The sequence below is a fragment of the Patiria miniata genome, unplaced genomic scaffold (genome assembly GCF_015706575.1).
Source record: "Patiria miniata isolate m_02_andy unplaced genomic scaffold, ASM1570657v1 HiC_scaffold_13, whole genome shotgun sequence".
NCBI classification, from domain to species: domain Eukaryota; kingdom Metazoa; phylum Echinodermata; class Asteroidea; order Valvatida; family Asterinidae; genus Patiria; species Patiria miniata.
The window spans coordinates 15,404,466-15,607,982 of NW_024037051.1; the positions used below are offsets into that span (position 1 = coordinate 15,404,466).

The 203,517-nt window shown below is 39.4% G+C and overlaps 12 protein-coding genes across 21 annotated transcripts; 8 read left to right on the forward strand and 4 right to left on the reverse strand.

Moving 5' to 3' along the window:
• Positions 1 to 228: 228 nt before the first annotated feature.
• On the forward strand, positions 229 to 30,003 carry LOC119721380 (probable ATP-dependent RNA helicase DDX10). The gene is made up of 16 exons (XM_038191440.1): positions 229 to 409; positions 1,837 to 2,028; positions 3,396 to 3,554; positions 18,772 to 18,892; positions 22,729 to 22,843; positions 23,498 to 23,594; positions 24,046 to 24,150; positions 24,664 to 24,826; positions 25,482 to 25,668; positions 26,385 to 26,561; positions 26,898 to 27,040; positions 27,337 to 27,914; positions 28,179 to 28,328; positions 28,551 to 28,709; positions 29,021 to 29,092; positions 29,223 to 30,003. Exons 1-16 carry the CDS (start codon positions 254 to 256, stop codon positions 29,589 to 29,591), a joined length of 2,943 nt encoding a protein of 980 aa, XP_038047368.1. The 5' UTR covers positions 229 to 253; the 3' UTR covers positions 29,592 to 30,003.
• A 96-nt stretch (positions 30,004 to 30,099) lies between these two features.
• Positions 30,100 to 38,575, forward strand: LOC119721381 (zinc metalloproteinase nas-8-like). Its single transcript, XM_038191442.1, has 6 exons — positions 30,100 to 33,269; positions 34,807 to 34,869; positions 35,194 to 35,436; positions 35,679 to 35,799; positions 36,256 to 36,686; positions 37,264 to 38,575. The coding sequence occupies exons 1-6, from the start codon at positions 32,873 to 32,875 to the stop codon at positions 37,539 to 37,541; spliced, it is 1,533 nt and encodes a 510-aa protein (XP_038047370.1). The 5' UTR covers positions 30,100 to 32,872; the 3' UTR covers positions 37,542 to 38,575.
• On the reverse strand, positions 38,262 to 40,071 carry LOC119721384 (LYR motif-containing protein 2-like). Its single transcript, XM_038191445.1, has 3 exons — positions 39,964 to 40,071; positions 39,181 to 39,321; positions 38,262 to 39,063 (listed from the first exon to the last, which is right to left on the reverse strand). Exons 1-3 carry the CDS (start codon positions 40,003 to 40,005, stop codon positions 38,986 to 38,988), a joined length of 261 nt encoding a protein of 86 aa, XP_038047373.1. The 5' UTR covers positions 40,006 to 40,071; the 3' UTR covers positions 38,262 to 38,985.
• A 5,007-nt stretch (positions 40,072 to 45,078) lies between these two features.
• On the reverse strand, positions 45,079 to 46,740 carry LOC119721383 (ras-related protein Rab-39B-like). The gene is made up of 2 exons (XM_038191444.1): positions 46,355 to 46,740; positions 45,079 to 45,780 (listed from the first exon to the last, which is right to left on the reverse strand). Exons 1-2 carry the CDS (start codon positions 46,606 to 46,608, stop codon positions 45,348 to 45,350), a joined length of 687 nt encoding a protein of 228 aa, XP_038047372.1. The 5' UTR covers positions 46,609 to 46,740; the 3' UTR covers positions 45,079 to 45,347.
• Positions 46,741 to 46,769: 29 nt separating this feature from the next.
• Positions 46,770 to 55,617, forward strand: LOC119721382 (solute carrier family 35 member F2-like). Its single transcript, XM_038191443.1, has 6 exons — positions 46,770 to 46,983; positions 49,795 to 50,101; positions 50,755 to 50,914; positions 51,785 to 51,944; positions 52,559 to 52,766; positions 55,127 to 55,617. The coding sequence occupies exons 1-6, from the start codon at positions 46,895 to 46,897 to the stop codon at positions 55,406 to 55,408; spliced, it is 1,206 nt and encodes a 401-aa protein (XP_038047371.1). The 5' UTR covers positions 46,770 to 46,894; the 3' UTR covers positions 55,409 to 55,617.
• A 4,029-nt stretch (positions 55,618 to 59,646) lies between these two features.
• LOC119721385 (protein quaking-A-like) lies at positions 59,647 to 126,557 on the forward strand. Of its 9 annotated transcripts, none has more exons than XM_038191446.1 (10): positions 59,648 to 60,213; positions 82,604 to 82,734; positions 94,887 to 95,002; positions 97,561 to 97,714; positions 108,321 to 108,513; positions 110,390 to 110,425; positions 110,601 to 110,879; positions 113,578 to 113,643; positions 117,518 to 117,594; positions 123,431 to 126,557. In XM_038191446.1, exons 1-9 carry the CDS (start codon positions 59,859 to 59,861, stop codon positions 117,574 to 117,576), a joined length of 1,389 nt encoding a protein of 462 aa, XP_038047374.1. In that variant the 5' UTR covers positions 59,648 to 59,858; the 3' UTR covers positions 117,577 to 117,594; positions 123,431 to 126,557. The 9 variants fall into 9 exon arrangements, 3 of the variants coding, with proteins under 3 accessions (XP_038047374.1, XP_038047375.1, XP_038047376.1); XR_005270181.1 differs by having other exon boundaries at positions 59,649 to 60,213; positions 117,518 to 120,851; positions 123,431 to 126,555; XR_005270182.1 differs by having other exon boundaries at positions 59,650 to 60,213; positions 94,887 to 95,003; positions 97,571 to 97,714; positions 117,518 to 120,851; positions 123,431 to 126,555.
• A 3,248-nt stretch (positions 126,558 to 129,805) lies between these two features.
• LOC119721387 (parkin coregulated gene protein homolog) lies at positions 129,806 to 133,078 on the reverse strand. Its single transcript, XM_038191449.1, has 4 exons — positions 132,733 to 133,078; positions 132,137 to 132,308; positions 131,668 to 131,817; positions 129,806 to 131,166 (listed from the first exon to the last, which is right to left on the reverse strand). The coding sequence occupies exons 1-4, from the start codon at positions 132,919 to 132,921 to the stop codon at positions 131,003 to 131,005; spliced, it is 675 nt and encodes a 224-aa protein (XP_038047377.1). The 5' UTR covers positions 132,922 to 133,078; the 3' UTR covers positions 129,806 to 131,002.
• Positions 133,079 to 147,916: 14,838 nt separating this feature from the next.
• On the forward strand, positions 147,917 to 160,908 carry LOC119721388 (inhibitor of Bruton tyrosine kinase-like). Its single transcript, XM_038191451.1, has 19 exons — positions 147,917 to 148,257; positions 149,185 to 149,406; positions 150,032 to 150,228; positions 150,663 to 150,865; positions 151,144 to 151,315; positions 151,779 to 151,902; positions 152,191 to 152,371; positions 152,968 to 153,157; positions 153,485 to 153,590; positions 154,045 to 154,562; positions 154,693 to 154,897; positions 155,278 to 155,476; positions 156,082 to 156,260; positions 156,346 to 157,004; positions 157,418 to 157,642; positions 158,244 to 158,387; positions 158,634 to 158,756; positions 159,271 to 159,397; positions 159,975 to 160,908. The coding sequence occupies exons 1-19, from the start codon at positions 147,931 to 147,933 to the stop codon at positions 160,107 to 160,109; spliced, it is 4,236 nt and encodes a 1,411-aa protein (XP_038047379.1). The 5' UTR covers positions 147,917 to 147,930; the 3' UTR covers positions 160,110 to 160,908.
• Positions 160,909 to 163,274: 2,366 nt separating this feature from the next.
• LOC119721389 (trophoblast glycoprotein-like) lies at positions 163,275 to 180,573 on the forward strand. The gene is made up of 4 exons (XM_038191452.1): positions 163,275 to 163,413; positions 170,213 to 171,095; positions 171,413 to 171,948; positions 175,513 to 180,573. The coding sequence occupies exons 2-3, from the start codon at positions 170,442 to 170,444 to the stop codon at positions 171,941 to 171,943; spliced, it is 1,185 nt and encodes a 394-aa protein (XP_038047380.1). The 5' UTR covers positions 163,275 to 163,413; positions 170,213 to 170,441; the 3' UTR covers positions 171,944 to 171,948; positions 175,513 to 180,573.
• Positions 180,574 to 183,130: 2,557 nt separating this feature from the next.
• LOC119721390 (sulfotransferase 1C2-like) lies at positions 183,131 to 192,020 on the reverse strand. Of its 2 annotated transcripts, XM_038191454.1 has the most exons (9): positions 191,938 to 192,020; positions 189,501 to 189,689; positions 189,027 to 189,244; positions 188,155 to 188,278; positions 187,599 to 187,696; positions 187,128 to 187,317; positions 185,929 to 186,049; positions 185,348 to 185,381; positions 183,131 to 184,443 (listed from the first exon to the last, which is right to left on the reverse strand). In XM_038191454.1, the coding sequence occupies exons 2-7, from the start codon at positions 189,661 to 189,663 to the stop codon at positions 185,940 to 185,942; spliced, it is 903 nt and encodes a 300-aa protein (XP_038047382.1). In that variant the 5' UTR covers positions 189,664 to 189,689; positions 191,938 to 192,020; the 3' UTR covers positions 183,131 to 184,443; positions 185,348 to 185,381; positions 185,929 to 185,939. The 2 variants fall into 2 exon arrangements, with proteins under 2 accessions (XP_038047382.1, XP_038047381.1); XM_038191453.1 differs by having other exon boundaries at positions 183,131 to 185,381.
• Positions 192,021 to 195,221: 3,201 nt separating this feature from the next.
• LOC119721392 (C-type lectin domain family 4 member D-like) lies at positions 195,222 to 196,405 on the forward strand. Its single transcript, XM_038191456.1, has one exon. It carries the CDS (start codon positions 195,425 to 195,427, stop codon positions 196,160 to 196,162), a length of 738 nt encoding a protein of 245 aa, XP_038047384.1. The 5' UTR covers positions 195,222 to 195,424; the 3' UTR covers positions 196,163 to 196,405.
• Positions 196,406 to 196,413: 8 nt separating this feature from the next.
• Positions 196,414 to 199,339, forward strand: LOC119721391 (snaclec A11-like). Its single transcript, XM_038191455.1, has 2 exons — positions 196,414 to 197,606; positions 198,473 to 199,339. Exons 1-2 carry the CDS (start codon positions 197,534 to 197,536, stop codon positions 199,168 to 199,170), a joined length of 771 nt encoding a protein of 256 aa, XP_038047383.1. The 5' UTR covers positions 196,414 to 197,533; the 3' UTR covers positions 199,171 to 199,339.
• Positions 199,340 to 203,517: the final 4,178 nt, after the last annotated feature.

Below are 203,517 nucleotides of genomic sequence, written 5' to 3' on the forward strand. Positions count from 1 at the left end.
GTGAATTTAGTCCACAAAAAAAACGGGGAAGAAAGTAGTAATCTTATATTCATATAGGTGAAGAATAAAAAAAAATATGTTCCCATAATAATTAATATGACAAGGTTGGATAATGACACATTAAATAGCTACATTTCGCGACAATGACACACGTACCGTACCAAATTGCACTGTGCATTGAAAATTCAACTATCCGACATACAACAGCCGTCGGATTTGGCAAAAGCGCAGGGGATGATGGGATATATTCAAGATGGCGCAGCGCATGGCTGCGAGGAATTCGCAGCAGCGTGGAAAGAAACCGAAGCATTTTCACCACACCAGTGACAAGGCTCGTCACAAGCTTGAAGTCAAACGATGGAAACTGGAAGAGGAAGAGGCTAAGCGCCTTAAATCTCGATATGAAAGTGTGAGTGAAATGATAAAAATTGAAACATAATTGGTTGCCCAGTATCCGGACGCATATCGTTACCACGTGCATGATGATAATTGACATACGGGTGCATACATCGGCGCATCATACTTCATAGTGCGCATGCGCTGCACAGGGTGATTTTTTTTTTTTTTTTTTTTTTTAGAATTTGTATGTTGCCAAGAACATATCACTAATGTCACTTGTCAGTGTTTCTTGTGACATTTTGTAAGACTACATGTACTTAACATTAGGGTGTTTGGTCAAGTGATAAAAATATCGGGGACAAAACTCGCACACGAAACAAAACTTGAATGTGAAGAGCAAAATTATAGCTGATATACTAGCTAAGGAAAAAACACAAAACTAAGGTGTTATTACAAGTAATATCTTACAATTATAATGTTCAAAAAATGAAATAAAAAGAGTGTCTGGTTTTCAAGATATAGTGAAAAATTCAACACCATCGCGGCGACCGCCCGTGTACTCACATTGATTTTACGTGTACAAACGATGCGCCCTCCCACGCCCAAGTGGCGCAACTGTCAAATCGGAGCGCTTCGGCACTGCAACCGAAATTAGCCGAGCATGCGTTAGCAACCATAGAATCGCTTTCATTGGTCCAATCGAGACAGTTCTGACGTCTGCTCTGAATATTTAAAGCATTTTTAGGGCTATGGGTCTATAGGGGAATTCTTAACCAAACACCCTATTAACACTGCTTATTAAAGTTAAGCCAACAAATCCAATTTGAAAACGTTGAATTGGAAAAAAATGTTGTAACCAACCTGATGCCACTTCTGCGATTGTGTACAAAGTCTATGGAGAGTCAAGAACATTTTCTAAGTATTTCCTAACCAAATAGGAAATATTTGTCAGTCCAAGATTCCTGTCTTATCATCATTTTTGCAAAGAATGACCTTCATTAATATGATTTGAAGAAAAAAAGTGGCATCAGGTTGCAACATTTTTTTTCCTTAACGTTAATCATGTTAATGACTAGTTGAAGTATCGTCAGCATTCTGGGATTCTGAGATGCTTTTCAAATTGGTCATTACTCTCTTGAAACTAATTTCAAGAATTGAAGAAATGAAGGTTTTTAAACTCCACTCCCCCCCCCCCCCAACTACAATATTTTCTCTAATTGAAGTTTTAAAAACAAAGCTTTTGGGATTTGGATGGAAATAAGGATGGTATGTGTATTAATAAAATATCCAAATGATTTTGCCCATAGGGCAGTTAATTAACAGAAATGATTGCAAACTCATGTAAATCTTTCAATTTTGCCACAGAATTTGCAGAAACAAAAACCCTGTAAGCTGAAAATGAGCTGAAATTTTGTTGTACTGATTTCATACATTGCTTTGTTCAACATTTCAATATTACTGTAATAATGTAGGCCTACTTACTCTTTTAATAAATAGATTGACACAGAAAACATCAGCAGTTTCGATGACCTGCCGCTCTCTGTTAAAACGCAAGCTGGGCTGCGCATTGCCAACTACAAGGCACCCACGGAGATACAGCGAGCTACCGTAGGGCTGGCACTGCAGGGACATGACATACTAGGAGCAGCCAAGACGGGGTCCGGCAAGACTCTGGCATTCCTCATTCCTGTAAGTTACATGTAGACAGATATAACCCAAACTCCCTTGGCCTTTTTGCTAGGATGTAGCCTCAATCCTGCAAAATCCTCCATTATTTCTTGAATATGGCCCATGGAGGGGTGACCACTGCCTGAATCCTGCAAAATCCTGCGGCAGTGACTGTCAACATGTTGAGGCTTGGGCAGTGACATCCTGGAGCAGTACGGAGGATTTCAAGCATAATCCAGGCCTATATTTATGCATGGCTGAGCAAAAACAACACATGGTCTGGCCCAGGACCTTGACAAAGTGCATCCTATGAAATCAGTAACACACTTTTGCCATGTCACCTCGATCCTCCAAATTCCTCCACTTTGGCAAGGAGGATTTTGAAGGATTCAGGGCGGTTAGGGAAACTGCAATTTTCTCTACCTCAATTTTTTCCTGATTGTAGTTTTAGTAATTGACGGGTAGGGTTTTAAAAACAAACATGAAAATAGATTGGTTTGTTTTGGGGCCATTGTAGACGGTAGATTTATGGTGGTGGGAAGAGAGATAAAAAAAATTGGGGGGGGGGGAGTTTGGTGTATGTAACACCACATTCATTCCTCATGTTTCATTTTTATAGCAAGTGTTTATTTAGCTGTAAATGTATGCTGCTATCTCCTTGTTATTCTTGTGCAGTGTTAAAATGTACATGTACCGTACCTTTCACAATTTAACTGTATTGTAAATGCATTCAGTTGTTACTCAGAACTTAAAATGAAAGTCATCTTTAGCCACCTTTATAAGCACATTCTTAACATCGCCAGGCAAAAGGTTCACCTGTAAAAAGTTGTTGCAAGTTGTTGCATTTAGCAGCCAACTCAAGTACCCGTGATGCTGCATCTTGTTGCATTTAGCAGGGTAACTGCTCTTAGTACCAAGGCGATACAAGAGTATTTACTCTTGCAGTTTGTTGCATTTAGCAGGGTATCTGCTCATACTGCCAAGGCAAATTCAAGAGTATCAACTGTTGCAGTTTGTTGCATTTAGCAGGGTCACTGCTTGCCAAGGCTGGTATGCACTGTGTTCACTGCACAATGCAACATAATCCACTGTTGCAGTTTGTTGCATTTAGCAGGGGTCTCATTTGAGTTGACTTGGATATTGTTGCATTTTAATAGCAGGGTTCCTGAAGAATACCTGATGGGGATTAGGGTTATAGCACAAAACAGAGTTATCGTCTGAGTCATTTGAATTGTAAGACACTGTAGCTGTTGGGTACTTTTGGATTTAGCAAGCTGTCAGAGAAAAAAAAAACGTAGAGCTTTAAGTACTTGTAAAATACTGTAGTTATTCTTAAGTTGGATTTGAATGTAGGACTGAGTAGGCATGTGATTCTTCATTTATTGCAGGTGTTGGAGTGTCTTTACAGAAGCAGGTGGAGCAGAGTGGATGGGCTAGGTGCGCTCATCATATCCCCCACACGGGAGCTGGCTTACCAGACGTTCGAGGTGCTGTGCAAAGTGGGCAAGAAACATGACTTCTCTGCAGCTCTTATCATTGGAGGAAAGGTAAGCAATGATATCAGTCCAATCTCACTAAGCAGGAATCTCACTAAGCAGGCAACGTAATCAGAACAATTTCATGTCTCTGCTAAGCACAGAGGCTTTTGGTGCGAACAAGTATTAAACAACGCTAGCAAAATTCTGCACTTAGCCTGTAAGCACAGAATGATTAGCTCCGGCACGTATGCATGCGCTACCACCAAAATTCCTAGACTTTCCTGCTAAGTTAGCAGGATTTTTCGCTAACGGTAAGCAGAGCCATCAAGTTGGGCTCTGATTCCGAGGCCTTGTCCCACGCTAAGCTCCAATGCTTTAAGAAGTGTTAACATACAACATTTTGTTGACTGTAAGTGAACAGTGTATTGTGTTACACGTACATGTATGTAGAATCACCAAATTGGGTCTTTTTGTGTATTTTGTAGAATTACGTAACTGTTTTTTGTTGTAACCTTTCTTGAAATGTCCATCTAGTGCTTCCTGTTATCTGCCAGTATGGTAGCATAGTCCGCATTTATCAATTGACATGTTTACTGTATAAGTGCGTGTTGGCCTTGTTTTTCTAGTGTGATGTTTCACTTGCAGTTTTCTGCAGGATGTTAGGAAACTTTCGTGTAGAGCTGCTAATGAGGTTGACGTATATCGTGTCCTTGCTGTCCGTTTTCTTGGTGTTTTTTTGTAGATAGTGGTGGGAGAAATCAGAGATTTCATAATCACGTTATCCCAGGTTTTTTTCAAACCGAATAACGGATATTTGATTTCACCAGAACTTCCCATCCACCTCACAGACAATGCCAACAAAAAGTGACAAGTGAGGTGCCACATGGAATGCCCTCCCAATGACTGGGTATAGTTTGCAGGATTCAATGACCAATGGGCCTTTACAAAAAAACACTCCAGAGCTGTAAGGCCAAAAAAAAAAAGTCTCCGGTTTCTGGTATGGAGCTTGCCCAAAAAGTGGTGCGGCGACGCGGCTTTTTTTTTTTTTTTACCTGTTTTTTTTTTTTTTGGCTTCAAATGTCGGCTGATGACTGCAAATGGTGCCGACTAAACTTAGTGCAAATATATGGGAGTCCAGAGAGGCCACATGAAGCTTATTCTCGATCATAACCCCATCTAAAAACACGTTAAAATTGTGCAACAGCAGGATTCCAGTCAAACCAGTGAGTTTAGCGGTTTTGAGACATCATCTTGTATTGAAAAAAACACTTTTTCATTTTGCCGACGTGCATGGCTACGGCGACGCGCACGCATACCAGAAACCGGAGACTTTTTTTGTTTGGCCTAATGTAACTAATGTTGAAAAAAAAAAATGGATGGGAACTCTCTGATAAGTCGAATGGGCAGGCTGTTCATATACCAAGAAGACCACTAGCAAGTGAATGCAGTTACAATCAGAGACCATGGAGCAAATTGGAGGATGTTCCAGTTGTTTTCTTTTGCGTGTCTCACAAAAAGTGGAAGGCTAATTTTTGTTAAAGGTTGGTTTTGAATTCCTGGTTTCCTAAAATTGAAACCGAATAATGGAATTCAAACCGAATTTTAAAAAATCCGCCTTAAAATCCGACCACTTAGTGTCATTTTGTGAGAAGTACAGACATTGTATGCCGTATGTTTTATATAATGCTCTGATCTGACCACCTTGTTAAAACCTGGCTTCAGCCGTGTCACAAATTGCAAACTTTTCAACAACAGATGTAGCAGTTTTCTTTGATTAAAATGACCATGAGATGATGCCCAAAATACAGCCATATTATTTGAACTCGGTGTCGAACAATAAAAAGAGGATTGACAGTAATCCCTATTTAATGAGCGGCAGCTGCCTTGAAATGAGCAACTGTGCATGTAATTACCCATGTGAACAGCTAGCCTGCCCTAAACACATGTACTGACTTATAGGTGCTTTGTCCTGTCAGTTTAACAAGAATTACATTCATGTTTGAAAAGCTTTTGCTCAAATGAAGGGATCAAGAAATATACAGATGGTAAATCCGTGTACTTTCAGATAACAGCAGTCTTCATAGATGACATCCATTTACATGTATTAACCCTCCTTTTGTTTGATCAGTCACAAACAGTCAAAAAGTCAATCCTATTCCCCTACCATGCCTTTCACACAGGCTAGTCACCAACAGTCAGATCGTATTTCTCGTAGGCACTGTGACAGTCAAATTCCATCAACAGACAAAAGCAGGTGACTGGTAGGCACACCTGGCTTAAATCAATCCCCTACAGTCAAAGCATAGCTCTAATCAGGGTTTATGCTGTATCACAGCCAGTCAATCCTGCTTTATGAAGGCAGGGAGCACTCAATTATTAAAAACAGTCACTTGATTTATTTTGACTGCTGCCTAGCCTTGTTGAAATTGCCAGCTAGAGAGGGAGGGTTAAATTGCATTCAATTAAAAAAAAATTGAGGAATTTAATAAAAGTTTATCAAATGTACATACTTTGTATTTTTTCCCCTGGTAACATGATCACACTTCAGAATTGTTCTTCCTCATGTTTGAGCTTTGAATTGAAAGAAGACACTCCCAAACAAGCAATTTCAGGAGATGGCAGAAAAACTCTTTAGAATGTTGTCGGGGGGGGGGGGGTTGCTAATTAGGGACAGTAGACCGAATCCACAGTGCCTGAACCACTATGCCGATATTGCCGATATGAATGCTACAGCCTCACTGAAATAGCAGAAATGAAGAATCATTTTCCAATCTGCTGTTAAATTAAAGCCATGTACATGAACAGTACGCATGATTAGCTCAACACTAAGTAAATTGAGTAAATCTACAAAAATGAAGTCGTTAGTTACGCCAGCATATTTTACTCTGCTCATTTGGTCTGAACAACTGTTGCCATTTGATTGAACCCCCTACGACTGACTTCACGGATGGAAACAAACTAAGAGAAGCTGCGTCATGCAATGTGTATTCAGAAACTAAACCCTCTCATCCATCTTCGCTGGCAGTGAATAAGGTCGATTGTCCATTACAGTCAGTGTTAAATCTTGTTAAAATGTTACTCACATTCGCTGGCAGTCTTTTCACGGCGCAATTACAGTGCACAGTTGATTTACCAGCCTGTGGCACCACAATGCTTTCTCATACAAATTGGTTTGTTTAGCTAGTGAGACAAATCAAAGCTTTGCTGCATACACTGTAAGAGGAAAATGATGTGAACAATTTTATGGGGTTTTTTTTGGGGGGGAGGGAGGGGGCGTACATTTACAAAATGAACATTTTTAGCAAAAATGATGAAGAAAATGATGTTGGTTGTTAAGTGACAGTGGCTGACTAAAAAAAAATTTTTAGATTTTGAGTCAAGTTTTGTCAATAAGGACTAGAGCTGTGCATTGGAACAAGGTTCCCCGAGTACCTGCGCATGGATGTACCCATAACCAGTTTTACAAATAACTACATGTAAGTAACTTCTCAGACAATGAAAAAGAAAGGCTGTGAATGTCATACGTGGGGATTTTGTTTCAAATGAAAGCCAGGCTACACGGGAAAACAGAACGTAATTCATGTTTATGACACTTGCGAAAGTTGCAGTCTTCACAATAAAAGCTGTATCTTGCTGTTTTGACACACTGATGTGGCAGTATTATTGTGGGGACCTGTATGAAAATTTAATAAGGAAAAACTCAACTTTTCAACTTGTAATGGAACTTTTTTCCCATACTTGGAAATCATTTAATTAAGTCTAATTCCTAACTTGCTGACCTGTTAGAATCCATAAAAATCAATGTGACATTCTCCAAAATGTTGGGCCTTCGTGGTCCACGTAGAGTATTAATAGCGTCCCTGCATTGGATTTTGAAGCGCGTTCAAGCTTGCAAATCATACATAATTTTTGACCCTCTTTGTCTGCAGAAACACCCCTATTCTCAGTGCTTACCACTGTGTGCCTTAAAAAAAAAGGCTCAAAAGATTGTAAAAAAAAAAAGGCTCAAAAGATTGTGAAAAAAAGAAAGAATACGTTCTATTTGATTTTCTCGACATTGTCCAACATTACATGTAGGTACAGACATAATTCACTCAGTACGTCATCCGTGGCTCCGTTAATTGGCCTGGCCTCTTATCTGCGTCAAGACAAGAGCAAGCCTCATTTGAAAGTCTTAATTAGGTCCTTGAGGGAGATTTGCCATTGTTGAAAGTTCCACCGTCTGCTCATCAGGATATTAGAAGAAAAAAAACCTCATTAGGGTTAATACAGAGCTGCAAGTGGCCTTGATGCTAGACCCATTGTACACAGTTGATTTTGATTCCTTTCTGGGGTTTTTTTTTGGGGGGAAGAGATGTTCAGTCGACTCTCGTTATAACAAACTCGTTCGGACCTAGCCAAATTGTTTCTTATATCAGAATTGTGTATTAAGAGGAACATCAGTACCATTCATTGTGCACATAAATGCACAGTCGGGACCAAGGCTTTATGTTTTTTATAACCAGAATTTTGTATTAACAGAGTGTGTACTAACGAGAGTCGCCTGTAGTTAATGTAGGGGTGTCTGATTGTTACCTTCCTGGCGACAGCAAATGGTCAGTCTGACTGTTTATGCTGTAGCCCAGGCTTCTTTTGGGGGGGGGGGGGCAATTTATTATTTCTTGGACAAGGTTGAGGAGATTAGCGCAAGAGACACATGAAGGGATTTCAGCTTTGTTCTGTGTTGGGCCGTGGTCAGAGTTATGTCATTGCAATACGGGCACGAGCTGCCAATTCCATTAATGTGCCTGAATGATAACAATAGGATGATTTTTTGGAAGGTCCGTGCTCCGTAGACATGATGAACAGCTGCCGTTATAAGACAAGCAAAAATATTTAGGCAAATGCAAAAGATGTTTGGAACAACTTTCAAAGTTATGTATGTATTTAAACGAAATTAATGGGCTTTAAAAGACTACATTGCAAATGGTCTTTTCCCTGTCTGTCTTCGAGATTTACCCGAAAAGATGCAGAAGTCTTTTTTAAATTACTTACTAAATCTAGTGACATACAAAAGTTGTTCAGATAAAACACAAAGGCAGACCTAATAGGCGGGTTATAGTTTTCAAGTTGAACAAAGAAATTGACTTAAGTGGGGTTTGAACCACCAATCTAGGGCAGGATAGCTCAGTTGGTGGAGCACCGGAACAGTAATCCGAAGGTCACAGGTTCAAACCCCGCTCCAGTCAATTGCCTTGTTCAACTTTAAAGAAGTCATATCCGAAAAAGTTAAAATTGTATTCTTCAATGCATCAAAGCAAGCATTGTATTGTACATGTTATGTTTAAAACCGGTCAAGCACATATTTATTCCCATTCATACCTTTCGGTCAAAAGTCAAAATAAGTCAAAAATGGACAAAATTCCATCGATTTTGTTCAACAATTTTACTTGATGTTTTGTGAGACACCCCTCTGGCCATATCTATGGTTTGTGCCTCGTGACAGGCTCTCGACCAATAGGAACGGGTAAACTGTCTTAGGGATTAAGAATGATATCTAGATTTTCAAAAACCATTTGGATAGGCCTACAGATATTGATGGAGCATGAACGTTTCATGATACCCTCATGTTTGCAAAATCCGGCAAATAATACCTTTAACAGAATGACATCAAAAAAAAAAGTCAAGACATGGAATGTGTTTCCTTTCGACAGCTCCAATTGCCATGTATCATGATCATGTACCAATGCCCTTGACCGACGGCAGCTGTAATCACAAATAAACCGGTATGCTTGAATTAATGTGCCGTCCTTGATTTTTTTTTTCACGGCAATCATGCAGTCATTTTGTGCATGTTGACTCTAATGAGTTTGCAGGTGAAGCAAATGGCTATGACTAAGCTCAGCATCGGCTGTGTAACTCTCTTTTTTGCAAGGTCAAGTAAAAATAGGAATTTATAGGAGTACACGTTCTGTAGGTCACTAGTTTGCCATTTTGGGCAGAAAGGGACATTATTTATAGAACTAGAATTTGAAACAGAATTCTACATTAACAAAAATCCATACATGCTGAGTTTTAAAGAAGCCTTGAGAAATAAATAGACCTACATATTAAACAATTTCTGCAGCACCCGATTTCACGAAACTAATGATGCATCGCAGCGCTGCTGTGATGTGGCGCAGCTGCAACACGTCCTGCGATTTATTTTATAATACGCGTCGTTAGCGCAACGCATCGTAGGTGTATTTAAAGCACACGACGGTGACTGTATTTTATTCAGCATACAGTATATAGTCGTCTGATATTCAACAAAGAGTCGGCGGATCTCCTCGCGTAATGGCGGACATGTGATGCAGTCTTAAAGGAAAACAAGCTCGCGGTGGACTGTATATAGCTACCGGTACTTTGAAATTTCAACAGCAATATTCTAGGCTACTTCATTAATATTTCAATGCATTTTCCATTTACAACTTTACACACATTGTCTCGGTATTATACATGTAGTCTTGTTAATGTAAGTTTATGGCATAAAACTGGCTAAGAAAAGGATGCTTCTTACTTTGCGATGACCACTAGACACGTCGTAGCTTGCGACGTGTTTTAGGTCGTCAAGGAACTTACGATGCGTGAACAACACAACGCAACTTTCGTGAAATGGATCATACGACGCATCGTGTGTTGCAACGTGTTACGACGTGTTACTTGTGGTAACACGGGTTGCATTGCAACGCGTCGCAGCGCTTCATGAAATCGGGTGCAGGCTAACTACATGTATGACATTAAATAATGCTTGAATAGGGTAGGCTGAAAAGTCAAAAAGAAATATAGATTGTGTATGCGTACAGACGGGAGGGGTTGGGGGTTGGAACTATTGCTTGTGCCATGCGTAAAGGGAGAAGTGGGGGGTCTTTAAGTCAACAGTTCGTGCGTATACTTAATGGACAACCCCTTAGTGCTTTTGTTAATGCCCACATTCTGTCCTATTAAAGTTGTATGCCTCTATACTTAAAGCAAGAACCCACATATTGGCAAGGTGTTCCGGTTTATTTTGACAACAGTTTTTAGGGTTGATGTCCGAGGCAGGACGACCTTCAGTTCTTCCCCACAATGCCATCTGGCCAGTCACGGAGTGACTAAACCAAATTACATCAACAATCAATGATTCAATGAAAAAAAAGAAAGAAAAGGAATTAGTCCTGATGGTCTCTGCGTGGAGGGGAGGGGCGGGGCTAATCATAAACATGGAGGGATCGGATCCCTTTGTGTCAACTACGGCAGGTGCAGTCAAAGGGCGAACAAAGGGGGGCGAAGTGGGTCCAACAAAGGGCACTGGGTATTTACCCCTACCTCCTGTCCTTGAAGGCCCGTATTTATCATCATGGTATGTCGATTATGTAATTTTTTTTTTTTTTTCAATTACACCGAAGGAGTCAGAACAGGGACTAAAGGAGCTCCAAAGATAACCTTCGATCTTCTTCAAAGACTGAGAACATTCCTGGGGACTGTGGGTTGTGCAACTCGTGTTTGATTAGTAGAAATTCATCCTGTTGACAAAAGAGGAAGCTGGAATTCTGTTGAGGAGGTTAACCTTGGTCACCATGGAACCGGAATAAGGATTCTTTTTTAAGAAATGTTTGACACACTAGTCATGCTGAGCAAACAGAAGAATCCATTTTGGGATTGAAGGACAAGCGTCGTCGCTTCCCGGTTGCGGTTTGGAAGACAAATAACCAAGTCAGAGTTTCTGTGTTTGAATGAAGCGATCCTAATCAGCGTTTCCTGCTAAAAGTTGCATCACAGAGAAAGAATCTTTTATTATAGACAAAAAGCTCAGCTATGTTGGCCTTGCGTTGACTGAGCGAGAGATAAGCAAGTTATGCAAGCGCGTTGACTAACAAGTCATTTATCAACAAAAAGGCTTTGCCTTGCCATACTTGGTGTTGTGAGCTTGAGCAAGTATCCTCCAAGTTATTACCAATTTTAATTAATTAAAGAACACTCAACAAATTATATGTTTCAAATGTTTTCAATAAGGGCCTCCTTAAAAAAATCAAAGGCCAATTTTTGTTTTAACCCTAACCTTCCCAACTCCATCAAAATCCACCCCCCCATTTTCAGGATCTTTGTAGGCAAACAATGAGTGCCAAGTCCATCAAAATCCACCAGTAGTAGTGGTGGTCTTGTGGTGGATTTCAGTGGATTTGGTCCTGAAGCGTTATGAGAAGCACGGTCAGAGATGGATTTTGGCGGACTTGGTCCAGTACTTAGTAACAGACACTTGGGAGTTAGGGTTAATACAACAAGGTTTTCAATTGTGACTTCCAGTAGAAACCATGACACGTGCACATGTTTAAGATTTTTATATTTTTTTGTTAAAAATACTTTTCATTGACTTGTATGATGATGAACATCATTCACAAAGTTTTGCTGATGCTCACAATTCAATGTCTGTGTTGACATTGTGTACAAGTCAAATTTTATTGTGAAAAAAACCCAGCAGTACTTCAAATGGCATAACATTTTCTAAAACAAAAAAATAACCAATCTTTTGTTCACCCACCAGTAGCATAAATTTGTAAAAAGAGAAGACCTATAAAATCCTCTTCTCCATTAAAGAACTGAACCATGAAAAAAAAGACTATTAAAAAAAAAAAAAATATAGTTTGGGGTCTTCATTAAGTGTAGAGAACTGTACCAGTAATATGCTGCCCTCTGTTGACCAACTATCCTTAGCTAAAATTTTCAAGGACAGTTTGCCTCTATATTTATATGGCACATGTATATCTGTAGCATAAACACTGCTTTTTCTGAATTGAGGCAAATTTTTCTTTGAGCTCCAATAAAAAAAATGGGGTTAGATTCTCCTCAGCTAATAGTATTGGAAAAAAAATGCACAAAATACCAGACATCATTTTGTGGTGCATAGAGTGTTGTATAAAAAAAAAGCTTCATACTTGTTTGGAGAAACATGTAATATTGAGGCCAATACACACAATATATAACAAACTTCCAAATTTCTGGTTTCCCTTAAATATTTCATGTAAAAATCATCCATTGTCTTTTAAAAAATGAAGTTGAGTTTTTAAAATTGCTTGATGTTTCTAAATTTCGATAAATAAAAAGGAGCTGGCTCTAAAATTATCTTTGTGAAAAATTGAATCATCGCTGTGCCTAAAAAGTGAAAAAAATGTAATGCTAACATGACATTGAATATTTGACTACTTTTGTATTATAACTTAAATACATAATTGCGAATGCATTCTTTGACAGCATTCAACAACAACTGTGCAAAGTAGTGGTGGGATTAAAATCCGGATTTTTAAAAATTTGGTTTGAATTCCACTACTCGGTTTTGGATTTTGGAAGCCGGATATTTGAAACTAACCTAAAAAAGAAGCCTTCCATTTTTGTGACACAAGCTAAAGAAACCAACTGGAACATCCCCCAATTTTCTCCATAGTCTCTGATTACAACGGCATTCACAGAGTTCCCACCCATGTTTTGTGCGTTTCTAGAAAAGGCTCAGTGGTCATTGAGTCCCGCAAATAAACTATATCACATGTTGTGGAAGGCATTGTATGCGGCGCCTCAAACGTCCATTTTTGTTGGCATGACTGTAGCTGAATGGAAGCTTCCGGTAAAATTGGATAACCGTTAAATTCGGTTTGAAAAGAAATTAGGAAAACCGGATTATGAAATCGCCGATTTCTCCCACCACTCCTGCAAAGTTAATACCAAAAAAAAAAATTAACTCCCATCTTGCATCTGAGCTCTCCCAAGTCCTTCATTTACATGCCCAAGGACGCCATATTTTGCCGTCCCTGCCCCATAAACTTTAATTATCCCTCATCCTTATGGGCCGTGCACCCATCTCCAGCGAGCGTTAGCTTATCAGGACACTGCTGTCTGTACAAAAATAAAAACTAATTCCCCCTCCCGCCACCTTCGTCTAAGTTTTCCAGTAGAACCGGAGCTAATGGATGTAATTTACCGGGTGACCTTTCGGTAAGGTCGTATGCAAATGGCCTTGCTCACAGCAGGCCAATCAGTGCCAGCGTGATGGGCACCTGGCCAAATGGCATTGGGCAAATTGTCTTTGTTCGATGATATAAAAAAAAAAAAATGAGATTGATTTTGTATGCAAGGACAAAGTTTGAACATTGTTTCATTGTTATGCATGACGTTCACTTCAAATTATGGGGCTGTGCATGTAGTTTTGATCATATAAAATCTGTTAAAATTGTCAAAGATTTATATTTCAAACATTTTTAGAATTTAGATTCGAGAGATTCGCTCCTGTTCATACATTTGAGTTTCTACTTATCAGGATATTTATGATGTAATTTTTTTTTTAATCCGTTGTATCGTGAAGTTACATATAATGTGAATGAGAAGATCCTTCAACAGAAATTTGCACATTGACTTGTCCTAGGGGATGTTTACCAACATTTCCAATTATTTCTCATAGGAGGGAAAACAATCCAGTACTTCTTTATTCAGTCAAAGCTTTACTCGTAGGGGTCTGAAAGGCATGTTGTGTCTTGGAATTCATACATTGTAGATAATAAAGTTAGACTTTTTGAGCTTTTATTTTTCATGTCGCTTTGTAATTATAAGAATTATTATTTGAGCAATTGAGGTTTTTCTCATTGTTGTTCCTTTCTAATCCTAACCACCTCACGAAAAGATTCCCCATATCTAGCCATCACTAATTTTTCCCTTCAGTGACCTACCAGCCATCAGAAAGTGATAATATGTCCTAAAAAAGTCAAATTTAGCAGGGAAAATATTGAAGTATTTACTGAGACACATTTTTCAGACCAGTCTCATAGGGTTGTGCACAGGGTGACAAGTGATGGCCAGACATGGGAATTTTTTCCACCTCATTTTTTTTGACAAAACAAAAGCACACATTGTTGGTACCGGTACTTTGCACAGTGCTTCATATCCCAATTATGTAAAAGTACCCAAAATTGTAGCATTTGTTCACATTGTAGCATTTGTTCACTCCATTTGTTCACTCAGTAGAGTTGGATTTTAGCAAGAGACTTGCCGTCCTAATTTGCATCTTATTTTCCATACATCCTTGTCTTGTTTTCTGGCCTGCCAGGCACCTGATGGTTTGGCAAGGGTAAGTCACTGTGAAATGGACCTTGGGGTGGCCTCCAGGCTATGATGAGAGATAATTAGGCCTGAGGCCACGAGGCCGGCAGCCATCGCTGGCATTGCAAGAGCCTGACAAGGCCTCGGGAAGTCTTAAGCAGCAATTGATACAGAAGAGCCTTATGCCCAATGCCACAACTACTCGCACAACTACATCCTCTGTGACAAAATTTGTAAAAAATTGAAACAAGTACTGTAAGCAATAGACACTTCTATCATGTACTGGCATTCGCGTACATTTCTCACAGGCAAAGATATTAAGGGGTTGTTCTTATTTGGCATGCACTTTGCATGATTTACAAGCATTAATCAGCAGTTATTAGACATGTAGGTGACACAATGGAACCCGTTTAAGTCCTAAACATAGTCCATAGAACCTTTTTACCGGTATATCCAACCCTGCCAAGAAATGCTCCAAGCCTGCATATGAAATTGAGTTTTGAGTGTTGAGCGTCAGTAGTATAAGTCATGAGAGTTGAGTAGTTTGTCTTTGAGTTCTGGGTCTTGAGTTCTTGAGTCATATTGCAAAGAAAACTGGGCTTTACTGTACAGTGGCTTGAGTGAGTCTGAACCAAGGCTTTAAGCCGGCCTCAGGTCGACCTTGCGACGACACAGATCAGTCGGCGACTGACTTTTTCAGATCAAGCTGCGTCTGAGCTACGACCATCGGGAACAACTCAGTCGCCAATTGTGTGCAACCTGAGTGTAACTGCGACGATATTAAACAATCGGCATCAGTTGGCACTAAAAAAAATCAACAGTCGCAAGAGTAAAAAAATTTCAACTTCTGCGACGTGCTCCGCGACAATCACACGATTTCTCCGTTTTGTGACCTAAGCATAATTTTTGTGCTTGATACCAACGGTTCCATCTTGGCGCAAGCAAATCGTGGGTGGACCTGAGGCTAGCCGGAAACAAAGGGCAACAATAGGGACAATTTTACCCCGCAAGTCTGTCTTTAGAAGTTGAAGTACCCCATAGCCCTAATGCTGTGTGTTTTGCGATTTCTAAGGGGACAAAGGAGAACAAAAGAAGGGGATTAGCGTCGAACAATAGTGGTACCCCATAAACCCCAAATGCTACGTTTATCTTTTCAAACCGTGGACGAAAAATACCAGAGAACAAAAGAGAACAATATCGTCCACGATTCCCAGCATACGTCCGCGATTGGGGTCGTGTACAAAACCTATGGGAGTCTTCCTAAAAAGTTAGAGTACAAACAAAAGAGGGACAAAAGGACGTCCATGATTGATGGTGAACACACGTTTGTGTGCACGTGGTTGCTTTAATTCGTCAATTCTGTGTGTGACATCACGTTATAGCTGCAATCAGAGGGACAATAGGACGTCCACGATCGACGGTGAACACACGTTTGCGTGTGTGTGTGTTCCATTTTGGTTAGGTTAACTGTTTAGTGCTGTCATGAAAAGTCAGACTTCACTCTCAACCAAACTTGGTGACAATAATCTTTGGGTAGGGAGACTTCAGATGACTTCAGACATTTCATTTCATTTCATTCATTTTCATTTATTAATTTCACAGGTAAAAATTCAGTACAGATACTAAGAACAGTAAAGAAAACAAAAACATGCACATACAGTTAGGAGAGAGAACAAGAAAAAGAGAAAAAAAAAGTAGCATGGATTTTAAAAAAGTAAAATAAATTACTATCGAGTTAATCTCCTGATGCCACAATTTAAGAAGAGACAATACAAAAGGACATTACAAATGGACATTATTAAAACATGGCTTACAGTATAAGAATATAGAACTATACAAGCAGTTAAAACTTTAAAAGCACAAATGAGCATTAAAAAATACAGATTGGGTAAAAGAGAGATTCGAGTGAATTATAATGCAAAAGGCACTATAAAATTGAGAAAAAAAAACAAGCAGCAAGGTATTTGAATGGGCAGGGCATTAGGGGTCAAATGAGGTCATTGTTGCTTTGGTTTAGGTACACTGAAACTAACTGACTGTACAAATATTGCCAGCATGCCAGAGGGAGCGCGCAAGTTTTACTTGCAGAATTTTTTTTTACATGCTTACTACTATACTAGTCCAAGCAACATATTTTAAATTAGTCACAGACCTTTGTGTTGGATAATGTACAATTTTCATAATCGGAATTTTGAATACTGATCATGGAATTTGTATTCATTAAAATATTTTGGTGCTTACGAAAAAAAAAGCAGGTGGGTTCATTTGTATGTCATGGCAAAATATCAGGGGTCTCTGGACTTTGTAGCATAAACCATGTACATGTAGCTTGTTTAGCTATACCTTGATAATTTTCTTCCTTTTGCATTATGCATTTAATTTATTGTTGACCATATGTTGCCGGTCGCCCTTGGACGTTGACGTTGAAGTTAATGGGCCAGTCTTTTCCATTTGCGTTTTAAATACAAGGATATATGGATATGTACATATGCAGATGCCCTTGAAAAAACATAAGTTCAGTTGGACATGCACGACCGCCCATTGATTGCCTCCTAATCTTTCTAATTATGGTATTGATATTTTGCAAAGTTCCAGCTTGTATGCTCAAATTTAGGGTGCTGCAAAGCATTGGATTTTTTTTGTCAGCCCGATTGTCATCCATTCAATGGTGGTACATTCACATGTAAGCAATAAGCCTATAGAAATTATGTACATCTACATGTTTGTACATGTACATGTACACATGTATGTATGTACATGTACATTACCCTTTAAATACAAGTTAAATTCTTGAACGATACTGAACTGTAGCAATCTCTATGCATGTGCGTGTTCTCTTGTTTTACTATACCCTCGAGGACAATGCTTTGAGTTTCCCTTTGTCCCTGTAATATAACACTCTCCCATAGACTAAGCACACAAACTTACTACAGAGGACCGTTTTGAACAAAAGACCCAACTCCCGAGGACTGAAAGGATCTGTTGTTCTCCCTTTGTGTGTCGGGGGCATGCACAGCTTGCAGGAATTACCGGTAGGTGACCAATTTGCCTCCGAAAATAGAGCGAAAATATAGAAGTAAAAACTTTCTTGTTTTTAACTCAGATGTGACAGTGATGTACTGCAATTTGGAATTGCCATGGTCTTTATCATTTCTTGCACTCCACTAGCTCATAGAATCATTTTCCTGAACCCATCCCTCCTCTCTGAATCCTTCAAAAACATGACAAAGGTTTGGAGAATTTTGTATGATTCAAAAAGATGTGTATACAGTTTACAAATGTTGATAGATAGAGCCCAGCTACTATTAATTTATATGGGACTTGATGCTCATATAGACTTGCATCTTTCAAGTACAAACAAAACTGCCATTGGGTAATAGCTGTCCAGTGATGGGTTTTGGAGGATTCAGGATTGTTTTCAGCAAAAAAGCTGAGGAGGGTCTAAGAACCAAACTTTGCCCCAGAGCCTCCCTTGCAACTTTCCCAACACTCCCAGTCAGAGGTCACCCTTTCCATTGTTTTAGTCATGCCCTCCTCAATCCACAACAAGGCCACCTGCACTATACCCCCTAATTCCCAGAATTACATTTGCCCTTCCACAAAGCCCTCTTCTGAAACAAACAAACACCACACCGTCATTTACTTCTTCACTTCTCTGTCCCTCTGTGGTGACCTCCGTGGTTCTGTCACATGACATTGGCCTGTCATGTCAGCATGGACATTCTAAGTACGGCTGTGCCATAAACGTGCGTCTATGGCAGTGGCTGCAGCCACTCCCAAAGACACGTGTGCTACTTAGCCATAGCCAAGAACAGACCAAGCCTTACGAGCTACAGACTAATCTTGTAGCAGACTCATCTTGTAGTGGATTATTCCTGGGTGCCTTTAGGGGCTGTTTTGCAGGCCCATCGCCGTCAATTACGTGCACCCAAGGTCGATATTAAATGATTAACCAGGTTTTCTTAAAGGCCTCCCTATCTTTAGAATTTAATCCTCCAGGGCATTAGAAAAGTGCTACCTTAATTCACTCCGTTTTCCTGGACATTTGTGGATCAATGTTGTTATTAAGAAGACTTTATCCTCTCCAATCGACCTTCCTCAAACTGTTCATCTGGTTTCCTTGAGGATGTTTTGAAGTTTGTAAGTCGGGCCTCTTGGTTTATAGATGTTTTTTAACCTGTCTGTCTTTGTTTTTTTCTTTCAGGATGTGAAAAGTGAGATGGACAGAATTTCCCGCACCAACATAGTAGTGTGTACCCCCGGTAGGTTTCTGCAGCACCTGGACCAGACGGTCAGCTTGGACTGTTCCAACTTACAGATGCTGGGTGAGTGGGTCTGAGTGCTCATCGATACGGCACCAGATCGATATCTTCTCATATTATCCTCAAACTGACTGATGTAGATCGACCTGGGCTATATTTCGCTCGTACCCCCCGCCCTGCAAACAGGACGCTGGGATACTCTGATGAATTCACGCTCTGATTGGTTGGATTTTGCATGACCTGTGACCTGCGCGTCATCACGGTCATGACTCTGCAAGGTTTTGAAACGGCCGTTTGTTGATAAAAGCGTAATAATGTAGGAAATTCTGTAAAACTTATCTGTGTTGTAAATTTACAATTCCCATCACTTGCTCAGGCTCCGTTTCGAATCACAAACGGTCGGATTGCATTATGCGATGCTCAAAATTTTGTCCACATGGTCCGCAATGAAACAGAAATCACATCCGGTATGGAATGCGCGCATTTCTATGGGAAGTTTTTGGATAGCATTTGCGCACATTGTCTAACTGCGGTCTTGAACAGCTGCAGCCAGATGCTTTATACATAGGTCAAAGGCCACTTCCTTCACAAGATTCTGTGAAGCTTATTAGAGTATCCCTGCACCCTGTTTGCAGGGTGGGAGGTACGAGCGAAGGGCTATATTCTGCCCTGTGCATGAAGCGCCCTCTTGTGGTGAGAAGACAACCATTTGTGACCAGAAAGGGGACAGTTAGACAGTATCACAAAGATGAGCCTCTGCATGTACGTACAGCAACGGGGAGAGAGACCTTTGCTACAAAGAAGTGAATAACCTTTTTTTTTTTAGGGTTTCCAAAATGATCTGATTGTCAAGAAAAATCGATCATTAAATTTAAATAAAGGTCTGCTAATATGTGCAGTTCTTTTGTGAATATTCCAAAATGGTAGACCTGTACTACATGTACCGGTAGGGATCAATAGTTTCTGTTTCCCAAAAAAGTCTCTACACATCAAACGTTGCTTCAGTTTTGGATGCAAAGATAGAACAGTTTTGAGTCCGTCCAGCGAAACTTAGTGAACTTTAATAATTGAAATGCCGGGCCCGGGTTCAGGGAAGCTCTACATGCAATTAGTAAGTCACGATTGCGTGACAAAAGGACTCGAAGGCAGCCATAAGACAAGATTGTCGTAGTTTAGGTTTCTTTCTAATCACAGATACAAATATAGAGTTGTTTCAAGGGTGCTTGATTTAGAAAAAAATAATGACATTTTGTGTCCTTAATTTGCTGCTCTGGGTTCGAAGTACGTCTTGTAATTTAAGATGAAGACCGAGTTGATAACCTGTAATTGAGGTTTTTGGGTAGATAAAAGGGCAAGGATGACTTTTGCAAAATGGAATATTGTAAAGACTTTTTTGGGAGATTCTCTGGTTGATTTTTTTTAAAGAAAAATGGACAAGAAAGATGTCCTTATTTGGCATATTACTGTTACATACTCCCCATTATAGTGTCCAATTAAAATTGCTAAATCTGCTTATTCATAATAACCTTTTTTGCATAGCCACATCAGAGTTATGCTAAATCACCAATACCACACTATAGAGGGTGCCATTGAGTATTCTCAGTCAGGAAAAAAAAAATGACATCTGCCTGTGCGTACATGTAAAGGCGGCCCTACTCCAACACATTAGAAGAGCTATCTGATGTGGATTTTATTATATGAAAAGCGGTCAAAATTGTCCATGGTGGGCATATTGAGTACCCCCCCCCCATTTTGAAAATGGATGCCACGCCTCTAAAAGGGTAGGTTTGTGATGGCTGTACATTAAAAAAAAAAAAGATTCTCATAAATACATTGTCTGTGTGGAGTTTAATCCGTTTATGAAAGGTAGGCACAACTTTTTTATAGGGGCATCATGACTATCCCCCCCCCATATTACTATGGCTGACACGCCCCTAAAAGGGTGCCTTTACTATGGTTCCATGTCTGTTTTTTTTTCTGGTGAATATTACTGTCAGTGGGAATTAGCTACATTCGTTTATGAGATGTGGGCACATTTTTCCAATGGTGGGTATAATGAGAACCCCACCCCCTTTTTTCAATATGGCTGCCACGCCCCTAAAAGGGTGTATTCGCGATGGCTCCACATCTTGAATTTTTTTTTCTCATGAATGCCAATGTCTTTGGAAAGTTCCATTTCTCTGTGAATTTCGGAACGATATTTCCATGGTGAACATAATGAAAACCCCGCCCCCTGTTTTCCTGATATGGTTGCCACGCCCCTAAAAGGGTGTGTTTGAGATGGCTCCACATCTGGAATTTTTTTCTCATGAACATAAACGTCTGGGGGACGTTTTATTCGTTCATGAAATATGGGCACAATTTTTCCCAAGGTGGCTTTAAATGGCTGCCACGCCCCCCAAAAGGTGATGGCTTCGAATCTGGAAAACACTTATAATCTATATAATTATGTCTTTGTGAAGTTTCCTGCTTTTGTGACAAGTGGGAACAACCGTTTTCACTGCGGGCACGACAAGTCCCGCCCCCTTTTTTAAATGGATGCCACGCCCCTAAAAGGGTAAACTTGCGATGGCTCCACATGTAAAACATTTTCTGGCATGAATATAAACATCTGTGCCAATTTTCATGCTTTTATGCAAAAGTGCACAATTTTTTCATATATCCGCTGGACTAAAAGATGCGCCTCTATATGTACATGTACTTACCGGTACAGCAACAGGGAGAGAGACCTTTGCTACAAAGAAGTGAATAACCTTTTTGGGGAGGTTTCCAAAATGATCTGATTCTTATGAAAAATGGATCAATAAATTTAAATAAAGGCTAAACTTAGTGAACTTTAATAATTGCACTGCCAGGCCCGGGTTCAGGGGAGTTCTACATGCAATTACATGTAGTAAGTCACGATTGCGTGACAAAAGGACTCGAAGGCAGCCATAAGACAAGATTGTCGTAGTTTAGGTTTCTTTCTAATCACAGATACAAATATAGAGTTGTTTTAAGGGTGCTTGAATTAGAAAAAAAATAATGACATTTTGTGTCATTATTTTGCTGCTCTGGGCTCAAAGTACGTCTTTCTTCTAATTTAAGATGAAAACCGAGTTGATAACCTGTAATTGAGGGGTTTTTTTGGTGGATAAAAGGGCAAGGATGACTTTTGCAAAATGGAACATTGTAAAGACTTTTTTGGAAGATTCTCTGGTTGATTTTTTTTTAAAAGAAAAGTGGACAAGAAAGATGTCCTTATTTGGCATATTACTGTTACCGTACATACTTTCCATTATAGTGTCCAATTAAAATTGCTAAATCTGCTTATTCATACTATAGTAACTTTTTTTTGCATAGCCACGTCAGAGCCATACTAATCACCAATACTACACTATAGAGGGCGCCATTGAGTGTTCTCAGTCAGGAAAAAAAATGAACATTTATCTGTGCGTACATGTGAAAAGAACTTTGGCAATTTATTTTAAAAAAAAATATTAAGAAGAAAGCATTTGTGTTTATACTCTGATGAGACTGGTTGAATTTTCTGTATTGCTGTATTGAAGAATTCTTGGCTGCTCTCCCCAACCCGAGGTTCGATTTTCGATCACGCCCTGAACCCTAAAACTCATTTGTTTTTTATTTTCTTGGGGGGGGGGGGGGAACCATTCTTAATTTTCCAAAATCCAAAGATATATGCAAGAACAAAATGGCATATTCTCTTCATCAAACCTTAAAGGGGCATCAAGCCCCATGTGAAAAAACATCCTTCAAATCTTCCGAAATTTCTAAGTGGATATTTAAAAATCAAGGTGCATTAGAGTAATGTGCTCCCTTAAACATCGAAGTGCAATTTAATTTCAATTCAGTTATCTCCAGTATGATTGGTATCTATTTTGTGTGATTTTTCCCCTCAGTTTTGGATGAGGCTGACCGCATCTTGGATCTCGGCTTTGAGAAAACCATGAACGCCATCTTGGAGAATCTTCCCACAGAACGACAGACGATGCTCTTCTCTGCAACTCAGACCAAGTAAGTTGAAAGGCAATTGCTTTAACTGTGATAAACCTGCCATACCCGTATCATTTATGATTGCAATTACTGTACATACATATGCTCACATGTTTGCCATGATTACTAACAATATTTAACCCTAACCTCCTCAATCCTCCAAAATCCTCCAGGCGATTTTGGAGGGTTGAGGATGAATGGTGTTTGAGAAACACGAGGATTTTGGAGGAGTGAGGATGAATGGTGTTGAAGCACATGAGGATTTTGGAGGATTGAGGATGAATGGTGTTTGAAGAAGAGGAGGATTTGGGAGGATTGAGGATGAATGCATTTTGAGAGGCAGGACTGTCTGATGATTTTAAAAGAATTGAGGCGCTGGGTATCTCTTTATTTGAACAAAAGTTCGACCTTTTGGAGGATTTTGGAGTGTTGAGGACGGTTCGTAGCAATTCAAACTCTCCTTTTCCCTCATAGACATCCCTCTGCTTTTTAACTTAAAATGTGTCTCCCTTTTGGATTTTTTTCCCCAGAATTATTACATTTTCTTATAATGAAACCACTCAAATTCCATTCTAGAAGTTATTTCACAAGTTGACAAACACATGTTTAACACAATTGAACAAATCCAAGTTTGCACATGGTTCTATTTAACTTGCGTGTTTATTTTCATGTTAGATCTGTGCGGGATCTTGCCAGACTCAGCTTGAAGGACCCCAAGTATGTGGCAGTCCATCAGCATCATGAGTACAGCACGCCAGCTCAGCTGGAACAGGTTAGATCTTAGAAAATAAAGAACACGAGATATGTCTTATATTTTCTTTTCCAAATTTTCTATTTTTACTTGTGAATCAATTGACTGTATTGTGTAATTTTTCAAAGATGACAGTGTAGAACTTCCTTAAAATTAAACGTTGCCTGTTGGCATCAATCAATAAACTGGAAATAAAACCAAGGCTTTTGACTGCAGAAAGACTGGATAATTAGGATCTACCCACTGCACACCACACGTTGGCCATGACAGGTACGCTTCTCCACAGCATGGTTTAGTTGCGCGCATCGTACGAAAGTACACTCTTGTTTGATTTTTGTTTGACATTAATCAGTGCTGTTATTGCAAATTATCTTTGGGTGGGGTTTAATGGATTGGTCATATAACGGTTTGTAATCTGAAATTCCAGTATGATGCTATGGAACCTATACATTGTTATTTTGTGTTGCTGCAGAGCTATATCGTTTGTGATCTGGACCAGAAAATGGACCTTCTGTATTCCTTCATCCGTAACCACACCAAGCAGAAGATTCTTGTCTTCATGGCTAGCTGCAAACAGGTACCAGTCTATATCAATCTACCCTGAAATTCAACAAAACCAAACACTTGGTTTTGCAGTACTCACAGGTACACAATCCTGCTGGGGTGATGGGCAATTGTAGTAAAGTGTCTTGCCAAAGAACACAAATGTTTCCATCTGGGTTTAAACCCTTGTTTGAACGCTTTAACCGCTGGACCATGACACTCCTCAAATAAGTGTTATAAATTAGGCAATGTCTCAGAAGTTGGAACACTTCGAAAATCGCAACATAAGAACACTCCTCAAATAAGTGTTGCAAATAAGGCAACGTGTCAGCAGTTGGAACACTTAGAAAATCGCAACATAAGAACACTCCTCAAATAAGTGTTACAAATTAGGCAACGTCTCAGCAGTTGGAACACTTGCAACATTAGAAATTGCAACATTAGAACTGCTTTAGATTTGAAAAATTATGAGAGATACCCTTATCAACATAGTAGTGTGTCTTTATGGTTATTTTTTTCATTCCGATCGGTTTTCTATCTCCTACAGGTGAAGTACACATTTGAGGTCTTCTGTGCCCTGCATCCCGGTATCACCATCATGGCCCTCTATGGGACACTCCATCAGCTACGTAGAGTGGCCATCTATAATGAGTTCTGCCAGAGGGACAATGCCGTGCTGTTTGCCACAGACATCGCTGCTAGGGGACTGGGTGAGTTCTGCTGAAACATAGGAGTTCAGAAGGATTTTATTTTTCAAAATATTAGGAGTTGAAGGGAAAATATGTAGCATGGTTAGTCCTAAGGAAAGTCTTGTTAAAGTATGAACTGACAAATGAAGCTGTGTCTAAGTGGAATCGAACCAGGGCAATTAGAAGTGGAAGGTCGGGCACTACCCGCTGTGGTAACCTGCCTAGCCATGGGGTTAAAACTGGGAGAGTAGTGCTACTTTATAGAACCCTGACTTGCTAGGTATATTTATTAGAGGAAGCAGGGAAATTCCATGCAAAATCTGACATTTTGTCGTTCTGTAACGGTAACTAACCTCATTATTATTTGTAACGCGTAAACAATTTTTTTTTTCAAAAGATGTAAGTTGAAATAAAAGGTACTACGTTTTATTCTCACTTTCATTTTTTGAAAAGAAAAAAAGACATCTTTTCGTTTACGAGTTACGAATCACACTGAGGACTAGGACTAGGGAAGTTTAGGACTAGGGTAACTGAACTTCAGCAAAGAATCATTATTAATACTGAACACATTCTGTGAAAAGATTTTGTGTCTTCAACGGTTGTTAAATGTTTCAGCAGTCCAAATTTCTCGAAGACTTTTGACAGCTTTAGCTTCCTTTTTTTATCCAATGGACAGATTTCCCAGCAGTCAATTGGGTTCTGCAGCTGGATTGTCCTGAGGATGCCAGCACCTACATCCATCGCGTCGGCCGGACGGCAAGGTATGAGCAGGGAGGCGAGTCCCTGCTCATCTTACTGCCCTCAGAGGAGGAGGAAATGGCGAAACAGCTGGAGGAACGAAAGATACCCATCCAGAAGATCAAGTAAGTGTATGATTGGAGTGAGGCTGAGTTGGGCCAAGAGTGGGCTGAGATGATTAAGGCTGAGGAACAAGAAGTAGGATACAATGGTCTAAGAAGGCTTGTGGTTTGGTCTGTCAAAACCACATTCTTACGTTGTTCTCTTAGCATCTTTCCAGATGAAGGGATGAAAATTATCTGAAGCAAGATTTTAACCCGTGACCTTCAAATCACTGTGTCGTATTCCAAAAATTGCAGTTTTCAAAGCCTGCTATACATAATTCCTTTGTTTGACTGATAAATGGTAGTTACACCTATTTTATTCCTTCTAGAATTCAGTTTTGTAATGATATCAAATTGTAGTATATCATCCTTAAAGTTTTTTGATGATTTTCTTGTTTTGTTTTGTTTTCCATAAAAAGTGATATCAGTATTAAAATTGTAATTATGATTTGTGGATAATGCTGTTTTTCTGTAATAAAGCAAAATTGTAGTATATCATCCTTAAAGCTGAGAAGTTTTTGATGATTTTCTTGGTTTTTTTATCATAAAAAAAGATATCAGTATTAAAATTTTAATAGGGTTTGTGGAGAATATGGTTTTTCTCCAATAAAGCAAAATAAATTGTAGATTGGTGGCTCGCTGTATTAAGTTGTTGGATTTCATGCGTGAGTTTATTTCAATTTGTCTAAATCTTGGAAAGGATTACAGTTTTTTTGTTTTTGTTTTGCCTTTCACAGTGTCAATCCCAATCGTAAGCTGAGCATACAGAAGAAGCTAATGTCCCTGTGCGCCGGCAGTTATGAGCTGAAGCAATCTGCCCAGCGATGCTTCATCAACTACGTCAAGTCAGTCTACCTCATGAAGGACAAGAAAGTCTTTGATGTCAACCAACTCCCGCTAGAGAAATACTCCTTGTAAGTAGGCTGATGTTCGGAAAGCCGTTGGATAGGTGGTGGGATGGGTTTGGATTTGAAGCTGGGCTTCAACATTTTTATTCCACAATTTTCATGAAACTACATAAAAACAAAAGACGAGATTGTTCCAGAATAGGGTTAAAAGTAAAAGTGCAATTCTGTGTAGATTTGATAAGTTCACATGAAAAAATTATTGAATTTGAGGCTTCAGACTAAACTTTGTTATCCAGTCGGCCATGTTTGTCTTGTACCCAGAGGTCTACACAGTGATTAAATTATTAATGCCATAAATCAGGAAGGCACCAGTCTATTGTCAGGTTTGTGCTTTATCTTCAGTTCCTTGGGTCTTGCCATCCCTCCACGGGTCAGGTTCCTCCAGCGGGCCAACAAGAGGAAAGAGGAACAAGAGATGCTGAAGAAACGGAAGAACTCTAAGAAAGATGAGAGTGAAGACCCCGAGTCTGCTAACAAGAAGACAGGTACAGGGACAGAATTGCTAGAAAGGGAAATAGTTTTTACATATTGACTGGCAATGAGGTCACTAGTGCACATCTATGTACCCTGAGGGACTGTGGGTGGCAGAATATAAGAAATTGTCTCTCATGGTAACTATGACCTAAGGGGGTAAAGGGGGTGCACTGATGTACTGGAGGTCAATACTCCCTTCAATAACTTCTTGTTCAGCTGAAAATGAAATAATTGTGAACTTGATCTGTTTCTTCTTGTGTTTAATGTGATAAAAGAAGTTAACAGCCATTTTGTTGATCCTCACTAGTGCTTAAGCAGCACCGGAGAGGACCAGACTTAGTAATGGAAGAGGAGGAGCAAAATGAGAAAGACGAGGGACTAGACGCCCTGGTGGCCAAGCTGAGATCCACCGCGCCGAACCGGACCAAGGGAGGAGGTACCATCAAGCTGAGACAAAGACAAGAAGAGGAGAGGTTGGAGGAGGAAGAAATCAAGAGGATGAAAGAAATTCAGGAGGATGCTCAGAAAAATGCAGACGATGATGATGATAGTGATGCCGAGGATGTTGGTAAAAAGGTTCCATCATCAAGTGACAAAGTTGCCATTTCAAGAACACAGAGAGTAACATCAGAGAGCAAAGCGAGAACTCTCGATAAGCCAAGCAGTGCATCCAGCAAAAAGAAATTTGGAAAAGAAGGCAAATCTGAAAAACCTCAGAAGATATCAAAGTCTGATGACGAATCGGAATCAAGCTCCGAGGAAGACTCTGAAATTGAGTCACAAAAGCCAGGAGAGACGGGTTTCCAAGGAGATGATGACGAGGAAGGTGAAGATTTCCTGGTTGTCAAGAAGAAGGATGTCTTTGGTATTGCTCTGGAAAAACAGGTGAGTCTACTTCGTGTCTAACAACTTGTGTCGCTTGATTGCGTCAATTCAGATACCTAATCGTTACTCAAATTGTTCCACTTACGGTGTACAACCATAATTAAATGTTTCTGCCATCTTTAATTTACACGTTTTCCAGAACATTGAGAAGATAAATGAAGTCATTTACCAGAACTTACAGATACGGCCATTTTTCTAAACAGTACTCAGTTACACTTTTGTTTAGAATCTTTTGACTTGAAGTTTTGTTTTATCTTCTGGCAGAAACAAAGGGACCCTACAACAGAAACGATAGAGGGCGCCAAGCACGTTGGAAAATCTAAGAAGCCACCAAGTAAGGTTGCCATGGCGAAGAAGCTTCGCCGCATGAACATTGCCGTCAATACTAAGAAGGTCTTTGATGAGGAAGGAGAGGTACGAATCAAATAATTTGTTTCATCTTTCCTGTCAGAATTGTTCACGTAAATTTTCAGGTTTCCAAACTAGACAAAAATCTAAGCTTTATTGTTCAGAACTAACATTTACACAAAAGTGATTATCACATTTTGTTCATCAATTCAATCAAAGACTCAAATCAGTTATATTCAAATTCTTGACAATTTGTTTTTTGAAAATCTTGGTTTTTTTAACTTCTAGGTTGCAAAGCAGTGGCCTCCAGTCCAGCAGACTGCAGTGCCTGGTGATGATGAGACACTGGAGGGCGGTATTGATATCGAGAAGGCCAAGGTGTGGATGAGAGAGGAGGACCAGCATGATAAGCAGGCCTTCCGAGAGCGCATCAGGGCCAAGCATAAGGTAGGGCAGTCACAGGCCAAGCAGGATACTAGGCACAGTGCTGTAGGTGATAGTTAAGGGAACCTAATGATCCCTGGATTTTTCACTGCTCAGTCTGGATTGTATTTGAGCAATGAGATATAGTCCCAAGTTTTGTCTGCCCCCCCCCCCCCCAAAAAAAATTGTTTTTAGAAATTAGAAATATGTGAAATTTAACAAAATACAAACAAATTAAGAGTTTCTCATATGGAAGTATGCAGAGGAAACAAGTCCGTTCTCGTTTTGGTCAAACGATAATTTCATGACCTTTTAATTATGCCTTTTCAATACAGGCTGAAAGACTGAAAGCAAAGGAAGAACGCAGGAAACTTTCAAGGAGAAAGAAAGCAGAAGACTCAGAAGATGTAAGTTCCTTGATCGTAAATTGGAGAAAAAAGAAAAAAAAGTTTCATTTTGTCTTCGCCTAATCTGTAATTGGTCCCAGATCTCCGATTGGCTAAGATTAAACAGCTACGCTTTTTGGTTTTTTGACAGGATGAGGATGTAGGTGCAGAACTTGGCCTTGGTGACGACTATGTGCCCTTTGACCCTGACACCCTCCCCGACCCTGACAAATATGCAAATGAGGACAGCGGAGCCGACAACGAAGAAGAAACACCAAAGAAAGTTTCAAAAAAGAAAAAGACGAAGCGGAAAGAAAATGCTGAGGAAACGCCCAAGAAAAGAAAAGCAAAGTTGGATGAGGTGAGAGGAGATAAGTCAACCACAAAGAAGAAAAGAAAAATGGTTGGGAAGGGGGAGGGACTTGGGGAAAGGGAGGAGGGGGCATCAGTGGATACAGGATTGACGTTACAAGATGATGAAGAGCTGGCACTGCATATCCTATCCAGGGGCCAGTTTTGAAAGCTAGAAAATATCACTTGTTAGGAATTCCGAAAAACTAACATAAAAAAACAATGAAAGCCACAGCCATCTTTCAGAACCACGGAAAAAACGTCCCTTTGAAAAATAATTGTCTTAGTAAGGGTGGCTTTGATAACATGCATCACATGTCCATCGCAATATACCCAATCTCACCTCTTAATAATTTGCCGACACCCTTCCAAACCGTCTGTCATTAGGAGTGTTCGCATTGTGTTTCAAAGCACAAAACTCTACTCAACTTGTGCCAAGCCTGTACATGTTCGTATTTTTTACCGTGGCCAGTCCGGCAATCTGGAACATTTTATTACTTTCATTAGAATTTACAAGTTTCACACAACTGACATAATGGCTTAATAATTTTGAATTGAATAAATTCCACCGTGTCATTCAATGTCAGCAGTTTGTCTTGAAATCATTTTAAATTGTTCTGAAACCTCTGTGTGTCTGTGTAAATTAGTATCTTGAGTACAAGTGCATGTAGTTACTTCTGTAATTGAAAAAGAGGCCTTGGTATGGGTTTTTTTTTTCTCCCGGACGCCTTGAACTAAACCTCGACACTGAAATGGGAATTAAAATGCTGTCCAAAATAGTATGAGACAATGAACTAGGTGTTTATCAACATACCCTTGAATCCTTTTGGGTTTATATTAAGACTTGTTGGAATGCATTGCATGCCCTTGGTCATAACCAAGACCTTGACTTACAAGTCATTTTGACGTCAGAGGTGTTTTATATTTAACTAGTTATAATTAATCATTTGTGTTTGTATATGTACTCATTATGTTGACATGATTTGTGTTGTGAAAGAGAATTTTATGAGGGTATACTACAGCTCGAACAAAATCAAACCGGTATTCAGTAAAAGAAAAGTTTTGTCCACAAACTTAGAAAGTGAAAAATGACGGTTGTGAAGTTTTGATATGCACCTAGAAATTTGGGCGACAATTATTGCCTAACTTTCCGAAACCGTATGCGTGAACTGATCCTTGAGAGGGTACTGGCTATTAAGCGTGTCATTGATAATAGTGATGCAGTGTTTTTCATCCTTGGGGGAGGATTAACTGCTATCGTATGAAGCCAAGCAAGTAACTTTTTTTGTCCCAAATGACGCCCGGTAATTCTTCCCCAGTAGTAACGTTGATGATCACGAATTGATCATTGTAGCGCACCGCACCCCAGTGACTAAACGTATAACCTGAATCATGATAATTGTCTGGCCAAACCGATAATTGTTTTGTGAGAAAAAGTTCTGGAAAGAACTCGTGTGCTTGCAACTGGCTGTACTGGTCAGTGAAACCGCAATCCAAGCTCTCCAACAACAAAACTTTTTCGTCAAGTTTTGAAAGGATACGATTCAGCCACATGTACATGTATTCTTTTTTTCGCGGATGCAGTTTTCCCCTGTGTGGTTATAACTTCCCGAGAATCGTGACGTCATTTGACGCAAGCTCTCTTGTGAACAACCATCCGCAGGAAACGCACAAATAAGAATGAAATGCCAACTTTTCAAAATCCTTTTTTAAAACTTCCCACAACTTGACCGATTGGTGTCATCATTGGGCAACATTAGTTGTGTACGATTTTCCACATGACAAATTTGACTAAAGCCAACTGAAAAGGCAGAAGTACTGTGATGTGAAGCGGGAATAAGCTTTATGTGCACATGTGATCCGTTAAATAGTTCTTTCAAATCGTTTAATCAACCGGCGATGATTTATCGCTTTCCGGTCCTTGATTCCTGTGAAATTGGTCATACATCACTCCTCACTATGCAGTTTCCTGATTGGGCTTGTTAATTGAATCGCGATAAATCATTGGAGTGAGGTAGATGGCAGTCGGGATTGAAGGGTCGAGTGTGCAGGTAAAACTGGGATTATTTCGAGCAGCGCTAGGAAACTCGGAGACCGTTTACATCTTCACATGCAGCATAAACGCTGTTGCAGCTTTGAGCATCAACGCGCGCCGGTATAGCGCTTCTTCACAAACCAACACAGACATCAGAGTGTCCTCGTTCATAATAAGTACTGTTCCTTGTGAGTTCTTATACGCTCTCGGCAAGTTGTCTGCTTTTTTCGCAATAATCCCGCTATTTGACGCAACTCCTTGCCGAAGGGGGTAACTAGACTGCGATTATACAAAAAAGAACGAGGCTAGAAAAACATGCGACTCATAGACGAGTTACAGTCCAAAGTGGGAGATTATGTGACACTTCAATGAGACTAATTACTAACTTCTTGACACACAAATTCAGATAGCTTCCGGCCCAGTAGGGTGCACACTCTGTCCAATCATGAATGGGCAAGAAACTATTATTGAAAACTTGATGGCGCTGATACGGTGCCTTTGTGGCTGTGACCGAGGCCAAAAAGTTGTAAAATTGTCGAGAATGACCTTAAAAGTTAATCTTACTTCTTTCTTCATTACATTACAGTAATCTTTCCAAATTAACAGTAATTCTACTCGAACAGAATAGTGTTAATCACTGTAAGTGGTGCTAGAAGTCAATAGCTGAGATTTTCAAGGACCAAACATTATGAGATTTGGGGCCTTCTTATGAAAATACCGTTCGGTGACTGTTGACGAACTTCACACTGGTATGGTAGAAGGGGAAGGTATTTTTCAACACCCAAGGTCTGCCGGTGATAAAGGGCAGATCCTAAGGTCAGCTCTCGCTGTTCAAACACCTGTCAACATTCAGCATACAACATCAGCCGGACCCCGTTCAGTCAGATGTGCATAAATAGCGGGATCGGCAGTGGACGTCATCAGTACGGGCGTGTTGGATTTCCGGACTTGGCGATCTTTATTAAACCCCGTGAAGTAGTTTGAAGACTTTTAGTCCTGTGGATTTTTTTTTCTGCTTTTACGTAAACAACTTGGTAGTTTGAACTTGACGAAATTGGATCTAAAACCTCTTATGGATGATATTGGTTCTAACTGTGAAATCTGCGTATGTCGTCTGACGAAATAAATTGGGACCAATTTTTGCGCTTCCACGGCAACCCGTAATAATACCATTCCAAGTGGATTACACACCGATCACTCCCCACTGGAAACAAAAGTGCTCCTGACCACATTGTCTTGTACACGCTGCTTCGTAGAAAAATCCTGCAGTTTTACGTTACAAAAACACCATCCGTCCAGTCGTTTCCTTCTGTTTAGTCTGACCACCTACACCAACTTCCTAGTTCGGTAACTTCCGTTCCTGTGAGCTGCTCAAAAGTACAAGCACAAAGTTCCTTGCTCAGTACAACGTGTACATGAACATACGATTTTGTTTTCATCTCGCGGACATAATTATTCTAACGTGGAGTATTATTCGTCAAGGATTCAGCTTGCTCGGCGCAAACATGGAGCCAACCCTTCTCTTTCCGAAATCGAAATCAGAGTCGTCGTTAAAACTATCATCAGTACTTTTATGTCTACTTGGCGCATTTGTTTTCATTGACGTAACTCACGCACGACCGTTGTGTGGAGGCAAGCCAAGTAAATCTGACACTGAAGATGCCACGTTTTCTCCGGGAGTGGAGGGCGGCGAGGCGCGCTTGGAGTCATCCTCGAGGGGGCCAGAGGCGTTGGTTGACCAGGAGGAACCGCTGGAGAACAGGAGGAGCTCACCGGGGACCGATGGAAGAAGGCCGTGGGAAATAAACGAAGGTATAATTTCCAAATTAAGAATGTACTTGCAAGATACAGACTCTTTTAGGTCTTCAGTATGCATTTTGTGTAGCTGTTACGTAATAGTCATGTAAGTAGCCGAACTGCCAGTGAGACTTTCAAGTGCCAACCCAACCTTGGGGAGGAGCCACTGCCGGAGTGCAGGATTTAAACTTTAGAACAGTACCTGCCAAAATGTTGGTTTCTCTTAAGAACACACCTTGCTTAAAATACGTAATTTGACACGTAAAATGAAAAATAAGTATAGTCCAATAATGCGGGATCCAGCACTGATGTAAAATAAAACATGTCCTGCAAAATAATGTAAAGCTTGTAAGATGTACCAATTTTTCGATGTTGGGTATTGGTAGCACCAATTCCCGTGTACTTTGCTGATACCAACGGGCTCTCTCCTGATCGGTGTTCTCTGCGTGGTCTTTTCAATGTCACGCTGCGTCACAGCATACACCTGCCTGCCTTACCTATCCTCTCTTTAACATTAATTTAAATTCGGACATGTTTTTTTCTCACAGTGTTCTGGTATTGGGTTGTACATCGTGTCTTCCCATACCTCTGTTGGGTCGAGGAATATTTCTGCCTGATGTCTGCATATATGCCTACTCTTAATGGTTACATATTCAGGTCTTGAAAACATTTTTGGGCACCTTTTTTCAGTAACATAAGAGTTTCCCTAGATTTTGATCGGCAAAAATCTGTTAATTTTTAGGAGGCCTTTTGCTGTCATTACAGTAAAGGTTATGTCCGACCGGGCAGTGCGGGTTCAAGGCAGCACAGCTTGCGAGGACAAACCGGTCGCACTGACCGGAAGTCATTACGTCTACTTTCAGGAAAGATGAACGACCTTTTTACAAGAACATTCTTTGTTCATTAGATAATGTTATGGTCTTTAACATATTGTGAGTCATTCGGAGATGTGGAAGAAATCAAATCTGCAAGATTTCTGCTACTCTTCGTAAGAGCACTTGAGTTTTTACAGAACATCTATCATAATTACACCGGTATCCGCATGCATTCGTTGATTATGTACATGTACAACCATGGAGGACGGAATAGTTTTCCTCCATCATCTGGTACAACATTGGCTACCAAATTAAGTAATTTAGAGCAAGGTGTTCGGCGCAGTAAAGTTCAAAATCTTTTGGTGAAGGATTTCATCGGTTTTTTTTTATCAGGATGTGCTCTGTATACACACGTCAGAGAGTGTATACTACGCTTGTTTTTAAAATAAACAGAATAAATGGACAGCCGAGCAAGGAAAATAAATATAATCTTTGGCAAACGAAAACAGTGATGGCAAAAGGTCGAGGTTGGGCTGGTTATTTTCTTAATAAAACTTTCATAAAATTATATGTAAATGGTATGTACCTTGAATGCCTGAATATTTGTAAACTAACTTTGTTTTGAAGCGCTAAGTTTGTTCTTAAAAATAATGACGAATTAGATGTATAAACTTGTGGATTTTTCTCATTTTTTTCTCAGTGTTTTGTTTTCAGAATTTTGTTCCTTTTTCCTGTAGGTTTGTGCCCTCCACCACTGGCCCACCTGTGTACCATCACTATACCGGGACCAAGCGGTGGAAGTAAGTACTTTTTCATTTTAAGGATTTGTACTGGAAAGAAAATTGTGAATAGAAGTAGGTCAACTAAAGACTTGAAGCGAGTGTAGAATGTTAGGAAACTGAAGAGGAATTGGAAAGGGGAAAGTAGTATTCGAAATGCTCGTCATTGTACATGTAGGCCTATGTCAATTTATTTTCGTTTTTCGTGTAGTCATTTTTTATCGGACTGAAACATCAGTCAACTCGAAGAAGAGGAGCTTTCGTTCCCACTTTCTTCTAACAAATTAGAAGCTAAATATTGACTTCTCCTAGGTTCACGTGTCTTTCCTTATTATGCCCTCGCAGCTCAACAGGCCTTCGTCACGCCATTCTTCGAGGGAGATATCATCTTAGATCCAGGCACACGTCGCAATCTCGGCCTGGCCAACATGCTGCAGCGGGCCGATAGTACGATGCAGCGGCGGGCCATGCGCAACCATCGCACCCGTGCGCGGTCCGCTAGTGTGCGTACCACGCGGGCCGTGGTCAGGCCCACGGTCCAGCGCTGGCCGGACGGGATCATACCGTACATCATCAGTGATGATTTCGGTGAGAAAACTCTACTTTCTCTCCTAACTTCATTGCCACAGTTTACTGTTTTGAACTTAAAATCTGTTCTGTTGAATAACGTTTGACAGCACTGCAGTCGTCAAACTAGAAAGCAAGCTTTATTAACAAGATGATGGATGGTATTGGCCTATATTTAGAAATTTGGTAAAAATGCTCGTCAGGATTGAATATTAATTTGCCTAATACGAATTAATTCCAAGCTTTTGTTCTTCGTCTTTCAGCCCCAGACACAGCCAAGTTGATCCGAAACGCCTTGAGGCACTGGGAGAGACAAACCTGTCTAGAGTTCAGAGAGAAGAAAGCTAAAGACCAAGATTATCTCCACTTTGCTTATTACCCTGGGTACGAAATTTAATGAGTTAAATCTGTGCTCGGGCTCAGGTTCTGAATTGGGCCTTGAGGAATTGACGTTCACTACTTGGGTAGATACTATAGGGAGGGGTGTGGCATCATTGGGGGGCGGAATCACTTTTTCTTGGAAGGGGTCAACAGATTAATGTCAAAAATAAGATTAAATTCTGCTGGATGTTTGATAATATGCTAGTTTTCAAGAATAGGTGTACTTCCTGTTTGGGTGATTTTTTTTCCAACTTTCACTCGGGAGGTAACACACTGAGTACACAAGTGTTCATACGTCGGTGAAGGGCAAAACCTAATTTGAAACTTTGGATTCTTACAACTTATTAGGGGAACAAATGCTAGAGTGTAAAATGGCGTGTGAAATTTGTCATCCCAATAAGGTAACATCAGACCACGCCCCTTCAAGAATTTGTCTGATCCTTTCTCTTTCTTTTACAGTTGTTGGTCGTATGTTGGGAGGCAGGGAGGGGAGCAGATCATCTCTATGGGGCCAGGCTGTGCCGTCTTTGGTACCATTGTCCACGAGATTGGCCATGCCGTCGGCTTCTGGCACGAACAGAGCCGGCGCGATCGTAATAAGTACATCAACATCATGTACAAGAACATCGTACCGGGCACGGAAGAAAACTTTGGCCAGATAGACCCTGCTAACGTCACCAGCCTGGGCTTCCCCTACGACTATGAGAGCATCATGCACTACGCTTCCAACGCCTTCACGGCAAACGGCCAGCCTACCATCAAGATCAAAAAGATTGGCAGGAAACTCGGGTTCCGCCTGGGTCAGCAGGGAGGGTTGAGCCCGCTGGACGTGGCACAGGTCCGGGCAATGTACGGCTGTAACCAGAAGAAAATGGCCCAGGAGACAACAGGTATGGGAAGCCTTATCATATATCCTACCTACTCTGAACTCATCAAAATCTAACAGATTTTGTAGGATTTTGGTAGGATCAGGGCTAGAGATCCCAGTTACTGTTAGTTTACATCGCGTTTGCTGTTCTAATCATATTTTGAAAGAACGACAAATGCGGCATTACTGCAGAATTTGGTTTTGGTAGATTCAGGAAGATTCCTGGCAAATTGCCTAGGGACCTAGGATTAATTTATGCAATTTGCTTTTGAAATCGACATCAAAAATCCAATTTAAATATCTTCCATAAATCTAATACCACAACAGGTCTTTGTTTTTCCACCCTAAATCTTCATGGAAATATAATATGCGTGTGTCAAATGTGTTTACATTTCAAACAATTTAGACATTGACAGTTTGGGAGATGGGGCTTGACAGCTGAATTGGTAGAATGTTGGTATAGTGTGACAGAGGTCAATTTCCAGTCAATTTAAGTTCAACTAAATTTTGTTTTGAAATAAACCTAACCATTATATCAGTGTAGGTTCAATCATTTTTTTAATGTAGTGGTATTTTTTTCATTTCTGAAATTCCTGCAGAAGAGTGTACAGTCAGCAAGCACGGTGACGGCCGAAAATACAGAGGCACACGCGACTACACGGTGTCCGGGGCCACCTGCCAAAAGTGGAACTCGCAGTGGCCTCACAAGCAGGAATACTGGAAGGAGGAACCGGCCAGGAACGAGAAACAAGGCCTAGGGGACCACAACTACTGCCGCAACCCCTCCGGCAAGATGGAACGACCCTGGTGCTTCACCACGCTCAAGAAGACGCGGTGGGAGTACTGCGACGTCAAGATTTGCGACAGGGAGACGTGAAGAATTGTAGTGTGAATCTTGAATCATGGTTTAGATGCAGCTGGAGTGGTACTACATACTGTACAGTACTTCGGGTGAAATTGTTGACTTCTTTGAAAGTTTTAGAACACTGGAGAAATTAAAAAGAATTTGCAGAAATGGGTTAGGGAGGTTGGAGGGTAACATTTTCCCATAGGTTTTAGAAAAACTTCTTTGAAAGTTTTAGAACACTGGAGAAATTAAAAAGAAATTAATAAGAATTTGCAGAAATGGGCTAGGGAAGTTGGAGGGTAACACTTTCCCATAGATTTCAGAAAGATTTATGTAAATTCGTTGCATTGTTCTTATACATGTATCTTGCAGAGTTTGTAGTCAAGTATTATCACAAGCCCAGTCTCGGGTAACAGGGGGTGAAGAATAACTAAAGAATGCTTTCGTCAAGTTGATTGGCAAAGCTTGTGACATGTCTGTAGGACTTACGTGCCATGACTTGAGGCTACAATTCTGACATATTATGTATATTGTTCTTCTCTACTTCTTGTATCATGGTTGTGTTTGATATTTTGATGTATAATGCGATCAACATTTTAAGATGTATTTAATTGTTTGTGTTACATGTATTTCATTTTGCTGCCATATCAGTTAACTTGCCGTTTTTAGTTTTTGATCAGGACTGTAATGAATTAACACTTTGCATTCAGAATCAAAATAAAATATGTACAGGAATATCAGATATTTCTCTTTTACATTGCATTATATAGATATTTATTTTAAAAGAAAAAGGTGTTACAACAGCATACCTGGAAAACCTTACAAGGTCAATTCTTTTTTCCAAATTTTGTATGTACATAATATCTACATGAATTATCACTAGTTATTTACAAAGCATTTTTTGACGTTCTTTTTGTTAAGTTGCTGCCTTAGATCTTATTACTACATGTATTTATTTTGTAACATTAGTTTTCATGTACACCTCAACTATTATTTATAATGAACTTTGTGAAATAATCTAGAAAACCAATAAATTAATGTCATAATGTGCTTTCTGCACCGCCGACCTCTGACTGTCTGTTAACATTCCGGTCCCTTAAAATCCAAACTTTACTGCTCTGTTTAGGGTACATGTATAAAGAAGGCACTTTTATTTGTTATCAAAGTGGTGACCTTTCCAACTGAAAGCGGGCACGTTAAAGGTTCCCAAACAAAATACAGGCATCTTTGCTTCTTTGGCTTCTTGTACATTGATATTAACCAATTGCACACTCTTTACAATGCAGTGGTTCTTCTACTTCAGAATGGTACAAATGTTTGCTTCAATTCACAAAATGTTGGTTTTTCTCATCCACTGGTGGAATCTAGGATCTGCCGAACAAAGGCAAGGACAGTATCTCTGTGCTGTAGTAATTGTCACTGGAATAAGATTGACGTTGATAGAGCATCACTAGCTCCTAGACGTCCACTTGCATCACCTGGCAAGGATCACAGTGCTCTCTATTTCCCTCAGCGTTCTCTTGCCTTGGGTGAGGAGCATGCGGATGGCAATCTGTGAAACAGAAATTGACAACTTTTAAAGACCACTTATTATGAAAGGCCAAGAACTTCGTAAGAGGCCTAGACATGGGAATCATTCATGAAACTGTTGGGTTTTCATTCAAGGTACCTCATCCTGTTGCTTCTTGTTCTTCTTGAATTCCTCCCTGGCCCATTGTCTCAATTCCTCCCTGTCCGTCTTGTCTGGCACTCGCCTCAGAGATCGCTGGATGTCTCGGTACAGACCTAAGACTTGCTGTCTCAGCAGAAACTAATCATCACGGGAGGAGACAAACAAAGTTAGGATTAGGACTTAGACTTTTTGATTATCTCAGGAAGCTTAGATAGCATTGCAAGTCCTTTGTTATCGTGTAAAGGAATGCAAAATATAGCTACCATTTTATAAAAAGCAAATAGGCCTAGCTCCAACCCTTTGGCTTTAGTTTGTCCCTTATCCTGTATTCTTCCGAATTTCAAGCATATATCAAGGATATATATTTTTTCTAACAAACTTTACCCTCTAGCTGTCGAATTTGCTTGGGAAAAACAAATACATTGTAGGCCTTAATCATTAAGGCCTACTTAATATTATTAGCTCTATTATAATCAGGACCTTAGCTTAGTTAACTGACGTAACAAAAGTAAACACCAAGGGAGACTCGGACAATTTTACTCTTTTTTAGGCCTAACCATTGCTAACCATCTGACCTGTGACCGTGCTTGCTAACGTTAGAAAACGTCCGAGTTAGTTGTTAGTGAAAAAAACATGGCATCACGATGACGCATTATGCCATTAATTGTACCATTAATTCTAGTTTCTGGCCCATTCATTTCCACAGACTATTTTAACGCTGCTGCAACAATTGTTGAGGTTAAGATTGACTAAAAGTACAATTGTTCGCTCATTATTTACCTGCTTCAGTGTCAAGGCTTTGGGTATCTTGGACGCTGCCATTTTGTAGCCCGCCCTCTATTGCAATCAAAACATATCGGTTGAAAAATCAGTAGAGGGCGGGCTGCAATTTTATGTCGAAAAAAAATGCATGACAGAGGGCGGGCTTTAAATTTAATAATAAAAAAAATAGATATCTTAAAAGCTACAGAGGACGCGCTTCAAATAGTTGGACAAGTGGGAAAGTATTTCAATAGAGGGCGCGCTTCAATTATTGTACATGAGGCTTTTTTCAAACCTCGGCGTCGTCGCCGCTTAGCTACAGCTACATCGCTTAAGTAATAGCCCACACATAGACGAAGCCGGGGTTTGGAAAACTGCCATGTGACTGAAGGTCAGTAGAGGGCGCTCTTTTTGTTTGAAATTTGTTAAAATTTCAACAGAGGGCGTGCTTCAAATTTTCAACAGAGGGCGTGCTTCGTTTTGGTTTTATCAGAGCCCTTCAACAGAGGGCGTGCTTTCAGTAGCCACTAATTAAAAAGGATTTTGATTTTTGAATTAAGTTTGGTATTTGTAAGCTGAACTAAACCACAGAACTTAATTTACTGACATTAAAACACAGGATATATTTGTGTCATCTTCTTTAAATGAACATTTATTCTGAGTATGTACATATTAAATAATAAGTGGAATTTAATAAGCATTACAATTTATACACAATTGTTTCTTCATATTTTTTTTTTATACAACCACAGTTTACAAAGTACCGGTACATCCAAGACAAGTGAAGTCACATTCCACATGCATTAATAGACATCACATGATTTTCTACCTTAAGTCAGCAGCGCAGCATAAGCCTGTTCATATGTCTTGCAATGCCTGTATCAACTTCCTGAAAACAAACTAATATAAGGTAAGGAAGAAAAGGTAATGAAGTTATAGCTGCATTTGAAATACTACTTTGATGCAAGTATTGATGATGCTCCTAGGACTAAGTACAAGTACAACCTGACGTCACCCTTTTACTACACAATTGTGTAGAACCAATCAGTGCTTTTTCAGATACATCTCCAATATATAGTTATGACGTAAATTTAATATGCCCCCTTCTTTCACAAACGTTTTCAGCTAGGGTTTCACATGAAACCTAGTGTTATAATATATTTTGCTATACTGAACAATTATGAATGTAATGACCTTTTTAACATGTGTTTAAGATTCACACAACTCATGACTTTTGACCTGAACCCCCCAGTGTTGGGGGGGGGGGGGGGTGTTACGGAATTGTCTCATGGCAAGTTACCAGTCAAATTTCATGGCAATACATCACGTCTCACTGAAGTTAGCGCAGTGACTCCAGTGCTTTCATTCATGCCTATTCATTAACCTTTGACCTGTAGCCTCCAAATTCATGAGGTTCCATCTAACTCCCACTAGCAGACTATGTACCTGTCAAGTTTCATGACAGTGTATCAAATAGGCCTATAACTTGCATTATACAGTCAACTCTTGTTAGTACAAACTCTGTTAATACAAAATTCTGGTTATAACAAACATAAAACCTTGGTCCCGACTGTGCATTTAAGCACACAATGAATGGGACTGATGTTCCTCTTAATAAAAAATTCTGATATAACAAACAATTTGGCTAGGTCCGAACGAGTTTGTTATAACGAGACTCGACTGTAGTAATAACTTTCATGTACCAAGTAAAGTTTATTTGGGCTGCTCACACGTACGTACATGTTTGGTACTAAAGTATGTTGCCTGGTATGGTGCTGAAGACAGTCATGCTGATGAATAGAATTGACAAGATGAATATATATGATGCACAGTAATGTCTGAAATGCAACTTACAGTGAATTAAAATCAGTAAAATAATTTTGTTTCATTTACTGTTTTTCATGTAAGCACAGCAATGGTTGTCAAATATTCAATTTGTTGTTAAACTGCTTCCCAGAATTTTTGAAAATCAAGAACCTAAAAGCTTTTTTTCAAAACTCAAAGACTTTGTGTCTCCCTCTTCCTAGAAAAACAAATACACTAATAAATAAATATACTGCATGTTTGCTTACCCTGCGGAACCAATCGTTCACCACATTCAACAATGTCAGGGAATGTGAAGTTAAAGATAGCTTTCAGATCAGCCTACACCTAGTTAGTACAATCACTGTTTATACTTCTTTCCCAAAACAAATAAGCATTCTAAGCTACTGCTAGACTATTCAGAGCATGCATGTACGTCCACAAAATGTCGCTAAGTGCAGGTAGATTTAATTCTTTTGGAATACCGTGCAGTTGATGTTTTCTTTAAAAAGAAACTGTGAATCACTACACATGAATCTACTGTCCTAGTAAATTATCTATTGAGCTCAAGATCTGTGATCCACAAATTAGCATTCCAATCTGGGGACATTTGGAAGATTAGATTACATACATTTACATCTTCATTTTCATGGTTGCACCTTTTGGAACTATTTCACAAAACCATCTACTCAATTTTTTGGGGGGAAAAATGGAAGCATGCAATAGCAGTAGGGTAAGGTACCAAACCCTTTGTGACTTTACAATTCTAATGCCGATGAAAATAATACTCGATAAATTCAGACAAAATGTGCTACATGTATGTTCTCCTATGCTGCAAAGAGTTGCTAAAATAGAGATAAAATGTTTCCTTTTAAATATCAGGGTTTGATACGGCTAGTGTCGTACCATACCATATCCCCCTCCCCACATTCCAGAAAAAAAACCCCAACTTTCCACATATCTTACTTTAAACAAAGTAATGCTACAAATTTTGTCCAAGATAATAGGTTTTTTTGGCAATACACCTGAGCAGCATAATTAAAAATTTCATCTTCTCCCCTTAAACTCCTCAAACACACATTTTGGTGGAATGTTGAGCACGGTAAATTATAATTATTTACATCTTTGAAATGTTGTGCATACCATTAAATACACGGCAGTCTAATTTTCTAATTTTCATCTTTGTTTGTAAACGTGTGCGTCTATGCAATATAAAAGTCAAACTAGTTGCATAGAGTAAACCAAAAGATGAATTAAAATTTAAGTGGTACTTTTGAAGTTAGGGTTTGTGATCAAAAATAATAATGGAACTGCGTTACACATTAATTTGTTAAATTCAATACTTGCGCTTACTTTGTGCAAAATAAATCATATTTCCGAGTATCATCACTGAATGAAGTGAATTAAACTCTGTTACTGCTGTCACGGTGATGGGCTTCACAAAAGCCAATAGATACTTTGTCTTCCAAATTACGGCCAGGAGTGATAGGAATAAATAAATGAATCTCTATCTTCAGATAAAAACCCCAATCTCTGAGCCCAATTTTGTGGAGTTGCTGAACACAAAACAACTGCAAAGCACTGCAAATATGGACTAGGCGAAAACAGGTTAACAGCCAGAAAATTTATGCAGTGTGTGTTGCTCGAAATCTGGCCCTTCAGGAAACCTTCCTGATTTGAACATGAACTCCAACACTGTAAAGTAACCCAATGGCAACTTCTTTGTGCCTTGACAAATAGATGTTACGCCCCAACCATAGTCATGCACCCAACTATAAGACAGTCCCATCTATACACTATCCCAACTCTAGTTGATGCCTCCTCTAGTTGGGAAGTAGTTGGGAAGTCCCAACTAGGATTACAGTTTGGGCACAACACCGACATCAAACCTCATGTAAAGTAATAGGCCTACTGGTTGCTCTGGACATTCCTTTTCCCTTTCAAAATCACGTTGGGTTTTTGGCTGATTTGGCAGATTAAACATTATTATATTGCAACTACGTACATTAACGCTATTTTGCTGGCATGAACTCCACCAACCAATTACTCACAATATTTACAAATACGTGTAGTATTTAATTATAAGCCAATTACTGAATATTTCTTCGTTTTTTTTTTTCTTTTCGTAATGCAGTGACTGCTCCGACAAAATGGACACACACACACACCAGTGACACGCAATTTAGCGTACTATGTATACATAATATCCTATAAGTACAGTACATGTACATTCACCAGTCCATGTTACCACAACCCACATAATGACGTACGAGTCTGTGAATCCATATGACTTTACGCTATAAGACATAACTTTTAACCAAAATTGGTTTAAACAAAAATGGGAATAACGTGTAAACTTTTTAAAAATAAAAACAATTCGATGTCTGAAGTGAAGCTTAAATATTGACCAAATTTACGTTTTTATATACCCTCCCTTTTTAATGTCTGTTCATTCATTGATTATTCAACCTCTTTTAAGGGAGAATACTGATTGAACTTTATAGACATTTATTTCAATTGTCTCTCAATAAGAGTCCTATTCATTTCTGTTTAAAAGCCTACTTGAATGGAATCCCTTGTCAAATCAAACATGTTACATAAAATATTTCATTTCAGAAAATTCTTAGGGTAAATGGCTGGACAATTTAGAGCTCAAATATAAAAAAAAAATTGCAAACAAATTTTTTTCTGGACGGATGCATTACAATCACAATGTAGAATTTTAACATCAATATTTCTGTATACAAAACCTCCATTCCTTATTAAGGCCTGTGGTAAATTCACGCTGAATAAGCTTTTGAATCAATCATAATTCTACTTAAGCATGATGAATGAAAGCCGAAACAATACACCTTACACGTGGCGGCCATCTTAGAGGGCATCTTTTGTTATTTGAATTCATTAACAATAAATGCACACAAGGTTCACTCATGCATATCCCCGCCAAACAAAGGTATTGCCATCTAAGATGGCTGTTCATACATAAGGCCCAAAAAAAAAAGTCTCCGGTTTCTGGTATGGAGCTTGCCCAAAAAGTGGTGCGGCGACACGGCTTTTTTTTTTTTTTTTACCTGTTTTTTTTGCTTCAAATGTCGGCCGAGGACTGCAATTGGTGCCCGACTAAACTTAGTGAAAATATATGGGAGTCCAGAGAGGCCACATAAAGCTTATTCTCGATCATAACCCCATCTAAAAACACGTTAAAATTGTGCAGCAGCAGGATTCCAGTCAAACCAGTGAGTTTGGCAGTTTTGAGACATCATCTTTTATTGAAAAAAAAACTTTTTCATTTTGCCGACGCGCATGGCTACGGCGACGCGCGCGCATACCAGAAACCGGAGACTTATTTTTTTGGGCCTAAGGTCTATACAGTTCCTTTCAAAATTTAGAAAGTTGCCTCAGGGAGGGGGGAGCAGGGAGGGGACAAGTTTATGTTACTAAAAGATAATTCTTCTCATTGTGTGTGATCTCAGCGTACACGTTTGCCTCATTTGAATGTACATGTACGTCTTTTTACTTTTTATGTGGAATATTATTAATTTTGGGCAGGTAACATGAACCAGTGTCTGACGGAAGCTTGGCTACCACGTTCACAATCATCATGCACAGCAGTTTTTCTTATCCTGTCGCGGCTCTTCCAATCGTAGCGTTTCCCGCGGCGCCGTGAACCCCCCTTTGATCCCGTCCCAGCCGTCCTTGATCTCCAGGTCGCCGTTTTTCAGTTTGACGTAAATCTCCTTGGCCATGACGGAGAAGGCCGCCTCCACGTTGATGCAGGCCTTGGCCGAGGTCTCGATGAACTTCATGTTGTAGGCCTGGGCGAATTTCTCCCCCTCCTCTTTGTACACTTCCCTCTTGTCCTCCAAGTCCGACTTGTGGCCGATCACCATGTACGTGGTGCTGCACGGATTGGTGACGTTTTCCTTGGCTTCCAGTAACCACTCTTGGAGATTCTCAAAGCTCCGTCGATTGGAAATATCATACACTAATAACACACCCACAGAGTTCCGGTAATAGGAAGTTGTTATTGATCTGAAAAGTAATTGTTAAAAAAGGGGGAAAAAACACAATAAATGGACAATAAGTTTATACAGTAAAATTGCATCACATTTCACAAACGCCATTTTCCTTCCATTTTTTCTCATCTTTTATGTTTGTTAAAATTAGATGACCCAACATTTTTATTACCCTAAGCCCGGTTCATACTTCACGCGAAAGCAAGTTGCGAAGCAAAATTCATGTCGTCAACAATGGTGGACGCACTTCAAATGTTATGTTGACGTCAAGAATTTTGCTTTGCTTTCATTTTCTGATGAAGTATGAACCGGGCTTAAAGTAAAAAAAGAGATTGTTTTCTCAAAGGTATTTTTTTCTTCATGTTTGTTAATGTTAACTACACAAACAGCCTACCACAGCAATTTGTTCCTAAAATTTACACTTGTCAGCAACTTGTTAATCTTAGATCTGACTTTGATGATAATTATAAATTAATGTAAAAGACAAAACCAAAAAGTATTTGAAATGGCCAACATTTGACAAGTGACCAGGCATTAAAAAAAGGAATGAAAATGGGATTGTCACATGTCAGATTGTAAAATCTGCGTACCTGAATCGTTCCTGCCCAGCCGTATCCCACAGCTGTAACTTGACCCTCCTCCCCGGCGCAACCTCGATCAGCCTGGCGAAGAAATCCACCCCAACCGTCGGGTCTGAAACCTCCACGAATTTCCCGTCACAGAACCGGCGGAGCAACGAGGACTTGCCCACCGTCGAGTCGCCCACCAGAATCATGCGAAATTGGTACTCCCAAATCACCTCGGGTGGCAAGCCCGACAGTTCCTCAGCAGCAGCAGACATCATTAACTGTTCATGGTTTAGATTTTCGATAACTCTTGAAGAAAAAGACCACTTTTTAGAGAAAATTTTATCGTCCAATATCACTGAGGTTCAGTCTCATGATCGGTGATTTAAAAATGGCTACAATTTACTTCCGCTAGGTCAGCAGCATCGTGAATATTTAGTATTGCTTTTCTATGTATCACAAGCACTGATTGGTTTGTAAATGGCACGGGGAAGGGATTTGGCCAATCAAGGACTGTGTACATAAATTGAAGGCGATACGTTTCACAACACCGCAAACATCATCATGGACGGCGCACGTGGGGAATCGTCGGGCAATCTTTGCTCGAAAATTGTCGCCCAACTGAAGGTGTTTGTGAGCAGTATTTTCACCATGTAAGTTCGACTTGTTTCTTTATTTCTTACTTTAGTAAATGGTGAGGATGGATTACACGTTTAAACCACAACGATGTTGAATAAAAATTAAAAGGAGAGGCCGCGGCGCGCGCTTTAACGATGGCGCAGTATGAACAACGTACGACAGCCAACGAGCACGGGAGCATGCAGAGTGACCCGCACGGTACGACCTGACAACCGGCCGGCCAGCCGTGCCGTCTGGACGTCGCGTCAGGCAGTCACAGTCATGCATTCTTCAATTTAAAAAAATGTATTTTATCACAAACGTGACGCCTATTTAAATTAAAACCACATAATAAACAAAACGAACAAATATTGAAATAGGCCTTTATCTGTTCCTTGCTCTATGGTTAAAACGAATGTCGGACACTTCGCCCCATTTCCACGTCGCCCCATGTCACTTCGCCCCTAACCACTTCGCCCCATCCCCACTTCGCCCCATCCCCACTTCGCCCCATTTCCACTTCGCCCCATCCCCACTTCGCCCCATCCCCACTTCGCCCCATCCCCACTTCGCCCTATTGGCTTAAAAAACAATTCCAACAGATTCACTAATTGCTAACAAGAATTAGCCCACCAAATGAACAATTCATAACCAACCTCTCAAGCTATCACTCTCCCCTAGCCCTACCGAGAAAAAAAGCTTGAAGTAAAAGATCCAACTTTGTTCCCAACCCGGCTATACCAACCCGTCTCCCACTTATCTGAGAACGAAAATACCTTTGACATCCTAATTTCACTCTTGGAGGAACCAATCTCATCTAAATGAAGTTGTAAGTGTCACATATCAGACAATTTTTGACGGAACATTTTCCTCAAGGCAGTGAGTTCCTTTTAACTCACTGACCCATACCTACGGATTCTGTTGAATCCGGCGCCGGCTGATGAGTCCCCGAAGGGACAAATGTGCATTCCGCTATTACCCTCGGGTAAAACCTAACCCACCCCACTGCTGCCTGGGTAAACTTGGCTACGGTCAAAACTTCCATTGATTTCTCCTTCTTATTTTTACCGATTTTTTGAGACCCGGCCTTTCATGTGTCTCAATTGAAGAACATAAACCACACAATGTCACACCATCGAATAACTCAATGTGTTGTTCTTACGCAAATTTTTTTATTCACAAGCCAATAGGAGAGGCGTCTCTGAATGGGATAGAGCCATCATTTCTCTCATCTGTGTCTCTAGCACCTCATCAGAGAGTTTGTATTTTTCCTGAGGTTTTAGATTTGGGAGCATTTATTATCTAGGGTCTTTGGCAGTTTATTATGTCTGCACCCCTAGCCTTCACCTTTTTCATACTGGGGCGAAGTGGGGATGGGGCGAAGTGGGGATGGGGCGAAGCGGGGATGGGGCGAAGCGGGGATGGGGCGAAGCGGGGATGGGGCGATGTGGGAATGGGGCGAAGTGGGGATGGGGCGAAGTGGTTAGGGGCGAAGTGACATGGGGCGACGTGGAAATGGGGCGAAGCGTCCGACACCCCGAAAACTAGACCCGTGAACGTGGACGTTGTGACCTTACCATTTAGTCGATTAATGAGATTTGATTTTTGTTCGGGGATATGGGCTTTCAAAGTTTCATTTAGAAAAATCAAGTATAATGAGCAGTACTTTCACGGTTACTAATATGCGCCATCTTGCTGATGGGGCAAATTTACATGTGTTGCTGTGTACACATCGTCAAGGCCAAGTCATCATGCATTCATTCCAAGATGCACCGGCATCAGACAATGCCTGTTCTTTTTTGCCCCATGAACTGTTCATCAAGATGGCGCATATTGTGGAATTGTGCATTGTCTGTGGCGAGTCTCTCATTTCTGCACACCTTTGCATCTGTAAATGTTTGTACCAGTTGTTACAACTTGATTAGATAACTTGGAAACTATTGAATTTAAGATTAACACATGTACAAGCACGTACAAGTTTATGACTGAACTTTAGTACCAGATAATGTTTTTCTTTTTTTACTAGTAAGTAGTATTGCTGTCATAAACGTTCAGTTAAGCATGCCATATGTTTGAACTTTGATCTTGCTCCCTCAATTATATAATTAATATTGGGTGCAGTGCTTTTTACCTCTGCATTCTGGGCATATGTTTTTGAGAATTTACTATGGCGTTATCTCTATGGTACAGAATATTTAAAGGATTGTGTTTCATTTCATTGTTGGATTAATATTGTACAAACAGAATACTTGTATCTTGTAGATGGAGTTGTGCATCCCTAAGCTTGGAATTCACTGCACTAGAATTGTTTGCATATTTTAGGAAACTGGGGGAATTAAATTAATTCAGATCAAATTTTAGACCCTAACAGACGAACAACAAGGTCTTTTTAAAGATAAGTGTAAGAACAGAATACATGTACCTGTAGCCCTCCCTCTATGGCTGGCAATTTCAACAAGGCCAGCCCAGCAGTCGAAACCAGTCAAGTGACTGGTTTTAACTGTTGAGTGCTCCCTGCCTTCATAAAGCAGGAATGACTGGCTGTGATTGTTATGAAACCTGAAATAGCTATGCTTTGACTGAAGGAGATTGATAAGCCAGCTGTGCCTACCAGTCACCTGCTTTTGTCTGTTGATGGAGTTTGACTGTCACAGTGCCTACAAGAAATATGATCTGACTGTTGGTGACTAGCCTGTGTAAAAGGCATGGCAGAGGAACCTTGTTGTTGTTTCCTGTTGGAATGAGCAAGGTTTACACTTTGAAGATCCAAGAGGTAACAGAAATTTGTGCTACAAAACAAAAGTTGAATTTACCTCTGTCCCCCCCCACCTTCCCTACCCTGACAGAAACTTCCTGAAGGTTTTCCTGGGCGGTCAGGTCCTGTCTCTCCTCATCTGTGGTACGGCCATCACCAGCCAGCTCCTGCACGATCGCTACGCCGTCAGCGCTCCCACGGCCCAATCCTTCCTCAACTACCTGCTCCTGGCCATAGTCTACTGCATCGCCTTGTGCTGCCGGAAGGACCGACAGGACAACTTCTACCATGTGTTCCTGTCGCGCTGGTGGCAGTACATTCTTGTGGCGTTGGTGGACGTAGAGGCCAACTATCTCGTAGTCAAGGCGTATCAGTTTACCACACTGACAAGTGTCCAGGTGTGTATTTTTTTTGTAAATGGGGAGTGGGAAAGGTTTAAATCCTAACTCTAATACCATTTTTGCTTGTGGCCTTTCTGACTTTTCTAAAATCCTCCCCTGTTTGGGGAAGTGATGGGATCATTTTTACTCATTCCAACTATTAAAAGTTCAATGTAAAGTAACAATGGCTTGGCTCTACATTCCAGAACCCTGCAAAATCTTTCAAACCTGGTGGATTTAGGAGGATCTGGGAAGGTTAGGGTCAGTGTGCTAGTCTCATTGAAGTATTGACAAATTCCTCTACTTGTACTCCTCTGAGATTGTTTGCCAGGATGTCTGTGCCTGCTAGCACAGAAAATAGCTTGCTTCAGCGAGGAATACCGGTAGTTGGCTTCAGGAACCCTGTTCCAGGAAAGCTTTCAGATGCTTTCATGTCTATTACACTAATGTTATTAATACTGATCCAGCATTTGATTTCAAAACATCAAATAATTATCAATGTCAGTGTTGTGGATTCTACGGTATTGCGATGAAGCACTATTCAAATCTTTAGTGTTTTGTAAAGCTACATGTATTTGCAGGCCAAAAACAGTGGAACATGTTACCAATGTGAATTTCTTCATTTGATCGCAGAGGAGAAGTTAATTTTGTATTATTTTTTTTTTTTACAGCTGTTGGACTGTATTACCATTCCAGTGGTGTTGATACTGTCTTTTGTCATTCTGAGGGTCTCGTTTCGCATCAACCACATCGTGGGCGTAATGATCTGCATCATTGGTGTACCTCTGATGATCTGGGCTGACAGCATCCTGGGCAAGAGTGATACAGAAGGTAAATCACTGAAAGCAGTTAATCTTGGTGAAGTGATCGATGGGGTTTTGCTACCTTGGGGAAACAAATGTCACCAGAGGCAAAAATCCCACAAATTGCATCTCAAATCTTCCAATTCGATTTAAACCGGCCAGCTGACCCGGCAAGCTTGGGTGGCTTGTGCGTACATCTCTCGGCTCTCACCAAGGTGACCACGGTTCGAATCCTGGCCGCGGATCACATGTGAGTAGAGTTGTGCATTGGTTCTCTCCTGTGCTATGAGGGTTTTTCTCTGGGCCCTCCGGTTTTCTTCCCTCCGGAAAAATCAAACACTTTCGATCTCAGGCTGTGCTCCGTCGTCATGTATAAAAAAATGGGTCGATGAGGCTGGCAGCCATAGGCGCCTTTACATACCAGCGGCCCGACCACGTTGTAGCCATGTCCTTCGCAATTCAACATACCAGCTGCGAGTAAGGATGATAAGCCTCCCAAATTATTATGTAGTTGATTGGTAAGGAAATATGCACTGTGCCAGTCTTATTAGATGGAAACAGTGCTCAATACGTCAACGAAAGGCAAAAACTGATATTGAAACCGTCTACCGAACTGCATTTCCTGCACAGCTTATTTGACATCTGACCCCGTCTCCTGCCCAGATGCAGATACACCCAGAAGGTTCTAGGGGAATGTATTATGCCTCATTGGAACCTCCAAATAGATGTAAATCAGCCAGCTGACCCTGGCAAGCACGGTGGTCAATTAGTAAGAACATCTGCACTGACAATACAGTGCTAAATACGTCCGTGAAAGGCAAAATGTGATATTAAAGTCGGCTACCCATCTACATTCTCTGCACAGTTACATCTGACTCCTTCTCTTGCCAACCTACAGATAAACCGCAGAAGGTTCTAGGGGATGCCTTATGTCTCATCGGAGCTAGCTTGTATGGTATCTCTAATGTCGCTGAAGAGTACGTCGTGAGACGGTTCACCAGGGTGGAATTCCTTGGAATGGTGGGCCTGTTTGGGACGTTCATCAGTGGCACGCAGCTGTAAGTATGAATCATTTAACCCTAACCATCCCAAATCCTCCAAAATCCTTTTTGCAAATTGGAGGAATTTGCAGGATTGCAGGGACCTTCATTAGTGGCACACCGCTGTAAGTATGAATCATTTAAAGAGGCCTTTCTGCTCCCAACACAACAGAAATGCACATCACCCTGATGTCCATGCAATAGTCCATAAGTCACCCTGATGCACTATTCCATTAAAAGTCATCGAGCGCTGTTTTGCTGCTCTCTCAAAATAAAACTAGCTAGCTGACCCATGCAAGCTCGGCAATTGAGTGGTAAGATGTCTGCACTCGGAGGTTGTGGGTTCAGTGCCCATCTGAGCGAAGTTGTGAGAAATTTTTATTTCTCACAAGCTCTTTGACAACGACTGAGCAAACAAATTTGTTTGAAGGGCAAAACAACATGAAAGTGGTGTTGGTAACAAATGCGGACCACCAGAAACCGAGGATACGCCTTTGGCACCTCGTATTGAAGGCTTGAAGCCTCCGCCCGTCCTTTGTTCTCCAAAACAAACATTGAAATGTTTTGGAAGGTACAGTAGAACAAGGGATAAAATCTAATTTTGACCTCTGTTTCTCCTCCTGCCCTTCAAGACTGATCCTAGAGAGAGCTGAACTCACCTCCATCACCTGGACCTACGAGGTCGTCCTCCTCTTCCTTGCCTTCGCCATCTGCCTCTTCTGTCTCTACTCGCTCTTCCCCCTAGTCATCAAGTGGAGCAGCGCCCTCGTGGTCAACCTATCCATCCTGACGGCCGACTTCTACTCGCTCATTGTCAGCATCTTTGTCTTCCAGTATGCGGTGAGTTGCATTCAAATTGATTATGTCTCAGTCTCTGGACTATTTAAAGCACAGGATGTCCACACAGTCAAGTTTTACTATACTCTCGAGGACAATGCTTTGTGTTTCCCTTTTTCCCTACAATATAACACTCTCTCATGGACTAAGAACACGCACTCACGATCAAGGACTGTTTTCAACAAAAGACGAACGCTCGAGGACAACAAAGAATCTGTTGTTCTCTCTTTGTCTGTCTGTCTGTCCCCTGAGTGTATGTAGCAGTGTTGGAGCAAAGGCTTTGACCCTCAAGGCCAAGGCCAAGGCTTTGACCCTTAAGGTCAAGGCCAAGGCCAAGGCTTTGACACTCAAGCCTCGAGGCCAAGGCCAAGGCTTAACCCTCAAGGCCAAGGCCAAGGCCAAGGCCCTGTTTTATGAAATGACCACTGATATAGAACTAATTATTGTTGATGTACCCTAACGTGGCGCAGCCCCTAACGTGGCGCACTTTTATGTTTCGCCTATAGCGCCTAGCTAGAGCAAAAGTTTTAACTGAAATTTCACAGAAAGTGAAATTTCATCAAGTTCTTAACACTCCCGTTCATAAATTGCGAGTTTATTTACCCGTTACAAAGTTAAAAGAAAAAATTATTTTGGCGTGATTTTCCGATTTTATTTTCAAGTGCAAAGTGAACCCTTTGAAAATGCCCTGAAAAATAAGAAAATAATTTTCTGACAAACATCTGGCTGGGTTTGTAAGTAAATATAATAATGATTTATCAGAATTCATCAAGTTTACAGAAATTCTTTATGTTAATTTGGAATTTTCTGAGATTTATTCAAGTGCACCAGGTTAGGGAACACTCCGCCAATTTGTGCCCAATTTCCGGACGCGACCGTTTTTGCATTTCGGATTATATTTTATGAAACCGAAATTGTTCACAGAGGTTAAATAGCAAGCATTAAAAAGGTAAAAGTACCAGCATTTCACTGCATGAATTTGAGGTTTATCAACGAAGAGGTTTGGCAACACTACACGAGGAAAGTTGGGTAAGCTTCGAAGTGCGCCACGTTAGGGAACACGACTATATAGTCACATGAGTGACACATCATCACACAAGGGCGGATCCAGAACACAATTTTGGGGGGGGGGGGCAAAGAAATGTTGGTCCCCCCTAAAAAAGTGGGTCAAAAATTTATGGCTTGGGCTTCGGGCCCGCTTAAGGGCCCCGAAAAAAGTTCAGGTCTTTAATATGGTTTAACTAAACAAAATAATGATTTACTTCTATATTGACACACAATTCTCCCAAGTGTAACAAAAGGGGGATCCAAGAAACTGATTTAGGAAATTAGGAAATTTTTATTTGCTGGCCCAACATGGTCAGAAATATCAGCATTATCTAAAACAGATACATGCAAATCTTTAGCACTTATCAGGGAGACATATACAACCAATCAGATCTATTCCATAATTGTATGCAATTAAAGTGATCATCTCATTAGCCCCACAAGTGTACGGAATATTTTTGCAGCAAATCTACTACAATGGTAACAAAATGTGATGCTACAAAAAGTTGAAGTGTGCCCAACACACAAATCTATAGGGTGCTTCCCTCCTCCATGGTAATACGATTAAAATGGTAACAGCAAAATTTCGAACAGATTTATCTGGAAAATGCAAAAATCTATGGGCCTTGAAGAGCCTTGACTCAAAATTGCAAGGCCCTGAACCCTCGAGGCCAAGGCCAAGGCCCTAAAATCCAGCCTTAAGGCAGCCTTAAGGCCAAGGCCCAGCATCAAGGCACTACATCACTGGTATGTAGTACATGTACACGCACCCTGTAAGAGTCGTGGTAGAGAAAATTGTATGTCTATCACAAGTCAACTTGCTAGCTAATCAAATTGCATGTAAAACAAGGTTAGTCATAAGTCAAACAGTTCAATCACAAGTCAATCACAAGTCAATCACAAGTCAATCAAACGTAAATCACAAATTAACCATAGCCAATCGCAAGGTCGCATGTAACAGGAGATGAACAATGACGGTTTATTTGATAAGGCTGTTGACCTGAGAGTGAATGATTGTGATAGACTTGTAATAACTTAAGATGAACATGAGATGACTATTCCTAAAACAATGGATTACTGCCAAAACAAGTATTTTATAAGTTTTCTAATTTTTTGGGGGGAAATTTACCCCTTTTGTGGATTTTTAAGGGTCTCATACAGTGAGTTGATACATGTATATCAGATCAAAATGGTGTTTGCTAGATCGTTCGAATGTCATGGTAAATTGTATTAATTCTTTCATATAAGGCGCTTAAGATGTTCTCAATGAGTACGGAAAATTATGGTAGATCTCCCAAATCTGTTTTGTTTAACAGTTCAACGGCCTGTACGTGGGATCCTTCATCGTCATTGTGCTTGGCATCGTAGTGTACGGCATTCTCCCACCCAGGGAATCCCAACACAACTTGTTCCGGCACTGCAGTTGCCTCAATAGCTACAGCCTGTTCCACAACGACTACGGCACGAACTCAGAAAACGAGAATCCGGACTTGACGGTGACCTCGGGGGACGGGGAGCTGACCGAGGAAGAGAGGGACAAGTGGCACCGGGCGGCCAATGAGTCATTGAACGAAAGAAACTGTGAATCACAGGCTTGATGTGATTGGCTGGCTAGAATGTCTCAGATGCAACATGCTGCGTGATTGGCCAATACAGTAGAGATCTTTTTGGATGGCTATGTGAAATCTTTTGTGGAGTAAGGCACTCTATGCTTGGCCCATTATTTGTTGTTGTTTGTTATTTAGCATATAGTTATCGTTATTTATAGAAACCAAAAAAGCATATATTCATGAAAATGTTCACGAATATCGGGTTCCTTTTTTTGTGAAGTTCTGCATGTAGTTCTTTCAAAATCTAGGATATGAAAGCCCAATTCATAAGCTTTCTTTTAGTACAAGAATCATTCCAATCACTCATGTACTTTTCAGGTTACAGAATTTTAAACACAACCACTGTTTTAAAGTTCTGTCCATGACTCCACGTATCACAAACCTGGTGTGTGATCTTTCAGCAAAACGAAAACAATTCACACAAATCCCTTTGTTATTTGTTTTCGATTTGCTGAACTTTACCACTTAACTTTTTTGTGATCTGTGGACAGAAGTTAAAAACGGTGTTTGTGTTTAAAATTTTGCAACTTGAAAAGTTCATGAGTGACTTGAATGATTCTTGAAATAAAGAAAGCTTATGAATTGGGCTTTCATATCCTAGATTTTGAAAGTGCTACACACAGAACTTCATTTAAAAACATGGTCCCGACATTTGGGTTTCGGTTTTTTTTACTCACCCTGTATTATCCTCATTCATAAATATCTTTTTGATTAAAAAAAAACCCAGAAGAGTTTTGTGCTACCATGTTACTCTGTGTTGGGGACTTTTCTATGGTGTGCGCGTCGCGTGCGTGCGAACACCTCTCCTTATTTGGAGATCATATCAGTGGGTCTCAAGCCGGTGGAGCCCGCGGCGCGTACTGCAACATGTAGAGTGGGTACTCTCGACGGGTTTTAAACATTGCTGACCGGTGTTTTACCGGCGGTGTAAAACCACCCACGTAACAGGCTCTCAACCAATAGGAATGGGTAAACAATAAACTGTTTCGGTTATTTATGAATAGTCTTTAAATGGCCACAGGACTTCAAGTGTATTTGCAGTTGGAAATTTACGTGCCAGACTACTAAGAAAATTTACCCCTTAAGGAATAATTTTGTTCCCATGCTGAGATGCGAATCTAAATTTGGTGCTGCTTGGGCCTGCGTTTCAAATTGGGTACCAAATCAGGGGTTCCCTTTGCTTTAGTCAGGCAGATTGGTGCACAAAATGATGGAATTGTTCATTTGATGATAAAAACATGAAATTTGGCACACAGAGTATATAATGGGAAAGATATTTGGCTATAGGGCTATCGCAGATTTGTCATTTGAAAAAAAAAAATCATAGGGTAACATGCAATGTCCGTCATTTGGAAAATTTGGAAAATTGCTTGTTATCCTATAATATATTTTTTTTCAAAGGACAAATCACATGAATTTCCGAGGAAATATTTATTGAGTTTCACTGTTTTCTTAAAAAGTATAGTATTCGCTGAGTATAAACTTTATATTACACAAGTTCTGTTATTCCTGCATTTTTAAAAAAAAAAAATCATGAAATGCGAGTGATTTAGACTTGTAAATTATCAGGGACAAGGAGGTGCTTTATAAGCAAAACTTTTTTTATGTGAATCGTGTGGGCAAAAAGTGAAAATAGGTTTTGGTAAAAAAAAAAGAAGAGCGAAACAACAGAGTCCTTTTGTAAATTATAAATACCAGTTCATGATTATGCAAACGAAAATGCAATTTTTTTAATGAGTCAATTGATAACTTTAAAGACTAATCTTAAAAGGAATCCTTTTCTTCTGTGTTGTCTTGAGGTAATGCAAGTTAATTTTGTGAAAAAATTGTACTTTGTGAAATAGAATTCTTAGTTCAATATTTCGTTATCTAAGTGCTTTGGAAACAAAGGTACAATACATTGTCAATAATGTATACACTTGGTGTTTACACCTGTATTTAACCCAGTGTTGTATAACGTTTACTCTTTTTTTTCTTCATCTGATCTATAAGTGGTAAGCATTTGACATTTTCTTCTTGTGTTTGATGAGTCTGTTGAGATAAAAATGCCAAAAGTACCCACAGGTAATAGCACTTCTTCGGGAAAGGTTGGGAAATATGCTAGGGGGATTATGATATGAACCTCAAACTTTGAAGCTGAAATGCGAATGTGAGAAAAAATTTAGAGTTTGCTTTTTTGGAACAATGGAGTGTAAGAAATGCTGTTAACATTTTTTCACTTAAAAGTTGGCATTTGTGCTAAGCCCCCCCCCCCACCCACCCACCCACTACTAACCTTTTTCCTTAGTCTATAGGCCTGTAAATAGAAATTGTCAGCTTTGTTTTTCATTTCGATTTTGAAAAAATATATACAACGATAAACCCAAAGTTGTTGAAACCGTTAAAAAATATACCATTATTTTGATATGCACGAAGAGACTGTGAATCTTGCGTCTGCATGGCACTTGGTTTTGAGAAAAATCTGACATGTCACTAAAGTTAGTTAGCGCCCTCTTGCGACTGATTTAGAACGATGGCACTCGTGGTCACTACGTCCATAGCTAAAGCAAGGGACTAGCACATTGTTTTCAGTCTTCGCCTTTTGGTCACAAAAGTGTACGAAAAGGAACACTGGGTTTTTTAAGTTATCGGGCGCTTTTACGAACATTTTAGTGAGATACTGCCTGTTTTAAAAATTGTATGTGGCGACAAGATTGAAGTGTTTTAGCGGTATACATGTACGTGGTGCACCTGGCGTGTTAACTTTGAAATGAAGGTTTCTTTTCACGAATTATGGTTCAAATTCTGCCAGAACTTTTCGTTTAAATTTTGATTATTAAATAAATAATACTTTCTAACATCTTAAGCACTGATTTGCCTGTACGCTTTTGCCATTTGATTCGGCTCTAATCTGACTTTGTGTGTGATGAAAAACAAACTTTGACTCAATGGGCCAGATTTTCAAGGATGCCTATACCTGAAGATTTCAGCCTGATTCTTCCCCGGCTCGACACAGGCTCATCGGTCGATAAATTGCCATCCCCAAACCATTCAGGGTTTCTTGGCAGGACAGTTGGAGACGCTAAGCCGCACCCCTATTTAAAACCTCCCCCTCATCTTACTGAATAACGTTCGATCGAGCCTTTAGCGCAAGGACTTTGTATTTACTTTGAAAATGACAAAATACAATTGTATGCCCCATAAGTCGACCGAAAGTAACTCGGTAAGACATCATCAGTGTGTCCTGGCAACTGACCCCTCTCATTCAAACCCCTAATCTTTTCATAGAAGGACCCCTCGGGCGTCGGCACCAGCCTCATTATTGAAATGGCGAGTAGCTTTGTGTTCTGAAGAAAAGGGGTAGATGATGTTTTGAGATGCAAGCCTTATTTTATCCCTTGGTGGTTGTTTTCTTGCCACTAATGTTGGAGAGCTGAGATTCTTTTTGAAAGACGCCAAGCTGACTTTTATAAAATTCTGACTAAAAACGCTGAGTAATTAGCCTCAATTATTAACATTGAAGCGTCAACCAAAAAACATTCATTTGTACCCTATTCCTCCTGCCTCCAAAGCAGTTCCTTGAATAAGCTGTCGAGATATAAAGTTAAGCAATTCATTGTCGTACATAATGATGCATTTTAGGAATGTGAATTTACTCTCTTAAACAAATGTTTTTGCTAAACGTATTGAAGGGACAGAAAGCCTCGAATATTAAGCTCTCAAAAGAGTATTTTCCGGAGATAACAATTGAGCTATTAAAAGAGTAATTGAATAAAATAAATATATATCTGCACGTTCGAGATGAAGAAAAACAATGTTGCTGGGATGGGAGGGGGTTGAAGCCAGATTTTAACAATAAACTCAACGATTCTTTCAGTTTCACTTTTACGCTTGCTTTGATTTGAAAATTTTAGCCCTCTCACTTTTGGGCTAGCGTGTACGATTATACACAAAAAGGGATATATAACGTTTCATGAAATAGAAATAAACCAATGAGAACACTTTAAATAGTTTTAACTGAAATTGTAAATTAGAATGTACATATTGGAGATAGTGGTGACAGAAAAATATGATAGCCATCATGAAGAATTATAATTATGGGAAATATCTTCCAGACAAAAATATTATATTCCCCTAGTATAATAATGGTATAGTCTGCTAAATCCGCACGTCGGCGCATATTTTGGGCCAGAGCCCTAGCCTTTGATATGGCAAATTGCATAGAAGTGTACGTAATCCTTGGGCTCGTCTTGGGCGCCTGCGCCTATTGGCTACGGATGGAGCTCACGGACCGTACGTACCACGCGAACGCGTACTACTGCATGCATGCACTGTGTGTGTGGCAACTATAGCATTATCATTACGTACGTGATCGCGTTGTGGCATGCAGAAAGCCGATTCCAGAAATAACTTCGCAGCTACAAAGTTTTGACTGAAAAAAAACTTGCTGCAGCCAAAAATGTCCGTTGTGGTGCCGAACGACAGGGGCGACGGTTTGTCAGTTGTGCCTCCAGGAACGAACAGTATGTCACTGCCAGTGCCCATATCCATACCACCGCCGAACTCTCTAGTCAACTCGGTGGTACCGAGCAACGCGGCGTTGACCGGTGGTGTGTTTCTCCCGGGCCCGATGCCAGTACCACTCCCCGTACACACACCGCCGATGAAAATCATGGCGGACCACCACACCACAGAGAAACAACACCCACCGATCCCCAACAACACAGACTACCTAGCACAGCTTTTAAACGACAAGAAATCCCTGGTTTTGGTACCTAACATGTTTATCCACGTGGAAAGAATTATCGATGAAGGTAAGTCGGCGTTTTTTCGCTCGTAAAATTCTGAAGTTTAGTTGTGAAAGTTAACTTGTAACTTGTAATCTTCCCTTGCGCCCTTCACAAGTGAAACGTGCAGTCCCGACTCGCGGGTCGCCATGATCGATTGTCTTTTTCTTGTTGTCAGCTTTTTAAATGACATGAATGTTTCTACTCTTTATTCTGTCACAAACTTGGGTCACTTTTTATTCACATGAGGTTTTTAAACCGACTTCTGCATACGATTTTCTTGAGAAAACTAGTGGCTTAATCAACATGCAAGGATTTGTTCAGGATTATTTTGTGTTCATTTTGTGACTGTTGAGAGCGCTGGTCGCCGCTGGACTTTCCAGGAAGGTGCTTTACAATGCACATGTGTATGTGTGCATGGGGATAGGAATGTGGGTGATTCATGCATTTTCTTCAAGGGAGTTTGGTGTGGTTTTGTAGTACATGTATGGAATTTGTGGACATTATTTTTGGAAAATGTGGGAAAGAATAAGTTTAGTTGGAAATGGTTTAGCCTTGTGAATTTTCAATTTTGTTTTGCCTGTTCTTAAAATAGGCATTGAACATGGTAAGGGGAAAATGAAGTTTACTATTTATTGATTACTAGTCAAGACAGTGTCAGTGAAGACACTGTTTTTTTTTTTAATTTACCGGTATTTTTAATGCTAAATTAGTGAATGAATTTTAAGTCTTTCACAATGCTACACTTTAAGTTTAAGTTAAACTGCAGGTTTTAGGATATTATAACTTATAAGACCACATCCGTACTTGTTGCCATTGGAAATAACCAGAAATATATATTATTACATTGTGTAATTTGTGTTTATTCACTGAAAAAAAAAAAGATGACCAAAGAGTGCTCGGGCTTGTCGGGCGGTTTCGGGGTATACAATGAGTAAAAGGAGGGGCGGTTTCAGGCACTGCTGCATGGAGCTATGGCTGCAGTGAGTAAAAGGCGGGGCAGTATCGGGCGCTACAGTGAAAAAGGAATTTTTGAGGAAAACAAAAATCGAAATTCAAAATCCATTCGAATTACAATGATGAACATGTACATGTATAATTAAGCATGATGAATATCTTTTTTTATTTAAGCCATACTCACCCTGCAGTAAATATCCATATCATGTCTTTTTTTTAAAATCACAGTACATATAGGCCTATACTTTCACTTTTGATGATATAAAATGCATAACCCATGATTGTGTTTGTTTGCTTTCCGGGCATGCTTTGTAGGTTATATTTGAACAGGAACTACACATCCCTGAACTCGGTCCATTTCCTGAACACAAGTGCTCTGACAGTCATTGTACAGTTGAACTTACTGTTTTGTGCCACTTCCTTTCTGTACATGTACTTCAGATGTGATTTTCCCAAACTATATATAACTGTACACGTAGACATTGTAGAGTATGTAACACAGAAACAGGGCTCCATGATTGATGGTGTTTGCAGCTTTATTTTAATTCCCTTGCTAGGATTATGTGCTTCACCAGTCTCATTTGAACTCTGGATTATTCCTCAGTGAGCAGATTTAAAAAAAAAATTCAATGGAGATCAACAAACCTATGGAAGGCAAAAAAGTACTGGCATGGCAAATTATTTACTTTAATGCTCGGCTGAGGATTTTTTTTTATATACAAGCGTGACCTTTTGAATGACTTCATTTTATTAGCGATCAGTGACATTTCACTGTCTGAAAAGAAACTGCAGAGTTCAAACAGACTTGAATAATATCCTCGTTCATTGTTCGGAACGATAATGGTTGTGATAAATTAGATTAGCGAAGGTGAAAGGCTTGGACCACAGAGAACACAGGACTGTCAAGGTCAGGATTATTGTTGATAATTTTTTTAGCGTGTTTGATTTGAATTGCTGGTGTGGTTGTGTCAATAGATGAAAAAAAACATTGTGCGTGTTGAAAAATTCCATTTGTCCCAATGCATTATGCACACATTAAGTGTTGGCAAACATAGAGTGAGTGCATGGAAGAAAGTGGGGAGTGATGGTATTTAATGCAACGTACATGTAACTTAATTGGTAACGAGTGCTTGTTTGATGTTAGTTCACTGTCGCAACCTCTCTTGCATACATGTAAATGTACACATGTACTGTGAAACCTGAGGCTTGTGCATGGGCTTACACCGCAGTAGGGTGACACTCTGCAGTTTGAACGTGCATGGATGATTCATGGGGTTGTACCTAAATCAGGTCAGAAATTACCTTCAACAAAGCATGCTAAGTTACATGTATTTTGAGCTTGTATTGCTTGAAGTGTACCACAGATAATTCTGACCGGATATTAGTTTGCATATAGCCTGAGTCATTGCTTTTAAAAAGTTAAAACAAGCAGCAGAAAATATGTGCAAAATTAAAAGACTTTGGATTAAGTTCTTAAAAATCTAGGTATAGGCCTAAGCTTTAGATTTTTGTGGCTAAAATCACTGAGTTCCTCGGCTTATCTAAAGTCTTTCAAGAAAACGTTTAAATTATGAGGAGCCTTTTATTAAAACCCTCCATGGGAATCATTGCGTCTTAGGTAGGCTAGTGGTCTTATTCACTTCAAAGCATGGTACTTGTAGTTTCAACCTTATCAGCTTATTGAAAAAAAAACAACCTTATAAATTGTATGCAAAGCGGTGGGGGATTTACCTTTTCTGCCAGATACAATGTGCACAACAGGATTGAAGCTTTCCATAAAAAAAGGCATTTAAGTTGTTTTGAAGAAACCACTTTACCATACTACCTGTGCATAAAGCCTTGGTTAAGGGGTCATGATAATTCTAAAATAAATGGGGCTAAGGCCTTTGCTATAAACCTATCTCAACAGTATATCAATTTAATTCTTTCCACAATGTATTCTGTAATATACCGGTACAATGCTTTCTAGGTTTACTTGACCTGCGAGGTCAGAAATGAAATGAAAAGTTGTTATCTCAACTGGAACATGATAATATATTCCCAAGTTTCATTTCTCTGGAGATCTGTATTAACCATCACAGGGTTTGCAGTTCTGCCTCATTGCTTGCTAGAGTACACACTGCACGTTATCGTACAATATTAACAGCTATATCGAAGACTCTTGTGAATTCGCCTGGCACAGATAACGCATGGGTTATTTTAATTAGCCTTACATGATCATCTTCTCGAATAATAAAAAATGGTTCCCTGTCAGTCTTGTAATTTGCTAGTATTACTGCTCCCATAAAATATGATTGCTGTCAGAAATATGGTGGTACTGGTACAAGTCAATTGTCCTTGGCTCCTGACTTCTGTAGGTTTCAATTAATCCCGTTGAGAATTTGAGATCAGTCTGGTGCCATTAAATTTCCCAGTAGTGGATATTCCTGGTAGTGGGAAGTACCGGTAAGTTATGCTGGTTGAATTGTACTACAGCTCTATTTATCTTCTGGTTGCAGACTTGTAAATGAAGTGCCAACAGTGAAATACATGTACCCTCAGCAGTGTCATCTTACGACGTTTTTTCCTTGGGGGATAATTGGATGACTTTAGGGTGATGTTTTGATCCAAATGATCTCCCTTCTATAAAAATTGAGCCACGTTTCAGTCCAGTTTCACCAAAGTTTCTCAGAAATGCAATCTCACAGTCATGTTCACAGCTGAGACCCTTCATCTTTTACAAACCCTCAAGTGCATTGGCCGCCAAACGCTCTATTAGGATATAATTTGAGGGAGAGCAAATCGTGATTTGGTCAGCATCTGGGCAATTTGTGCTCTGTTCCCTGCCTGCGACAGTGCAAGAAGTGTTGCCAGAACTGAGGAACCTATCACAACGTACACCCATGGTACACCCTACCCATCCAGGGAAAATTCTTAGCACATAGAATTCCATAGACATGTGTTGTCATGCTTAGATATCGATGATTGATTGGGCTGGGCTGGAACTTCGTGATAGGCTGACCTAATGTCAGGAATTTGCTGACGAAGATCCAGACTGGGAAAGGTCAGCTGAAATGCTGACCCCTGACCTCAATTTTAAGTGTTGACCCATGTACATGTACACGTATACAGTTCTAAGCAAGTCTCCTGGACCCGTCCCAAGACTCCCATATGGTGTCTTGTCACTCTCTTGCAATATCAGCACTGTTTATTGCCAGCTGACTGGTGAAATGGTGTGTTTATTTTGACAGGAAAATGGTGTAAACATTTAAAACTGGTTTTTAGTTGGCAGGGGCAATTTCTATGCATGTACCGGTAGGGAAGAAGGCAGCTTATAATGAATACAACTACAAGACCAATGCACTGTGGTGGAATCATGAATTTATAAACATTAGAAGTTGACCATGTGGCCCATATGGTAATATGTGTATTCCAAACATAAACCATGCATAAACATACTATACATACATGTATGGTACATTTAGAGGTTTTTAGGTTGAACATGTTTTTTCTTTCCCCACTGTCATTTGTGATAGTACAATCTGGCAAATTCCCAGGTTTGTGATCAAATGTTGCCCTGGGAGACATCCTTGATATGTTTTATTGAGTCAAAAGAAATGAGGTTCACACGTAGATCCTTCAAAGTTTTCTTCAATCTGTCAATTTCGATTTGGATTTAGGGCTGTGCACAAAAACTGCCTACAACGCTTCACTGGCCAATGTGCAAAAAGCTTTTAACTACAATAAACAAAGGAGGAAATGTCGCTCCGAGCATAACTTAGCGTCTGAAAGTAACATTTTACTGTACAAATTACAATGTCACTATGGTTCACAATTTCATACAAAATATTTCATCCCTCAATCATGCAGTTACCCACGGCACGCCTGTGAATGAAATGTCCAATTCGGCTGTACGCCCACTCTGTTCATCAGGCACAACTCAAGATTTCTTTTTCAGAGAGTGAAATCTTTGGCAGAATGAAAAGCTTTTCTACACTCTTCAAAATCGTAACAAATGGCAATAACAAAAGTTCCTGAAGCAGTGATTTGCCTTTTGTCAAGTTTTTAAAATGACATGGTCTTTACTATATCTCCCATTATTAAAGTTTTCAAGTTATGGCCGCAGGCGACAATATTATTGCGACAATTCTTTTAAATACAAGCAGCATTTTTACCAAGTGAAAGTTTGATTTCATTTTCCACATCATCATGTCCTTCAAAATGAGTTCAAAATGTTTCCTTTACACTGAACCATTATCTGTAAAGATGACTGTGGCTACAACAGCAGAATGCAATTAGGAAATATTCCCAGGTAGGACTGAGAATGTGTCTGTTTCACTGCACACCGTTCCGATGAGACAAACAGGAATCAATTTTCTAGAGAGGAGGTTGTCTCTAGGGCCTGTCTATTGGAGGGCAGAGACCTAGATTTTGCAGATACCGGAATGCCTCTCTACCGTCTTCATTTAGTAATGGAAGCATCCAGATTTGTACACGCATGTTTACCGCAAAGTGAATCATTTCACGTGCGTCACGAACACAATACCTAAACATAGGCGACATCATGAAACAAGCTGACCTACACGTGCTTCTACACGTGTGAGGTCGTGCGCTGTTTTAGGGCCAGATTGCATTATGGAAACCTAGACCCTATAACTCTCCTATTCTTCAAATTGCACAAGGAGGATTTAGAAGGATTTTGCAAGACTGAGGAAGGTACCGTAGAGCCTAAGAGGCCAGCCAATGTTACTTTTCATGGAGGTAAATCACCCTCAAAAGTTAAGCTGATAAAATAGAATGGTGTCCTGCATAGTGGAGGATTCGAAGCATTATTGAGGGTTTCAAATAATACTTCAATAGCCATGGCTGCAAGTAAACTAGGACTCTTGGTTCAACTTTGCGCAATCTGAGGAAGTCTGCAAAAAAACCCTCAAATGCCTGCCTAGAGTCTATTGTGCATGACCGTCTTCTGTAAGTGGGAGGGGAAAGGGTCATAAAGTGCTTTTGAAGAGAAAATCCAATAAACAATTTCCCCTGACGTCAACACCGAGACCTGTGATGTTCAGAGATCTATGCAAAACAATTTTGGTAAATGTAACATCAAGCCTACCGGCACATGCAAGTGAGCATGTACATAACCCCACAGCAATGAACACATTTTTTTTGCTCAACATTTACCAAGGAAAAATTCGTAGTTTGCTCCCGCACATGAAAATCACATCAAATTTAAATAGGCCTAATAATATCCAGCAGTTTTGTGAACAAGACCTACTACCCGGTACACAAAGATTACTGAGAATTTGTTGATATGTGGGCCGATGTGGGATCACCTTCAGTGCAATTGTCCTTATTTTTTCAAAAGTGACTTAAAAAACTGACATTAACAGGTTAGAATGAAGAACAGTCCATATTTAACACAAACTTTAGTGGTATCAATCCATTAAAGAGGTTTGGCATCACATCTATGATCTTGAACCTGTAAAGCCTACAGAGTGATATCAAAACCCCATCAGTAGATTAAAATGGCAAACACTGAAGGAATGTAAAGTCAGACAGATGAAACCCTCGGCTGCCGTATCCTGTTCAGCTGGCTGCGTTACAATCTCAATTTCCTGCGTTATCTGTTTCCACATCCCTTCCTTGGCCAGCCTGTCCCAGTTTTTCTGGTCTCCTGCTTTTGTTGGAGCATGGAACCACAGATCCCTGATGGAACCATGGCACAGGATTACAGAAACCCACTTCCTGTAAAGATGCTGCCACCATCGACGCCTCTTTGCATGTGACCACAGCTCTACTGACACAACCTTTTGCTTGGCTGATAATATGTGAGGAATGTTCACTAGACTTGTCACAAGCCAGGCAGGATATTTCTTGGAATCGCATTCTGTTGATTAATTTTGTGACTATAATTTATGGCTGTCTTGTGAAAGGAATTCTCGAGTAGGGACTTTGTTGTGATTGAAAAAGTAGGATAATGGTTACAGTGTGAATTTTTAGTAACCTGGATAAGAAATCACTGACTTGTTTATTTTTCACTGTGCAGACTTTATTTTTAAAGGTCCAACTGCATGGATGATTGGCATCATAATTTAACATCGTAGTTTATGTAACAAATGGTTATTTCCACTTAAGTCGAACGTCAAATTATCAACAAGCAGGTCTTTCAGAGAAACCAAAGCAAGTGTACCGGTACCTGATTTCTGATTTGTGACTGAAATTTACATGAATGTTTACTCCACTCTTAAGTTGGAGAGTGCATGTATCTAAATTGAATACGTTGGCGAGTCAACAACTTCAAAATACATGTATGTTGAGGAGACAATTGGGAAAACAAAATTGGCCCGACACTTTTTACTAGGCATTCATGTTTTCAGAATGCTGTGGAACATGATCGCTCAGAAATGGACTTCGTCCTCTAGAGAATCAACCGTGTTTGCTTGTTGTGTGGGCGACTTTTGACTTTCATCGCTAGTTCATTGAACTGCATTAGTGACGAGAATTTCAACCAACTGGGCGGTCGCCGTCGAAGACACCACACCAAAGCCGATGTGCTTGTAGAAAACTATTGATAAAGTCGGGTTGGGGAAATGAAAGAAGTAGCATCGTGTTTAAGCAAAATGCGGAGGAGCTGAGTTGGAAAATCACTCAGATGTGTTAGTAAGTGAAATGTGTTGATGACCATGCTAATTATGGTGACCTTTATCTACATGCAGATAGGCTAGCCAGCAGCATTGACAGACTTGTGGACAAGTTTTGTGGGTGCCTATATAAACAGAGGTTGATCTTGGTTTCTGCTTGTGCTGTAAACTCCTCAGTGCGCAGTCCAAAAGAATATGTCCTCTCAAAAAAACCCTGCCCTGGTGGCCTTGCCCATAGCAGCACAATTCTATTGGTTGTTGCTCCCCTGGTATGCCCTAACGAGCCCTAACAATACCATTGCCAAGAAGTATTCTGAAGCTTTTCATTGCATCCCATTGAAACCCCCCCCCCCCCCCAAACACAATTGACATTCATCAGCTATTCAAAACATGCCATGGCAGTAAATCCCCTTCTAACTGCTACTCAGAAAGACCTCGTTTTAAAGCTGTGTTTCTGTTTGGCACTGGTCTCTCAGAGAACTGAATTTAAGAGTGAATTCTGGTGAAAGGAGGGCTATACACAAATGGCCCAGAACACTCAAAAGACTTGAGCCAGGAGTAGGGGGGGGGATTTAAGCCGTAGTCATTAGACTTGCAAATTCGATCGTAATGGCAGGGTTTGGGAAGGTATTGTTAGTCACCAGGCATTGTGCGTTTGTGTGTATTGGAATTCAAATTATGGAGTGTTATTATAAATGAGTGTTGTATTGAAAAAGGGTGGTGGTAAACTCGACACTGTGTGTAGCAAGGGAGGTTTTTTGTACGTGTACATAATTTCATAAAGTAGGTCCACGAGATGTGGTGTGCTTGGCCACACCTTTAAGTCACTTGAAAAGTTTATGTAAGATGCTCTGAATAGTGAATGCATGAACATGTACATGTACCATCTCTGAAACTTGTACTTGAAGTTTCCAAGGAAATTGTGCCTTAACGGTTATTTTACTTTTTCACAAGACATTTTGCCTTGAAATGGGGCTCATTCTGAGAATCACATACATGTGTACATAATAGTACATAGGCCTGCTAGAGATCTGTGGCAATCGTTATGCAAATCTGTCTTCATAATTCCATAACTATCTATAATTTAGTTCCAGTTCCACAGCGATAACCCTGTTAGTGTTACTCCAACTTGGAAAAGATCAGCATCCCAAAAACGTCCCAGTCTTCGCCATGATTAAATTTGTGTGCAGTGACGGCCTGCCAAAACAGCCCAAAGGCATATGGGTCGCGCCTTCCCTCTCCCCTACGTAATTGGTTTCCCCATAGCTTTCCCACGTATGGGAACCAACCACCTCTCCAAAATACAGATAGAAATCCAGATATCCTTTCTGAAAACCTGATACGGTTTATAGTTGTGTCTCTCTGAAGACGAGAAATAGTGAAGCGTCCGCCACTGCATTATTTATCACCCAGTTTATCACTGTAAGCACGTATGGTCTGCTGCTTTTTCACCGTGCGATGATCCCAAAATGAAATTTGGTCCAAGGACCGCTCGTAAATGTAATAAATATTTTGCAAGCTCACAGTTATTCTGAGTTGGGCTCAGCGCGCTACTTGGGCAGCTATTGGCCGGGTGCGGGGAAGTCTACAGTGATGTGAAAGGTCAAGCAAGTTGTCTGTGAATTGATAATAACCCAGATGATATCTGACCCCTTTGGGTGCTGATCAAGGAAGCGTGTGTATATAAATTCTGCCAAACATGCATGTGGAACCGTTTAATCACTGATGAAGAGTTACAGGTTTGGCCTCAGAAGTGTGATCCCTAAGGTTCAGCCTCAGAAGGTTTTTAATATCTTAGCTTTTGTAAATTAAAATAAGCCTGCAAATGGTTCTTTAGGTTCATGTAATCCACGCCTTAATTTCATTGAAACTTTAAAGGGATTTGCTGATTCTGAATGGTAAAGACGAATCATCAATCTTTTTCTTTAATTAAAACTAGGTTACTGCTCATCCAAGTGTTGACACAGTGTTAATTAATTGACATGCCCCTTTAAAACTGGGCCTCTTAACAATTTTGAATATTCACGACTCGGGCAACGATAAATTAAAGTCATGGTCCTAATTTAGCACATGTGCAAGAACTGACAGATGCGTAGATATTGACTGGTTACTGGATAATACCAACATATGGACATGTGACTTCATTACCGCTCGCCGGCAGGTTGTATCCCTCGTTGTATTTACACACATTGACAAAATTACGTGCACATCACTGGCCCGGCAAAATTTGTTCTAAGCCGAGATCAATACACTGTCCTGGTGTAATGAATATTGGATTTTGTCCTTCCCCTCCCGTGTAATTCCGGTGCACTAAACAATGTCACATCAGAATAGCAAGTGAAATTGATTAATGCCCGCAGAAAATGTTTCTAGATGAGCGGTAATGTTTGCAGTACGTCGAAAAGACAAGCAGCTATTCAGTGAAAAGACAAATGTACACTGTATATAAAGGTTATGTTTGTAAACGTTCAGTGGATCAAACTGCAAATTTACAGTTAAACAGGAAGTTGTCAGCGGACGAAAAAGATGTTGGGTGTCTGGTTTATTCCTGCCTCACCTCAAATTAAACAAAAGACAAAACAAGGCTTTCAATTTGTTATCATAACCCATAAAAGTATGTATGTAAATAACCAAAAAAGGGGGAAAAATACAGGCAACTGAAAATGAATTGTACATTCACAAGTTTTCTCACTTATAGTGTGCTACAGGAATCGTACATAATCTGGCAACCCCATGGAAAACAAGGTGTTAGTATTAGTAACTTCAAACTTCAGTCTCTCGGTTCCATTCTGTCAATCTCTGAAGCTCCACCCATTTGTTTTCCTGCATTAAATAAGACTTTGCACAATTTTGGTAAGACCTAAACATACATGTACACGTACAATGTACCTTGTTGGTTTTATTAGTGTCTGACTTCACAGATTTATTTGCACTTTTTCTCGATAAACCCTCCTGACTCTTTCAACTGCCCCACCCACTTTTGACACACACAAAAAATGTCTCTGTCTGCTCAGGAAACCGACTGAGCCGCTATTCTAAAACAGGAGATTAGCTGCTGTAAACCAGCTGGTCTGAATTCAGTTGTTTCCCCCTGAATCACCAAAAATATCTCAAATTGTTTTTTGCGGCAGTCCTGGTAGCAAATACTGTTTACAATGTCGGGAATGAACTGACTTGTCTTCCTCATACACAGCAATCAACCCGCCGATGGTCTCCCATCACAATCACGTATAGAATACTGCAGCTGGGCCCAGCCTGTCTTGATCCCAGCGGAGGAAATGAATTCGAAGTGACTCAATTTCATAGACATTGATCCGTTGTAATTATGTCTGGTGTCCGTAACCTTGTCCGCAATGCCGGAGTAGGGGAATAAAGTGCAGGCGAATCGGCAAATAAGGGTAAAAAAAAATGAACTTGGTTTGGTTTGAATTGGGTGCACAGTGTGATGGTTGTAATTGTTAACGCTTCGCATGTACATACACAATTTGAGTGATGGGTTTAAATCTTATTAGATGGCTTGAAAAAAATTATGGCGTTAAGCTCAGCGTTTTACTTTGGATGGTGGACTCAAAATTTGAATAATGAAATTTTACGTCTGGGATAGTCCCATGCACACACATGGCGGGATTGGAATATTTACTTTGTCGAAAGCAGCATCGCCACATTGCCCTTTTTTTCCTGGCATCTGCAGCTAGAGTGCTACGATTAGCACGTAATATGATTAACTGGCTCAAGTCTAGTCAGCTAGAAAATTATGGCTGTTCACAAATGTTAAGCGATGGTACTTTCTGGAGTGTGCCGGTAGGTACATATTGTAATTTTGAATACCCAAGGTCTCTGTATTGAAGAGACAGCCCGGCACATGAAAAGATCTCTCTAATTTAGTCACCCTGCTTACTAATTTGTTTTGTGATTAATTAAGGAAGCCATATTTATGTCTAGCCCACTTGAATGATAATGAAGATGTTTTTGTACATGTACATAAACATATAGGTATGCTTGAACTAATGTTCAGAAAATGTTTCACAAATTCATCCAGAGATATTCTTGAAGCATTAACCGTAACCCCTGGAGCACTTTTACTAGAAAGTATCCTGAATCCGCCATAATCCATCAACTTTGTCATGCAAAAAAATGTTGGTGTCCTGAGTCCATCAGAATCCACCAGTGAGTCCATCAGAATCCACCAGTGTAGTGCATACATGCCTCGTACACACCAAACATATCTAGCCAAGGAGTTAAACTGTTAAGAATCTGAATCCATCAAAGTCTCCCAACTGCTCAATATGTAGGTATCCTGAATCCATCAGAATCCTGCAGTACTGCTAGGCTTACTGTCCTGAATCCATCAAAATCCCCCAACTTTTTTAATATGGAGGTATCCTGAATCAGCCGGAATCCTTTTAATTAGGGATGTGGATTTTGATGGATTCAGGTACGTTGGGGTTAAATTTTACATAAAGTTTCAGTGTGTATGTACACATGTATTTGATCTACATGGTCATGAAGTCATCTTTTGGGGGGGGGAATGAAAAGGCCCCATCTGAAACTTGCAATAACAATTTGTTGACATGACGAGTGGTATAAATTAAGATTAAAACTCCTTGCTTTCATGCTTGAAGATCTTGACATTTGATAGAGTCTGATCCATTGAGCCCTTCCTATAACCTGCCATTTTTATATGTTAAAATTTTAAGTCAGAAAGTCATCAAAATGCATTAGTTTTTCACAAACAACCTTTGGTTTTGTTTTGGTCAGGAGTCCCTACTTGAAATGCAGCATGCACTTTATAATTTCGGTGTTATCGTTATTATTCTCGTCTGTTATCATATGAAGATCTCACTTCATCTCTTGAGATTTATAAAAGGTTGCATCCACGGTATTAAGCAGACAATTGGAATGCAGCACATGTGCCGGTATGCCATTTTTAGATGTGCATTTTTTAATCGATGCTGTAAATTGCATGTGCTGCGTGGCGGGTCGGTGGCCAAGAACTGATATTTTACACTTCAAAAGCCCCCTTTTAAGACTACATTTACTTCTTTTCGAAAGAACCTCAAAAGGCTAATTTTGAATGGAATTGGTTGGCATTCATACGTGTAGTACTGTACTCGGTTTCTACATGCACATGTACATGTATACTACATGTAGGTGGTTTGAGAGCACATAATCCATTTTATCGTAGAATCCACCAAAGACCTTTGAAAAAAAATTATCATCCTTTTGCGATGAGGCAGATTAATACAGTCTTCTTATGCCACGCTTCCATGTTGAATCTCGGTACATGCAGACGCTCGAAGGCAAGCGGTTCGGAGGGGAGGTGCAAATTAAATTTGTGATGCGCAATATAGGGCAGTCGGTTATCTACTTGCCGACGTTGAGACAGCCCTTGGGGCTTTTGAATAAAGCTGCGTGATATTTCTGGCATATGCCAGGTTTTGGGGCGGTTTTATGGTAGTATGCACTTCAGTGTAATAACCCTTCTAGTTGACTTCACGTTGGAATCAAATTTTCGAGAAAAAACACTTGGAGGTTGCACCAATATGAACGGTATGCAATTGTACAATGTTCTTCTTTTGGGGGGGGGGGGGGGGCATTGATGAGTCTGCTGTTAAAAGAAAAAAAATTACTTTGTCATGCATATTATCAGTTTATTAAAACCTGTGTGGTGGCAATTTTGGTCCAAAAAGAAAAAAAAGTCTCTGAAGAAAATATGAAACTTAAATTATTACTCCAAGATATGTCTTAAAATTTGATGGACATTTGTTTAGAAAATCCAAAAAAAAAAAACACTTCTGAAGTTTTAAAATTAATTCCTAAAATAAACACAAGCAGACAATTTCAACTTTACGTGTATAGTTTTAACAAGCAGACAAGCAAAAATTTGGGGAAAAAACCCCTCCATTTTTGAAGAAAATGTTTCTGAAGCCCACAGATCTCAAGAATTTTTAGCTTTGAAATGGGGGTCACCAGTTCACCACATCTGCAGTTTAACGTACATAGCTTCCCAGTCAAGGACTACAATTATCGCGATGTTGATACCATCAAAACAGATGGCATCGTGTCAGTCCCCGTCGCTAATTACACGTATTTTTGTTAAAAAAGGAAAGGGGAAAAAAAAAATCATTGATAAGTGACCACGCTCCTGACTTGGCTTGCCCACCCTGTGATAAGCTTAAAGCTTGACAGGGGCCCGACTGCATCGATAACATCTCGAGTGCTCTTGCATTAATATTGATTTTTCACGGCTCTCTTTGCGTAGTCCGGGGGATTGGTAGTGGCTCTTTCAACCGTAAGCCGCCCACAGAGAGCATGTGAAGGCAAGGGTCCTTTTGATTCCTGAATCATCTTCTTTTTGTTCTCTCCTGAAAGGGTTGCTTCCCCTTTCACCTCACCGTTGGCTGATTAGGCCTTTATAGTATCTTCCCCCTCACTTTTGATCTGCAAATCCTTAATTTATTGATTTCCCAGACTGTATTATTTTGCTGTTTGTCGCTGAGGAATGTATCAGCCATCATATGTTAGCATTGGAGTGCATTGAAATCGCAGACTTCTAGCTGAGTAAATATTTCATTTTTGCACTTTTCTTTTAGAATTCCTTTCAATACATTATTTAGGCAAACTTAAAACAAATGCAAGGTTAGTGTGGATATGACTTGAGGGCAATTTTTAGAATGGGCTAAGCTTAGTTATTTATAAGCAGTCTGCTTCAGTAGCAATAGCAGGTTACCGGGCAAGACACCATGTGTATTTATGTATACATGTAGTGTATTGCGTGTGACTGGTTCCCTGCAGATTTTCAATTTAATCCATGAATTTTCTGTGCAACCCTCCCTGCTTAGCTGCCAAATGAAATTTTTCCCGTAGAACTGAAAAATGGAAATTTGTTACATTGCCCCTCGATGACCGGTCAGCCCTTGGGCTTACTGACCGGAATCGCCACTTTTAGCACGCCTGGTTTACCACGCAGGCTATTGTCTCACACATCTGATGTGATTGTGTTTTTCCGCTAGTAAAAGGAAGTCGTGCTTTTATCCACAGGAAGGAACATGCTTGCAGGCCTGCAGTGTCCATGTACATGTACACTAGCTGTTATGACAGTATGCCTATTTGTCACCGTGTCATGCATAATTGTGTCGCCTAAACAAAGTTTTGGGGGACACTTACCAGTCCTAAAAATATATCCCTGTATTACTGTATCCCCGCATAACCATACATTGTATGTTAAAGGTAGAGTCCATCATTTGCAGCCATCCGAAAAGTAACTGGCGTAATTATTGTTGAAAAACTAACTTGGTTGAAAGATAGTAAGGAGACTAAACTCCCTGTGAAATTATTCTTTCTGGGAAGCTGTCATTTTGAAGTAATCAACGAAAGAAGGCATTTCCAACGGTGATTCTTAAGAAGCACCGTAGGAAAATTTAAATTAGTAGTTCGTTTTGTTATTCAGCGCAGCGCGCACAAGTATTCGAACGACGCACACGCGCGCGCGGTTGTTATAATTCGTCTGATCAGTGCGCGACGTCGCGTATAGTTGCAATTCAAAACAATTCAAAACATGATTCTGCAACTTTTGATTTGAAATTGAGATCTTAGAATGCTGTTTTTCTCGGAATGTACAGCTGAAGCTTAGCTGAAACTTCATCAGGTTAGTTGCTTAGTATCCTTCATTAGATTTTGAACTCTTTTGTTGCTTCAAACGAACAAAATGCACAAATTACAAATGATGGACTCTACCTTTAAAGTTTAGGTCAAATTTATGAAATAAATGTAGAACTTCTACATGCTTTCATGGATTTTGACGAAACCTGGATGCAGTGACCCTTGGGTGAGAAGACACAAGTCTTCATCGGATTACTGAGGTCAAAGGTCATGTAGGGGTCATTAGAGCTCATTGTTCAGACACGCTTCCAAATTTTATTTGTCTATAGAATTTGATGGATTTTAAAGTAACTTGGATGGAGTAATTGTTGGGTGGGGGTTCATGACAAGTCTTCTGCAATTGGAGGTCAAAGGACATTGAGGGGTGAGGGGTCAATCGAGGTCATTGTTTAAAAATGCACAAATTTTGACTTTTTTTAAGGACACAAAACATATGGGGATCGACTGCGAAAAAACGCGACACATGCGATCCCGGGATCTTACCGGATTTCCAATTTCATTTGTCACTCGTGTCACATGACATTTAATCACCCTTGTGTACTTGAATTAACATACCGGTATCATTAAACACCAAATGAAAGTAGTGCTATTTCAACTTCATCGTCCTTTGATTGAAGTGACAAAACACATGAATGTACAGTACGCATCGATACCAATTATACCGTGATGCAGCGTGTAATTTAATGTAGCGACGTTCAGGGTTAGGCAGGTAGCTGAAATAACCAGAAAGCGTGAATAACAATAAATCCATAAGTTGCCAGTCAGTGTCACTCAGCAGTTGTGAGGGCGGGACGGGATGTTTCGGACGGGATTGTTTCAGAGTTTGAGAGCAAGCCAGGACTAAATAGTTATAACCATCTTGCAAGACGGTAAGATAAATGTCAGTGAACAGAAAATGTTCAGCGGCTTTGGCTCATGATGTTGTTGTGATCGGCTGAAATAAAAGGATTATAATATAATTAAATTGATATGGCATTGTGTTATGGGATAGGATATGCAAGGTCATCGGATCTTTCTGGATATATCATTTGGAAGAAGCGTTGAGCAGATAATGTAATTTGCGTGATGGAAAGTACACATAGTCGGTAATGTTTAACCAGGCCTTCTGTTTAATGTCTTGAGGTGAAATGAAAAGGACTGGCGATAGATTTCATTGTCAGGAGCATTCGCCTCATGCATTTGATTCCAACATTAAGTCATACCGAGAGTCATGCATTGGAAATGTTTTCAGTTTTGCGTCAGTCATAAAACTCCCCTGCTCCCTCTGTGGCAAACAGATATCCTTGCCAAGTGTTATGGAGTCAAGGATTGAACACTTCTCTCAATCTGAGGAAGACGTTTGGCCAGAGGATATCTAGAGGTTGTTTGTTTCTCCCAAGCGCCGTCCCAGATGTCTGGCCAAGCAAGGTATGGGGAACCGATGACATCTCTCCCATACATCCACAGTGCAGGCTCGTCACTCTGCACTAATCAACTGCACGGGGCTTGGTCTGCTTGCTGGGGCTGACTAGCTTACCCAGTTTTTGACCTTATAAGGGAAGTGATGCCAGAAATCCCCCATTCCTGGCCTGAGGCAATTTAGGTTTTTTTTCCCAAGCCATGTCTGGTCCACATGTTTTGTTGTTGTCTGTCACAACTTTGTATGGGGCTGTCCAAATATTGCTGGGACCTTCATAAGTCTTGGAAAAAGATGCCAAAAAGTTCGCTCACTTTTTGTTGTTGGACAAGCAGACAGAGAAGTGGGGAATGGTTATTTTGGGGAATTTTTTACTCTTTTATTAAGTTGGAACAAGAAGCTGAACGATTTGAGTTGCAAATGTCACACGCCGTACATGTATGTTCACAGGATGAAAGTCTGCCTTCGTTATTATTTTGTGTCAAGAAATGGCATTGATGAGAATGTGAAAATGACAGAAGGCCCTGGAAAATTCATATGTGTTGATGTTTTCTGTAAATGCAAGTCTTAACTGTCAAGAAACTGTTTTTATTGGAAACATTCATTCCTCCACTGTTTTTTTTTATTCTTTGTTTGATCATATTGGATGTTAGTCTCCCCTTTTTTTCTGGTTGTTATTCTGGTTAAGTCAAACAATAGAAAACTTCTAAATTCTATAATCATTCCAGGGTTCCCACAGCCATGGAAATATCATGGAAAGTCCTAGAAAAAAAGTTGTCTTGGAAAGTCATGGAAAGTTGGAAATTTTTTTAAAAGTCATGGAAATCAAGATCTTGTAATAAGGGTTATTTTTGATGGGCCGCTTTAAGGATGGTTGTAAGGGGAGGAGGAGGCCACTGTGTATTTAAAACATATTTTCAAAAGCTAACAAATGGTTAGCCTAACATCAGCAGTTCATCAGTATCATAATACCAAACAACTTTTCTCTGCAAAATGGTGTTAAATGTCCTGGAAATTGTCTTATTTTAGTCCTGGAAAAGTCCTGGAATTGGGTTTTCAGATTTCTGTGGGAACCCTGTCATTCACACTTGTATTTATTTAGTTTTTACCAGTACTTTTGTAGCACCCTCTTCTTCCCCGTTTCATCGATTGATTCCCTTCAGCTTCTTGGGTCAATAATTTGTGCAAATTAATTGACATCTTTGAATTACGCTGACTGGCTGACTCTCGGTCGTTTGGCCAGCAGAGAAAAACCGGCAGTGTATTGAATCACTCGGAAAATGAGCCCTATCAATATTTAATGGTTATTCATGGGCATCCAACAGAAAACCGACAGTAGGCAGATGCATCCTATAACACATGTGTCTATTATCGTCAAGTACCGGTATGTATTGTTGTGTAGTTTAATTTTATTGCACGGTATGCATACGTATTTAAACAAAAAGTCCGAGTATACTCAATTGTTCATATTGAGATGCAGCTTCTTTTATGGAGTTTGTGGAAATAATTATTGTAGTGATGACTCCTACTCAGGATTTACAGAATGTAATGGGTTTTTGTTCAGTTTGATTTTTGTAAAATAAAAACAAGGGTTTTCTCCTATTGTATAGGAATGCCAAAATCAGATGACACAAATTTGTGTACTGTTGCATTTCTCGCAAAAGAAAAAATAAATGATAATGAAAAAATAAATAATAATGTTTACATGAATGGATTCCAAAGATAGTGCGCATTATAAATACTGTATTATTATTATTATTGTTATTATTATTATTATTATTTACCAGTGCATACATGTACGTGAACTACTGGTACGTGAACAATTTCTCTGCCCTACCGGTATATTGTTGAATCTATCTGCCTTTAAAGCCAGAGTCCATCATTTGCAGCTATCCAAAAAGTAACTGGCATAATTATTGTTGAAAAACATGCTTGGTTGAACTTGAAAGATTGTAAGGGAACTAAACTCCCTGTGAAATTATTGTTTCTGGCAAGCTGTCATTTTGAAGAAATCAACAAAAGAAGGCCTTTCCAACGGTGCTTCTTAAGAAGCACCGCAGGAAATTCAAATTAGTAGTTTGTTTTGTTATTCAGCACCCTTCTTTAGATCTCGAGCATTTTTTTTTTGCTTCAAACGAACAAAATGCACAAATTACAAATGATGGACTATACCTTTAATGTACCGGTTAGTGCAATGTGCATATTTGCGTAGCAAATCCTAACCAAAACCAAAATCTTTTTTCAACTTTGTCTCCCATCAGGTTGTGAAAGTTTCACTGTTCCTTTAATGCATCATAAAGATGCAATGAGCTGCAACTGTGCCCAAAAAAAAGGGAAAAAAAAGAAAATCCGCATCGACCCCAAAAATATTGGCAGCCAAACACAGCATTCCGGTAACCGGTATCGACTTTATTTATAGTCCAAAAGATCACTGCGTTGTCAATAACTACATCGTTGTTGACCGATTCCCCTGCGCCCCGGTGTCAATTGTCATAATTTTTTTCCCTCATGTTCTGTTTGCCTTTTCATTGTTCAAATATAATTTTATAGGAGGCGTTTAATCATGATTGTAAATGAAATGCACAGCCTCGGCAAGCGTGATAGATTATGAGTGTGGGTAAGTGCACTGGTAGGACTGGCTACTGGTATATATTTAAAAGGTGCTGAGCGATAGTAATAGTATTAGTAAAGGGTTCCCAACAAAATATTTCGCCTTCTATAAATGTTTATGTACTAAAAAATATGGGTACCAGAAGTTTTCAATACATGGAGTGCGTTCAAGTCACTCAAGAAAAGGAGCTTGTTTATTCATTTTACATAACATATTTTTTTTCCTATAAAATGTGCGAATAAGTTTTACTTTAGAAGAAATTTACATGTCGAAACTTCTGTGTGTGGCAGTGCTCATTAATAGTAAAATGGCAGGTGATGGGCTTTCAGAATAAAATGATTGGGCTGTAATAAATATCTACACTCAAAATTTATGTACATATTATGTAAATAAATCCCCGAAAATTTCATGTTTTGGATTGTTTACATATCCTATTTCAAACATGTGGTTGAAAAGAAACCAACCTAATGTCTTACTGTTCCCAAGAAAAGACGGAAAAATTCCTGGTTGTTTACATCGGACACGACAGAGTACGAATACGTTTTTCGTGTCGTTCTCTAGTGTACGATATATACACGTTGTGTGTCTCAGGATCAGCGGTGACCAATCACCAATGCATAAAAAATGGTTTCTTCAACGTCCGCAAAAGGCGAACACTTGACGCGTACGAATGAAATCACAACTAGCATCCAAACGGCTCGAATTTATGGGGTCGCAAAAGTGGACCCCGAAATTCGTTCTCGCACACATAATACAGGAATAACACAAAAACGCCCAGTTTTTAAAGGGTGGTTGTGTGGATGTTTCTATCCTAGTTTTAAATGTTCTTTCTGATCAACATAATCTTGTTCAAAGCGCGTTTTGTAGCCCAATTGGGCTGTTCCAGGACCTAGTGTCCCTTTAAAAATTGGTATGCATAGAATACCAGATCAGCTGCATTACAAATGACAGTAATTTGATGTACAGCTGTACGGTACATGACTTGCACATGAATGTACGTACATTGTATGTATCGATCCAAGACTGTCCCACTACATGTAGTTTTAGTGAATGTGATGGCTACATGGACATCCGCGTACATGGCGTATCCATGATTTCCCATATTTCCCGAGTGCCTGAATGTCTTAGCCTCGTCTTCAGTGAGCAGCGTGAGAATGCAGGACGACGTACAGTTCTGCATAACTTCACACCCAAGATGATGACATAATTTCGTTCACTGACCTATGTACATGTACGTGTACACAGGAACCACGAACATGCACAACGTATATATTGCAAAGCTGCCGATGTCATGAAGGCAGAATTTTAATTACAATGATCACACATAATAATAACTGTCCCAGCATGGGCTTTCTCAATGGGTGAACTTGATAGTGTAAACTATCGGTGCATGTACGTACATGTACATGTATGTACCCAAGAACATTAATGTACATGCACCATATACATGTACATGTTATTTTTATTCCCCGAGTTTATAGTCTGTCTGTGTGAGTTTGTTTCTGCATTCAGTAGGGGACGTTGAACAATAGAGGACAATAGGGTCCCCAATTCCGAAGGTCCCCAATTTGGCGATATGTACAAAACATATGAGAGGTCTTCCTAAAAAGTACAAACAAAAGAGGGACAATATAGGGGGTCTCCAATTGCAGGCAAAAACACACTTGGGTGTGTCTGTACATGAAAATGTACATGTGTGTATGGCTCTCATTGTCCGAAGTGAATTTTATGCATCTATTCACGTACATGTACATGTACACATGTAGGCCTATACATGTGTGTACCGGTATGTTCATGTACATAAACACAGTGTGTAACACATGTAAGGTAGGCTGTTGTGATGTTCATGTAGCTGAACATGGATTTTAGCTTATTTTGCAGTGTACAGCAAACAGACTTCTGATTATGTACTTCAAATAAAAAACATAGTACATGTATCATGTACATGCATGCATTATAGTCTTTTGAAGAAAGTTCATATTGGTTGAACTTAAAACCAACATTACAGACATCAGACAATTAAGAAACAAAACACTTATGACAAATAACATCAGTGACCAACAAAAACGAATCAACTTTAAAAGATAGATTTGGAATTTCCGTTGGTATAAACAAGAATTTTAAACCACCTTATCAGGCTATGTCAATTTGGATTGTATTTGCTCTCAACTCCAAGACTTCATAGTGGTGCGCCAAACAAGGGCATAGCAAACACGGATTGTTCAAACACTTCACAATGCTGGAGTTTCCTGTGTGATTTGGCGTTTAATGCTGTCACATTGACTAGTACAGGAGTTCGTACATGTAGTCTGTGTATGTGTCTACGACACTTCAGGTTTAGCCCTCCATAGCTGGCTGTGTTTGGTCAGGGTCAAAGGGGAAAATCAAACAACTTCAGGGTCTACAACAGTACAAGTTTTACAGCAGATAGTGCTGGCACTACCACCAACAGCCGCTGTCCCATTCTTGATAAGACTGTGTTGTGTAGTGCCTCGTGTTGTTGTTCGTATGTATCAAGGTTGTTCAAGTCCGATAGGATTGTTCCCACGTTAGAATGTTATCTCTGAATTGCAGCACTGATGCAAGTATTATGGTTTCAATCACTCCCGGCCCCTGATGTTTGTTTTACTGGCACCACACGAGGGCGCTGTGCGCTCTGATGTTTCACCCGAGCTGACAAATTGAAACAGGCATTGAATTTAATAGCTACATGATTGTATTTTTCACAATCACCAGCCATGCAGCAGCTAACTAAATTAGATTGAAAACTGCTAAGTTATACTCGGGATGATCACATTTCCAAACTTTGGCCATTACCCCTGCCTTGTCAATTCTTTTCGCCTGAAAATTGCCACAAGCAGACAAGATGAATTCAATGGGAGAATCTTACCCTTGTTGCCCTGCAGTAGGTAGGCCCATACATAATGCCTAGGATATCTAGTTACCCTCGTAAATTGCTTGTCACTTCGCCAGTTAGACTAGCTCTATCAATTCATTTGGCTCCATCAGGGCGGAAAACGTTCCGCGTGTTGTTCTGATTACTGTCGGGCACGTATGTGTTGACATACAATGTAATATTGCTCATTTTCTTCTCCCACTTGTCAGCTTTTGCTCTTCTTATGATTTTCACTAATCAATTTGGGTTTCTTGCTCCTTTTTTTTTCTTTTCTGCAGAAATCAGCAAAGTGCGCAAGAACATGTACAACATCAACAACGACAACACGCCTCTCGTACTTCCAGAACCTCAAGGCCCAACAATCACACTCTCAGAGAAACTTTTTGTACCGGTCAAAACATACCCAGATGTAAGTATTGTGGGACCCTTAAGAATTTGTCTTCATTTGTTGGAAGACTGTTTGAGATGGGGGGGGGGGGGGGTAATAAATACTCATATAAAATGATTAGAAATGCATTACCCTAAAAGCATTGGTTAAGAGGGGGGGGTGGAGGTTAAGGTTAACAAGCTAACTGGGTCAGTTGTGGAAAGTGGCATTTCAACCCTGGACTATGGGCCTGAACTCGGGAGGATGAGTGACTCCCTCAAAGCTTAAATTGCATGGGTTGGCTTGCTCCTTGGTGATTCTACCTTCACTCTAGTCTCATTGGCTTAATTCTCAAGTGTGCATTAATATGCAGTTTCTTTTGATGCATGTGAAGATATTTAAATTAAGGTTACCCAGCATCAGACGCCAAAAGAACAACAACGTATCGACCGCTTTTTGACTTATAAATCTTAGATAATGAGGGACTTTTTCAAGCCCTTCTCTCAGACTTGCCCTTGCTCCCCGAAAATAATTTGCATGAAGTTGATAATAAAGATGACGCCGATGATCACGACGGTGCCCTCCGCCAGGGCGGCGTGAAAGCGTCAATATTCCGGCCGCGTTCCCCGTTGCAGAGCCACTCAAGGACTCGAGTCTCACTGGGCGGCACTTGTCACCTGCATCTGCGGCTGAGTTTACAGGCCCTTGAACCTGGACGACGAAGACTTAAAACTACTCTCTGTCTAGTTGCCGTTTGCTACTGTGGAGGACGTCCGAGCGTGATTTGCATATATGGCATCTCAGACATACCAACGAATGATAATAATACTGCCTGAACGGAATGTAAATTCTTTTCCCCCTGGTTATGTTTTGGTTTTTCCGTTGCGCGACGTTTCTTCAAGTTACTTATTGATTATTCGGGGTGCATCTTGAAAGATGTAATCAGTCAGACGTTATTCAAATAGAGTTGTACTGAATTGATGTTGCGTTTTCTGAGAACACAGAGCTGTTTTGAAAAGAAAGTTGATTGACATACATACATGTTGTTTTTGTAGTTGGCACAGTTCACTTTTTCCCTTGTTTATGAGGGAGAATGGTTCCTGTTCTTATTGAAATGTAAACAATAGTATACAAAATTAACATGGTTTGAGGGTGGACAGTCGATATTAGCTCCCCTCGGTATTGCCAATACCGAGGGGAGCTTATGTCGACTATCCACTCGAAATAAACCATGTTGTATTTTACTATACCTCATACAAAAATCAGTTGCCAAATGTTGCCGTCGCTGTTTTTAGTAGAGGAGGCATCTTTATTGTCCACAATGTTCTCCAGTTCTGCATCATTGAGCTCGGGAAAACGCTGATTAACAGTTATGTGTGCCTCCATCTTTTCATGTGTAGCTAGGGCCGTGTTTGCGCGTGCGTACTATACCTGTGCGACAGTTAATGATTGCTTAGTAAAGCGCATGCGTAGTAGACGACTGCAAGGGGTAACCCATGTGATGCGTGAATACTCTCGTCCGCGCTTGGTAAACTGCAAAAAGTAGCGGCTGGCACTTCAGGGTGAATGGACCAGTGAGAATTCAGCTCTCTATCATGAATATGTAGGAGGTATTATGATTTCAAATAAGTGATTTCATTTCTTGTGATGCAATAGTTGGTCGTATTTAATAAAAAAACTTTTGGGACACCTGCTGTATTTTCAAGTTCATCGCAAATCCTCACAAATCTACCACAAGCCGATTTCAAATCAAGTCACTAGTTATTCAAATGATGTCTGACAAATGCATTCTATTGTTTTTATTCGTCCCTTGTTTTTGCGTGACTGGACTTATGAACTGACCGTGTGATTTACTTGTGACCAGACTTGTGATGACCAGACTCGACCACAGCACTAATATCCTGGCTCTTCTGATACTCTGCCATCCGTCTCAGGCTCTCAGCAAAAGCAGTGAGACCTCGCATGAACTCTGCCTGCACTGTGTTGTTCTAGAAAACAGCCATTATTACATTAGATTACGCCATGTAATATATCGCGCATCATTTCTCCGTCCGATCCCTCCTCGCGTAATTGGCTTTTCTGGGGGAATTCACTGGAGATTGTCTTTGAATCCTCTCTCAAGAGGTTGCAAATTTGCAAGAAACGGAGTGTCTCTAAAACATCCCCTTTTCTCCAATATCGCCGGATTTGGAACTCGATTCCATGAAAATTAGACTGCATCCTGGATGTGTCCTTTTTGAAGGAGTCAACTTTTTGTTTTCCAGTTGGCCTACATGTACATGTGTATGGATTATAATACTGATCCAATAAAATCACGTTTTTCTTTCACATGCAAAGTGACCATATTTAATGCAAATGAGAAACCCTTTTTTTGATAAGCATGTAAAAACTGCACTAGTCAGTTCAAAGACTATAGTCTCAATTCTTTTACAAGCACAAAAGCTAGTAATCAGACAATAACAAATTTCAGCCACTTTTATTCATATTGCAGTGAAGGTCAATTTGAATCGGGCTTCATTCCTCCTCAGTGCTTGGCTGATTGCCATACACATACCCTGCCTTCTCCAGACAATTTAGTTTGTCGGTGCTTAGAAAGTCGCGCTTAATTAAGCCCTGCTGCAGTTAACAACGGAAATGTCATATACGCGGCGTATTATTCATGCCCGGAAAGCGTACCTACATTGTACACAATCTACATAATTACAGACAACAATATCCCCGCCGGCAATTTCAGTTATACTGTATGCTGCGGTCGGTTTACATGTTAATGAGTTTGTGTCGGCGGGGTGGCTATGAGTCTCGTGGGGCCAAGACGGGATTGGCTTTGGAAAACAGGAAAATGGCACGTGACGACATTTTTGAAGAATCAACATTTGTCAACCTTGTTAATGGGTGTCTGTCAACAAACAGATGCTCCCAGGCAGATATCTGGATGGTTTGGAGCTGGATTCGAACCTCCCGTTTGCTGATCTAAAAAAAGACCAGTCCCACCGATGACTTGATGATACACATTCCTTTCAACATTTCCCCTCCTCTTGTTGCATTTAGCACCTCACATAGCCCACCAATCCCCCATCATGTGATGCGATCAAGCTAAATGAGTCGTTTGTCAGGAATTTTAATTTGGAGATACAGGCTAAAATAGGGCCACTTCATTGCATCACTTCATCACATCGCTTGGTGTTCTGACTTCCATAATTGTTGAACTAAAGATGGTATCAGCATGCGGTTTTCACAACAGTAATGCTGAGGTTGTACTCTTTTCAAATCTGTAATTTTGTTGGACCAGGGTCGACAAACGACTCATGTAGCTTGATGGCATCATATACCGGTATGCACAAGTATGGTAGTCTTGCCCCCTCCCCAAATTAATCCACCTTACATTGTAAATCAAACCACATTTTGACTTGAAGTTGAACTATGTACATGTACTTCAGGCCAATCTCAATGAGCTGCTACTTAGCACAAACAGAAATTGCTTAGCCCAAACAAAAATTGCTTAGCGCAGTCATGTTATGCACGGCAAAAAGCAGGGCCCAATTTCATGGCTCTGCTTACCGTTAGCCAAAAATCCCTGCTTACTGGATAGCAGAAAATTTCATGCTTATGGTTAGCATGTACCAGTTAGCAATTAACCTGGGTCCATGCGCATCCTTACATCCCGTTATTTAAGATTCTGTGTTTACAGGGTTAGCACAGAATGGTGATCGTAGGTGCGGAATACTGTCATGAAAATGGGTCCTGACTATGCACATTGCTTGTAACTGTTCTTAGCTGATTTATGCTAAGCACATATTTTTGTCGCCCTGCGTTCCATGTGACTGGCCCCTCTGATCTCACATCGTTATGAGCTTTGTGCAAGGGGCCAGAAAGCACATGGCACTGTGCCCACATCACAGCGCAGGGAGCTACTGAATAAACCATCGGCTAGGCTCTTTCCCTTAACACCTCCCAACCCATCGCCGTCATTGTTCATTTAACCAGCGATGTATCTGACCGTTTGGCTGTCCCCATAGGCGCTAAACGGCAATAAAGAAAAGAACTCCTGGCTATCTATCCCTCGAGGGACTTCTGTGTTTGCTCCTTAGCAGACAGTAAGAAATGAAGTCCGCTTTCTCATGTCGTTAAATGATAACTGACTTATTATGATTTCTAATGCATGAAATTGATACTGCCCAATTAAAAATTGACCAGTTTACCGGGAGTGTGCTTGCAAGTATGATGGAATGTAACATGTGGACTGTTTATTAATTAATTTTCAGATGGTTAGTTAAGAATGCCATTAGTGAGATATCTCAATGTTTTAATTCTTTGAAATTGAATATCCTTTACTGGTAATTGTGAAATTGATCGGCCAAATAGAGTCACAAGTTCGAAAAAGGTTCCTTTGAGTAATAGGCATTTTTACAAATCCTTGCATACCAGTAATCCACAAGAATAGTCAATATTTTCACCAACATACCAGTACTGATACAATATAACAGATATTAAGATTAGAGCTGTCCATTTTCAAATAATTAAGTATTCGATTACTCGAAACTGTGTTTGACCGAATATTCAGATGTTCAAAACTGCCAGCTGCCAATGCGTGCCGTGCCGGTCAAAAGTTGCATGCATAGCACGCCAGTTAAAATTTGTGTGCCGAGATCGATATGGAGTGTTTTGCAGTAAGTATCTTATAAATGTCAAGGGCTTTCACCTGCTAAAAGGATGGAAACAATGAACGACCATCGACAAAAAAGTTACTGTGAACCAAAAAAAGTGTACAATAAAACGCTACGACAGTTGTGTGTGTATGTGCGTAGTTTTTGTGTTTCAAATATTTAAAAGCGGCAAAGAATTATTCTAATGTTGGGTTGATGATCGAATATTCAGCCCTAATTCAGATGTCACACTGATTGAAAATGCTCTTTTTATTGCAAATGAAAAATTAATTAGCCAAAGAAATATTTCTGTAAGACTCATTTTGTGGTTTCCTATCTCAAATAGTTGAATAGTTGGGTTGATGTGTGCATTACAGTTTAAACACTCGCTTGCTCAGTAATTTACATGTGACATCCTATCACGTCTACACGTGCACGTACACGTATGCGGCATGCTTGAACGGCAAAAGCACACTGCTCCTTGACACCGTGTTGTAAGAACACACGTGTGCATGTAACACATTAAGTAGCAGCTCACTGAAGTGCAAAGTTGAGTAGCAGCGATCACCAAACATTTTGTTTGCGTGGTTTGCCTCCACAATTAGTTATTCATTAGAACTCGCTCCTGTGAAGTATGAATAATGTGGTCATTTGAAGAAGAACAAAAAAATTATGTTCAAAAACTCAGTAAATCAACAAGTTATGGATTTGGTTAACTACCAGTATGGGGTCACGCTTCTACTGGAAAGGGGTGTGTCAAAGTGATCCTGGTAAATTTTGACTGCAAAGAAAGTGAGATGAGATGTGATAACTTCATCTTTTGTACGTACAATGTACATACCATATTACAATTTCATGATTAGTATGTTCATAAAAATCACTAAGAACAGGTGAAAGAGGACATACAACATCCTTGTACCCTCGGGCAACGACACACTGCATTTTCAAGTTGCACATCATGTTGGGCCTGCTTTACATGTAAAGACTGCGACGGTGCCACACATCAGTGCCTCAAGTGCAGTGAGGAACTTTTGCGTGCCGGATCCCAACCGGCGGAGCATGTTGTTTTCCGGTGACAATATGTCTGGGGTGCGGTGAAGATCAGCTCAGATCAATAATTTACAGAGTGTTGAGTCCACTAGCCCCAGCCTTCCGTTCTGGCAAAGGTGTCATGATCCTGCTCAGTGCGTGCAGAAGCGCGTCCTTCGCAAGGTGTGGCGGTACCTTAAAAAAACCTGAAACAAGCTTGTAGTACTAGCAATATCTTGGATTTCATAAAGCAGACCATTGTAAGCATCTTGATATCAGAATGTTAAATAATCGATATGAAATCCAATATCGACAATATTCGATACATGTACATGCATATCGATTATCCCATGTAAAAGTTGAAGACCATAAAGATGACACTTTGATTAAAAAAACAAAACACTATTTAAGTCCCAATTTTCCGCGGCTTTCTCTGGAGCATATTGCTCAACTTTTTAAAACGAATCTCAGCACTGAGAGTTTGTCCAGAACGTATGGTTTCTTCCGAGTTTTACATTGGGGTACGGCTACACCAAGAATTGGGGTCACAAAATTATAACTTTGAATTGAGCTCTTGATTGAGCGTGTGAAACTTGCACGTAGTATCTACCGGTACTGTTACTCATTGTGGGCCACTTTTTAAGATAAAATTTGATACAAAAAGTAAAACTGTTAACATCTACCAGCTTTGTTTTCCCCTACATTTTATGCACGAATATACTTGTCTGAAATATCCATTTGCTGAATCAATTAAAGAAAAGCGATACTTCAAAACAAGTCCTGCTGTTATCACTGATATACTGACTATTCAAATTGATATCTATCTGTGTGGTCATCTGCATATCCCATCTGATCAGCACCACGTCTGCTGCAACTTGAAGCCTGCTTACTTTTTTTTTAACATCTGTCCAGATGGCATTTCATATTCAGAGTTCGCAAAAGTTCAAGGAAAGGAAGAAAATGATTAAACAGAAGAGTCCTGTGAATTAATTTGTCTAAGGTCTAAGCTGACCTATGAAATAGAGCACTGTGCATACATGTAGCACGGTTCATACTTCATGCGAATTTGATGTCAAATACATTCGCGAAATTCACCTGAATTGAAATATGTTCAACTTTTACGAATTCGCAGCGTGAATACTTGCCATGATGTCACAAATTCGCGCCTAGTATGAACCGGCCTTAAGTTGTGAAATTGACGTTGGTTTCAAAATACGTGTGGCTTTGTCATCCCTATGAATTGAAACATGCCAACGATTGTTGGTTGTCCACTTTGACACTTAAGTTTGAATCCTTGTTTGCAGCTTGGTTTTTTGTTTTTGTTTTAAATTAACACATTTTCTTGATTGAAGTTGATGCATTTTCAAGTTGACGAATGTCCCATTCCCATTATAAAAAGAACATTTTGTAAAGCACGAATGTCCAATCTAGAGTTGTTAATTTACCAAAATTACGTGGCTTGGATATTTTTAGGCCAAGCTTTCATTGAAAGTAATATGAGTGGACGTGTGCGGCATCTGTAAATATGGCCATTGCAAATGAATTGTATGCACTGTTGATCATGCGCAAAGTAAACTACAAAATGTGAATTGGCCTCAAACTAGGAGGGTAGCAAAAGGAAATGATCTAGTTTGTTTGGGTGAAATGCCACAGTCTGATGACCATCGCTGACGTCATGAAATTAGCCTTGCTTTTTGATATTTGGCTTTTAGTGCAAAAAGGGCCCTGAGCGTTTATTTTTGTACATTGTACTTGAGTAACGCAAAAAAATATAGCTCTTGCGTACGTACGTGCAAAACCTGAGATCATATTCATCTTTCAGGCTTAACAAAACATTCCTGCTGAACGTTTCACCTCTGAAGTGAAATGGATATTAGTCTCCCATGTGTGGTTGACTCGTCATTTCATCATTGCTCTTAAAATAGGAAGGACAGTATCGCGATGGGAAAAAAAATGATTCAAAGACCTTTACAAGACACACTTCATGGCTATTCCCCGGACGATCACTCATCACACACTCCACATGAAAGCAATCTTGGAGTTGAATTTGCAAGAAATATGCCAAATGGCGGGGCGCCAGCGCAACACAACTCAATAATGTTCTCAAGCCTTAATCGAATGTTAATAATGCACTGTACGGCAAGGAATATTACACCGGTGCCCATTGCTTGAGTACTTGGCACTTCCATGCGTGTTTTTGTAATATGTGGCTTAATTAGTTACACAGAAACTCTGGTTGATCTATTGCCAATATTTAAATTCTTGCACTGACTCTGCATGTACATGTAGGAAACTAGAAAGCACTCAGAGACCGCAAACCTCCGCCAAGGCTAAACAATTCCCTGCCACATTGTCAGTACAAAATCAGTCCAAAATCTAATCAATTTGTACTTGTACCAAGGACCACCCCTTAAGAAAATTTTCATGAAATCCGTCCATAACTTTTTGAGTTATCCTGTTCACAGACAACCAGCCAACCAACAAACAAACAAACCAAAGCTGATGAAAACATAACATCCTTGGCTGAGGCAATAAGTTTTGTTCAGGGAAAAGACTGGTCAGTCCATTTTTTTCAAAGTTCAGCCCCTACCCCCTGCTGAAATCGTCCAAATAAATCACATTCCTTCGGCCATTCTCGGCATTCCATAGGAAAGGGCTCTGGTCATTCAGCAGGCACAGCTGTCTGGTTATAGAGGAGGAGTGTCAGGCTTTTTTTTATTATCTGCAAGATTTAAGAAGAAAACAAGAAGTAGTGAAGGGTATGGAAATGTTCGTAATGATATCTGTTGTGTGATGATAGATGAGAGATTATTATTTGATTTGAAAGACGAGCGCTGTTGGCTTACTGACATTTCAAAAGTGTCCTGACATTTTACGCTTTGCTTGTGCCTGCAATCGCTTAAAGAATTGGAACTTGAATCCGGGTGCGCTAACACTTAGCTTTGATGTGGAAGAACGGACTCTTTCCCTCCAGAAATGTGACATTATCACAAATAAAGTTCCACTGAAAATATTTATGTAGGCCAAAGGGCTATGACTTAATGCTTGGCGTAACTTCTGGACTTTCCTGATTCCGATCTGTTTACAGAATTGTGTTCAATGATCCATGTTTCCCAACTGCTAAATTTACACACACAAATCGCACGGGGGAACTTCTATTGACTTTCCCCTGCCAGAATTCCTCAGTCTTTTTAGAAATGGTGCATTCTTGCAAGAGAATTGAGTTTTCAAAGCGTCTCCTGCACCATTTATTCAAGCTCTCTTTTCTTGAAGGAAAAAAACCCCAGTAATTACCTTCAGGCTTGCAGGTTCTCCAGAGGTGATGAAAACCTCTTTTGAAAGTCTTGCCCCCTCCCTTTTGTCCGAGGGTTCCTCAAGGCTCCTTCCAGGGACCTGTCTTGCACCCCTCTAGTACCCCTACTCAATTGTCTCGTTACTCAACAGTTGAATGCTTGTCAATAAGTGCTTTCTTCCTTTTGGTTCCTTGGAAAAGATATGTGCTGATAAGCCCCTTCGTTTTTTCAAACCTCTGCTAATGTTTGCTATCGGTACTTTCTGCAATTTCTGAGGGCTTGTTTTTTATGAGCCTCTACTCACTTCCTTTTAGATGTGCTAAAATTTCCGGCAGTTAAAAACTTTCTAAATTGTAAAACTGTAATACCAATTGACAGCTTTTTCCTGGAGTAGGAAGAAATAAATAAACTACCATGTTAAGCATATGTAAACTCGTAATTGTTTCCAAACAATATGGAAAGGGTCTTTCCGGAATCTGCCAAAAAAATCCAGCACTGTGCCATAACTCGGTGGTCACAACCTCTTCTCATGTAGAACGCTCTGTTCATTCGTACAAAATGTACTTCAAACGAAAAGGGGACGTCAAAACCCATGTGAAATAACAGTTCTGAATCCAACAGAATACTGCAAACCCTGGGCTTTGATATTGAAGAGTTCGGACTAGTGTACGTCCGTAGTCCTAGTCCTTGTACAGAAAACATTAACGTAGATGCACTTTTGTACGATTTGCAATCATTGCAAACAAAAGTCAATTCCATAAACACAGGTGGCTTAGTTTCCTGTACACCTGTCTTTTTAAAAAATGTACATGTACATGCACATGTAATTTCCAATTACAAAATTAGTACAAGTGTACATGTATATAAACCGGCACTTTCAAATTCATAAATCATAGCAATATTAATTTAAGAATTCGTTGTGTATGTATTATTTCCTACGTGCATAAAGTGAAAAGCGTAAACATCCCCAAATTCTTGAAATATTTTTCTTCAGAAGTTGCTTCCGGGTCAGAAAAATCAATTTCTGCGGTATTATGGTCCAGTGGCCCGTATTATTACTTAATGGTAGATCAGACTTTTGCAGGTCAAAACCCCGAATTTGGCACCAAGCGACCAACACCCTAGTGTGCTGTGGGGAGACCCTCTGTCACAGCGTTGGTCTCTCGCCCACTGAACAGTGTTCAGTTTGCTGACATTTGCGGCAATATTGTGTAGGAGTATGGGGGCGTCATTGTAGCCGGCCTGTTCACAGAGTGGCCTTGGGTAACCCATTTTGAGTTTTCTGACAAACAAAAATCAACAAATCAGCAATAATATCATGCATGAGCAGTCATACTATGAACTGGAAATGACAAATGAGTTTTACTGAATACACGTATCTACACACGGAAACTGTACCTGTACTGATGCAACACAAGGAAAAACACACATTCATTTTGAACACGATTGGTCAACATTTTCAGCTAACTTTTATTATACCAGTTGGAAACCTTATCAATTTTGTTCATCTTTTTCAGTGTATCTCTAGAGAGCAGATATATGAATCCTTGTTGTAGTTTGTACAATAAGATTGACTATCCTTTGTCATTTCGGTGGTTCATTTGATGGACGGGGTGAAATACGTACTGTACATGTACAATATCCATTAATTACTTGAAATTTACAATGATCTCAGTCACAACACACAAATGAGACATTCAACATAATTTTGTCTAATCTGTGATAAGTTTGACCGTTATTACACAAACTTAACCCCCAAAATTATTCACAAATTCTATTTACAGTGCAGCTAGTGTACCTACTGCACTACATGTAAATTTACCATTCACTGAAGTACCAGTGTGGCTTAAAGCACAAATGACAACATTCCAAGTTCATAAATTACACAGAAACAGTCTTGTGTTGGGGAATGCCTGCTGTCAGCCAGCTTTTATTATCAGGAATTCACTTTCTTTTCTGAAGAGGCGGCTCCTGACATTTCAATAAAAGTTGACATTCCATACTTGGCCCAGTATGCTGGACTTTTATTGTGGGCCGGCCTTGACTGGCTTTTGTGGTGGAGATGAAATGGAGTGTTTTTGTTTAGGATCACAATTGGAGAAAAAAAAAATCAGTTGAAAAAGCATTCAGTTATACTACCTACATGTGTATAGTCGGTGAATTGTATAAAAGATGAGATGATAAAATACATGTAAATGAAGGAATGCCGAATGGTGCTTATTACAAACTACATGATGTATATGTGTGTACATACACTGTAAGTGTACATTTGGAGGCTTTATTTAGAAATCCTACACTCGTAAGACATATTCCATTAAAAAAGCAATTAAGTTCCAGAGATTAAGTTATGAAATATAATGGAGAATTCATTATAAAGTGTCGCTTCTGGTTGACGTACGAAAATCACGGCTCAGTTGCTGACTCGGCTCCAGGCACTTTATCACATTGCATAAAATTACAATTAACGTTTAAAATAAACGGCACTGCGAGGATGAATTATTAAAGTTGATGATCCTTGGGAACTTTTCCTTTCGTTCCCACCTCGTTCGGATTGGGAGCTTAGCGATAATGCCAGGGACGATCCGGGCGAAAAATTTATCGTTTAACAATTTAGCGTTTCCCAGGTGTGGGAACGGATTGCGGCTGTCCAAATCCAATTGGGAGGTGTCGGGACAAAGTACCAGTCTGCCGTCACTGCGACTTGATCTTTCTATCATTCATTTGCCGCCGGCCGTTAAGGCAATACGGTGAATCTCGTTACGAAGTCAAACACCCGTTTAATTTTGGAGTTGACATCGACGTGTAAAAGGATTACGTTTGCTCGGCAATGTCGGAAAAAGAAACTTTATCTATTAAAATTGGGTTTTCACATTTAGATTGCATATTTTGTCGATCGACTTGAAGGAATTGTGCTTTGTTTATTTCTTCTATCTGGAACTGTACCTCAGAAAATTCTGATGGATATCGACAGAAATTCTTGTCTCAATTGTCATGAGGTGTATAATAACAAACACGTGAATTTTTCATTTGGCGAGGACGCGAAAGCCACCAGACTGTGTAGGTTTCCATATGTGACCCTTGTTGAAATGCCATGCCCGTATCAACTGCTGTTTCATGTAGATGATCCTGTCAGCATAAAACAGCCTCACATTGCATACATGTACACATCAGACTTTTCACTTTGATGCTAATGTATTCACTTCCTGTTTTTTCTCTTTTCTTTCTACAGTTCAACTTTGTAGGCAGAATACTTGGGCCTCGTGGTATGTATGCCAAACAGCTTGAGAAGGAGACAGGGTGCAAGATCATGATCCGAGGAAAAGGTTCCATGAGAGACAAAAAGAAGGTAATAATTTTTCCCCAGAAAATATCCAGCACATGTACCTTTTGCTAAGGAAGAGGTGAAAAAAACTCAACCAAAAATCAACGGAAAGTTATACAATCTTGCAAATGTAATTCTGGGACATTCCAATTAACTCTTGTTTTCAGTCACAGGCACAATTTAAAAAAAAAAATGTATGAGATTTACATTTCAACATCCCAAATACAAGGATAATTTGATAAATAAAGCCAAAACCTTATTTAGTACCTTAAATTCAAAACTCAAAAGATTTAGTTAAAAATACTTTACTATTTCATTTATTTTAAATTTCAACACATGGGACAGTTTTACATACGAGATTAATTTTATGCTTGAGAAAAAAATGGTATTAAGAATCCCCAACCCTCCCCCTTCCAAAAAAAATGTTAAGGTTTAAGAAAAGAACCCCATATCTCATCCAGAATTGACACGACTCTTGATTTACATGTATGTGCATATGTAAGAGTCACTTTCTAATTAAGTGGTTATCCATTTCCTCGCGTCTCGTGTTTGTGTACTTTTCATTTTATAAATACGCCCAGCCTTTGTGCCGGCAGTGTATAGCCAACATACACCCTAACCATCGCTCACTCGTGGGGCCGTGTCGCTAGCCACTCTCGTGTTACACTCATTAGCGCTGCTCTACGCTGGCCCTGGCCCTATCGCACAATGACTCTACCAGCTGGCCGAACTATGCGGTGGCAGGTTACCGGTTTAGATATCATTTCATAACGGGGAACCGGGCAGAAATGCCATGCAAAGGTAACACCATCCCCCCTAGTTGCTGAAATTCTTTATTGGCTCTCGCCAGATCCGGTGTGATCCGACCCACCTTGGAAAAACATATTTCTTTTGGTATTTGGCCTTCTCGTTATCTCTAGCTTTGGGGGGAAAATTGAGATGGACCCCGGCTGAAACCGAACCTTCCCGGTGAAAATTTAGTCCTAACATCGCTGGAAAAACATCTGTCATATTCAGCTTGTGGGGGTGTACAAATACCTTCTGTGGCAAAAGTTTCAATTTCTTTTCGCAAGAAAACCAATCCATTAGGAAGGTTTTGTTGTTTGCTAGCAATTTTGCCTATGGTTACTTCTGCAGGGCAGAAGGAAGACTGACGAGTACTGTACTGCCATATCAATAATTTATTTGAATAGAGATAACGATATTTTATTTCATTCTCATCAATACAATTTATATGCGGCTCATCTGTCTTCATGTGTCTGTTGGCTGCGGGAGTAGTGGCGGCCAGTGTTTAATATTCTCACGGCCGCGCACTATCAATGAGACCTTGACTTTTCATTTTCATTTCAAAGAAGCAATCAGCTTCTCCTTCTGCCTTGCGATCCTTCCCACCTGCCCCCGGCCTGTGTGAAACATCCAGCGTACCCCGGTAGCTTTGAGGGAAAGCTGTAAAATTATGCAAATCTTTAATCTTGTCGAATCAAAACAAGTACGTGTAACAGGGAATTCCACAGTAGCCTTTTTGAGAGCGTGTTCATTTCACTCTTAGAATCCTAACATTAAGCCCATACTACCGGTATATAGATAAAAAAAAAAATCCATTTTTGCTGAGGTTAAGAAATTTTTGGGAAAAAAATGCATTTAGATTTTTGATGAAAGTTTGAAAGTGTATAGTTTCATAAGATCAAAAGTCCCCATGTAGTTGGAAAGTGTATGGTTTTGTCAGATAAAAACTCCACATGTCTGTAAATTTTACTTACGTTGTAATTCCTCTTTTCAAACAACTGCATTTGGAGTATTTTAAAGGATTCAATATGACAGTGCCCAGACACTGTGTGTTACTTCATATGGGGCTTGATGTTCCAATAGTCAGAGAACGAAACTGAACATGCTTTTGGGACACAGTAAAGTGTTGGATTTTGTTAGATTCAAGAATGTTCACCATTTCCATGGGAGCTGTATTGACCCAATCCTCCAGGAATTTTTGACGAAGAGCCTTCCTGAATCCTCTCAAAATCTTCCACTGTGTACAAAGCCTACTGTCCATGTAACATTATCATGATTGGACTCCACCTTTCTCAATCCCCAAAATACTCCTGAAGTCAATTTCACTGGGGTGCTTAGCAATAGACCATTATCATGATGCAGCTGTCTGATTTTTTTCCCATTCAAATCAATGTTTACAACCAAAGCGAGGCTGGAAGGAAAAATAATCTGGTTCCTTTTTGCACAACAAAATTGTCATTCAGTACTGTTATTGGATACAGGGAACATGACTGAAATGGTGGCAGCATGATAAAGGTCTATAGCACAGAAACGTGCATAGCACACAAAAAAAACACATTTGCTTAGCAAATTTAGGCAACCAGTCAAAATGTCATGCAATGAATGACGCTTTTGACTGATTCCCTGTTGCCTTTTGCTTAGTACTGGTACATCATTTTACTAGGCACTATTTTAGGCTAAGGTTCCTGAAATTGGCCCTGGTGGATATTGGAGGATCTGGGAATGCCTAGGACAATTCTCGTCACCCATGTACATGTATATTATGCAAAATGCCCTTTTCGTTTCACACATTGCCGGTCTGGAAGGAGGAAATGAACAAAGACAAGCACAACTGGGAGCATCTGGCGGAGGAGCTGCACGTGCTGGTCACCGTGGAGGACACCGCCAACAGAGCCGGCCTCAAGATGGAGCGCGCCGTCTCACAGATCAAGAAGCTACTAGTGCCCACGGTAAGTGCGCATCGAAGTCTCGCGTGAGTGCACAATACTGACTTTTATTTGATCTCTTCCGTCAGTTTTATTGGGTGCGTTTGGAATAGTGGTTTGGGTTTGTGACTCATGATCAGAGGGTCAGGGGTTCGAATCCAGGCGCTCGTCCTTGGGCAAGGCACTTCATCCCCACTTGACTCTGAGTATGAATGGCATTAGCTGGGGAGGGACCTGCGATGGACTGGCATCCCATCCAGGGGGAATACAAATATTCTCAGTCTTTCATGCTACTGAAACCGGAGATACATGTAAATGCTGGTCTGATGGGCCACATTGGCTCATGACAGACTTTACTTACTTCCATCAGTTCAGTTTCATCCAATATACCACTTTTTAAAGAACTGTGTTTGTTTTTAATCAATTCCTCGTTGAACAAAGAAATTTACTGGAGTGATTTGAACCTGCAACCTCCTGAGCACTATGCAAAGTTCTGCCAATCCCAATTCAGCTATCAAGCCCTATTTTGGCAGTCTCCCAAATAGTTAATGGCGAACGGGGCAGAAGTTGGAAGCCATAAACCTTTATGTGTAATGCGATTGCAGCCAAAGTCCAAACGATTGCAACATCAGCAATGATGGAGAGAATGTAAGCCTGGAAAATGGTGATTGGGGATAATTTGAGAGGATGCAGCTCATGTCAATCTCAGCATTGAGCCCAACTGCTTTTTATCATGGCTGAATATGTTAATGGCAATTTTAGTTTTCATTGTTCAGTTCAGGAAAGCTTATTTGTTCACGTAACATCTACCACATGTTTACTTTCACAGTGGATGATGTTTCCTTAATGAAAAAACATCTAACCACCATACATGATGCAAACATCAAGCATACATCCTTGTTTGTGGCAGGGGCTGCATGTCCAGTTGTTCTACACACGCACCTTGCTATGAAATTATCTGATGCATTCACTCGCAGTCCGAGTTGTCCCTTTCTCAGAATTTTGACCCCAAACCTTATCCTCATTGTTATTTTACCGTCCACCGTTGTCTAATCAGACAGTCGCAGAGTTTCCTCCCAACTGTATCCCTACACCAGGAAATTCTAACTGTTCCCCTGAAGTTTGCTTCCTTTTCCTGATGTCCTCGTTATTCTGGAAGTGTATGTGTCCTTGACATCAAGAAAAACAAAGTTGTACTCTGTGTATGATTAGTGTGCTGATACCGGTAGGAAGTGAACATGGCGTTTTGGATAATCCCACGCTTTCCAAATGTTTCCGACTCCAAAAACAGCAGTCAAATTTCAATTTCAATTTCATGGTTTCGAGACAAATTGAAAGAATCCAGACCTTCTTCAATCTGACCCTCTTCTGGTGACCCCTTTTAGTTTCAAACTCTCATAAACCACAAGCGCAGGCATTTACATGGACTTATTAAAATTCCACAAGCAATCCTTCCGCATTGCAGACTAACAAGTTCAACCACATACAGGCTTGAGTATGATGGTCTTTGGTGAGGGGACCACAGTCACCAAAATTTGGTGACTTCATTATGATTCAGTTTTCAAGCACTTATCATGGGATCTTGAGAAGATGTTTTCTATTCTTAGAAGTATGAGTGGTCCTTCAGCACTTGCCAGACATTTCATTGTCATATCCACTCCAACATGACATCTGAATACTGGTTTAGCATCCTAGAAGTTCTGGTGACATTTTGCAAGCCTTGGAAGTACATAAAAGAGCAGTAGAAGACTTAACCACCACAAATAAACAAACCCCAGACCACTTGGACAACTCAAGTAAATATACACAAGTGCCAACTGTTTTCAAATTTGGCTAATACAGTAAATAGCGTTTATATGTGAAAAGCCCCCGACTTGTTTAGAATATTTTCCCTCCGAATTGTGGAATGACTCTTTCTCAATGCGGATCTAGTTTATATCGACCCTTCCCCTGAGGGGCTTGTCACCAACGTGGAGAAAAAGAAATGTTGTTGCAGCCAAACCCTGGACAGACAATCTCAGTTTGTTGACTTGCTGCTGCCAATTGGCTTCTTTTTATTCAATTCCCATCCTCTAACGCCCTTAACAAAATTTCTATCAGGTCCAGCTGGCCTGGTATTGATCCTACACAGTGGGAGGATTAGCGATTGTTTACGGGCCACAATGGCCTCTTTTTGGGATGCATCTGAATGCTTCCAGAATTGGAAGTCTGCTGCTTGAAAGCTTTTGGCAGTGGGTGTGTTTTGCTTTGTTGCATCCCTGGCATCAGCAACAACAAGTCTGTTTTTCCCCCCAAGGGATTATCCTGTTTTGTTTCCATTTAGGGAGACATCAGTGAACCGTGATTGGCCAGTAGTTTTGGAGTAATGAGTCTCCATTTTATCACGGCTTTGTGAGTCCGAAACCCCCTCTGAGCAAGTTTGTAATAGCCCCCCCACTTACCAACCCTGATGCCTTGAATGGTACACCTTTGGAACCTTTGAGGATTCACTCCCAAGACCTCAAATAGAAGCTTTTACTTGAAAAAAAAAGGCAATTTGGCAGGCCCGCTTCGCCAAAGAAGACATTGATGAACGAGTGACAGAGGGTAATTTTACCCCCATCATCCTTAATTAATTGGTGTGGCATTCATTCATGAGGCTGAATCATGGAGTGTACCAGGTAATTTTGGCTAGCTGCTGTTAATTAGAAAATGCCCCCAGATGATAGCTATCATCTTTCATCAGATTTTTTGGAGCCGGCCACCCAACTCTGTTCAAAATGGTTGCAGAAAACAGTCAAATGTACTTTTCACTCCATTAAAAAGCCACTTTTTGTTGATGTTAGAGTTTATAGACTACTACCAGTACCAGCCAGTTGTTTAAAATCTTTCTCCTGACCTCAACCACCGTTTGATCATAAATTTGGGCAGTATACCACCTTGTGTCAATACTTAGGGGTCATGTCTTATTTTCATAATCTTCCCGGCTATTGTAAACAAAATAAAAATGGTATTTGGTTTGTGGGGAGGTCATGATTTGATTGATCTGACTATGCAGAGTAAAACCTGGTTGGCTGGGGTGGGTTTTTTTGGTAAAAAAGGACAAGATTTTAGACCAAAATAAAGATATCCTGGGGTTTACCGTTTGACACCAATCAGATTTAAAGGTTCTAGATTTTGAGGAACTTCACATTCTTAACAAATTCCAAAAGTTTTGAGCTTTTGGCCACGGAGATTCCAAAAGTCGTTCTTGAGGTTTTGGCCAGGGAGATTTCAGTAGTACCTACACATGTATACCATTGGATTATCCCAAAGGCCTTCTGATAGATGAGACACAGCTGTCTGGAAGCGTGGAGGGATTGGCAGACATTCCAAGTGTTTACCATAAATTATATCAGATTATGACATGCTTTATATGCTTGTGTGTGGTGCACAGGGATTTCTAATAAAAATCACCCAGACAAAGAAACCAAGATCTTAGTTCATTTAAGTGGACTAAAATGAAGTTGCTTCCTTAATTAAGATGGTACGTCAAAACGGTGTGACTGAAAACGTTGGGAAGTTGGAATGATTGAATGAATTTCTGACCCTTGATTTACCAACTAATGGGCGTCGGCCCTGAAGGTGTATGGATAGATTTAGTGACAGTGCTTGCATACTCCCCATTTCTCCACTGCACACACACCATTCAACTTCTGTTTACTTTTTCCTGCTTTTAAGCCGTTGGTATTTTACGAATGCAAAAGCGGAATTTCTATCAGACCTGTTGGAGTGTAAAAAGAGCCAAAGCTTAAAGCCTGTAGTGTATTTGGGTGGCTTCACCAACTGTCTCATAAACAAAAAAAAAGCCTATATCAAAACAGTCATTTGTGTAGAAACCCCAAACCTTTTTCGACCAGTGGATTAGTGCCAGATTAAACAAAAAAACTAGCCAAAACCACTCAGACACTGATTGATACATCTAAGAGATTTGTAGTCATTTAGAAAGATCTTGCTTCCGTCAAAACAAGAAAACTTTACAAAAAAAAAGCCCTCTCCTGAAAACTGACTTTTGCCCCCCTCCCCCCTTCAAGGTTTTACCCTGGGATTTAATGGAATTAATCCCTCAAGAAAGAAGTCTGTGGACTGATTTCCATTATAAAAAAAAGAAGACACAACAGCAGCCTGATGGCACTGATTTTATTGACGCGGCAGCGCTGGAGGTGAAAAAGACTTAATTCCACTTGAGCGGCGATGAAGGAACCAGGGAGGTTATCAGAAGTTTGAGGAATGTTGATTGCTGAGATTGGTTGGAATCACATTATGGACTTCTTTTTACAGGACAAATATGTTGCTGCTAAATAATGCTCACGCCCCAAATAGATCTGAGCAGAATTGTTTGGTTGAAACTTTAAAGCAAATGCGGCACACACATTGCAAGTCAAGATGTACTGAGTGGACACATCAGCACAGCTGTTTAGTGTACTGGTACCATTTTTTTTTTTTCATGATGTCCACATGCATGCAGTGATGGTATCATCCGGACATGAAATAGCATCAGAACGTTGTCCAGATTATTGACTCTGCACATCCAAAAGATGCCAACCAAACTTAATGCTTTACTCTAGAATTAATGAGGCAACGTGGAAGTGACATGTATTTACATGTACCATAGAGCAAGGAACAGACATAATATTGTGTGCAAACTCAAAAATCAGAGGTGTTCTTAATTTTAGGCACTAGACTTAGACGACTGTGCGTTTGATTTCTTGATACGGGCAAAAGTTGTGATTTCCCAAAAAAACACACCAAAAAACAAGATTGTTTTTCTTCCAGGGGTGCTGGGAGGTTTTTTTGCCATCCTTTCATTAACTGACAACCATTATCTAACAGAGGCAGACGACTGTGATTTCCTTTTGTCTCTTTTCTTGCACTCCTGGTCCTCAATCCCTTTTCACCAGTTTAATCCATTAGTTCATTTGCCTCTTCCCTTCAATGATGAAGTCAACTCCTGTTCCTACTGTTACGTAACCCAAACTCTGCTGTCTCATTTTAGTCCCTAATGCCCTGGCCCTCTTGGGAGAGAGAGGTGTCTTACAAACTCCCAAAAAAGTTCCATCAGCCAATGGCCGCCTCTTGTGTTCTTTTTTTCACAATAACCACAAGAATATGTTCAATCAGTGGAAGAGACGGATATACACCTCTGAATGCAGTGCCCAGCTTAAAGAAACTTCCAGTAGTCTCCCAACAATTGTTCCTTGGAACAACAACTCCTGGGCTTTGGTGGTTCTTCTTTTATTGGCATGGGGTGACAGGATAGCGTTTTCTTTTGTTTTGTTCTGAAAAATCGTAGCGTCCCTCGTGAGGGTCCAGGGGGGTCTGAGGTGTGTTGGAATGCATTGATGACTGAAAAGCCCTGGGCAGAAAATACAGGGGTACTGGTGCCAAAAAAATGTCAACCGTTGGTGAAGTTTAAAGGAACATGACACCCACGAATGCATGATGCCAAACTCAGTGTAGGAGAGTTTACTCCACTCTAAGGACTCCCTGGGTTATTTGGTTCACCCTGGAGCTGAGCAAATCCAACAGAGCCAATTTCTTGCGGACATTTTTCAGATGTTTGTATTGATTGCCAATTCTATCAAGGACAGTAATGCTCTCAGGCGACCCTACCGGTACCTAGACTATCACCAAGATCCACTGCAAAAGGGTACATAACTCCCTAGCATGATTTAGTAGCAACCTTACCCATCCTGGCAATTTCCAACACCATATGGGAAACTGCACACACATATTTCTGACTTATTCTGGAGGTGTGCCAACCCAATGTAGAAAACTGTCAGTTTAGGGGTACTTGTACCAGTACCCATCCTGACAGATTCCAACACAACAGGCCGATGGGTTGAGTTTTGTTAGGGTGCACAACACCTCATTAGCTCATGCCTTTGAGTTTGAAGCCTTTTCTATAAAAAGCCCCTGATTTTTTTCCCTTGTAAACAGAATGCCTCTTTAGCTTCCACTCCTCAGGGGGTCCGTTGCCAGATCTGACCTGGATGCTGTGAACGGAATGTTGATCCACATTCTTTTGAAAGACTGAAAAAAAATATATTAACAAAGGGCCAGGGTTGGGCATGCATTGTAACATTGCACATTAAAATTACTTTTAATAAATCATACATTGGGTGACCGATTAAGAGCTGCAGGCCAAACCACCAAAGCTACTCAAATAAATTGAGAGTCTTGTCATCTAGGGATGGTCTTGTTTACGCTTTTTCAAAAACTTGGCCTCCAGCTCCTAAAAAACCTGGATCAGTTTCAATCATCTAGAGACTTCCTTTCCTGTAGCACCTTGAAGATTTACTCTCTTTCATGAGTTGTAATCATAAAATACCCAACGCCTTCCTCTCCAAATAAGTTGCTGTTGGTGAAAGAATGTTTGCCTGACCATCTGATCCTTTCCACTGGTAAGATTTAGGCCCAGGAACATTCCAACAATTATGAGCTTGTAATCTTTTGCAGGTTTAGCCGGGCTGTGGATATCTGAGTGTGTGACAGTGATAGATGACCATGCCAGTAACTAGATCAGGGTTCACTTGATTTCCTAATCAAATTGTGCAGGGGGCATTCCACTATGCAATTTACAGCCAATTTGTATTGTTGCATGGAAATTAGTAGTTGGAAAAAAAGCAAGGGGGTTTGAAAAAGATGTAACATCTGCTTTAATATTGGCTTGTGTGACCAAAACAAAATTGTCCATGTATACATGTATATACCTAAAGCGCGATTCATACATGTACTTTGTGCGAAGCGAATTTGACGTCTTGAAACTTTCGCTGTGAAATTCGCCCCAGATTGAAATGTGTTCAACTTTTACAAATTCGCAGCTCAAATACTTGCCATGATGGCACAAAGTCGTGTTTGCTTTCGCTTTCACGCAGAGGATGAAGCGGGCTTAACTGAGTAGGCTTAGGTAAAACAGACAAGATGAATATGTAGTTGCAAATATATGTTAATCATGTGCATGTTTGCTTTCATATGAAGGCTTACATGTACATGTGCATATAAAAATCTATTAATACCCATAAGTACATGTACTGGTACCTGTACAATTCAGGGCAATATATTTCAGGCCTTGTCTTTGTTTGTGTCTTCAGCTACTGCTCCAATTTCCTGTTATGAGACTGAATGAATCCAAGCTTTCAGAAAGGCCCGCACGTTAGCAACAGCAAAGCTCCACATTAAACAGTTGAAGAACCGAGCAATATTTGGATAACCTTGCTTCACACCAGCATTTCCATCCTCCATCAAGTATTTGCCCCAGTGAGTTTTAATCTCGGCTAGCCCTTGTGCTTCCAAGTTAAGTTCCAACCATCCCTCCTAGCCTGTAATTCAAGATGGCAGCCTTCCCTAGCGATCCAGTGGAGATCTGACCCTCCGTGATGTCCCTTGCAGCGCTCCTAATGCACCCCTATAGTGAGGAAAACTTACCAGAAAACTCCTGACAGGCAACACAAATATATCACTCAATATCCCTGAGCAAAACTTTGAGGTCAAAATCTGATTTCGAGTCCCTGCCGTGTTATTTGTACACGTACAGGTAAACGATCAGTATGATTTTGATGTTCATACTATGTACCAAAGTATGATTGTCAGAAATCACTTTTTAAGAACAAAAACAAAGACTCATCACAGCTACCAGAGAATATCCTCGCAAATAATAGTTGTTGGTAACCTGCTTTTGCCTGGCAGAACTTTTTTCTTGTCACTTTTTCTTGCTACTTTTGTAAAATTTGCCCCGGATTTACATGTACAAACAGCTTTGGCTGGTAACCAAGCACAATTAATAGAGGACTATTTGTTAGCCAATCTGCCCGGTAGCCCGCAGGTACCTCTTGAAGGTTGTCTTCATTACTTAAATACTTTGATTGCATCCCTTGCAATTGCAAATTCCTCTTCAATTACACAGTACAAATAGCAGTCTGAGAGTCGTCAATGAAATTTTGATGCAATCAAAGCCTGTGTCAACATCCTGTTAGATGCGGAACATTTTGCTGTGTCCACTCCGAAATTCCCCTTTTCTGCGTGTTATATTTGTTCACATATGCCAGCTATCACTTTTGACATTTAAAAATTCCGGCGTGAATGACCTCTTTTAAATGTGGATTAATCACGCCCCCACTTACACTGTTATGGTCAGAAAGCGAATTTGGTCCGTAGTTCATCTGTGGAAATGGATACAAGCTCAGCTGAGAGTTGACAGTACTCAGAAAGTTAACACAGTGAACTGGATGAGCCAATCCCTGGATTTTGACTATGCAAATCCCTTGATCCTCCCCGAAGATGCCTTTTACTGGTTTTAGATGTTTGATTCTGATCTGAGAAAGATGCTTTCTCCAGAAGGATGAGGGTTTGCTTGCTCAAGTTCGGATCTTCGTCACTGTGCACATTGACGTACTCTTTTAATCGCTCGGAGGAGACACCCAAATCTTGTGGATCATGGATGGAAATTTCTTTGGGAGTTGAGTTACCTGACTCGCCGTCAGTTTTTGACGTTGGAGGGTATTACGGGCAATCTCGATTCGGAACCAGTAAGAGGCATTTTTATTTTACCAGACATGTCAAAGTGATGACATGTTTAACGCACACACATCGTTGCTCGTTATACATGGAGTGTCATTCACATGATGTGGTCATGTTTTATTGGTCCCTGGCGGTTTCGAGAATTCCGGGATCGGCTGAAATCATGTCTCCCTGAAAGTTGTGTTTCAAATTTTGTTTGACTTTTAACCCTTTAGCTCAGTTACTTAACTCCTCCATGAAGTCATGGAACCATAGAGATCTGGGGCGGTATCAGGAGTAACAGGAATGGAGGTTCAGGGCTAACAGATTAACCAGCAACATACACTGTTGTTTCACCATGACTTTGCAGTTGTAAAGTACAAACTCTCAGTGATATAGATTGTGCATTTGATTAAGCACCAACTGCCTGTTTTCCTCAGCGAAGTGTCAAAACAATCCGATTGGACAGTTGGCACTTTGACAAGCCACACCTGTTGCCCTGCTTGTTATGCTGATTTAACCTTGGTCCTGAACCTTTGCCAAACTCAGAGAAAACTGAATAACAAAAATACATCAGCAGTTGAGGCCTATTGCGCAGGTCGGTGTTGTTTGTGTGATCTTTTGGAGGATCTTCAAGTTGAAGTTCCAACCCTAACTCCCTAGCATACATGTAATTCACTAGGAACCATACCCATCCTGGCAATTTCCAACACCATAATTGGAAACTGCACACACATGTTTTTGACTTCGATTCTGGCGGGGTGCCAACCCAATATAAAATGACTGTCAGTTTAGGGGTACTGTACCCATCCTGACAGGTTCCAACAAAAGATAGCTTTGGGGTTTGATGGGTTGGGGAGGTTAGTGTTAAGGAATTGTCTCAAGATTCTTTAAATTTTAAGATTCAAGCTTGCAGTACCTTGCCCATTCTGTCAATACACAAAAAGGCTCTCCCAACTTCTCATCGAGAATGTTCTTGTCCCCAAGTGACACTTACTGAGCCACAATGATGGAGAGAAAACTTTCCAAAAAGTATATGTGTGTGCAAATGTGCCATGCCTCTCCCTTCCGCATTTGCTGTCCGCATCGTTTATGCCTGTTCAGTTTTTGTTTGTCACTAAATTATGTTGTTTTTCATATAAGTTTTGAGTCCACAAAACAAAACTTATAACATGGCCCCTGATGCGTGACATGTAACAAATATGCAAGCGGAAGGCTGGGGACCATACCTTGTAGCGGCAGTTTCCTGACGTTTGTCTGTTTTTGTGATCTCCCCCTCTTCAATGACATACTCAACAGGCCTGTGTTTCCTCTCAGATAGTGCAATGGGAAGGCAGTTGCACCCCTCGAAAGGTGTCCGATAGAGAGACAAAAACAGGTCAATTACGAGTGAATGCACTCATTACCATTTAGCAGGGCTTTTAAAGTGTGTTGTTACACAGATCATGGAGGAAATGCATAGATTGTTTCCAGGGTTCGATTTCCTTACCTGTACTGCAGGAAGTACCGGTACATGTACAATACTGTGTCGACTGTACCTACAGTAGTCTACATGTACATGTACGTACTAGTGGTAAAAGCATGCATGGAAATGGTATTGTCAAAGAATTCCAAATTATAGCCCTCCTATGCAAATAAACGGACAGCCAAGTTGTCCGTTTAGTCAAAATCAATCAAGTGACTGTTTTCAACAGTTCAGTGCTCCCAGCATACATAAAGCAGGATTGACTGGCTGTGACTGTTTGGGTAACTTTACAGAGCTACCGTATGTTTTGACTGGGGGTGATTGATAAGCCAGCTGTGTTGACCACTTGTCTGCTTTTGTCTGTTGACTGAATTTGACTAGTCACAGTGCTTGCTTGAAATATGATCAGACTGTTGGTGTCTAGCCTGTGTCAAAGGCATGGCAGAGGAAGAGGATTGTTATTTTGATTGTCTGTGAGTGTGACTGTTCAGATAGCAGGAGGGTTAGGAAATACAAACTTATTGTTTTGTAACTTTCGGTGAGATTAAGGCTAGTTTTCAGTATTCATTTTTAATGTCAGGAGTCATTGAATATTGGGAAAAAAAATAACAAACTTAAATTTCCATTCTTTTTTGTGTGTGTCTTTAGGCGGACGGGGAAGATGAGTTGAAGAAGAGACAGCTGATGGAGTTGGCGATCATCAACGGAACGTTCAGGGACACCACCAGCAAAGCGCACCAAAGCAGCAATCCGAACACACCCCTCAGTAAGTGTGCTGAATCCGACAATACCCAACAGTACCTTAAGTATGAACCCTACGGAATGCGTCATCTAACAACAGGTACTGAGGTGTGAAGTTTGCTGAATCCAACAGAATCCAAAAAGATTTTTCATTCACTTCCCAGACCAGCATACATGTTATCCAACAGAAAATGTTTGAAGTTGGATCCAGAAGAAAACCCTAACTCCCTCTTTCTTGGCACCCTGCAAAACCCCACAAAATCCAAGAGCTGTAATCGAAAGGTCTTTTGTTCTACGTGCAGCTGTGATCAGTAAAATCTAATGGGAAGTAACACTGTTGGATTTGGCATGGTTAGGGTTAACCTTTTCTTATACATGTTACATTGTGTGTCACATCATTTCAAATTTGGTTCACATTTCACAACAAATTGAAGGCAAGTAACTTTATCCCCACAATCATACATTTATTTCCCCGTGACGGTCTTGAACCTTTCAGCACTTTTGAAAATGCATATGAATTGCACCCCACTTTGAAACTTCTTCCCTTCTGTTACATGTACATGTATACATATCTATTTTGAACTAACCCCTCAAACCAGTGTTACCAAATTCCTGTATCCTTTCTTGCGACCCCACATAGTTTTGTCAATTCTTTTAATTCCAATGTTCTTAACGAACCATTAACGTTACATTGTTTCAGTGACTTGTACATAGGGTGCTGGTGATGATTAACTAACGTTCTTGGCTGACTGCATTTAATAACAATCACTTTTGACTTTGTTTCGTTTCCTAAAGAAACACAGTAAGGAAGATGTAGTTGAACTAAAAATATTTAGAAACTTGGTTTTGATTACTCAACTTGTTTTGTTGAGTTACATGTACATTTACTACCATAACAAAGTAATAGACACTAGTAGCACAACATGTCGCCTCGCTGCATAAAAAAAATTCACATACATGTAGTTTTAATACCAATATGTTGAGTTTCCATTCAGAAGAGTGTTCTTCATTTCTAAAAATGCATGGTTTGAATTAGATTTTTTGCAAGCAATTAAATTCTTGTACATACTGAGTTTTCATCAAGTATGAACTATACACAAAAGTAGAAAGTAGTAGCCTTCATGTAGATCTTCATCACGCCGTCAGATCTTGCATCTAGCTTTTTTTTTCATTTCAAGTCGTTTGATCTTTTAGATTTGATTCTATAAAAGCCAACATACCGGTAGATGTAGGTTTATATGCATGCAGTGAGACTTAACCTTAGTTCATTGTAACAGATTCCAACCCTCCACCCTTTTCCAATTACAGTGGAACGTTGCTATACCGAACACCGCTATACCGAACATTAGCTATACCGAACATTATCCTTGGCTCCCAATTTTTGTGTACAAAATGCCATCGCACATTGTTGCTGCAAAATGTTACCAGAAGAGTGACAAAGTGGCTATTATTTCCCCCAAGGAATAGAAGGGGGAAGCCACTCATTGCTGTAGGAAGTAAGCTTAAAAACTGTGTAATTTCATGATTCAATAGTCACACATTTTCAAAAGCCGTCTACTGCTGGGTAACAATGGTCAAAAGAGGGTGCCACTAATATCTGAAAAATCACAAGCTGGCAAGTGTCGGCTTAAAATTCCTATACGGAAGGATCTCCATTACAAACAATTTCTGTGGATCCCGTGATGTTCGTTAAAGCGACGTTCCACTGTAATACAATTTCCACTAACCTTTGCATTATGTAGTTACCGGTAATATCACTCATATTAATTGTCAAAATAATTTTGCTTTAACAGTCATCTTTAGGCCAATGAACATCTTTGTCCTTCGGTTTTCATAACGCCTCATGCTTTGAAGCACTACTCATTTTGTCCTCTGCAAAAGGTGTGCATTGTCTTCCTTTATTTATTGAAAGTGATTCTTGGCTTATTCTTAATTCCGTTTGCATTGAAGAGTGGTTTAACCTTTTTCATTTCTAGTTGAATTACCGCCTGGTGGCTGCACATTCATACCAGGTAAAGACAACTCCCAGTGTTCTTTCCGTAGTCAACTAACAGCCAGAGAACCAACTAAACGAATAAACCAAACCAACAAACCCCAACTCAACCGACTAACTCTCACGCACCACTCGGCCAAGGTGGAGTGTGTTTGTCCAACCTGTTCATGTAATGTGTGTTTTATTGTACGCAGCCTCGCCGAGACAAATGATCCCGCCGGGTACCGCTCTCATCCCGCAACCTCTGAGGTCACCGACACCAGCCGCCAACCCCCAGCTCATCGCGCACCCCTCGGCCGCGCTCTTCCCACGGATGGCGAGCGGCCAGACCATCCTTGCCAACGGCATGGCCCCGCCCATGGTGTCTACAGCAGATGGGACCAGTATTATGTTCTCTCCTTACGAGCACTACCCCTACGCCATGACGCCCACCATGCTTGACTACCCTCCTACGCCTTCCGAGGGTACCATTGGTATGTCTTGTATCGGTGTGCATTGATCTCGCGCTTCACAATTGATCATGCAGCCGATGTGTCTCCGTGATCTGGACTTTGACAGTCACTTGTATTTTTCCTAAAAGACATTGTCCTGCACACCAAACTCTTGCTTGTACCAAAAATTGGACATTTATTCTATTTATTAAAGTTGTTGCGAAAAATCCCTTGTAAGAAAGTGAACGCTTGACTTAAAATTGCTACAAATGGAAAAAAAAAAACTCTTTCACTGAATGAAGTCAGTTTTTAAATTAAATATTGATCTGAATACATGAGTGACATTAATTTTTCTCTGATTTTGAATTTTTATTTTACAGTTGGACAAATTTGAGTTTTGAGAAACTCATAGCAAAGTTATAGTAGCCAAAGATTTAAGACAAAAATACCAAAAAGTATTTCGTTTATTTTCCAGACAATTAGAATAGTAAGCACATTAAACAAAGAAAAAAACTCAAAGCACCTTGGTTTCGAAAACAAGAAATAAGGAAAGATGACAACTCAGGAATGTCTGAAGAAAAACACAACCGATTATTTGATCCAAAAGTCCATTATCGGAAAAACGGTTTCTTCAGGTTTCTTCAAGTTACAAATCTCAAAAAAAAAAAAAATGGGGGAAAAAAAACAACAGTTGCACAACTCAGTGAGTCTATTCCTTGATACTAATTCTGTAGTTGGACTGATACAAAATCTCTTTGGAAATGGCATTTTTTTTTAATAGTGGTGCACTGCCAGTAAAGATCAATAACTCCAATCATGAATTAACCTCATAACACCCTACATTTGTAATAGTGAATTTGTTTTTGTATGTTAATTTGGCCGCATTGACCAAAAAAACTGCGTAGTCTCACTAATTATTGAACCACTCATACTTTTTTCTGCAGCTCATCGTCTGGAGAGTGCTGTTGTAGCCAATGATTACATTAACTTGCCTTAACTTATTACATCACCTTGAAAAAGAAAAAAAGGAAAGAGTTTTTATCTTGAAAACTATCCAAAAAGCAAAGTAGGTTTTGCTGTAGATGCTCAACTGGAACTCAGAAAAGAAATATTTTAACACATGCAAATGAACATGTTCATTAATGTCATCACTATAATGATAACATTTTTCGATTCACGTTTTTGTTCGCTCAGAAAGAAACTTCTGCCAATGGCTTCAGTTAAACCAAAAACCAAATAGATATTTTTTTTTTCATCCTGCCATTTCAATATTTACAAAAAAAATTCCCAGCAAATGACTGTAGGAAGAATTCAGAGGTGTGCAGTGACTTTCGTACCGATATGTCGCACTCGGTTATATCTTGCATTGATTCATAATAGTGTAGTTTCACTTGCATATAAATCAAGTTGGCTCTTTGTTTCTGTCACATGACTGTCACATTGGATATGTTTGGCACCACAGAAGAAGTGATACTGATTGCTTTTGTCGTACAAAACTTGTAAAACTCGCACTTGAAATGTCTGTAGTCTCTTGTAGATCTGCAGAGGAAAAACAACAACATGTTTAGTGACAGAAACAAAAAGCCCTCGTGATTTAGGAGACATGAAAGGTTTTTTGTCACACTAAAAAAAAGAAAATAATTTCCACAATTTCAGCTAATACTGAACCACTTCTGGTCAACATAGTGTGGAGGTGTTTTTTTTTTAATTCTTCAATTCCATGGCACGTTTGTAATTTTTTGTAACAATTCCACCTCTCGTGTTTCTTACGTGGTTGCTTCTCTTTTTATGGAACAGCATGATAATCTTTTTTTGCAAATCTGCCTTTCTTAAGCGTGACCAGAAATCTTGCATGTCTCCATTTGTGATTACCAGCTTGAATTTCTGGCCCCATTTGTTTCTTGGAAACTACATCAGATGTTTTTGATGTTCATCTCCTCTTTGCGACTGAATCTTTGCAGTTGCCAGTTGCCTTAATTTTTCCCTCCTTACCAAACCCAATTCCGATCCTGTCTCCTCCCTCGACATCATCTACTTCAACCTTCAACCATTAAAAAAATCCTCTCTCTATTATTTCCTAAAATGTTTTCTAAATCCCCTTCTTCATATGTATTCCACATCTCCTTCCTCAATTCTCCTTCCTCAAGACACCCACAAAATACCGACATCCAGTGCTTCTTCCTTCACCCAAAATTCACCGACCTCGGTCCGTCATTTTTGTGTCAAAACTTTTCAAAATCTTTATCTCATGTTTTTGAAAATTAGGTCACTGCATTAAGCATTGTCATTTGCAAACTAAAAGTTGAACATCAATAGATCTCATGCACATGTGTTTGAAATTCCAAAAAGCTAGCTTCACAGCGTATCTGCTGAAAAGCTTGCTTTTGAAATCATCAAGATCTGTTCAGTGGTTGGAATAGAATGTTAATTTTGAATCTTCTACCAACTTACGTTTTTAAGGGCTGTGGAATACATTGAGTAGAGCACAAACTTTTTTGGAAAAAATATCTTTGCATTGATGCTTTAATCGACACTTCAGAGCCTCAGCCTCTCTCTTGACTTCCTTGACCTCCCCTTCGAACTCTCTAAAACCTCTGATCCCACTTCTGCCACCAAAACCTCTGATCCCACTTCTGCCACCAAAACCTCCCAAATGATGATAACCAACCACATTGACTATTTACTTGTGCATGTATGTGTTTGTGGCTAACCTGCTTGGACACGTTTGTATACGCATCAGGTGCTGTACCCAAATTACGGAGAGCAATCAGGGAACACCCTTACCAGAGGGTCCTTGATTCACGAGGTAATTAGACACATTTTCTCACTCTTTTAACTCTTGTTTATTGCATCTGTTCCTCACTTTTTTTGCCATATTTTTGGTGACCTGTTTGGCTTGTGTTTTTTTTTTCTATCTTCTGTTTGGCGATGGTTGCAATATGCATTTCCTCATACTGAGCACAGAGTTCCAACATTGAAATGTTTTTGAGACGAGTGTTTGGTTTTTATCATGGTACATATGAAATAACGCCTGTTTAATATTAACTTTAACATCCAATCTGTTGATACTAAACTAAGAAATTTTGCTGGTCGCTATATTTTTTTTCTTCAGATTGCACAGCTCCATCAATAACAAATATCACCCAACGTCAATTTGTAGAACTAATCTCTTTTTTTAGCCCTTGATTATTAAACATTAATTCTTGAAAGTTTTCAGAAAAAGTGTTCCAAAATGTAGATTCCATGTACCTGTACTAATTTCACCCAAAATTTCGTTGTGCAATTGTCCAAATTGATTTGGAAAGAACATTTCATTGCAGGTGAAAGAACTGCTCATTTAAATGACAGTGCTTGCACAGTTATCTTTCAATACTTCCTGAGAGGTTGAAGGAATTATATTGCTTGAAAACTTTTGGATTGGATAAACTTCAAAAATGGAACCTTAAGTTAGTAAACATAAGGAATAACGAAACAAGCTGTGAAAGAACATGCTCAAATTTGAATGATAAATACAGTGTTTTCAAACTGATTATTAGTATATCAGGACCGCCCATGAAAGTTACCATCGATTAAATGCTTCTTGCCGTATTAATAAAGGAAAACCATTTCGCGTCGAAAAAAAAAGAAAGAATTAAATGTCCAACTAGCCAGTGCAGCAATTTGGTCAGATACCGTATAGTAAATGTAAGATCTTCTAAACCCCGAAAGTGATGAACTTTTCTGCTTATTGTATTCATTTGTTGCTAAGGTATTACAGGTTGGTTAAAGAACATGTACCGATATGTACCTTTGTTTTGTAAAATCTACTTTGCAAACAGACGTGTACCATTGAAACAAATTATTTTTTTTTATAAATGGAAACAAAAGACATTTTACTGTTAGAAATCTGTGCTCATTATGGAATGTTTGAACGAGGTAAGGTCAGGGGGAGGCTCATAATTTACCAAAAAGAGGTTTTATCGATAAAAATATGTACGTTCTTAGCCTGGTTTAGCATCATAGGTAAGTAGTAAACCAACTCTAACTCCCAATTTTAATGACGAATATTTCTGAACCGAGAAAAACTAATTCCAGTGTGCAGAAACCTGACAGCACATTCCTGCAAGGGGCGCCAAATCCCATGTTGAGAAAAAGTGTTTGGGCTCTACTTTCCTGAATCCTACAAAATCCTACAAAACCTGTTGGACTTTGAAGGATGATCTTGAAGGGTTTAAGCCACCCTCCTGACCTCACCTCTGTGCTTATTTCATGACAAATGTTTCTTTTTTTGCAGCTGAGTGCAATTTTGTGTGTTTTAATTGCGAGAGAGAGAGAGAATGTTTATATTAAGTTGGGTCAGAGCACAAACATATAGGCCAGAATTTTCAGTGGAGTCCCACAGCATTCATCAATAATATTGTACTGTCAGATATCTAGCAACTTTCTCATAAATGTTCAACAACAAAAAGGAAAAGAAAAGCATGCGCCGCAATATATATTAAGAAAAACAGTGGTACTTCAAATTGTGAAAACGAGAAAAGTAGCACCAGTTTCTAAAACATTTCAGTTGTACAAGTTCAGATCTGGTCAGACATTACAATTTTGACCTAAGCCTTCAAATTTGACTTATCTTTCTCGAAAACGGCAGGGCATAGCCAACTTATTCCACTGAATGCTGGGGGAAAAAACTCTGAATCCCTGATCTGGTTGAATCCATGTGTGCTTTTATTGAAACCTTTTTGTTTTTTCCGTCCAAAGAACTGTGCTCTTACCCCTTTGTTACTCTCTCTGACAGTGTTTATTTTTCCTCCGTTTTGAATTTGAATTGATGTTTAAGTTTTTAAGGACAAAGCTTTGCAATGTATTTTTTTTTTTTTTAATTGGAGATCATATATTGGTATTTTGGTGGTTGATATTTTTTAGTTATAAGCGGTAGGGTTTTATATTATGAATTATGGTTATTATAAAGAGACACAATTTGTAGAACAGATATATATATTGTTATGGTAAGATATGGTATTTTGTAGTATCCCAGGGTGTGCTGTATACTTTATTTTGGTGGGAAAGAGGTATTTTGAATTTTCATGGCTAGGCCATAGTATTTTGTATATAAATTATTTAGCATTTTATTTTGCATTGGTATAAGTTTCAGAATTTCATATGACAACTTCTGAGACAACAAAAAATGGTTTCCCCCTTTTTTCTTGAGGGGAAGTGTGGAGCAATATGAAACCGCAAGATTTTCATAAAACTGATCCTCCTTCTGTATATATCTTAGGCGTTCAAGTGTAGTAGTCTTTCGTACATTATGTTGAACTGGATTTTTTTTTTATAATGTTAGATCGGTTGCAATGCAGGTTAAATAATCACATTGAACGCATACCTATGCTTTATAAGAATAAAAATGAGGATATTGACAAAACTAACTCGTGAAAGTTTCAGCTCAATAAGTACTTTTAAACAAGAAAAGAAAATATGTGAAGTGATCAGATGAAGCAAAAACCTGTCTTTCTCTGGATTGAGTCACCTGGTAGAACTTAAAATGGGTGATTTCTAATCGCACTGCCTTTACCTAAACAAAACATAGGATATTTTCAGTCTTTAGAGGGTCTCTCATAGTGTTTTATGAACTTCATACGGTACTCTCAAACAGTGCAATCACTTTCAAACTTTGTAGCTAATGCATTGATTTTGTTCAAAATAGAATAGAAATGCTCATAAGACTGATGCCTCAGTTTCACAAATGGGTTTATAAATTTAAAACACAGAATCAAAATCATAATTTGTATAGTTTGGTCACGGGTGGTTTTGTCAATCCCAAAAGCGGGATAAAAGAGTTACTCTGCCTCACAACATTTTGCAAAAAAAAAAAGAAGCCATGTCATACATGTAAGTGTGTTAAAGAGAATCTAGGCGAGGGAAAGATTTCAAACAAGTTGGAATGGTGTCCCCTCTGAGCTTTTAACTATCATGGTTGCTATGGAAACCTGGCCCAATTGCATAAATCTGCTAAGTAGACTATAAACTGCAATTTATATTTAGTTGCTACGGTAATTATTTCCGTAGAACAAGCCGCAAATGATGTTTTGATTGCAGTTATGAATGGTAACCAATATTGTTGCAAAGGAAGCTTGTTTTTATTGCGCTTAGAAGATTCAGTTGTTACATGCAGACGTTTTATGCAATTTGTTCACACAAGATTGTGCAGGCCTACATGTACTTCCAATTTCAAGAATCTTGACACAGTTGTAGGGGACCATTCCATGCAACAATTAAACAGCAATTCTCTTTGACGTAACCATGGAAATCCGGGAAAAAAAGACAAATTGACGAAATTGGTTGCGGGATATCAGTTCCTAATCCTCAGTTTTACTTAGTATTTTAGAATTTGGATTCCTCTGGTTCTTGCATACATATCCACTCTACATGTACATTCATGCAAATGACGTCATGAGCAAAGGGAATTGTAGTCGGCGTATTTAACTGTTTACATAATCAGTAGCTGTAGACATACATGTATTAGTACGAAGCAAATGAATGAAGACAAATGTGAACTAACACCGTTACAGCCGATGCGCTTTCCTAACCAAACCAAATGAAAACCGGTGACTTTTGGCTTAACCCGTGGTTTATTTTTCTCTTTTTCCTTCTCTTTCCTCTTCACACCGCGCGTGCGTGTGTCTTTGGCTTCTCTCACGCAGACCTTTCCAGCATGGTTATGGGAGCGACTCTGCCCCTCCCCAACCCCCTGATGTCATGAATCTCATGATAGACCATGGTACAGTACTGCCTTAATATTTGATCATTTTTTTGTTGTTGTTGTATACACAATATATCTAACTGTTAAAATTATAATCATCCATTGACCAATCGCAGGTGCCTTCAAAAGATTGATTTTGCTCAATATCTTGAATGCTTTTGTTTACAATCAAGGCTGGTTCATATTCGGAGCGGAAGCGAATGCGAACACATTTCAACTCTGGTGAATTTCGCAGCGAATGCTTTGCGACGTCAAATTTGCATCGCATTGGCATGAAGTATGAGCCGGCCTTAAGGCTCCTTTAAATTTGCTTAGCCGAGCACAATTTGGAACTCTGCCGAAAAAATGGATATTTCATTTGGAAGTTCCTGTTGCCTAGATCTGGATTCACAGATACTGATGTATTCGTTGTCACTATCCGAGACGATTATGTGCCAGACGTGTTTCCTCAACAAATATGGGAAAATTACATTCACTCATAACGCATGTAGATTATACAGTGGCTAGTCTGTATGCTTTGAGCAATTCAGAGAGATACGTTGTCAAATACCTGTCATGCTTTTCTCACTCATATGAGTGACAACCTTGACAGATGCATTTGCACTTTCATTAGAGAATTGTAGAAATCGAAACGACTCCTCTTCACATCAAAGCCATCTCAGTAAAACAGTTGTCACGCTTGGCCAAAAAAAGCTTAAATGTCCATGCATACTTTATGAGGTTACAGAGGACGTCAGATGAAAGTTTTCCCTGTCGAGTACGTCCTTGCGCTTAGGGGCCTATAGGCAGAAACATAGCCCGCAATAAAATATTCAACAAATGCAGCGAGTCTGCTAATGGAGTAATTTGGGAAATTTGAGCAAACGAAAAACAGAAATTGGCATGTATGATTAATCATTTGATCCATCTATAAAAAAAACCAGAAGCTCTCCGAACTGAATTTCTTCAGATATTTTGTTACACCTTGCACCTTTGAACAAATAAGTGCCTGCGGACAGTTGGCCTAAAAACGGGTCATACTTGAAGTAATATCCGTGCATGCTTAAGTTCATTTCAAATTTGAATGAAGCAAAAATGTGTACTTGGTCAATGGATGCTTATTACACCCAAAACAATGACGCGGTCAGTACTGTGTTGTAAATACATTTTTTTTTATATAACCATCAATATGTACTTATTAAAAAGATGACCCATGTACAAAATTACCTGTATATGCAACTTTTTAAAACCCTGTGGTGCCTTTTTTCACGCAACAGTTTGTACTTTTTGCTGTTGAATTTTTAATAGAGAAGATGTTTTTGTAAAGTCTACCTTTTGTACTCACTCACGTCAGGGCATTAATTTGACTGGTATTATTTTCGTTGATTTTGACCTGTTACTTTCTTGTTAAGTTGAAAGTTGTTGAAGTGGTGCTCTCAAAAGCTATAGACCGTGGTTATCGACATGAATTTGACAAAGCCAATTATTGGACAACCACTTTTAGTAGCCACTTTTTTTACGCTCTGATTTTCCCCCCATTGTTCCATACGTGTACTTCCACTGCCTCGAGTCAAGGGAAAATAGTTTTGTTCCAGGCAAGTTTTCAAACACAAACAAACATTTGTTCAGCCCCCCAAAATGAGGGCTGCAATTGTAAATCTAGGCAACTCAACGCACAACTCTAGTTCCTGTTGTCAAGACAGAAAATGTGAACCCAGAAAGTTCGAATGTCTGGATTTTCATCTTTGAGTAACCTTCATGAAACTTGATCAAAATAAAGCACAACAAATTGCACAAAATTATTGCGAATAGAAAAATCATGCATTGAGCTTTGGACGAAAAACTGATGCAATGGCAGTACTTAAAAAAAAACAGGGCGGGATGAAAATCCTCCTACTTTTGTTCTGTTGCTTTCTACCGAAAAAGTATTATATTTTTTGTATTTGTATATTTATGATATTGTATGGGGCTTGCAATGGGACAATTATATATCGAGAGCTCAACCTTATTCAGTAAAGATTATATATATTTTCATTACCAAAAAAAAAAAGGAAAGAAGTACTGAATTGGGTAGTCGAGCTAAATGTTTATATATTTTTGTGATGTTCGCCTTAATTTGTTATCCATTTTTTTTGGTGTTTTTTTTACAATTTATACATTACGTACATTTGGGAATTGTGTATCCAATTTTTTGTCTTCCATATTTAGACTATGTTATATCTTGTAAGGGTTTCATATATGGTGGATTATTATTTTAGCGTTATTTGAAGAGGTAGTAGATGTTGTAGGAAGAATAAATATTGTTGAATTGTTCAAGTGTAACAAAGTACCGGTGTAACCACCATTTGAAGTGGAAGGCCTGTTTACATTTGGCTGGCCGGGTACCAGCACTTCTATATTCTTAGTGGAATATCAGTGGCAGGGACCGGCTTTACGTTTGGACAATTCACTTATGAACGTTCTTTGTTTTTTAAGTAGGAGGAACTGTTATAAGTGAGGGTTATTTTTTTTATCAATATGCGTCCGTGTGTAAAATGAGAAAAGTGTTCAATAAAAAAAAAAAAGACAGAAAAAAAGGAAAACAGTCTTACAGTTTATTCATCAAGTTCAGTGATCAGTGTAAATATGAAGAGATGTTCACCCCCTTCTGCCAACAAATGGAATATTCCTCACTGTGCCTTAGTGGATGATTCCATTTAAAAACGGGGGTGACATAATAGTTTCCTGTGCAACTTTCCTTCTTGGACTGATGCTGAAATCTAAGACTGCTGTTGAGTTTTGAAGAAGTGTGCTAATTAACTTAATTCTAATGTCACTACTGTACCCTCACTTTAACACAAATGCTGTAATTAAAGTTTTGCTAGTGTAGAATGTTAAACAGGGATTTTTAAAATGTAACAAATGGTTTATTACATGGTTATTAATATTAATGTTAACAAATTGCGATGCTTTGCAAATGGAATGGTCTCAGTACCAGCAACAGTATAATGCATTAATCTTTATGCATTTGGCTGTACTCAAGGACTAATTTAGCATAGGAAATTCACTCTTATCAAGTTTTTTTTAGGGTTTCATTACAGAATAGAACGTGAGAAAATGAACAAAAAGCGTTACATCAAAATTACTTGTTCTTTGAGACATGTTTATTCGTAAAGCATCGCAGAGTGTACTTTTCTAACAACATTCATTACTTTTGCCAAAAAATCAAACAAACGCCAACCCTATGGAACCTGCCACGTGAGCGCTAAACGACCCGCCAGAGCCCCTAGCCAATGAAAACGCAGCGTGGAATGACGGTAAATTGGTCTCCTGCTGTTCGTTCACGACATCCACTAATACTCAACCTCGTGCCCAGGGGAGGAGGACGACTCAATCTCAAACTCACTTCCTCCCCTCCCTGGGATGGAGGTTGACTAATACTTCAACCCTAATAAGGAATGAACTGATCTTCTTTCTTTGGAATCTTGATTAATTTAATCAATTTAAACCCCGGTACTAAAAGAAAGGGAATAATTTTTATTTTTGTGCATGTGTAGACTAAGATTTCTAGCCCAGTGAAGCTTACCAATTTAAGCTGGATTTCTGGGAAATTTGGACCTTGTTTTTGTAATAATTTTGAATCTTTGTTCAGAATCCTAACGTTTCTACAAAAACAAAATCAAGTTAATTTGGGAGAGTATTATTTACCCCAGATGTTTGAACCGGGCCTTGGATATGTAAGTCTGAATGCATTTCAGGCAGTTTAAAAAATTGACATTTTGAATTGATTGTTCCAGTGTTCAAGGAAAATGGCGTGCTTTAAAACGCTACTTTTACCATATTTACAATGCTCCTTAAAAAAGTTATTAAACTGCCTTGAATGTATTTTGGACGCTTTTGTATTTTGACTCTCATTTTAAAGGGAAGAAAAACCAATTACAAACTAACTTCATCAGTCCAATGTACAGTGAACTAACACAAAGTGACCAGTTGCACCGTGTTGCCTGTCAATTGTGCGCATACACAACCAAGACATTGAAATATTGCATGACACTGCACTGTATACATCATTTTTCCCTATTGAAGCTACAAGTCTATTTTTAATCTTTTTTGGTAAATCTAGTTCTTGAAATTTAAGTTTTCCCCTTTTTTTTGCATAATTGTTACCAATTTCTGCATTTAGTAATTCAGTATGAGGCAAGTTTTATCAGTTTAGGGGAAATGGTAAGGCTTGAAGTAGATATTTTGCAAAAAGTGTCAGCTTTAAATTCATTCAGATTACTCGTAAGAAAATTCCTTTTTCTTATGAAACAGGAGTGCCTCAAAATCAATTAGTTGTACTATAACTTCATATCATTATGTTGTTCCTTCAGTTGGACGTAATTAGGATAAAACGTGTAATCGATTTGTTGTGTTTCAATGAAGACACAAAACCCCAGTAGCTGCCATCTTTAAATTGAGCCCTCTGTTGTTCATGTGAGGCCAGTCCTTGGTTGTGTATGTTGCTTCCTACTCATCAGTGCACAAGGGGAACAGAGATAAAACAAAAATCACTTTATCTCTGTTTTTCCCCGCTGTATCGAATCTTGCTTTTCTCTTTTTTTTATTTCAGCATGGCCTGCCCGCTTTTTTACACACTTTTTGCCGCTGTTTTTTTCCCTGGTAAATTGAACAATTGAAACATTCGTCGATTTCATAACCCCTTCTTTCAAGCATGACCCTTTCTAAAAACACTCTCGTTGAAGTTTGTTTGTTTTGATTTCTCTTCTCTCAATCATCAATTAACCCACATGGTGTATTGTTGAGTAGAAGTGGTTCTCAAATTGCCGTCCTCAGAAATTGTAGTTTTACATTTTTGGTGTCCATCTTTTGATTTATCCCGCTTAAACCACTCATTTATAATTAGACGGACATTTGGGTATAACCAAAACATTTTACAAGTTATCATTGGGCCAACTGTAAAAAAATTTTATTTGCGGCAAAGTTTGATTCTGATATCCAATGGGAGGGAAGTAAGCTAGGTCAGGTGACGTTGATTGGCCAATGGAAGTGTATGTGAGTAACAGCTGATCAGAAACAGCCAATGACAATCAAGTATAAATGGTGTTATTATGTTTTTCCTCCCTCTTGGCCTAACCATTTTATCTTGATTTGCTGAGCTTTTTTTTTTTTATCATTTCATTACCGCTGTAGCAACTGTTGATTTTTTAGCTGTCATAGTTCAGTGGGCTACCTATATCAGGGCATTGTGCTGGTCTCGGCCATACCTAATTGAAATACCATATTGTCCTTGTCTGTGATTGGCCACCGAGTCAAAGAACTGGCACTTTCGGCCAATCACGATTTGTGTATCTAAATCTAATAACTGTTGGCATGGTAAAATGAAACTACCACAGCTTTTAAGTGATGAGGTTTCATCTTCAGTAGAAATAATAACTTCCATGCTTTTTCAGCGGGTGCTAACTAACTTTAAACCTTGTGAACTCGATGAAAAAGCATGGAAAGAAATTCCAATCTCCCAACAGCATAATGCCCACATTTTCATCAGTGTTATTGACAGGAATACCTTGTTGGCACATGTATTACTAATAAATCCTCGATGTAGCTTTCTTTTAGTTATGTGTACATTTGACACCAAGAGTTTCAGATGACCTGGGTCATATGTCGTGACCTGCATCACAGTGTCAGTGACCCGGGTCGCGACCTTTGCCATTCTATCATGCATGTGATAATTTGTGTACAGATGTCTTTTAATATATAATATGCTATTGTGTCTTTTTAAAATCACATACCAATAATTCCGAAAAAAACAAAATACTAAAATTGAAGAGCTAACACTGTGTTTCTTTTTACCTTTTCTTCCCCATTTTTTTTTGGTTTCATTAACACTCTTTAGCTGTCATTGAATAAGCCAGCAACTAACCCCCCAAGCAACAACTGCACAGGGTCACAAGCATTTGCCTCCCACTCCTACCTGCAACCACAGCGACTGCTGGTTGGGTTACCAATGATTGCATCCCTGGTACCCCTGCGGCCGACATCATCTACTTGAGGAGTTCATCTTTTGCCTGTACTTACAGCAAGCACCGCTTAATTTGTCTCTGAATAACCAAAATCCAGTTTTAAATACGCCTGTCATTAATATGAGATTCACAGAAAACTTAAGAAAAAACAAAACAAAAAATGCCCCATTAATACTAATATATTGACCGGTGTGTGTTTTGTAACTGCCTATGTCAAAGTAGGTTTATAGAAATTGGTGCCAAGTTTATGTGTTGGGAGGAAAGATGTTGCCCGGCATGACGATTTTGTTGCGAACTATCTGAAATAATCTCATCAGAACCCATTCTTTGAAAAAAATGTTGCGAGGACCAGTTGTTTTTCTGTGCATGAAAATTGAGACTCTGCAACATCTTTCTCCCCATCTGCTGACTAAAGTACGGACACAGCGGAAGACTATGGGAATGCTTCGTGGCACCAGACACACTTGTTCTTTACTATTCTATTGCTGGGTGTCTGCACATCTTCTTAAGAACACCCAGAAATAGATGGATTAATTTGCTGCCACCAACATTTTCAGAAGTCTCTCCATAATTGCACTCTAAGGCCAATGCATAACCCTAACTCCAAAAAGTCCCTAAAAGTTGTTAAAATAACTTGTCAAATTGCTGTTTGGTTGCAATTTTTAACAAAGCACTTTTCTCTAAATTTATAAATCTGTTATTGAGATACATATATGTTCCTAAAATTAATAACAATAATGATTTTGACATCACACTCATTTTCTCTACAAATTAATTTTGTTGAGTAATTCCCCCTACTGGGCCAGTGGAATGCTCTTCTGATATCACTGGCAATGAATATTCATGTTCACCCATATCGTTCATTGGATTTAATCTGAGCTTTGTGATTGGTTGAAATCTTTTGCCTTGCATAACAACTCGAGGTACCTGACTGTCAGGTGACATTAGGTGACCATTCCATTGTGTTAGTAGGGTGGTTTGTAAGCATTCAAGATTCATTGTGTGTAGTTCTGTAATATTAATGAAAAAATCTTATGCTGTGTTCCAGTTGCATCATTTTTTGGATTGTTGATTTTGTAATCAGGCTTCGAATGCACTATAAACCAACGCTGCTATATTTGAAGTCAAGAGAAATTTTGTTTCACATTCTGCACCGATGCACATGGTATTCGGTGCATTAACTTAAAGTGCTGCAATCTCTATTTTCAAATTTAGTAAAGATCAACACCTGAAACGTAATGCAACCAGAACACAGCATATTTCAACTTTTGTGGATGTTTCATGCTCATTCCCACTAAGTTTTACATAACAGGTTTTCTACAGAAATAATAATAGGAAACAGCTTTAATATTGTTACTTTAACTTACTCAGCATGCTTAACTAAGTGCCATTTAAAACACAGGCATAAAAGGGCTTATAAGCTTACAAAATTGCTTAGCACAAAGAATTTGTGCGTACAGGGAAGAGAGAAGCAGATGTTCCAGCCAAAAATTTCAACGAATGGAATATTGAGACTGATTGTCAAACTAATATTGCTCTTTTGCTTAACACAAAAAGACCCGACCAAAAAAAAATCTGTTTGAAATATTTGAGTGCCTCTTGTACAAGCAATAACCCCAGAAAGTGCTGAATACATTGCAGCTTGGCACAGGGCCAAGATACTGGCGAATAGTCTGGCATTAGTAACAACACACAAGTTAAATTACAGGGTAGAGCAACCAAGCTTTTTAGATATTATACAGTTTCTTGAGTGCCTAAACTTTGAATTGAGTACACAAATGTGTACTCAATTTTCACAAAATTTACAATTTAAGTCAAAGATTTTGATGATGTGATTCTTAGTTCGGGATTTTGGCAAATTCCTGCCCGTTCCCATTGGTTGAAACATTGGAGATCATTTGAATGACAATAGTCCAACCAGCGCACACACTCTCAAAGCAACCAATGAGAAGCAGTGCTTAGTTCTATTTGCATTTTACTGGTCGTTAATGAGCCAATGGCATAGCTGCAGAATTTTGTTTGTCAGGGATGATCTTATCTATAAGCCTGAAGCTCTTGACCATCTGTTTGAAACCTGGTATTTTCATCTGAGGTGAGTACATTTGTCAGTGAAGAAGAACATTCGAAGCATCAAATTAAAAGGATCCCTTTAGTGGATGAGGGCATGTTTTAATAATTTCTTAACGACAGTTGGAACTGAAATTTGCATTGCTGTTGGGGGGGGGGATAAATTAAAACCCAACAGATATCAGAAAGCATAACCGTTGTTGTGAGCAGGCACAAATGTAGTCGTCAAAACCATTTCAAAAAAACAAAAAAAAAATCAGAAAAAAATATTAAAATAATAAAAAGTACCAAAAAAATAATATACAAAAACAATGTAAGATATGTAGGAGCCATTTGGTGACATGACACATAGGTCAGTGATGACATCATCAAATTTGCATATTTAGAGGTCACATGACAATGCCACAGCTGCCTCAAAGCTTCTCAGGGAATGAATTGGAAGGTTTTACAAACTTAGGTGGCTGTAAGGTTATGCAGGTGGCAGCTGTACATCAAACACACCCGCAACGAAAGTAGGAGAAAAATTGTTTTCCATGAGAATTCTCTGACTTGGTGAATTCCCTGAAATAAAAATCCATATACTTCAAAAGTGTGACTTCAATTTGGAGAAACATATACATCACAACAAAATGTATAAAGTTAAATGTATCCACTGTTGATTGGTGAAGAAAAAAAAACAAGTTCTTCAGATTTTGGATTTGACGTTGAATTCCTGTAAGTGTATGAAACTGTAAACATTAGATACACAGATTTTGTGGAACTTTTTGTTGTGATTAGACCCAGAACGTAGTACAAGTTAAATATATGTACAGCCAAGTATTACCAAGCAAAGTCGAAGTGCTTCCATATTACTGCACTGTATAAGGGGTCTATTTTCCCCACAAAAAGCAAGCATTTGTACTTAAAGAATTCTTGTTTAATATAAAAAAAAGAGAGGATGAAGGAAAAATTGGGAAAAAAAATTAAATGGTATGTTTTATGAGGAGGCTGATTAAATATTAAGCATTACACGTAAAGGTTGAATTGTTTTTGGAAAGAGATAAAAAAAAAAAAAAGTTGACAAGGCATTTGGGTTGATTAGTTAGATTTTTTTTACCGAAGGAAACGGAGGAATTTTATTTCTGTTGTGATTTGCGAGTTGTTTATGATTGGAGATGTTCTGTTGGATATGCAAAGACTGGTTTGAATTTTGTTGATGCGCAGTGGAATCAACCACAAAGTATTTTTTGAACCACGAGTATTAAAGGGCAATGTTCCCCTGACACATAGACTTAAAAACACAAACCCAAGCCAAATATGTAAAGAGGCAAAAGAAGCCACTACTAGCCAATTAAAATACATCTTTCTACACCATCCTTACCACAAAGAAAACAAATTTACAACCTAGGGATATGTTTTCATACTGCACATTTACTGAAGTTTTATAACTTAATATTACACTTGTTTTTAGTTACACAAAAAAAATGATTAGTAATTAACAAGATCTGACCATCTATAACTTTTGATTTCATGTTTTGTGTTAGCTTTTCCCTGTGCATGCAAAATACAGACCAGTCTGAAGAAAACAATATTACCATCTCGCATTATGCATTATGTATCATAGCTGGAGTGTGTGACATTTATAATATGCATATTTACCTATATTCACTGTTATATTTACTCTTTGTTTTGGTAGTTTTGGTTGTTAGGACTTGCAGCTTTGGTGATATGTGAGAAAATAGCATTGGTAGATTTAGCTTTACAAATCCTGCGTTCAGAATAGTTTGTCGGGAATATATTCCATGAACAGTCTTGCCATGCGTGAAGTCACTCCAAGAAACCAAGATAACTGACAATTCTTTTTAAAAATTTCTGTCGATTAATTGTATCCAAAGAAATATTGGCTTTTCTTTAATTAAAATGGGAGTCTTGACCAATATTGACCCAAGTAATAACCAGGCTGACAATGCATGTTTCCATAGGAGGGTTAATGGTCAGTGATATAATTTGTCACTTGTACCACAACTTTATTCAAAATTTCCAAAAGTTTGCACATTTTTATTCCCAAATTTAAAGAGGATAGAAAAAATTAAGTAATTCAAAGTCAATCTTCTAAAGTTACACTTTGGGTCTGGTTTCTGCCTCCTAATGTATGCTATTTGCATTTCCTAACAGACAGAAGATTACATTGGCTGTCTGGAGCGGATTTGTAACTTAATCATTCATAATGGACCAATCAAAATGAAGAATACAAAGAAAGTCTGTTTTTTCCCCTTCTTCTGATCACAAGGAGTTTAATACTGACTTCAAAAATGTGAGGAAAATATTTAAAAATTTAAGTTCACAGTCAGTTTGGATGTTTTTTGTTTGGCTTTTAACATCATCAAACAGGGTATGTATGAAGAGGTTATTTATTTTGTTCGACATTCAGTTTCTAAAGAGAATAATCATTACATCTAGCACGACCAGTAAAACATATTGTTTTCCAAACGAAATAAGTTGTAACAAAATTGAAAGTAAATTAATTTGACTTTGCTTGGCTGAAAAGTACATTTTGTTGGTTGTAAAGATGCTTAGAATATTGAGCAACTGTCGATGGGTCAAAATTTTGCTGGTCAGAAAGCATGTGACAAAAATAGAACCAGAAATGCATTTTAAAAGTGATTGATGCCTGATTATACTAACATACGGATATAGCAGGGTCTTTTACATATTGAATGAAGACAAGAATAGAATGTTGGAGTGACTTTAGTAGTATTATTGACCAACCCCGTACGGTAGTAAACAAATATATACCATATCCCTTAACAATAGTATTATAAACTCAAGGGTATACATTATTTTCTCTTATGTCATAGTACGCAGACTGTAAGTAGGATAAAATAGAAACGTATTTCATTCGCATGCTTGTTTTGTACTTTGTAAAAAAAAAAAAAAATAACGAACATTGTATAAACGGTTTATACTCATACCATGTTTTGTCTTAAAATCAGGGTATATCGAGACCTGACGCCACGACATCGTAGACTCAGAAATGGCAGATCGAGTATTGTTTGTCATTCTGGTTTGCTCTAATGTGCCTTCTTTAAGAAAGGAAAATACATTGTACATGTATATAAGATCGAGAATTGTGGAGGGTATTCTTTTACCGGGGGGGGGGGGGGGCGGGGGGGGGGCTGTTGTGGGAGTTATATTTGTAGGCAAGGGATAATGAAATACATTCGCACCTAGTAATTTATGTCTTCGTTGAGTAAGGAGTAACACGGGAGACTAATATGGCAGTGCTAGGAGTCACTGAATGCGAAATTATGGTTCATTTGTTCATTAGGTTGACTTTATGGCATCACTCATGGCTGCAATATATTGGAAGGGGGTGGGGTGGAAGGGGGGGGGGGAGTTTTGCGCTGCATGCCTGAATTATTTTTATAGCCAAATTCACTTTTATTTCTCATTCACTGAACAAACAACCAACACTAAAAAGTCTCGTTGAAACCAATGAGCTGCTTTTGCAGATCTTTAAAACAAATGTGATTATAGAGAGTGCCCTCTATAATTTGCCCATCCTGTTTGTATCAAACCTTACAGTCTTGTAGTGACCCCATAGAAGTGTATTTAATTTTTTGTTTTATTTATCTCTACTAGGTCTTTACACATGTATATTGTTTACCATTCTTTTGGGTTTCATTGTTATTAGTATATGCAACAGTTATGCAACATTTATTTATTCACGTTATGCATTATTTTTGTTACCGTTTATACCCTATAGGCATTTCTATCAGTTTCTTTTTCAACTTGATTTCAAGTTCCTTTATAAAATTGCTTCAAATTTCAATTTTTTTTTTTTTTTTGGTAATTCGTGAAGTGCTGAATTAAGCATGCCATTTTCTTCCCTTTAATTAGTCTTGAAAGAGCCTTAATATTACTTTATATTCATGAGCCAATTCAAAGATCAAAGGTCAACAAATTTGAAAACCATTTGACCCCTGATATGCGATTAATTAGTATTACATGTACATACATTCATCAAATTCTTCCGGTTTCCAAGTAATTGTTCTTCCCAGTAGATTTTCCAATTAATCCAAATTTTATTTGCTTCCGAACGTTACCCTAAAAAATTTGAATTGGATTGCGACACATATGTTCTATTCTGTTTGTTTGAATGATATCAGTGATTCCATATTTTTTTTTTTTTTTTTTTTTGGGGGGGGGGGGGTGATTCTTTAAGAAATTTGTTTCCGTCAAAAATAACTAAAGGAAAATGCAATACCAGAATTGATTTTTATGCAAAACATTTTGTTCTGAATTATCACCGTCTATCTATGCATTGAATGAACAACACCATCAAGGGTGTTCATTCGTAATAACAATAAATATGTAATCTCTTCGTATACAGATAGACTAGACATTTAGCTAGTTTACCATAGTTGAACATGTAGATATGTTTTCTCTTTGTTTGCTTTTTGTTTTTTTTGTGTTTTTTGTTTCCTGAAAAGCAAGAAAAGTTGTATATTCATGTATTTTTGTATGGAATATTGTACTTAGTAGTCCTTATTATGATTTGTTGTAGTGGTAGACAATTTTGATGGAGTTGATGTGCCTCCTGTTTAGATAAAAACAAGAAAACAGTTGTTTTTAAAGTTGAAATACATCTGCGCTGGTTAACACTGAAAACTGCAGAATTAATTGCAAAACATGTGGTTGTTAAACACAACTTCAGTTTATTTTTCAGAAATTCTAAGTTACAGTGCTCCCAAAAACAACTTTATCATTTGTCAATAAACGGAGATAAACAAAGCATTTTTCTGGGGGGGGGGGGTGGCAAATTAATTGTGCTTCATCAAGGAAAACAGTTACACTGGTTCGTTACAGTCTTTGTACTTTTTTGTTCACAGTTCTCTGACAGAACACTCAACTATGGGAAGAAGGATGAAAATTCCATTTTTGTTCAACTTGCAGTGGCATAAAAAGTTATCCATATTGCAATGAAGATGACAGTAAGTTTCAGTTTTTTTGTTTCAACTTACAGTTTTTTGTTTTGTTTTAAATAAACAGGAGGCCATTGATTTGAGTAGATTTGAATTTAAAAATGAACTTGTTGATAGCATTTACTACAAGGAATTCGTTATTTTTTACAATTTACCATAACTGATTGTTATTTCATTGAAAATGTTTTGATATTATTCGTCATTAAAACAAAGTTAAAAAAAAGTTACTTGTTTGGATTGTCTTTTGGTAGTCAAAAACGTTTGTTTTTACACATAAAAAAGAACTAGAACAATCTGATTTTTAAAAATAAATTTGATACGTACCTCATATAGTGTTCCTTGTAATATACATGTTGCAAAGCTTTGCAAGAATTAAGAATATTCATATTTAAGTTCGCTCCTGATGAATATTCATCAGGGATTCTCGTGACATGATTGGTAGGTTGGCACCATGTATCTGATGTACGTGTATGCCTCGTCGCCGCCGTAGCGCTCTAGCGCCCTCAATGTTTCTTCTATCAGATCGCCGATATTCTCTCGCCTGTGTTGGCTGTATTCGATTCCGTCGCCAAGGTTGACTGATACCGAAAAGTGAAGATTCATATTTCAGAGAGGTAAGATATTGAGAAAGGGAGGTTAAAAATTAGATTCATATGAACACTTAAAGCATTTTCTTGTCCACTTTTATTTATTCAACTTGTGCGTTGTGCGGTACAGCTCATCAAAAATTAAAATATCGACAATCTAGTGCGCGTGCGCGTGCCAGCATAAGATAGGCTAGGCAAACATAAACGTAACCGCGTAAATAATTGTTTGTATCTTTTCATGAAAACAATTTGGAAATAACGGAATTAAATTCTAGACTGCATAGGCCTAACTTTTCTTGCAAAACATTTGTCCATAATTATAAAGCAATATGGTACTTTTATCGCTTCGTCACAATCCCGGTTTCGGGCAAAAATCATACTCGAAAATGAATATTTTCGAAAATGAACAGAAGGCCTACTCCAACGATTAAATTCAAATGTGTGTTGCATTCAAATCCATCCAATACACATAATAACGGCAGAATTACTCACAGTTTTGACTCTTGAAGATGTTGAGGACGGGCAGAATGTGTCGGTAATAGGGCACCAATGCCTCACCAACCAGCTCTGCCGAACGCACGAGATGCTGCAGGACTTTCAAAGTGGTGCACACTAGTTGCTTGTTGCGTGTATTCAGAGCCTCTGTATGTTAACAAGCTACAGGATTATTTTGAGGTTCAAGAGGTCAGTGACAGCATTTAGGACACAAAAGTCAGAATAGCTATGAAGCGCAGTACAGTGAAATCTCTGATAACTCAAAACAAAGAATCCATTGCCTTCATTAGTATAATACCTGCTTAACTAAACTCTGCATGCTTAAGTCAAATTTTGAACCTGTTCTCTTGAGGTTCGATTTATCAAGATTTCACCACTGGTGAGACGTCTCTTTTGAATGCCGAATACCTTGCCCATAGTCCACCCCGCATTTTCCCCATTTTGGAGATAAGTTTCGTATACGTACCTTTGAGTGGGATAATTAGTTGTGGAACCACGGGCAGTATTTTCGTTCCTCCGTGCTCAAGTAGATCGCTGATACCTTGATAGGCAAAGAAGCTGTAGGGATGGTCCATTTCGGTGAGACCGTCAAAGAATAACGGGAGGTAGTGGTGGTAGTCGAGCTCCTCTAACTCTCTCTGATATTAAAATGGGAGGAGTCCATGCAAATTTTTAGACAAGGAGGGAAAATGTGGGCGGGACAGACAACTTCATTCAACTGTGTTAAGAATGTACGGCCTCGGAAGGAAGAGGGCAAAAATAAATCTCCCAAAACATTCGTTTTATAGCTCCATGCCTATAATCAATTTAACCCTATAAACGTATCTGAATCCATCAAAATCCATACCCCATTTTAAGAAAATATCGACGGATTCAGGATACCTCCATACTGAAAACAGGGGGATTTTGATGATTCAGGATTGTAAGCCTAGCGGCGTTGCAGGTTTTGATGGATTCAGGATACCTCCATACTATGATCGAGAATGCAGTCACCAACACCAAAATATGTGTGCATGAAAATGAACCAATAGGCCTAGGTGGATTTTGGTGAATTCCGTTCACCTTCCAGATGATCTTGTTGCCCATGGAGTCGTGCTGTAACACGATAGGGAGGTCTCCCCTATCGTACAGTTTCCTGAAGATGCTGGGCGGAGCTTCTCTCGCCCTGGTGGCCCCCGCCAATGGTGGCTTCGTCATGCCGTTCTCTTGTTTCCATTTTGGAATCAAACACACGCTTGAAGGAGCAGCCATGTTTAATCACAACTTGAAATAACGACGCCCAATGGCAATGCTAGGCAAGAAGGAAGATCAAGTTTTGGATTTTCTGTGTCCTGTGGATTTTGTACGCGAGGAACTAACTTGATACGTATCGACTTTACTACCACGCCGACTGAGAGCGGGAGCCGCGTCTGATATTCCATGTTGGAGCGCTGTTCCTATCCCGCGCGGCGCGGCGTCGCGGCGTCGCATCAACGTCGAGTTCTCCGCGTTTCCTCATTGCAACCTTCGCCCCGTAGGCATCATTCCTGCAAATTTCAAACGATTTCATATTTTGGCCTCAATTGACATTTGTTTTCAAGGGTTCAGCCTTACATTTTTTTCATGAAATTCGGCAGAAAGTTCATTGTTTCTGAGATGTTTCCAGAAAATAAAATTTTGACCAAGAGCTGCTTAAAATCTAAAGGGTTTACCCCTTGCAACTTGCAGGGAAGATGCCTCAGGGTCCCTAGGGCACATTCGAACAGAAATTTGGGACAGATTTGTCATTTTAAAGAAAAATTGCGTCGATGATTTGGGTCAAAATTAGTTAAAATTATTAATAATTGTCTTAATAAGTCGGTGATTTTTGCCCAAATCTTCAATATGTTTAGTGTTTGAAGGTCGATTGATGTTTTGGCCGAAAAATGAAATTGCTTGAAACTTGCAGGGAAAGATGCCTGAGGGTCCCTAGAGCACATTCGAACTCAAATTTTGGACAGATTTGGCATTTTTAAATACATTTTCGATAATTTGGGTCAAAATGAGTGAAAATTATTAATTTTTGTCTGAATAAGTCGGTGATTTTTGCCCAAATCTTCAATATATTTAGTGTTTGAAGGTCGATTGATGTTCCTCTTGCATCCAAAGACATTTCTGAGTTGTTTGTAGAAAAATCAATTTTTGGCCAAATTTGATCAAAAAGTAAGGCTAACCCCTTACATTTTTTTTCAATTTTGGCCGAAAAATGAAATTGCTTGAAACTTGCAGGAAAGATGCCTGAGGGTTCCTAGAGCACATTCGAACTGGAATTTTGGACATATTGGGCATTTTAAAGAAAGATCGCGTCGATAATTTGGGTCAAAATGAGTGAAAATTATTAATATTTGTCTGAATAAGTCGGTGATTTTTGCCCAAATCTTCAATATATTTAGTGTTTGAAGGTCGATTGATGTTCCTCTTGCATCCAAAGACATTTCTGAGTTGTTTGGAAAAGTCAATTTTTGGCCAAATTTGATCAAAAAGTAAGGCTAACCCCTTACATTTTTTTTCAATTTTGGCCGAAAAATGAAATTGCTTGAAACTTGCAGGAAAGATGCCTGAGGGTCCCTATAGCACATTCGAACTGGAATTTGGGACATATTGGGCATTTTCAAGAAAGATCGCGTCGATAATTTGGGTCAAAATGAGTGAAAATTATTAATTTTTGTCTGAATAAGTCGGTGATTTTTGCCCAAATCTTCAATATATTTAGTGTTTGAAGGTCGATTGATGTTCCTCTTGCATCCAAGGACATTTCTGAGTTGTTTGGAGAAAAGTCAATTTTTGGCCAAATTTGATCAAAAAGTAAGGCTAACCCCTTACATTTTTTTTCAATTTTGGCCGAAAAATGAAATTGCTTGAAACTTGCAGGAAAGATGCCTGAGGGTCCCTATAGCACATTCGAACTGGAATTTGGGACATATTGGGCATTTTAAAGAAAGATCGCGTCGATAACTTGGGTCAAAATGAGTGAAAATTATTAATTTTTGTCTGAATAAGTCGGTGATTTTTGCCCAAATCTTCGATATATTTAGTGTTTGAAGGTCGATTGATGTTCCTCTTGCATCCAAGGACATTTCTGAGTTGTTTGGAGAAAAGTCAATTTTTGGCCAAATTTGATCAAAAAGTAAGGCTAACCCCTTACATTTTTTTTCAATTTTGGCCGAAAAATGAAATTGCTTGAAACTTGCAGGAAAGATGCCTGAGGGTTCCTAGAGCACATTCGAACTGGAATTTTGGACATATTGGGCATTTTAAAGAAAGATCGCGTCGATAATTTGGGTCAAAATGAGTGAAAATTATTAATTTTTGTCTGAATAAGTCGGTGATTTTTGCCCAAATCTTCAATATATTTAGTGTTTGAAGGTCGATTGATGTTCCTCTTGCATCCAAAGACATTTCTGAGTTGTTTGGAGAAAAGTCAATTTTTGGCCAAATTTGATCAAAAAGTAAGGCTAACCCCTTACATTTTTTTTCAATTTTGGCCGAAAAATGAAATTGCTTGAAACTTGCAGGAAAGATGCCTGAGGGTTCCAAGAGTACATTCGAACTGGAATTTTGGACATATTGGGCATTTTAAAGAAAGATCGCGTCGATAATTTGGGTCAAAATGAGTGAAAATTATTATTTTTTGTCTGAATAAGTCGGTGATTTTTGCCCAAATCTTCGATATATTTAGTGTTTGAAGGTCGATTGATGTTCCTCTTGCATCCAAAGACATTTCTGAGTTGTTTGTAGAAAAGTCAATTTTTGGCCAAATTTGATCAAAAAGTAAGGCTAACCCCTTACATTTTTTTTCAATTTTGGCCGAAAAATGAAATTGCTTGAAACTTGCAGGAAAGATGCCTGAGGGTTCCTAGAGTACATTCGAACTGGAATTTTGGACATATTGGGCATTTTAAAGAAAGATCGCGTCGATAATTTGGGTCAAAATGAGTGAAAATTATTAATTTTTGTCTGAATAAGTCGGTGATTTTTGCCCAAATCTTCAATATATTTAGTGTTTGAAGGTCGATTGATGTTCCTCTTGCATCCAAGGACATTTCTGAGTTGTTTGGAGAAAAGTCAATTTTTGGCCAAATTTGATCAAAAAGTAAGGCTAACCCCTTACATTTTTTTTCAATTTTGGCCGAAAAATGAAATTGCTTGAAACTTGCAGGAAAGATGCCTGAGGGTTCCTAGAGCACATTCGAACTGGAATTTTGGACATATTGGGCATTTTAAAGAAAGATCGCGTCGATAATTTGGGTCAAAATGAGTGAAAATTATTAATTTTTGTCTGAATAAGTCGGTGATTTTTGCCCAAATCTTCAATATATTTAGTGTTTGAAGGTCGATTGATGTTCCTCTTGCATCCAAAGACATTTCTGAGTTGTTTGGAGAAAAGTCAATTTTTGGCCAAATTTGATCAAAAAGTAAGGCTAACCCCTTACATTTTTTTTCAATTTTGGCCGAAAAATGAAATTGCTTGAAACTTGCAGGAAAGATGCCTGAGGGTTCCTAGAGTACATTCGAACTGGAATTTTGGACATATTGGGCATTTTAAAGAAAGATTGCGTCGATAATTTGGGTCAAAATGAGTGAAAATTATTATTTTTTGTCTGAATAAGTCGGTGATTTTTGCCCAAATCTTCGATATATTTAGTGTTTGAAGGTCGATTGATGTTCCTCTTGCATCCAAAGACATTTCTGAGTTGTTTGTAGAAAAGTCAATTTTTGGCCAAATTTGATCAAAAAGTAAGGCTAACCCCTTACATTTTTTTTCAATTTTGGCCGAAAAATGAAATTGCTTGAAACTTGCAGGAAAGATGCCTGAGGGTTCCTAGAGTACATTCGAACTGGAATTTTGGACATATTGGGCATTTTAAAGAAAGATCGCGTCGATAATTTGGGTCAAAATGAGTGAAAATTATTAATTTTTGTCTGAATAAGTCGGTGATTTTTGCCCAAATCTTCAATATATTTAGTGTTTGAAGGTCGATTGATGTTCCTCTTGCATCCAAAGACATTTCTGAGTTGTTTGGAGAAAAGTCAATTTTTGGCCAAATTTGATCAAAAAGTAAGGCTAACCCCTTACATTTTTTTTCAATTTTGGCCGAAAAATGAAATTGCTTGAAACTTGCAGGAAAGATGCCTGAGGGTCCCTAGAGCACATTCGAACTGGAATTTTGGACATATTGGGCATTTTAAAGAAAGATCGCGTCGATAATTTGGGTCAAAATGAGTGAAAATTATTAATTTTTGTCTGAATAAGTCGGTGATTTTTTCCCAAATCTTCGATATATTTAGTGTTTGAAGGTCGATTGATGTTCCTCTTGCATCCAAAGACATTTCTGAGTTGTTTGGAGAAAAGTCAATTTTTGGCCAAATTTGATCAAAAAGTAAGGCTAACCCCTTACTTTTTTTTTCAATTTTGGCCGAAAAATGAAATTGCTTGAAACTTGCAGGAAAGATGCCTGAGGGTCCCTATAGCACATTCGAACTGGAATTTGGGACATATTGGGCATTTTCAAGAAAGATCGCGTCGATAATTTGGGTCAAAATGAGTGAAAATTATTAATTTTTGTCTGAATAAGTCGGTGATTTTTGCCCAAATCTTCAATATATTTAGTGTTTGAAGGTCGATTGATGTTCCTCTTGCATCCAAGGACATTTCTGAGTTGTTTGGAGAAAAGTCAATTTTTGGCCAAATTTGATCAAAAAGTAAGGCTAACCCCTTACATTTTTTTTCAATTTTGGCCGAAAAATGAAATTGCTTGAAACTTGCAGGAAAGATGCCTGAGGGTCCCTAGAGCACATTCGAACTGGAATTTTGGACATATTGGGCATTTTAAAGAAAGATCGCGTCGATAATTTGGGTCAAAATGAGTGAAAATTATTAATTTTTGTCTGAATAAGTCGGTGATTTTTGCCCAAATCTTCGATATATTTAGTGTTTGAAGGTCGATTGATGTTCCTCTTGCATCCAAAGACATTTCTGAGTTGTTTGTAGAAAAATCAATTTTTGGCCAAATTTGATCAAAAAGTAAGGCTAACCCCTTACATTTTTTTTCAATTTTGGCCGAAAAATGAAATTGCTTGAAACTTGCAGGAAAGATGCCTGAGGGTCCCTAGAGCACATTCGAACTGGAATTTGGGACATATTGGGCATTTTCAAGAAAGATCGCGTCGATAATTTGGGTCAAAATGAGTGAAAATTATTAATTTTTGTCTGAATAAGTCGGTGATTTTTGCCCAAATCTTCAATATATTTAGTGTTTGAAGGTCGATTGATGTTCCTCTTGCATCCAAGGACATTTCTGAGTTGTTTGGAGAAAAGTCAATTTTTGGCCAAATTTGATCAAAAAGTAAGGCTAACCCCTTACATTTTTTTTCAATTTTGGCCGAAAAATGAAATTGCTTGAAACTTGCAGGAAAGATGCCTGAGGGTTCCTAGAGCACATTCGAACTGGAATTTTGGACATATTGGGCATTTTAAAGAAAGATCGCGTCGATAATTTGGGTCAAAATGAGTGAAAATTATTAATTTTTGTCTGAATAAGTCGGTGATTTTTGCCCAAATCTTCAATATATTTAGTGTTTGAAGGTCGATTGATGTTCCTCTTGCATCCAAAGACATTTCTGAGTTGTTTGGAGAAAAGTCAATTTTTGGCCAAATTTGATCAAAAAGTAAGGCTAACCCCTTACATTTTTTTTCAATTTTGGCCGAAAAATGAAATTGCTTGAAACTTGCAGGAAAGATGCCTGAGGGTTCCTAGAGTACATTCGAACTGGAATTTTGGACATATTGGGCATTTTAAAGAAAGATCGCGTCGATAATTTGGGTCAAAATGAGTGAAAATTATTATTTTTTGTCTGAATAAGTCGGTGATTTTTGCCCAAATCTTCGATATATTTAGTGTTTGAAGGTCGATTGATGTTCCTCTTGCATCCAAAGACATTTCTGAGTTGTTTGTAGAAAAGTCAATTTTTGGCCAAATTTGATCAAAAAGTAAGGCTAACCCCTTACATTTTTTTCAATTTTGGCCGAAAAATGAAATTGCTTGAAACTTGCAGGAAAGATGCCTGAGGGTTCCTAGAGTACATTCGAACTGGAATTTTGGACATATTGGGCATTTTAAAGAAAGATCGCGTCGATAATTTGGGTCAAAATGAGTGAAAATTATTAATATTTGTCTGAATAAGTCGGTGATTTTTGCCCAAATCTTCAATATGTTAAGCGGTTGAAGGTCGATTGATGTTCCTCTTGCATCCAAAGACATTTCTGAGTCGTTTGGAGAAAAGTCATTTTTTGGGGCTAAATTTGATCAAAAAGTAAGGCTAACCCCTTACATTTTTTTTCAATTTTGGCCGAAAAATGAAATTGCTTGAAACTTGCAGGAAAGATGCCTGAGGGTCCCTAGAGCACATTCGAACTGGAATTTTGGACATATTGGGCATTTTAAAGAAAGATCGCGTCGATAATTTGGGTCAAAATGAGTGAAAATTATTAATTTTTGTCTGAATAAGTCGGTGATTTTTGCCCAAATCTTCAATATATTTAGTGTTTGAAGGTCGATTGATGTTCCTCTTGCATCCAAGGACATTTCTGAGTTGTTTGGAGAAAAGTCAATTTTTGGCCAAATTTGATCAAAAAGTAAGGCTAACCCCTTACATTTTTTTTCAATTTTGGCCGAAAAATGAAATTGCTTGAAACTTGCAGGAAAGATGCCTGAGGGTTCCTAGAGCACATTCGAACTGGAATTTTTGACATATTGGGCATTTTAAAGAAAGATCGCGTCGATAATTTGGGTCAAAATGAGTGAAAATTATTAATTTTTGTCTGAATAAGTCGGTGATTTTTGCCCAAATCTTCAATATATTTAGTGTTTGAAGGTCGATTGATGTTCCTCTTGCATCCAAAGACATTTCTGAGTTGTTTGGAGAAAAGTCAATTTTTGGCCAAATTTGATCAAAAAGTAAGGCTAACCCCTTACATTTTTTTTCAATTTTGGCCGAAAAATGAAATTGCTTGAAACTTGCAGAAAAGATGCCTGAGGGTTCCTAGAGCACATTCGAACTGGAATTTTGGACATATTGGGCATTTTAAAGAAAGATCGCGTCGATAATTTGGGTCAAAATGAGTGAAAATTATTAATTTTTGTCTGAATAAGTCGGTGATTTTTGCCCAAATCTTCGATATATTTAGTGTTTGAAGGTCGATTGATGCTCCTCTTGCATCCAAAGACATTTCTGAGTTGTTTGGAGAAAAGTCAATTTTTGGCCAAATTTGATCAAAAAGTAAGGCTAACCCCTTACATTTTTTTTCAATTTTGGCCGAAAAATGAAATTGCTTGAAACTTGCAGGAAAGATGCCTGAGGGTCCCTAGAGCACATTCGAACTGGAATTTAGGACATATTGGGCATTTTAAAGAAAGATCGCGTCGATAATTTGGGTCAAAATGAGTGAAAATTATTAATTTTTGTCTGAATAAGTCGGTGATTTTTGCCCAAATCTTCGATATATTTAGTGTTTGAAGGTCGATTGATGTTCCTCTTGCATCCAAAGACATTTCTGAGTTGTTTGGAGAAAAGTCAATTTTTGGCCAAATTTGATCAAAAAGTAAGGTTAACCCCTTACATTTTTTTTCAATTTTGGCCGAAAAATGAAATTGCTTGAAACTTGCAGGAAAGATGCCTGAGGGTCCCTAGAGCACATTCGAACTGGAATTTTGGACATATTGGGCATTTTCAAGAAAGATCGCGTCGATAATTTGGGTCAAAATGAGTGAAAATTATTAATTTTTGTCTGAATAAGTCGGTGATTTTTGCCCAAATCTTCAATATATTTAGTGTTTGAAGGTCGATTGATGTTCCTCTTGCATCCAAAGACATTTCTGAGTTGTTTGGAGAAAAGTCAATTTTTGGCCAAATTTGATCAAAAAATAAGGCTAACCCCTTGCATTTTTTTTCAATTTTGGCCGAAAAATGAAATTGCTTGAAACTTGCAGGAAAGATGCCTGAGGGTCCCTAGAGCACATTCGAACTGGAATTTGGGACATATTGGGCATTTTAAAGAAAGATCGCGTCGATAATTTGGGTCAAAATGAGTGAAAATTATTAATTTTTGTCTGAATAAGTCGGTGATTTTTGCCCAAATCTTCAATATGTTAAGCGGTTGAAGGTCGATTGATGTTCCTCTTGCATCCAAAGACATTTCTGAGTCGTTTGGAGAAAAGTCATTTTTTTGGGCTAAATTTGATCAAAAAGTAAGGCTAACCCCTTACATTTTTTTTCAATTTTGGCCGAAAAATGAAATTGCTTGAAACTTGCAGGAAAGATGCCTGAGGGTCCCTAGAGCACATTCGAACTGGAATTTTGGACATATTGGTCATTTTAAAGAAAGATCGCGTCGATAATTTGGGTCAAAATGAGTGAAAATTATTAATTTTTGTCTGAATAAGTCGGTGATTTTTGCCCAAATCTTCAATATATTTAGTGTTTGAAGGTCGATTGATGTTCCTCTTGCATCCAAAGACATTTCTGAGTTGTTTGGAGAAAAGTCAATTTTTGGCCAAATTTGATCAAAAAGTAAGGCTAACCCCTTACATTTTTTTTCAATTTTGGCCGAAAAATGAAATTGCTTGAAACTTGCAGGAAAGATGCCTGAGGGTCCCTAGAGCACATTCGAACTGGAATTTTGGACATATTGGGCATTTTAAAGAAAGATCGCGTCGATAATTTGGGTCAAAATGAGTGAAAATTATTAATTTTTGTCTGAATAAGTCGGTGATTTTTGCCCAAATCTTCAATATATTTAGTGTTTGAAGGTCGATTGATGTTCCTCTTGCATCCAAAGACTTTCTGAGTTGTTTGGAGAAAAGTCAATTTTTGGCCAAATTTGATCAAAAAGTAAGGCTAACCCCTTACATTTTTTTTTTCAATTTTGGCCGAAAAATGAAATTGCTTAAAACTTGCAGGAAAGATGCCTGAGGGTCTGTAGAGCACATTCGAACTGGAATTTTGGACATATTGGGCATTTTAAAGAAAGATCGCGTCGATAATTTGGGTCCAAATGAGTGAAAATTATTAATTTTTGTCTGAATAAGTCGGTGATTTTTCCCCAAATCTTCGATATATTTAGTGTTTGAAGGTCGATTGATGTTCCTCCTTCATCCAAAGACATTTCTGAGTTGTTTGGAGAAAAGTCAATTTTTGGCCAAATTTGATCAAAAAGTAAGGCTAACCCCTTACATTTTTTTTCAATTTTGGCCGAAAAATGAAATTGCTTGAAACTTGCAGGAAAGATGCCTGAGGGTCCCTAGAGCACATTCGAACTGGAATTTTGGACATATTGGGCATTTTAAAGAAAGATCGCGACGATAATTTGGGTCAAAATGAGTGAAAATTATTAATTTTTGTCTGAATAAGTCGGTGATTTTTCCCAAATTTTCGATATATTTAGTGTTTGAAGGTCGATTGATGTTCCTCTTGCATCCAAAGACATTTCTGAATTGTTTGGAGAAAAGTCAATTTTTGGCCAAATTTGATCAAAAAGTAAGGTTAACCCCTTACATTTTTTTTTCAATTTTGGCCGAAAAATGAAATTGCTTAAAACTTGCAGGAAAGATGCCTGAGGGTCTGTAGAGCACATTCGAACTGGAATTTTGGACATATTGGGCATTTTAAAGAAAGATCGCGTCGATAATTTGGGTCAAAATGAGTGAAAATTATTAATTTTTGTCTGAATAAGTCGGTGATTTTTGCCCAAATCTTCGATATATTTAGTGTTTGAAGGTCGATTGATGTTCCTCTTGCATCCAAAGACATTTCTGAGGTGTTTGGAGAAAAGTCAATTTTTGGCCAAATTTGATCAAAAAGTAAGGCCAAAATTGAAAAACATTTTTTTTTCAATTTTGGCCGAAAAATGAAATTGCTTGAAAATTGCAGGAAAGATGCCTGAGGGTCCCTAGAGCACATTCGAACTGGAATTTGGGACATATTGGGCATTTTCAAGAAAGATCGCGTCGATAATTTGGGTCAAAATGAGTGAAAATTATTAATTTTTGTCTGAATAAGTCGGTGATTTTTGCCCAAATCTTCAATATATTTAGTGTTTGAAGGTCGATTGATGTTCCTCTTGCATCCAAAGACTTTCTGAGTTGTTTGGAGAAAAGTCAATTTTTGGCCAAATTTGATCAAAAAGTAAGGCTAACCCCTTACATTTTTTTTTTCAATTTTGGCCGAAAAATGAAATTGCTTAAAACTTGCAGGAAAGATGCCTGAGGGTCTGTAGAGCACATTCGAACTGGAATTTTGGACATATTGGGCATTTTAAAGAAAGATCGCGTCGATAATTTGGGTCAAAATGAGTGAAAATTATTAATTTTTGTCTGAATAAGTCGGTGATTTTTGCCCAAATCTTCGATATATTTAGTGTTTGAAGGTCGATTGATGTTCCTCCTTTATCCAAAGACATTTCTGAGTTGTTTGGAGAAAAGTCAATTTTTGGCCAAATTTGATCAAAAAGTAAGGCTAACCCCTTACATTTTTTTTCAATTTTGGCCGAAAAATGAAATTGCTTGAAACTTGCAGGAAAGATGCCCGAGGGTCCCTAGAGCACATTCGAACTGGAATTTGGGACATATTGGGCATTTTAAAGAAAGATCGCGACGATAATTTGGGTCAAAATGAGTGAAAATTATTAATTTTTGTCTGAATAAGTCGGTGATTTTCCCCAAATTTTCGATATATTTAGTGTTTGAAGGTCGATTGATGTTCCTCTTGCATCCAAAGACATTTCTGAATTGTTTGGAGAAAAGTCAATTTTTGGCCAAATTTGATCAAAAAGTACGGTTAACCCCTTACATTTTTTTTTCAATTTTGGCCGAAAAATGAAATTGCTTAAAACTTGCAGGAAAGATGCCTGAGGGTCTGTAGAGCACATTCGAACTGGAATTTTGGACATATTGGGCATTTTAAAGAAAGATCGCGTCGATAATTTGGGTCAAAATGAGTGAAAATTATTAATTTTTGTCTGAATAAGTCGGTGATTTTTGCCCAAATCTTCAATATATTTAGTGTTTGAAGGTCGATTGATGTTCCTCTTGCATCCAAAGACATTTCTGAGTTGTTTGGAGAAAAGTCAATTTTTGGCCAAATTTGATCAAAAAGTAAGGCTAACCCCTTGCATTTTTTTTCAATTTTGGCCGAAAAATGAAATTGCTTGAAACTTGCAGGAAAGATGCCTGAGGGTCCCTAGAGCACATTCGAACTGGAATTTTGGACATATTGGGCATTTTCAAGAAAGATCGCGTCGATAATTTGGTTCAAAATGAGTGAAAATTATTAATTTTTGTCTGAATAAGTCGGTGATTTTTGCCCAAATCTTCAATATGTTAAGCGGTTGAAGGTCGATTGATGTTCCTCTTGCATCCAAAGACATTTCTGAGTCGTTTGGAGAAAAGTCATTTTTTTGGGCTAAATTTGATCAAAACTCGATCAGAACTTGACATCAATAAGACTATAATTCTTCAAATTGCATACATGGTAAAACGATTCCACGAAAAAGCTTTCCACATTTTGCTAACTTTCAAACATCCAAGTTCTGTCTGGTTGATATGTCTATATACTTGCAAGATTTTGTTGCAAAGTTCTGTTAACACAATAATAATAACATAATAAAATACTAACACTAATAATTCAATCGTTTCAACGATTTGTTGTAAAATATTTAAATGCATAATTTCAATCAGCCCTGCATGTTTGTGTGCACCCCCATGTTAATGTATGTACCTATGTCATTTCTGTTTTAGCCTCTGAAGAAGAACTTGCTAAGTTCGCAACGTCAGGCCACATTAATTTTAAGATTTATATATTTCAGGTCCATCCAGTTCAGTAAGCAGTTTGCAGCAGTTTTCCTTTTTTTTCATGTTTATTTTTTTGGAAGAAATTAATGACGATAATACGGAGTGTCTGTATACTGCAATTTCTTTAAATTGTATTACATTCATTCTTTCAGGGTTTCTGTCATTATTCTAGATTATTGTGTCAAATATCATGGCAAAATATTGGACGCAAGATAGGTTCAATGCAATGTGTTTTTCTTGATTTTTTTAGCTAACAATAACTTTGTTTACATCGCGAATGGACAGAAGTCGGCGCACTTGTGTCCAGTTTTTATGTAGCGCGCCCTCTTTTGGAACTTGATGACGATAATGCGGAGTGTCCGTGTTTTGATGAGCTTCAAATTTACCAAGTTGCTGCACAGTTACCCTATTAAAACCTTGTGGAAAATCATGTGAACAATAGTAACGTTGTGATATTTAGCCCAGGAAACAAAAACGGGGGAAAACGAGGTGTCTGTTAATTGGCCCAATAATAAGTGGAGGGGTGCCTAACGTGGGAGACTTAAAAAAGTTCAAGGAAATTCCCAACAAATAGTTGGAAAGAAAATTGAAAGAAAACATTTTGACATTGACATAATTATTGCAAGCAATTTTTTTTGTTTGGGGAGGGGGATTTCCTTGAACTTATTCAAGTCTCCCACGTTAGGCGACCTTTCGCCTAATTTAAGCCCAATTTACGGACAGCAAGCTCATTTTCTTCCGTTTTTGTTTGTTGAGATAAATATCACAATGTTTTTATTCTTCACATGATTTTCCATACAATTTCAATAGGGTAACTGTGACAGTAAGCAGCTTGGTGCTAAAGCTCATCAATACTGAGGTTTTTGGCAAGACTACTTGATGACATCTGGAGACAAGTAAATGCTCGATTTTTGGGGGGGTATAGTAGCCACTTTATCGTCAAAAAATGAAGAAAAAAAAGAAGAATATTATACAAAATGTTGAATGTTTCGAGTGGTGTAGTAAAACTAGCCTCCCGAAGGTATCCATGGACATTCCATTTTCCCGAGGCGCAGAATCTGTGGGTGAAGTGTTATAAACCCAAATAATGGGAAATAAATATATATCACGGCAGGGATTAGCAATTTATGCAAATTATGTATCTTTGGTCAAAATTAACTTAGGTGGCATCCTCCTTTCACATTTACTTCTCCATCCTTTGACTGATTGATCTGACATGGTTGCCTGCTAATACCCAAAATGCCGTCGGAAGTGTAATATTCGACTTGGGCTGGCCCACTGGACTAGGCCTAAATAAAAAATTATCTCAACGATAAATTTGGAGAAGAAAAATAGACAATATAAATGATCAGCGGCGACGTGGAATCGAACCAGGGATCTTTGTATCATACATTCATTGGTCATCTCGCTGGCCACTAGGCCTAGGCTACTATGTGGTAGCTCGACGAAGACCTTCTTTAAAATGCTTTAATGTAACGGGTTGACTAAATAACAACAACGCTCGCAATATCATCGTTCTATTCTAATGAATAAACATACTGGCCGATCAAAATACTGAATTATTCATGACTTGGCCCCAACCGGTCTATCCATAAAATCCCGCACTGCAAACAGGGCGGGGAGTTTGAGCGAACGCCGCGCTGAGTTGTTCCATTCATATTGGGGATTTTTTTTTGGAGGGGGGGGGGGGTTCTATTTATGCTCCAGGACAACAAAAATATTGAAAAATTAATTTAATCTATGATTTGAAACTGGATTCATGAAAATATTATCTTAATTTGCAGGAGAAAATTCACGATCATACATGACATCATGTGCACTTGGCTAATGTACTTTTTTCAAAAAAGTAAATCAATTGGAAAAATTCAAAATTCCCCATTTAGCTCACAACTTAACATTACTTTATAAAAGAAGTTGGCTATTTTTTTTAACGGAAACGCGTACGCAGCACAGAAAATTATTGCCCCAAAACGAGGCAATGACGATGATCGAGCAATGCAGGTGGGCGGGTCTAGTCAATTGGGGTGTGGCTAAATATACTGCTCCCCGCACAAAGCCAAGATTTCTATTGTGTACTTCTTCTATAGGAAGCCAAAAGAGCACAGCACCTCTGCTGTCATTTGAAGGACGATAACATAGTTTTTAAAACAAAGGTGCACAATTATATAATACAAAGCGGCAGGAATTTGACCTTCTCCCAGCTTCGGTGGAGTCATCACGGTTGCGAAATCCCGACTGTTGGTGGCGCTTTTCATGCTTGTGTAATGACGTTCCAAAATGGCACCGTCCATGTGGCACTTTTTCGACTTCATCCGCCAACAGTTTGAGACGATGGAAATTCATTTCTGTTCTTCCTGTGGTCTTCTTGCTATCTCCAGTGCAAGTGGCGCAACAAGCATGGAATAACAAAGGGTAATATGACGGAAATAGACGGTATAATTTCAGTTAGTTGGGGAGTGGACGGACAGACATTGACACTGACAGATGCACAAACACTATGACACTTTGGCTAGGCCCCTCCCCCGATTGTATTTTTGATAGTGTGAGTAGCCTTTAACACGCCCACACTTGAGCATCTGATGAACACTCACAGTAGGGGTAGTTATGACGGATTTTCAATTAATCTTTTGTAAATCTGTTGTTAAGTTAACTTAAATTAAAACTTTATAAAACAAAAAGGGCCTACACATGGCCTATATTATTTGTTTCATTAGTTTTTTGATTGAACTTTTCTGCCAAACTGTACAATTTCTGGTTATAATTCCACCTTGAAATTGAATGCAGTGAAAATTGGAAAATGTTACTAGTTAGTTGTACCATCAACAGTTTGCACTGTCATCCAACTTTACGCAACTGGAGAGCGTCTGGAGGACAGCTGTTATCAGGATAAATCCTTTGACGAAGGATTTGTTTAATTATCCAGTTTTCAGAGTAGAATATCACGTCATTTTGTTGTCTTTGTATAGAAAAAAGTCAGTTTGTTTACAATAACAGTTAACATTTGCACACAAGAACTTAAGCATATGGTGTAAAGATCATGGTTAAATCTATTCATTTTCAATTTGTGTTTTCTCTTTGAACATTATTACAGCTTGAATCACCTGCAATTATGGAGGCCTGAAAGCAGCAGCAGCCCCGGCCAGCCTTTTGGGCTGCTCAAGGGCTGTAGAGGGTGATACATTCCAGGCTAGTTGGAGATCTCAGGCCATGCTCCGCCATTTCTTGACGAAACAAAGTCTTCGGTTCACTGTGCGAGAAGACAAATGAGATACCATGTTGGACAACCTGTATTGCACCTCTAAGCTTATGTTAGAGACTGCCGGTTTAAATCTCATTCTCAAATAATTATAAGTCTGGTAATGTTATTTGACATACTATTGGTGTAGCCGAGGCAATGAATCCTATGTTGGAAGCGGACTGCACATCGCGGTGCCGTTCGACCCGCTGTGCTTCCAACCTGATCTCAGTGGTCACTCGCGGGACCCCGCATCAGATCAAAACCTACTTCACCAGAGGCTGCCGGAATGCGGCCCACGTGGCAGACAAGTTTGGCCGCACGGCCTTGCACATGGCGGCGTCCTGCGGCAAATTCGAGATCATTGATTGGCTGCTGAGAGAGAGGCATGCCGGTCTGGGGGCCGAGGATCTGGAATCTGGCTGGACGGCTCTTCACAGGAGCATCTTCCATGCTCAGGTGATAGCGGCTGTGTACCTGATCAATGTGAGTTAGCGGTCTAAAATAGGTTGTTTTAGTAGTTGGAATTGTCCATTCCTTTGGGAATGACAACTACAAATGTACTTTATTAGTCTCACTCTTACGCAAAAATTGCTGAGCAAGTAAGATTTTAAAACAAAGAAAGGGCCTTTTGTGTTTCTTGAACTGGATACTTTTGCGTTACAAGAACATCTTGTACCCAGTCTCTATTCCCACACATTTCCATAGTCTGCCACCAGAGTGTCATGGCCTAGCGGTTAAGAGCACCGGACTCATGTTCTGGTGTTTCAGAGGCAACAGTGGCGTGGGTTCGAGCCCGCCGGCGGACACTTGTGCTCTTAAGCAAGGCACTTAACCATTATTGCTTCGTCCTTCGGATGGGATGTTAAGCCGTAGGTCCCGTGTGTTGCATAAATGCACGTAAAAGAACCCAGTAAACACTTATCGCTAAGAGAAGGGGTTTGCCCCGGTGTTTCTGGCCTCCTGTATAAACTCCCACGTGGAATATTTAGGAGATGAACCAACCAAGAACCAAGAACCAAGAACCAGACTACTGAAGGATCAAACTTCTCAAAAAAGTTGGACATGTACCAGTCTAGTCTTAGGCTTCAAATTGAAATCACTTGGCTTCACTCTCAAGTGCAAAATGTTAAAGAAAAGTCTCCTTTAAAAATTGACTTGATACCTCAGACTTGGCTGGTGAAATACTTAGGACCTTGTCTTTGCCTCATGAAAAGTTTGGAGAGTTTTGTTGGATAAAGAGTGAGTAAAGTTGGCCTGATTTTGTTTTGCATGTTTTTCTGCGCTCAAGGTCCCAGGCTGGATCTGCTGCAACCTACATGTATGGATCTACAACCCCTGACCTCACATCCCAGTCAGTTTCTGAACCTAGTGTAGACACATACATTATCTTTGTGCTTTTTTTTTGGCCAGCATGGGGCGAGTCTGGAGAAGCATGACAATGAGGACTTGACTCCCTTAGAGATTGCCATGAAGGATCACCCGCGATACGCAGACTACGACCTTAGGGGACCCACTCAGGTGTACTCGTGGGGCAGCAACGCCAACTTCACCCTTGGCCACGGCGGAGGGAAGAGCCGTAGCCAGCCAGACATTGTGGATCAGTTTGGTAAAGATGGACTGAGCATCAAGCAGGTAGATAAGAAAACGTGATTTCAAGTCTTGCAGAGGGTGGGACAAAATTGACATAAAACTGCCCAGACATCATGGATTGAAACAGTTAAATTTGGGCTGCTGCTTTCAAATTGTCAAATTTTCCACAAATCTGGAATTCACTTAAAGTACAATGTTATATTGGGTTTTGCCTTTCGCCGACGTCTTTGTAAACACCATATAATCAGTTTTGCCAGACTGGCTTGTTAGAAACAATTCACAAGTTTACTCGGGTAGGACTCGAACCCATGATGTAAAATTAACATCTTTTGACACAAATTTCATATGACAAAAACTTACAGTACAAGATTAACTGATGAGTTAATGTGTATCTTGCATAATGGAAGTTGCGTGGGGGAGATGTTATTTTTGGATATTGCCTTTCACTGATGTTATTTTTATGAGCACTATATACATTGTACTCAGTGCTTTTCAAAAACTTGCAAGAAAAATTCACAAGCCTTCTTGGGTGCATCAGTTTCATGCTCTTTTTTAATTAATTGAGAACAGTGTGTGGGAAAGCTATTAATTTTAGTTATAACACTTATATTTCCTTTGAATTACATAAATCATCAATAATTTTCTTTGATTTCCCCCGGCCTGCCAGGTCGTAATGTCCAAGTTCCACACTGTCTTCTTGACCCGCCAAGGCATGGTCTTCACCTGTGGGCACGGCCAGGGGGGACGTCTGGGCCATGGCAACGAGGAGGTTTGCCTGAGGCCACACCCGGTAGCGGCGCTGGCGGGGAAGGTGTGTGAGTTTGTGGCTGCAGCCAGGGACCACACTATGTTCCTCATGGAAGAGTAAGTCAGAAACAATATAAACTCTTTCCAAAATGATGCAATATCCAAATCAAAGTGATGATTGAATTGATGGTTAAAAAGAAGCTTTTCTTCATTATCAGGTATTCATAAGATGCATTTGCATCGGGTGATCAGTGTGTTACCTCCTGAGTGAAAGTTGGAAAAAATCACTCGGCTTGGACTCGATGCCATGACCTCCTGCTTTCTGATGCAGACGTCTTACCACTCGACCACCGAGCTTACGGGATCAGTTGGCTGGTTCAAATCTGAATTTCGCGATTGGAAGCTCTCTCTACAACATCAATGTTATTGATGTTGGGTCTAGTTTGTTACAGAAATCTGGCAATTTTCAAGAATGAAGTCAACACAATTGTGTCTTCAAAAGTGGAGCATATTGAGATTCAAAGGTTTTTACCCCGTTTCTTTTTCCAAAGTGGCACGGTGTTCTCCTGTGGCCAGAACAGCCATCACCAGCTAGGCCATTCCTCCATGGGTGTCAAGGCCCTGACGCCCAAGTTCATCTCCAGCAAACAGATCAAGCACAAGACCATGCTAGGCGTGGCCGCTGGTCGGTTCCATTCCGTCTTGCATACAAAGGAGGAAGTCTACACCTTTGGATTGAATGCTGGGCAGCTGGGTAAGATCTTAATAAATCTTTCAAATCTGGTAATGAAACCAAGGATTCCTCAAAAACATTTATGGCACTGTAGCTCACAAGCCTAAGATATCTAAACTTAAAAGGGAAAACAGTGAAGAAATGTTCAGTTTTAGAGGTAGGAGGAAAACCCCAGACAAATATTCTGGGGAGACCCACAGAATCAGGCAGGCACTGAAAACCCAACCATGTGAAGACCCGGATGGGGTGTTTCGTTGAGGGATGCTTATAACTCCTCGATTTCAATATCTTTGTCTCAGGTCATGTCAAAGGTGAGAAGTACATTGTCTCGCCGCGTCATGTGACCACCTTGCATCATGACAAGGTGGAGCTGACCCACATAGCTACCAGTGATGCCGCCACAGTGTGTGCAACCAAGGCTGGTGATATCTATGTGCTGAACGAGTACCAGTGTCGCAAAGTTGCTTCAAAGTAAGAAGTTTTATTTGTTTTTGGTGAATATAGATTTAGTTATAGTGCTTTTAGGATATGAAATAAATACTCCAGTTAGTTCAACCCTTGTATACTCTGCAGAGTATATCCTATATTGCCACTTTCACAGCATATTTTACCCAATAATATGTATGTATGACATTGTTTTTGAATTACTATAAAGTTTCTTACAAAACTATAAAGCATGTCTGAATATCCACTCACTTTGCCATTTCATTTACCTTTGACCAATGTGTAACTGCTTCTAAATGTTTTAGTCTTCATTATACTGCCTGTTGGCAACACCTTGGGCAGTTTATGCAGAAAAAGTAATACCACTTCCAAGTCTGTGATGGGTAAAAAGAAGCAATTACAATAAACTGTCTTGCTCAAGAAGACATGGCAAAAACACTGAAAGCTTATAAATGTTGGCATTGTTGATCTCTGGTATACTTTCACACAGGCAACTGAACTTAATGAAGATTGTCGCCAGCGGTGGCACCCTGGACTCCGATCTCAGTGATGGAACGCTACAGAAGGAAGGAGGGACAGAGCTGATTCTGTTGGTCTTGAAACAGAGTGGTCAGGTAATCTCAACAATAAAGGTTATCCACTACTGACTGAATTGTAGTCAATCGCAAGTCATCAACCATCATCACAAGCCCTCACAAGTCCCAACAAGTCCTCACAAGTCCTTACATGTCCTCACAATTCCTCAGAAGTCCTCACAAGTCCTCACAAGTCCTCGCAAGTCCTTGCAAGTGCTCACATGTCTTCACATTCATCACAAGTCTTTGCAAGTCAATTACAAGTCATTGCAAGTCATCTCTATGAATCCATACCAAGCCTTGTAACAAACTTCCCTTTACTCATAGGTGTACAACTGGCGGTCAAGCAGTCGCACCTTGAGACGCTGCACCTGGACCCGCAAGCGCCAGATCTTTATGTCAGACGTCGCGCTGAGCCGTCAAGGGGTTCTGTTCTGCACAGAAGAAGGGGAGGCGTTCCACGGAAGGTTCCTCGGGAGGAAGCCTTCATCGTCAAGTCACATCAAAGGTACTGGCTCTGTCGCATCCATGAAATCTTTTGTTAGGTACATGGCCAGCATCTCACAACTAGAGTAACATCTTTATGAAGCCAGATTTTGTTCTTTGTTTCTCTCATTCAGTTGGCTATAAAGGGCAAACAGTTGCTTCGAGTTGCCCGCAGACATTGCTTATGAAATCTTTGAAGCAGCAAATTGATCACAGTTACCTGTAGTAAAGTACTTGTAGTTGCTTACAATCGGTGGGTTTAGCAAAAAACTTCTCACCGATTAATTCTACATCCATACTTGACCACAGCTCTTATTCGTACAAAATAAAACAGGTCCACTAGACTTTGATGTATTTTTTTATCATACTCATTTCATTGCGCTACCCGCTGCCATATCAGATTTGAACCAGCCTACCGATCCTGCAAGCTTGGTGGTCGAGTGGTAAGACATCTGCACTAAAAAACAGGAGGTCGTGGGTTCGAGTCCCACCCGAATGATCTTTTTTCTTCTAACTTTCACTCGGGAGGTAACACACTGAGTATACACTGTTTATACGTCCGTGAAGGGCAAAAAAACCTAATATTGATATACTCATTTCTGTAATCCCATCATCCAGATTCCTCCCCACACCCAGCCTTTCCTCCACCCCCTCGTGACACCACCCAATCCAAGGATTGGTCTTGTGACCACGAGGAGATGGACCGTGTTAGTCTCAACAGACTACCTGTCATTCATAGAGCCATCAGAGTGGCGTGTGGCCCTAACGGACTCAACTTTGCTGTGCTGCAAGCTGACCCTAAAGCAAGGTATTGTGCATTTCAACATTACAATGACCTGTCGGTTGAAAGTTATTGCGTCACAGAGATGTAAATTTTAATATTGCCCTTCAGTGACCCTGGTTTACATGCACTATACTTGCCATCTCTTGGATGGTACCGAGTTTTCAGTGCTTAAAAATTACACTGTGGTCAACATTATTGGTTTCAGTTCACCATCCTCTTTTCGTAAAGACAAGAATGGACATATTTTGTCTGCATTTGAGCTACATTTGCAGTTACAAGATGCTAATGGATTGTAAATTGTCAGAGTACTGCCTAAATGTATATTTCACAATTTTTCCCTTTGTTTCAAAGTTTGACTGAGGTTCCTTCTGTCAGCCCGTCGCTGATGGTGAAACACTTGTCCCAGCTTCTCACAGATGCTGACACATCAGATCGTATCCATGATGTTGTACTTAAGGTTAGTCCACTATTGGTTTTAAGATTAGGCCTCTATCTGACACTTTACTGCAAGTTGTCCCCCTGTAGTATTCCTTGTTGACAGTTTCTCCAGATCTCGTGCACTGAAAGTTGAACATTTTTAAAGCCAAATTTACCAAACAAAGAAATTGACTGGAGCAGGATTTAAACTTGCAATGTCTGGATCTCAGGAACAACGTACCAGCCCTCTGCCATCTGAGCTATTCAGCTCCATGTTGGCAGCCCCCAACTGACTAGGTCTCCAAATTCTGTTTAATTTCCCTTTGTGGTTTGTTTGATGTTCAGAATTTTTTTGGACAAAGAGACATTTCCGTTTGTCTCTTCCTCTAATTTTAGGTTATCAAGAAAGGAAGAACTTGCATTTACAGTTGAAAGCTGTAGTAATTCATCACAAATTAAGACAAAGCTTTGTTGATTTCTCTTTGCTTCTTTAGGTTGGACATCACTCCATCGCAGCCCACAAATACATTCTCGCTCTTCGCAGTGACTTCTTTCGCCGCCTCTTCCTTCAGACTCCGCCCCCAAACACTGACAACTCTCCTGACGCAACTGAACCATTTGACCCCTTCTCACCCGATTCCCAAGAAATCCATGACGTCTCAGATAAGACGGACCACAACACACTAATGCATCTACTGCAGTACATTTACACAGACACTTGCGATGTGTTCAAACCAGACTTCAATTTGAAATCCTTCCCTGGAGTGTTTCAAAATCTAGACTCTGTTTTTGACGTCGCTGATGATTTGAGCAATTTAAAAATCACTGATAAGAACAGGCATAGGTCCGCTTACGGAGTGTATAAGGAACACAAGGAGAAGAAGGGACGGAAGGAGGCGGGGAAGAAATCAAAGAAAGGGGGCGGGACAAAGAACGAAGGCGATGCAATGGTCCATGTGTGGAGTTTGATCGATGTCGCCAAGAAATTTGGTGTGCCATCTCTTGTGAAGAGGTAGAATAATGTCATTTATACAATAAGCTAATTACATCTTCCTAGGTTTTTGTTACTGGAAATTTCTTCTCTTTACAGTCTGCTTTACAGTCAGGTCGCTAAAATTCTAGCTTGTTTTTGAAACTCACAGACTGGACCAGGTGAAATTCAAAGATGGCCGCCTGCAGAATTTTCGCCCCAGCACCAAGCCTCTTCGATTCAATCGCAGACAACTGTCACAGCTGTGTGACGTGGTGCTGTGCTCTGAGGAAGGCACGCTATTCCCCTGCCACAAGTGTGTTCTGGTTGCCAGACTGGAGTACTTTCAGAGCATGCTGGGGTCTGGCTGGATCGAGGTGAGTTGGGCCGTCTCCAAAACACTTTCATCAGATTTGCTTAGGTCATAAGTATTCAATATTTTGTAAAAGCCATCACCATTCACCTAACCTACATCTACACCGCTAGTTTGTGTGTATGCTCTGAAAGTACAGGAAGCCAACGTGACAAAGAGAAACAAATATATTGAAAATGAAAGAAGATTATTATGCTTGATTAGGGGAGGGGAGGAGGAAGCATAAAGAAATATGTTTGAATTTTTTTTTTTAAACCAGAATGCCTTTAAACCTTTTTAATGATTTTCAGGCTGTAAAGTCATTAAAGTATTTGAAAAATACAGCCAGTTGGAAGTCAGAATAATTTAAATTGTCATTTTTTCTGTCAAAAATTCTTTGACCAGGCCAGTTCCAGCGATCCTTTAAAGATGCCACTTCCAGCACCCATCCTGTCCATCCTGCTTGAGTATATCTACACTGATGATGCTCCCTCAGTCAGAACAGCCACTGACGTTGAGTTGCTGTGTAACACTCTAACCACAGCTGATCAACTCCTGATTGGTCGACTGAAGGAAATATGCGAGGTGGCACTTGTTGACCTAAGTAAGAAACCAATTTTAATCTGATCTTTGTTTATGCTTGTGTATCTAGCATTGCAGACTTTAAGTCTTTGTTTCTAGCACAGAAGAAGAAATAGACAGTGCTCTTGTCAAGATCTTTGGATAGCTCAGATTGTACATTCGTGTCCAGCTTGTGAAGTTGTGATGCGTTTGTTCTAGGGCGAGACACTTTTTTCGCTAACTGCTTCTTCCGCTGAGGAGTAAATAGGTACCTGTAAGGAAATAGATGATTGTTGAGTTTGAATAAGCTTTTTCACATGAGAAAGGGTAACCTGGAGCTGTATACTCCCCAGGTAGCTGAGAAGGTGTAAGGAATATTTTATGGGCCCAATGAGAGAGGATAATTGCCTTGATTTATGTTAACAACGCTATATAACTACCTTTTATTATCATCATTATCTTGGAAAAGTTTCTTCAATCTTCTAGGCTACAAGTGCCTTGTGTGCATTCAAGAAATGCTTGTGTTTATATGAGAATGACTTAAGTCTGCTGTCTGTAAAAAAATATGCAGAAAATAAGAACAACTCATTTCTAGTCTCCCTAGCTGTTGAATGTGATTTGGATCATTCTCTCCTGCCGATGTTCTAGTTTCTCTGAGGAACGTAGCAGAGCTCCTCCAGTTTGCCTCCATCTACCAAGCCAACCAATTCAAGCAGACCTGCCATCAGTACATCGGTCTCAACCTGGCCTGTCTCCTAGAAGCGAGGGCGCTAGAGATACTCAGCAATGATGTACTGTTGGAACTCACCAAGGCTTACAAAGATATGGTAAGGGATATGATAAACACACACATAAAGTCAAGAAAACGCTGTCAGAATATTTTGAATTACTTTGAATCACATTTGATTTCAGATACCGTCCATGGCATATCGCACCATCGCACCATACCAAGAAGGCCCAGACATCAGCCACATCGAAGAAGAACCCTCTACAGAGGTGTCCAATCCTACCAATGTCAAAGGTCAAGAGGTTGCAGGAAGTCACATGATCAACTTTGACCCGGGGGACTTTGATCAGATCATCAAGAAGGCCAAAGCAAAGAGGAAAGCCGGCCGTAGGACCAGCACGGGAAAGCGGAAAAGTTTGTCGTTCAGTGAGTCTGGAGAAAACACACGTATACTACCTGATGTGATACCTAGAACGGTTGCCATGGAAATGGATGACTTGACCCTAGCAACTGATGCAATCCATGAAGGAGGAACTGAGCAGGGCGATAGCTCCACTAGTGCAAGTTCTGTTTCCTCCCCGACTGGCCCTCCAAAGGTTGACATCATCACAGATCTTGATAAACAACAACAGGAAGTTACAAAGGATTCTGGGAATGGTACAATGAAATCCTTGTCAACCGACCCTAGCAACCATGATGTCACCTCGTTGGGAGCACAAAGTCCTCCAGGGAGATGGATACAGAAAGGCTGGGCAGAAAGCACTGTGGATGAGACAAAGAAAAGTCTGAAGACACCAGAGAAGAGCATTAGCAAAGATGAGATACAGTCTAAAAGTTGGCAGAGGTATGGCTTGATCAGTATTGCAATATTGTTTGAAATTTTCCTGTTTTTCTCTGCTGTGGTTTTAATGTATGATCCAATCATTATGCCCATGGACAATCAGAATGTTTTTCCTTAAATAAATCCCCGAATATTCCAAATCTACCAAAATTTTGAAGACGATGATTTCAAATTGTAAAGGAAGATGCTACTGTTAACCAGAAATAAATACTCCTGTTCACAATGAAAAATGTCAGAAATAAGAATTATACAATGAAAAAAACCATCCCTGAAAAAAACACCAATATTTTAAAGATCATATGGATAGCATGTTCATAATTTGTGAAACTTTTCAAGTCCACATGGTATTTCATTTGAGGATGCAAACTGGTAGCTTTTCACAAACTAATTGATAGGAGCATTATTGTCCTTATCAGTCCCAGCATGCCAGATGTCACCGGTCCAGACCTACGCAGCATCATGCAGTCAGAGGCATCTCGGTCTGCGTCATCCAAGAAATCCCAGCTAGCCTCGAGAATGACGACACCGATAGCCAAGAAGTCCCAGAAGCAGCGAAAGCGAGAACAAGAGAGGGCAGCAGATGGCGTGACGTCACCGACTCCTGTCTCACCAGTGGAGAAATCTGTTCCAGCCTGTCCATGGTATGTACCAGAGATTCTCTTCACTTGTCTGAGTAACTGGGCCCAAGTCATGGCATACTTTTCTGAATACTGAGCCTCTATCCATTTCATTGAAGTAACAACCAGTGAGGACAGAAAAGAGCGTGCTGAATTTAGATGAAGAGTTAATTTTAGAACGTTTTTGTTACTAAGTGTTAGCATATCTACATGTAGGTAGTAAAATACACTTAAGGTTAACATATAATTTTCTCATTACTTATAACATAGGTTTTCTTCTAAAGCACCTCTTGTATGGTAAAATTGTAACAATATACAAGAGGTTTTCTCCAAGCATATTCCACCTTTTATTATTCATGTTGCTGTCTTTGAGGCAACGTTCATACAATGTGAATGCGTATTTGTTTATTAAAATGCTTTCGAAAAATTTGTTATCCAGGTACTGATTTATTTTATTCAGTGCATCCCTGAAACTTCATTGTGCACATTATTATAAAGTAGTGCTGTCTGAATAAATGAAGTATTGTATTAAAGACTGTATATCAATATCTAAAACTTGGAAGTATTATATGTCAGAATATTTGTCTAATGCGAGTCTTTGTGTTTTTTACTCTTGGGAAATCAGGGGTAGTACAGCCAAGACAGTACAAGCATCGCCGTCATCCTTCAGAGAGGTGCAGATGGAGGAACAGAGGAGGCTCAAGGGAAATATGACGGTATCCATGGCAACCTCACCGCCTGCTAAATCCAGAAGTCCGGAGCAGTTCAGGTAAGGGGGCGGAGAAATGTGAAGAAATTGGAGGGATTAGAACTGACTGATGGAGTGCGGGAGCTGTTACATGATTTTGAAGGGTGCATTGACTGATGACGATTGATTTATTAATGATTGATTAACAACCTGACCAATTGAGTCCCACGTTAATCATTTATATTGGTCATCTGGCACCTGTTAAAATTTCTAGCTCTAAACTGTACCTCTGAAGCTATAGCTTGTGTTAACCTTTTTCTCCTGCAGTTTTGGTATTGTGTCTCGCTCAAGAAGAGTTTCTGATAACGACTCAAGAAGAGTTTCTGAAAACGAGGTGACCCTGCCGAGTGAAACACCTCAAGAAGCAAGTGCCAAAGAAGCGCCTGAAAAGTAAGATGTATTTTACTGCTTGACAATAAAATAGAAGGTTATATTATGTCGGCCAGTAAAATTGAATTTTACTTTGATTTCTTAAGGTGTTACAAGAATAACACTCCAAATATATTAGTAAATCCCCCTGCATGGGGCACTTGAAGAACTTTATCCCACAAACACCCCCGTTGTTGCACAAATGAGTGTGTAATTGCAAACAAAAGTCTTCAACTGTTTGGTAAAGTAAAACTTAAGCAAATTGAAAGTGTGTCCAAGCCTGGTTTGTTGTGGCAGCAATCGGATAAACTGCTGCTGCATGACAGATCATTCCCAAGATAAAGCTAGAACCCCTTTTATCTTCCTGGGTGGGGAGAGGTAAATTTGGGTTAAGCGCCTTGCTCAAGGACGCATTGCAAAGCAAGCAGCTGAATTTAAAGTTAACTTCAAACCCCTGACCACCTGATCATAGGTCTCAAGCACTAATAATACCACATGCCCACCTGATCTCATAATCCTACTTTCGTTCTTTCAGCCCTTGGCATCACCGCGCCACTTCACCCCCAACCACCCAAGTCAGCCTCTCCGAGATCATCAAGACGGAAACGGAAGAGCGAGAGACGCTGGCCAGGACCCTCAAGAAACCGTTCTCTCTCATCCAGGTAAACAGAACACTTGACAAGCTTAGGCCAGATCACGGGTACTTCAAGACTGCCATTGTTGATGAATTGCTTTGTCAGTACTTGGGATGCACCAAGTCAAATCAGTGATCTGTTTGTCAGTTTACGTCAAAAAATCATATTGCCCTTTCCAGTATTTCCAAGTTTGACAATTATTCAATTTTCAAATGATAATTGTCTATCCCTAATCATAATCTCATATGAGGGGATTAAGACTTTCACCTTGATAAGTCAGTTACACAAAAAAACAAGATTGAATGAATCTAAGTACATTCATTGAGGTAATATTTATAACTTTACAAGTTCAACAGATTTCTGTACAAGAACTGCAAAATGGAAGATGCAAACAATAGCAGAATTTATATTGTGCATTTTCACTTACTGGGGAAAGCAGCTGACAGTGCTTGCGTAGTGGGAAATTTCTCTTCGATCGATCTGTGGAAAGTTGAGAATATTAAATTCATCAATTGAGTAGCGAAGGATTGAGAATGTGTACAAATCGAAGAAATCCATTTCTTGTTCCAAAGATGAATGCTTTTTCTTTTTCTTATGACTGTAGATTGAGGAAAAGGCTATTGAGGAACTGCGGGCATTCTACAACACAGCAGATAGAGCTGATGAGTACATCACGGTGGAAAGGGCCACCAATGTTGTAGCCACGCCCCTTTGGAGGAAGAGCAAAGATGGCAGCTGACAGTAGTCTCTTTGGTTTGACAGTACGGCTGTGTGCAAATCACTGGACTATGGCTGGCACTAATGCATGTGTCTATGGGAAGTGGATTCAGTGGCTTCCATAGATGCATGTATCTAATGTCTAGCTATAGACGTGTCCATACAAGCATATCTATGGCTAAGGCTATTTACTGTAGTGTTTTAATTGCAAAATTGAAGCAAAGCCACACTATACATGATTTGAAGATGGCTGATTTAAATTTTCTACAAGAGAAGAGTTTTCACCCGATGTGCAAATATCTATCCCTGGAAGCAAAATTTTATCTTGAAACTTGCAGTGATGTATACATTTTTGACTTCCAACGACATTTTGAGAGACATGATTGAACATTGAAAGATTGAATTTTGTTCGGCTTAAAGTTCTATATAATTAAAAAAACTGTGGAAGTAAAGAATGTTGTAAAAATCAGTATTTTTTTCAGATTTCCTGATGTAAATGTTTGTAAACTGTAAGTACCAAAGAAGCTAACTTAAAAAGTGGAGATTGTTACAAAATTTCGCCTCTGCCTTAAAACGTGAATTAACATGCAACTCAATATTTCAGTATTTAAGAAAAGATGGCCAAACCTTGAATGATGAATTGAGTTGTGATAAAATTGCTGTTTCTTGAATAGATTCTCTATTATCAACTCAAAAGGAGATTTTAATGATGACATTGAGTTGTGATCTTGAAATAAAAGAATGTTAGCGCATCAGTACCGGCTTCTTACAATGCAACATTTGTAGTTGTCTAATTGAAAATGGAAAAGAAGTTGGGCAGAGGAAAAGAAATTTTATGTTTGAGAATAAACAAGTCTCTACCTGTGAAGGTGGAGACCAAATTGTGCAGCATTATTTTCAATGTTGTTGTCTAGACCATAACAAGTCCAGTCACAAATCCAGTCACAAATAAGTTACAGTACAACAATATCCAGTGGGGTGTTGTGGTCCAATGGTTACGGTGTTCGACCTGATACCATGGTACATGGGTTCGAACCCTGATGGGGAACACGGTGCTTGTGCTCTTGGGCAAGGCACTTTACTACGGTTGCCTCTCTCCACCCAGGAGTAGAAATGGGTACCTGTGAAGGCAGAGACCAAATTGCGCTGATCTCGAGTTGCTACAGAAAAAAATGGTCTCATTCTTAGAATTATACAGGTGTGTAATTGTTTTTTCTGTTATTATTCGTCTGTTTTGTGTAATGGCATGCCTGATACAAGCTATGCTTTTAAGGTTTTGCCACCTCTAGTGGCCTTTATATTTTGTTTCAATACTTACATTATTTTTTCATTTCTGTCATGAAGAGGAAAATAAATGTGATTTGATTATTCCTGATGAACAGGGATAATAATTGTGATGCTCATTTGATCATATTCATATGGATTTTGCACAATATAAATGTATAAATTATTATTATAATTATTAATATCAAAGGAATGCCTTTGTCTCAGTTCATCTGAATAACTTGTGACTTGACTTGATGACTTGTGATGGACTTGTGAATAATGACTGACTTGTTAAGTCTTGTGATGGACTCCACTACAACACTTTCAATTTTATATTCTTTTGGAGGGGTTGTATATATAATTCTCTTCTCCCTTTCAGAATCATGCAATTTCATGTATGTACATTCCACATTAAAGATGTAAGGTATCATTGTCGTTGACACATTATTTCTTGTACATATTACTGTAAAGTGTGAATTAATGTATTTTTTACATCTGATGAACAGGTATTACCTACAGATTTTCTATGGATTGTGAAAGAGTTCTTGATGTGCTATTGGATTTTTGGGAGGTTTTTGCAGCTTAAATTTGACCACAGTGCTTGTGTAAAAAGATTTCTGACAAAATGTTTTAAACTAATTAAAACTTTTACCATAGACTCTAATTGGCATAGCCATTGTCCTTATAAATCATACATTCTTTGTCAGTTTACTAACTGTCCCAACTAATGTCTAAGACAAACTATTTTTTCAAGTTGAGTTTAATGGGGGAAAATGTGTTATTTATTGAAACAAAGAAATTTTGTTTGCAGTTTTAGATTCTGTTTCTGGAAAACAACCAAGTGTGATTAAATGTTCAAGTTAAATATGAGTTATGGAGGAGAAGTTGGAACTACACTTTGATTTGTGTTTTTGTCCTTTGTTTGTTCAGTGCAATTGGTTTTTGTAGAATGTCAACATTAGGAAAACCATGGGATCTACGTCAAAATGACGGGACACCATATTTTACTGACACCAGCCAAAATTCTAATTAAATGATTACGAATTCCGAAAACAACAAGTTTCATGATGTGTTACGCAAAAATGGTATTAAGTACTGGAGGAAAAAACACATCCATACAAAATTCAACTGGTAAAACTAAAAGAAGAAATACTCATTTCTCCATCCACCTAGCAGTAGCACAGTCACAGTTCTAAAACTGTTATTTTATTTTAAAGACTTAACTGTGAGTTTAGAGTAGTCTTTTTGATTGCCAAAAATAAATGGAACTGTACAAAACAGGAATTAAAAAAAAATTGCATATGAGTTATCACTTCACATTGTTTTCATCAAGTAAAGGTGTAGTATAATAAATAGTCTGCCATAAAGACTGAAAATATAAGTCGCCCCAACCACTCTTCCTTAATCCAGTCACTTTATCCATGGTGGTTCATGTTTAAAAAAAAAAACTTCTCGGAAACTGTAACAGCATGAGTCATGGAGTCATCTTGTCAAAATAAGACCACAAAAGAGTTATCGACTTTAAAGTCCCGCTTTAATAAGTGGCTCTTCAGTAAATTATTCACTATAGCTCTACAAACCTTTGTTGTGAGTTCTTTGCGAGAGAGATGACAAGTGCGCGGCCTCTTAAAACCAGCCAGTCGAAACCAAAGTTGTACGGAGGTAAACTTCTGGGAACATTACGGGAGGGACGCACTCACTTTTAGCTAAATGGGACTCTAAATTGGTGTTAAAATGTGTGCAAGTAAAAATGATAACTTAAACATTTATGATATTTTTGTGCTGGATACTAGGCTTAGTTAAACCCAATATTGGTGACTTTGTTGTGGCATGAAGTTAAGGTGGGAGCCCCCATTCAATAGACGACTCTGCGGTTTTATTTTGTGTTGTGCGAGAATGGGGCGTACAAAACGTACTACACTGCACTATACACAATGTACAACGTACACACACCGCAATATATCGCATGGGATCTTTGCGTCGAGCCGATTCGATCGTACAGAAACTTTCGGAATTCCAAGACATTTGCCATCGCTTTTCAACACTTTACAAACTTGAAGGTAAGATTTCATTGGAACTACGAATTTCTACAGTATTCATGAACTAGTAAGATACGTTTTTAGCCGCTAATACTGGGTTATTTGATATATATTGTGGGCGAATATAAACTATCCCACGAATGGTGTAAGTTGTAAGGCCAAGGGAAGGCCTTCATCAGTTCATGTAGAAAGTTTTTGAATTCGGGATCTTGACGGTGTCTTGTGCAACTGCAATGGGTAGGCCTATTGCATATAAATCTGTATACATTTCTTATCGGTAGGACACGTTTTTCCGACAGTAGTGAGCTTGCACTGGCGTTGAATGATTGAGCTTGACGCCTTGAGGATTATGATCATAATTCACCAAATAGGCCTACGAAAAGTACGATGACATTGATTTGAAATTAATTTGGAATTCAAGCATGCATTATCGTCAACTACGCAATCCTATTTCTACGCTCTCGCCTTTACATACATGACATACTGCGCAAATTATGGAGGATTGAGGATAAATGAAGGAAGTAGGCCCCCTAGCATAAATTATTTCAATGTCGTCTGGGTGATTTGTAAGGATGTGACGTGTACACATTTAAACGTTTACACAAAAACAATTCTAAATCTGTTTACACATTTTCCAAAACGTTTAAACGAAATGGAATGTCAGAATAGAGATTGCTCACGTACTTTCCTGAATTGTGCCGTCTTTGAAAAAATGTTGGCAGTGGTTCGATTTATTTCCTCTACGATGCCTGTGAAAATAGGCATATATAAGTATGCCAGTGGAGGTGGAATCACATTATTCATATTTACTGTCACTGTTGGACCTGAATAAAAGAATGTGCCTTTTTACCACTTTTTAGAGCCCCTTGGACGGGACACTGCGTGTGCGTACTGTACTGGTTTGCGCACAAAGTACGCATGACTTATTTATCCTGAGGCCTGAATGTGCACAAAACTAAGCCATAGTGACTTCGCGTGTGAGCATCAGATGTCATCGGCGGGCGAATACGTTCAAATTTACCTTGCAATGGTCTCCCAGACTAATCTCCGCCCTCAATAACTTTGGATCATTTGGAATACGCAGTGGTGGACCAGGAACCAGTCTTGGTCTCCCCGGCCCCATCTCTCCTTTTCTGACCGTTTAAGGGGTCTGTGCACAGAGCCCATAGGCCCTTTTGCCTCTTTACAAATCACAGTGCTGTTTTGTATAGAGTCACCAAAGGTGTATACATGTATGCAAAAGTTAGGATGTAAGTCCCACAGAACTAATGTCACATCTGTCAACTAAAAAAGGCTTGGCAAATGGCCATAGGTTTGATTAAATATCATTGAAAATATGTGCATTTATTAAGGTCAACCATTGTGTATGAGGAATAGGAAAATGTGAGAATTTTGGGTGTATCCTGATGAAAGGAATGACCTAAACAGTTAAAAGAGTGATTGCTTAAAGGGAATATACAACATTTGCAAACATCAAAAAATAAAACTACTAATTTTACGAAATACCTTACTAGGATGTTGGTAAATGACAGTCTCAAGCATCTTGTAAAATTATAGCACCAGGTGTGAAGTCGTTTTCAAGAAAATGGTATTTTTGTAAACATTTCCAACGGTTATCGGCCGACCAGCGTTGGAAAAACCTAACTATTTTTCAACTACTGCTCCAAATTTACCATTTTTTTCAGTCCAAATTTTGTTTGCTATTGGTTACATGTTCATGAACGGGTGCAGGCCAGCTAGACTGGTTCCCTTGCCCTACAATTTTCCATCATCTATAAATTGACCCATTTTATCTTTTGTGGAGTCAGGGAACCAGACTACTTGAACATGTTTGTTTTTCTTGGTTTTTCCAACCTTTTCGAACACAAAAATGTCAGTGTGACAATATTTGATCTATTATACTAACCTCTCAAATTGTTCATTTCTGAACATTACAGCAAAAGCCAATGATGTACATTCCCTTTAAATATTTAAACTAATTCAACAAGTCTACTTTAAATGTCAGGGTTGCAAATTTGAAAAACCATAATTTTACACTGGAGCTTTAAAAAGAAAATGTTTAGCCTACACTGTAAATTTTGATAATTTTTCTTTCATCATTTTTGTGTATGGTAATTTACATCACAAAATTGCTTCATATATTATATTTACCAGTGTAGCAAACAGGCAGCTGTACTGTCCAGACTAGACTGTTTACACATGGTTTACTTCAAACCATTCTTGAATTCCCCTCCCTTGCCCCCCAGCCAGCATAATTGTCGGTCACTCACATAGACAAAATGCCTGCATGAATGCCTACACTGTACCCCCCCCCCCCCCTCCTCGGTCGATAATATGAAATGATTCCGATATTGACTTACGTGCTGTCTGCGTGCAGGAACTGTGTCCGTGTGTAATTGCACAGCAATTGGGAGGATATTTACCAAAGATTAAGGCACTCCACTACACAAAAAAATATGGGAAAATCTATATTGAAATAATGTAGTTGATTGGGAATACTAGGGTTATATTGAAATGAGAATGGCATTTTTGCGATATAGATTTTGGCAAATTGAACAATTGGACATCAGCTGTAACATGAGTGCTGACATACAATGTTAATAGCATTTGTGTGAAGAGATACATGTTTATTTGTGATAAAAGAAATGGAGAAAAAGCTAATGTACCTGACACTGACAGACCACACAATTGACTGATAGACTTTAATGATATGTTTGCATAGGGCTGTATGCACACATCGTGCAAGTTGTTAAATCAGGGCAGATAACAGCACAAAATTAATCGTGTTATGAATATTTACCGTACCGACAGAGAATTGTATTTGTAATGCTATGCGTCATGTTGCCCAATTGCTTTATTTCTTTCCTCATGTAAGTGCTGTGATATTGTGGTTCTCACAATGTCTGGATCTACCCAAAACCACATACATTGTATGCATATGTACCGGGTATGTATTTCATCTGACAGCAAAGTGTGGAAGAATTCCTAATAAGAACGCTGCATGCCACAGAACAAAAAACATTAGCAACAAATTTATTGTTACACAACAAAGAGAAATGTTTGTGGGAACTTAAGTCCTGGTTCAAGTCATTGAACTTGATTTTTACCGCACCACACCCTTGTGCAGACTTTCCTCATCATGGAAATAATCTATTACCACCCAGACAGCATTCAACCTCAAGCCCAATACTCCCTAATACAAACGTTCACTCACAAGTAACCACAGTTCAGTTTTTTCACCCTGGAGTAATATACCGAGACCTTATGTGACCCCTGCCTATAATCCAGTTTCTACTCAACAAAGGAGAGTGTGAAATGGTTCAGGCTGTTTACTGCTTGAAAAACAGTTGCGCTGCTAGATATTTATTATGCTACCTCAAAGTTCTTGCAGTGTTTTGAAGAAAGAAAATTGAAGGAGTCTGTTGGGCTGTACATGCTGTGAAGTATAATTTAATTTGTTGCCAGTGTAAAGATATTCTATCCAGTAGCGGACTTCCTGCTGAGTTCTGAATTAGCACTCGGTTCAGAATACTCATACACTGTTACTTTAATCATGTATACATTCACAAAATTAATTGGCTTTTACTTTTTAACTGAATTTCTTGAACTCACAAAAAATTTCTTGGGCCATGGCTGAAATTCATGTACAATGTACATGTAGCTGCCAAATGGTACCATGGTAAAATGTATCCCAATATCAAGCGGAAAATTTGCTTTATAATCTAGTCCATAACATAACGTAAATCTTCATGAGCTGCCATCTTAGCACAATTTTCTGCTAAAATAGTAAATTAGCACACTTTTTCTGCTAACTGGTTAAGCAATGCCATGAAGGTGATAGATAACTAGTTTTGTCTCAGTAGATTATCCAAAAATTTAAATATATAGATTTGAAGATGTACAATGTACTGTAGTGTAAGTTTGTGGTAAATATCTACAGTAGGGCATGTACCGGTACCCATAGGTGTTATTTTTCACTTGTAGGCCAGAAATAAAACAAATTCAACTCGCTGTCATTCCAAGTTTGTTTGGGAAGAGTTATTTTAAGCAGGTTTGTTTGCTGTGACACAGTGAAGGAAATTTGGATTAAAATCAAACATTATTAGTTCTGCTTGGCATCACTTTAATGCATCAGTTGATGCTAGCGGACGGGACATGCGATAGTGTCGCATGTTTGAATTACTTTTCTGATGCTCTGGTACAAACAGTCAAACAGTATTATGGGCTTTTATTTTGATAACTGAGAAGTCATTTGTGTCATCACTGATCAAACATGCATGAGTCTTGCAGGCAAAAACTGGGTCTCAGGTTACATTGTCATATTGACACTGATGACAGATCTAAGTATGTTCTCTGAAAATAGTCTGATGCATTAAAATTGGCTCATGAACTCATGAACTCTGGAAATTAATGAATTTGCAATATCTGTAACTGTAAAGGCATCAATAAAAGAAAACATGATGGACAAATTTCAATCATTTTGTAAAGAAATTTCACCAATTTTGGTTACTGCTAGCATGGTTCAAAACAAACAAATTGGGTATTTGTGGTGTAATTTACGACATTGGCGAATAAGGAATGAATTTTTGGTGTGTATATTTCAGTGGTAGTCCTGACTTTAAATTAACATCTTCATGGAGTCTGCCTAGCTGTGACTTCTGGATAACAGCCTGCCTCCTGTGGTTTCATTTGACACCGTGTATAGCTGCGTATAAATACATGTGCGGCCTTTATTGCGCTACACATACCATTGGGCATGCATTGACAAAGGCCCTGATGGACTTGTATGTCACGCGCGGTGCTTGATATTTTAGTGAACCGTGGCACTGCCTGGAAAGAGCCCCAATGAATTATTCAACCTGACCCAGCCGTACACTGATCAGGGACTTACTAAGTACCTGGTGGGGATCATTGAGCCTGATTGGCTTAAATCTGTGGGGATTGAAAGTGTTGCTCATCAGCCTTTACTTGGAATTATTTCGACTAAAAGTATGCGAAATGATTCATATGTTCACTGTAAGTACCACAACTAAGTTGTGAAATAGTAAGGCCATTATTCACAGTGCTATGAGAAATTGATCAAGTAAAATACATGTGTTTATTGCTCAACTGAAAACTTTGGGCTAGGGCTGCCCGAGTATACTGAATACTCTAAATACATTTGACTATTCGAATATTCAATCAGCCATTGATATTCGAATAGCTTTCAAATATTCAAAGAAAAAAATATGCACGTGCACGAGTGTGATGTTATTTTAATTGTAAAGTTGAAGTGCTTTGTCAGATGCATCTGTTTGTCAACGGCGACAGCAAGTTTTTGTCGATTGTGGTTCAATGTCCTCGTCCTTGTAGCTGGCTAAAACCCTAACAGTTCTAAAATACTTATTGCAAAACATTCCAGTGGCCCATAACATTGACTGCTGCACTCAAAGTTTTACCCCGCGCACTTTGTGTGCAACACTTGTGTAAACTTGATCGGTGAGTTTTGGATATTTGAATATTTGGTCAAACGCAGTTTCGAATAATCGAATACTAAATTATTCGGAAATGGACAGCCCTACCGGTACTTTGGGCAAAACACTTAAGAGACATCCTATTTGCTCATGTTGCTTACTAAGAGGCCTTTGATCGTTTTGTGGAATATGTCTGTTTTAAACGTGTTGGCATTTTGTTTGTATGATAATAATTGTTCATTTGTAACTTGAAACTTCTGACACACAACGTTATGGTCAACAATGCCAGATCCTCTTATCCACACACGCAATGATCACTAATGGGGTGTAACATTCTCTAAGCCTCTTAGATCTTTCGAAATTTACCAAGGGAGTTGGGGAGGATTTTGCTGGATTTAGGTAGAGCCCAGCCACTATTTACTTGACCTGGCGCTTGACGTCCCTGGTAAAATACAGTGCAAATAACGTGTCATTAGTTTTTCCATGGTGGAGGATTTTGGAGGATTGTAAGGGCATCATAGTAACATTGCCTGGGGAGTGAAAGAGGCACCTGATTGTAGTGACAAAACCTACACTGTGCATGTGGCATTTGATTTTCATGGTTCAATCAAAATTATAATTTGATCGATTATAGTGCTGTTTTTTTCATCAGTAATTCACCGATGACTTTTGATAATCACAACAGAGATCTTTCCATGAACCCGCTACACAGTAGAGGGTTCATGCATTATTCAAGAGCTTTCCCCTTCGTGCTCGTTTCGTCAGCACAGATAATTACAAAGTCTTATCTCAGTTTCACACTCGCCTTAGCGCTCTATACCCATGACCATGCCGGGCATCATCATGATGGCATTCACCCGAGCGTGTCGACTTTGTCTTACGCTTCATCATAAATTTCACACCTAGCTTGCCTCGCCTACTGCATAGGGCCTTGGCGATTTGCCTCATTTGTTCCGATGCACGTCACTGAGTTATGACTACCTGTGTGTGGGTGAACCTTCAGGTGAAATGCCAATTTTTGTTTCTTGATTTGCCATTTTTTTGGGCTGTGCAGAGCATCAGTAGGCCTACGCTTGATGCAGTATACAGTGTGAGCAGTCACTTTTAACTATGCTGTATCTGTATGCTGTTCTGTCCAACTTGCCAGACTAGTGAAGGTCGATTCAACAGTATAGTTAAACAGAGTGTGAACAATGTCAGACCTTCTGGAGCTGGGCAAGCGACAGTGTTGAATTTGTTTGCTTAGGTTCAGCTAACGTTATTTTCCATTGGTGACTGAGTACTCTCTAATAACAAAGCCAATCTACTGATAATTCCTGCCTGCGCTGAAAAGCATTATTGATTTTTTGTCAATTGTACTCTTACAGGTTTGATTAGCGAATGGCGACTACTGTAGACAGCTGTGAAGTTGAGAAGCCAACTGGAAAACGCGACGCATGTCAATTCCTTCCATCATAGTGGCCTTTAAAAACCCACATAGGGTGTGAACAATCCTGCATTTTGCCAGAGACCAAGTCGACAGGAGCTTCGCACTTCACCAGGAATTATTTAGTGCGGGATCTCCGAGAGCCAAAAGCCAGATATTCCCCGAACATCATGGCTTGTCAGTACACATCTTTTATCTTTTCCCTTGTTGTTACGCTTTCCCTGTTGGCCGGCGCAGTCCAGGCTGAAACTTGTCGATTGCCAACTAGGCCGAGGAAATGCAGCTGCTCGGGGACTGCACTGAAATGCAATAGGTGGCCGACGTGGGAAAAAGTCGCACAAAACACAACTTCCCTGACGATATCAGGAGAGACCACTGTGACGGAGCTGACAACAGACAATAAACCGAGCAAGGCCCTCCCACATCTGACAGCATTGATTCTGACTGGCAACAATATCAGCTACATTGAGGAAGGATGGTTTTCCCAAACTGTTTTTGCAGCCCTGGAGGAGATTATACTAGACCAGAACAAACTTACCCCCAATGACACGCAGAGAATGTTCGCCGATGTTTCCACCAACCTCCGCCTGTTGAGTCTCACCAAAGCGTTCCTGAATGTGACTCCAGATGACTATGTGCACAATTTGACAAATATCTTCACTGATGTGCATTTAACAAAACTGAGAGAATTGAGATTGGACGGAAACAACATTGGCTTCCTCTCCCCATTCGTCCAGGAGTCCAGCGTGTTGACGTTTCAGGAGCTTCAAAGGTTCACTCTGCACAAGAGCAGTTTACTTGCCATCAGAAGCGGCACTTTCCAGGTAAGATATAAAAAAGTGTTAATATCCTCATAAAGTACCCCAAAACCGAATTGACAACAGCAGATAGCCAAAAATTAAAAAAAAAAAACGTAAACTTTTAATGGTGACGCAAATGGAACACTGAAGTTTCTGCCTTATCAAGCTTGCCAGTGTCTGCTGGTCAGTAAGAACATGAATGCAACTGTGGCAACTCAGTTAATAAAGTTTGGGTTAAATTGACGGGGCAATCCTGAATTACAAATTTGATATTGACCAATGCACAGTTTCATCTGCAATCACAGTTTAGTTTTTGCTTTTTTCTACTTCCACACCCACAGCAAAAAGTATTCCCGAAACTGCAATACTTAGATTTGAGCAACAACGAGCTAGTCAACATTGACAAATCCGTCGTTGAGTTGGACTTTGAGAGCTTCTCCAACGTACAGCAAGACCTCACCATCGATCTCAGCGGCAACCCCTTCTACTGCAACTGCCGGCTTGCAGACTTCCAGGCCTGGTTAAATGCCACGAACCTGGTGTTGGACAAGGAGAATGTGACGTGCGGGGATGCGGTGGATGAGTCCGAGCGTCACAAGCCTGTGCTGGGGTCTAGCTTGCCGTGCGGGCCCAAGCCGGAGGAGATAGACATTGACAACGAGCTCCGGCCGTCCTATATCATCCTCAGCGTCATCCTGGCCCTGGTTGGTGTCTTGGCCCTGATTGTGCTGTACATGCGCCGCAACGACATCAAGGACTACTTCGTGGACCTCTACACCACCACGAAAGAGGCTTTCAACAGCCGTCAGGGCTACGATGACATCAACAGGGTTCGGCGTGACACACCAGAGATGGCACCCACAGAAGTTTGATCAAGGTACAAATCCAGAATTACAACATTTTCACATTAAATTTTAACCTTTTATCTGTACAGTCATTTGAGAGATGTAGGAACCTTATTGTAAAGCTATGAGTTTACAAGTACATGTTTTTTCTTTCGTTCTATGCAATTAGGTACTGTAGGAAATATCAGGGAGGGGTTGGGGTTTATACCATTAATTAAACTAGAGAGTCTCAGAAAACAGTCTTCATGATACTTTCATCTCTTTCAAGGAATACCCTCTCACATAAAAATGCTATAATTGCCTGTCTGTCAAGATGCTCAACTGACATCTCTCGACTCTCTTCCAAATGGATTGCCTTAATTAGAAGCAATTCTTGCATTATACTTCCAAATTTTAAACCATCAAGCAATCCAATACACAAAGTGTACAATGAGTTTGAGGTTCTTAAAGTGGAATACCGTCTCGACTAGCATCCATGATTCTTATTCATACATGTTCCTGTAAGGAAATCAGTCCATCACTTAGAGGAAATGAAAGTGTTGAATAAAAAGGAACTACTGCACATGGGAAATCTGCTTGAATCCTTGCCAATGTAATCAAGGATTAGTGCCAATGTGGTATAGTCCGCGAGCATGAATACAAATCAAAGATCCTTGTCGATAATCAGGAGATTTATCTGATGATCATTAACTACTTGTATCTTTAATGAACATGAAGGATTATAGTGTCGCTTCATTGCTAATGCATAGATACATGTATTTTGAATGTAAACAAGCTGGGGGGGGGGGAATGAACTGAGCCTTAGGCCGGTGCCTACATTGCAATTTCCATGTACATGTATGCCATTGATATGCATTAAGAAATCGATCTAGACAGTCTGGAGACTAGGGATGGATATTTATATACTGAAAGGAATTAGGCAAAGTATTTAGGGTGCAGTTTTGAGAAATACCCAAGTCCCTGTAGGAACATAGATGTGACAACTTACATATAGGTTCCGGGTTTGGTCTTTTTACTGCAAGGGCTGTTAGCATGTCTCCTGCAAAAGTTTTTGTCGGAGACAGGTCCGTACTTGCCCATCTTTGATGATTGAGTTTGTCAGGTTCTAAAGAAGCTCGCATGGTTTTAAGGGATGTACTGTACATGTACGCATATGCATGTACATGTATACATGTATGTACATGTATGTATGTAAGCCCTTATATAATTGCACGATTTGCTCCTTTTTTTCAAATTGCAGTCTTTGTATCATTTCTGGCACCATTTCAGTTAAATATTTTTCTGTGTGTAAATTACTACTTTCTGCAATGATACACATGTGCATCATTGGATTGTGATTATTTTGCTCTGAAATGGACTCAAACATTTGATGAAGTTTGTAAATTAGTTTCCAGGGATTATTGACTTGTTCACACTGTGAAAACGGCCCAATTAGCAAACTTTTGTGCACAAACAGGAACATGTAGTCGTGTTTTACTATACGCCTGAGGACAACCTATTGTGTTTCCCTTTGTCCCTGTACTTTAACACTTTCCCATCTATAGACTAATCATGTAAACGTATGATCGAGGACAGTTTCGAACAAAAGCACCGTCGTTCGAGGACTGAAAGGATCTTTTTTTTATCCTTTTGTGGGTCTGTCCTCGAGCGTAATAGAAGACAGGAACAGACACGTACACGTCACTGTACAGTGCATACGTTCACATACACATACACGTGTACATGACGCAGACAAGGTTTATGCAGACGTTGAAATGTACACACAATTCTTGTCTTTTCAGTCACACGCAGTGACAGTTTGCTGCCTCTGATTCACTGGAGTGATCTAATTTAGCGAGGCCGATGGAGACAGGTGTGTGAATAAAGGCTGCCACAGAATCTGATTGTCATTCTGTTTTCCTGTGCAGATGACAGCCACGAAATTCCTAAAGCCATGTGTTTGTCGGGCAGATAAACATTCAATTTCGGTCGGCCTTCACTGCACGCTCAAAATTGGGTCGACATTTATTTTGGAAATCGCTTTAGAAAGAGTTTTATCGACTCTAACATGGGAATGAATATGGTTGTTAAAATGTTGTTTTGGTGGTTGCAAACACAAGTCGCTTGAAAAATGATGTTACAGTAAACTCACAAAATAGTGCAAATATTTCTATCATGTACTTACAGTACATTTGTATGTCATCTTCCAATACATTTAAAGCAGAGCAGTCCATTTTTGTCCCAAAGACTTGAGCTGCTTTAATTCCTTTTTTTTTTTTTCAGGATATGCATTTGCTTCTAGCTCTATGAATAAACATACATGTACTCCAAATATTTGGCATTTCTGTCTATGTACAATATCAAAGTACTTCATGGCGGAGAATAATGTTACGATTTATGTGAGTTGATGCATTGTTTAACGTTCCACTTAAAATCTGCTACCGGTTCAGCATATCCCCGAGGATAGTTTATGAGTTCCCATTTGCGGCATAGTTTGATGTGTAACATGACTTTTTTTTCCCTCTCCCTGGATAGCCGAACTGCCACAAATCATTTCCATGCTCCGTTCATTTTCGTTTGATAAAAAAATTCATCACCACTCGGAATTACGTCGTTCGGTATAATCTTGTTATGGGAACGGGGGATTTTATTATTATTCCCGGGGAGTGCGTATGACTGAGAATTCCACGAGTGAATGTTATGAGAGTGGATTATCTTGTGGAACAACTGAAGGCAATTTCACAAGGGATACATGTATGTACATATACGTGTATACGCTGTGTGCAGGGCATGATTTATAAAAGGGGGACGAACCTGTATTCACAGGAACGGAGTGCCCATCTCTCATTCGAAGCGATTGGGCCAGACTCATATGCTGATGTGGGGGGATCACCACACCTCCTCCACAGCGAGTCTGTTACCTTCCCAGCATTGAATAATGCCGGTACCCATAACACCTGGGTTGAGAGGAGAAATTGAGGTTAAGCGCCTTACTCAAGGGCACAACATGCATGGCCACAGTGGGGCCCGAACCCACAACCTCTCGATCACGAATCCTGTGTAGACCACACATGCCCGCATGATTTATAAACAGTGCTATTTAGCTGATTTCTGAAACATTAACTCAAGGGACTCGTTGCTGTTTTAGTGAATAATATTAACTCTCAAGCTGTCTGACCAGTCACACACAGTCAAAAAAAAAATTCCATCCTTTTCCCTGTCATGCCTTTTACACAGGCTGGTCACACAGGCTGGTCACCAACAGTCAGATCGTATTTCAAGCGAGCACTGTGACTAATCAAATTCAGTCAACAGACAAAAGCAGGCGAGGGGTAAAGCTGGCTTATCTATCACCTACAAGCCTGTAAAATCAAAGCAAAGCTGTATCAAGTTAAATTTAAAGTAAACATTCACAGCCAGTCAATCCTGCTTTACTGTATGTAGGCTGGAGCCCCGAACTGTTAAAAACAGTCACTTGATTGATTTTGACTGAAGGGACGACTTCACACAGAATGTACAGTATGTTTGCATAGTAGGGTTAATAAATGTAATAAAATATGATTACATAAAAATTCCCACGTATTTCTCACCCACCAACTTTTCTCTGTCTATTTCAGATGCAGACATTTGGGTACCGAGTTAGGCGACCGGTACTGTTCAAGTCAAGGCAAAATCTATGCAGAGGATTGTACATAGTGCATACATGTACGTGTACAAATGTAACTGATCTACATGAATGTGGAGGCAGCACGGAACATTTATTGACATTTCAGAACTGAAGAGAGGCTTCAATGCATAAAATATCCTTTTTTTAAATTATTTATTTGTTTGTCTATTCATTTTTTAATAGATTTTCTGCCGGACCAGAAAATGTACTTGTAATGCCCTTTTTTACAATTTTAAGCTTTTAATATCTTTTATCCTTGTGAATTTTTGGCAAAGGGTGAAGAATGCACTAGCCGTAATTTTAAAGAGGTTACTTAAAAAACAAAAGGACCCTAGTTTGAGACAGTTGCGATAACCGGTGTCCCAATTTCCAGACACACAATGGGGTTAGGTTAAGACACGAGCTGCATTCATCACTGTGTGACAGCATCCATTTTGTGTCCAGAAGTGGGGACATGGCTTTCACCCCTGATTTGTGCAGCTGTGAAGTCGAATGACACTGCATAATACTGCATGTACATGTACCTGTATCTAAGTGTATCTGGCTGTTTGTCAAGAAAGTGTGTCCCATATTAACGATTGTCGAAAAGACAATGATTTAATAGATTTTATTACAATTTCTGCGTCTCAGTGGTGGATCCTGGGGTACAGAAGGGGGGCTCCCAACGACCGAACTTTACTTAAATAAGGCAATTACGCCTCTCCCCCCCCCCCAAAAAAAGAAGATGTGGAAAATACATACAATAGTAAGAATACAATCTGTTTTGATGTATGCATCTTTTTTTTGTAAGTCTTACGATCTTTTTTGTTTTACGATGGATGGCTTTTGTTAAATTCTGTAAATAGTGTTTTTTTTTAAACATCTGTGTATTTAAAACAAATAGGTATGGAGAGTAAGACGTGCATAGAGATATTGCAGTTGGGCATTTATGAGGGAAGATACAATGTACCGGAAGATGCTGGATATTAGTAAGATCGGAACTGCTGTTCCAAACTCTAGGATTTAAGTACGTAAAACAGTGGATGATGTAACAGAGAAGTTCACAAGTGACAAGTTGTGGGTCAATAAACTTCTGATTCTCGCCCTGTGATCGGTCAGTCTGTGGCGACGGCAGCTGCCCATTTGAATTGATGTCAGCAGTCGATGTGAAGTTCTCAAGTGGGGGACATTTCATCCCGTCATCCATCTCAAATGCCAGTGTCCGACAACTTGTGTATTCACGAGGTGATCTTGTGTGCCGCCCGTGCTTTTAAGCCACAAATCAATCCACATTCTAGCATCCTTCTGCATGCTGGAGATTTGATCAGCTTGCATGTTATGCATGCGTACGCTGTTTACAAAGCAACTTGATCATCCCCAGTCCGGGAAGCATCTCTCGCTAGGGGTTCACTAACACTCTCCGTTTTGAGTTCCATCGATACCCAAAGGTTTTGTTTTTCGCAGTGATGTGCATCTTAATGACATGGATACAAAAAGTACATGTAGGAGTTTTGTGGAAGGTGGACACGTCCCTGACACATATTGCCAGTGTACAGTTTGGACATGTAACCGGTAGAGTTGTGGCCGTTGAAAAATCTTTCGTTTTCACTGTTTTGTATTCAAGCACGCCAATGTTTCGCTTCAAGAATAATGGTAATGCTAGAAAAGATCACAAGCACCTAAGGAATTTACAATTAAGAATGCTTGTTAAAATTTGAAGATTTTTAAAAATATGCAATAATGTATTTATAGCTTTTCACATCTAATTTACAATAAACATGTATTGGTCTATATTCATGGGAGATGTACAGTAAATATTGTATTCTTACACTTCATAATGTTTATGCTACTTTGAACTAAAGATGGTCATGTGTGGAGTCTATGAAGTTTGGCAGGGGACAAATTCTCCTCTTGTACCTAATTACAATGTATATTGCTGATTTACCCCTAACCCCCTAGGCCGTTCTGGCTCGGAACCATCATCAATCCAGCAAAATCCTCCAATTGCTATCATTTAAATTTTGGATTCGGCCTCAATCCTCCAAAATTATCCGTAATTATTTCTTGAAGTTGTTCAGTGGAGGAGTGACCAATGCCTCAATCCTTCAAAATCCCCCAACAATCACTGTTAATGGGTTGAGGCAGTGCCGATGACATTCAGAAGCAGTGCGGATGATATCGAGCATGATGCAGGGCTCAATGTATGATTGAACGCAAACAATGCTGGGTACAGCCTACGAACTCAACACAATGCAGCGGCCAAAATCAAGAGACACTTTTTTTGCCATTCAGCCTCAATCTTCCAAAATCCCCCAAAACCGCCTGGAGGATTGAGGAGGATCAAGGAGGGTTCGGGTTAAAGGTTCTTACCATAGAAAGCCAAATGAGGATATTAATTTTCAAAGCATTGTAGGGAACGGTTAAGAGTTTTGTGACACTTGCTGATAACAAAAGTAAAGAAGCACTTGCCTTTTTGTGATGAGGTTGGTTTTATTTTTGTATGGATAACTTTTTCTTGTACATACTTTTACAATCTACTTAGGAACCTAATCACTTCATGTACACTGTAGTAATTAGAATGCATACACGTGTGTATTTTGCTTTTTGGTTGGCTTGTATTTTTATATTCAACTTACTACTGTATTCTTGATTATGCATTGATGTTGAAGTATTATTTGGCTTTTGTTCTTTTATATAAGTTTTACCTTTTGAGCATAGTAAAGTTATGTACATAATTTTTGTATGAACTGTTAAGTATTTATTTATATACTCAGTAGGCTGAAAGTGGTAGGACAAAAATTAAGAAATTACACGGGATCATGAAGAAATCAATTTTGCCTTTTCAAAAGAAAATCTGTTTTCTTCTGCATGACGTTCTGTCATCAAAACGTTGAGGCTTCGGCATGAGATCATGTTAAAAGTTCACCCTGATGTACATGTAGGTCGATGATCGTGTTGCCGTGGTTTTTCATTGGTAAATATTTTCCAGTTCAGTTGGGTAGAATATTTTTTTTTCTTTTTGTGTGAATACAGTCGACTCTCGTTAATACAAACTCTATTAATACAAAATTCTGGTTATAACGAACATAAAGCCTTGGTCCCGACTGTGCATTTATATGCACAATGAATGGGACTGATGTTCCTCTTAATACAAAATTCTGATATAACAAACAATTTGGCTAGGTCCGAACGAATTTGTTATAACGAGACTCGACTGTATTGTTTTTCCTTTTTGTGTGGACGGCTTAATTACAAGATTAAAAAAGGGAAAAGAAATGGGAGAATAGAGCTCTGTTAGAGGGATTCAGTCATTTTGTACCTTTAAAAGATTTAAGTCATATTCAAAAGCGAGCCACTTGGAACAAATTGTAAATACAAATGTGTGATTGCTTTTTTTTTAAACCAAGTAATTTTTACCTGCTTGTAAAAGGCAGTATGCTAACTACTTACTTATACATGTAATTTCTTGGGAGAAAGAGGCATTGAATTTGAGTAGTGATTTTAGGTCTGCTCTTCGACTCTGTTCTGGAAATCTTGAATGTTCCTAAATTATGATTAAATGAACTATATTCACATCCATCAAAAGTCATTTTTGACTGCACTGTGCAAGAAATTGGTGGTAGTACAACAAATGGTGGTAGCCGAAAATGTAATGGTTCATGGACAAACTTTGTGCATGTGTTCACTTAACGTTACATTGAAAATTTCCGAGTGTAAAAGTGTAACATCACCTAAAATGCCAACCGTGATCCTCACATGTACACTTCTATTAATCTAAATATTTAAAATGTTGAGTTTTGTACCGTCATGCCAGCACCATTTGTTTTTGAATCGTACTTAAATTTTATACACATATTTAATTTTTGTTTGAAAGCATAAAAAAGGTTCCATCTTTTGCCTTGTTTAATGACTGTCACAAGTTTTTGGCTAATGTTGACCACATTTCGTATAGTTTTAGTTTGGGTATCGTGTTAAATATTAATACAGTCGCAGGTTTAAGCCCCGCTGCAGTCAATTTCTTTGTTTAACTTAAAAAACAAATAATAATAAACTTGGGTTTCTGGCTATTTTGTTTGGTTCACATTGTGAATACTTACATTACATGGCAATGTAATTGTTTTAATGCAATTCTTGGAAATGCACCTTTGTGTCCCAAAAGGTATTTAAACTTTTCATTTTTGCCATTTTCAATGGTATTTTGGTGCCTTTTTGTTTTAATGCTAATGAGAATTTGCATTTTCTTGAGCAAAGTTGTGATGTCATTTCAGGCAGAAACCTCAAAATGTTACAGCCTTTTCAGCACCAAAAGTTGCCAGAAGTTTGGATATTTTGCCGTTGTAAAATGTTAGTTTCTTTGGTGATTCGTTTTTGTGTTAGTACATGGCAGCTAAGCCAATGAGCAAACAGATTTAAAATATAAAATAAAATAAAAATCTTGGGCAAAATAGAGTACCGAAGTGAATACATCACGCGCACAATGAGTGTGTAAAAGACATTAGCGCGTGATTCAGACCGTGAACCACAGAAAGATTCCATATCTATGCCGTGAACCAACAAGCGCGTGAACTCCATTCATTTGCATGACACTTTCTGGTTCTAAACGACGTCACACTTCGGTACTCTGTATGTACATGTAGAGGACAATGTGTGTGTAAAAGACATTAGCGCGTGATTCAGACCGTGAACCATAGAAAGATTCCATATCTATGCCGTGAACCAACAAGCGCGTGAACTCCATTCGTTTGCATGACACTTTCTGGTTCTAAACGACGTCACACTTCGGTACTCTGTATGTACAATGTACATGTAGAGGACAATGTGTGTGTAAAAGACATTAGCGCGTGATTCAGACCGTGAACCATAGAAAGATTCCATATCTATGCCATGAACCAACAAGCGCGTGAATTCCATTCGTTTGCATGACACTTTCTGGTTCTAAACGATGTCACACTTCGGTACTCTGTATGTACATGTAGAGGACAAGTATCTTTGCTTTCAATACCGCAATAAATGCATCCCTTGGGCACTTGTACACATTTTGTGAAGCATGTGTTCTGATGATCATAGACTGGGGCAGAGCTGTGTTGCTTTTACTTCAGTGTAACAAGGTTTACTTGCATCTGTCATGCCACAAGATTGGAGCATCTATATTGAATAGGTTTCAATATAGCCAGAAGCTTAAAATCTGCTACAACATGTTTTTACTTTTAAACTAATTTTGGCCTTCTCAAAATAAAATTTTTGTCGTTTCTACATGTACATGTATCTGAATCAAATTAGGTTTTGCCCTTCACCAACGTATAAACTTAAACACTGTATACTCAGTGTGTTACCTCACGAGTGAAAGTTGGAAAAAAACACTTGGGTGGGACTCGAACTTATGACCTCCTGCTTTCTAGTGCAGATGTCTTACCACTCGACCACCGAGTGAACAGGATGAGTTGGCTGGCTCGAATCTGATGTACATAGCAGCGGGCACCGCATTAACTATTCACAAGATTGTATTTTTTGTCATTTATTTGTTATTATCAAATTCTTCAGTGGTTTGGCCAGCTCATATGTACATCATGCAAATTTCATGATGTCCAAAAAGTAAGTTTAAAAGGAAATTGGATTAAAAAAAACCCAAAACCTTTTACAAGTGTGAAGTACATGTACATGTATGAACCAGAATTTAGGTTGCAAGGTGCTTGGCTGTATTTCAAAAAATAATTTGCCAGTGCTGTTTCTCAAGTAACGGAAATGTTAAAGTAGCCCCTTCAGCCAGAAAAGAACCATTGATTTTCTGCGCCAAAACGCAAGTTTATAAAACTCTATGAAGGTACATTATACTCATGTACATGTATGTACCAAGAACAATTTGTTTCTTCAATTTCATTCAACAATTTTTTAATGCACTGTAATGATTTCTTTTATATTCAAGAACCACATTTATCGTTAAAAACTTGCTAGAAACATTCTCTTACATTTTTGTGTTGTATTTTACCGCCAAGTTGAACAATAAACGGCACTGCAAAGTAAAACAATTTTTTTTTTTGGTGGATCTTTTTACTGTCATGACCTCGCCGTGACTTGCAGCAATCATGAATACTGAATGTGTCAAATAATCCCTACGTGCAGCATTTTCAGATTGTCTGATCCTTTATTCATGCCGTTGTAATAACTTTGTGTTTCATTTGGGGAATTGTTCAAAGCGTTCTTAGTAGAAGACAAAATTCCCTGACCCTTATCTAGGGAAACTACCAGCCTAGTCGACAGGGTCTGCATAATAAATAATGATGTTATAAATTTTTTTTAAATATCCCAGAGCAACACAATAAAATCTGAAACTTGATTTACATTTTGACTGTTTCAGGGCTGCGTTTAGAATCCAATTTTTTTTTCGTGGCCCTTCAGTGAGCCCCGAACCCACGCCGTTAGGGCTTCGCGCTCGCATTAGCACGATTACTTCTGATCAAGCTTCATCATCAAATTCTCACTCTCAGCTCTTTATAATAAAAGTTGGCAGCCCTGCTGTTCTGTCAAAGTAAACTGCCTTTTTGAAATTACAAATGTTAACCCCCCCCCCATAGGTCTTTGCCCCTTGTTTCAAACATAGGTTGCAATACTATCAAATATGTCATCTCTTGCAATTACAACATACACTGCCACTCCCAAGTTCCTTATCTACCCTCTTAAAAGCCAAGGATCTTTTTACTCGAGCATATCCACATCACCCCATAGAGGAATAATGGTACGCACCAGCTTAAAGGGAAGATACAACATTTGCAAACATCAAAAAACGAAATGATCAAATTATAACGAAATATCTTACTGGATTGTTAGTGAATGACATTCTAAAGCATTCCGTAAAATCGTGGCTCCTGGTGTGCTGAGATTTTCAAGAAAACTTGTATTTTTCCCAACGCTGGTCGGCCGACCATCGTTGGAGTGAACTGGCTTTTTTTTCAAAAATTGTTCGTAATTTTTCATTCTGCATTTTCTTTGCAATTGATTACACATCTGTGAAGGGGGTACAAGCCTGCTAGACTGATTCTCTGATTTCACAATCCCCCAAAGACTATAAATTGCAACGTCTCAACTTAAGTGGGGTTAGGGAACCAGACTACAAGAACATGATTGGTTTTCTTAGAATTTCCAGCATCTCCGAAGGCAAAACGCGAAACAAGTCAGTTTAACAATATTTTCTATAGCATACTAATCCTCCAAATCCATTTATTTCTGAAAATTGCAGCAAAAGCAAATGTTGTATATTCCCTTTAAAGCATAATTATCTTGCATCTCTGTTAATACAAGAAGGGCATGCAGCCGACCCGTTTCCCCCCAGTGCACCATGGGATCATGATCGGACCGGGGTCGCTGCTCAAGCCTGTCGACTTCTTCTTCCCCTTATTTATTTCCCGGGAGGAAGCCAGTGGTGCCCATTGTCCTGGAAAGGTGTGAACGCGATATTAGTTATTTACTGCGATCATCGACTCGTGGACGGGCTTGGGGGCTGAGCAATGGACAAGTCGGAAGATTTTTGACTTAGGGGACAAAGCCTGGATGACTAAAAGCTCAGGAAACACTGCTTAAACTACAGATGGTGCTTTCTTTTTTTGTTAATTTATTCAACTGCAAATGGTGATTAATTTTTTTAAACAAATGTTCCTTTTTTGGGGGGCAGGGGAAATGTAACCAGCTCTGTCCCCAATTTTCAACTTAAAAATACCAAATAAATATAATTACAAAATGTAGAAGCTTTATTGTGCACGTCTATTTAAATGAAAAACAAAATTAACAAAACCAAAGAACTCAACCCACTTGACTTGCCAATAGACCTGAGACGTAATGGCTTTGTTTACATATGCGCTTTCCTATGGGAGCGAAGTCAGGACGCCAGACAAAGTGGGGACCGTCTACCACATAGAAAAGCACACATGTAAACAAACTGTGACGTCATTACGTCTCAGGACTATTAAGGGATGTTAACAGCCCCTTTTATACTTAAAAAGTTACAACATACTGAAATAATCTACATATATTGATACATATGTACAAATATTTCAGGGTATTTCCAAGATTGCTGATGTAATGGTACCAAGTGGTAACATTGACCTAAATAGTATATAAAATGGTCATTTTAAAAATTTTGTTTTAAGGATGGGTTGGTAGTTGTGATATATAGAGGTTTAAGTGCTGAAACGAACTACATGTACCTGACTTGCACTTCGTGGAATAAAATCTGCAAGTGTTGGGCTTCTGGCAACCACAAAATGTGAAACTTTTACATGTAGAGATGTATGAGAGTTACAAAAAAAGAGAACAGTGTTAGTCACTAACTGTTTTTTCTGAATAATTGAGTTTCTGATTGGTCAAAAGTGATGACAATCCTTCGGGAATTTAACCTACGGACATAATGACACGGACACCCTGCCCCACTGGGCGTGGAAAATAATGCATGTCTACAGTCATAGAATGCACACTTCCAAGAATCCTCCAATGTCCATATAAGTAGAAAAAGACGTCAATGTGAGGTCGACCCAAGCACCTTGTTCATCTACGTGGGACTTCGGTTGCAAACCGTCAGCCCCAACTGTCAAAATCTCACTCACTTCCTGATCGCTTTTGGTTCTAGCCTCCTTCCCATCTCGCGGGAATCGTCTTGGATTCCCGAGTCGGATCATTAATGACTTATGACCGGAGTTAATATTTGATGGCCGGAACCGGTGGGAGCAGATGAGTCTGATAGTGCAGGGTGACAAACTCTGCTGGAATGTGGAGGGGACTCCGGTCCGCGGTGGCTCCCCGGTGCAGTGAAAAGCTATTAAATTCTATTTTGACATACAATATATAGGTGTCGTGATCGGGAGGTGTTAGACGGGTTGCCGAAATGGGGAGGGGCTTGGCCAGCAGACTTCATCTACTGAAAAATGGGATAATTTACAGGCAGTATGCGGACTTGGATTGCCCTGTACTTTTGATTGGTAGTGCCAGGGCTGCCAACTTTGAGTCAAGTGCTGAGAGTGAGAATTTGGTGATGGAGCTTGATGCAACGTGAAGCCAGGCTAACGGCGTGGGGTTCAGGGCCCGCTTAGGGGGCCCCGGGAAATTTTGGATTATAGATGCTCTCTGACGTGATACGTGATCTGAGGCAATTTCTGACCACTTTAACCAATTTTTTTTGAGCTAAAGATCATCGTTTAAAAATAATTTTTGAGGTGTTTTTTTTTTAGAGTGAGACATTTCATGTGGGCGTGAGAGGGTGAGAATAATCTGAATTACGGGAGTCTCGCACTCAATGTGAGAGAGTTGGCAGGCCTCTAATGCTGATGTTCACATTAAAAAAAATATACTGTTGCACGATGCACTGTTGTTATAAATTATGATTCCTGATTCTTCAATATATTACAATGTTATAACCGTTGGCTGGCAGCAAAGATAACGGATGTGACTATGATTGGTGCATAGGGCACTGGATTGGTAGTCTAGAGCCACTGGGTTTGAGTCCTCTTTCATTCGTATTTTCCAAGATCATTGAATTTCTGAAGCTCATACAACAGTCAACTTTTAAATACATTATAAAGTCTAATTTGTTTTCATTCATAACTTAGCTTAATGTTCTTTGCACAATTGATTTACATGTGACTCATGATACAGCTGCACTTAAAAATGACTTATTCAGAACTTAAATATGACTCAGAAAATGGAAATTAATTAGAGAAAATAAGTGCGTTTGAAAAGAAAAGAAAAGAATATGCAGCCAAATAAAATATAAATTAAAAAAACAAAACAAAACAAAATTTAGAAACTTTGTTTCAAATTACCAGTATCAAACTGCTGTTCACAAAATGGATGGTTCTGGGGAAAAAAAACAAGCAAAAGGAAAAAGAAAGAAAAACATTTAAGGATTTATGAACCATCTGAGTCTGTCCCAACATGTAGCTGCCGCGGGCACAGATAGTATCTTGGCTACAACGATGGTCAGCTGACCATTGTTGGAAATTGATACAAATATTCTACCCCTTTTTAACATGTCGCTGTCAGCACACCAGGTGCCGTGATTTTACAGGACGCTTAAAACTGTCATTCACTAAAAGTCCAGTAAGGTATTTCATAATAATTTGGTAGTTTGGTTTTTTGATGTTTGCAAATGTTGCATACTGCCTTTAAGATTTTACAAAGACCAGTTTGCCATGAAACAGATACTGACCACTGAGCTTGCTGCAAGTGCAAAATTAATGACAAACTTTAACATGAGGTGTATGTACGTAGTGGTAAGGGGGATTTCAGCGAAATTAGCTTTTGAAAATGAAATTACAGGTGTCAGACGTGACCCCAAATCTGTTGGAAGCTTTTGCTAACAATGGACTAATCAATTCGTCACAATTTTTCAAAGTTATCGTACCTTTGATGTTCTCATTCGAATTGCAGAGTCAGTCCACATCCCGCCATTTTGTCTGCATAGATCTTGTCGAAGACCTCGTTTTGAGCAACAGTGAACTGATTTTTCCAGTCTCCAACAGTACCTTCAAACAAAAATGTAATAAAGGGTCGGGATTCTCACAAGGGGAGGTTTTTGAGGGAGGAAAGGGCAAAATTGAGGGGGTTTCGTGGGGCTGATAGGGGTTGTGACATTGCCAGCAGACCACTGTGGACAATAACACAGCCAGAACCTTTTCCCCACCTACACACCCCTAAAGATTAAAAAATACTGCAAGTTAAAACTTGTGCGATCCCCCTGGCATGCTGGCAGTATTTATAGTCAGTTAGTAAGCACACTTTTCAGTTGACCTGACCAAAATCAACAATGACCTCAATTGACCCCTAGATGACCTTTGACCTCAAATGTCTCAAGTCATCTGAAGTCCCCCTACCCAAAGATTATTGTCACCAAGTTTGGTTGAGATTGAAGTTTGACTTTTCCTATGATAGCTCTGAACAGTTAACCTAACTAAAAATGGAAGATGTGGACACAGTGACACAAATTTTGTCTAGCCCCCCCCCCCCAAAAAAAAATCAATAAAAAAAAGCCATTGCACTAGCAAAATGTAAGAATGTGACGTACATGCGAACGGTCTTCCCTAGAGAAATAGTCGTGAGAAGGGTGTATTTGTACACTTTCAGTTAATATAGTGTGCCTGATTGCAGGATTTTATCTGCGCTCCCCATTGAAAATATGGCACGAGGCACCCCCCCCCCCCCATTGATTTTTCGGAGGCCTAAGTGTCTGAAGAAAAAAAACGGTCTACATTTAAGCACGCCTACCCGAAATTTTTTTTGCATCCAACATGCTAGCCCCCCCAAAAATATTGGCTCTAGAACCGCGCCTGGGGGATAAAGAGCAGGGAAGGAAGGGGGCTTGACATATCTGCCGCAAGAGGGCGCTATTTAAGGTGCTCAGGAAAGGTACTGAACACCAACTGACCCAAGGTAGCGCTATTCATTGTGGCCTCTTGTCACTGACAATCACATGAATTAGTCAGTGAGAGATTTTGGCGAGTCAGTGAGAATGACGGGGGGAGGGTGTACATCCTCCCCCCCCCCCCCCCCCACTTTCCTCTTCCTGTCTGCACTTCAGTTTCCTACCTCCCAATTAACTCTTACCTTTTCTTAATAAGTGAGCAGCCCCGATTTTATTGGTCACCGCCTTCTTGCCAAAATTACTCTCCCCAGCCACGCGGTACGTCTTCTTCATTTGCCTCATGGAGGCGTTTTCGTGAACCCGCTCTAAGGCTTCATCGTCCAAGGGATGGTTAAGGAACTCTGCAATCTTCAAAATGGCTGCCCGGGTGTCCTTCAAAAACAAATGCACAAAACATTCCAAGTCATTTAGGTATGCAAACTACACTGAAATCAGACGATGTCCCATTTTTGACTTCCCATGTATACTATTTACTGTAATTACCCCATGGCACAACTTGAAATGTCCTCATTTTCTATATTTCCAAGTTTAATACTTATAGGACGCCATTTCTACATCACATAGCAAATGGTGCTTGCACGTCCTAACTGTGCACATGAACAAAATAATTTGCAAACACCTTCAAACTGGCTAAGTTTTTGGTCTTTGCTTACAGCTTTCACATCCTCGTACTTCAGGAAGAGCAAATTCCTGTACTCGCTCTGCTTCTTCCAGTGTCCAAGTACATGAGAATACCAAGAACCCCATCTCACTAGAAAACAAAAACAATCATTCAAAAGATAAATAGTCCAGCGGGTATGTGACAAAATTGTGCACTTTTCATAAAAGCGTGAAACTTGGCACAGATGTTTATATTCATCCGAGACAATGTTTTAGATGTGGAGCCATTGCAAATTCACCCTTTTTATGGGCGTGGCAGCCATTTAAAGGGGGGGGAGGGAACCTATCATGCCCGCAGTGAAAACGGTTGTTCCCACTTATCACAAAAGCAGGAAACTTCACAAAGACTAATTATATAGATTATAAGTGTTTTCCAGATGTGGAGCCACCACAAAAGCACCTTTTTGGGGGGCGTGGCAGCCATTTAAAAAAAGGGGGCGGGGGTAATTAAGTGCACAATTCAAAGATATTATGCCACATATCCGCTGGGCTAAAAGGGGAAACTTGGAGACATGTAAATTTAAGTTTGTATTAATTGCATGAACTTACTTTTGTCAGTGCCATACAGCTCAATGAACCTGTTCCAATCACTCAGGTCCTCGTAATTTCTTGGTTTGAGGAAGAAGTACATTGACACAGCACTGTCCTTGGGATTGCGAACGATATAGATGATCTGAAAGGACAACATCAAAACAATCAACATAATTATAGTGTTAAAGCTATAAATTACAATGATTATTTGTATTGACTGTGTAGGAACTGTTGATAACACCACTGTGTGTCCTGCATAGGGGCTACATTTGAGCCAGTCTGTCTTGTCCTTACGAGTATATTAGCCACACCGATATTTCACTCGCGCATGCGCCAAATCCTCGGCTGCCTTTACGATCAGGATAACGACTTTGCTCGTACCCCCCGCCCTGCAAACAGGGCGCTGGTAAGGGCTGATGAGCTTCACAGAATCTTGTGAAGGAAGTACAGATTGACCTTCGCATGCAGCTAGCGCGCGCTACGCATGATGGGCACCGGAAGCTAGTTTGTGTGACGCGTTCTACGTCACAGGTCACGCAAAATCTATCCAATGAGAGCTCAAATGACGTCAGCCCTTACCAGCGTCCCGTTTGCAGGGCAGGGGGTACGAGCGAAGATAACGACCTGTCTGCCTGATAACAATTACGCACGTAACTGCGAACAGTTTTCCCCACTTAGCTTGGATTTCTTCAAATTTTATTGTGTAAATTGGCAATTTTGTGGATATACATGATAGGGAAATGAAATATACTATTGAACTATATTCCTGAATCCTATAAAAATAAGTAATGATGCCGGTAGAAAGGTGAAAAATTTGGAAAAAAAAAACCAGGTGAAAAATTTGATAAAACAGTGAAACTTTGCTACAAGATCTGACTGCTTATGCTTACTTTTCCTTTGCCTTGACGGAGCTGGGTCGGAAGCAAGTGCTCCTGTAGGTGAGTGTTCAGATGCCTCGGCGACTTCCACTTTTTGGCCCTCTCACTTATGGAAACCTCAGTGAGATACGAGTCAAATGAAATCGGGTGTGACATTTGGGAACGGTCGATTTTCTCTTTGTGCCCGTCGACGAGGATAAGTTTAGCAATCTCGCCAACCCAATGCGTCCCTGTAGAAAAAGCATTTGTACAAAAATCAATTAGTATCCAAAAAGCATACCATTTTGTTAAAATTTACGGAGAAGTGGAATTACATTCTGGTAGTTTCTGATGTAGAAAACTGGACATATTTGAATTTCAAATGCATTTTGTTTTTAAAATTGAGAAATAAATGGTTAATTTTCATCACGATCTCCAATTTTGGACAGCAAGGAAACTTTACAACTCACAAACTTATTCTGTGGTCTGTTATTAATACGTGATTACCTGCTTTAGGAAATGCACTAATCCACACGTCATCGTCGCGTATTTCATAGTCTTTGACAATCCTCAGGGAACGCTCAGTGACAAATTCAGGGAATATGATGCCATCAATGTCGTGGGTCCCCACACGGCTGGCATATTCTGTTGTTTGGTTGCTCAGCTCCATGGCAGAAAAACACAATCTGAAGTTATCTGGAATACAAAGTGCATTCAAACACATTAATCATTTAACAAGGTCTACTCATACAAGTCATCAGCAATATTTGTATTAATTTTTTATGCATATTATGGAGTAATTGCAGAATACCCCGCCACTCGGAAATACACCCCTAACTTCTCTGGCTACGAGGTTGGAATCACTGGAAAAGAAACAATTCAAGTCCATGCCAGCTACGCGGATACTGAGTGGGGGTCCATTATTTGAGAACGAAGCAACACAAAAAGGAATGGGAGTTGCTGAGAAAAATTCTAAGTCCAAACCAACCACCCTGTTGGCGGCTACGCAGATACGGAGTGGGAGTCCCCTTGAATATGCTTGAGAACGAAGCAACACAAAAGGAATGGGAGTTGCTGAAAAATTTTTAAGTCCAAACCAACTACCCTGTTGGCGGCTACGCGGTTACGAAGTGGGAGTGCAATGGAGCATGACGCATAGTACATACAAGTAGTGCTGAGAATGTTTATTGAGGTCAACCAACCGTGACCTCGTAGCCGGCTACGAGGTGGAGAGGTGGATAGATCGAGTGGCGGGGTATTCTGCAATATGCCCATATTATATTAGACCAATTAAAAACACATTTTTAGCGTCCTGCCTTTTTGAAAAAAAGGAAGGAGTCCCCTTTTTTTCAAAATGGCCGCCCAACCCATTTTCCAAAACCACCAGCCGGGCTTTTTTTTTAAATGACCGCCATGTGGACTCAGGAAATGACATACCACTTACACAAATACCAGCTTTATATGGGCTAGATGCAACAGACAAAGAGGCCATCACGTCACACAAAACGTGTGTGTTGTGCCCATTCTTGAAAATCACGCATTCTCGAGAATGGGCATGCACATTCTCGAGAATGGGCGCGCATTCTTAAGAATGAGCGCCCATTCTTAAGAACGAGCACGCGTTCTTAAGAATGAGCGCTCATTCTTAAGATTGGGTGGGAATATCACGTGCACAATTTATGAATTTTGCCCAATCTTAACAAACATTGTACGACATAATTATGTTAAATGAATTGTATAGCGGTTAAAAGGGAAACAATTCATATAAAGAGGAAAGAAAATGTGCTATGCTTCTGTACTCGTATAACTACGATAATTTGAATCAAATTAAACCTGTTATTATTGCTTTTTTCTGCCCACTATGGGAAGTTTTGTAATAACGGAGGACTGGGAACTAGTCTGGGAAGTGCTTTGTTTAGGCTAGACAAGTTACAAGTCCCTGCATGTATCATATGCGTGCCACGAAAAAAACGATGTCCAGAAGCTGCCAAAATTGCTCTTTTGACTAGATAGAATCCAGCTCTGCGACGTTATGGTGGGATGTGAACAATAAATTGGTGGCAATTTAAATGGGAAATAGCATTAGCACTATGGGATGTCGCAGTATTCATTCTCATTCTTCACATTCTTCATTCTTACGTCCCCCCCCCCCCCCCCCCCCCCCCCCCCCCGCTTTTATTATCCCAAAAATCAGAATTCTTTGCACTAGTATTATTATGTCTCTTATATTTTCCCGGTCCCCCCCCCCCCCCATATTAATACGCCTTTACTTATCATATCCACTCTACTTTTCAGCGCCTTGCGTTGCAACAGTATAATTATTGAGAATCAGTGAACGAGGATTCAGCTAGACTTGCCAAGCGCAGCCGTTGCTCGGCATCGACAAGACCGTTATCTTGTCGCGCATTCTCGAGAATGTGCGCTCAATCTGGAAGAGTTATTTTTTGCCAAGATTGAGCAAGGATCCAGTTGCACATTCTCAAGAATGTGCACGCCCATTCTCGAGAATGCGTGATTTTCAAGAATGGGCACAACATGTGCACAAACCGTGTGCACAAACCGTATGAGACTGGTCTGAAAATTTCTAAGTGTTTTCTTAGTAAATACTTCAATATTTTCCCTGCTAAATTTGACTTTTTAGGACACATTATCACTTTCTGACAGTCACTGATGGCTGATATGTCACTGAAGGGAAAAATAGTGGTGGCCAGATATGGGAATCTTTGTTGCCTAAAATTTCACCGAGTCCAAGCATATACCATGTATACATGTAGTTATAGAGCTGGCAAGGTCACACTGCACTGACATGACCATGGAGGAAAACTGCTAGTTTTAGCGCTTAACGTGTAAAATCCCTTCTACAACGTATTCAGCTCAGCTTTATCACTGTAAATTGAAAGCAGAAATGCATTTTATTATGAAGTTTTAGTTCTAAAGCACCAACCATTGACAATGCCGGCCGGGCAATGATACAAGCACGGCGGAGGAATCTTCGCACTATTTGTTTTTGTTTATCAGCTGGATTGCTGGCCGAGAGAGGGCAGTGTTCATACTGCACTGCACATAATCCGTCGGTTGCACCACGAACCGATGTATTGCATTTTTTTTGTGTTTTGAGAAAAACTATGAGAAAAACCGATTTAAAGTTGGTCTATGGGAATTAGCGTGTAAAGCGGCGTAGCGGGATACGCCACTTCGTGGTGCAACATTTTTCATTTTTAGAGATACGCCGCACAGTTTAATTAGCGTTCTTAGTTAATGAGGACTCACTATTAGAATAAAACTTTTTGATAATGAGCACTTAGATGAAATAATAACGTTAATGACAAAAACTCAATTTAAATTGGCAAAAATCGAGACACGCCGGTTCGTGGTGCGACCATGGTGCGACCGACGAATCATGGAACGTTAGACAAGTGGACGTTCTTAGTTACTCCATGATCGCCCCTAGCCTTCAACACTCCCTTCCCCAACTCCAGCGAACTAGTAAAACTAATTGGTCCGCAAGCAAGCGATTTTCTTTTGTTTTTTTACACAGGTCACGTTTTATCTTCAGTTTTGACCACCTTATATGCGAATTCCGAGTCTGGCCTACGGTCTAGTCTTATTAATTGGGAGCACGAATTTGGAGTAGGCAAAAACGGCTTTGTATTGTTGGAACCTATGACCCAAACCCAATCATTATGTTCCTCCTCCAGAAAAAGTTTCTGGGATCCCAGTTATACGATATGGTTTCCAAATCTCGGGGAAGTTCATCTCTAGTCTAGTTCGGCTCCGGCCGGCTCTATGCTGACTCGGCCTAGGGCTCTGAATTGGCATTAAGTTAAAGCCCGTCAACACCAAATAGAAATACTCGTTGGACAGCGAATTTAACATGACAGGGTTTGGTGTTTCAAAAGCAGAGCATGGGCCTATATTTACCAGAGTCCCCACGCACGCCTTGCACGGTCATCAGTATAACAAATATCCCGAACTGACTACCTCTGGCACTCGGATCAGAATCTATATCGCGACGCCGTAGTTACTCAATGTTACGGTTTTGCCAAGCTCATGCAAGTCCGAAGGAGACTTCACAATTAACTTGCTCAAGTTTTAATAATCGCAGCGTATGACTTTAACGCTTTATGAGTTGGATAGAATAGCATGTAATTTTTGCCAAACAACCGTAATTTGTTAATATCCTTTTCACACTGTTGCCACACTAGTCTATAGATGGTTATCGTGTCGCCATGGTAATCACTTACTTCCCTATTGTGCATATTTAAACAAAGTTCTGCATGCCCTCATAGACGCATTATAATCCTATAGATCTAAGCGCATGTAGCCCGCCAACAGTATTACCAAATGTACGCCAAATTACACCTCTGTCTCGGTGTATAGGCCTACAACACGGCAAGGTTGGTTTAACTAGAACTAGGTCCAATCGTTTTGAGGTCCATTTTGTTCACTCCATCTTCAACACAGAAGACACTTTGGAGATCATCTCAATTATATCGCAGCCTGGACGCAGATTTAGCAAAAACGATTATCGCCACAATATTATTAAAGAATACATCTTTTGGGGGCGCTTCACTTGAACTTCTCGATTTATTGCAAAATGTACTAGTTATGGTTTTTCTTCTTCTGGCGTTTTAGGCTTGTTTCAAGTCGCCTATTGGCGTTACCCCTACGGGTGGCACAATAATTGACGTGACTCGTATTACATCCCACTTACAGGTTAACTCTCACATTGGATTGTTAATTTTTCTTAAGAACCATTGTATCGGCCCCTCGTTTAAAAATAATGCTATCCGCATTGGAAAACCGTGCCAATCTTCTCATTTGGATGACAGGATGCGCTCATCATCACAGCATGACCCCAAGGTTGGTACGAATGGCGTAACTCGTGTTACACTGCGCTTTTAAAAACTGGATAGCTGTCCTGGTTCGATGCTGTTACGACTTGTCAGCGTCCAGGGGGCAGTCTCATTGTGCCCAACTCACGGGAAGAACACGAGTTTATTATGAAGTGTTCAGTGAGTTTGTAGAAAGACCACTTTGGATCAACAGTGTGACATCGTCGACAAGAATCTAAGGTGCGCTCGGAAGGACACAATGTAAACAGCTTGTATACCAACTGGGCTGGCAATGGTCGCACCGATCAGGTGGGAAAATGTTGTATTTCAAAAGGACCAATGCAGCATGGGAACCTTTTACCAACATGACTGCTATGCACTAACATTTATGATATGCGAAATACCTCGCGTTGTCCCGTCCTACTGTGCATCGCTGGGAGCTGACGGCTGCGTGGCACGGCGGTGTCTGCAAGGCCATGAGATCAAGAACCTGACGGGAGGACCGGCCAAGACCTGTCAACCCAACGACGGGACGAGCAACGAGGTAAGCGCTGATAACCTCACTGAACAAGGAAAATGTATACCTTCTTCGATTTGTAGATGAACATTTTCATCAAGAAAACATTTTCTACGAAAATGCCGACTATGAGCAAGCCAGACATCCAGGAACTTCTGAACTCTAATTGTCTCGTTCCCAGACCCATTTTCATATACCGTGTGCTGAACGCGTACGGTAATATATAGCAACTGGTTAAAACGCACGTACATGTACTGTATGAAAAGATGTCTTCACCGGCTGACGTAGGCCTAATGCCGCGCTGCCGAACACGGAATGATTAAGCCAGTAATATATTGCTTTGGACCGGTAGAAGCAAATTTTTTTAAAGAAAGAAATATACAGGAGATTATAGGCTTATAATAGCCTTTACTTTCAGAATATGACACAATATCTGAATCAACAAGCTGCTTTGTCTGTAGTTCTCATCCCTCCACATTTTAAAGGCATGGGTTTTATTATGGAACAAGTCATGTCCAAAACTGTAATACTGAATGCCTTTTCCACCGATTGAAACCAACGCACAACGCCTACTAGCTTCATTACTCTTGCGACGGACGGTTGTTCTTATTGAAATATAGGTCGATAGCAACAAACTAGCGATCTATTGCAGTTAATGTCCGCAGTATAATGGTAGGCAATTCAAAAGATATGAAGGATGGAGGAATATTTTTAATTTCCGGCTTGGTTCTGCGTGCCGGTAGAATGGTTCCATTGTTAGCTCGAAATCGATGCTGTGTCAGTGTTACTACCTATGGGCGACTGCTTCGTCGCAGATCGAATCGCGTAACAATTTTATTTTGTATCAGCAAGGCCTTGAATCTTTGCGCCAACTAAAGCAGCCATAGTGTCGCATCGCAGGTACACAAGTCGGGTATACTCGTCAGACCCGTATGAACAGTATTTAAATTAATACCCAAATCGGTTTTGGATCGGTGAATCCCTTTTTACGAACCTCGTATATCGGCTCCTTGATAGCCCTAGTCCTGAATCCTCCAATTTCAATGTGATTTTGCACAACCCCTAGAGAGTTAGGGTTAATGTTTAAAATGCTGTATACGTTAATCAATCGTATCAAACTCCTCATTTGGATGACGACATGCGCTGATCATGTTATTGTCACAGCGTGCCCCCAAGGTTGGTACCAATGGCATAACTCGTGTTACATTGGACTTGAAGAAAAGCTGACTTGGTTTGATGCTATGACGACTTGTCAGCGTCCAGGGGGTGGTCTTTTTGTGCCCAACCAACGGGAAGAACATGAGTTCATTATGAAACTACGTGACAAAGTGTTCAGCGAGTTTGATACGAGGCATCTTTGGATCGGGTGTGATATCGTCGACGGGAATCGAAGGTGTGCTGGAAGGCAAAACGCAAACAGCGTGTACACCAACTGGGCGAGCGATGGTGGCAACGATAGGATTGGGCAATTTTGTATTGCAAAGGGGCCATATCAGGATGGGGAACTTTACCTAAGTGACTGCTATGCGCGTAAATGTGTGATGTGCGAAATGCCTTGCGTTGTGCCGTCTTACTGCGCATCGCTGGGAACTGACGGCCGCGTGGCACCGTGTCTGCACGGTCATGAGATCAAGAACCTGACGGTCCAGGGAGTCAGCGAGTGCGGCCAGGCCTGCTGGGCCGAGCCCCGATGCCGCTCCTTCAATCTCTGGCAGGGAGGTCCAGCCAAGACCTGCCAACTCAACGACGTGACGAGCAACGAGGTAAGCGCTGATAACCTCACTGAACAGGGAAAATGTACCTTCTTCGAATTGTAGATGCACATTTCATCACGAAATTATTTTCTCCGAAAATGCACACGTCGGATTGATTGAACCAGTAAATTATTGCTTTGGACTGGCATAGAAACTATTTTTTTTTGGAAAGAAGTATACAGAAGTTTAACCTTAACTTTCAGAACAAGCTCCTTTGTTTGCAGTTTTTGTCCCTCCACATCAGTGATGTTCTTTTTAAAGTTAATTGCATGGTTGTGTTCTCACCAAACATGTCCCTTTATGATGTATATGGACGTCTGTTCAACAAAATGAAATCAACTGGCACACTACGACAAGCTTTACTCTTATACCGGCGAAGGACAACCGACGTTCTTTTATATTGAAATGGCGGTACCAACTAACTGGCGATCAATATTTGCAGTTGTCTGCGATACACGATTCTGTCCTAAAGGTAGGCAATCCCACATTAAAGCATTAAGGAATTTTTTAATTTCCGGTTTGCTTCTTTGTGCCGGCAAAAAAAAATGGTTTCATTGTTGGCTCGAGATCGATGCCGTTTCGGTGTTAATACCTTTCGATTGGCTGCTTCGCCTGAGATGGATTCACGATGAGAATCTAATTTTTAACATTAAGGCCTGGAATCTTTGCGCCACAGACACGCAACCATTCTTTAGTGTCGCATCGCAGGTATAACAGTCCGGTATACTTATCAGACTCCTATGAACATTATATACCCAAACCGTTCTAGGATTGGTGAATCTTTCTTAAGAACTCCTGTACCGTCTCCTTGCTTAAAATGGTGTATACATTAATCAATCGTGTCAAACTCCTCATTTGGATGACAGCTTGCGTTCTTCACGTCATTGTCACAGCGTGCCCCCAAGGTTGGTACCAATGGCATAACTCGTGTTACATTGCGCTTCAAGGAAAACCTCGTTGGGCCGATGCTGTTACGGGGTGTCAGCGTCCAGGGAGCAGTCTCATAGTGCCAAACTCATGGGAGGAACATAATTTCATAATGAAACTGCGCGACAAATTGTTAAAAGGGTCTAAAAAATTCACACCACTCTGGATCGGGTGTGATGTCGCCGACGGGAATCTACGGTGCGTTGGAGGGAAACCTCACACAAATGTAACCATCCACAACTGGGGCGAAAATCATACCCATGCCGCTAGCCCTAACATATTTTGCATTGGAATGTTAGGAAATGCTCACGTGGTACTCATCAAAAAGAAATGCAGCGAGCGTAGATTCGCGATGTGCGAAATTCCTGACGTTGTCCCGTCTTACTGCGTATCGTTGGGAGCTGACGGCCGCGTTGCACGGCGGTGTCTCCATCACCGCCATGAGATCAAGAAACTGACGGTCCAGGGAGTCAGCGAGTGCGGCCAGGCCTGCTGGGCCGAGCCCCGATGCCGCTCCTTCAATCTCTGGCAGGGAGGTCCGGCCAAGACCTGCCAACTCAACGACGTGACGAGCAACGAGGTAAGCGCTGATAACCTCATTGAACAGGGAAAATGTACCTTCTTCGAATTGTAGATGTACATTTTCATCACGTAAAGATTTTCTACGAAAACGCTAAACCAATGATAAAACCAGTAAATTATTGCTTTGGACTGGTAGAAACTATACTTTTTTGGAAAGCAATATGCAGAAGTTTAGCCTCAACTTTCAGCATTATGACACAATCTCTGAATCAACAAGATCCTCCGTCTGCAGTTTGCGTCCCTCGGCATTTTCATAGGTTAATTGCATGGTTGTTTTCTCATCAAACATGTCCAAACGCTGCATGTATAAGAACGCGTTTTCTATCCACCGAGTGAAATCAACACACAACGCCCACAAGCTTTATTATTTCTCTGGCGAAGGACAGACGTCCTTGTTATTGAAATGGCGAAACCAACTAATTGGCGATCTATTTGCAGTTGTCTGCAATACTGTTCTTAAAGGTAGGCAATTCCACATATTATGAAAGCATATTAAAGGAATATTTTTAATTTCCGGTTTGTTTCTTTGTGCCCGGCCGGCAACACTGGTTTCGTTGGCTCGAAATCGATGCCGTTTCGGTGTTTATATACCTTTCGATTGGCTGCTTCGCAGATGGATTCGCGATGAGAATCTAAATTTTAACATCAAGGTCTGAAATCTCAAATTTGCGCCAGAGAAACGCAACCATTCTTTAGCATCGCATCGCAGGTATAACAGTCCGGTATACTCATCAGACTCGTATGAACATTACCCAAACCGTTCTAGGATTGGTGAATCTTTCTTAAGAACTCTTGTATCGGCTCCTTGCTTAAAAATGGTGTATACATTAATCATTCGTGTCAAACTCCTCATTTGGATGACAGCATGCGCTCATCACGTCATTGTCACAGCGTGCCCCCAAGGTTGGTACCAATGGCATAACTCGTGTTACATTGCGCTTCAAGGAAAACCTCGTTGGGCCGATGCTGTTACGGCGTGTCAGCGTCCAAGGAGCAGTCTCATAGTGCCAAACTCATGGGAGGAACATAATTTCATCATTAAACTGCACGACGACTTGTTCAGTGGGTTTAGAAGATTTACACCACTCTGGATCGGGTGTGATGTCGACGACGGAAATCAACGGTGTGTCGGTGGGAAACCTCACACAAATGTAACCAACGAATACACCAACTGTGGCAATAATCATACCAGTGCCGCTAGTCCTGACAGATGTTGTCTTGCAATAAGAGGAAATGTTCACGGGACACTTATCAAAAGGAACTGCAACCAGCGAAAATTTGTGATGTGCGAAATGCCTCACTTTGTCCCGTCTTACTGCGTATCGTTGGGAGCAGACGGCCGCGTAGCACGGCGGTGTCTGCACGGTCATGAGATCAAGAAACTGACGGTCCAGGGCGTACTCGAGTGTGGCCAGGCCTGCTGGGCCGAGCGCCGATGCCGCTCCTTCAATCTCTGGCAGGGAGGTCTGGTCAAGACCTGCCAACTCAACAACGCGACGCGCAACGAGGTAAGCGCTTCGTACCCTATTGAAAACGGAAACTGTTTCTACTTCGATTTATAGATGCACATTTTCGCAGCGGAAACTGTTTTTTATACTTCGATTTATAGATGAACATTTTCGCAGCTTTATACAAGCTGTTAAGTTTGATACCTGTATATGGAGACTGATGTGTTGTACTAAGGTAATCGTAAAACTAGTGACTTTTATTTCAAAGTAAAATAATTTTGTTCTGGGCGGGGGGGGGGGGGGGAGCTGTAGGCCTTCTAGGCAAGTGTGGAAATTAAAAGAAAAGTGAATAGGCGTATTTTAGTAAAGCTCCTTGCTCTTTGAGTTCACATGAAAAACTGTTGAACAGTGATTAACAAAAATCTTTCTTTTTCGTTTGCTGCATGCAGCTTGGTAAAATGAAAGTATATGTGATATTACTTTAATACAATGCCTCAGTTCCTGTATAAGTCAAAATCTAAACATCGTTTCAAAATGAATATATCATAAAATAAAGCCCATGTCAGCAGTAACTATGTCATTTTAAAGCAATTTTTAAGTAATTCATATTAAAAAAAACCCCAAATAATACAAATTAAAATGTAACAAAAAATCTATATGATTATTATCATATTAATTGTACTTCTGTTTGTTCATTCCCCTCCCGCTGTTTCATTAGTTGTACTTTCTGGAGTTGTTCTTTCGTAGCGCATTGTAACCATTGGAAAATGCGCTTTATAAATGCTTGTATTATTATTTATTGTTAAGCTTGTTGAATTTCGTGTAAATAAAAAACAAGTTAAAAGATGGTAAAATATCACTAAAAAATGGTATAGTTACTGCACTGGTATTTGAAACGATGTTTAGATTTTGACGTATATAGGAACTGAGGCATTGTATTAAGGTATTTGAAACCAAAAAAAGCCCCCCCCCCCCACATAAAAAAATCATAAAAAAAATAAAAAATAAAAATCATAAAAAAAATAAAAATAAAAATAATAATACATGTTATAATATTATAACAACTAAATCTATAATTGGTGACCTTTACTGTATTAAGTGTTAAATGATGTGCTTGGTATGTGTAGAATTTTAAAGAAAAACGTCGTATACTCATGAAGTTTGCTTAGATTGGTGCAAATGTAAAAAGAAGAAATCTTTCAACACAGTGCAAAATTGTTGAAAGGTTATCAACAGATTTTTCGGTGTTTAAGTTAAATTCACTTAATTGATGTACATGTTCAATGTTCATATTTTCTTTAAGAACTAAGATTTTGCAAAGTTCGTTCAATATTTGTGCACAGTTAATGCAAAAACACCTGCAAAGAGAGATTAAAAAAAATGCATAGATATTGCACAGCTTTTATGTTGGATTTGATGGTAGATTGAACTTCAGCTTTTGTTCTGGGGCATTTAGACAGAGCATTGTTCAAATTTGTATAAATACAGAAACTCTTGAAGCACTGATGGTAAGATTGAAACAAACAAAAAAGGCATTGTGGAATGTAGGCTATAGAGGCTGTGATTTTTAATGTTCAATCACACATTAATTTTTATATTTTGTGAAAGAACTATAGTCGCTTTGGAAAGGGTTATTAGCACATGCAGTGCAACCAATAGAACTAAGACGGGAATGGTTCATTGTATATCACTTTCATTACATTTTATAGAAGAGTGTTAGGAAAATTGTTGATGTGTTAATCATTGCATTTAAAATATGTAAGCAGGCTTTTAAGGTATTACACACACAGAGTACCCAAATTGTAGTCCTAAAATATCAGATCTTCAACTTGTCAAAGAGTTATAAAAAAATATATATAAAAACCCCAAAGCAAAATTTTACAATAATCTTGACAAGCCTTAAATCCTGCTTACTTGATGTCATTCCTAAAATTAACTTTTTGATGTATTTAGTATCGTAGTATAGTCAGTTAAAAAAATATGGTGTTTTCATGGCTTTTTTGGCTTTGTTGTGAAAGAATGTTTTGAGTATGGTGATAAACATATTTTAAATGTTGAATGAACTTAACCTTAGCAGTGCCTAAAGTAAATATACCTAGTGCCATCAATTTTTTGTGCATATTTCTTGATCAAGATACTTTAAAGATGCATTACCTGTGCTGTTTTTGAGTTTCATCTCGAAAAATAGATTCCTTTTCTAAATTGGTATTTTTCTAGCAATGTAAACAAGTTGTTCACTTTTGAATGAGACATCGACCGAAAAAAAAATCTGCCCAAGTTCAGTAAATAACATATTATTGTACAATCAGTATCAATAATGTATGGACCAGGAGCCAGTCTGCCCGCTGTGTGGATTATGTTTGTGCCCAAAACAAAACCCTTTTTTCAGAGGTTTGCAGACCTCAAAAAAAAAAAAAAAAAAAAAAAAAAAAAAGGAGAAAGGGAGCCTTTTGGTTGGAATAAAACATACAAGTTGAAAATGTATTTACCCTCCTACTATTTAAGAGGTCACAAACGGTCAATTTTTTTCTGCCTCACCTCCTGGCATACTGTGTACAAACCAATGGGGGTCTTTACCAATATTGACCCAAGTAATAACAAGGCTCACATGCATGTTTCCATAGGAGGGTTTCAACAGATAAAAAAAAAAGAAGAAAAAAAAGAAATTGAAATTGTTGAACAGCACGGGGAATGCACCTTTAACATCTTTTTCAAAGGTTAATTCGCAAGCTGCCTAGAAGGGTCTGTTTTTGGTAAAACATACAGTATGCTGTCAGTGAAGTTTGCAGTCATGTACAGTCGCACAACGACAAATTAAAATTGGCAATTGGTTTGATCATGGTTTGATTAAATTGGTTTTCAGCACTGCTGGGGGTAAGGTAGAAATTAAAAAGAAAAGAAAAAAAAAGATAAATGTATTTAATGTAATGACATAGTTGTTGATGTTTGGTGTTCAAAATCAACTTAAAAGTTTTAACTTGAAGCAACCTTTTCTTTGCGGTTATCCACATTGCCACTGAGTAGCGAACTCCCTTACAAGAAACAACATGGAATTAATGTTGGAGTCAGTTCCGGAAATAAGTTGTTTTTTTAACAGAAAATTCAAATTGTTCCACAAATTTAGCACTTTTACGCATTGGTTGTCTTTTGCATAAAGTTTACATTTATGATGAATGATGTTGAAAATCCATACAGGTCAGTAACTCTGGAAGTCCTCTTTAAAAAAATGTATATAATGTAATGATGTAGTTGTTGATGTTTAGTGTTAAAAATCAACTTGATGGTTTGAACTTGAAGCAACCTTTTCTTTGCGGTTATCCACATTGCCACTGAGTAGGGAACTCCCTTACAAGAAACCACATGGAATTGAGGTTGGAGTCAGTTCCGGAAATAAGCTTCTTTTTTTTAAAAGAAAATTCAAATTGTTCCATAAATTTAGCACTTTTACGCATTGGTTGTCATCAATTTTACATAAATTTTACATTTATGAAGACTGATGTTTAAAATCTGTACAGATCAGTAACTCTGGAAGTCCCCTTTAAAAAAAAATGTATTTAATGTAATGATGTAGTTGGTGATGTTTAGTGTTAAAAATCAACTTGAAGGTTTGAACTTGAAGCAACCTTTTTGGGGGTTATCCATTTTTCCCATTGAGTAGCGAATTCCCTTATACGAAACCACATGGAATTGAGTTTGGAGTCAGTTCCGGAGAGAACTTTGTTTTTTTAAAAGAAAGTTCAAATTTTTCCACAAATTTAGCACTTGTATGCATGCATTGGTTGTCATCACCTTTGCATAAAGTTTACATTTATGATGACCGATGTTTAAAATCCGTTTAGATCAGTAACTCTGGAAACCCCTTTAAAAAACGAAAATTGTTATTAATGTTATGATATAGTTGGTGATGTTTAGTGTTAAAAGTCAACTTGATGGTTTGAACTTGAAGCAACCTTTTGGGGGTTATTCATATTTCCACTGAGTAGCAAACTCCCTCATAAGAAACCACATGGAATTGAGGTTGGAGTCAGTTCCGGAAATATGGTTTGTTTTTGAAAGAAAATTCAAATTGTTCCACAAATTTAGCACTTTTATGCATTGGTTGTCATCACTTTTGCATAAAGTTTACATTTATGAAGACTGATGTTTAATATCTGTACAGATCAGTAACTCTGGAAGTCCCCTTTAAAAAAAATTGTATTTGATGTAATGATGTAGTTGTTGATGTTTAGTGTTAAAAATTAACTTGATGATTTGAACTTGAAGCAACCTTTTTGGGGGTTATTCATATTTCCACTGAGTAGCAAACTCCCTCATAAAAAAACACATGGAATTGAGGTTGGAGTCAGTTCCAGAAAGAAGGTTTGTTTTTGAAAGAAAATTCAAATTGTTTCATAAATTTAGCAATTTTAAGCATTGGTTGTCATCAATTTTGCATAAATTTTACATTTATGAAGACTGATG

Coding starts and splice junctions, on each gene's coding strand:
- LOC119721380 (XM_038191440.1), top strand. CDS start 254: ATGGCGCAGCGCATGGCTGCGAGGAATTCGCAGCAGCGTGGAAAGAAA. Junction 22,844..23,497: donor TTCTCTGCAACTCAGACCAA/GTAAGTTGAAAG, acceptor TTTTCATGTTAG/ATCTGTGCGGGATCTTGCCA. Junction 24,151..24,663: donor TCATGGCTAGCTGCAAACAG/GTACCAGTCTAT, acceptor TATCTCCTACAG/GTGAAGTACACATTTGAGGT.
- LOC119721381 (XM_038191442.1), top strand. CDS start 32,873: ATGAACATACGATTTTGTTTTCATCTCGCGGACATAATTATTCTAACG. Junction 34,870..35,193: donor ACCGGGACCAAGCGGTGGAA/GTAAGTACTTTT, acceptor ATGCCCTCGCAG/CTCAACAGGCCTTCGTCACG. Junction 35,800..36,255: donor CACTTTGCTTATTACCCTGG/GTACGAAATTTA, acceptor TTTCTTTTACAG/TTGTTGGTCGTATGTTGGGA.
- LOC119721384 (XM_038191445.1), bottom strand. CDS start 40,005: ATGGCAGCGTCCAAGATACCCAAAGCCTTGACACTGAAGCAG. Junction 39,322..39,963: donor AAGCCTTGACACTGAAGCAG/GTAAATAATGAG, acceptor CGTGATGATTAG/TTTCTGCTGAGACAGCAAGT. Junction 39,064..39,180: donor ACAAGAAGCAACAGGATGAG/GTACCTTGAATG, acceptor TCTGTTTCACAG/ATTGCCATCCGCATGCTCCT.
- LOC119721383 (XM_038191444.1), bottom strand. CDS start 46,608: ATGATGTCTGCTGCTGCTGAGGAACTGTCGGGCTTGCCACCCGAGGTG. Junction 45,781..46,354: donor GCTGGGCAGGAACGATTCAG/GTACGCAGATTT, acceptor ATTACTTTTCAG/ATCAATAACAACTTCCTATT.
- LOC119721382 (XM_038191443.1), top strand. CDS start 46,895: ATGGACGGCGCACGTGGGGAATCGTCGGGCAATCTTTGCTCGAAAATT. Junction 51,945..52,558: donor TTCATCAGTGGCACGCAGCT/GTAAGTATGAAT, acceptor CTGCCCTTCAAG/ACTGATCCTAGAGAGAGCTG. Junction 52,767..55,126: donor TCTTTGTCTTCCAGTATGCG/GTGAGTTGCATT, acceptor TTTGTTTAACAG/TTCAACGGCCTGTACGTGGG.
- LOC119721385 (XM_038191446.1), top strand. CDS start 59,859: ATGTCCGTTGTGGTGCCGAACGACAGGGGCGACGGTTTGTCAGTTGTG. Junction 108,514..110,389: donor AATGCGTCATCTAACAACAG/GTACTGAGGTGT, acceptor TTTCATTTCTAG/TTGAATTACCGCCTGGTGGC. Junction 110,426..110,600: donor TGGCTGCACATTCATACCAG/GTAAAGACAACT, acceptor TATTGTACGCAG/CCTCGCCGAGACAAATGATC.
- LOC119721387 (XM_038191449.1), bottom strand. CDS start 132,921: ATGGCTGCTCCTTCAAGCGTGTGTTTGATTCCAAAATGGAAACAAGAG. Junction 132,309..132,732: donor GCAACAAGATCATCTGGAAG/GTGAACGGAATT, acceptor TTTTAATATCAG/AGAGAGTTAGAGGAGCTCGA. Junction 131,167..131,667: donor CATCTTCAAGAGTCAAAACT/GTGAGTAATTCT, acceptor TTTCGGTATCAG/TCAACCTTGGCGACGGAATC.
- LOC119721388 (XM_038191451.1), top strand. CDS start 147,931: ATGAATCCTATGTTGGAAGCGGACTGCACATCGCGGTGCCGTTCGACC. Junction 148,258..149,184: donor CGGCTGTGTACCTGATCAAT/GTGAGTTAGCGG, acceptor TTTTTTGGCCAG/CATGGGGCGAGTCTGGAGAA. Junction 157,005..157,417: donor CAGTCTAAAAGTTGGCAGAG/GTATGGCTTGAT, acceptor TGTCCTTATCAG/TCCCAGCATGCCAGATGTCA.
- LOC119721389 (XM_038191452.1), top strand. CDS start 170,442: ATGGCTTGTCAGTACACATCTTTTATCTTTTCCCTTGTTGTTACGCTT. Junction 171,096..171,412: donor TCAGAAGCGGCACTTTCCAG/GTAAGATATAAA, acceptor CCACACCCACAG/CAAAAAGTATTCCCGAAACT.
- LOC119721390 (XM_038191454.1), bottom strand. CDS start 189,663: ATGGAGCTGAGCAACCAAACAACAGAATATGCCAGCCGTGTGGGGACC. Junction 187,318..187,598: donor AGTACGAGGATGTGAAAGCT/GTAAGCAAAGAC, acceptor TTGTTTTTGAAG/GACACCCGGGCAGCCATTTT. Junction 186,050..187,127: donor TGCTCACTTATTAAGAAAAG/GTAAGAGTTAAT, acceptor TTTTGTTTGAAG/GTACTGTTGGAGACTGGAAA.
- LOC119721392 (XM_038191456.1), top strand. CDS start 195,425: ATGTTTAAAATGCTGTATACGTTAATCAATCGTATCAAACTCCTCATT.
- LOC119721391 (XM_038191455.1), top strand. CDS start 197,534: ATGCCGCTCCTTCAATCTCTGGCAGGGAGGTCCGGCCAAGACCTGCCA. Junction 197,607..198,472: donor ACGACGTGACGAGCAACGAG/GTAAGCGCTGAT, acceptor TTTGGATGACAG/CATGCGCTCATCACGTCATT.